This window comes from Anabrus simplex, chromosome 2 (genome assembly GCF_040414725.1).
Source record: "Anabrus simplex isolate iqAnaSimp1 chromosome 2, ASM4041472v1, whole genome shotgun sequence".
Taxonomy (NCBI): domain Eukaryota; kingdom Metazoa; phylum Arthropoda; class Insecta; order Orthoptera; family Tettigoniidae; genus Anabrus; species Anabrus simplex.
Genome location: NC_090266.1, coordinates 877,195,197 through 877,483,554, shown reverse-complemented (window position 1 = coordinate 877,483,554; position 288,358 = coordinate 877,195,197). Strand labels below are relative to the sequence as shown.

General features: G+C 40.1%; 2 protein-coding genes across 2 annotated transcripts; both read right to left on the bottom strand.

The window, feature by feature from the left end:
* Positions 1–113,473: 113,473 nt before the first annotated feature.
* LOC136863160 (uncharacterized) lies at positions 113,474–202,137 on the bottom strand. The gene is made up of 4 exons (XM_067139512.2): positions 201,979–202,137; positions 124,015–124,247; positions 120,819–121,014; positions 113,474–114,447 (listed from the first exon to the last, which is right to left on the bottom strand). The coding sequence occupies exons 1-4, from the start codon at positions 202,004–202,006 to the stop codon at positions 114,443–114,445; spliced, it is 462 nt and encodes a 153-aa protein (XP_066995613.1). The 5' UTR covers positions 202,007–202,137; the 3' UTR covers positions 113,474–114,442.
* A 20,128-nt stretch (positions 202,138–222,265) lies between these two features.
* Positions 222,266–280,128, bottom strand: LOC136864534 (uncharacterized). The gene is made up of 4 exons (XM_067141634.2): positions 278,959–280,128; positions 248,612–249,112; positions 235,148–235,210; positions 222,266–222,818 (listed from the first exon to the last, which is right to left on the bottom strand). Exons 1-4 carry the CDS (start codon positions 279,858–279,860, stop codon positions 222,620–222,622), a joined length of 1,665 nt encoding a protein of 554 aa, XP_066997735.2. The 5' UTR covers positions 279,861–280,128; the 3' UTR covers positions 222,266–222,619.
* Positions 280,129–288,358: the final 8,230 nt, after the last annotated feature.

Sequence of the window (288,358 nt, the reverse complement as noted above, 5' to 3'; positions counted from 1 at the left end):
TAATAGCATCTAGAAGTGCAGGTCATTCGTCACAGGAAAACAAAATCTTATTAATCGAAGAACATCGAAAATCGGGTTTTATTGAATAAATGAACACTGCGTGGTGGGACGAACTTCCACTCGCAAATAGATTTAAAATAGTTAGATTCTCTAAGGATATGTCAGTAATCTACGAAATTGAATGTGAAGACAGAAAGAGCAACTGGCAACAACTAGCTATAGACAGACTCCGATCTAAGAAACGAATAGACGACACAGAACGAATTCTTTTACCCATACTTTATGAACAAAATCAGAGAATAAATAGCGAAAGAAATCCACGCTCCACTGCGAAAGAATTTTGAAAGACAGAGTGTAATTAGCAGGGGAAAAGATGACCTTCACCAGGCTGATCTTTTTGATATGTCCCTGTTTTCGAAAAAATAATAGTGGATATAAATACATATTGACTATAATTGATGTTTATTCAAAGTATGCATGGCCAGTTCCAATTAAAACAAAACAGGAAAAGAAGTAGTGTTAGTATTAGTATTTATTGCTACACATAACAGGCTTCCGCCCAATACATGTTCTTATTCACATCAGGTTATCAATTAAAATTAATTAAAATAAAATAAGTAAAATAAATTAAATCCTATATCTATACGGGCATTGAACAACTCCTTCTCGGAGGTCTAGTGGTCATGGCATTTCGGCAAACAGCATATGAGCTAACAATGGCAATTGGCATATTAAAATGGCGTCATAGAATAAAATAGTTAACGTAAAGTTAAGGCAGATGATAATAAAGAGCAAGATGTCGCAACCATGTGAACCTACTTCTACCTGCTACTCTGTCAGCATGTCTAATGGAATTATTACTACATGCTGACGTTGTCTTAGCCTCTAAAGTACTGAGTGCCAATCTCGTACTGACCTTTTTATGCTGCCTATTTCACTATTTACATTCCATGCCATTACATCATATACTACCTCGTATTTCTCTGAGACAATGTTTTCTCCCTGCGCATAAAAACTTATTCAAGCCACTGTCATTCCTCCACCGATTTTCTATCCATACAGTATGTTTTTTATCTCTTTGTCTACACATTTTTTGCTGCTTAGCATTTAAGAATTTTGCCATTAATTTCTCTGTTCCTATAAAATCACAAATAAAATGTAAATCATCATGTTCAGCCTCACATAGTATACACTGAGAGCTCTTCCCGCTCCTATTCCACCCTTTATTTCTATGCACCCCATCAGCCACCATAGTAAGCCACCCTTTAATCTTCCGTCCCCAAATCTTATACTTAATTTGGAGAACTGTTATACCTTGTAGAATAGGCTAAGCGAAGGCCTTTCCCTACATTCTTCCAAACATTTCTGGATCTGTATGTCCTTAATTCTCATTGTTAGGGCCCGTTGCATTTTGCTATTGCTTCCCTCCCATCCCTCTCGCCAAATATATACCATACCCAGTTCCCCAACATAACTTTTGATTTTTGCTAGCCAACCCTCATCACACATTGTTTCCAGTTCATATCTATATACTTCCTGCAGTGGAATGCCGCCGCTTGCTCGTCTTAGTCTAGTCCAATAATTTAATACCCTTTTGACACAGTCCAACTCAATAAACTCTCCACATAAGATTAGCGCCCCCACATTAGCTGTACATTGCGGTAGCCTCATAACAGCCTTGCTGAACTTATATATTATTTGATTAAGGCTATCCCTTTTCTTTCCTAATCCCCACAATTCAACCCCATATAGAGCTCTGCTTAGGACCAGGGATTTTAGTAATAGCCTAAGTATTTTATAGCTTGCTCCTGGGTATTTGGCGACTAGAATTTTTATTGCTGCAAGGGATGCAACCCCCCTCATCCTGCATCTCTTTATGTGGTTGCCCCAAACTCCTGTTCTATTCAGTATCATTCCTAAATATTCTAATAATTCTACTTACTCTATTCTTGTCCCTCGTGTCCACCATTCCCTTACTTTTTTACCCTCCTTCTTCTACTTACAATCATCATCTCTGTTTTATTATAGTTAACTTTCAACGACCACTTACTTACATAATCTACTAATTTATCCAGACTTTTCTTCAGTCCACCCCTGGTCAGCGTCGTTAACAGAATAACATCAGCGAAGATCAGTCCTGAGATCTCTATATTACCCACTGCCGGTACGGCCCACCTAGCCCCTCCATGCTCATCCAATATATCATTTATAAATAGTATAAATAATATGGGCGATAATTTGCACCCTTGTTTGAGGCCCTGCTTGCACTCTATCGGTTTGCTTATTAAATTGTTCTCCAGTTTGACACTACTATATACTCTTTGATGCAGCGCGTCTACCGCACTATCATTTTCCTAGAGACTCCCAGCCTCCTTAGTTTTTCTATTAACGCCTTTCTGCTCACCGTGTCGAACGCTGTCTCAAAATCTACTGCTGCTAGAAATAAGTTTCCTTTTTCCCGCACAATGTATTTCTCCGCTAGCAATTTCACAATCATGATATTATCTATCGTTTGCCTCCTCCTCCTGAAACCTCCCTGGTATTTAGAGATTTTGCCGTTGTTTTCAGCCCAGTCCCTTAGTCTATTGGCTGAGACACCTGTGTAAACTTTGCTCAATGAGCCTAACAGGGTTATACGTCAGTAGTTATTGGGTAAATTTCTATTTCCTTTCTTTTTGTATATTGGGCATATTATCCGATATTCCCATTCCTTCGGTACCTTTGCTCCGTTGAAAATCCTGTTGAATAGATTTACAATTCCTTCTACCATCTGACCGTATTTACTTATTTGTTTTCAGCATACATTACTAATACCACTCCTCCCCCCGCTGATTTTATCTTCAGATTCCCAATCACCTCCTTAAACTTCTTCTATCGTGATATCCATATCTAGTTCGTGGATGCTTACTTCCACGTTAGACCACACGGCCTGCTTTCTTTCCTTGTACTCCCATTCGTCCCTTCCTCCTAATAGCTAGCTAAAATATGTCACCCATTTTACATAGTCAATATTAATTTTCTTCGGACCCTTCCCTCCTTTATTTATTATATTTATTCTCTCCCAATTTTTTCAGTCCGATTCATACTGCATTATCTTCAGATTCCCAATCACCTCCTTAACTTCTTCTATCGTGATATCCTTATCTAGCTCGTGGATGCTTACTACCACGTAGCATTTATTAGCTCTGATTGGTCCTTCAACCACTTCTTCTTCTTAGAAGTGAAGCTTCCACGGTGTGAAGAACACGGTTCAACCCGGAAATTAAATTAAATACTTCTTCTTCTTCTCCCCAATTTTCTTCTTATACTCTTTCCTCAACCTACAAAATGCTTCACGATTTTTGTTCCTTCCTTTTGCTCTGTACTTTTTAATGCTTCTAGCGCTGCTCTTTTACAAACCTCACATTCTCTGTACCAGCCATCCCTTTCTTCTTTCTTTCTTCTGCTGTGCTCAACTGCCCGTGTCACTGTCCTTATAGGGTATTCTAACAGCTCGAGCGCTCTGTCTATGTTATTTTCCATCAGCGCACTTTGCCAGCCAATTCTAATTAACTGTATCTCCTTATCCATAAATGCATCTAGCTCTCCTTTTGAATTCTCTGTCCATATATATTTAATATAACCACTCTCTCCCCCTATCGTGTTATTCCTCTCTACCATTTTGGCTTCCTCTCTCCTTACCAAACTCACCCATACCGGGGCGTGGTTCGATTCGTTTCAATCCTCCACCATTATGCTTTTAATGTTATCTAGCAAGTCCTTTGAACTCATTACTAAATCTATAACGCTCCTCCTGTTCAGTAATACAGGTCATTTTTCCTTCTCTGTCCCCCTCCCAATAACCGTTCAAAATGCAAAAATTCCCGACTTCACACAATTCTAAAAGTTTTCTACCGTAGTTATTAATTACCTTATCGTCACTACTTCTTCCTGATCCTACTATCGATTCTTCTTCCTTACTATACTTCGGGCTTCGCTCGCCTATTCTGGCATTCCAGTCTCCAAATAACAATATTCCGTCCTCTTCATACCTCCCTCTAATGATGTTAATTTCTAATAACAATTCCTCGAAGAAGTTATCATTTGCATATGGAGATTCCTCCTGTTACAGTAGGCAAAAGCCAAACACACATATTTCTCTCTCCCTGCCTCTCTCCCCATGAAAAAATCTTATCCATATCACACCTTCAATGCCACTCTCAATATAATCCATACGTTCGTTCAATTCTTCTTTAACTAGCACGACTATTCCTCCTGGCACACGGCCCATTTTGCTCAATATCTTCCTTGACTTGTGCCTCACCGTAAATCCTCCCCAAGTTATCTCCCTGCCTGTTTCTAGCCATGTTTCCAAAAGCGCTACAATATCAAAGCTTTTTATTAAATTTTTCACTTTTATATTGCCTATTTTACTAAATACACCTTCTATATTAACAAAGCCTATCTTCCAGCCTAGTTATGGCTTTTTATCCTTACCCTCCGAACCACCCTCTTTATTCTTACTGTTCGTCACTCTCTCGGTCTCAGCTTCTACCTCCCTTCCATCATTCTTGGACACTTTATCGTCGTCCTTCCTCTCTTTTTCTTCTAAACCTTTATTCCTTTTCCCCTACAGGTCTTTTAAGCTCCTGCTCCTCCCCTTAGTCATAAGGTCTCTCTCTTTCTTGTGACCCCCAGGTAAGCAATCAATGAATCCTATTTTCCTTTCGGAACACTATCTGATAATACTTCCTAAACCTGCACATTTGATCTTCCACTCACACTACCTTGCACTGCACTGTTTTCTTGTCTCGTCGCTTCAGCCATCGTTACCATGTTTCCTCCCTCCTCTTGGCCGTCTTCCTGTCTGTCGTTTGGCCGCTTCCTTCGTTCTTCTTCCCGTTTCATCTCTTCTTCCATACCTTTTAGCTTTGTTACCAACCAAACACGCCACCAGATACCGTTCGTTACTACCAGCCTTTGGTCCTTAATAAATGCTTTAAGGCCTTGGTGTCTAGCTCGGCCTAAATGCATTCGTAAGATTTTCCTATTCTCAACTCCGTCTCTTCCCAAGTCTCTGTTTATCCAGATCTTTTCACATTGTATATTCCTAGCGTTTTTTATCACTATATCCGCCATTAAGGTTGACATCAGCTTCACTTTCACTGGTCTCCTGCCTTTCACTTTTCCTACTCTTTCTACATCTTCCATATCTACTTCACTGAAGTTAATTTTCAGCTTATTTTGGACGAGTTCCACCACTTTATATATAAACTTCACTTTATCTTCATTTCGCTCTTCCTGTAATCCATAGATATATATACACTTCTTCGTCTCTTCTTGATTAACAAGTCCTAGCTCATTCCTCAGGGCGCCACTTCCTTCTCCAGATTTTTCACCTGCTCTTTAAGCACTCCCGTTGCTCTCTCATTCTCCTCTATTCTTTTTCCGTAGCTCCCTACTGCTCCTTGATTCATATCTTTATATCTTCAAAACCCTTGGCTTGTTACTTTCTCAATTCCTTTACCAGTGCATCTCCAGTATATGTTTTTACGGTATCGCCCTCTGCTTCTATCCCAGTCTTCCCAGCTCATGTCAGGGCCTGGATTCGTCTCCACTTCCCCTATAATTAATACATAGTTATCACCATTGCTGCCAGTGTAGCTTCGCCAATCTTCCCCAGTTCTCGCTTCTCCGCCTCATTTCCCTTCGTCTCCTTCTACCTGCTCTGCCAGCCGTGGATCGGCGCACAATATTGCTCAATACCAATCATGTTATACTGCACTCGCCTTACCACACGTCCACACTGTCCGGTTGCTCAAGTAGTACTGGGAAAAGAAATAGTAGTAAATCTGGAATGTATTTATTCAAAATGTAATCACTATCCGCAACATCTTAAAACTGACAGAGGAAAAGAATATTATGATAAGAGTTTTCAACAGTGGATTACGAAAAGAAAAATTAAACACTATTCGACAGGGAACAGCCTGAAGGAAAGCGTAGTTGAACGCTTCAATCGAACACTGGAGCAGTGGATGTGGCAGAAATTTTCTGCATGTGGTTCTTACCACTGGCTCCGTTTGCTACCAAAACTATTAGACGAATATAATAATCGAAACTGCCTGCTGTCAGTTCTTGATGGATACAGTACTTTTGCTTCCATCTTTTGGCAAAGGCCAGAGCAAAGTGTAGCTTCCACTCAAGTTCCTCTCTCGTCCATGGCTGTGACAATATGAAAGCTGCTGGGGTATGGGTGGTGCTGAGTACTGACATTGAGAGCACAACCAGTGCGTCTGAGTGTCATCAAAGGTATTGCTCATACGATTAGTTGTGCTACAATAGCACTGTCTAGCCCAGTGATGAAAGCAATGGCAAACTACCTCACTCCTCGTCTTGCCTAGTACGCCTCATTTTGATACTACCATTGGTTTTTGTGGTTTTCCTATAACTTCATAGCGTTTGGTGGTGCTTTTTGAGGATCCAACCAGCCTCTGGGCTGATTACCTAATAGACAGAATAATCGAAAGTATCGTACGATTGGTATGAAACCTGTAGAGGTCACAAATGATCCTCAACAACTTGCAACTGTGTACAAATTTCGAGAAATGAAGAAAAATAAGTCTTCCTATCCACCAAAATTTAAATTAGGTGACATAGCACAAATAAGTAAAATTAAGCGATATTTTACAAAGGGATATACTTCTAATTGGAGTAATGAGTTATTTGCTGTAAGAAAAGTAGAAGAAACATTACCGAGAACATACTTGCTTCACGACTATCAAAATAAACCAATATATGGAGCATTCTATGAACAAGAACTGAAGAAGACAAAGCATCCTTCAATATACCTCTTTGATAAAATTTTACGCAGAATGGGCAACAAAGTGTTGGTGTCCTAGTTGGGGTTCGACGCCGCTCATACTTCCTGGATTCCGAAGGAATATGTATTCTAAAAATCGTCAGTAAGCACGCTAGTATATTCAATATTATTCTTTCAACTTCTACTCTAATGTCTACTAGATTTACCTTCCTATAGTGACCTCTCTCTACTGTTGCAGACTTCCCTCTCCCAAGAAACAGTGGCGTTTGTTTTGTTGATGTCGACGCAGCACATTACCTCAAGCAAGGAAATATTTACTTCTCAACAATACATAATTTATTCAAAAAATATATGTAACATGTACTTTAATTAAATATATTAAACAAATTGACTAAAGATAACCTTATATTTTCTTCACCTAAATTAGACTCCCTTCCTTCTTTCCTAAGAAGAAAAAAGAAAGAAAGAAAATGAAAGACAAGAAAGAAACATACATATATCTACGCTCGCTTTCTTGCTACTCCTTTTTACATATCTGTGTTGGTGTGACGTAAAATATATTCTCATAGATTAGTGTGCCTTCCCAAGAAGAGAAAAAGAAAGAAAGAAAAAATGAAATTAAACACAAGGTATATACACTGACCTATAAGGGTGGAAATAAATTAAATTCTCCCCCTCCTCCTTCTTCTTCTTCCACTACATCGAAAGGAAAATTTAATGAAGAATGAAAATGCTTATCTTTCCCGATCCTACAATAGACGTTTTCTTGAAATAACAAAAAAAAATTAAAACACACCAATTAAGTCGTCTTCTCCTTGAAATGCTTCAATGCTCTCTCCGAGTTTAATCAGAATAGCGCTGCAAGAGAAGTAATTGGATTCTTTCAGAAAGAAGAGTGGAAAGTGAGAGCAATTGCGCTCTGAAATAATATAAGAGTATATACTGACGAAGAGGTGGTACTCTTCGTTAGATAATGCACTTAAGTTATTTACAACAGCGCGTTTAAACGCGCCCTCCACTTCGTGTATATTCCCGAGTTCATACTCCTCTTTCAGTCTCAAAATCTCCTGCAACGACACCAGTATCTCGAAGAGAGTTCTTCGGAGATCGGACATTGTGCGTTGTGTGTAGTTTTGTGCGATCAAACTTTGTTGTTCTTTCAAACAGCGAATCGCACTATATATATATACGTTCTAACGGGGATATGTAATTTGAAAACTAGTTTCCAAAACCTGCTCGGGTTTAACATTTGCTATTAACCTGCGTTCCGCGTCAACTTCAGTTGACTGTCTCCGCCAACATTTCGTTTTGCGTAGCCTGAAGGGATAGAACCGCGTTCAAGACTCGGCCCTGACCAGCATTCCCCGCGATAGAGGTAGATCTTAAACGGGTTTGGGAGAAAGCTGTTCGCAGCTAACATGCAGCTTGATATTCGCGACGAAGCGAACTAACTGTCTGGCGTTCTATTTAAACATATGTGCAATAAATAATTTTTTACACACAATAAACTCGTGTCTGGTAATATTAAACAATATCATCTCACACCTATCATTAAAAATATATTTATAACAACAAGCGAATTCGCTCACACCCTTCGTTAGACATCCAGAAGGGAGTAGGTTCGAATCCCACTGTCGTCAATCCTAAAATAGTTCTCTTTCGTTCCCTATTTTCACACCAGACGATTGCTATGGGGTGTACCATCAGGCTGCAACCGCATCTCCCCTTCTATCCGCACCATAAGACCTGTCAGTGTCTGCGTGACGTAAAGCCAATTGTAGAATACTATTAAAAATTGCGTGAAGAAATAGGAAATTGTCGTCACCGTTGCCATCAGTGTGTGTTTAGAAACTATTGAAGATTATGGATCGACAAGTGAAGATTGAGTTTGGGGAGAAAAAACGCAGAACCTAACACCAAACACCATTGTAAATGTGAAGTTTGTACGCCAAATATTAAGCCTGACGCGTTGCGTACTATATGTTTCTCACTAGTAAGTGATGCCATCTCATCATATTACACACATGGCAGCTTACTTCGAATGCCACAACATCTAATTAAATATTTACCATCTGGGTTTATCTCAACATATGCTGCGCACGACGTAGAGTTTGCATTTTTTTAAACTGTCGTTCTACACAAAGGCTTTACTCGAAGTTGCCGTATGCCGACGTTGCGTTCGTCACTATATGCATCGTGGAGATAGTGGAGTTGATTTTGACGGTCCGAATCAAATGATTAAGGAATGCAAAGCATGTAAAAAGGTTTTTAGAAATGTATTTTGAACAAACAAGTAAATAAAACGATGTGATGTTCTACATATTATTCGACTAGCTTGAATAATTCTTCCTACCTTTCATGCATACACATAAAGGTTTTACACCAGGCAAATGCTGTGGCTGTACCTTACCTGTGGCATCACGGTCGCTTACTTCCTATACCTTTTCTATCGTCTTAAGACATACCTGTGTCGGTGCAACGTAAGAAACAAATTGTAGCTTTTACTCAAATAAAGTCTCAAATCGGAGGTTGATTAAGAAATAATACGAAATATTTTATTTTAGAGAATACATACTTTACTGCCTTACAACTACTATTTCTGCTACGTCGCAGCGCTTCCATAAGTGTTTTGTTTAGCTAACACTGTCGTGTGTAATGTATTTGCTCACTGAAGTTCTTTGTTACTTCATGTGCCCTAACTAATTCATTAAACGATTAATTAGTCCAGGAATCATGCTATTTTTCTTTCAACAAAATACCCGCGCTGGACATATGGACAAAGATAATAATAATTCACAGACATAGCACTCCCATTTGTAGATGTCGGCCCTGGACCTCAAGAAAGAAACAAAAGACGGCACGAGCAGGGAAATGTAACATAATATAGTGCTGTTTTCAGCCCGTAATTCGTATACATGTTTCTCGCTAGTAACAACGGTATTTCTTAATCAACCTCCGATTTCAGACTTTATTTGAGTTAGAACATTGATCATCATCCATTTGTGACAAATATTACAGGGATATTTCGTAGATCACAATCATTCACATAAAATTATCATAGATAAGTCGGTAGGAAAAAATCTGTAAATAAAGAATTGAAAGTTCGTTGACAGTGATTTTATCTAACATGAAGATTTACGGCTGGATGCCCTTCCTGACACCAACATGAACAATTTGAGTTTTAATCAAGATCATAAATGACTATAGGTAAGTAGGTTGGGAAAAATTCTGTAAATAAAGAAATGTATAAACTGAGCATTTATTTACACTCAATAGATGTTATCCCTACTTGGAGAGCAGGGTTAGTAAAGTATAGTTAGCCTGCTCGCTCTCACATTAGGCTTCAGTGACGGATACCAAAACAAGCAACAGAACAGGTGTAGTTGGCCTTCAACACATAACTAGCCTTGCCGGTATGGGGCCACTGCAGGGAGCAACATTCCGCATATGTGTGGCTTTGCCAGTAAGAGGCCTCCGCAAGGAGCAACTTTCCCCACTGTCATAGCCCTGCCAGTATGGGGCGCCCGCAAGGAGCAACATTCCGCACACACCGAGCCTGGCCAGTAGGAGGCCCCCGTAGGGAGCGCTAGCGCCCGCGCTTGCGCAGAGGTTGAGGTGAGCTGGATCCATCAATTCTCACCTACTGCAAATCTGTTAAGAAGATATTTTGGCCAGCATTTTCCGTCTTAAAGCTAACGGAGGTTCGCCCGATTCCAAAAACAGGGCATTTGTGTGGGTGGATTTAACCGCTCCCAAACAGATACGTAGGGCTTGGTACTGTACAGTATTGAGTTGAGCCAGGTTGGATACCGAAGCTGTGTCAAAAATATGCGCTCCGTGATCGAGGTACGCGAGAATTGTTTCTTTATACACTGATATGGACACAACTGGATGCACGCCCCAGCGTCGGCGAATAACAGTTTTTAATACATTGTTACAGTATCTATGTCGGCTTTTCGACGAATGTGTTTGGAATTTTTCCAATTCAGTTTATTATTCAGAACTACGCCGAGATATTTATATTGGGTATACATCGGTATTTCGATGCCATCATATTGAATAGGAGAATGATTATACTGTCGACCATGGGTAAAAATAATTGCAGAGCATTTATGGATCGAGAGTTGTAGTCCATGTGTATCTAACCATGCGTATGCCTCGCTCATTATTTGGAAAGATGTTGCCGACAGGTATCTAGGCAAGCATGAGAACAATAAATGACAAAATCACCTGCGTAAGCCAGTAGACGGGCTCATCAAAGAATTAAATGTCCAAAATCATGCATATAGAGGGTAAAAAAATTCCACTGAGAATATAACCCTGTGGTAGACCTTGAGATATTTGTCCACTTGATATATGATATTCTGTCGATTTAAAGCTTAAAGTGTGATGCGAGAGTAATTGGCTTAAAATATTTAGAAATTCTTCGGTGATATGTTTCAAAGCGAGCTTTTCCCAGATTTAATGTTGTGGTACGGAATCATACGCACTTTTAATGTCCAGGGAAATAGCGACCGTACTAATTTTACGGTATTTCGCCGAGAGGACACAGATAATAAAAATACTGAAGGCGTCGTGCAAACTTCGCCCCTTAATGAACGCATATCGGTGTTTGTAATTCAGATTATAATTTTCCGAAAGCCCAGATGAAACGTTGTAAAAGAAGTTTTCTGAAGACCGGTACTAATACCATTCCACGATAACTGTTTGGATCTCCAGGTATACTGCGGTCCTTTAAAATAGGAATAAGAAGAAAGTCATTCTTTTCATGAGGCATTTTCAATGTTGTCAAAATACTATTGTAGTAATCTATTAGTAATTTTTGCCACGCTCTATTAAAAACTTGATCATAGGATACGTACTATAGTGTGGTCCCGGTGCCGAACTTGAAATTGAAATTAATGCCGCTTCTAATTCTTAGGTGTCAAAGGGTTGTAGTACGACAGAACATTGTAAATTAGAAGGTACCTGCGTAAAAGTTAAATTGGGTCTAACATAATCCGGCGTTATTAAGTTGAGAAAGTGAGTCAGGACGGATTTGACTGTAGGAGAGGCATCTTGCGAACTCCTAGTTAATGCCCGTATGACATTCCAAATATCGTTGGCTGGTGTGTGGGAGTTGAGAGATGTGACAAACGCTTTCCAAGCTGTTCTTCTTTTTGAATTAAAGACTTGTCGGGAGTAGGCTATACGTTTTTAAGTCGGAAATATTTGGCTGTAGTGAGAGTCAGTCTATAAGTTTTGAACAACCATTTTCGAGTTTGAATTAACAGGTGGGATTCGCTGTCCCACCAATGTTATTTTGGGGTTGGCCAGATGAAGGGGTAAAGTATTCTTTGAGGGGATGATACATGTTGAGGTAATCTTGAAGGATCGCGAGTAAGGAGGAGTACGCTAGTTTGTTTACAGGTATCAGGATAAGTTGGGTGGTGATATAACTACTATAATTTTTTTGCATCAAAGCTTCGAAGTGAACGAACATTACTCGGTCAAGCCGGGGCTGCTATAGGGTAGTTAGGCCTCCCCACTCTAAAAGTAATTATGACAGGGAAATGATCACTTATATAAGTGTCAGATAATGTGCGCCAAATAGTAAGCAGGACCCTGCTTCTCCTGCAAATGGTTCAATCTACAGCACTAGGGGCAGCTCCGGGTGGGGTTAATCTGGTAGGTGGTCCATCATTAAGGATGATTAAATCTTTATCGTGTACTGCGGAAAGGAGATGTGAGCCTTTAACCGTGTTGGAATTACTTCCCCAAGTGTTATGGTGGGCGTTAAAATCGTCAACTTTAAGTAGATACTACACGGAAACAAATTGTTGGGAAAACAGTGACCATTTGTGTTGAGTGATAGTAACGCCAGGTGGGCAATACATATTAATAATTATGATTTCGTTACAAGAAATGCAAATTGGAAAGAGGTTAGGGATCAGATTAATAAGATTCAGCGTTTTGTAAGGAAGCTTGTTGTGGACAAAGAACAGGGGCGTATTCTCCTTTCATGAAAGGCATTCATTGCATGCGTTATGATAGGGCTCTCAACTGCCTGAAGAACGATTTGAGGTTGTTTCAAGCCATGTATTGACAATTTCATCTCTCAGAAGTTCAAAAGTTCCGCGCAACTTCACTACTTCCGTTGCATGTCTACGTGTGGTGCTGGTGTAGTCTCGCCATCTAATCCACTGTAGATAGTAAGAGAAAGCAAACGGAGAATAACGTAACGCATTCAATCTTTAAATTGCATTCGGTGGCAGACATAGTTCTGAAACCTTCCGAATGATGTCGCTGCAATTGAAATTTGGTCACCATCCATGTGCTACCCTCTGCCATCTGTTAACAACTTGGAGAAAGTCGGCCTGTCCAAGCTTACAGTGAGCGGGAACCACTGATTACCTTCTAGCGAGAACCCAGCATGACGTAACTGACCACTACTGTCACTGGGTAATTTACTTTCAGTGCTTGTGTAGTGGCTGACTAGCGAGCTCATTCATTGTGTGTTTTGTTGATTAGTGAATTCATTAATTGTGTGTGATTTCTGTGCTATTCCTCGTGTTCAATGTTTTATGTATTATCGAGGGATGACTCTAAAACGGCCTGCCTCTGTGGTGTAGTGATTAGTGTGATTAGCTGCCACCCTTCGAGGCTCGTGTGGTTCGATTCCCGTCTCTACCACGAAATTTTAAAAGTGTTACGAGGACTGGAACGGGGTTTACTCAGCCTCGGGAGGTCAACTGAGTTTAATTTCCATCTCCGCCATCCTTGAAGTAGTTTTCCATTTTTTCCCATTTTTTCACGCAAATGCCGGGATGGAACCTAACTTAAGGCCATGACCGCTTCCTTCCACCCAACAAGACCCATGTTCAGCATACCAGGCGAGGCCGCCTGGGTGAGGTACCACTCCTCCTTCCCAGTTGTATCCCTGACTAAATGTCCCACGCTCCAGGACACTGCCCTTGAAGTGGTAGAGGTGAGATCCTTCGCTGAGTCCGAGGGAAAAGACCAACACTGGAGATTAAATGGATTAAGAAAGAAAGAAAGAAAGAAAGAAAGAAAGAAAGAGTCTCTGAAAACCTTTTTACAACCCGTTCGTTTGTTGAAAATTCAACATTTAAATTTTAAAAACAGAAAAGAACTATGTTCGCACGTTCGGCCCAGAAGCTTACAGTGAAACTGATTGGCTCTCAGATACGTTTATGTTGTTGAAAGATTGCTTGGTTCCTATAATGTGAGTTCTGACAGGACAGTGAATGCATTGGTGAGACTTGCGATTGAGTGTCTGTATATCTTGACTGCCGTGAAAATTTTTTTGCTCAGGCTTTCGATGGAGCGGCAGTGCTTGCAGGTCAGCTGAATGGTGTGCGAGCTAAATTAAAAGGAGTGGTACCTGAGGCTGTATTCACCCACTGCTACGCGCACAAACTTAATGTAATTCTTTCTCAAGCCGTGTCATGCGCGAAAGAATGTCGTATGTTCTTCACAACGATGAGGTACCTGTGGTGCTCTCAGTAGACTGAGATAACCATCCCTATCATAGCCGGGAGGAGAGACAGGTCGTGGCCCCTGCATAATAAATTTTGTGAATTTTCTTTCCGAGGGTTTTTAGTTGGAGAATGGGCGTCTCCCGAATAAGTGGCGGAAATTGTTGAGGGTGCATATCTGGTCTGTATTCAGGGGGATTCAGTTTACTGGTTTCTTCCTGATACGACATGTTAACGGTACTCATGATTTTCTTGATTAGAGTTTATTGTTGTTGTGCAGGGGAATTGAGTTATCCAGTTACATGGGTCCCCTGGCAGTGCACACACTTATGATAGGTTTCGGAGCACTCTGTAGTTAGATGTATCAACGAACAGACCCGCAGCGAGGAGATTTGGCACGACAGTTCCGGTCTGCATGTCCATGTCGTTGGCATTTTTTGCATATAATAGTGGAAAATATAAATTTTTATGCATCCAAAAACGCACAATATAATGAAACTTGATGGAATCCGTGGGCACATGCTCTACATGGTCTTGAAGAGATACTTTTCGATTTAACCTCTGAATAGATTTGACCGAAACTGGTGATTAAAGGTTGTTGAAAATTTCAGCATCCGTTAGAGATTTTTCAACTCCTCGAATAACACCCACTGGAAGCACATGGGAGCTGGGTATAAAAGGTTATAATGTTTTCAGAACAGGGTGATGCAAAAACTCGTTAGTTTGCACCGCGTAATTGAAATCCGGCTGGACTGTATTTCGCCCCCTACGTGCAACAGATTTGACACGGGAAATTTGCTGTTCATAGAAGATTCGACCTAAGGCCATTGGATGGAGGTTACCAATATTTAGTAAATTATTGGATTATACATAAATTACACAAGGCCCATAATGTGTACGGGGATATGTTTCCTGTTCAACTAGGATATTAGTAGGAGCCATATTAACATCATGAGAGTCACCAGGAGGTTGAATCCCAAGATTAGTCGTTAAGTTTAAGTTAGAACTTGCGTCCTCCCCCATTTGAACAATCTCCTCCCGTACAACGGGAAGGTGTTGAGTGTCAGGCACCTACTCGCCTGCGCTATTAGTCTGCATGCCATTCACAAAACACTATAGTTATAAGAATAGAGTAACACAATATTTCGTGTACTACACCACACACGATACCCAGACACTGGTATAACTGCACGCACTAGTGAATATGACCTAACCGGGCGAGTTGGCCGTGCGCGTAGAGGCGCGCGGCTGTGAGCTTGCATCCGGGAGATAGTAGGTTCGAATCCCACTATCGGCAGCCCTGAAAATTCTTTTCCGTGGTTTCCCATTTTCACACCAGGCAAATGATGGGGCTGTACCTTAATTAAGGCCACGGCCGCTTCCTTCCAACTCCTAGGCCTATCCCATCGTCGCCATAAGACCTATCTGTGTCGGTGCGACGTAAGGCTCCTAGCAAAAAAAAGAATATGACCTACTTTGACAGCTATCAAGCAGGAACTATGGAACTCCCAATTCTAATACATATTCACGCATTCATGGTTAATTCAATCAATCGATCACGAGCGTTCGACTTATATCGAAGCTCCGTTACACTGGCAGTTTTGACTGACAATGCAGGAAGCACACTGGAGGTTGTGCTACGAGCCTGAAGACGATACGCATGCGCATGCACATGACGTCAGAGCTTATACACAGATAATCCCATAATCGAGAAGCACGGTAAGGTATGTGCCCTCAAACCAAAGACAGGATTACAATTGACCACAAGGGTCAGACACCTCCCCTGTTACTGCTGGCCACAGGTCCCAGAAGTTACTATTGCATTACATCGCCGGAAGATTTCGCCAATAGGTCATTCTGACCAGGTGTTCGTAATGGCGGAAAGAGGTTTGCTTTACTTTGTGGGTGGAGAATCGTTTCCAGTGAAGTTAATTTGAGTACCCGTAAATGCGTACTGGTAAGCATTATTTCACGCGTGTTGCCATTCCTAGATGAACTTCGTGCTTTGCAAAGCCAAGAATAGTATTAGCATCTTCTAATATTCGCTTCAATAAAGAGTTGTAGCAAAGTTGTTGCGAATTTTACTTTCATCGAGCCGATAGCCACGCTAACATTGGTCACGGAGTTACTGTGGTTTTTCATATCTGCATTCGGGAGGCGAAGGCGTTGGTCTCCTGTCCGCTGACCATGGTTTTCCACTCTTCTCACTAAACCGAATGATGAAATACATCAATAGTTCCCTTTATAGGTCGCTTTTATAGGTCGCTCCTCTTTCACATTCTTCTCACCTCAAATCACAGCAGCACATCTCCTACAGGACGTCGCCCTCTAGGAGGCCCACCATCAGGATGCGAAATGAAAACATTTTAGCAGTAGTCGTAATTTTAATAATAATAATAATAATAATAATAATAATAATAATAATAATAATAATAATAATAATAATAATGTTTTACTTCCCACTAACTAATTTTAGTCTGCGGTTTTTGGAAACACCGAGGTGTCGGAATTTAGTCCCAAAGGAGTTCTTTCACGTGCCAGTCAATCTACCAAACGAGGCCGATGTATTTGTGCATCTTTAAACAACACCGGACTGAGCCAGTATCGAACCTGCCAAGTCAGGGTCAGAAGGCCTGCGATTCAAATATCTGAGCCACTCAGCCCAGCAGTCATAATTTTAGTTTAGTTTTACACTCACTGATTAGTCTCGGAAATATGCATCCTCGGTTGCAAGGGTTCTACAATATTATGAGTGGGGAAGGGTCGATACAAGGAGCTTTTAGTGAAATGATTTGCGTAAGTTATTTTGTACTGATTTGCATTCTACTTTGGTGCATTTCAGACGTGAACAAAAGTTGCTGTGAACCCCCTGAAAATGTTGTCACGAGCCAGCACTGTTCCCTACTTTTAAAAACACCACTCAAACGTATTGATCTAATAATGCCATTCAACCTTTCCCAGGCCACAAGTCAATATCCCGTACACCAACAGATAATCGAAAGAAAATGGAGGTGGATCGACCACACCCGGAGAAGACCGCAAGAAAGTATCACAAGGCAGGCACTGAACTGGAATCCGCAAGGTAGTCTCAGGCAAGATAGCCCAAGGATCACCCGGAGGAAAATCAAAGACAGGGAAATAGCAGGGGTCATCAAGACATGGAGAGGCGTAAAAGCATTGGTAGTAGATAGAATGAGCTGGAGATATTTTGTCCAGGCCTTAGGAATTACAGCAAAATCAGTCAATGCCATTCCACCCCATCACTGCATTCCCAGATTAACTTATTTACCATTTGCTGGTCATGGTCCCTGTCATTCACACTACGTTTCCAATTGGCATTTGCTAAATTAATATCGCCCGTTACAATAACGCTCCATCCTGTGACGTTTCCCACATAGCAGGTTATCTTTTAAATTAATTCCGCATCAGCATCATCGCTACCGTTTCCAGGTCTATACATCCCAAAAATATCAAGTTGTATACTTTCTTTGGAGATGAGCCTTACAGTTAGTATTTAATGTCCATCGCCTTAACATTTTCGTAGCTTGCTAGTTCGTCCCTCACCAGTATGAATACTCCTCATCCTACAGGTACTATCCGTTCTCTACGATAAACAATCCAGGTCGGTGAAATATTCGCATCAGTAATATCACTTCTGAGCCGTTATTCAATTCCTACTACAATATCTGGTAAATATATGAATATTAATTTACTTAATTATATTCCTTTATTTAGAATACTTCTAAAGTTTAACACTAACACTCTTAAGCCATCCTTCGTTGAATTCCAGCTTCCTATACTCTTATTACAGCTTCCTAGTCTAGCCCGTTTAACTGAATGTACCTCCATATAACCTTTCTAAACAAACCTCTTAACTTATACCACTGTTGCCAACACCGATGAACTGTGGAAACATCCCGGCCAAGTGTTTCTGCAATATCGCGAAAAAACTTCCTCCATCTAGTAGACCTATTATACGGTCTTGTTCAAACTCAGTAAGCTACTGATACTGCCTTCTTCGTCACCTTAAAGTCATCCACAGTCTCTACACCAACATTTCTTAGCCATATTATACTGTATTTTACGGGAAAATGAATAATCAAGAAAAACGAAATAATGTATTCTGTGAATAAAAAATTAAAATGAAATAAATACTGTCTAGGCTACTACACAAGGATCACACGGCAATAAAGTAAGCAATATACAAACGAATAAAATAACTACAGTACTGAAGAAAGTAGGCGTATTTTAATTATTATTACTTTAACCCACAACGTACCAACATAACTGAAAACTACGAAATACCGTGTTTAGTACCAACGCCTACACGAATATAAACACTGCGGAAGTTACAGCTCTGCAACAAACTGTCTATGTATGTATTCTACGAACAAAACTGCAGATTCTGCAGTTAATTGCTAAATATTTAAAGTATTACATAAGAATTATATAAGAGAAAAGAAACCTAGTTATAATATCTGATAGGATGTTTACCTACAATTATTATAAACTGCACTTAAGATTATATTTATTTCAACAGGTTGTTAGAAATATTGGAAATATGGTTAAAAGTAAATACATGGACCGGCTGTCCATGCGGGTGGATTATTATTATTATTATTATTATTATTATTATTATTATTATTATTATTATTATTATTAGTACGATTGTTCCATGGATCACAGAGAGAAAGGAAGCGGGAGAGTTGAATGGACAGACAGAGGTCATAAATAAAATTTCGAAAAATTTTATATTCTCTCAGCCGAAAAAGATAACAGAATACTCTAAAACGCTTCAAAAAAGGAACCTAACAGCTCTATAAATTTACTCAATAAACACATAAGTATTTACATTAGATAGGGGTGAAGCCCCAACACAACATTGAATGATCCACTGATCATTGTGGCAAGATACAAACCCTAGACCGGCCTTTACAATAGAAGTTATCTCAAATAGTTCCGGAGATATTGTGTGTTTCCCTCCAAAAAAAAAAAACTTTCGGGAAAATAGCTTTGAAATTTCAACATTTCATATCGACTTAAAATGTGTTAAAAAAGCTCCTGGAGCACGTGTTTCACCTTCCAACTCAATGCTTTTTGTCTGTTTTTCAAGTCTGAGTCTACTCCGGGTTCTCCTTGCCTCCTTGGATGCCTCTCGATGCCTCTTCTCTGCAGATTTCACTCGAAGTGTATCTCGCTGATTCAGAACAGTTTCTGATATCTTCTCCACAGTCACATCCAGTTTCTGTAACACTTTTAATTTGCTAGCATTGCCATCATTGAATGGGTTCACAGCATCAATAGCAGCAATGCTCACGATTTTTCCTCTACTGTTTGTGATTTTTGGGCAAATAGTCCACACTTTATTATGGAAGGATTCGTTGGCGTTTTGCCTAGCAGTTTCTACCAACGTAATGTTGTTATGGCAGACTTTACAACACAGAATCTCACTTATAGCAGTATATAAACTAGAATGATATACAATCCTATAACCAACATTATGTATACTATGCACAGTTTTTTCACTTGTCGGTGTACTTCGTTCCGGGCTAACCTTCAAATCAAGCTTCCTGGCAGATGAACTATTTTTAGAAATTTCAGGTCTCTGAAGATCACTGGCTTCATTATCCCTGTTTGTATGTCAATTTCCAAGGAGACGCCTCTTTTTGGACATCGCCACACTACCTTTCTTTCCCATTGTTATTCCGAAATAATATGTAAATACTCACAAGGTCAACACACCACAAAGCTGCTGCTCACCACATGGAATACATAGGAACCGGAATACATATCAAAACAAAAGAAGCTTGCACCTTCCTGTTCATGATTCCTTGACTACACCCAAAGTCTCTCGAACTATAGGCAGCCACTTTTAGTCCACAACAAATCTGCAATCGATCCGGTGATACGAAAACAGTAACCGAGAATTTATACAGAGGACACTGACAGTTGATGCCACACCCACTCCATTGACAGGTGTGCACATGGTCTCACGTAATATGCTATATCTCTGTCAAAATGCTGAATTTAACTATGAAACTTAACAGAAGTACTAAGAAAGGTACGGTCTTTCATATAAATGCAAAAAAGAAAAAAAGAGGAAATTTTGATATCTCGCGGTGTATGAGCCCCCTTAAAATATATGTGCAGTATTCCACAGTCTACGGGCGCGTCCGCTTTCAAATTAAACATTTAATTAATTCACTATTTATTTATTTATTTATTTATTTATTTATTTATTTATTTATTTATTTACCGTATGAGTTGGCCGTTCGTTTAGAGGCGCACGGCTGTGATCTTGCATCCGGGAGATAGTGGGTTCGAACCCCTCTGCCGGCAGCCCTGGAAAATGGTTTTCCGTTGTTTCACATTTTCACAACAGGCAAATGATGGGGCTGTAACTTAAGAACTCCACGGCAACTTCATTCCCATTCCTGGCCCCTTCAGTAGATGAGCTACGTATGTTCAAAAACAATGGGTGCTGTCAGCATTTTCCCACGAGGTAATTGACCCCTAGTTGAGTAGTAAGGCTATGCCGCTTCTGACGCAAGGTCACTGACCCCTAGTTGAGTAGTAAGGCTATGTAGGTTCTAGACGATTGAACGCGGAATAACGTCATAACCTTGCGTACGAGCGCAAGCCTAACCTCACAGACTCAATTGGAGAGGCCTAATTGTTCAGGGAATGATCTGGGGCACTTTTGACCCCCAAGATGAGGTTATGACGTCATACGCATACGTCCGAGGGCAGTTCTAAGTTCACTGGCTAACCTGGAGTGCTTTATCCGCTAGGTGAGTTTATAACATCATACACTTACGAACGAGGGCAATGCTAACCTTACGGAGGAGCCGAATCGGTCAGGCCACCTTGGAGAAGCCGAGTCGGGACAGGCCTCACTGGCCACCCAGGAGTGTTTTAACCGCTAGGTGAGGTTATGACCTCATACCCTTACGTACGAGGGCAATTCTAACCTCACGTACCACTTTGGAGGAGCCGAATCTGACGGGCCCAGTTGGAGGAGCCGAGTCGGAAAGGCCTCACTGGGAAACCAGGAGTTTTTGGACCGCTAGGTGAGGTAAAGACGCCATACCCTTGCGTACGAGGGCAATGCTAACCTCACGGGCCACTTTGGAGGAGCCGAATAGGACGGGTCCCCCTTGGAGGAGCCGAGTCGGAAAGTTCACGGACCAGTTTGGAGGAGCCGAATTGATCGGGCGCCCATGGAAGAGCCACAAATCGGGTAGATAACCTGCAGATGAGGTTAAGTCTTCATTATGACGTGTTAACCTAACCTTGCGCACGAACGATAACCTAATTTCCCTTGGAGAACTCCAATCGGTTATGACGTGTTTACCTCACCTCACTACGAGGAACGCCGACCTAGCCTCAGACGGGTTCACCTTGGAGGAGCCGAACAAGTGAGGTGACTTGTAGGTGTGGTTAACACGTGTGTCAAACTAACCTTGGCCACGAACGGTAACCTAACTCCACACAGGCTCTTTGTAGTCTCCCCATTGGAGTAGTGACAGATCAGTGACGTGATAAGCGCGGGCAGTTGCGATTCAGCTTGCGAGGTGAAAGGAGGTAGTGCTGAGCGTGGGCTGTGATGGGAAGATATTGAGGAGCTCAAGGAGGCCACGCAAGAATGACAAGCGGAGAAGACGAAGGAAATGTTAACGGAGCAAGAAAATTAATTCAAGGATTTGAAGACCTTCATACAAACAGAACTCAAGGATATCAAAGAGAGCGTACTGCAGAACAAAAATGAGATGGATGAAATGAGAACAAAAGTCCTGGAGCTAGAAGAAAGGTTAAGGAACCTCGAAGGAAAGGAAAAGACACGAGAGAAGGAAGATAGGACGAGAAACATAATAATCTATGGGCTGGTAGAAACAGAAAAAGAGACCTTTAATGATATGTTAGACAGAATACTTTCCTTAATCAGGAAGAATCTGAAGGTGGAGTGCAACGAGAGTGATATCGATAATGCCTTTAGATAAGGAAGGAATATGGGAAGAAGACCAAGTGCCAAGAGCTTGAAGGGCACAAACATGTGGATTAAAAAATAACTGGACCAAAGGGAAATGGAAAATATACTAACATTATGCTTTCATCAAGGGAAAGCGCGGAATTCGGGGCTAAAAGCATTTATCCGTTGAAACAATCTTATAACAGTGGGCGATTCTTGGAGCAGATTATGGACTGTTAGTCAGCTCCGCGAGCTGGGACATTGCCCTGATGTGTCAGTTATGTGGTAGGCCAACGGACTAGGGAGTGACGACAGAAGATCCGAGTCAGGTTTGTGTGGCAGTCAACAGAGCAGAGACAGTGAACTGGATAACACGGAGCTCGAAACCAGGCATCACCAAACCAGGAAATCAACTCAAGAAGAAGAGGTGGTCCCTAGGAGACAAGGCAACCCAGGGAGAAAAGAAGAAAAGATACGTAAGCCAGCGTTAAATTTGAAAGATATTTGGGCTAAAAAAGGGGTTGACAAGGTCTGTGGAAGCTAGGGGGTTCGAAGAGGAAATAGTTAGCTCCACAAGTGGATCCATTATACAGTTAGAAGAAGCACGAATGGCGAGAAGTAAGGCCTTGACGACAGCAGATATACCCACGAACAAATAACTAGACTGGGTCGTGGGATTAATAAATATTGAGGGTATATTGAGCAAACTTGCATTTGCTGGCGGACCTAGTGTTTACAGTGCACTAAGTCTTCTGGTATGGGCGAGAGCAATTTTGTTATTTTCATTGATCTGTCTCTGTCTTATCCTTGGCTTTGACTATATGAAAGTGACTGAGGTATGAGCGATGCTAGTAATGCCATTCCTTACGCAGCCAGTCCCTGCTATGAATGGTGTGAAAATATAACTCATAGGGTCGATTGGTGCATGCATTTCAGTGGGCTTGGCAGACTGATATGTAATAGCAACTTCTGGCTCGGTGAGGAAAGCAACGGGAAACTACCTCACTCCTAATTTCCCTAGTACGCCTCTTCAGTGATGCCTAGGCCATCTATAACAGCTCATGGCGGAACTGTTGAGGATCCAACCAGCCTTCGGGCTGATGACTAAACATACATGCATACACTGAGCAAACTGGGAAATGATGAATTTATTGATCTAATGCGAGATAGTGAGCTTATTGGGACAGTAGAGGCTTGGTTGCAGCCTAGCCACAATGTACAAATACCGGTTTTAAGTTCTGGAGTAGAACGAAACACAAAAGGAGACTGAAAGGGCGGTACCCGGGAGGGATATCAGTGATCGTAAAAGACGAAATATGCAAGCAGGTAGAGCTATGGGAATCGGGATGTGAGGAAATGATTTGGGTAAAAGTAAAGAAAGGAAATCAGATGGGGAAAGAGATTTTCATTGGTTTTGGTTAAAACCATCCCTCGGGGTCCCCGTTTGAGAAGGAAAACTTCTTTGAAGTGCTTACTGATGTTGTAAACCAGATTAAATTAGGAAATGAAGAAGTGGGAATAATTATAATGGGCGATTTCAACGCAACGGATGGCGTAAATAATCCATTATACGATAAAGAAATTGACGAAATGTTAATAGAAAGAAGGAGAAGCAAAGACAAAGAATGTAACAAAAATGGAGAGAAATTACTGGAAATGTGTGCGATAGAGGAATTGTAAATTTTGAATGGGGGATGGTCGAGGGACGAATCAGGTAACTTAACATACGTAGTGGAGTCAGGAGGGAGTGTTATAGACTTGGTGTTCGCATCTAGGGAGGCTTTAACTTATGTTAAGGACATTCAGATAAAAATTGGACAGCGTCTCATAATTTCCTAGTTGCTATTCGATTACTGAGAGACGAAGGTAAACAAGAAGGAAAACAATATTTTAACTATGAACAGAGAAAATTCGTAAGATACAGGTGGAGTGAGGAACAGAGAGACGAATTTAGGGACTACTATAAGGGTAAAATTTTGAAATTTTTAAGATAGCTATTGAGTATCTGATAGAGGTTAATAACACGGATGAAGCAATAAGAATGCTTGAAAGACCGACAGAAGTATCTGGTAAAAATGGTTGTGAGTAAGAGAAGGCAATAAAAATTAAATGCTTGGTATACTTATGAGTGTAAAGAAAAGAAAAATCAAGTGATGAAGACATTGAAAATGTACCGAAATGAGGGATCTCAGAATTTACGAGCAGACTTCTGTAATAAGAGGAAGGAATACAAAGATTTAATGAGCGAAAACAAAAGGAACTGGCAGGCCAAAGAGGCAAAATTATTACATAAGTACTGTAAAGATAATGTAACTAAGAAAGTATGGAAAAGAATTAGCACAATATGGAAAGATTATAAAATCTGTAATCAAGTTACCATATGCAATGAGCGGATAACATATTTTAAGGGGCTATTAGGGGGTAAAGACTCATCGGACAAGAAATACTGAGACATGTGGAGTTTACTCTGCCTGTACTAGACGATATAATAACCACAGATTAGGTTCTAGATACATTAAAAATAGGTAGGGAGGAAAATCAGGTGCTGCCAATGGAATTACGTATGCATTTTGGAAAGAGATGGGGAATAACAGCCAAATGCTGGAAATAATAACTAAAATACTTAACAAAATCTCTGATTGCAGAAAAATTCCAAGATGTTGGCAAGAAAGAGTAATATGCCCGATATATAAAAGAAAGGGGGAAGTTCGAACACGAATAACTATAGGGGTATTACCCGGTTGGATACACTCAGTAAGATTTACAACGGTATTTTTGCAAAAATTATTATGAAATGGGCAGAAGATTACTCCATACTCTCAGTGTACCAGTCAGGATTAAGGAAACGAATGAGAACTACAGACAACATATTTATAATTAAAACAATAATAGATAAGTGGATAAGGAGGAAAGGAGGTAGATTATATATTGCAGCAATAAACCTGCGAAAAGCTTTTGATTCTGTTAGCAGACGGTCTGTCATTGCGAAGCTGGTTGGAATAGGGATGTCAAATTAAATGTTTAAAGCCATAGAAGAATTATATACAGAAGTGATATGCTCGATTAAAATTAAGGAAGACCTAATGGTAGGCAGGATACACGCGAATATTGGACTTAAGCAGGGTAGTAAACTATCACCATTTTTTTAAATTAATTATGTAATGGACTGTCAGGGGAAGGAAGATAGGACAAGCCCTTGCTTAAAAAATAAAGTAATTCCTGGCCTAGTCTTTGCATAAGACATCCTTCTGCTCTCACTAACGGCAGTCTGTATGCAAAAATAGTCTCAACAAAACGGCCGAATACTGCAGTACATGGAATTTGAAAATAAATATCAAGAAAACGAAAGTAATGGTTTGTAAAAGAGGAAGTAAATTAAAGAGAAAGAGAGGCGCTGGTGGTTAGAAGGTGTAGAATTAGAAGTTGTAAATAAATTAGAATATCTAGGAATCATAATAACATCGAACGGGATGTGGAAGGAACAAATAAGACGTGCCAAATTGAAAGGAAGGGCCGCCTTATCAAGTCTAAGGTCTTTAGAAAGGAAGATGCGAAATATGGAATACAAGCCTCACAAAAATGTCTTAATGCTCTTGTGATATAAAGATCACTGTATGGCGCAGAAATATGGGGTATCAAAGTAGACAAAACAGAATTAGATGTAATAAGTAATAAATTCTGTGAACAAATAGTGGGTTTACCAGAATGCACAGCAAACAGTGGAGCTAGAAGTTTATGTGAAGATATCAGCATCCAAGCAGATATAAGCAGGAAAGTAGTAAAATATTGGTTAAGATAAAGAAGGGGAGATGGGAGGGAAATATTGAACCTAAAATACCAACACCAGGTGAAACACCTACTTGATGATTATTGGGTGTCTAAAGTGAAAAGTATGCTAGACAGCATAGGAATGGGAGAATACTGGGATGAAGAGATGGACAGTAAAGAGAAGAGATTCATAAAAAATTAACGATCAGAGTGAGGGACATAGAGAAACAGATGATTAGGGCAGAATGTGAAACCAAAGAACACTAGCAGAATTTTGCGGAATGATTCAAAATATGTCAATAAGAAAAGAAAGTTTCCCAAATAGAGAACTAAGAGGTGTGGTGTGGTGGCTAATGGGGTTATATAAAAATAAGAGACTGAGAGAGAACCATAATGAAAATCATTGTTCATTCTGTGGAGAAATAATGGAAAAGGCTCATTTATTGAGAACATGTAAGGACCGATATGGTCAAGTTTGTCGACATGTAAGGGAACTAATGCACTGAGAACTAAATATTTTGATGATGAATATAAATTAAAAGTAGAAAGAAAGAAGGAATTTTATACAATAGCTAAATTGTTAAATAAAGAATGAAGCACCCCAGGAAGAATAGCTTAGTTTTTTGTATTTTAAGAAGCATGTGGCAGAAAGAAATGAAAAGAGATTAGCACTAAATAAAAGTGCTGTTACTGTTAGTATGTAGGGGAACTGATGTACTGAGAACTAAATATTTTTGTGATGAATATAAATCAAAAATAGAATGTGGTAGAAGGAGATGAAAAGTACGTTTCATTAATATATAATGTAGTAATATAGAAATAGTTCTATTAAATAAACTAAGGAAGGTGAAGATACATGTTGCCCTAGACTATATAATATTGTTAACTTCTAGGACAAAATAAATTATATTTAATATAGTAATAGTCAAATAATTGTGAGAGGGAAATGTAAGTCATGTATCGAATTTAATGAATTGCAATAAACGAATGCACTCTCCCCAGTTTCAGGCTATCCGGAACTGGGAGACCGGAGTATTCTATTCTATTCTAATAAGCGCGGGCGATTTAAGAATTCATGCTGAAATTTAGATAACCGAACGCGCATGCCTTCTCCTGACAGAGTTGCGACGACACACCGTGGGTGATTTCAAATGCGGATTGCTGGCTAACGGTGCATGTGTCCATTCCTTATTCCGTTTCTCTACGGTTTTGGGTTTATGGTGAAATGAATCTGTTAAGACGGATTTTTTAATAACTGGATGCCTTTCCTGATGTCAACCCGATCGGGGAAGATAATAAGGTGAAATGTATGACATGATGTGTATGATAGTAGGAAGGGAGAGCGTAAAACCCGGTAGTGGCACACAGCTTTCTCCTGTCCAATAGAATGGAGAGGTCTGCTCAAGGCTTTATGTCTCCATCCGACGGACAAATAACAATCAACAGCGTTATACGCCCTCACTCCATATGAGCACTGCGGAAAGGATTGGAGTTTAATCAAGGCTTTCTTGCCACACACAGTCTAGTAATTAGCAATAGTATACCACCACCTACCTTACCCTGCCAGGCTGAATGGCTCAGACTATTGAGACACTCGCCTTCCCTCGCAAATTTTGCAGGTTCGATCCTGGCTCAGCTGTGTGGGAGGAGGGAGGGGAGAGGACCCCGGAGGCAAAGCCTTACTACTCAACTAGGGGTCAATGACCTCGTGGGAAAATGGTGACTCAGCATCCATTGTTTTAGAACATACATAGCTCACCTACTCCCTTCCTATCCCGTCGTCGCCATAAGACCTGACTATGTTTGTGCGACGTAAATGAAGTTGTAAACATTATTTATTTAATTATTTTCTTATTTATTCTTGTATTCATTTCCTTATTAATTAATTAATTTATATATTTATTTATTTCTTCATGTAAAAGATCTCTGGTGACAGATTTGGTGTTTACCCGACAAAATTAATTAAATCTCAGCCATAGACGCCCAGGAGAGTTTCGGTTTACTCGGTCTGCCATCTAGTGGAGGTCTAGAGTAAAACGGAACGTCGAAATTGACGAGCAGACAGCCAGATGGCGTCAAATTGAAATGTCTGCACACGGTAGCTGTGCCATACGATTATTATTATTATTATTATTATTATTATTATTATTATTATTATTATTATTATTATTATTATTACTGACGAATAAGCAATAATTCACATCGTCGTAAAGGATACACGTTGACCTGTACAACTTTGCATTATTGCAGGAATCGTGAAGTGCAAAGACTCGGGCGTAACATGTAACATATTGAATGAATTCAGCTAAATTTCCGTCCAGTCTTTGGACCCTAAAATAACATATCTCAACTAAATATGACAGAATTTTGGAAGGAATGAAGTGTGCAAGAAGACGGGCGTGAAGGTTCTCTACGGAACTCCTGTTCGACAAAGCCTTTGCAATGTTATCAGATAGAACTCCAATAGTGTACGGATAGATGACTTGAAATACTTGAGAATGAAATAGAGAAAACATAAGGGCATGATGCAGAACCTCGACCGGGAAACGTAAAAACTTAATTACATCTTTGTTCAATTAACCGAAAACCTGGAGATACCCTTTAAAGCGATAATCGGCGGATGCGGAAGATTACTGAAACATTGAGAAAATACCGGCAGTTGCAGATGGAGGTTCAGTTTGATACGTTAGCACAATAAGCAAAGCAAACAGCACTAACTTCTGTACCATTTGAACCAGCCGTTACCGCAAATAAACCACTTCTCACACAACATAAAAACATAAAAACAACATAAAAAACATAAAATGTGAAGACAGTTTTCAAACACCCCCAAGAGAAATAACAACTAAGAGATTACCTTTAACCGGTGGGATCGGTCAAATTTAACGTGGATACTCTATCAATAGGAAAAACTGTACATGGTATCAAAGTGCTTACACTAAAAGAAAGAAGAACACATACACTTCAAAGCATAGAATAATATTTAATTCAAGAAAGCAACATTAAATTTGAAAGTTTAGCACTGGAAAAACGTCCACATTAAAAGAAAACAAAACAGTTCTATAGAGATGAAGTCAACTGACAAATCAATAAATTAGAAAGAAACTTAAATATGGTGGCGCCGCTAAAATGAACATAATAACTAGGAAAACAATGCAGAGCAATTAGAGCACCTTAATGGTATTACCTATTACTTTTACAGTCTTACTAGCTTCACCTTTTCTCAGAACAATCTTATCCACGGAACTTCCCCAAGGGAGTCAGATTAATAATTCACACGACAGGGAAGAATGAAAAGCATTACCAGATTCTCATACAGTATAAATAAACACCAATGTGAGGGGAAAACAATCGTAAGTAACATAGAGGGTCAAACAACATGACCAAGATTCCATAAAATCCAGGATAGTCACAGCACAACATCACGGTTCCAAAAAATAATCAACATCATCAACGCAACCAAAAATGTCATGGCAACCAACACACGCCATTAACTCAGGTAAACGACCAATCCCAAACGAGGCACAACAATGGTCGTTACTTAAGATACTAAAGGAAATAGAAAATCACCAAACAGAAATAAATAGAAAAAAGATTAAAAGGAGAGAAACCCCAGAAGGAATAAAATTGAAACGGAAACGAAACTCCGACTTCTTGGTGAAATTCTCGTGGTCCTAAAAGAATTCCAAAGGAGCAGTTTCACTAAATCCTATTGAAGGGAATTACATTTAGGCTCCCCAGAAAAGAATCTTTTCTTTTTAATAATAATAATTTAAATTAAAACAAACCAAGGTAACTTTCAATTTTTGAACACAATCGTATAAAATCACTTAGTGTATATATAATTTAATATTACAATGAAACACGAACGTATAAATAGATACAACCAAGAAAAAGAAATTGTAGAGATAGAACGATTGATGGAATTTTTAAAGGAAACGCACCCACTGAAAGTCCAGTTCAGTTGAATAATTCCAGATAATCACTACAGTCACAGAAGACCATTTTCAAAAAATTTATGACTTACGCTTGCTTCGAAGGTTTCCACAAAATTCATAACATTCACAGAAGGCCATTCTTAATAAAATTTATGACCTACAATTTCTTCAAAGTCTTCTATAAATAAATAGGTGTTACGTACGCCTTACTCACGTAGCTAGATTCAAATATGACATTCAGAGACGTAGAGACATAATTGGAAGAAGTCAGGAATGGAAATAAATACAATAAGACACCGATTCCTACGGCAGATAGGCAACAGCGAAAAAATGTTGGAGGAGGCTTTCAAACTCGATACAACTGTGTCAGCCTCCCTCCCCGCAGCTCAACATATCCACAAGCATACTCATGTTTACAGTACAGTGGTCTAGAATAATTCTAGATTTGGGATAAAGTTCACATCAGAAAATGACCGCTGGTACTACGTTCAAGTTCCCATGCTCCTAGCATGCAAAATGTACAGCTTGATTCTAAGTACTGAAACCGCTACAACCTAAAATCTTGTTAAGCTATAACTTTCCGAGTAGGTACCGTCTGAGATCAACATATTACTAATTCAATTTCAATCATTCACCTTTCACCTCCTCTTTATAGGTTACACACTATAGTTTCTTTAGGAAATTCCAACATCACCAACCACACTTGATTCCAAGAAGTACAATCTAGAATCCAAATCACGTACTCAAGCTTAGTTTGTACCGAAATTTTGTTTCTACAATTTGGTTACTATAGCACACACCATAATGATCATTCGCTGAGGATTATTTTTAATTTATAAGAGTTGGAAAATATTATGCATCGCTTAATCAAACAATATGTTTTATTTCAAACGACACACGCATAGAAGTGACGTGTCCCAACACATCCTCAGTAGTCCATCTTTTAAATTCTTGTACACTTAAATACTCTGGGCAGTGCATCCAATACTTATGGATTATAATTAAAATTTATATTGATGTACTAGTTGTCGGGTTTCCGCTACCAAAAATGCAGCATCTTATGACCTTTTAATAGTTAAATCAACATCACCCGAAAAATCAAGAACAAAAACGCGCAAGAAAGGGAGGGGGCAAAAAAGGAGATAAGATTGGTGAATTCATATCAACACGATAACCCAAATCCAAACATTAGTCAAAACTTAATTTTGAGCTACTCTCAATAGACTCAGAGCTCCAGCATACCACCAACTTAAATAATACCAAAAATGGGATAAGCTATACAGCACAGATCAAAACTAAGTACCAGTTTTAGTTCCTTTTCCCCCTTTTTGACGAATAAACTACAACAAAGATATACACACGAGTACCTTACACAGAAGGTAGGCTATGTAATAGTAGAGTTCACCCCAATACACAAGAGTAGACCTCTGAAACGGGTTCAAACCTACATGATATAAGATGATATCAAAATCTCAACACCGATCTCGATATAAGAGATGGGGTGGATACGTGATATGGGCAGAATTTCCAGCAAGGATTCCCATTAATACAGAGAAATATAAGGAAAGGGAAGAATTAACATGCTCCGACAGTAAACTACCAGCACACCACATAATAGGTACAATTCAACTTGACATTGAACGAGGAGAGCACATCCCAAGTCAAAACATTTTACACTATCGGGAACAAGATAACCAAAGTTAGGGTCAACCAATTTAGAACATAACAAGCGCAGAACTACAAACCAGTGAATTTATCGGTTTTCAATACTTTCCAAAATATATTTCCCGGATCATTCAATGGATATTTAACTTAGTCTGGTTGACCATTCCATTTCCATAATTACACACATAACCTAGGAGAGCAAGAATGAAAATTAGAAGCAGTAACACCAATAGACCAGAAGCATATCATGCGAAGAATCCATCATGCCACCCCAAAATAACAACAAAAATAACCCAGGGTAACGTAACAACATCACCAAACACAGGACCAGAAAAAATACCTTCACGGTTTAAAAGAGGATGCACTCCTCAGGTTAAGAATCCTTCTTGCACAACGCAACACCACAACGACTAGTAGATAAGGTAGGACTCTCCTCTCACCACATGAAACCCAAAACTCAAACGGAACAACACAATACAAGAATAGGTTATTACATTAGAAACGAATACCCTAGCAAAATAATGCTTACGGCAGAGAATAGTACCAAATACCACATACGACTGAAGAATGCAATAAGGAAAACACCATTAACAACATTTTCCTAAAATGGATAACAAATTCAAATTTCGAGAAGGATAGGTTAGGTTAATTAATTCTACATCAGAAAATGTACAAGGTAGGTAAGACTTGTGATAGACCACTCTCAAGATGGATATTCCACGACCAGGTGACAAGTATAACTAAGAAGAGGGTACAGGGCACATTAGAAATAGGGAAGCACATGCAATCAATAGTCAGAAAAGTAAACACAGTAAAGACGCATGGCAAACAGGCTACCATCTCCAACACCGATCGACAGTGCACTACAATAACCAATAACCGCCCAATAAGTAGATGACATATGTAATATGCCTCCAACCACCGCCTAGCAACACACCCCCACTCACTAGTTATGACAACAGTTTTAAAACCGTAATCCGTTCATGCAACGTGCACAGAACTGCCACCCAACCAGCACAGACATGCAACCGCACAGCAGAAATAGTCATATCACCAACGATAGGTCATAGAACACCACTAATGACCACTTAGAGGATGATATAAGGCTCAAGCCCTAAGCAAATTTCACTTCAATGAGTAAATAATTAAAGAGAGATAGAAATTATTTATATAGAATTAATAAGCATTAAACGTTCAAAAATAGCAGCGGGCCAAATGTTACTAAAACATAACAGCCAATACTTAAATCATGTCCTACTTCAGTAATACTCAATTATCATGTTTTAAAATGTTTAGAAGAAATAGTACTGGAGTAGAAACAATACCAATCAAGAAATAGGTTTGTTAACTGCAAATAAATAGACACTCATAGGGCAAGAGAAAGAACACACACCAACCACATAGAACCATAAAAATTAAAAGACAATGGCCTCAGTTGTAAATAGTGGTAGGCAGTCTAGCAATACCCAATACATCAGTGCTACAACACTGTCGTGTCGAAATTGACATGAGATATAAATGCCGAAAACCCGGTTAAGAAATTCTTAGGATGTACATGCCAGATCCAACACAGCAGGAAATATCAGCGAGGGAACCAGCCGCTTGGTAATTTATTCGCACACTACTGAACCACAATGCTTGAACCGAAAGTAACGATAAGCTCGGGAACTGACACAGAAACGCCAAGACAGAACATACTACACGATGTTCCCCAACCTAAGACTAACCATCACGGTAACATTTATTAAATGAAATTCATACTCAACAGGAATAATTACATTAAACAATATAATGAGAATCAAACCCAATTTGCTCACTGAAATGTAGTTCCCACCCACAGGTCCAAACCAACACACGGCATGGTTTACAAAAGGTGCATCTTTTAAGAAAATAGTGGTATATTACGCATTAACCAAGTTTAATCTGTGATGTATGAACTCGCCTAATTCTCTTAGCAACGGGATCGCTCACCAACACATACTGGAGACAGAAACGGTAATACAGTACAGGGGCCTTGATATCTACGAGCAAGCTTAGCTGAAAACTTATTGATGGACTTACTGATTGGGTAACACTTGACAAAGACTTGATCTCCAAATTTCAACCTAGTTGATTTTCTACCTTCGTTATGTCTATTCCTGACCTTCTCATACGATATGGACAAACTCTTCCTGACTTCATTCCAAAATTTTTGAACATCATTAGGTTTAGACAGATCGAGCAGAAGATCATCAATACAAAGCACGTTGGACATTGGAGAATGTGGAATATAACAAAACATGAGAGACATAGGCGCCTTACCATGTGATTCATAAGAAGCAGAGTTGAATGCATGTGCCAACCAGTGTAGGAAAGTGTTCCACTTGGATTGGTTATTATGATGATACACTTTCAGGGTGGACTTCAGATTTCTATTCATTCTCTCGACGTAAGATGGGTTTGGATAGCACGGAGTGGTTGTAACGTGCGAGATGCACGATTCGAACAGATACCTCTTAAACGAATGGCTAGTGAAGGTACTGGCATTGTCAGAAACTTGGGAGGACCAAAGGATGAAAAAATGGAATTCAAACAGCTGTAGAAGTTCGAGAGTTAGTAGATCTAGTGGGAAAATCCAGAAAAACCGAGAGAACGCATCGATACATACAAAAACATGAGTGTTTCCCAAAGAAAACCTAGGGAGAGTGCCCACGTAATCAATGAATAGCTTTTCCATAAGGCGATAGGCTTGCGAGCATGACAATAATCCAACAAGGTTCTTCAGGTTAGGTTTACAAATTGCACAAGATGTACAAGATTTAACCATAGATCCGATATCGCTGTCCATCAAGATGAAGAACTGTCTGATTTTCTGCCCAGTTTTGAATGGACCCAAATGACCGCCAATAAGAGAGCAGTTATAATACTTAAATATGACCGGCACGAGGACCTCAGGGACAAAAATTTTGAAATTATAGTCATTCCGACCTTTATAACAAAGAACACCCTTAACTAGAGACTAAGGTTTTCCCTTGGTTCCATCATTAATTTTGTCAATGATCCCTTTTAATCCTGGGTCTGAATTTTTATGATCCCCAAATTAGTTGTACAGTAAAGGAAGATCCAAAACGACGGCATTAACACTAACAACATTAATTTCGTCAAGTTTTTCGACATCAGATTTCACATCCGCACCATAATCACCATCAATCATTCTACTCAAACTGTAAGCAATGACATTTTCCGAGCCGTTGATATGTCTAACGTTGAAACTAAAAGATGAAATTCGAAGTGCCCATCTAGTGATTCTACAAGTTCTTTTGGGGCGATTTAATACCGACGGGAGACCTTGATTATCAGTTTCGAGTTCGAAATGTACTTGTTCAATGAAGGGTTTAAACTTATCAAGGGCAAACAGTACAGCAAGATATTCCAACTCGTAAATAGAGTTTTTACTTTCTAGGCTGGTGAGATGCCTTGATACATAGGCCACAGGCCTACGCCTATCCTCATATGCTTGTAGGAGCACACCGGCTATACCTTTCCCTGAGGCATCTGTTTGCACGATGGAACGCTTATTAAAATCTGGCATCACCAATACAGGGGCATTCATTAGAGCAATTTACAATGATTTAAACGCTACTTGCTGGCACTATCCCAGGTGAACTTTACATCTTTGCGTCTAAGATAATTCAGAGGAGCAGCAATTTCAGTGACGTTGGGGATAAATTTTCTGGAAAAATTCACCATGCCGACGAAACGGGCAACAGATTTAACATCCCTGAGCGGTTGGAAAAAGTCTGATGGCCTTGGTTCTAGAATGGTCTACTGAGACACCAGCGCAAGAAACAACATCCCCAAGAAAAGACATACTTTGTTGAGCGAACGTAACTTTGGATCATTTTACAGTAAGGCCAGCTTTCTTCAAACGTTCCAAACCTTCCCTAACATTATCCACGTGCTTTTCAAAAGTGGTTGAGGAAATTACTAGGACATCTAAATAGTTGAAAACAAATTTAAATTTACTATCAGAAAGGATCGAATTTAAGAACCTGATAAGAACAGCAGCACCACACGGTCGGCCGAAATGCAACCTTAAAAATTCATATAGGTTCCAGTCCGTGATGAAAGCAGTAAGGGGAATACATAACTTAGACAACGGCACCTGATAGTAGGCCTGCTTGAGGTCCAATACTGTAAGGAACGTCGCTCCCGAGAACCAGCCAAAACAAGCGTGCAAGTCAGGAAAAGGATTGATTGCAAAATGATCTTCCGATTCAGGGTACGGTGAACTACGACTGCTGCTCTGAACCCTCTATAGGTTTTAGGTACAAGAAACGCCAGGCAGGCATCAGGAAAGGTTGACGGTCTGATGACTCCGTCTTGCAACATTGGATCAATTATCTTTTGAACTCAAGCATGCGGGGAGGTGAAAGGCGGTAACGGGGATATCTAACGTGTTGGTTGTCGGACAACTCAGTCTAATACTCTAAAACATCAGTTAGAGCTAACTTACTGGTGAACACTTTAGGGAATTGATTACAGAGAGCACGTCTTTGATTAGCGCCCTCAATACTTAAATGACTAAGATCAAGACTGCCGATGTCACTATTTTTAGCTATTTCTATTTCTAGCACAGGCGTTGCTATTCAACATGAATTTTAATAAGTGGTTGGTGACAACAGGGTTCATATTATTAGTTGCACTAGGATTAGAGCCAGTTTCTCTATCAGCAATTGACAGATTCTCCATTTCCCTACTGGCAATAATTAAGTCTACATCAGATAGACATGCTAGAAGCAAGAGTTAAGAGTCTAGTACTTTCTCTAATAAATTCCGCATTTGGTTTCAAAGAGAGGAGATCCTGGATGCGCCCTGAAAGGTGGTACACCCTAGCCATGAGGCGATTGATTTGAGCTTTTGTTGGAGGTTGTTCGATTAACTCTTTTTAAATAATATCGATTTCTAATAAGGAAGTATTGATTCAATTCAATGACTCACCAATCTTGAAGGCGTCAGGATGGGATAAATTAATTGGCACCTGAAGTCGTGCAGAAAGTAAGGCCGCACACTCAGAACAGTGCCCGCAGTTTTGGAACCGCGGATGCCCAATTCGTACTGCTATTCTGACTTGCGTAGATGATTAGGATGGATGACCGGACGGGCCATCACGAATGTTGCATGAAAGGCTTAGATAAGATAAAAGCTCTCCTTTTACAGTAATATCTAACACCTTTTGGGTGCTATGCTCTTCTTTCAACCTTTTAACACTCTGATAACATACAGTGAACAATAAAGCAAAGAGGAACGCAATAGACCTACAGGTAGTTACGAGCAGACGGTACGCAAACCAAACAACCTAGCTCCATATACCAATAACTGACCCGTTAGCGCGATAAACCAAGCAAACAGCGTTAACTGCGTACTATTTGAAGCAGGTGTTACTGCAATTAAGCCTCTTCTCACACAACATAAAATGGGAAGCGCGGACAAGACACTTTTCAAACACCCCCAAGAGAAATAACAAGTAAGAACTTACCTTTAACCGATGGGGAAGTGTCACAATTTAACGTAGATACTCTATCAGTAGGAAAAACTGTACATGGTATCAAAGTTCTTACACTAAAATAAAGAAGAACACATATATTTCAAAGCATAGAATTATATTATTTCAAGAAAGCAACATTAAATTTAAAACTTTAACACAGGAAAAACGTCCACATTAAAAGGAAACAAAACAGTTCTTCAGAAATGAAGTCACTGACAAGACAATAAATTAGAAAGAAACGTAAATGTGGCAGCGGCGCAGCTTAAATGAAAATAATAACTAGGAAAACAATGCAGAGCAACTGGAGCACCTTAAGGGTATTACGTATGACTTTTACAGTCTTACTAGCTTCACCTATTCTCAGAACAATCTTATCCACGGAACTTTCCCAAGGGAGTCAGATTAATAATTCACACGACAGGGAAGAATGAAAAGCATAAGCAGATTCTCATACAGAACAAATAAACTCAAATGTAAGGAGAAAATAATCGTAGGTAACATAGAACGTCAAACAACATGACCAAGATTCCCCAAGAACCAGAATAATTACCGCAAAACATCACGGGAAAACACCCAAAAATCATCATCATCATCACCAACGCAACCATAAATGTCATGGCAACCAACACACGCCATTAACTCAGGTAAACGACCAATCCCAAACGAGGCACAACAATGGTCGTTACTTAAGATACTAACGTAAACAGAAAATCACAAAACACAAATAAATAGAAAAACATTAAAATAAGAGAAACCCCAGAAGGAATAAAATTGAAACGAAAACGAAACTTCGGCCTCTTGCTGAAATTCTCGTGGTCCTAAAAGCCTTCCACAGGAGCAACTTAACTAAATCTTATTAAAGGGAATTGCATTTAGGCTCCCCAGAAAAGCATCTTTTCCTTTTTTAGTAATAACAATTTAAATTAAAACAAAACCAAGATAACTTTCAATTTTTGGACACATACCGTATAAAATCACTCAGTATATATATAATTTAATATTACAATAAACCCGAACGTATTAATAGATACAACCAAGAAAAAGAAAATGCCGAGAAAGAATTAAAAGTCCAGTTCAGTTGAAAATTTCCAGATAATCGTTAGTCACAGAAGACCTTTTTCAAGAAAATGTATGACTTGTGCTTTCTTCAAAGGCTTCCAGAAAATTCATAATAGTCACAGAAGACCATTTTCAATAAAATTTATACTTACATTTTCTTGAAAGGCTTCCGGAAATACATAGGCGTTACATACGCACTACTCACGTTGCTAGTAAACTGTTGAATACATAATCGATTAAGAATCGTAGACGAATTCCAGCGATGTTAGAATAAATATGATCACAGGGTGTTAAGAAACCCTCATACAAGATGAACTACTCAGGATTCGTTGTGTGGATTGAAATCCGGTCTCGCAGTAGGCACCAAATTCGTTTACCTGTCATGACGGCCAAGCAACATCTCCCCAATCGCGGATATCTGCTCACACATTGAAGAAGTTGGAGCCAACATGGCAGAGAGCTCTAATTGGCTGGGGGCGAAACATCATAGTACGACCACTCAGTAGAGGATAGCAGCACACAGCAGGGACCGTTCATTCATCAAGAATCAAAACGTAAGACCAGGAGCTCGGAGCAAGGAAGATATAGATTCAAATATGACGTTCAGAGATGTAGAGACATAATTGAAAAAAGACGAAAAAGGAAATTAATATAATATGACACAGATTTCTACGGCAGACAGGCCACAAGGAAAATGTAATTGAAGGAGGCTTTCATACTCGATACAACGGTATCAAGTTGATGGGTAATTGAGGAAAAATGTGGGTACTTGCTCTGTGGACACAAAAGGGACAGCTGCGTACTGTTCAGATGGGGCAGTAGCGTGTTGTTGTTCGGATGAGATAATACTGTCAGACGATTTGTTTTGTTCCTCTACAACACTAGGCACAGGTGTCACTGCACCATCAATCCTCTCACTGACAGATCCAGTTCAACATTGGTCAGTTTATCAGACAACATGGCGATATTTTGGCACAAAGATTTAGCAGCTTTAGAGTATTCATTGCGAAGTTTAAGAGGCAATAGATCACCAATTCTATTATAAAATTGAAATAATAGTACCTGTACACGTTCAAGTTCGTTAGCTGATGGCTCATCACCTTAATAAACTCATTACTGAAGTAAGCTCAGCTACATCAGGGCCGATTATGGACAATGACTCTCCAACAGCCTTCTCCCCACATACAGGGAGATCAAAAATCTTTAAGGCATAACACATATGTAGATACCATGACACCAGATTGCACTTTCAGTTCGTAAATGAGCTCCTCTTTGCGGAGATACCAAGGAGATACAACAAACCGAGTGTTTGGCATGATAGAAAACTGAAAAAGTAAGAAAACAGAAAAATAGGAAATTGAATGTTCAGTGTTTGGATTGAAAAGTTAGGCGAAAGTAATCAAAAGTGGCTTTGTCCAGGCCCGGTAAACCACGCTATACCACCCCGTGTTCCGAAGATTTCCGTGATCCATAGAGGAAAAGAAACGTGAGGGGTAAATCGCTGGGCAGAGACTGAACCAAAGATTAAATTTTGACAAGTTCATTAATGAATAACTATTTTCTTTTTAATTGATGATGTTTTCAAAAACAATAATAACGGAGTCGACAAGAGTTAACAAGATATAACAGGGAAGTTTAGAAGCTTAATCAATTTACAAACAGGTGATCACGAACTCCCATTTCGTACCAGACTTAGAGTCAAGATTAGACCATAAAGTCTTATAACGTACGATCTCTGGCTTTTTTAATGGCGGTACTTGTCTTTACGAACTGATTTCTATAGTAGAGGGAAAAATAGAAATTTACACTGTTCAAGAAAATAAGTCACAGCTTCTAGAAAGAGGGGAATCGGACGACTAAATTTTAGGGCTACATTACACCAGAAAGGTCTCAAAACTTGAGCCACACTTTAAAAATTACAATTTTTAATGCCTATTGGGTCTAAATTTACTGTCTAAATTTACTAAAGATACTGTACCAGGAACGCTCAACCACTTGCCATACGACATGGACTAGCGTTCCAGAATAAACGTCAAGCCTTCCAGAACTTCTATTCGGAAATTTTCAAAATTTTCTGTGATAATGGTCGTATGAGCTCCAGAGATACGTCATTTTGTAGGAAATTATGTGAACGTCTACCATAGCAAGTTTCAAGCAATCCACCAAGGGATTTTTGCGTCGTTCCACTTTATAAAAATCACGACATCTGATGACGTATGAGCTCCATTCGTATATAAGACGAGCCAGCTAAGCAGTAGATACCAGTCACAGCTGGGAATTCTGATGTGTCAGACTCACCATGCTACGTCGCAATTCTGTTCGATGGAACGTAGTACTGTTCAAACTCCATTTCAAAATCTACGAGTGAAATTGGAAGTATATCGGACTTAGAATTTGTGTGCAAATAGAGACTTTGATATTTGTCAATTCTTTAAATCATTTTCAACGGATTGTGGAACTTAGATTTTCCAGCATCAAGTGTTATAAATGTGCTAATGAACATTGATTTTTGTCAAGCATTTAAAAAATGTTCAACGGATCGTGGAACATCAATGTCCCAAAATCCAGTGTTGTAAATGTGCTAATTATTTCAAAGTGACACACTGCAACATTATGTCATTAACCGTGGTGTTTTTCTTAGAATGTCTCTAGTTTGAAACTCAGTTCAATTTATTTCATTTGCTACGCAAAGTGATCTTGAAAGTGCTTAAACTGCTTCGCTGTAATAATGCAAGTGTTTGCCTATTGCGCAATTCAATACTCGAGTGCTCCGATACAGGTGATTGATTCTGTGTTGAAGTGAACGGTAATCAATTCAAACGGGGTTGAATTTATAACTGTACATAATAATTTCTAAACTTTATTATTTCATAAGGGTGATTAACAATTTATCTGTTAGTCGCTACTAGCAGTGTCCAATGCATAACCCCTTGAGCAGCTATTTATGTATTTTTACGTCAAGTGCAACATTATTTAGTGTGGAAAGCAACCACGAACTTTGCACAATATGTGAACGAGCTTCAGTTTCATTATTTCTAGAAGCCAGTACCCATGAACTGTGATTTTATTATTTCTTTCTTAATTCAATGCTACTCACATCTTCAACTTCTTAAATGACATTTAAATCCTGCTTTCTACAACTGACAAGTAAAGTTCTGACTACATCAAACTTTGTGTTACGTCAACATTAAAATCATTCGTTGGTGCCGAATAAATGTGTCGAGGGAATGTGTAAATGTGGACACACTTATTAGTAAATTACGAGTGATTACCCCGCTGCAGGATCGCCGGAGAACTTCGAGATCGTCTAGAGCTTCAGGTACGAGATACGAGTTCGACCCCCTGTTGGACAGACCTGGGTTTTCCAGCTCCATTCCATGGTGACGAAAAGACCCTGCAGAACGAATTCGATTCCATGGTGACAAGGAGACCTGGGAGTACGAGGTTACCTGGTAGGCGATTCTGAAGACGACGAATATCAACACCAAGGTGATATGCAATTCAACTTGCATTTAATTTGAATAAACAAATTTGTTTAAAGAAATCTCAATTTTCTTGTAGACAGGACCTATCCTCCTGTACCAAGACCTAGCTAACTTTCACTTAGGATTGCCCTGAGAAATGTCTTGTGCGCTTTTAAAATCAATACATGAGTTTACGGAATTATTTCTCGACAAACCTCGAGTAACCTTCAGCAGAATACACCGTCTGCACCAAAAAGCTTGAACAGCTTTCACACTCGCTGCCGTTTTTACATAGAGGAGTCACAATCGAAAGATCCACAAAATACAGGAGACGAAACCCATACTACACGCCCAAAAAACAGAAAAACGAAGTTTAATGGAAAGGCCGAGAGAAAATGATAACGGAGTTTGAAACCCTTCAAGCGCTCCTCGATAAAGACTTGAGATAAAACGTAATCGGGCTTAAGACCCGGTGACACAGGGGATAAGCCATGCTACTTGGTGGCTAGGAAGGAAAGGTTAAGTCCGAAACGATTTAAAAATAGAAAACAAAATATATAAGGGAGATGAGGGTACACATTCTTCTGTCCGTATATTTTTACAAAGTCCCTATGAGTGGTGATTACTTAGGTCCATACACCGCCTAAAAACTCTACATTTTAAGTCCAAACAAAGGAGAAAAATACTCTATATTAAATTTAGGAAATGCAGATCATCCCTTTACCACACGTAGTTAGAGTTCACATAGATACAGTTCTTCTTAACCTTACGTTGCCAACTCTTCACGCAAGAACCAGCCCTAAATTCATCTGGACACCAGAGGGAGACCTCCTCAGTTAACGCAGCACTCTCTAAGTCCGGATGAAGATTGACCACTTAAGGTTCAAACTCACCTGTATATATAGTGGTGTTGGCTGACAGTTCAAGAACAGTGATGTGATGAAAGTGTTCCATTGGTTTAACCGTACGACATTAAGAAGAAATCTGATAGGTTAATCAAGACTCTAAAGTAACACAGAAACAACTGAAGGTAATGAGGTTAAAAAGCCATAAAATATTAACATTCCAAATCAGATTAATTACACTTTCGCACACTAGGTGGAACTTAGAATCAATAGTAGTGACATCTTGTGAAAATATATTAAACTTTGTTAATACGCTAAAGTTCAGACAGTTTCCGGTAGATAGCACAGCATTCGGAAGATTCGGTGGCTATTGAAACTGAGAGGGAGGTCTAACTAATGTTGCAGATATGAAACATGACTTCACATGACATTTTTCCAGTGGTTATATACATGTTCCCACGACAGAAAATAATTTTGTTAGATAGAGACTAATGTCAGAAGACTTGCTTGATGATCGAGGTGGCATGGCCCATACAATAAGCCATGATGCATGAAATAGTACTCACTGCCACACTGAATATCTCTTAAGTAAGTTACCTGGGCCTACTTACCAAAACCCTGTGATTATAAACTGCCCTATAGACATAATGATGATTTGATTATGCTCTTTATACGTAATTAAGAGTGTTTCGCAGTGGTGTATAATGAGGGCTACCAATGTTATCGATGAATCCCTGACCTCAAGTGAGAACGATGGAAATATAAAGCACATGGTGTTGTAAGCATTTGGCACATTGTTCCATTTAAAAAACTTGAACACAATGAGATAAAATGTCGCTCGCACGTCCGAGTGCAAGGCATCGGAGAAAGATATTGCAGCCCAGGCATTGCGTCCCTCTCCCCTTACCTCACCAAGCACGGCTTGATGCTGAATGCCCGATAGGTGCGGGGATCGGGGGGATAAGTGTGCTAGGCTTCGGACCGTCAGATCTCCGCTGCTAACGAAGGAGAGATAGCTCAAAGACTCGAAGTTCTCCGGAAGTTTCCTATTGACACATTCGTTTCTCATCGTATATGCTTCTTCAACTCATACTTCTGACTTAATTATACAGATAACACTCCCATTTGATCCTACATCCTTGTAGAAAGACATTGAAGGCCTTCTGTTATAGGAGTAATATAGTTTTATTTTTATAGGTTGATCTGCCAGAATGAAATGCTTTATTTCAGGTTTAGTGTTCTCGTCGATTGGTAGGAATCGAACGTGCTATCATGGGTCGGGCACCACAACCGATCTCCTAAGGAGGCTAATAAACCAGTAAACAATGGATACGAACGCTGGTAATGTTGTAAGTTCCAAAAATTTAATTTAATAATAATCATTGCGTATGGTGGAATTTAAGAAGCGACTTTAGCTACAGAAGATCATCTGTCATTATATTTTCAAACTCCCAAGTCGAAAACCAATGACCATGCCATGCTCTGTCATTCAAAAATCATAAATCCAGTATTCAGCAGCAGAGTATCAGGAAGGTGCTGGAAAACCGGAGGGGTGCGTAGCAGGTACAGGAAAATGCAAATATGAGGAAATGAGAAAACATGATATTAACATCAGGAGATAACTTGTATTTTAAAAGAAAACTAGCATTAACAAGATCAATAGAATTGAAATCGAGAGAATAACATGCATCAAAAATGAGAGTTGAATCCTCATATATGAAAATGTTACACAATTGGTTAAATTGGCCACAGAAAATTACAATTCAACAAATAGCCAAGCATGTGATAGTTAATTAAAGTATTTCCTGCCAGAGGAAATGAATACAAAGCTGAACTACCTAAAAACAACATGTAGGGAACAGGGAATGGGTAAGCGACGGGAAGGAGGTCGAATTCTGCACCTGAATTTATTTGAATTTATGCTGGAGGGAAGTCAATAGAACACTGTAATTTGTTCAGGACTTAGTGTAATAATTTTGAAAGCAAGTCCTTGTCCACGTGTCGACGCTCTATATCTTCCACAGAATTAGATTTAAACGACTGAAAATTAATTTCTCGCTATAGAGGAATGATCGAGATAATACATAAAGAAGAGAACAAAGTTCAACGCCCTTGACACCCCGATCACACCTACAGAAATCCAATCAGTCCTGTCCAAATCCCGTAACACAGCCCCTGGACCCGACAAAACCCGCTCCACATCCGACATGCCCCGCTATCTCTCGTCACCATACTGGCCGACCTCTAAACCTTCATCCTTCGCACAGGATTCTATCCCACTGCCTGAAGACATACCACAATGCTCCTGTCTCCCAAATCTGGTAAACCCCCCTCTGAACTCGACTCCTACCGCCCCTTTACCTTGATCGCAGTCCTAGCCAAAATCCTGGATAAAATCCTAGTCCGCCGCCTTCACTCCCACCTGCAAAACAACCATCTCCTACACCCCCATCACAATTTGGTTTCCGGCCCAAACTTTCCACTGAAGACCAACTCCTCCGTCTCATCCAAACTACATCCAATAACTTTAACCGAGCTCGTCCCACGCTTCTAATCACCTTTGACTTCCAATTGGCCTTCGACTCTGTCTGGCAACCCGCACTCCTCTTTAAATTAAGGTTCTTCAACTTCCCCATCTCCTACATCCGCCTAATATCCTCATACCTAACCAACCGCACTACCCAGATATCCATAAACAATCAACTCACCCCACTCTTTTCTCTCACTCTAGGAGTCCCCCAAGGATCGCCCCTCTCCCTGCTGCTTGTTATCCTCTTCGTAGCTGATATCCCGCAAACCCCTCCCCCGCCCAACTCCTACAGTTTGCAGACGATACAGCAATCCTGGCCCCCTATAGTCAGTCCAAACAATCAGCCGAACCATCCAAACTTATCTCGACACCTTCATCTCCTTGTGTGACCAGTGGCACCTAAAATAAACCGCGATAAAACCCAAGCCATCCTCGTCCGTCGCAACCGTAGCAAATCCAGCTCGATTCGCAACCCCGACCACCTCAACCTCAAAGTCCGGGACACCCGCATCCGCACCCAACCCACCTTAAAATACCTTGGCATCCTCTTTGACCAACACCTAACCTTTCGCCCCCACTTCCAACACCTCAAGCCCAAGACGGCCTCCCGTGCCCGACTAGTGCGCCGCCTGGCCGGCACATGGTGGGGTCTCCAATCTTCCCTCCTCCTCCACACATACAAGACATTTGTCCGACCTCCCATTATCTATAGACTCACCACATGGGCAGCCATAGCTAAATCCAACCCTAAACTTTATCGCCCCTCCTGTCCATAGAACGACGCACCGTACGCCATGCCCTCCGTCTTCCATTCCACTATCCTACCTCGGACATCCACGACATATTCCCATTCCCCAAACTTGACGAGTACGTCCTCACCCAATTCCAGCGTGTCTACCGACGCGCCCTTGACCGCGACCACTCCTCCCTTAACCACCTCCTCAATGGCTCCCCTCTCCACATTTCATCCAAATATCTTTCCAATTACACCGCTCCCTGCCCCCACCCTGAAATGATGCCACACTGAGGACTGTGGCCACACTACACCACCTCCCGCTCTCCAATCCAACCTCACCAACCACAATAGCCCCCATCCCCCATTAGAATACTACATTACATGACACACTTGGGAGCATGCACACGCGTCCTCATCACTCCTCCTTTAATCCGATGTCATCCTTCCCCGTGTACAGAATCCTCATCACAGCCAAATGTCTGTTATTTACTCTAGTTATTTTTCGATTTACCACATTGCAACCAAAAATCTTGTATCAGTTATCATTTTGTTTTCCAATCTATAAATAATCAACAATTAATTTTGTATTAAGCTGTAGTAGAAAAACTAACATCTGTATATATGATGATATGTTACAAAATGAACCCCGGTGACCTCATTGTATTCTATGTAATCATTATATTGTTCTAGCCTTTAAACATGAAGTACTAATTTTGTATTAATCATCCGGCATCTGTACATATTGTAACATGTACTGTAAAATGGACCCCTATGACCACACCCTATTCTATTTAGTTTTGTTGTAATCATTTTATGTTTACCTTATAAACAAGAGTAACTAATTCTGTATTAATCAACCAACCACTGTACATAATGTAATGTACTGTAATATAATGAAACCCTATGCACATAGTCTATTCTATTTAATTTCTGTGTAATAAATATATATTTCCACTTTGTAAACAATCAAGTATTAAATTTGCATCATTATGTAGTGGAAACAACAAACAGCTGCATAGATTGTAATGTAATGGACACTTATAACGAAGTATGTATCATTTTTACAGAAATCAATTGCGACGCAAAATGCATAGAGCTATCTGTATATATCGTACTGTAAATATGGTAACACTTTGTATTGTAAAATGTTGTAATAACGTTTTGTTAACCTGCCAATGTACCTCACCAACATCAATTTAAACAGTGAACTATTAATTGCTATTGTATTGTAAATATTGTAGTGGCACACTGCACTGTAAAATATTGTAAGCGTTTTGTTAACCTGCCAATGTACCCCACAACATCAATTTAAACAGTGAATTATTAATTGTTATTGTATTGTAAATATTGTAGTAGCACACTGTACTGTATTATATTGTAATAACGTTTTGTGAACCCACTAATGTACCTTTCCATCACCAATTTAAAATTTTGTACTACCAACTGTAAATAACTAAGGAAAATAAACGAGAGGTAAAAATCCCCTTCCCACCCCTCCCTCCTCTACAAGTCAATCCTTACCTCCCTGCAACCTACTCCCACAACCCACCAAACTCCCACAAATCACCTGCCCAGACGGAAGGTGTCACCTTCTGAGTGGCCCGCCACTCTCCCCATCAAGGAGGGGAATGGAAAACTCGCAATTCAAGTTAGAGCCTGAAGGGTGAAACGGGAGACAAGCTTCCAATGCTCAATGCTTCATAACATAGCAGTTCGGTCACCCAGCGTCACACAATGCGCAAATCCAGTTAGTCAGATTTAAAATGAACGTGCACAAGACACGCACGTCTGCCGAAGGTCGTCCACACAAACCGCCATCAAAGCCGGACTGACTTGTGAGGGAAGTAATTGGCATATTTATAGCAGCAGGTGGAATGTTCTCAAACAGTGGAGGCATGGAGTAGCTTCAAGAAAGTTCGATGACGTCAGTAGTCACATGTCAGAGAAGCCGATGGCAGCTCAGCACGGTTAGTAGGTTGCTGGGAGGCGAATATGGCGTTTGTACGAGAGTGTTGAGCAGGTAAGGATTAATATTTTCCTGCTATTTTAGGAAGCACGTTACATACTTCCGCCGCCATATGAAATCTGAAGGATTGGTGAAGCATAGAAGACGATGGCTTAGTCGATGTCCCAGAAGAGGCGCCTTCTCGAAGGAGCGACGATCGTCGGAAATGGAAGTTGAAGCAGTAGGGAAGAAGAAAATGAACTAAAAAGAAACAAAACTGCCGGCAGGAAAAGTTCAAACGATGTAGGTAGAAAGGGAAAGGGGTTATACAAGGAGGGGCTGGACATAAACAGAGATAGGAGAAGTCAAAAAATAAAAAATGGAATGAGGAGAAAATAGAGAAGGGGAATAGGAAATAAAGGAAGAACGGAGTAGAAAAAGCACGGTAAACAGATTAGAAATAAAAGGGACGGCTCGGAACGTTCACAAAAACTTGATTAAACGTATCTTAAATAATTGTACACAGAAACATTTTCTATATAATAACTAGAAAAATATTTTTGTGGCCGAGAAAAGATACAAATGTATTTTCATATCCCCATGATTTTAGGAAAATTTTAATATAAATTACAATTTATTACATAGAAAAAGTGGAAGAAAAAGATAATAATCAAAATGTTTCATGGGAGAGTCCAGCTTCAAGGGCATGGGTGGAAGGGGACAACTGAATGAGCAAAACATCATGATTAAATAATCAAAAGGAAGAAAGAACATCGAGGGGAAAGTAACAAGAGCGATAACATGTGGAAGGAAAAAATGTTTAGACATGAAAAATATACAGACACAAGAGTGCTTTCATTAAGGAAAGGAAAAAAAGAGCAGGGAAAAAATTATTCAGATTTTCTTAAGCTGGGAAACGTGAGCTTTTTTTACATCAGTATGATTAGAAAGCAATTGAAGAGGAACAGTAACGGGGGTGAGAAAAGCAAGAAGACGATAATGACCTAACAAGCGGGAAAAAAGCTTAGCTGAAATTTGATTTGCAGGAGAACTCTGAGGGTGGTTTTTTTTTAACAAAACAAGATCAGAAGGTTGAAACTTAACAGGGGAATGGCGAGCATCATGGATCCGTTTATGAGATTGCAGGGCGGATCGGAGCTTATGCAAAGCATGTTGAATGCCATCACGAGAAACACGATGACTCCAAATGGTAATGGAGATCGCATGTAAGAGATAGGGGGGTACGTAGTTCTCTAGCTATAAAAGCTTGGCAGGAGAAAAAGAAGTGGAATTATTTATAGTAGCATTAAGGGCTGAAGAAAGTGGGGAAAGTTTAAGATCCTAGGATCGTTGGTCTTGGGAATGAAAAATAGAAATAAGAACTTTCATGTTACTATGGTATCGTTTCACCATATTACATTTGGGATAATAAGGTGAGGTAACAATTTTCTTGATACCTTGAGAAAAAATTATAAAACGATTTATAAGTAAAAATAGAACCATTATCAGAAACTAAATATTTCGGTATACCAGTAATAGAAAAATTGATTAGATAGAAGATTGATGATGATCAAGAAGACATATTGCGAAGAGGCCGTAAAATCAGAAATTTAGAAAAGCCATCCAATAATGTGGAAATATGAGTTTGATCGAGAGGATTTACTCAAATGTCCAACAACATCGACATAAAAAATTTCTGCGGGGTGTGTTGGAAGAGATGCAAAATATGACAAGGGGGATAGAGTATTTCAGGGTTCGATAAAAAATTACTACATAACCAAAATCAAATTTGTAATAATTCTTGACATAACATGCTATCCTGTACAGGTGGTTATAATCGAGATGCGGTAATTGTTAATTTATACTTTATACTTTATAATTTATACCTTAGCTTCAAGGAAACGGTTGAACAGAGTGCAAAGATTATGAATAAAGTGCAAACCATGTAGGCTATTAAAATGTATTCACGCTATAAAGCAAACTTAAATTGCATATCGTTGACAGTGAATAGATACTTATGCCCCATTTTTCTAGAGGCATAAGGCATCACTTCTACAAAGCCAGCTTGCTATAGAATAGATCATCCTTTCTACGTGTGGTGACACGTCTCAGACGGCAGGTGCAATGCTTATCTTTGCGGACGACGTCTTGCTTTGAGAGGCTATTGCTCAATAATACTAGCATAATGTAATTCTTTCTCTATTTCTAAAATCTCTAATTCATTACCTGCGTAGCGGGCATTTTTGGAGGCTCTTAAAAATTGCAGACGTTCTACGAGCAGGTTGTGGTCGTTCCACTATCGTAGGTCTATGTATGGTAAAAGAGTCTTGTTAAAGATATTAATGTTGAGGATCAATCTTGACTCATATTGTGTGATTCTCTGAATGAGGTGATTAATGCGTAGGTGTTATATAATATCCTGACTGAAAAAATGAAATGGCGTATGGCTTTTAGTGCCGGGAGTGTCCGAGGACAAGTTAGGCTCGCCAAATGCAGGTCGTTCGATTTAACGCCTGATGGCGACCTGCGCATCGTGATGAGGATGAAATGATGATGAAGACAACACTTACACCCAGTCCCCGTGTCAGCGGAATTAACCAATTATGGTTAAAATTCCCGACCACGACGCGAATCGAACTCGGCACCCTTGTGACCAAAGGCCAGCACACTAACCATTTAGATTTGGAGCCGGACATCGTCATCTGTTCTGACATATATGATCTGGGTTCCAGTACTTTCTAGATTATTGTGTGTACCAGTGTAAAGAATTTTTCTGTAAGTACTACAAATACGTTTTTCTTATAGAAAAAACCACCTGGTTAGAACTGTGAGCGTGAGTTGTATGAATTGGTTATGTTCCTCCTCACATAGCTTGATAATGCAACAATGGTTACGGTCCCAGAGCTAGAAGGTTATAAACCGGGACGAGTGGTCAGGACGATTCCAGAAAGTTAAGTTATCACAGTTGTACAAGTACTGTAGAGTTATTTTGGAGTTCGTCTGAGTATAGTGAAGTTTAACCAGGTCCAGTGGCGGTTAATGAAATGTATCACATTCAGCGGTTTTCCGGGTAAGATTTAGGGAACTGATCTTTCAGAAGTGTTAGAAGCTATTGAAGTTGCTGTTTTGCTACGAAAACAGAAAATGCCAACGTGTAAGCAAAATCCCAAGGCGTTACTCATTGCTGGCGAAAGTAATGGTCATCTTGATTTTCTGAAACCGTATAATTCAGTTTATGCAATGTACAAGAGTGTAAAAGATAAATTGTAAAGGAGCAAGAAGTCGTTTATATTTGAGAAGACTTTTCAATGAAGCTAAACATGATGGTTGTAGCTTATTAGCAGAACGTATTATGAAATTGGAGGAATATTTTTACCAATTGAAGGACGCTAATAGTGAGTTATCTGAGGAGGACAATATAAACTATCTATTAGTGTCAATGCATCATAGCTATGAATAAGTTGTGACAGCTCTTGAATCACAACCGAAATTACACTTTGTTAAAAATCATCTGTTAGGAGAAGAAAAAAGGAATTTCAAAACTCTATTTCCGGAAGTGATCACGTTATTTTTGTTCTTTAGATGTAGCACACCAGGTCATAAAAATACCGGGGCCGGTGACCTAGATGTTAGTCCCTTTTAAACAGCAATCATCATCATCATCATCATCAAATATCAGTGTAAAGAATTTTACAATTCTTCATCTAGAGGAGGCTTCTAAAGAGGAAGAGGAAAGTTCACTCCAGAGGATGAGGATCTTGAAAGTCAAGAGGACATGTTCGAAGATGGAGTAGAAGCCGTGGAAATAATTTCTACACAGAAAGGAGATGGCAGAGTGACATTCTACACACAGGGTAACAATCAAGTTGAAAGTGATAGTGAGTTAGGGCAACGTGTAAATTCAAGAAACTCTGATAACGCTGCGTTTAATTTAGAGGAAAATAAGCAAGTTGAAAGAGATACCGATCTTCCTTGCTGTGTAGACCCAGGTTGTTCTGATCATTTTGTGTCTGAATCAGATGTATTTGATACTTGCGTGAAATTAAAAGTTCCAAAGAAGATAAGTGCGGCCAAAATTGGCATTAACCTTGAAGCAATTGGTATAGGAAATATTAATGCTCGTATTTATATAGATATAGCAGATGTGCCTTGTACTGTTAAAGATGTTTATTATGTACGAGAAGTCAGGAGAAATCTACTGTCAGTGTCGAAGTTGGTACGGGTTGGCTTCATAGTGATATTGTATAATAATAGTGTCAAAGATTTCTGGAATAATAGAATAATTTTAGGACAGAAAAATGTTCACTGTACAATGTTAAAATGAAGATTGACATGTCTACTGCAAGCTATGGTACTTATTTGGAGAATTATAAGTGAATGGAAAATTAGAATTATTGCATAGAAGGTTAGGTCACTTGAGTTGCAAGAGTATAAGTACTTTAGCAAAGGGAAATCTAGTTAACTGATTAATCAATTTAACAGATGTCAGATTTGAAAATTATAATTGCGAAAATTGATTTCTTGGAAAAATATCAAGACAGCCTTTTAATTTTAAAAGAATAAGGTCAAATAAGCCCTAAGAGCTTGTCCATATTGACGTGTATGGTCCAATTACACCTTTAACATGGTATGAATATGAGTATTTTGTAACAAATACTGATGACTTTACACATTTTACTGTGGTTTATCTTTTAAGGAACAAGCATTAAGTCTATGAAAATTCACTGAATACTATAATGAAGTAACAAATAATTTCTCTAAAAGCTTGTTAAAAATTAGAGCATACAATGGTAGTGAAGTAAGGGTATATAGCTACAATAAACAGTCTCATACAACCCTGCAATTAATCCAGTGTCAGATATGTTGAATAAAATCTTAGTAGAAAAGGCTAGAACTTTGTTGAATGAATCTCATTTACCCAAAGAAATGTGATGAGAAACAATTTGTTGTTCAATTTATCTAACAAATAGAAGCCCATCTGTTTCTTATAACAAGACTCCTAGTGAACTTCGGGAATGTAGAAAACCCTGTTTATGTAATATTTGAGTTTTGGTAATACTGCTTTTAAGCATGTGACTACACAGTTAAGACAGGCTAGACCCAAAAAGTAAAAAGCTAATTATCGTATGCTATGCTCCAACCGGAAGTTGGAGGTTATGGGATGCTGAAAACAGAAGGGTAGTTCTAGGTCGCAATATGATTTTTGGTTAACATAAATTAGGGAATAATAGTGTAGTATCTGTATAAGTCCAGTCAAAGAATATTGCATCTCAAGAGGTTTCAATTCAATAGTTTGAAGACTGAAATGGGAATGAAGGTAAAGGTAAAGCTAGAAGAGAGATAATCAAGCAGGTAGTTTAGATCTACCTGAAAAGAAGAAAAGAATTCAGAAGAAACCAGGATGGCATGATGATTTTGTCGAAGATAAGGACAAGGTAATTGAAGAAGCAGAAGAAGACATATTATTTGCAATATTTGTTCTGTCAGAGGTGGATGTTCCTTTAAGTCATAGTGATGTTAAGTGATGGGAAAGATCCATTGAAGAAGAAATTAAATCACTTAATCAAAGTGATACATGGAAAGTAGTGAAGAAACCAAATGTTGAAACATTGATACATACCAAGTGTGTATTTACTAAGAGAGATGTATGTGGGTCAATGGTGTATAAAGCAAGATTACTTGCTCGGGGATTTTAGAGTAATTTAGATGAGGATACTTATTCAACTGTAGCAAATTTAGAAACATTATGAATATTGTTATCAGTTGCAGTTCAAAATTATTTCTAATTCATTAAATTGATGAAAAAGTGCATTTTTGTGTGGGGAAATAAAAATATATTTTTGAAACCACCACTAGGTGTAGAAGTTAAGTCTGGTTCGGTACTAAAATTGAAATAGTCACTGTATGGACTATGTAAATCACCAACAAACGGTTATGAGAAATAAAACAAAAAATGGAAAAGCATGTGCTTTATAGGTCACCAAAAGATTTTTGTCTGTACATTAAAGGCAAGTTGTATATTCTAGTTTATATGGATGATCTGCTCATTTTCTGTAATCATGTAACAGAAATTGATAAACTGAAGAATTTCTTAAGTTTGAATTTTAGAATGAAGGATTTAGGATCCAACAAATTAAAATACCTAAGTATGTGCTTTGAAAGTGTTTATAATTATTCGTACATTGATGAAACAAACTATTTGAAGAGTGTCTTGAAATGATTGAATATGTCTGAGTGTATATCAGTAAGAAATCCTAATAAGGAAGTATTGTAAATCAGAAAACAATATGCAAGAGACATTGATAGAAAGTCAACTTCTGGATTTGTATTTGAGGTGTTTAATAACACTAGAGTTTGTAGGTCAAAGAAGCAATGTGTTGTGGCTTTAAGTACTGCTGAGGCAGAAATGATTTCTTTATGTTAAGCTACTGAAAAGGCCATGATTTTGAAAAAAATTAGTTTTGCATTAAATACTATTACAGGGTGTATAACTACCGTACCTTTCAAGGTAATCAGAGTAAAATAAAGATTGCTAATAATCCTGATCAGAAACATATGAAGCATATAGACGTTAAGTGTAACTTTGTGAAATGTAAAGTAGAACATAAACATGTGTATATAGAGTATTTTGAAACGAAAAGGCAATTAATTGATGTCTTAACTATACAGGATAATTATGTAACTTAATGCTTGAAAGTTGTATGGAAAATCTTGGGTTGGTAAAATGTAATATAAGTCTAACATTGAGTGGGGGAATGTTGAGGATCAACGTTGACTCATATTGTGTGATTCCCTGAATGAGATGATTTATGTTTTTGTATTATATAATGTCCATGGACTTAGCTGTTCTGACAAATGTGGTCTGGGTTCTAGTCCTTTCTAGATGTATGCGTGTACCAGTGTAATGAAGTCCGTCAGTAGTACAAGTATGCCTTTCTTACGGTATAAACCATCTGGTTAGAACTTTGAGTGTGAGTAGTATGAACTGGTTATATTCCTCCTCACGTAGCTTTATAATGCAACAATTTAGACTACGTGCAGAAACTGATGTGTAGGAAACTGTAGAACTCCTTTAGAAGCAGTATGTATTTCTGCAATAGCGTTTATAGGTAAAAACTCAAACTGCTCTGTTGATAAAGAGACGTTGAGGTCTTCATCGTCTGTTTCACCTTCCACCTCAACCTGCTGCTCTTCTTCTTGAGATTTTTGCACTGCGATAGAACGCGTAGTATGCTTAGAAACTGAGGTAGAACTAAAAATCTCTGGTGGTAAATTGCTGTTGATTTCATCTTCTACTTTCTCTTTATCCTGCTTCTTTTCATCCTGAGATCGTTGCATCGAAACAGAGCGCGTAAGAGGTATAGACAATGAGGTAGAATTAGAAAACTCATCTAGGCCCGGTTGTATAAAGACATCTGACTGGAGATCAATTAAGAACTTAGTTCTGACAATGAACTGAGATTACGACTTCATCGCGTTGTATAAAACTGAACTCGGTTTACACATGTGTAGTTCAAATGTAATCGGAGTTCAAAAAATTCAACGTGGCAACACCGCAAAACAAATGAAATACGAAATAGCTCGGCCCGTTGGTTAAAACTTAAATAGTGGGATTGACCTGGCCGTGACTGTCAACAAATGAAATACGAAATTGCCGTGACTGTCGAAGAAGGAGAAGAAGATAATATTGTAATCTCGCGAACTAAACATGGAAGGAACTTCACACAGAAAGAAAAGGGCGATCTGGTGGATATTGTACTATCAAGGTACAAACATATAATAGAAAATAAAAGAACCTATATGGTGACATCAAAGTTGAAAGAGAAAGCCGTTGACTTGTCAATGTTAAAGAGCTCTCCAACAACTATTCGAAAACTTACTGTAGCATAAAACCTAAGAGTTGTTAGGAACATATACATGGGTGACGGGATAATTTATTTGACTAGGTTTTTATAGTGTGTCCCTTAACTTTAGTTCCAGTCGTTCCACAACATCTTTCGATAAACGAAATCTTATTTTGAACATTTCACACAATTCAATAATCGGATTCCGTCTGTGCCGAAAGACGCGAGGAGCTCGTTGTAAAATCAACTCTTCTTCATTAGACGAAAAGACGGAATAATCTGACATCCCTGCTAAAGAAAATATATATGCTTTGTTTTGTAAACTTGAAACATAATAGAAAACTAAGTAACAACATCTTGGTATAGCAGTAGGCTATTGTTTATATGATATTCACATAACCTCACTTCTGAAAAATCGAGCGATCTTTAGCAATATTATTTAACTACTAACATTCAATATATTTATAACGCACCTCGATATTATTAAGGTACGGTATTCTTACGCAGATACGATACAAGGAAACACTTCTCAAGTCTACAGGTCTAGTTCAATGTTTAATATGAATGATAATGATCTAAGTTCAAGGCGATTAACCGACGAATATTCGGCAGTCAAATCTGAACTTAGATCAAGACGAGATGATCTTAGTTTATACAACGGAAAATCGAAGTTCAACTTGACTGGCAGCCATTTTTCCTCTTTAAACTCAGATCAAAATTTTATACAACCGGGCCCTAGAGGCATTCTGAGTTCTGTTTGCAAAAATAAATCAATATCTGCTTGAACACGTTTGAACACTTTAAATTTACGCTGAATATCGTTTTGTGCAGAGATGCTCTCTTTGCTTGATGTTAATGAAGCTACTGAGTCAAAACCTTTAGCAAGAAATTGTTTCAGCGTCTTAAGAATATAACTCTTTTCGTTTAGATTGCGCTGCAAAGTTCAGAGTACTTTTTATGCGTTTTACTGGTAGATTATTCTTACTGGCTGGTTAAGAGATGTTACATATTCCTTCTTCTTGATGCACATCTGCTGTATGAGACTGTTACTATTCTAAATTAGGGTAATGGGCATCGCAGATTTCACATCGTAAAAGTGTTCAGGAACCATACTTAAAACTTACACGACCAGAAAAATTATTGCACCTGTTAAATGTAGCAGTACACTGGCCGCATGCGAATGTTCTGGAGTTATGCTTGATGGCCTTATGTCGCTGAAGACAGTCTCGCATTAAAAATCCTTGCACAATTACCTAAGCTAAAATAAGATATGGAGTCAAGAAAAAATTACAATACTGGTTCGCAGTAAAATATTTTGAAAAACCTAACATCACTATTAAACACATTTCAAAATTGATAGAGAATATCAGAAATAACAATATAATAGTTATACTGCGAGCCACGCTTTGAGCAGACTAAACCGGAAGACAGGGTGTAGGCCAGGGGAAGACGCGGGTGAAAGGGGGTGCACCTCCAATATTGCCACATAGTAGGAGAAGGGCAAGGGGCGCGCGTTTCATGCTCATTGTCAACACGAGGTACGGCAACACTGCCGCCAGTGCGGAGCCATACTTACTCAGTAGATATCTTTACCACGTGTGTGCAGTTAATATCAAAGTCCCTTTAAAAAACAGTGAGCGAATTTTACCAGTGTTATTCGCTATAAAAAAACAGCGTATGTGCGCATTATGTGCTAATTATTAATTCTTCGAGCCTCTTGTACGTTTGTTAGTTTATTCTTACTTTTACTTGGATCCGAATAAAAACTCACCAGACTGTTATCAACTGAAAAAGAAGAAACGCAAGATGTTTATGTCCGGCTAGAGAGAAATGATTTTGTCTGTTTATAATTATTTCTGAGCGAATAATGTTGTCGGTGGGGATATGTAAAGTGTCTTCAGGACAATGGTGAAATTATGTAGAACACGTCAAAGAGACGGTGAATCACATATGGGAGGCTGATGACCTCACGGAAAAATTGTGATCATTCTCAATGATGACAGCTCCAGCTCCAGTGACGATATTCGTTGTTGCGACTTGAGTGTTCAACCACTCGATACAGATTAATTACTACTGCGCAAGGTCATCTGACGCATAAATATGCTGCATGATGGTATACGCATTTTTAATGTCAGTCTTTTATTGTTGGCGGCTTTACGTCGTAATTTCAGTCTAATAATCCGGTGATGATCATGGTAATAATAATAATAATAATAATAATAATAATAATAATAATAATAATAATAATAATAATAACATTCGTCAGGTTATCCCTATTTCTGGGATCGCTGGAAGCACACGGGCTCATTTTTTGTTTTTGGACGTGGGTTTAAGACCGGATGCCCTTCCTAACTCCACGTGATTCTCGAGAAGAAAATCTCGACCCAGAATCTCAGCCTTTCGGATGGGAAGCCAGCAGCTAAGCCACTCAGCTAATGACATCCACCAATCCAATAATAATAACTATAATAAGTAGGCAAGTGAACAACTGTCTGTAATTTTGCTTTAATTGTCTTTAAGTTGGCTCTAAGGCGTTGTGCGCTCACCAGCCGTTAATAGTAATTCAATGAATGTAAATTTTTACTAACTGGTTACCGTCTCACCGACACAGATAGTTATTATGGCGACGGTGGGATACGAAGGGGCTAGAAATGGAAAGGAAACGACCTGGCATTAATTCAGGTAGAGCCCCAGCATTTTCCTGGTGTGAAAATGGGAAACCACGGAAAAACATCTTCAGTTCTGCAGACACTGGGGTTCGAACTCACTATTTCCCAAATGCAAGTTGATAGCTACATGACCAAACCGTGTAGCCACATTCTCGGTAATGTAATGTATATTGTGTATGTCAAAATAATTCTTTCGTAATGCTTTAAGCACGAAATTGTACTTAATACATAGCTAAATTCATAAAATTAATTCATTGTTTTAAGACGTAGCAGTTAAGTGGCGATATGGGACTCCACAAATACGAATACGTTGATGCATTAATTCTCTTAAATTTGTTCAAATTACAGTCGGTGATCGGTGCTGTTTTATAGTGCCTAGTATAACTTTCAATCGCGCACCAATTCATTTGGCAACCAAGGCGAGTGGGGAGAGGCAATGACGTTACTTCCGCTTTAGTCTGTTCAAAAGATGGCTCACAGTTTAGACAAGTTAGAAATGCAGATAAGGGAAATACCAAGGTCGTAATGAATAAGAATGATTATATTAGTAAAACGTATCTTTTCCGATACGATTTCTTCCATCAGAGCTATTCTACTAATAAAATTCAAAATAATCTTAAAGAGATCTTGAACAATACTTTAACCCTTTATATTGAGCAACAAATTTCCAAACATACTTTATGAATTCCAAACTTCCTATCGGGCCGATGACCTTCGATGTTAGGCCCCTTTAAACAACAAGCATCATCATCAAGCAAACTCCCTATCGTATGTACTTCACCCAAAATTCACAAGATCACCGTTCCCATCAGATCTATTACGAAATTTAAAAATAGTCCTACATATAATATTTCTCACTATACACAAATAATTTTCTGGGCAATCATTACACTTTTTCTAGTAGAACTTCTATTAAAAACTCAATAGAATTTAGTAATATCACGAAGAAACTTAAATTCAACCCACATCATACCATCCATTTCTTTAATTTTACGAATATGTATAACAACATTCCTATAGTTGATAATATTGATTTGGTCAAAGAAAATTTAAACGTGTATAGTAATTTGAGTAAACTAGAAATATTTTTTAAAATATTCTGCAGTCCGTCCTCAACAATAATTACTTCACTTGTAATAACACAGTTTATCTGCAGTAAAGACTCCCCATGGGATCCATATTTCCGGAATTTTGGCAGAAATCTACATAGATAATCTAGAAAAACTAAAATACCCAACAACTTACAAGGAATATTCTATTGGTTACGATCTGTAGATGATATTTTAGTATTATTGACGAACACCGATAGTAAAACCCTCCTTGAAAAACTTAATAAATGTGACCCTTAAATAAAATTTACATTCCATTCAGAAACGAATAGCTCTAAACTTTATTGACCTTAAAATATCGAGAAGTAAAAACCGTCTTAAGTTTGAAATCATTAGGAAGCCCATTCAGACAATAAATACTATGATGATGATGATGATGATGATGATTGTTGTTTAAAGGGGCCTAACATCGAAGGTCATAAATACTATCAGACGGGATTCTATCCACCCCGGCAGCCATAAAAATGACATTTCTTATATAGAGCTCTAAACATCCCCTTATCTAAGAAGGCACACAAGGGAGAAATCAACATCATTTGTACCGTAGCATGCAATAATGGCTTCAATAGTAAACTCGTTGACAGAAATTTATATAAGATAAAGAGTAAACCCATTACTACCCTCACAAAATAAAATATGAAGGAAATATATTTCATTAATTTTACTTTGAATAATAAAATTATGTACCAAATCTCAAATGTCATTAAGAAACTAAACCTCAACATTGCTTTCAGAACTAATATCACCACCTCCAAACTAATATATAACACGAATACTCTTAACAAATCTAATAAATATATGCAATCAGGGATCTATAAGTTAACGTGTAATCAGTGTGATGCCAGCTAAATTAGACAGACCTGGAGGTATTTTATGGTCTCTAATAAAGAACATTTTAATGCAGCTTAATACAGGAAGATTGCCACTATGAGTGGACATATGCGGGATTACAATCACTCATATTCATCTGTAGATGAAGATTTAGATATCCTGCGCGTAGCCAATAAAGGAAGTTTATTAAACATTCTGGAAAATTCAATCAAAAATCGAATCCCGTTTGCAGTCTCAACGAAATTCAGGGAAAGACTAACATTCTTGCTGATATAATAATTTATTGAAATAGATCTTAATCACAGTGGCGGCTCGTAACAAAATTTTTAGGGGGTTCACAACATCATTTTTGTTCATGTCTCAAATCAGCAGGAAAGTAACATAGGTACATAAATCATTTCACTAACAGTTCCTTGTACGGTTCCTTCTTCACAAATAATTTGGTAGAACCCCTGTAACCGAGGATAAATTTTATACGAAACTAATTTGTTAATGTAGAACAAAAGTAAAATTCACAATAACTTTACTACACTGCGAATATTGCAGGATGCGAGCACTATTCTTGGTTTTTAAACAGCACGAAGTTCACCTGGGTGTTAGTGTAGAACCAAACCAAACCCCATGGACTATCAAGCGATTGCTGCTCAGCCCGGTGGTCTGCAGATTACGAGGTGTCGTGTGGTTAGCACGACGAATCCTCTCGGCCATTATTCTAGGCTTTTTTGACCGCCATCTCACCGTCAGATAGCTCCTCAATTGTAATCACGAAGGCTGTGTGGACCTCGAACCAGCCCTCAGATCCAGGTTAAAATCCCTGACCTGGCCGGGAATCGAACCCGCGGCCTCCGGGTAACAGGCAGGCACGCTACTCCTACACCGCGGGCAGGCTGTCTTAGTGTAGAACAATAGTAAAATTCATAATAGCTTTACTGCACTGCGAACACTGAAGGATGCGAGCACTATTCCTGGTTTTTAACAGCACGAAGTTCATCTGGATATGACGAGAAGCATAGAAGGACTGTGTACCGCATTTACCGGTAATTTTTTAAAATAATTATTTCCGAATTGACCCCAATAGTCTCCACATTATCTCGGTTAGTCAGGGTTCTACTGTATCACATGGTAATTATTCTCATTTTGCAAGTTATAGCCACTACTCTAAACAATTTATAGCATGCAGTACAACCAACAACACTAGATCATGCTTATTTAAATGATAGCATTTAGATTAGCAACTCACGTAAATGCTGATTATTTGTACAGGAAAGCAATCCTTCTGTCCTTCAATCGCGCAAATTTCTCAATCACTTTACGATTGAAGTCACTGATGTTGTTGACAAATCTCTTCTCAATAGCAAGCATAGCCAGCGCTGACAGTCTTTCTCCAGTCATGATGTTCCTCAGAAATGTTTTAATTCGTTTCAAAGTAGAAAAACACCTCTCAGGCTCTGCTGTTGTCATTGGGGTTGTGACAACAATTCGGAGTAATTCGCATACTTGGAAATGTGTCCCTATCTAGTTCATTGTCAAGCAGAAACTGCAACATGGAAATGGCCCCATCAGCTTTCTGAAAGTCATTTCTCATATACAATACTTCTAGTTCAGTCTTCAGCTGTGTCTTATTTAGGCAGGTATACATATCCGCCACTGTATTTAGTTCTCTTGCTGGAAAAGAGTCTGAATAGACACCAAACGCACGCACATCAACCAGACTAGAAGCCAGTAAGTGAGAACGGAATGAAAATCGTTCTTCCATGTGAACAGTTATTACATCACACACTTCTTTAGCAGCTACTGAACGATCTGAGATTTTTCGCCTCTTTTGAGAGAGTTGATCATTGGAGGATATATCAGCGTCCAAGTCCGTGGTGCAGTCCCTGACTTTCTCAACATGCCTTCGGAATTCTGAAATATGTTCTTTCACTTTAACTGCATCGATATTTCTGTGCTGTAGTAATTTGAAAAGAATGTCTGCATGTGGCATCAAACGGTGAAAGAATTGTAGCCAAAACATAAATTCCGTATCTCTCAAACTGTAGAGAAGTCCGGAGCTCTCCCGCCTCGTAACATCGTCAACATAAGATGAATTTCGAATTTCTTCGAGACATTCCATTAAATTGTCCGTGTTCTCATATACGGTTTAGACTAAACGAGCTGAGAAATTCCATCTGGTGGTTATGGTCTTCGGAAGCCTCTTCTCTACCAGCGAATCCGAAACTTTCGTTCTCTGTGCTGATCGAGAAAAGAATGCTGGAAAGGCTGTTAAGTTGGAAAAAATATCCTACACGAACTATTTATAGATGCCGCTTTCCGTAAAATTAAATTAAACTGATGAGCGTAACAATGGATGTAATAAGCTTGAGGGTAAATCTCCCTTATTCTGGCCTGCACCCCGTTTCTACCACCACTTAATACTGCGGCTCCGTCGTAGCATTGTCCAATAACCTTCTGTCTGTGGCTCCCCACTTGGCGTTCTAATTCTGCATGAACAATTCCAAAAATAAACTCTGCGTCTTGAGTTTCGGGTTGACAAAACCCCAGTACCTTTCAACCGGAACCCCTCCAACTTCATATCTATAAACAATTACCATTTGTTGCAATGTAGAAACATCTGTCGTTTCATCAGCCATAACTGCCAAATAATGAGCGGCATGAATCTCATTAGATATTTCATCTCTGCACACGTTCAACATGCAATCAAGAAGTTCATTTTGAATAGTGTGGGAAGTACCTTTAAAAACGGTAGCACTTTCTAAATGCTCTTTCATTGCATTGTCAATAGAGCTTACAAAGTTTACTAGTCCCCTGAAAATCCCAGGATTATCAGAAGTATCGCTTTCATCGTGGCCACGCAGTGACAGTTCGAAAGCTCCACAAAACTTAACACAGTCGATTAATCTAGACAGTATATACCTATTTGCATCGACTTGCTCGTTATGTTTCTTAATCGATTCACGGTAAGCGGAATCCAGCTGCCTGGTGATATTGACACGGCCTAGCATAGAGAATTCAATACTCGCGTTTTTGTGTGCATGAGAATTTTCATGTGTATTTATTTTTCCACTCAAATGAGCAAGGTCTGTGCACCCAGCTGAATTCCATACATTTCTTTCTTTGCTGAACAATAAACAGGGCAAACAAAACAGCGCATTCCTAGATCTACATCCACAGAGCCACTTGCGTGTTTCGTACACTTCTCTCTTAAACTTACGCCTATACTCGCGTTTGTCAGTTTTTGTAACTTTTTCAATAATCAAATCTGGTCTGTCCGGTCCAAGCCTTTTAATTTCTGACTTATCCTGATAGGTTAATATTTCACTGGTTAAAATTACCTGAACCGAATTCATTTCCTCTTACACAAAGAATACCACGGCACGGTCACAAACCATACAAATACAGAAGCAAAATACAACACACAAATTAATTTAACTTGAAAATATTTTCCAGTCACAAGGTGAAGCAAACTTCTTCCCGCGATTACAAACACCTGTTCACAACGAGCTAGAAAATGCCTATTCAGAATTAGGGTACTAGCGAAATCTGCCGGTAACGTAATGCAATAGTAGCTCCTGGGATGCTGTGGCTAACAGTAATAGAGGAGGTGGCGGACCCTTGTGGTCAACTGTAATACTGCCTCTAGGTTGAGGGTGGCTCTAGACGACAAAGGCACGTACCCAACGAGCTAGAATAACATAGAGAGGCGGAAGCGCTGCCTGCGTGAACCCAATAGAACGAACGTCCGCCATGTTTCCTGTTGTCACACAAGCAAGGGGGCATGGCCTTTAAATGACGAAAAGTGTAGAAAATGCGCATTTTAGAATCGCTGGGGGAGAATTAAAGTCCGTTGCCGAAAGCTTGAAGCATGAAAGCGAATACCGTCACTTCATATTGCGGCACGAGGCCAACATCACGATCAGTTGATTGTAGGTTAGTTCGAAATCATCGCACAGTGACATACGAATAGGCCTCGAAATCGGAACAAGAGCGTTACCCTGCTTGGCTGTTGTGGTTAAGCGTAAATTAGAATAAAAGCGATGGGCATAAATATTTATGACAAGAAACCTTAAAATCATAGGGACCTATAATAGGTTACAACCTCATTCTGTTCATATTTTTAAAATTATTGCATCCTCATGAGTACTGTGTTCCTTTCTTAATCTGTTTACCCTCCCGGGTTGGTTTTTCCCACGGACTCGGCGACGGATCCCACCTCTACCACCTCAAGGACAGTGTTCTGGAGCGTGAGACATTGGGTCGGGGATACAACTGTGAGGGAGGGCTGCACCTGCTATGCTGAACAGGGGCCTTGTGGGGGGGAGAACGAAGCGGCCGTGGCCTTAAGTTAGGTACCATCCCGGCATTTTCCTGGAGAAGTGGGAAACCACGGAAAATCACTTCGAGGATGGCTGAGGTGGGAGTCGAACCCACTTCTACTCAGTTGACCTCCCCAGGCTGAAGAATCCCGTTACAGCCCTCGTGTCCCTTTTCAAATTTCGTGGCGGAGCTGGGAATCGAACCCGGGCTTCCAGGGGTGGCAGCTGCTCACGCTAACCAGTGCACCACAGAGGCGGCCCATGAATACTTTACCACAATAATCGTTTAGTGTAATTATTTATTATAATATAGGGGGGATATCATGTTTCTCTCATTACCATATCATACTGGGATTACTAGCTGAAAGGTAAGCTTGAAAGTTGTCCATTATGAAGTGTGGCGTAGTTTTAAAAACCAAGGCAACAGACATCTACAATAAAGGCTGTATACATTTCAAAAATAGCAGTAAAATGCTGTATTTATCATACTTGGTGTACGTTTGAACGAAATAAGTGATTTTTTGTGGTTACGTTTTCTTGGTGGTGGGCGCTCCATTTCCTTTATTTGTAAATGTGAATGAAAATTAAATAGGGCTGGAAATGTACAGAGCATAAGCAACTGAATTGAGTGGGATACCATTTATCTCTTTTCGCCCTCACAACGCACTGTTCGGTTAAATCCTTGTTCTTTAAACGAAATCTGAAACAAAATTCGACAAATAATTACCGTGGCTATACGTACTTTCGCTAAGTAAACAATAAAATGGATTTAATTACAAACAGAAATTACAAAAAGGAATCTCGGCTATAATTCAGTAATACTTACTTAAAGTACGATATATCCTTGGTTTTATTACTCCGATTAGTACAACCATACGCTGAGCTTACGGCTAGCATTCTTGAAAGCGAGAATCTATGTTTTCACTTCTTAAAACTTAGGGAATTAAATTGGCATGCACGATCTCCCTGTCACTTCAACATATGCTCTTGCGCCAATTCGCTTTGTTTTGACAACCGTTAACATGGCTGCCCCTTATCAACTTGCTTCAAGCAGGGAGCGCTAATGTCAGGTATACAGCCCCTCTATGTTATTCTAGCTCGTTGCACGTACCCTACCGTGCTCTTCGCTAATGGGAATATCAGTGCAGAAAACCATGACGTCATCTGCTTTGCGCATGCGTATAGTCTTCAGCACAATAGCGCATTATCCAGTGTGCTCGCTGCACTGTCAGTCAAAATGAACAACTGTCGGTGTAACGGAGCTTCGATATAAGTCGAATGCTTTCGATCGATTGGTAGGCCAAGGCTCTTTAGGGATGTAATGCCATGGATTTTTAATTATATTTGTTCGTGGCGTCGACCTCTACAGATCCCTTGCCACAAAAGTGCCATGGGGTTAGTTATTACATTGAGGGTCGATAATATCTGACATTTCCATTGTGAATAATCTACCTGATTTCAACGTCTCCTCCAGCCAACCCTTTTTTATTCAACTCTGGACTTATTTCTAGTCAAATCAGCACTAATTTTAATCACAACAAGACTGGAAAATGATAAATATTTTAATCATTCTTTCTCACAAAATTGAGTTTTTATTTTACACCTGCTGTTACATTCTTTTTTATTAGTTTTATTCTTATGTACTACTGTTTTATATGGATGTCTTACTTCTTGTTCATCAAGTATAAGATGACCTTAACACAGGTCAAAACATGTCCTTTAGACATAACGTTTAGGTAGGTTACTTGATTTAAGTGGTAATACGTAATTGTATTGAACAGGTGAACAATAAATGTGAATTCTTACCAATAATTTTTAAATATATTTAAGTCAATAGGGAACCAAAGATGACCTTTATCACATGTAATTACACCATGTTCATCACTGTAAATAACCGTCTGTGTTTTCCAAGTTACTCAGGAAAACCCCCAGTTGTGCGTGTGTTAATGTAAGTGAATTTTTGAATTTTCATGTATTAATCAATCACTGCTGATCTGCATTTAGGGCAGTCGCGCAGGTGGCAGATTCCCTATCTGTTGTTTTCGTAACCTTTTCTTAAATGATCGCAAAGAAATTGGATAATTATTGAACATTTCGCTTGGTAAGTTATTCCAATCCCTAACTCCCCTTCCTATAAACGAATATTTGCCCCAATTTATCCTCTTGAATTCCAACTTTATCTTCATATTGTGATCTTTCCTACTTTTAAAGACACCACTCAAACTTATTCGTCTACTGATGTCCTCCCACGCCATCTCTCCACGAACAGCTCTGAACATACCACTTAGTCGAGCAGCTCGTCTCCTTTCTCCCAGTTCCTCCCAGCCCAAACTTTGCAACATCTTTATAACGCTACGCTTTTGTCGGAAAATCACCCAGATCAAATCGAGCTGCTTTTCTTTGGATTTTTTTTCCAATACTTGAAACAAGTAATCCTGGTGTGAGTCCCATAGACTGGAACCATACTCTAGTTGGGGTCTTACCAGAGACTTATTATGCCCTCTCCTTTACATCCTTACTACAACCCCTAAATACCCTCACAACCATGTGCAGAGATCTGTACCCTTTATTAACAAGCATATTTATGTGATTACCCCAATGAAGGTCGTTTCTTATATTAACACCTAGGTACTTACAATGATCCCCAAAAGGAACTTTCACCCCATCAACACAGTAATTAAAACTGAGAGGACTTTTCCTATTTGTGAAACTCACAACCTGACTTGTAACCCCGTTTATCATCATATCATTGCCCACCGTCCATCTCACAACACTATCGAGGTCACCCTGCAGCCGCTCACAATCTTGTAACTTATTTATTACTCTGTACAAAATAACATCATCTGCAAACAGCCTTATCTCTGATTCCACTTCTTTACACATATCATTGATATATATAAGAAAGTATAAAGGTCCAATAATACTGCCTTGAGGAATTCCCCTCTTAATTATTACAGGGTCAAATAAAGCTTCGCCTACTCTAATTCTCTTGAGTTCTCTTTTCTAGAAATGTAGCCACCCATTCAGTCACTCTTTTTTCTAGTCCAATAGCACTCGTTTTGCCAGTAGTCTTCCATGATCTACCCTACCAGGGACATATTTTATAATATTCTAGATGTTTGTACATATCCTAACTTGTTTGAAGACAATTTTAGAACAGGTACTCACCAAAGCATTACCGATGTTATTGTAGTATCTCCTAGATATCTTGTAGTAATACTATGTTGTAAGAAAGCAGAATTATCTAGAACAGGACCGGCCAAACTGCGGCCCATCGGCCACGTCTGGCCCATCGAGGTCTTATAAGTTGCCCTCGTAAGTATTCAGTGTTTAAACAAATAAAGAACAATACAAAATATCATATAATTCTAGTTATTTTTGTTTAGTATTTGGTAATATTCTAATATTTTTACACAGACGGCACATAGGAGCAGAAGCTATTTTCTTGATTATAGGGAAACTGTTTTAACAATAGCAATAATAATGATTGTTTATGGAACTCTGCTCCGAAAAATGCGTGACAATGGAGGTAAGCAGTAAGGAAACGATTGCTAGATCACCCTGACTCTGACCACGCACTGATTTTCAGAAACCGCACTCAGGTCATTCTGCTTTCTTAGTTCTTTATCAAATAAGTTGTGTTTGAAACCCGTCAATGCGCACAGCGTGTCTGTTCCTAAGAGTGTAAAATATTTTCGAAACGGCGCAATGTTGATAGCGAGTGTAGGAGTATTAATGAATCTTGGTTTGGAAAATATATTGTGAAAGAGCAAGGAGGTAAAGTGATTTGTCACAGCAATTACGAATAATTACAATATTAAACGACATTATCAGACGCAACTTTATCAAACTTACTGACCATGAACATATTAATAAAGCTAAAGAATTATATGCTAAAATCACGAAAAGCAGCAAACTTTAGTAGAAGGTGTGAAACAAAAAATGTCACTAAAGTAAGTTATGATATTTTAAAGCTGATTGCGGAACAAGGATAAGCTTTTGCGGAGGGCTAATTTGTTAACTAATGTCTCGTAGTAGTTGCGGATACGCTGTATCCTGACAAAACTGACATTTTAATTCAATATCTCTCTCTCTCAAGACAAGCTGTTGGCAGACACGTGGAAGAATTACCGGCAGGTCTTCGACAGCAGCTTATTAAAAAGGCAAGGAGTTTGAATATTTTCCCATTGCATGCGATGAGAGCACTGATACAGCGATACTGCTCAACTTTCGATATTTATTAGAGATGTGAATATTGATTTCACTCTAGGTAAAGTGCTTATAGGAGTGAGAATCATGCATGGTACGAAACAAGGGACTGGTTTACTTGAGGAGGTAGTATATTGTTGATAGAATCGGACTTGAGTTGATTAAACTCTGCAGTATATCTACCAATGAGCTTGAATAACATAGAGAGACGGAAGCGGTCACATAAGCAAGGGTGGGTGGTTCTCGAATGACGAAGAATGTTGAAAATACGCATTTTAGAGTCACTGGTGCAAAATTAAAGACCGTTAGCCGAAAGCTTAGAGGAGTAATAATACAGTGCGAATAGCTCCACTTAATCCTCGTAGTGACTCAAGTCCAATACCACGATCAGTTGATTGTAGGGTAGTTTGGAAAGGATATAAAGGAGAATCGTCATACAGTGACAAGAGCATTAATCTGCTTGGCTGCTGTGGTTAAGCGTAAATGACAATAAAAACCGTGGACATAAATGACTATTTATGACGGAAATCATTAACAAGAAAAGGACGTACGGTAGGTTACAACCTCATTCTTATCATATTTTTAAACGTAGTGCATCCCCATGAGTACCATGATAATGGTTTAATGTAATTATTTATTATGATGTAGGGGATACATTGTTGTTTCCCATTGCGGTTTCGTACAGATATTAATTTATTGCTACTTGTTTAACGTCGCACTGACACATCAAAGGTTTTCGGCGACGGAGAGATGGGAAAGGTCTAGGATCGGGAAGGTGGTGATTGTGACATTAATTAAGGTGGAGCCTGGTGTGAAAATGGGAAACCACGGAAAACCATCTTCGGGGCTGCCGACGGTGGGATTCGAACCCACTATCTCCCGAATGTAAGCTCACAGCACCCACTTTGGATGGGGGCGATAGAACAACAACCACGGTACCCCCTGCCTGTCGTAAGATGAGACCCTAGGGAGACTTAACTTGGGAGCGTGGTATACGACCACGGGGCCATTTGAATCCAGGCATTGCTTCCACTTAGTCGTGCCTGGGTCCTCACTTTCATCTATCCTATCCGACCTCCCTTGGTCAACACTTGTTCTTCTCCGACCCCGACAGTATTAGGTTTGCGAACCCAAGGGAGTCTTAAGTTTTCATACCCTTCGCCGTCATTGTTTCTTTATGGCCGAGATATTCATTTTTCGAAGCGTCGGGCCCCTTCCATTTTCCCCTTTAATTGGTGTTCACAGAGGATGTTTGCCCAGCTGTACTTCCTGTTAAACCAATAATAACCACCACCGCCACCGCCACCACCACCACCACCACCTCCACCACCACCACTAAACGCACACCTGTGCAACCCTAACCGAACGGTCAACTTACACGGTACTGGGCTTATTAGGCGAAAAGTAACCTTAAAATTTGTCCATTATGGAGTGTATCCTAATTTTAAATATTAATGCGACTGAGATCTACCATAAACACTTCATAAATTTCCCCAAGAGCAGTAAAATACTGTATTTACTCTCCTTGATTTACGTTTGGCTGAAAAAGGCCTACATCAAACCAATGCCCAAGCACAAGTAGTATGACACATAGCCTTCAGACCATTATGGAGGGAAAAAAGAAAGAACCTGAGTAACAAAATTCAATGAATCACACACCAACAACAGATGGCAACAAAAATGAACTCTCAAGGGCAAAAGGTTAAAAGGTACCAATAAATCATCATTTATAAGTCGGAAAACGGGAACATTAAATATCACCATACATACGCAAGCATACGGTTGGCATTCTTGAAAGCGAGAATATAACTTTTCATTTCTTAAATCTTACGATGTTCAGTCACCACGCACAATCTCCCTGTCAACTGATCACATCTTCTCGCGCCAATTCGCTTTGTTTTGACAACTCGAAATATGGCTGTCCTTTATGAACTTGCCTCCGTAAGGAGCGCTGACGTGAGGCATACAGCCTTTCTATGTTATTCTAGCTCGCTGGTAACTACAGATGGTGCACCATGTATGTCGGAAATTCATTCGGGAATGGCGGAACTAGTAAAGGGAACAATTAGTATCTTTGAGGGCACGGTGCACAAACTTCATTGCATTATACACCAAGAAGTACTTTGCACAATGGCGTTAAATCTCTCTGGAGTTATGCAGACTATTACAAAATTAATCAATGTCATTCGAAGTAGTGCCTTGATACACCAAAGTTTTAAAACGAGCTTGGATTAACTCAACAGTGAATATGGTCACGTAATTTATCACGTGGAAGTAAGATGGCTGAGCCGCGGATACACATAGGCAGGACTATTTGCACTTCGACAAGAAATCCGGCAATTTCTCGAAGAAAAGGTAAAGCCGTGTAATTCGTTAAGTGACCCCGATAAGCTATTCTGTTTAGCATTCCTTGTCGATATGACAAAATATTTGTCTCTTGCTTAATAAGTCACCATGCACAATGTAGTCTTCGCGATTCAAGATTTCCTTGACATGTGTTCACTGGTACTATAACTCGCCGTTCATTCGAACAAGACCGACTCCAATCCTCAGACCTCAATGCTACTCTCGATCGTTCAAAGATGGCGAATCAAGTAGTCGGACATGTTGGAAATGTGGGTTTGTTTTGGTTTGTTTTTATCGTATGTAGTCGGTGTAATTTCATTAAAGTTGACGACAAATGTCAGTTTCTTTGTAGAATGTAAGTGTGCGACTGTATTTGTATGAATCAGTGGACACTTGGGATCTGTAATTATACACAGTAATGCGAGAATGCCTCTCTTACAACTACTCTTAAGTTTCTTACGGAATAAAACATTTAGACAGAAATGGATTAGGAATATACATGGTGATTATTTTGAAGTCGATGACACATTTTTAGCGTGCATACATTATTGTGAGAATAAGTCTGAAGTTAGGGAAGACATTTCCCTAATTCTAAGTGGGAAACCTATTTGTATTCCCCATAAAATATTAATTTAGATAGAATATAATCGATATTGTGATATTCCGTCAGTGTGAATGTGCTTTAAAGTGTCGGGTGATTTTGATGCAAGAGTATTTTACAATAATCTGTGCTAGCCTGCTGAAATGTTTGGCTTGATCTTGTGGAGTATAACAGAACTTACACGTTTGACAGATGGGGCAATCTGTGTACTGTTACACAGAAGAAATTGTGATTTGGAATGTTTCGCTGGGTTTGTAACGAAGGGTTTTACACTACCAACACCTTCAGATTCATGCTGTGGTTATCTGTTATCAACCAGACTACACAGAACTGAAGCTGGTCCATGTTGTTAAATATCAAAGCTTAGAGTCAATAGAGATTTTGCACTCATGTACTTTAATGTGTAAAAAACTATTATACCTTTAGTGTCTGGACGTTTCATTATAAAGTTTACCATCATTGTGCGAAGTGTTGCTATTCCGTACGTCAACATCATGTTAGCATTACCACGACCGTCCATTGGGTTAATATAATCACTTCGGGTGCACTGGGGTTGAATGTCTCAGACGGTTAAGGCGCTGGCCTTCTGACGCCAAGTTGGCAGGTTCGATCCTGGATCATTCCGGTGGTATTTTAAGGTGCTCATGTATATATAAGCCTCGTGTCGGTAGATTTACTGGTACGGTATGTAAAAGAACTACTGCAGGACTAAATTCAGGCACTTCGGCGCCTGGGATGACCGTAAAAATGTAGTCAGTGCGACGTAAAGCCAATAACATCATTTCGGGCGTACTTCCCTTTCACTGGGTGCTGAATATGAGAAATTGTCCACCACTAAGGCGACAAATTATGTTTCATAGTTCACATGAGAGCTAATATATTGAGGAATCTCGCAAATTAATTTATTTTCAAACATTCAAAATGATGTTATAAATATCATTTTAACAGTTTTATAATTTATTTTCATCTATACAGCGAAGTGAAATCTAAGAGAAAACGGTATCTGACTAAATTAAATTTCCAAATAATCAGCTTGTTATTCTCTTTTCTAGTAGAATATATGTGATTCTAATTGATTATATGTGGTGCGTACTTGTTGGCGAAGCGTTTTCATACGTGAAAAAGCGATTTTCCCTATTATGTTACATTAATCATGTTAAATTACCGCCATTATACGTGATAGTTTCGCGTTAGTCTATCCCAACACTCTGCCTACTTCGGCCGTCATGTGTTTTTATATTACGGTCTGAGGGCTGGAGTCGGTCTTGGTTCGAAATAGTGCTTTGACACATCGAAGTTTCAAACCCTTACAAGAGTCAACATCTCTAAGTATCCATTATCTTCAAATGTAAAGTTTACAAAAATAGTGCCTTGACACACCGGTTTTAAAACGTGCTTGGATGAACTCAACAGCGAATATGGTCTATGGTGACGTAATTTATCATGCGGAAGTAAGACAGCTGAGCCGCGGAAACACATGGGCAGGATATTTTGAACTTCGACAGGAAATCCGGCAATTTTCTGTAGAAAAGCGAAAGCCGTGTGTTACATTAAGTGACCCCGATAATCTATCCTGCGTAGCATTTCATGTCGATATGACAAACCATTTGTCTCTTGCTTAATACATCACCCTACACCAGGACTAGTCCCTGCGATTCAAGATATCCTTGACAAATGTTCACTGGTGCTATAACTCGCAGTACATTCGAAGTAGTGTCTTGACACACTGGAATTTTAAAACCTTGCAAGGGTCAACTTCTCTAAGTATCCATTATCTTCAAATAAAAATAATAGAAGCAACAACCTAATTTTGACTCATGTCGGTTATTATTTAAGAGACCCTAGTCATACGTAAAAGTAAGGCTAAATTGGAAAATGCGTTTGGAAACTGTGCAAAGGCGACAGCGGCGTCCAACATCTCTACAAGAAAAAGATGAAGAAGAAGCACATTAAATACAGTGTTGCAGGGGAAAGACCTGCCAAGACCCAGTACAATATTATCAGCCCTGAATGCATATATCAATACGTGACAAAATAGCCACCACATTAGGCCACGTTTAGCCGGCGTACGGGGCCATGTTTACATTCAGTTTCGTTTATGCTGCGTACATGTCTGACTCCCAGGAATTCGCGATTTAATTATTCAGCGAAAATTTTCGTGTGTTAAATCATGTTTCAATGTCCTTTTATTGGTTATCTAGTTTTTTAAGTGTGTTAGCGATGTATTTATTTGTAGTATTTAGAAGTTATTAGTGCCGTATATTATTTGCTGGTGCTTCAGTGAGTTTGGTCTGGCGGAGTGCATAAATGTGTTAGACACGTACAATTGCTCAAAAATGCTCTGTGCCTGGTTGTCGTTCAAATTATGGATCCTCCAATACTACTACATTTAGGTATCCCAAGGACAAAGTATTACGAGAAAAAATTCAGTAAGTGGCTTCAAAATGACAAAATTATCGATTTTACCACATTCATCTGTGAATTTCAGAAGAAATGCTTTAAACCATTCACTGTAATAGTGAAGTGTGGAAGGTGGATGGTTAGTTATTTACTAACGTTCCATCCGTATCATTGCCTACACAGCATTTTAGGTTTATAATGAAATCTGATGGTAGTGAAGACCAGAAATGTGACAGATGGACGAAGTTAGCAACTTTGGTAAGTCATCTCACAAGTTATTCTGATGTTAATATTGGCCTCACTGATGAAATTCCCCTTTTAATAAAACCTTTGGAAAATGCATTTGAGTTAGACTGTGAGTTTAGTAAAGAATCAAAAACCAAACCAAACCCCATGGCACTACAGCCCTTCAAGGGCCTTGGCCTACCAAGCGACCGCTGCTCAGCTCGAAGGCCTGCAGATTACGAGGTGTCGTGTGGTCAGCACGACGAATCCTCTCGGTCGTTATTCTTGGCTTTCTAGACTATCCAGGATGAAATGTTAGTAAAGAATGTACAAATGAAATAAAGTGAGGCCGGTATTATACCGAACGTTGATGAGACATTTGCTGTTTCAAGTGAAGTGGTCCATGTTGATGCTGATACAGAGTCAGTCTGTAAATTTACAACTACTGAGACTAAGTCTTCAGCCCTGAAAGAGTTGCTTATTTCAGAGAAGAGATTGTTGCTAAAATAGTTCTAAAGTTTTATAGAAAGACTCTGAATCCAACACCAATAAAGAGAAATAATGTATCATTAGCATTAAAAACAGTGCTTTTTTCTAAAATAATTTTAAGGGATACCCTCAGTTATACTTCCAGCGAAGTTTCTTATTTTGTACCACTAACCATTCGGACTTACTGCAAAATTATAGATTTTTCTCCAAATTCCAGCATTCGGGAATGTTTTTCGTCCCACTGTTATACGCGGCTGAAAGCTCCTTGTTGCGATCTTTTTTGCATCACCACACGACACTGTTGGCGCTTCCCGGTCATTGTTTACGTTCGAATAATTAACTTTCAGATTTTTCGATGCCTGGGTGAATGTAAAATAGTTCGTTATTTTCTTCATCCTTCAAAACTAACCACACACAAAAATAACAACCTAACTCACCAACAAACACTAGCTTACGTGCTTATAAGAACGAAATTTCCTTTTTCACGATTGTTAGAGTATGTACCGTCACATCGTTTCTGTTTGGGTGTTCAGATTACCAACACAGTCTAATACATTCTTTGCATTCTTTAAAGTTACACACGCCATTATGAAATAGAAAATCCAATCACGAAATACACACAGCTTTCGAATGCAAACCACACAAGAAGTTACATACACTTCAGGAAAAAGCCAGCGATCGTAAGTACCTACAGTAAATCACAGCCAACATACGGCACTGAAATACTTATTTTTGCTTAAACGAGTAAAATTTCTTCCAATAAACTAATTACAAAGCCTCAGTCGAGCAGATAATAATGTGCCCAATTGTTTCGATTCTGGACCGTAGACCCGAGCTTCCGACGAAGAGAAACTGATTCGGTAGATCGATTTATGTCGAAGATTACTCGAAAGCTTCTTCAGCTCTTATGAACAGCGCGTTGACGCCAGCTGCTCGATAAACATTAAAGTCGGAAGTTATATTTGCCGGACTGGATAGAAATGTACCAATACGTTTTTCTTAAATAGTATTCCAATTTTAAGAGGTATGTGTACCTCCACGCTCCCCCTGAAAAATCCCTGAGTAAAAATCTGTGATCCTAAGAATGTTACTGGTTTGGAAGTGTGTAAAAGTAAAGGCGTGGAAGTTTCTGATGGCATAATCCAGTTTCTAAAATTAATTCGAAAGTGGTGGTCAGTCTGTAATGTACAGCATCGAATGAACGGTAAATATACCAGAAATTTAGATTCTAGTCCAATTACTGGACCTGATGACATGAAACTTTCATTTCCTACATGTTTAAAAACATGCATAGACATTTGGCACATGTCACAAACAGAAGGGAGATTGACACGTGAACCATACACTGTTTTGACACACACACTAACCACAGTGGTAGAGCTGCGTAAATATATTTTCGGTATGTACCACTGGTCTTATGTGCTTACTGCCAAATTTCAGGCAGACAGTTTAGAGGGAAAATTTGGTGCTTACATAAGATGGAGTAGTTATACATATAATGTACGACATCTATTGAAACCGTACAGTGTCCTGCACAGCTAATTGACAGCATCTGTGCCTTACCATCCTATTAAAATCGCATGAGAAATCGCGTTATTTGTAGCATGTTGGGCAAAAGGAATATCCCCGGGAATCGAACGCCATGTGGTCAGAACAGGATCAACGAAAGATAACCCGGCAAAAAATGGAAATGTGTGGCTGAGGCCAAGACTGCGAGAAAAAGCCCTCTCAAATGTGAGGCAGAGTTGGAGATAAGGCGCGACGCAACGATATTCTAACACGCCCAGAGGTGCGGCCTATTTTACAGGGTTCTACATTCACAGAAGAAACTTCCTGTTTTTTACATGTTTCATGGGTGCCAACGTTGAATTTTGGTGTGTAAAATTGTGTGATATTTTGATCCAGACATAGGAAAAATGTATGAGGCACACCAAGGAATAGAGGAATTTTCTTTGTATCCCAGACTGAAAATATGGAATGCTATATTCACAGGGCGAATTGAGGTCACCACATGTCCAGCTGTAATGTATTGCTAACGCGTGTGAATGTAGAGCGTCTCCCAAGCCAAGAACTGCGCCGAGAATAAGCTCCTCCCTCGAAAGGACCCGAGTGAGCTAATTAATGGCGAGCTGGTTACTTAAGAACTGCCAATCGGATTGCGATCACACTTGGCTCGACTGAAAGATAGAATCGAGGTCTACAGTACGCACCCTTTAAAAGTCTTGAATTCCAGTGATTAACGAAGCCGATTTCCTTGATGAAGCGTGAAGAAGCTTCCAACCCCAACGACCGGCCAGTTGAAAATATAAGGCCGAACTTGGCCCTCGCTGAGAACAGCTTATTGACCACTGACTAAGATGAAGTTATTGTGCCCGTCGCAACCGTAAATTTTATAATTTTGTGAACTGTATGTTAGGAACTCGAACAACAGCCAACGAGCTTAGGCAGGTGTCGCCGTGCTGTGCACAAATTAAGCAGGCCGCTAGAAACATTTGTATACATTAATAGCGGGAGTCGGCTATGAACAATGCCGGCATAAATTAGTACGTGCTATCAGTAAATTAGTGGTACCTAACTCGGAGCAGGCGGTAGAATAGTGTCGACAGGGACAATCCGCTATACAGAGTCCGAGTTCCTCAAGCCTTATGAGTCACTCGACTCACTCTGTTAATGCGTGCCGTCCTCGATTAGAGTGTCCTGCCTACATAAGGGAAAATCTTGTGTAAATTCTGTGTGTGTGTCGTTGTAGACAAAGGGAACGTTTGACGAGTTCTGGAGCTGATAACAAATGGATTACTTCAAGACTTGTAGCAGTTGAAGAGCCAACCAGGATGATGGACTGTTGCAGACCAGGTTCGAAGGCTGATACTCTCGTCTACACCGCCGAGAAGATGGACGAGTAGGACTCTACCATGGGTTTCCCGTGGAAGGTAAAACGACCACCATACAGATGAGATGATGTCATTTTATTTCTTAGCACGGTAAAGCATAACCGGAGTAACAGAATGTAGGATTTCCTTTTGTCAATATATAAATGTTGTAAATAATGCATGTCCTAATATGGAATTTGATTTTCCTTTTGTCATGTTAACTTAACCCTCTACTGCATGAGTTATTTTTCGTTTTCGTTGGGTGAAGAAAATTTAAAGCTTTACAGTAGGGCCCACGAGAGTTGAAGTCTGACGTTTAGCGCCACCGGCGAGAAAAAATTGACTAACGCTGTTCGAAAATGGCCTGTTGCTATGGCAACGATAACAGAGTTGCAACATTTTAGGACGCTATCACCACGTGGGTTGGCTTGCTCTCAGTCGCTTTAGTGATAGTATTCCGAATGGTACTGTGTTAGCTGTGCTAGTCGTTGCTGCTTAATGTGTATGTTTTCAGAATATTATGTTAGGTGTTAGTTTATTTCTTTAAGTTTATCGGTAACTAGTTGTTCCTAGTTTTGTTCGTCTGTAGATGTTAGCGATCTTGTAGTGTGACTATAGTGTTAGTGTGAAGTACTCCATTATTCGTTAAGAATCCGTGTAGTTTTATTTGATCGGTTCTTTTGAGTGTTTAACAATGACTTCCAAGTCAAAAGAAACGCCAAAAAATACAACTGGCCGAGGTGTGACTGTTCGAAGCCAGGGAAGAGAAATGATTGTGTCAGTGACAGTGACAACGAGCAGGATAGTACAGGAGATGATATGGATGGGATAGAGCCCCTTCTAGATGACTGATTGCTGTCGGCAGAGCAGTGAGTACCTTTTATTATTTTACAAATATCTCGGTTCAGTGCTTTGTGTACATTGCATGTCTGTACAGTTTATTGCTGTTTTCTGAGCAATTACGGGGGAAAGTCCGAATGTCTCCTTAATTCCATCATTGTCATTCATATTCTGACTGATTTCTTTTCTCGATGAAGTACCGTCTTCCTTTTGTGTTTATTATACCGTAGTTTATTCCCGAATTGTACAGGTACCGTTAACAATCGGCGTTAAATAATAAAAACTATCAATGTGGGTAGTGTTGTTCTATACTGTAATTAACATTTGCATTTGTTGAGGTTATTGTCAGAAACTGATGTTTTTGTTAGTGATTATGAAATCTCTTATATATATCGATAATGTCGTGTTCTGTCTTAAATGCTCGAATTATTAACGCGAGCTTAGGAACCGGTCAAGGGTAAATGAATTGCATTAGGCCTAGGCCTACATGTTTTATTAAACACTCAGCCTGTCTGAAAGGTGGTAGACCGCGAATTGAGGAAACTATGACAACGCAGCGTACTTCGTAGTTACAGCTTTCGCCGCTCATCTATCAGACTTCAACTCTCGTGTGCCCTACTATAATGTTCAATATACATTCAGTGTTTTAGATATACCAGCAATTCTTATGTGGGGCTAATAGCTTAACACTCATATGTGATGTGGATTGTCATAATGGTATATATACGATTTTTCACGATTTTACGCTAAGCTTTTAACATTCAAAGACCGAATATTACTGCCTGCTGGTCATGGGTACGTATTGCAAGGCACTATTTATACAGGTATCCATTTATACTGGCGAAAAGTTATATGTTGCCTAACGGCAACAGTATGTAGTAGAGGGTTAAAATTAAGAGAGCTAACTATTCGGACCAACCATTTCCTTCGCTTGATCAGTCTTTCGTGAGGAGTAGTTTATTGACAATAATTAATAATATCCGAGCAAGTATGAGAAACAACGATAGAAGAGTATTTTGAGTTCCCCTAATGTGGGTTGGAAAAAATAGTGAGTGATGAATGAGGGACACCTTTTCTAAGAAGTTACTATTAATATTCAATATGATTGTCGTAGGAGCCGGGGAGCTCACGGGTCATTCAGACAATGCATGCTTATTTGATACGTACTATTAAGGCATGAACACAAAGAGAGCAATCCTGACTGAGAGAGATACAAAACTGTGTTATTTAGGTGAATTTGTTAGGGACAATATGACAATTTCCCTTGATTGTGATTATTTTACCAAAATTTGTCTGGAGTGTTCCTTTGTGTGAACCAGTGTTTAGTGCTGTGGTACCGGGTACTTAAAAGAGTGGTCCGAATTTTTACGGTGAGGGAAGAGAAATATGAAGGTTGTGAAAGGAATAATGATAGCCCTAAGCCCAAGGAATTGGGATACGCGGTCTACGATGTGTGAAATGAGGAACATTACTGCCTACTGGCCATGGGTACGTATTGTATACTTGCACGACCATAGGTCGGTAATGTCTTTGAGGGTGAGCCAGAGGTACTCCTGAAGCCTGTGGTAATGGGATGGGAGGGCCCACGTAAAATAAACGGTGGTTGGTATGCGTGGATATTGACGGGGTCGAATGAGTATCTTAGGTTGTAGAGCTGTTTTGTCTTATGTAAAACAAACAAGACATCACTGGTATATGAGTTTAATTGACTGTACAGTTGAAGGTGTGCCGTAAAACTACCTCTGTCTACAATCTGTACCCATTTATACAGGTGAAAAGTTATATGTTGCCAAACGGCAACAATATGCAGTAGAGGGTTAAAATTAAGAGAGCTAACTATCCGGACCAACCATTTCCTTCGTTTTGATCAGTCCTTCGTGAGGAGTAGTTTAGTGACAATAATTAATAATATCCGAGCAAGTATGAGAAACAACGATAAAAGAGTATTTTGAGTTCCCCTAAGGTAGGTTGGAAAAAATAGTGAGTGATGAATGGGGGATACCTTTTCCAAGATGTTACTATAATGTTCAATATGTTTGTCGTAGGAGCCGGGGAGCTCACGGGTCATTCAGACAATGCACGCTTAGCTGATACGTACTATTAAGGCATGAACACAAAGAGAGCAATCCTGACTGAGAGAGATACACAACTGTGTTATTTACGTGAATTATGTTAGGGACAATATGCAAATTTTCCTTGATTGTTGATTATTTTACCAAAATCTGTCTGGAGTGTTCCTTTGTGTGAACCAGTGTTTAGTGCTGTGGTACCGAATGCTTGAAAGAGTGGTCCGAATTTTTACGGTGAAGGAAGAGAAATATGAAGGGTTGAGAAAGGAATAATGATAGCCCTAAGCCCAAGAAATTGGGATACGCGGTATGAGTAATGAGAGAGCCAAACGCTGAAAATAGTATACGATAAAATGTGAAATGAGGAATTCGAATGTTATATTGCCCCAAGATAATCGACATGAAGGATGAGAGAATAGAGATTAAATAATATTTCTGATGATGATGCTTGTTGTTTAAAGGGGCCTAACATCGAAGGGAAGTCTGCGGTAATATGAAATAAATGGAATAAACAAATGAATTGGGCAATAATAAGTGTATCCTAGGACGTGAAATAGCTGCTGTAATTAGAAGGTTACGGGACCGCAGCGTTGGCTTATGGATGGACAGAGACAGGCGACCATTTTTCCGGCGTGACAAAGGAAAACTTTTTCCCGGTCCCCTTCGCGGAGATTGCTATGTATGGAAGATAAAAGGTATGGACCCTTGGATTTCACACTGTGTCTGTGTTTCAATGGTTCGGTTTAAGAACACTTGTGTTACATATTAATATCACGATAATGTAGGTGGTTGTTAATAGATAATTATATATCCGCCAATATCCCGTAGAGTGAGACCACACCGGGCGAGTTGGCCGTGCGCGTAGAGGCGCGCGGCTGTGAGCTTGCATCCGGGAGATAGTAGGTTCGAATCCCACTATCGGCAGCCCTGAAAATGGTTTTCCGTGATTTCCCATTTTTACACCAGGCAAATGCTGGGGCTGTACCTTAATTAAGGCCACGGCCGCTTCCTTCCAACTCCTAGGCCTTTCCTATCCCATCGTCGCCATAAGACCTATCTGTGTCGGTGCGACGTAAAGCCCCTAGCAAAAAAAAAGAGTGAGACCACGGATATCTAGGGATTTTCAGATATGTATCTCTCAGTCAGAAGGAGCCCGGTTCGAAGCCAGGTCAGAATGAGCCGGCCTGCGCAAGCTTGCCGCAAGCTTTCTCCGGGGGCAGTAGAAGGTGATATCTGTGTTTTTCTTACAGGAATTGCTCCATTTATATATCAAGTGTAAATATGATTGTGTTCAGTGTATAGTGTGTATTTCTTTGAGTTCAAATAGAACCGATGTTCATTGTTGCCTATCTTGGTGTCAGGGCACGGATAGTCCGGGTAGTTTTGCTTAGTGTTGTGTGTGTTTTGTTGTGTAAATATTTCCCTCATGTATTAACTATGTAGCGTAGGGACCGATTAATTACGTGCTAAGAATAGAATGTATTGTGTAGGGGGTATCTTTTCAAATTACACGGGGTTATCGACAGAAACAATTAAATTAACGATGGAAATAAATTATATTAACCGCCAGACTTCGATAGGACCTCATTGCTAAATGTAGCTTGTGTTGAGTGAGGTCAGTGAACGCCCTTCAGGCGAGTCAATGCAATTTGCTTATTTCTTTTCTCCTTTCCTCCGTGTGCGAAGAGTTTATTGTAGTAGTGTTCGTTTTCTTCTTAAGTCACACTTCAGAGTAAATTAGTATTCGTGACCCCACTACATCATTCTTGTCTTTTCTAGCAGTGCTAAGCAGTATCCAGTAGATAGTTGAACCTAGAAATCCTACCTTCACATTCGATAAGACACCGTCTTAATTATTTTTCTTAGCTTACGGTATGTCAATTCACTGTTATGGATTTTTTGTGTTTTTCTTTTAATGTGTTGTGCGTTGTTGTTTTGCCAAGTGTTGTGCATTTGATCAATTGCGCTGTATGCGGATGAACGTTATCATGGAGCAATAAGACTGGTTGTTGGCCTTGTCTCTTATTGTCAATAGCAACGTCAAGCCGTCTAAGCTGGTCACTATGCACAACAGAGGTAATCGATATGTTTTTCGGAAGAAGTTCATGGCGAAGAATGCCATCTTTGTTCCACCAAACACACAACATGATTTTCTGTGGATGGGCACAATCCTTGGCACGGGGAGTTGCTTTTTGATGGACTGAGCCACTCTTTCCTCTTCTTCATGTTGGCATACAGGCACCATTTCTTGTCACCAGTGACAATGTTCGAAAGGAATGCTTCGTGCCTATCACAAGTCAACCGGTGCCGGCAAGCAGTGACGAACAGTTGTTTACACTTGATTTTTGTTACTGTCACTTAGCACATGTGGTACCCATATACCCAATTTCTGTATCTTACTCATCGAATGCAAATGGCGTACAATAGTTGACTAACCACATTCAATAACTTGCGCCATTTCCCGCGTTGTTTCTTCTTAAGTCACACTTCAGAGTAAATTAGTATTCGTGACCCCACTACATCATTCTTGTCTTTTCTAGCAGTGCTAAGCAGTATCCAGTAGATAGTTGAACCTAGAAATCCTACCTTCACATTCGATAAGACACCGTCTTAATTATTTTTCTTAGCTTTTTCATTCGAGCGTAACCCCCCCCCCCCCAGTGTTCGATTTGCCGAGGCTAGCACAGAAAGCAGGAGGGGGTGGTTCGAAGCTCGTGTTGGCAATTCGGGCCGCTATTCAATTTAGTCTCATCCGTGGTTGTTTATCAAGTTACGCTGATGAATTATTATGCTTGAGTCTCCCATCCGAAGCTCGGTAGGGTGCATTATGGAACACATTGTTGTGTCTGAAAGAATGCTCAAAGTTTTAGGTGTATTGAAGATGAGGTCTGCGAAACTTGATGATTTATCTTTGAAGGACTTTGCCCGTAATGTCCATAACAATAGCCACGATGGAATTGTTGTTCATATAGATGCATTATAGCCTGCATTAGAAGTAGTAGTTCACATCACTTTTCCCACGAAAACATTGGATTTTGGTCTGCATTGCCAGCTACCCCAGTTTGCAAGTGATTGATATATTATGTATATTATGTAAAAGTGTGATTGCTGCGTTAAAATTGTTGCAGGCTGAAAATGAATTGCTTGTGGACAGTGACGAGGAAATGATTATGTATTTTAATCTAGTAAAAAGAGGTGGTTTGAAGTGTCCATCATCGATAGTCACGTATTTGTGTTGTAACGTGTTCAGACTTTTTCAGGTGTTAATTAGTAACAGTTACAAAACGGAATTTCTTAAGTTATAGTATCAAAGAGAAGCACTGGTAGTATTAGCATTCCAGTTAGTTGAGAGTAATGTGTGTAACCTTGGTGATGAGTGTCAGGGCGTTGTGAAGTTTAAAACAATGATTAAAATATACTATGAGGTGATAGGACATGTTTTCATCAATATTTTCAGTAAATTTCTTGAAGAGTGAAGTGTCTCAAAAGAACTTGCAAATAAAATTCAGTCTAAAACTTCAAGAGAAATACTTATGATGCTACAAATGATTAACCAAGGCAAAAAAGCAAAGTGATGCAAAGTGTAGAAAATTGGCAGCTAAAGATCCTCTTCAAAAAGTAACTTGTCACTTTAGTTACACTGTATTCCTTCATCTAATCTTGAGTAGTGTCATTGAAAACAACCTTATTTTCTTATACATACACTTTTAATTGTATATTTCAAGTAGGACTAGGCTGCTGAATATGTACTTGTTGAGGATGTTATTTCACTGTCGTTGGTAATTTGCATTTTTCTTGTAATATATTGTGTACTGATGTGATTTACCAACGAATGCTGGTTTAATTTCGTCATTTTCAAGTGTATTGGCTGTACGTTTATGTTAGTCAGACATGTGCATATTTAAAGCGACTTTGTAGCTGAATTTCTTGTTTATTGAGTACGGTATGCCATTTCAGTGCTATGTGTGTTTTTCTTGTAATGTATTGTGTGTATATTGTTGTTTTTTTTTTACCAAATAATGTTGGTTAAATTTTGTCATTTTAACGTGTTGTAGGGTTAAGGTAGTGAGTCATGAACATACCTCATTTACTGAGTACGGTATGTCAATTCACTGTTATGGATTTTTTGTGTTTTTCTTTTAATGTGTTGTGCGTTGTTGTTTTGCCAAGTGTTGTGCATTTGATCAATTGCGCTGTATGCGGATGAACGTTATCATGGAGCAATAAGACTGGTTGTTGGCCTTGTCTCTTATTGTCAATAGCAACGTCAAGCCGTCTAAGCTGGTCACTATGCACAACAGAGGTAATCGATATGTTTTTCGGAAGAAGTTCATGGCGAAGAATGCCATCTTTGTTCCACCAAACACACAACATGATTTTCTGTGGATGGGCACAATCCTTGGCACGGGGAGTTGCTTTTTGATGGACTGAGCCACTCTTTCCTCTTCTTCATGTTGGCATACAGGCACCATTTCTTGTCACCAGTGACAATGTTCGAAAGGAATGCTTCGTGCCTATCACAAGTCAACCGGTGCCGGCAAGCAGTGACGAACAGTTGTTTACACTTGATTTTTGTTACTGTCACTTAGCACATGTGGTACCCATATACCCAATTTCTGTATCTTACTCATCGAATGCAAATGGCGTACAATAGTTGACTAACCACATTCAATAACTTGCGCCATTTCCCGCGTTGTTTGACGAGTATTCTCATGTTTTTCTTGTTCTTGAAGTTGATTTGGGCTCGTTATTTCACCCAGACACTATACTTTATTATATTCGTACTTGATCTACATTCGCACACAATTCCGATAAAGTAAGACACCAATGCAGTTTGCAATTTTCTCTGATTGAGAAGTACTTGAAGATTGAGTAAAGTAGATCGTGCAGCGGACGCACAAAATGGATTCAAAGTACTTGAAGTAGTTCATCAGAAGACGTAGCACCTAAACAAATGAGAGGGAGTAAATTATGTATACAATACTAGGAGATATAGGAAAATCACAGGGACACAAGGTATACTAATCTTCACGCTAAAGTGGCCGATCTCAGCGACTTCTACAAAACATACAACACCGGGCCAACATATAAGGGAAAAGTAGGAGAGGGCAGTGGAACTACGGAGGGGTGAATATATGTAAGAGTGTGGGACTTTGGACAGAGGGAAATTAATATCAGATCAACGTATATGGGGGATTTAGAGAGCGAAAAATGTTATTGAGATCGTAAACAAAAAATTAAGAGGGGTGACAGTGTGATGATATGACGTCAATGAAAATGTACACACAATCGGTGGAGAGGGACAGATGACAATATACGGTAGCCATGCGGCCTGGTTTAAAAGCAGGCGGTAGGGAGTACGTGAGTCAAATGAGAATATTATGAAATAAGTGATGTTAATGTATTGTGGGAATGAGGGATTAGAGTTGTAAATTAGAGTGATCTAAGAACTGATTAAATATATTGATTATTGTGTGAGAGGGCTTGTATACCAGACATGCAATTGAAGTGGGCAGAGGAAAATTGAAATGTATTAAGCTTGAGTACAGGCAGCGTCTAGAAGAGTTATACAACGGACATTGAAAAAAGAGATGATTGATATCGGCATCTATGGATCCACAATGACATAGGGGATGCTGTTGTAAACGAAAGCGAAATTTATATAGTGGTGTACGAGCATGATTAAAGCGAAGGCGTAAGATATTGATAATATGCCGACGAGTGTAGGTTGCGTGTTGATACCAGAAAGTAGTAGGTAATAGTGGTTGTAGACTATGATAGAATTTGTCCTTCTGACGTGCAGATGTTGTCCATATGCCATGATTGTTTTTGTTGTGATTTTACGAGAGATATGAAATCTGTGGCGGGAATAGAAAATGTAGCTGGGTTTGTAGATAATAGTGAAGCCTCTTTCGCTAATCGGTCAGCTGTTTCATTATCGGGTATGTTTTTATGTGCCGGTATCCAAATGAGTGTAACTTGGACACCTAATTGATTTAAAGTAAATAGGATGTGCTTTACGTTATATACATACCCGTTCAGCGTAAACTTGTTAGATGTTAGTGTTTGGAGCACGGAGAGAGAGTCAGTAAATATATTAGCATATGGATGAATTTTTTATGTACAGTAACGTTTGTCGTATTGCAAGGAGTTCGGCAGAAAAAATGGAAAAGTGGGACGATAAATGAAACAGTTCAGCATACTGAGATTTTCGTAGTAAGAAGCAGCTCCAACGCCACAAGAATTTTTGGATCCATCGGTATAAAAGTTGGGACATGCATTAGTGGGTGAGACACGAACTTTTTTAGAATATAGAGGAAAATACACTGACTGACAGAGCAAATGCAACACCAAGAAGGAGTGGTCAGAACTTTATGCCAATTGCAGGGTAGACTGACGTCACTGAGGTATGCTCATGATGTAAAATGCGCCGCTGTGCTGCGCACGTAGCGAACGATAAATGGGACACGGCGTTGGCGAATGGCCCACTTCGTACCGTGATTTCTCAGCCGACAGTCATTGTAGAACGTGTTGTCGTGTGCCACAGGACACGTGTATAGCTAAGAATGGGAGGCCGCCGTCAACGGAGGCATTTCCAGCAGACAGACGACTTTACGAGGGGTATGGTGATCGGGCTGAGAAGGGCAGGTTGGTCGCTTCGTCAAATCGCAGCCGATACCCCATAGGGATGTGTCCACGGTGCAGCGCCTGTGGCGAAGATGGTTGGCTCAGGGACATGTGGCACGTGCGAGGGGTCCAGGCGCAGCCCGAGTGACGTCAGCACGCGAGGATCGGCGCATCCGCCGCCAAGCGGTGGCAGCCCCGCACGCCACGTCAACCGCCATTCTTCAGCATGTGCAAGACACCCTGGCTGTTCCAATATCGACCAGAACAATTTCCCGTCGATTGGTTGAAGGAGGCCTGCACTCCCGGCGTCCGCTCAGAAGACTACCATTGACTCCACAGCATAGACGTGCACGCCTGGCATGGTGCCGGGCTAGAGCGACTTGGATGAGGGAATGGCGGAACGTCGTGTTCTCCGATGAGTCACGCTTCTGTTTTGCAGTGATAGTCACCGCAGACGAGTGTGGCGTCGGCGTGGAGAAAGGTCAAATCCGGCAGTAACTGTGGAGCGCCCTACCGCTGGACAACGCGGCATCATGGTTTGGGGCGCTATTGCGTATGATTCCACGTCACCTCTAGTGCGTATTCAAGGCACGTTAAATGCCCACCGCTACGTGCAGCATGTGCTGTGGCCGGTGGCACTCCCGTACCTTCAGGGGCTGCCCAATGCTCTGTTTCAGCAGAATAATGCCCGCTCACACACTGCTCGCATCTCCCAACAGACTCTACGAGGTGTACAGATGCTTCCGTGGCCAGCGTACTCTCCGGATCTCTCACCAATCGAACACGTGTGGGATCTCATTGGACGCCGTTTGCAAACTCTGCCCCAGCCTCGTACGGACGACCAACTGTGGCAAATGGTTGACAGAGAATGGAGAACCATCCCTCAGGACACCATCCGCACTCTTATTGACTCTGTACCTCGACGTGTTTCTGCGTGCATCGCCGCTCGCGGTGGTCCTACATCCTACTGAGTCGATGCCGTGCGCATTGTGTAACCTGCATATCGGTTTGAAATAAACATCAATTATTCGTCCGTGCCGTCTCTGTTTTTTCCCCAACTTTCAACCCTTTTGAACCACTCCTTCTTGGTGTTGCATTTGCTCTGTCAGTCAGTGTATGAAAGCCGGTAAGGGAGCATAGCAAAGGATGATTCTTTAGAATAAATTATAGTAGGAGTATATTGAATCACGTCATATGACACAGAATAGTATGGTAACACCTGACTACGAATAATATTAGGTTTAAATGGGGAGACAGACTCTAATGCCCAAATTAAGGCAGGGGCTCGGCAATTTGGTGTGAGAGGGGATGGAAATGATTGAGCGAGTAGTTGTATTTTGGGTAGAAGGTTATTGGAGATCACTAGAAGTCGTGTGAGAAGATACTTAGATGCTAGAAATCTGCCTCGAAGGAGAAGAGGAGGGTCACCAGTTTCTACTAATAACGCATTAGTAGGAGTGGTATATAATGCACCAAAACAAACTCGTAGTGCTTGATTTTGTGTCGTATTGAGGGATTGAAGGGAGGATGGTGATGCAAGATCAATGATATGTGCACAGTAGTCGAAACGAGCACGGATGGTGGAGCAGTATACTAATTTTTCTGTAACAGGGTCAGCTCCCCAGGAACGACGTGTAATAGCTTTTAAAAGGTTAATGTATGTGGCAGTACTGTTTCGTAGGTGTTGTATATGTTGGGAGAAGTGTAATTTACGATCAAGTATAATGCCAAGATATTTATGGTGCGAACGTATGGGAATTTCATATCTATCGAACAGTAAAGGCTCTGAGTTATATACACGTTTGGTAGTAAAAATTATCGCAGAGCATTTTCCACGAGATAAGGATAACCCATGAGTGTGTAACCAAGACTGGACTTTAAGCAGGAGCTGTGTTATGCATTTCCGGGCAACATCTAGATCTTTATGGGAAAAATAGAGAACTATGTCGTCAGCATACATAAGAATTCTGGCAGATTGGAGGGCAAGTTGCTCAAGGTCGGCTAAATATAAAGCAAAGAGTATTCCACTGAATATATCACCTTGAGGGATGCCGACAGTAGCCTGACGAGGGGATGGTGTAGTGAGGAGAGGTTTGAAGATAAGAGTGCGATATATTAACAGATGGCGTAGAAGAGTTATGAAAGTAGTCGGGATTCCTTTTTGTAATAATACATCCCATAATAAATTCAGGGGGACTGAATCAAAGGCACCTTGTATGTCTAGGAAGACAGAAATAGTGTGCTGTTTCCTCGATTTAGCTAATAATATATCAATAATAAGCATATTGATCGCATCCTGAGCATTTCGACCTATACAGTAAGCATACTGATACTTGGGAAGAAGGGAATAATACTCTAAGTACCACAGAAACCTTTGGAGCATGATTTTGAGAAATAGTTTGCGTAGACAAGGTGGCAATATTATTCCCCTTATATTGTGAGGGGTGGTGATTGGACGACGAGGCTTTGGAACCGGGACTAGCAAAAACGTGTTCCATTCCGGAGGAGGAGTCGTAGTGGTTAACACAAAATTAAAGTACTGAACAAGCACTTGTAGGGCTTTGATCGGCAATTGTTGTAACATAGCATAAGAGATATAATCAGGACCTGGAGTGGACGATTTGCAAGAGTTAAGAATGGACATGAGCTCTGGGAGAGTGATGGGACGAGAAAGGACTGAAGACCGACTAGTGGAAGCAGACATAGATGGGGTATAAGGTGGAAGTACATAATCTGGAGTGAGTGACGTTAGAAATTGATTCAGAATATCCGATGTGATTTGAGGGCGTGGGATATGAGTGGAAGCTCGAGTGAGAGCACGGATAGCATTCCATGACTGGGATGCAGAAATATGGGTATGGAAAGAGGATATAAAAGTTTTCCAGGCTTGTCGTCGTTTTTGATTGAATACACGTCTGATATGAGCAATATGATGTTTGAGGTGAAAGTAGTGTGAAGGGGTTAAAGTTTTACGATATATTTTGAAGAGTCTCTTGCGTTTAAGGATTAATTGGTGACATTCAGTGTCCCACCACTTAAATGTAGAGTTACCAGTTGTTATGGAGTTTGATGGTGCGTGAAAAGGATGGTAGAGGTCCAGATACTGTGTTATTATTTTGAGAATTGATTGATAGGATAATTCTGTTACAGGGAATGTTTCTAATTGGGTTACCATGAAGGACTTAAAGCACGAAGCATTGAAATGTTTCATGGAACGAATTTGAGCGGTATAATGGTGGTTAAGAGGGTTTTTAGTAATATACCCATGTCCATAAGTAATGAGGATAGGAAAGTGATCACTTGTATGAGTGTCACTTAGTACTCGCCACGTGGTTATAGAGGCGATAGTTTTGTGGCAAAGTGATAAATCTACTGCGCTAGGTAACGAACCAGGAGGAGTGAGCCTGGTAGGGGAACCATCATTAAGAATCAAGAGATTGTGTTGAGTTACAGCATGTAAGAACTGTGTGCCTTTAGAGGTGTTGAGCGGGGCTCCCCACTGAGTATGATGTATATTGACATCTCCCAAAAAAAGGAGTTGGGTATCAGATGGAAACTGATTAAAAAATTTGAACCATTGGGCGAAGGAGATGTAATTATCAGGAGGATTATATAAGGTTATAACATATGTGTTATTATATATAAGGCCGAGGGAATAGGTATTTGGTATTATGTAATGTAGATGTAATGGAGTGTACGATAACGAATTATGTATCATAAGTGCGACACCATCAAATCCTGGTCCGTCATGGCGTTCAGTAGAATAACATGGAAAATAAAAGTTGGTGTTATGAGAAAACCAAGTTTCTTGCAGAGCGACTATATGAGGAGATGTTTCGTGCATTAGAATTTTGAATTCGTATTGTTTATTTTGTAGGCTCCTAGCATTCCATTGAAGGATGCGTACTACCATTATGAAAGATAAGGTGTAAACTTTCTCGAAGTTGACTAATAACTGGTAAAATATTGGCGTGATCTCCAATTAGTTGAGTAAGCTGCATGAGAAGGTTGAGAACACACTGTTGAACATGTTCTCGCTGTGGGAGTGTAGTAGCTGTTTGGGGATGCTATGCGGGTTGCAGAGGGATTGACGGGCTCGATGTTGAGGGAGTTGTCTGACTGGGTTGAATGGGGTATTGATAACTCAGAGATTGAGAGGGGCGAGAGGATGTAGTGGATTGCACTAGCTGGAGATATCCAGCTCTATCATATCCAGGAGATGGCTTAGGTGGCAAATCCTTGACAATCACTTGTGTGAATTTGCGTTTGCGAGGGATTTCTGGTACTGGACAAGAATGTTGAGAGGGTAGGGGAGGAAATTGTTGAATGTTATCATACTCAGAATAAGTAGGTGGAAATAGTCGAGCAGAAGCTTCTGAGAAGGAGATGTTGTCTGTGCACATGAGTTTTTTGATCTCCACTTGCTTCTGATGAACAGCACAATCAGATGAGCCCGTTTCGTGCTCCCGATTGCAATGTACACATAATTTGACATTAGCAAGGCAGTCTGAGGTAGCATGATTCAAACCACAGTTGCGACAGCGAAAGTTAGTGGACTGGCAATTGCGTATGGTGTGACCATAACGCTGGCACTTGGAACAAATAATGGGGTAGAATATAAAGGGATTGACTTCTAACATTACGTGATAGATTGAAACATATTTGGGCAAAGTTTTGGAACAAAAAACAATCTTTACTGAGCCGGTAGGTACATAAACTGCCTGACCATCTTGGAGGGTTTTACGACGTAGGCGATGGACAGAATGAACTTCGACGTCACTCTGAAGTAAAGTAAGAATATCTGATTCAGTTAGATCTTTCTCAACACCGCGTATAATGCCTACTCGGAAGATATTGGAGTGAGGAATAAAGGCATGCAACTTGTGTGTATCAAGGAACTTATTCTGCAAAAAGTCATTAGCATGATTAGGAGAATGAAAGTTTACCTGAATCCTGTTACGGCCTTTATATTGGATGGATTTAACAGGAAAGTTTCTTTCATGGAGTAAGCGCCCAATAGCCATAGGGTGCAGGTTGCCAATGTTATTACCTTGTTTGGATGGAACAAAAACAAGATATGGTCCTGGGTGGTTTAATGGGTATAAATTACATGCAATAGTATTAGGAGGTTGAGCAGGAAGGGGAGGGTTATTATTGCATTGGGTCGAAGTTTGCAACAAAGGGGTAGTAGGAGAACTATCAGTCACGTTTGTACCGTAAAGTGGGGTGACTTTGAACGGCGAGGTGACTTTGAACAGTAATTTAGCGTTTTTCTAAATTTAATGCTGCACTCTACTGTGTAGATAAGTAACTGTAGTTACAAGCGTTAAAAATCGCCAATAATCGATACTTTCAGATGATTTAACAGTCGATATGAAATAACGTAGTATACCAACTCCAAAAAATAAAATACATTCTGGAAATGTCGTTCTTTTTTCTAACCTCAAATACATTTGCCTAATATTAGAAGTATTTTATGTTTCAGAATTCAAAACGAGTCTTTGTGGGCAAGGTAAACATCTTAAATGGACATTTACAGAAAGCAAAACATTTTATATTTATTCTTTGGTGACGTAAAAAAATAAAATATGAAGACTTGTCTTTTAAGGGGCGTCTTTGAACAGCAGTTCCGAAGTCCTTTGACACTGACAGATCAGCTGTTCAGTGATGGCTGATGGTTTGTTATGATTAAAGTCTTTCAATTTGTTTTCAAAAGGCCTGTTTTTATATAATTTTCTTATTTCATAAGTAGGTTAGCACTCATTTCCATTATTAGCAAAATTTATCCATAATTGTATGAAAAGATTTGAGGTCGTTAAAGAAAACTCATAAATAATACTCAAATTTTTAAAATAAGTTACTTTCAAAACTACATTTATATACAAAATACTATGCTCTTTCATATGATAGGGGTGTCATTGACCAGTACATGGTATGACTTCCACAGAGTAGACAAATGTCTCTATGTTCAAAGTGACCCCGAACCATGGGGTGAAATTGAACAGTCAAAAATATTTTAAAATAAAAAAAGTGGGGGGGATAAAAACATATAGTTTGCTTTGTCACATTCAGTAACACCTCTTGCAACTTCCCAAAAAGTCTATTGTCAATATCTTGAGAAGTTTTAGTTTTATTTAAAAAAATAATTTTAAAATGTTCAAAGTCACCCCACTTTACGGTATCCATTTTCACCTCTTCTTCCCGTTCAACACTATTTGACTCATGCCACCACTGCACAATCACACGCAAGCTAGCACTCGAATGCAGGAGTAAGTTCTAGAAACTTCAGACACCGAACACGAAACCTCGAACACTACGAACCGTACAGTACGATGTCGCGGACGAGACAGAGTATTCTCATGAAGTAGCTCATTCAAGCGATTTTCGTCAGAATCCGAAGGTCTTCCAGAACGTGGATCATCAGACAAGTCAAACCGTCCTGCACGAAAGAGGGGAAACCTTTTTTGTGCTGTTTTTTCAGCAATAGCTTCATTCCCGTACACTTCACAAATTGTTCTCGCAGCTTCTGCTGCACTGGATCCTCGGTTAAACTCAAAGAGTAAAATGTGTCGGAAATGCTCACTTTTCTCAACTTGACATTCCATATCTGTTTATCTGAAGAATACATAAATAATACGTTCACAGTCAAGAAAACCTGTGTTTCACAACGCACAAACTCCAAGCTCAGTTAAAACAACGGAATAACGATAAGCAATCCCTTCCTGCCGCATGGTTGCCAACGTAAAGAATACCGCACGAACTCAGGCATCGACCCAATAATTCAGCTGTTTTGGAACCATCACGATAGTGGATCAACTATGATCTATTGTGTACTTTTAGAACGAGTGGTTGAAGGAGAGTTACGGATTTGTATTGCTGATACTGCTGCGGCAGAACATTCGTAGTTTAGTAGAGAGGTGTGTTGACAGTCAGTTGTTGATGTAGCGAGCCCTTGATCAGTCGTACTATATTGATACTGCTTCGCAGATCGATTTTAAATTATTGTGTGCATTTATATATTTCAAGTGTTATTGTGTTCGAGTTTAGAGTTTATACACTGCCTAACAAAAAAGTTAAGCACCCATAAGGAGAGGTCCAATATTATCCTATTTCGGTATACATGCATATCATTGATGTGTGAGCAAATGACTAGATTTACAAGGAACTGTAATGTGTAGAACGCCCACCACAGTGCGTATGTGATGGTGCCGTCCTATTTTTTGATAAGTTGTTACCAGTCAACAGCTGTGAATCAGACATTTAAGCAAGACGTGCAGAGAGGACTACGTACAGTACGAAGCACCCGCGATGCTTCGTAGACATGTTAGACAGCCTAGCCACCAATTGACAGCATTTGACAGAGGCCACATTGTGGGACTGCATGAAGCTGGTTGGTCGTATCGTACAATTGCCAGTCATGTGGGACTCAGTGGGTACTCTGCATGAGGGCACCCAATCACGTCGTGCAGGTTCGAGTCGACCAAGGGACACCACCCCGAGGGAGGGCCGTCGTGCGCCAAGCATTGCGGGATCCAATAATTTCGGCACCCACCATCTGCGAACATGTACTGGAGACTCTACAATATCTTGTGAGTTCCCGCACAGTGTCTCGGCGACTCGCATCCGCCGGGTTGGGGTCCTACTGCCCCATGCGTCGGTTTCCATTGACACCAGAACACCGACGGCTGCGTTTGGAGTGGTGCCTTGCCCGGGAGGCATGGACAGAGGACGACTGACGTCGCATCATGTTCGGTGATGAGTCCCGCTTCTCCATAACCTCCGATTATCATCATGTACGGATTTGGCGGCATTGAGGGCAGATCCTGCCCATGTTGTGGAAAGACACACAGGCGTAATTTCTGGCATCATGGTGTGGAGAGCTGTAGGATATGCGTTCACGTCACTTCTAACAGTGCTTCGGCAAACTTTAACAGCACAGCGAAACGTCACAGACATTCTGCGTCCGCACGTTCTACCCTTGTGGCACAGCACCCTAGGGCAATGTTCCAACAAGATAATGCATGTCCACACATAGCACGTCTGCCTATGGACTGCCTAGAACATGTTGAGGTCCTCCCGTAGCCAGTAAGATCCCCGGACCTATCCATAATCGAATAAATGTGGGATGACATTGGAAGGGGACTCCGTCCCAGTACCAACCTGCGGGATCGGGAGGGACAGCTGTAAGAACTGAATCAGTTATATCAGAAACCGGACTTCTCCACTTTTTGGTGGTTTTGAGTTAAGGGTACACATGCTGTCTTCTAACATAGACTTATCATAATAATAATAATGTTATTTGCTTTTTCGTCCCACTAACTACTTTTACGGTTTTCGGAGACGCCGAGGTGCCGGAATTTTGTCCCTCAGGAATTCTTTTACGTGCCACTAAATCTACCGATACGAGGCTGACGTATTTGAGCACCAACAAATACCACCGGACTGAGCCAGGATCGAACCTGCCAGGTTGGGTTCAGAAGGCCAGCGCCTCAACCTTCTGAGCCACTCAGCCCGGCAGACTTATCATTTTAGACAGAAATGGTACATCTCCGACCTCTCGAAGTTCTCTGTATGATGGCGTAAGATTTAATATTTCATGCAGAAAACGAACCTGTCCGGGAGATGGCCACTTTCTGCCTGTAATGATCGAGTTGATGCGATATACTGTCTCATTGAAAGCAGAGTGCGAGTGTCATTGTTACTGCGAGTTACAATATTGAGTCTAGTGATGTTAGTGTTCCCACTGAAGGCAATAATAAACGCAAAAAATGTATAAAGTGAATGGAATACAAGCGGGAAGTAATTAAAAGAAGTAGAATCCGAGGCTTCGAATATGCGAACTATGCGGGAAACCCTGTAAGCCCCAAGACGGCTGGAGGAAATTGTGGGCGAGTATTAACTATTGCGTGTTCTATAGGTTATGTCTAAGTATGTGTTTTCAATATGCAGTTTCCTAAAGCATTTCCTCCCTTTAATAAAATAGCGGTATTAACAATCAAATTAAATTGTGGTTTAATTAAGCAGCACGAGAAGTGTTCAAGTGTTTGGACGTTATATTGTATAATTATTTGCTAAGCCTAGTGCTGCGAATGTTACGGAATTTAGAAGGATATCCTTTAATCTCTTCAGATGCCCTAGAAAATGTTTGCAGCATGTTTCAGATGGTGGTCAGGAAGACATTTTTAGGAAGTTTTATGACATGGATTGTAAAAATCGTCAAGATGCCTATTTGCAATCACTCATATAAATTAGTGCTATTAAACGAAGGAGGTCTTTAGAGAATCCTGATGATGAAACTAGAAAACGTCGATGCCAGAACTTCAATTATTCAGTAAATTGTAGCAATGGACGTGTAGAAATTTGCAGAAAAAAAGCCTTTTTAAGTATCCAGAGTTTTTCAAAGCACAGAACTGCCAGACTAGGAGCACTACTTGCAGCCAGGAAGAGTACTAAGGACATGCAAGGGAAAAATAAGTCAGGAAATGTTATTTCTGGTGAAATTGCTGTCATGGTGGAGGACCACATCAAATCGTACCCAACAAAAAAGGGACAATATACAACAAGGGATGTCGAATTCCTTAGTCCCAAACTTAATGTACTACTAATGCACAAACACTTCAAGGAGAAATATCCAAATGTTGCAGTTGCCTACAGTTTATTCTTGAGACTATTCCATGAGAGCTTCAACCTTTCATTTGGGAGATAACAAGTCGACACATGCTGTCCCGTAAGTGTGAAGAACTCAGTTTAAAACTCAAATCAAAGTCTCTAACTGATGCAGCAAAACGTGTCGCTACAGCAGAGCTAATAACTCGCAAACGAAGAAGCTCCAATTTTTACGAGGCCATTAAAAGAATTCGTGAAAAATGTCTATCAAATAAAGAAGTTCTCGGAATTTCAATGGACTACATGCAAGACCTTGAACTTCCTGAAATCCCTGTGCAATAGGTTTTCTACCTGAGGCAGTTGAATGTCAGTGTTTTCAACATTCATAATCTAAAAGACAACAGTGCTAAATTTTACGTGTACCATGAGGGAATTGCAAGGAAGGGTGCTGATGAAGTCTGTTCCTTTCTTCTTGATTATATACCGTACAATCACATTTCACATATCACATATCCCCCCACTTTTATTATGATGGGTGCTGCGGACGAAACAAGAACAATACAGTTGTCTGATTTTTAGAATCTTTAGTCTCTCTTCACAAATTTAAGACTGTCACCCATTACTTTCCTATGCGGGGCGATTCTGTCTTACCTAATGATCGAGATATCGGATTGGTAAACCAAAATATTAGAAAGATGGATATGATACGTTGTATTAAAGAGTACGTTGAATGTATTATTAAGTCAAGTAAAACAGGCATCTCAAATGGTAACAGAAACAGTTGACATTCTTGACTTCGATAGTTGGTAGCCCAAATTTTACAAGAGAAATCGTCTCTCACTGTAGTCGCAAAGTCGTAATATTCCACGTGATCAGAAGGTAGCATTTGCTTTGTCAAGCTTTATGGAGTTTAATTACAGTCAAGAAAACAGCTGTCATGTGTTTTCCAAGAACTACATCGATGGACTTACTCATCACAATTTCAAGTTGGCATCCATACCGTCATCAGCACTACCAGATATGAAAGCTTATCCAAATGGAAAAGTACCTATGAATCCAAAGAAACTCAGCGACATAATGTAGTTCCCTGGTTAGGGCCTACATCCTAGAGGAACACAAAGATTTCTATAGTGAACTTTTAAACTAGTCAACTAGTGTAGAGGCAGAAGTAATTAGTGATGTCAAATTAAATTTTCACCAAAATCTCCATTTCAAATGCCATTTTTATGCATAATTCGTGTTGACAGTTCTTTAATTTGCTTCACTGCAGCAGTTTTCTTGAGAAATAAAGTTGGACTTATTAAAAATTAAAATTAAATATTAAAACACTCTCATAGAAAAAATCTGGTATATTAGAGAAAGTGGACTTCTCCACCAACGTTATGAGCATATATCCAGAGAAACAAAAAACCTAAGGAAAAGACTACTGAAGTAAAATAATGCACCACGACTTAGTTAACAATTGGGCAAGGTTTGAATCCATTCCATTTCATTTTGAATTATGCAGATATATTTTGTTGAATATTTCAAAATGCAGTTCTGTGGAGAAGTGCGGTTTCTGAAATATCTGATTCAACTGTGGATAAACTTGCCTCAGGAGAGGATCCAAAGTCTCTCTGAAACCATCTCTCGCCGGGCTGAGTGGCTCAGACGGTTAAGGCGCTGGCCTTCTAACCCCAACTTGGCAGGTTCGATCCTGGCTCAGTCCGGTGGTATTTGAAGGTGCTCAAATACGACAGCCCCGTGTGGGTAGATTTACTGGCACGTAAAAGAACTCCTGCGGGACTAAATTCCGGCACCTCGGCATCTCCGAAGACCTTAAAAAAGTAGTTAGTGGGACGTAAAACAAATAACATTATTATTATTATTATTATTATTATTATTATTATTATTATTATTATTATTATTATTATTATTATTATTATTATTATTATTATTATTATTATTATTAAACCATCTCGAACCGTATAAGGGCATGTATTGCGGCCTGGGGGGGGGGTGACACCCTACTGACCTGGCACCAACATTCCACCTGTAACTGCCAACAGCCTCGTCTCTTTCATCCCGTATTGTAATCGGTTCATTAAAGGCACACGGTCTTTCAGCATACGTAGCTTCATTCACTTTCAGCCACTCATTCTGGGTGCTTAACTTTTCTCTTAGGCAGTGTATATAAATATTATATACGGTATATAAGTGTAATCAGTAACAGTAGTTTTGTTGTTTATTTTCAACTACATTGCTGCAGCTATGTCAAGCTCATCTGGTTTTACTAGCACCACATCCAGAATATTCTTCTCTGTATTTGGTTCTATCACTTTCTGATTCAGCCGTCCTTCCCAGATTAACTTATTTACCATTTGTTGGTAGTGATGGACAACGCTCTCGCTCGATACTCTCGAGACTGATGTCACGGATCTCGAGACTCTCGCGAGAATCTCGAGACCGATTCTCCTGTGTTGCAATCTGTGCCACGTCCCAGTAACTACGAGTATGAACTTTATAGTATACCATAAACAATTATTGCGTGAAACAACGTTTTCATATGGAAACGTGTGAGCCGATAAATTGTGTCGAAAGTCTGTAAAAGTACTACATGTTCAGCAATGACGCCCTTAATACTATTAACGAAAGTGAAAACAAAATATCAGTATCTTAAACTATTCACGACTTATTTGAGGTGGACATCTTAGCTGAATAATCCTGTATAATTTGTGAATGACTGCAGAGAGGATGTACACCTACCCGGCTACTAGAGGCGCGCATTATTCGAACTTGGGACGGGGCAAGATGTGCATGGCTGCATATGCAACCACCATAACACATGAGTGGAACGTGTAATCTAAAATGTTCGATTTGCTCCAATTCTTTCGACAGTGGTAATGGTCAACGCTCTCGAGACCGATTCTTCTGTGCTGCGAGGTGTGCGACGTACCAGTAACTACGAGCGTAAGCTTGATAGTATAATTATCATCATCAGTTCTCATTTGGAAACGCGTGTGCCGATAAATTTTGTCAAAAGCCTGGAAAAGTACTGCATGTTGAACTATGAGCCCCTTAATACCATTAACGAAAGTGAAAACAGAATGTCAGTATATTAAACGGTTCAAGAGTTATATATCAGGTGGACATCTTAGCTAAATAACCCTTACGTTATAATTTGTTAATAACTGTAGATAGGACCTACACCTGCCTGGATACCTCGCAGTTGTTGTCGGCAGGGTAGCTTCTTGTGGTGCAGACCAAGCCGGAGGAGTTCTGTGACAATTGGTGGTGGTGATTATTTTTCAACCTCCCGCAGGTACTGCCACCTTGATGAAGGCAATATGGCATTGCCGGGTGTTTTCTGGAGGCTTGCGTGCTCAAATGACCCTTAGAGCTATGCCAGCGGGAGCTACGACTCCTGGTAGGGCCACCCAAGCTGGACAGGTCTAAGGCGATGGGCCAGACTAAGAGCAGTGCCCTGGTCCTCCAGGTTGGGGGTTGGGCGTGGGGTCGACAACCCTACACCGGAAAAAACTCTTGTTACTGAACCAATGGACAATGAAAACCGGACGGATGCAATGGATAAGTGGAGTACTTGCAACTGGGACACACACCTTGTTCTATAGCTGTGAAAACAGAGGATACGGAGGTACAGGGTTCCTTGTTGATAATTCATATAAGAGTGTAATATTGAACTTTAAGCCCGTTAATGACAGAATTTGTCTTCTACGAGTAAAAGCCCGCTTCTTCAATATATCTTTCGTATGTGTATATGCTCCAACAGTAGATGCAGAGTCAGCAGAGAAGGATACCTTTTATGAACAACTGGAACAAGAATTATCACTAGTGGCAAAGCATGATGTTAAAGTGGTTATGGGGGACTTTAACGCCCAAGTGGGAAGAGAAATTGCTTACAGGAAAACAGCTGGTAAGGAGAGTTTGCATGAGGTTTCAAACGATAATGGTATAAGGTTGATTGACTTTGCTACGGGTAATAACATGCTTATTAAAAGCACATGGATGCAAAGGAAGAATATAAGGAAAGTAACATGGTGCTCTCCTGATGGGATCACAAACAGCCAAATTGATCATGTGCTTATAGATAGAAGGCATGCTTCAGATATCTTGGAAGTGGATAGCTGTCGAGGTGCAGATGGAGATAGTGATCATTATCTGGTAAGAGTCAAATACAGACAAAGGATAGCCAACTACAGAGAGATTAAGAGAGTTGTTTACCCAGGTTTGATGATGCTAAGTTAAGAAAGGATGAAAATATTGCACACCAATATTCAACGCTTTTGACAACTAGTCTTAATGAAATGGAAGATTGGACAGGAGAGAGTATTGAAGAAAGATGGCAAATGGTTAAAGGTATAATATACAAAACGGCCGAAACTGTTTTGGGCAGAAAGAAACAATCTAGGACTCCGCACTGGTTTGATGAAGATTGTAGGAAGAAGATTGAAGAAAGGAACGAGGCAAGAAGGAGAATGTTACAGAGAAGAACACGAACTACTGTAGAAGAATACAGAGAGAAGAGAAAGGAAGCAGATAAGGAATGTAGGAAGAAAAAGAGAGAATTTGAGAAACAGTGGATTGAAGAATTAGAAGAGAGAAAGACTACTCAGGAAACTAGACAGTTTTATATAAGGGTAGAAGATATAAAGAAAGGATTTCAACCTAGAACAGTTTTCTGTAAAGATAAGGAGGGAAATCTGATTGGAGGTAAAATCAGATATTAGACATGGGTGGAATATTTTAGTGAACTGCTGAATAAGGAGTCAGGATTTGAAGGTGAGGACGAAGAGATGCAGACAGAAGAGAGCGGGCAGGAACAAAGTAGAGAAGAGGTGGACCTGGAATCAATCAAGGAACCTACATTGCAAGAAGTTAAAGATGGAATCAATGCTCTTAAAATCAATAAGGCACCAGGAGAAGACAACATTACTGCAGAAATGATAAAATATGGAGGAGAGAATCTAACAAGGTGGTTGCATGAAATTATGGTAGAGATATGGCAAAAGGAGAAAATGCCTGAGCAATGGAATATAGCAATACTCTGCCCTATACATAAGAAACATGATAAAGCAGACTGTGGGAATTATAGAGGAATAGAATTGCTATGTATTGCTTATAAAATCTTAGCAAAAATCATAGCTGGAAGGCTGAGACCATACGTTGAAGAATATCTAGGAGATTATCAGTGCGGCTTCAGAATTAACAGATCTACTACAGACCAGATTTTTACTATCAGACAGATCCTTGAAAAATGTTATGAGTATAACATTGATGTTCGTCAGCTGTTTATAGATTTTAAACAGGCATATGATAGTATCAGAAGGGATCAGTTATGGAAGGCAATGAAAGAGGCAGGAATACCTAACAAACTTATAAGATTGGTCCAAATGACTCTAGCGACAACAGTATGTAAAGTAAAGGTTGAGGGTACTTTATCTAAAGCTTTTGAAGTTAACCAAGGATTACGACAGGGCGATGTACTCTCCACCCTCCTGTTTAACATTGCTTTGGAGAGGGTAAGGCGAATAATACAAGGGAGCAACCCTGGTGGAACATTGTTTAATCGAGTGACACAAGACCTTGCATATGCAGATGATCTTGATTTGCTAACCAGGAGGAAACTGGATCTGGAAGAGAAGTTGAGAAAACTAGAAAAATATGGAGCTGAGATGGGACTGGTGATTAATCAGTCAAAAACTAAGTACATGCTAATGTCTAGGAAAAAATACAATGAAACAGAAAAATATGTGAATTTAAATGGGAAAGACTATGAACGCTGCAAAAGCTTTAAATATCTAGGGTCAATGGTAGCTGAAAACAATGATATGAAGGAAGAAATACATGCTAGGATAGCAGCTGGTAATAGGAGTTACTTTGCCTTAGGCAAGGTATTTAAAGCAAGGAGTCTTAGTAGGAATCTGAAGTTGACTGTTTATCGCACGGTAGTGAGACCTGTGGTGATGTATGGTGCGGAAACTTGGACTATGACACAAGGTGATAAAGTAAACTCGTGTCCTCATCCCGAGGTGGTGCAGCTCTTTTCAGGCACACCCCCATTGGAGGTGAGCTGCATGTGCCATTTCAATCACATACCAGCCCTCCTGCCATTCTTAAATTTCTGGCAGTACCGGGAATCGAACCCGGGACCCCGAGGACGGCAGCTAATAACACTAACCGTTACGCTACGGAGGCGGACACACAAGGTGATGAGGAGTTGCTACGAAGGTGGGAAAGGAAGATACTTAGGAAAGTCTATGGACCAATAAAGGATGGTGGACTCTGGCGAATCAGAAATAATAAGGAAATCAGAGAGCTGTATAATAAACCAGATATAGTAGCGGAAATAAATAGTAGTAGACTGCGATGGTTGGGACATGTAGAAAGAATGACAGAGAACGAGACAATAAAGAAAGTCTTTGATGGGAAACCAGAAGGACGTCGTATGAGGGGAAGACCGAGGATCAGATGGTTGGACAGCGGAGGAAGATTTGAGACGGATGGGAGTTAGAAGATGGAGAACCAGAGCAATCAACAGAGAAGAGTGGATGGAGATTGTCCAGGAGGCCAAGGCCCTACAGGGGCTGTAGCGCCAAGGAGTAAGTAAGTAAGTAAGTAAGTAAGTAAGTAAGTAAGTGAGTGAGTAAGTAAGATTATTTTTCAAGACGAAGTATAACTAGGCAACCATCCTCCAAACAACATTAATCAGAGAGAAAAAATTGAAGGGATCCGACATTTCGAAAAATGAAGGTGTAGGCCAAAGGAAGACAAGGGCCACGAACGGCGTGAAAATGAAAAACGCCCTAGGCCTCGACTGCTGTAATACTGTCTGGGTAGGAAAAGAACAACAGTTGACCGAGGGAGGTCGGATAGGATAGATGAAAGTGAGGAGCCTGGCACAAGTAAGTGGAAGCAATATCATGGCTCAGCTGAGGGCCCCGTGGTCGCCAACCCACGCTCCGAAGTTAAGAGCCACTTTTAGTCGCCTCTTACGACAGGCAGGGGATACCGCGGCTATTAATATAACGCCCCCACCCACAGGGTTATTTTGTGACGATTCCCCTTCATAGATATTACCGTATGCGTTTTTAAGCAGTAGTGGCGATTGGAAATTAGAAGTGAGGGGGCAAAAAACTGCACAAACAAGAAGAAGTACCCGAGATTGTGGGATAATGAGACGGGGGTTGTATATAAAAGTGAAAACATCGACAACATTGTAAGTTTCTGAAGCTCTCTGAGCGAATTTCGACAGAGAGGTAACAGTTTACGAATTTAAGTGCGGTAATAAGAGGGTTTTTTTTTTTTGAGATTTGATTCAATACTATACAATAACACTTTCATCAAAGGAACAATTACACATGTATTACAATTTAATAGAAGGCGTGATAAAACAATTAAAATCATTTCTTAATTGACTACATACTGAGAAACTAACAGACACTAAGGAGACTGTCAGACTGACGAATGCGCACGGCAAGCGGGTGAATCATACCTCAGTGTCCATAACTTAGGCAAGTAAAAGACTGCTACCTTTCCTCACAGCACTTTTAAATTGGTGATATGGTTCTCCTCCGTAATCACACCCAAAGCTCCTCCACTACTTGCTGTGGCGCTATACAAATCGGTTAGCCGCGGCAAACGACATTTTGTGCGTATTTCCACCAAAACGTTTGTAATAATTTAAGAAAATAGAGTAAGAGCTGAAAAGACAACAGGACTTGAATAAATTGCTTTTAAAATATAATTACCGGTTTCAGCCGGCTAAAATGGAGTACTATCGCAATGTTTTCTCCACAAAGTGGGGGCAACTGCCTGCCCCCCCCCCCCTCCCACCGCCGCTACTGTTTTTAATTGCCGGATCATCCCGTAAGTATTTCTGCTGGCTTATTTTACTCCTTTTGAATAAACAACACAGCTGGCTGTGCTATGTGGCATCTCTTAAAAATAACGTACATCCATGCCTTACGTTGCCTTTCGGACATCATCTTGGTACAATTACGCATTGCACCGTCATATACCGAAGTACCTAATTATGACGCGAATACTCTGTGACATTTACCGATATTTTGGTGACGAAGGAAATAATTCCTTACAATGTTATGGAGTATTCGCGTCATGTGTAAAGTTAGCATAATTATCCAACAACAACAACAACAACAACAACAAGCAATTTCATGGAAAGAAAATATTACAAGAAGTACTACTAATTTAACATTCTAAATCCAACATCATCATACACAAATTCAGTATTTCCTGTGTGTAACACTACAGCTTACAATACTACATATTGAGCTTTCTACTAGCTTAACATTACAAGTGATAATAAAGTGAAGTTAAACCATCATTACCATATAACCATAACAGCAACGAAAGAAAATATGACAAGAAATATTACGAGTTTAACTTTCTAAATCCAGCAAAATATTACAAATTCAGTGTCCGTCATTTACAGGTTTTACTTTTCACTGCCACTAATCACCATCTTAAACAATGTGTTACCGGATGAGAATCTATCAAAGACTGCTGCAGACAATTTATTCCAATCCCTTATGGTCCTGTTTACGAAGAAAAACTTGCCCACATCAGTATGCTGATTATTGCACTAGGCTGCTACTGTCGGTGACCATTGCCACCGAGATATTTCCCATTTGCGATGCATTTGTTAATAATAATAATAATAATAATAATAATAATAATAATAATAATAATAATAATAATAATAATAATTAGGTACCTCGGTATATGACAGTGCAATGTGTAATTGTGCCTAGTTGTACGCGACAACTTGTGAAGACGATGTCCGAAATGTTGTGTATTCAAAAGAAGTAAAATACGTCGGTAAAAATACTTCTGGGATGATCCGACACTTATAAACATATATTATAAATGAAGAGGAATAGTCACAGAACACCTTCGGCCCGGTTTGAATCACAAGAAGCTATCCCGCCGACGATTGTCAGGCATCCAGGTAGGTTTACTTCCTAATAACAGTTATTAACACATTATACCAGTTATTCAGATAAGTTCACTTGAAATAACTCGTGAACAGTTTAAGATACTGGCATTCTGTCTTCACTTTCGTTAATGGTATTAAAGAGCTCATAGTTCAACATGCAGTGCTTTCCTAGGCTTTTGACAAAATTTATCGTCACACACATTTCCATATGAGAACTGCTAATGATAACTATCAAGCTTACACTCGTAGTTACTGGGACGTCGCACAGCTCGCAGCACACGAGAATCGGTCTCGAGAGCGTTGCCCATCACCACTGCTGAAAGAATTGGAGCAAAATCGGGCATTTTAGATTACACGTTCCACTCATGTGTAATGGGGATTGCATATATAGCAAAGCACATCTTCCCCATCTTAAGTTCGAACGTTGCACGCCTCTAGTATCACATCTACAGTTATTTACAAATTACGTAGGGTTATTCAGCTAAGATGGCCACTCCAAATATGTCGTGAACAGTTTAAGATACTGACATTCGTTTCTTCACTTTCGTTAATGATATAAAGGGGTTCATATTTGAACATGCAGTACTTTTTCAGGCTTTTGACAAAATGTATCGGCTCTCACGTTTTCATATGAGAACGTTACTTCGCGCAATAACTTCCAATGGTATACTATCAAGTAGTGATGTGCGCGAGTGATGCCTGGAATCGCGGTACTCGACTCTTTCGAGTCCAGGCTCGGGCTCGTTTCGCTTGCGAAGACTCGATGACAGCATGACGTCACACGTTCACTCTCTCGCCCGCTCTTGGATGGATGGTACATGTGTACAAGTGGTCGCCGAGGTTTTATGGGATTGCGATAGACCGGTACGATATAAATATTCTTAATGAGTGAGCAAAATAAATAATCTGAATTTGTTGATGACTTGTGAAAGATAATACTACAACTATATACGCATAATAAAGTATGAAGATATCCGTTCATAGCGTCTCTCACCCACTCCACTGAATATGAACTATATTCTAATAATGATAGCATAGCTTATCTGGCCTTGTCCGACTCGTTGGCTGAATGGTCAGAGTACTGGCCTTCGGTTCAGAGGGCCCCGGTTTCGATTCCCGGCCGGGTCGGGGATTTTAACCTTCATTGGTTAATTCCAATGGCCCGGGGGCTGGGTATTTGTGTTGTCCCCAACATCCCTGCAACTCACACACCACACATAACACTATCCTCCACCACCATAACACGCAGTTACCTACACATGGCAGATGCCGCCCACCCTCATCGGAGGGCCTGTCTTACAAGGGCTGTACTCGGCTAGAAATAGCCATACGAAATTATTATTATTATTATTATTATTATTATTATTATTATTATTATTTAAAATCACTGTCACGGTGTCCGGCTCCATGGCTAAATGGTTAGAGTGTTGGCCTTTGGTTACAGGGGTCCCTGGTTCGATTCCCGGCAGAGTCGGGAATTTTAACCATCATTGGTTAATTTCCCAGGCACGATGGCTGGGTGTATGTGTTGCTTCATCATCATTTCATCCTCACCACGACGCGCAGGTCGCCTACGGGAGTCAAATCAAAAGACCTGCACGTGGCGAGCCGAACCCGTCTTGGGATCTGCCGGCACTAAAAGCCTTACGCCATTTCATTTTTTTTCACTGTCACGGTATGCCTACAATCTTCCGATAGGACAGGTGAATAGTTTATACTTATATCATACTTTCGGCAGATATAATGTAGGGTATTAAGATTAGGCGTCCAGAATGTGATGTATGTACACGAAGCAAATAAGACAGAACGTCATTCTGTTCTAGCTAAACAATGAACAAAATACACCCTCCGTTTTGACGTTTATCAATGCAACACATGACTGCAAAGGAACAAAACTGAGTGTAGTCTTTAGAAGTTGAGCGAAATTCGAAGAATAGCGGCGGGATGTAAGCAGTACTTTTTTTTTTTTTTTTTTTTTTACGTCGCACCGACAGAGATAGGTCTTACAATGACGATGGGATAGGAAAGGCCTAGGAAGTGGACGGGACGGAAGCGGCTGTGGCCTTAATTAAGGTACAGCCCCGGCATTTGCCTGGTGTGAAAATGGGAACTCACGGAAAGCCATCTTCAGGGCTGCCGACAGTGGGATTCGAATCCACTATATCCCGGATGCAAGCCCACAGCCGGTGTAGTTTGCTGTGTGAATATGAAGAGGAGAGTGTTGGGACGGACACAGATACCCAGTCCCCGAGCCAGGAGAATTATTCAGAAGCGATTAAAATCCCCGAACCGGCCGGGAATCGAACCCGGGACGCTCTGATCCGAAGGCCAGTACTCTGACCATTCAGCCAACGAGTTGGACAATAACAATAAGTGATACTACAGCACACGCATGTTTCTGAACGCCCTACACATGTATCTTTGCAATAAATTCTCTGGCAGTAATATTGTCATTATTTCGCACAATATTATTACACGTTTTCCTACAAAGATGTCGCGGGAATAATATTTCATAGCTATCAACAAATCCCTGGTGACTAATTCCAAGCTGCACAATAATAATAATAATAATAATAATAATAATAATAATAGAACGCTGCCGTTATCGACATTAGAAAAGGTCCCCACCACAGTGTGGAAATTGTCCCCATCCCACGCTCATCTTCGGTCATACATGTCTATCTTTCAAGTTGACGGTTTGTTAGTAAGTCATAAATATTTTGCCTATGATGATAATAATTATCGTAACAATCAAACTGTTGACGACCGATGTCTCAATAAAACCAATCATCAGCAGCAAACATATTGCAATCCACATAACAAAAACATTCTGTGGGTGACCCTGAATGCCGTGCAATCCAGTACAATAGATTGTAGTTCTAAGATATGTCCACAGATAGCGACACTAGTATGCTTGGACTCGAGTCTGGAGTCGAGTATACCGATTCTAAGAGCACATTACTCGATTCTACTCGATTCCGTCGCTAGCCCATCACTACTATCAAGTTTATAGTCGTAGTTACTGGTACGTCGCACAGCTTGCACCACAGGAGGATCGGTCTCGAGATTCTCGAGATCTGCGACGTCAGTCTCGAGAGTCTCGAGCGAGAGCGTTGCCGATCACTAATAAGCTCAGGCTACCTGTAGGCCTAGTGATGGGCAACGCTCTCGCTCGAGACTCTCGAGACTGACGTCACAGATCTCGAGACTCTCGCGAGAATCTCGAGACTGATTCTCCTGTATTGCGAGCTGTGCGTCGTCGCAGTAACTACGAGTGTAAGCTTGATAGTATATCATCCGCAGTTCTCATATGGAAATGTGTGTGCCAATAAATGTTACTAAAAGCCTGGGAGAGCACTGCGTTTTGAACTGTGAGCCCCTTAATACCATTAACGAAAGTGAAAATTGAATGTCAGTACTGTATCTTAAATTGTTCACAACTTATTTGAGGTAGACATCTTGGCTGAATAACCCTGTATAATTTGTGAATAACTGTAGATAGGATGTACACCTACTTGGATACTAAAGGCGTGCATTATTCGAACTGGAGACGAGGAAAGATATGCTTTGCTACAAAAGCAACCACCATTACACATGAGTGGAACGTGTAATCTAAAATGACTGAGTATGCTCCAATTCTTTCGAGAGGGGTGATGGGCATCGCTCTCGAGACCGATTCTCCTATGCTGCAAGCTTTGTGACGTCCCAGTAACTAAGAGTGTAAGCTTGATAGTATATCACCAGTTCGCATATGGAAACGTGTGTGCCAATACATTTTGTCAAAAGCCTAGGCAAGCACTGCATGTTTAACTATGAGATCCTTAATGCCATTAACGAAAGTGAAAACAGAATGTCAGTATCTTAAACTGTTCACGACCGATTTCAGGTGTACTTCTTAGCTGAATAACCCGTGCAATTTGTTAATAGCTGTATATAGGATGTACACCTACCTAGATACCTCGCAGTTGTTGTCGTCGACTGGGTAGCTTCTTGTGATGCAGACCGGCCCGGAGGTGTTTTGTGACGATTCCTCTTCAGCGATAGTATGCGGGCTGTGTGACATCTCTTCAACATAACCGACAACCACGACTTACGTTGCGTTTCGGACATAGGCTTCAAGTTGTCGCGTACAACTGGACACAATTACACATTGCACCGCCATATACCGAAATACCTAATTATGACGCGAATACTATATAACATTGTAAGGAATTATTTCTTTTGTCACCAAAATATCGGTAAACACAAGCAGTGGTCATGATATTGAATGTACGGTCTGATAACGATGCACACCTACCTGTCGAAAGAATTGGAGCATACTCAAGCATTTGAGATTACACTCGTGCGTAATGGTGGTTGCATGTGCAGCAAGGCGCATCTTGCCTCGTCTCGAGTTGGAATATGCACGCCTCTAGTATCCAGGTAAGTGTACCTACAGTACCCGTCAGTTTCTGTTCTTAGCCTATTCATTCGCATACTTGCGCTGCATGTAATGAGAGAATTAGTGACGGGCAACGCTCTCGCTCGAGACTCTCGAGAACGTCGCAGATCTCGAGACCGATCCTCCTGCAGCGCAAGCTGTGCGACGTACCAGTAACTACGGCTGTAAACTTGATAGTATATCATTGGCAGTTATTGCGTGAAATAACGTTCTCATATGAAAACGTGTGAGTCAATACATTTTGTCAAAAGCTTGGAAAAGTACTGCATGTTCAACTCTGAACCTCTTAATACCATTAACGAAAGTGAAAAACGAATGTCAGTATCTAAAACTGTTCACGACATATTTGGAGTGGCCATCTTAGCTGAATAACCCTGCGTAATTTTTGAATAACTGTAGATGGGATACTAGAGGCGTGCAATGTTCGAACTTAAGATGGGGAAGATGTGCTTTGCTATATATGCAATCCCCATTACACATGAGTGGAACGTGTAATCTAAAATGCCCGATTTTGCTCCAATTCTTTCAGCAGGGGTGATGGGCAACGCTCTCGAGACCGATTCTCGTGTGCTGCGAGCTGTGCGACGTCCCAGTAACTACGAGTGTAAGCTTGATAGTTATCATTAGCAGTTCTCATATGGAAATGTGTGTGACGATAAATTTTGTCAAAAGCCTAGGAAAGCACTGCATGTTGAACTATGAGCTCTTTAATACCATTAACGAAAGTGAAGACAGAATGCCAGTATCTTAAACTGTTCACGAGTTATTTCAAGTGAACTTATCTGAATAACTGGTATAATGTGTTAATAACTTATTAGGATGTAAACCTACCTGGATGCCTGACAATCGTCGGCGGGATAGCTTCTTGTGATTCAAACCGGGCCGAAGGTGTTCTGTGACTATTCCTCTTCATTTATAATATATGTTTATAAGTGTCGGATCATCCCAGAAGTATTTTTGCCGACGTATTTTACTTCTTTTGAATACACAACACAGCGGGCTGTGCAATGTGGCATCTCTTCAAAATACGACTTCCGCGACTTACGTTGCATTTCGGACATCGTCTTCACAAGTTGTCGCGTACAACTAGGCACAATTACACATTGCACTGTCATATACCGAGGTACCTAATTATTATTATTATTATTATTATTATTATTAACAAATGCATCGCAAATGGGACATATCCCGGTGGCAATTGTCACTAACAGCAGTGTAATAATAACCAGTGGGCAAGTTTTCCTTCGTAAACAGGACCATAAGGGATTGGAATAACTTAACTGCAGCAGTCTTCGATAGATTCTCTTCCGGTATCAAACCCTTTAAGATGATGATTGATGCTAGTGTAAAGTGAAAAAATTAAAAGCTGTAAATGACGGATACTGAATTTGTAATTTTCTTCTGGATTTTGAATGTTAAACCAGTAGTATTTCTTCTAATATTTTATCTTCATGGAATTGCTTGTTGTACTCTTGTTGTTGTTGTTGTTGTTGGGTAATTATGCTAACTTTACATACGACGCGAATACTCTATAACATTGTAAGGAATTATTTCCTTCGTCACCAAAATATCGGTAAACACAAGCAGTGGTCATAATATGATATTGAATGTGGGGTCTGATAACAATGTACACCTACCTGTCAAAAGAATTGGAGCAAACTCAAGCATTTTAGATTACCGTACACATTCCACTCTTGCGTAATCGTGGTTGCATATGCAGCAAGGTAAATCTTGTCTCGTTTCGAGTTCGAATACTGCACGCCTCTACTATCCAGGTACGTGTACCTACAGTAGCCGTCAGGTTCTGTACTTAAACCACTCATTCGTGTACCTACCAGTGCATACAATGCCAGAATGCGTATCCTTTATAAATATGTTCTACTGCGTTAAAATAGACCTCGGTAGAAATGAACGCCTTAGTCGCTTGTTAATACGTATTTACGTAATGGAGAAGGCCCGTGGTTGGCTATTCGCATACTCAGCACAAACAACGTTCAACTCCGACACCTGTAGGCCGAACGACACGCTGCTCGCCGCACAGTGCGGGGACAACGCTCTCGAGATCTCTCGAAATTTCTCGCGAGAAATAGTGCCTGCGCTAGTCTCGAGAAATCCCGAGAAATCTCGAGCCCTAGTCTCAGACTGCCCGTCACTATGTAGGCCCACGAAACGCTGCTCGCCACACAATGCGGGGACAACGCTCTCGAGAAATCTCTAGACCTTGTCTCTGACTGCCCATCACGATTTGTTGGTCATGTTTCTTATCGTTCGCATTACCTTCCCAATTGACATTTGGTAAATTGAGATCACCCACTGCAGTCACCTCCCTTCCGTGTCGTTTTCCACATAGCTGATTATCTTTTCAAATAATTCATCAGCATCAGCGCCACACTTTCCATGTCTGTACACTCCAAAATATCGAGTGTCCTATTTTCTTTAGGGATTAGCCTTCCACCTAGAATTTCACGTTTCTCTCTCTTTTTTTTCTTTTTTTTTTTTTTGTAGCTTGCAAATTCTTCTTTCACCAGAATGAATACCGTACTGCTCCTCCTACCATTCCTATCCTGTATTTATAATAAACACTCTTCGAGCTCGATAGCTGCAGTCGCTTAAGTGCGACCAGTATCCAGTATTCGGGAGATGATAGGTTCGAACCCCACTGTCGGCAGCCCTGAAGATGGTTTTCCGTGGTTTCCCATTTTCACACCAGGCAAATGCTGGGGCTGTATCTTAAGGCACCGGCCGCTTCTTTCCCACTCCTAGCCATTTCCTGTCCCGTCGTCGCCATAAGACCTGTGTCGGTGCGACGTAAAGCAACTTGCAAAAAATAATAAACACTCCAGTTCTGTGAGAAAATTTTTGCATCCTTCATAGATATTGCCTGAAGATGGAAATAAACGGAAATGGAAGGTTGGGAAAACAGAACTGACTCTGAACCTTCAGAATCATCTAGCACAAATCTGGATGGCCTTATTTGATTTCCGATCTGATCACTTCCATTCTATGCTATTTCAATATTTTAATTCAAACCTGCGAGACATATCCAACTAGTGAGCTGTCTTGTTCACATATTCTCCTCAAGAATGCCACGCTCCAGGGTCCATCATTTGTCATGACTTGCAAAACAGTCTTCAGTAGTTTCTTTCAAGGCATTACCAATATAAATACAGAAGTTCCTATTTAGCAAATAAATCAGGCTGGAAGGGCGAACAGTGTCCAAAGCACATACTAACAATTTACCACATCATCCTGTCTGGAAGATTAAGCAGAGGGAAAGGTCATTAAGTGAACAAAAAATATAAATATCCAAATTAACAATTTCTTTATTTGCTTCAACACTCATAAATGTTACAAGATCTTCAATTTTTAAATAATTATGTAATTTTATTTAAATACAAATGGCTGCTTTTGATACCAGTAATTTAAAAAAATTGCCTTTGTAATAACAATTAAACATCAAAATAAAGCTGCCAAAGAGGAATGTGAAATATATGACAAGCACTGGTATAAAAGAAACTAGTGTTCAGATCAGTATGCTGCTATAATAAGTTATACTTGTAAGCAACATACAAATGCAATAAACTATGAAATATCAAATAAATCCCTGTAAGTTGCCAAAGTATTTGATACTGTAATTGGCACCTTTATTTCAAACCATCACAATATGGCTATATCTAGAGAAAATTTGGTTGTTCCAGCAGTTTTATTAACTCAAGGCACAAAATGGAACAACATTTTACAAGCTAAAATTAGGCAAGTTCATTATACAAAATATATGTATTCTCTTATGTAACTATAATAATTTAGCACAATGAGATAAACTCTATAAACAGATATAATTTCTTCCTTTAAAAGGAAATGAAAACTATGAATAAGGTTTTTCTAATGTCGGCAAATATGAAATGTTTTTAAAATTAATTTAACAATTAAAATACACTATGTTGCTTAACATTAATAGTAAATTTTTCTTCAAAACTGTGGAAGTTTCTTTCCATTATGGAGCGACCATAGCAATCCAGAAAAGCATTTTACACTAATAACAAATCACATTATGTGATCAAGAGACAGATCTAAGTATTTACAAATAAACACCAAATATTTTCTATGAGTATTTTCCTGAGAAAGCATGTGCATTTTTCGTTGATAAATATATATTTACTCTAATGTTAATGTGATTAGTGTTAGATGCATTCAAGTGAAGGTTGATAACTTGCAGTCCAGGTTTTCTTAGAGGATACAAGTAAGAGTAACAGCTGCTTAGCTCTGTGGGAAGCTTAGACTGAAACATAAGTACAGCAACAAATTAATGTAATTTCCTGTACATAAGGTATCTTAGGAGAAACAAAACATGGTAAAACAGGTATCCAATTATAACTTTGGTTTGAGCTAATATCTTGCACTTTCTCCAGCAGTGGATTTTAAAAAAATTATTTCTAGGATGAATCTTTCAAAGGAAGGCAGGAAAAGGGAGACATCTCCATTATAGTTATAAAATGACTATATATAGTAATATTTTGTGTTTTTCTTAGAAAGCTACCTAATAAAAGAGCAAGATGAGATCATTGATTTACTAGGTAAGAAAACACTTGAGAACTCAAAGGACAAAGAAACCTGCTATCCAGTGGCATATCCTGGAATCTCCACTGAGGCATGCAACTAGTAACCATGCAGTTAACACAATGTATTAAGTAAATTTCAATTCTACTCACCCTAATTACATGTAAGTGAACTCGAGCTAAACAGTTTTACTGTAAGTTCCTGGATTGAACGTGCGTACACAATTCTTGTTTTCTATTTTTAAATTTACGAGAGTCCGCCTCTGTGGTGTAGTGGTTAGTGTGATTAGCTGCCACCCCCGGAGGTCCGGGTTCGATTCCCGGCTCTGCCACGAAATTTGAAAAGTGGTACGAGGGCTGGAACGGGGTGCACTCAGCCTCGGGAGGTCAACTGAGTAGAGGTGGGTTTGATTCCCACCTCAGCCATTCTGGAAGTGGTTTTCCGTGGTTTCCCACTTCTCCAGGCAAATGCCGGGATGGTACCTAACTTCAGGCCACGGCCGCTTTCTTCCCTCTTCCTTGTCTATCCCTTCCAACATTCCCATCCCCTGCAAGGCCCCTGTTCAGCATAGCAGGTGAGGCCGCCTGGGCGAGGTACTGGTCATCCTCCCCAGTTTTGTCCCCGGCGCAGAGTCTGAAGCTCCAGGACACTGCCCTTGAGGGATCCCTCGCTGAGTCCAAAAAGCCGAGGGAAAAGCCAACCCTGGAGGGTAAGCAGATTAAGAAGGAGAATTTTTTTTGCTACGGGCTTTACGTCGCACCGACTCAGATAGGTCTTATGGCGACGATGGGATAGGAAAGGCCTAAGAGTTGGAAGGAAGCGGCCGTGGCCTTAATTAAGGTACAGCCCCAGCATTTGCCTGGTGTGAAAATGGGAAACCACGGAAAACCATCTTCAGGGCTGCCGATAGTGGGATTCGAACCTACTATCTCCTGGATGCAAACTCACAGCCGCGCGCCTCTACACGCACGGCCAACTCGCCCGGTAAAGACGAAATATACGAGGGAAGGTAGAGGTCTCCCGGCTTGAACTATTTGAATCTTTTCAAACGAACGGCCAGTAAACTGATTTACAATTATATTCGTTTTAGACTCGTCCATCGTTAATACCACAATAAGCGCAAAATATAATAAAACACCGAAAACGACAAATAGCACAGGAACAGCACACACAGAATAAACTCAGTAATCAGCAAAACACACAATGAATTAACTCACTAGTTAGCCACAACTGAAGCACTGGAGGAAAGTCACCTCAGTGGCATTGGTCAGTTTCGTCACGTTGGGTTCTCGCTGGGGGATGATCTGTGGGTCCCGTTCGCTGTAAACATGTCTACTTTCTCCAAGTTGCTAACAGATGGCAGAGGGTAGCACGGGTATGGGGTGACAAATTCTGACCAAGTTTCAATTGCAGCGACATCGTTCGGAGGGTTTCAGAACTACGTCTGCCACCGAATGCAATTTTAAGATTGAATGCCTTGCATCCTTAACTCCGCCATGCTGTCTCTCTTCCTAGAGAGGAGTAGACTGCGAGACTACACCAGCACCACACGTAGTCAAGCAACGGAACTAGTACAGTTGCGGACCTTTTGAACTTCTGAGAGATGAAATCGTTAATATTTGACTTAAAACAACCTAAAATCGTACATCAGACAGTTCTTTGTGTTATCATAACGCATGCAGTGAATGCCTTGCATTGAAGGAGAATACGCCCCTGCTGCTATCTATAGCCCAATTCTTTTCAGTTTTATTCAATTTTGTGAATTGTTCTCAACCGCGTTATCTGCTTTCTGTATGGTACATTCATCTGAAGAATATACACAATATTTAAAAATGGTCCTCCTCAGAGTGGCCATGGCCATTTTCACAAAGTTTCATTGAAGGATGGGACATTTTGCATGTTTTAAAACACAAGTATATTGTTCAAATAAAAAAGAAGAAAACAGGAAATATTACTTAAATATATAGCTGACATTTTTCTTCTCGTCACTACTATCCGAGGAGTCTGGACCCTAACTGAACCCCTGTCTAGGTATGTTCTTATCAGGCATGATAATTAGAAAATAAGGGCCAAGTGTTTTTAGCCATACTAATTTCAAAAATAAAACAAGGTAATGAAATGAGAAATGCATAAATGCTAACAAATTGAAGGAATGAGATGTTACTGATTTATCATGCCTCCTGTAAAGTCATTGCTGAAGTTATTTGCACACTCAATGGCGTGCCCTAATAATCTCTGTACAAACCAAGAAGGCCCTTGTAGGGGTGGAAGGTAAAGTTTTCCACTATTCATAACCTTACCACACCCAGCCACCTTTGTTCCAGGAATTAACCTGGTACTCATTTAGTGTAGGCTGAATGAACCTCAGAGCCATGTGCACCTCCAGAAGTTGATATCTTGTTTCTTAAATTTTTCAACTTCCTGACAGGAAACTGAACCCAAGTCCTTCCAGGTGAATCGAGCAAACATTAAGCGCCTCTGCCAGGTAGCCCCTTTGTCTTAAGACTACCACCAAACTTAAATTGATTTCGAAGATACAGAGATATTCTTCATGAAATATATATTATTAAATGATTGCTCTGTTGTCTTCTTAACAGGGTTGTAAAAACGATCTTACATTTCACAGATGAAAATCACTTTAGTATGAAAAGAATCAGACATACATACATAATCATTATAGACTGTTGTGCCTTTCAGCGTTCAGTCTGCAAGCCTCTGAGAATTTACTAAACGTCGCCACAATCCTCGATTTGCAACTAGTGTTGTGGCCTCATTTAGTTCTATACCTCTTACCTTTAAATCGTTAGAAACAGAGTCTAACCATCATCGTCTTGGTCTCCCTCTACTTCTCTTACCCTCCATAACAGAGTCCATTATTCTCCTAGGTAACCTATCCTCCTCCATTCGCCTCACATGACCCCACCACCGAAGCCGGTTTATGCGTACAGCTTCATCCATCGAGTTCATTCCTAAATTAGCCTTTATCTCCTCATTCCGAGCTCCCTCCTGCCATTGTTCCCACCTGTTTGTACCAGCAATCATTCTTGCTACTTTCATGTCCGTTACTTCTAACTTATGAATAAGATATCCTGAGTCCACCCAGCTTTCGCTCCCATAAAGCAAAGTTGGTCTGAAAACAGACCGATGTAAAGATAGTTTTGTCTGGGAGCTGACTTCCTTCTTACAGAATACTGCTGATCGCAACTGCGAGCTCACTGCATTAGCTTTACTACACCTTGATTCAATCTCACTTACTATATTACCATCCTGGGAAAACACACAACCTAAATACTTGAAATTATCGACCTGTTCTAGTTTTGTATCACCAATCTGACATTCAATTCTGTTGGATTTCTTACTTACTGACATCAATTTAGTCTTCGAGAGGCTAATTTTCATACCATACTCATTGCACCTATTTTCAAGTTCCAAGATGTTAGACGGCAGGCTTTCGGCACAGTCTGCCATTAAGACCAAGTCGTCAGCATAGGCCAGGCTGCTTACTACATTTCCACCTAACTGAATCCCTCCCTGCCATTTTATACCTTTCAGCATATGATCCATGTAAACTACAAACAGCAAAGGTGAAAGATTACAGCGTTGTCTAACTCCTGTAAGTACCCTGAACCAAGAACTCATTCTACCATCAATTCTCACTGAAGCCCAATTGTCAACATAAATGCCTTTGATTGATTTTAATAATCTACCTTTAATTCCATAGTCCCCCAGTATGGCGAACATCTTTTCCCTCAGTACCCTGTCATATGCTTTCTCTAGATCTACGAAACAAACACAACTGCCTATTCCTCTCGTAGCATTTTTCAATTACCTGGCGCATACTGAAAATCTGATCCTGACAGCCTCTCTGTGGTCTGAAACCACACTGGTTTTCATCCAACTTCCTCTCAACGACTGATCGCACCCTCCCTTCCAAGATGCCTGTGAATACTTTGCCTGGTATACTAATCAATGAGATACCTCGATAGTTGTTGCAATCCTTCCTGTTCCCTTGCTTATAGATAGGTGCAATTACTGCTTTTGTCCAATCTGAAGGTACCTTACCAACACTCCACGCTAATTTTACTACTCTATGAAGCCATTTCGTCCCTGCCTTCCCACTATACTTCACCATTTCAGGTCTAATTTCATCTATTCCTGCTGCCTTATGACAATGGAGTTTATTTACTATCCTTTCCACTTCCTCAAGCATAATTTCACCAACATCATTTTCCTCCTCCCCATGAGCTTGACTGCAACACCACCATGATGATTTCCTTTTACATTGAGAAGATGTTCAAAATATTCCATCCACCTCTCCAGTGATTACCTGGGATCTGTTATGAGTTCACCTGAATTACTCAAAACACTGTTCATTTCCTTTTTCCCTCCCTTCCTAAGATTCTTTATTACTGTCCAGAAAGGTTTCCCCTGCTGCTTGACCTAGCCTTTCCAGGTTATTACCAAAATCTTCCCATGACTTCTTTTTGGATTCAACAACTATTTGTTTCGCTCTGTTTCTTTCATCTACGTACAAATCTCTGTCTGCCTCGGCCCTTGTTTGGAGCCATTTCTGATAAGCCTTCTTTTTACATTTACAGGCTGCTCTCACTTCATCATTCCACCAAGATGTTCGCCTTTTCCCATCTTTACACACAGTTGTTCCTAGGCATTCCCTTGCTGTTTCTACTACAGCATCCCTGTATGCCACCCATTCCCTTTCTATATCCTGAACCTGCTTACTGTCTACTGTTCGAAACTTCTCACTAATCATATCCATGTACTTCTGTCTAATTTCCTCATCCTGGAGATTTTCTACTCTTATTCGTTTGCAGACAGATTTCACTTTCTCTACCCTAGGCCTAGAGATACTTAGTTCACTACAGATCAGATAGTGGTCTGTATCATCGAAAAATCCCCGAAAAACTCGTACATTCCTAAAGGATTTCCTGAATTCAAAGTCTGTTAAGATATAGTCTATTATGGATCTGGTACCCCTAGCCTCGCATGTGTAGCGGTGAATAGCTTTATGCTTGAAGAATGTATTTGTAACAGCTAAACCCATACTAGCACAGAAGTCCAGCAAATGCTTCCCATTCCCATTAGCTTCCATATCTTCCCCACATTTACCAATCACCCTTTCGTATCCTTCAGTTCTATTCCCAACTCTCACATTGAAATCGCCCATTAGCACTATTCTATCCTTGCTGTTGACCCTGACCACGATGTCACTCAATGCTTCATAAAACTTGTCAACTTCATCCTCATCTGCACCCTCACATGGTGAATACACGGACACAATTCTTGTCCTAATTCCTCCCACTGACAAATCTACCCACATCATTCGCTCACTTACGTGCCTAACAGAAACTATGTTGCGTGCAATGGTATTCCTGATAAAGAGCCCTACCCCAGACTCTGCCCTTCCCTTTCTAACACCCGTCAAGTAAACTTTATAATCTCCTATCTCTTCCTCCTTATCTCCCCTCACCCGAATATCACTTACTCCTAGCACATCCTGATGCATCCTCTTTGCTGACTCAACAGGTTCTACCTTCTTTCTTCCATAAGCCCCATTAATATTGATAGCTCCCCATTGAATTCCATTTCGTTCGCCAAGTTGTTTCCAAGGAGTCCCTCGCCTGTCAAATGGGAGTGGGACTCCATTACTCTCATAGGTCCGAGGCTTGCTTAAAGTGTTCTGAGCTCGGTAAATTCATGAAGCAGGATGCTGCCCTACTTGCACATAGTCCAAGTGAGGATCTCTCCTCTAACGGGTTATGGACCACCGATGAATTGTGTAGTCCTGGCCGCCTGAGCACAAGGAGGGCCATGACTCAGAATATGTCCGAGATGGCTACTCCCATTCCATAGCAACTGGTATCCCGACTCTCAGGACCACTTACTAGGCCACTCAGCCGTTGCCCATGGTTCACGAACTAGGACATGACTACAGTAACCCACAAACATGAACCATAATCATAGCCTGGTTAAAAGTTAAGGTAAACTTACAGCAGAAGGATTTAGTCTTCTCTTTTTCTCACTCTCACACATGCATGCACACACATACATACACATTCATAGTACGGTACTTACAATTGAGAACACCCTTTGCCTTGCCTAGAAGAGCACCAGTGGCATCTTCCTTCGTCTGAGACACTTTGGTAGTGGCATCCTGGGCAACTTTATGCACCTGGTCACGTTTCTCATCTAGAAACTGGTCTGCTTCCTTCAACTTTGTGTCCACAGTGCTGCTTGCTGTCTGTAGTGTACTGTCAACTGCTTTCTCTGCCTGTTAAAACCAACATAATTGAGACATCTAGAAGCCAGGCAGCACAAGTAACATTTTTAAACAAAACTGAGTTATGTTGCAGGAAGAGCTAATATGATAGAAAAGCATGGAAGTTTTACTAGTACTGAGATCTGGAAAAAGAGTGCAGACATGGGCGTAGCCAGAGGTAAGGGATATCAGGATGTATTTATATTTATAAATACTTATATTTTTGAAAAATTGTTATGAATACTCCTTTAAAGGAATCATACAATATCTAATTAAGCAGAATAAATGGGATGCTAGTGCTTTAAAAATTAACTGAAAGTAATCAGTAAAGGTTAGCACTGACGTCAAATTTACTTATATTCTGCATTATTACTCACAATCTTGGCAGGGCACATTATTTGTTGGCATTAGTAGGAAGGGTTCAGACATGGAATATGGCACTCTGTTGTCACTTGTCCATCGCCCTGGAGATAGTAGCTCTTTCAGATTAGGTGGTACAAAAAATGTACCACCTGTTCTCAGCACTGCAATCCATGCTGGTGCAAGGAATGTACCACCATTTGGTGACATTCTACCCTTTCTAGCATGCTGGTGTTTTCAATGTACCACACTGTTATGGTGCTTATAGTTCTAGCTTTCTCCAACAGATGGTACAAATTACTTTTTTTTTTTTTTTTTACAAATAGCTTTATGTCGCACCAACAGATAGGTCTTAAGACAATGATGGGACAGGAAAGGTCTAGGAGTGGGAAGGAAATGGCCATGGCCTTAAGGTACAGCCCCAGCATTTGCCTAGTGTGAAAATTTTGAAAAATGTGACCTTTATTCTTATGCATATTTGTATATCATTTTAAACTTGTTCAACAATTTTTGTCATAACAGTGCAATAAATTAATATCTTGTGCCTCAAGGCTTAGAATTCCTTTCAAATTCCTGTGCCTCAAAGAGATAGATGGTGCGTACATTGCTTTGTGTTCAATCTTCGTGTTTACACTATTATAAGTGGACAGTGTGTTTAGCGGCAATGTAGTAGACATGTTATTTGAATATTATACACATTAAAATTCCATGCTTTGTTACTCAGGGATATGCTTGTTGACCTATAATTACGAGTAAAAGACAAGGCAGCATTTTTAACTTTTTTCAGAAGCAAAACAAAAGAAAGTGTTCTGTGAGTAGTGATTGCTCAGAGGAAGATGCTCCAAAAGTACCTGACAATGTTATTGATACCACCAAGTTTAACTCACTTCTGGGTAGGTACTAGTGGTAGTAATATCAATAATAGTGAAAATGTTTAGCATAAAACCACAACTCATTCTCATGACAAAAACTGTTTTTACATACCGTAGTGATATTTTTATATAAATCACTCACTGATCATGATAAACACAGACGCATTTCTTTCTATTCCTTGCTATTCCCACACTGACCTGTCATTGTGTTTTTCCTGTTGTATGTTCCCTTTAATGTTCCCATCTTGTTTTATACAACTTGATTATGATAAACACTGTATAGTAATCACTGGTGCCTGTGTAAAAATCCTGCTATTTTAAAATATATTACAGTAACTATTCACTTCTTTTTAGATGAACTTAGTTTTTAATTTCTAGTGGTTTTTTAATTTTCTCTGAAATATTGTAAAAGTGAGATCCAATGTAGTGAATATAAGTCTGTATTCTTATCCTTAAGCTGGTTTGGAAACATTTTTATAAGCTCAAATACAAGGAAACTGTGAGGGAGGACCCCTAGGCACCCAGTATATCCCTCTGATTTTTTTCTCTGGCTATACCATTGATTAGAGAAACCACTATGATAATCAGAAGTTTTGCTTTGAGGGCAAGGGGCATATTCTACTTGCATTTTTTGACCCTGTGTTAAGAAGTTTTTATTCTTAGTCTCATTGTGTTATCTTTAGACACTGATTTTATGTGCACTTTTTATGTAGCAGAGTTTTGTGACATTTCTGATTTTCTAAGAAGCCTAGCACTCTGAGATATCCAGTAACTGTTGCAATATTGTTAAACGTAAGATTGAAATTCATAGAACTGGTACTTATACGCCATAGGATATGTACAAAAATGAATTTAGGAATTATCAATTATTTACAATTTGCTTTATGTTGCACAAACACAGACAGGTCTTATGGCAATGATGGGATAGGAAAGGTACCTGGTGTGAAAATGGGAAACCACGGAAAACCATCTTCAGGGCTGCCGACAGTGGGGTTCGAACCCACTATCTTACGAATGCAAGCTGAAAGCTACGAGACCCAAACCATGTGGCCACTCACTTGGTAATTATGAATTAAGACCCACTTCCATAATGGACATGATGTTTTAAGTAATGGACTAGAACAATCAAGTGAAATAGTTAGCCTTGAATAGGAAAAAACAAAATAAGAAATCTGGCTTTATTCATAATGTATACTTTCCACATCTAGATTGAAGATATGTCAAGAGGGCTCCTCAATGAGTAATGATGCCCACACTTCTGATAAAGGTGAGAAAGCATAAACAAGGTCATCAGGGACTGAGAAGGAATTAAATACAAATAATTTGCTGGTGGAGGGTCCCAAGGCATGCACTATATCCCGCCGATTCTTTCCCTGGCTATACCAATGAGTAGAGAAACCAGCACAGCAGTATATGAAAATGTAGAGACTGTCCTTGCCTCCTTGCGTTTTCAAATTGCCTTTATCTCTTTTTCTGATGCATTTTCTTCACATGCTCACCTGGCATTTTGTTTGTCCTATTACTTGTTCCTATTCATGTTCCTATTTACCTACAAAACCTGACCTGATGTTTTATTTAATGATGAGGATGAATTAATTTTTCTGCACATGGTCTAAGTTTTATTTTAATTTGGTCGGTCACAGAAAGCTATAGAATAGAAATATATCAACTGTAACTTCTGCACACATGAGGTCTGCACATAACTTATCATAACAGTGCTGTTATGTGTTGTAATTTTATATTAAATTTACAATCAATATTAATCAATGCACTAGCTTACCTTGCTAAACTCTTCATCAAAGGCATCGATGGCAGTATGCTTGGCATCCTTAGCAGTACCCACTGCTGCTTGCTCCAAGTCTGATTTTGTTTGCCAAAGCAGATCACCAGTTTTCTTTGCCTGCTCTTCAAGTAAGGCTGCAGCTGCCTGCTTCTTTTGTACACCAATCTCCTCTACTTCATGCTTTTTCTTCTCAAGTAGTTGCTCTGCCTTTGAGCCCAGACCCTTCAGAGCTGCAGAGAAATCAAAAATGCTGAATGGAAATCAACTGTCCATATTTTACAGAAGCATGCAGTTCAAACAGATAAGAGAATTTTCATCCGAACAAATCTAATGGTCTTCAGACCACTGATACACAAGCTATAATTGCAAAGAAATGAGCAAGGTTTTAGTTTATGCAGCTGCAGATAGGCTATCATAAATATAGTGATGAGTTTGATGTTGACACCTTACTACAGGGATGTCATTTCTGGACGTCAGAGGTAAACTATCATAAATGTAAGAAATGACAGATTTTGGGTTTTTTATCGTATGTGACTTGTTTTAGTCATGCCTTCTTATGGGTACACTATTGTATGTGTATGTTTTGCAGGAATGAAGATAAACTGTGTGATACTATCATATGTGCAAGGAGAATCCAGCAATAATTGTAAGTGATCATACAACAGTTCAGCCTTATGCCGTCCACCGCACTCCGTATCGTATTGGCTCTTGCGATAGTTTACAATGGTCAGAACTGTCGATTCGACTTCCCTTAAAGGTAAAAACATGTGCCTCAGCAGTTTCTTTCTGCTCTCCTGTAAAGCTAGTGAAATGTCATTTACGATAGCCATCAGATTTAACCATTCAAAAACCACATTCATTGTCTGGGATTCAAACCACACCCACCTTGTAGAGAAGCCATTGAAGATGCAATTTTGAATTCAAGCTAGTAAGATTTAACTACATTATTGTTTCTGATTAAATCAACTACAGCTATTTAAAAGATTGTTAAAAACAGTAGCACACCATTTAACAAAAAGCCTACAATGAAATAGGACTGAATCAGAAATAATTTGCTCAAATGGTCTGTAATTAAGACGGATAAAGTAGTTGATTCCTCTAGAACAGATTTAGACAAATTTAAAATCTCCTAGAACTCTAACAATGTAAAATAGCTTATTAAGACACATATACAGCTCCTTTGCTCAGATTGCACTACTTCAAATCAAACTAAAAGTTAAGTTAACACAGTTAACAGTCACTACAACCAGTTTAGCTTTAAAGAGTAGTTAGCACGGCACTACTGAGTTGGCACACATGACAGTTATGACAGATGTTATGAGTTTGATTTAACACTATCATACTTAATTTGTAGGTTGTTTCAAATTAGAGGTGGATCCTCCTAGTTATATTTAGAAGTTTACAATATTGTTTTTATTTCATGAAATTAAACCTAACAGTTCTATTTCTGCCTTAAATGTGTGTGTCACTAAAGTTTGTTAGGGATGAATAGCAGTATAGTGACTGTAGTACAGTAATTATTGTACTCATCGTAGCAGTGATCATAGGATTGGTAGCCATAGGCTGCATGATGGCATGTGCTGTTTACCTCAGTGACTGCTGAGTCCAAGGCTTCACAAGTTATGACAACCTTGTGGACTGTGGTACATTAACATTCACACTGAAAGTGTTCCAAAAATAGTTTAACTTCACAAGTAATAATTGAAATATTAGCTGAAAATTTACTATTTTGTATGTAAAGAGTAACAAACTTAAATTTTCTAGTGTTTCAATTTTACCAATGTATGAAAAACAAAAAAAATGAAGCAGAAGATAAAACATATTGAAATTCTGCACATAAAGCCTTCCTCTAGGTGTTGTCATGATTACTACTGAAAGAAAAACGATCTGCAGATGATGAATAAGGATAAGTGATCCCAGTACGTTAGTCAAAACAGCCGACATTTCCACTATTCTCAAAATGATGTTGAGATTGTCCGAGGTAAACAGGCAGGCCTAATTGAGCAGGGGCTATGCAAATACAGTAGAGACAATACGCGACACTCAGCGAGATATCGAGGGACAGCTATTAGAGCTCTCTCTAGCGGGTAGACCTGAGAACTGATTCTGTCATAAGAGCATGTGTATTTGTGTGTGAAGTTTTTGATGTTATTTATGAGTTTTCAGTGAGCTGACATAAATAGTAGCGCGAGTCATTCCTTGATATCTCCTCTCAACATGAGGGGAAAGGTATGTGCTGTGTTTGGCTGCAGTAACTATGAAGTAGAGAAGAATGAGCGGTCTTTCTTTCGCTACCCTCGTGGCAAAATGTAAGTAATATTGTGTTTGCATATATATTCTTCCAGTGACAGAGATTTTTATAGTATTTCATAATTTTCTGACCTGCTCGACCCATATTTTAACTGGCTTAAAATATAATGTGCATATTTTATTGTACAGTGCAGCAGTTAACCTTCAATACCGATGTGTTGTTGCAGGTGTGATCTATGGGTTTTGAAATGTCACAGAAGTTATTTGGATAAGGTGTACAAGAAAAAGGGACATAACGCTTATATAAGAATTCTAAGATCTGTTCAGATCATTTCCAGGCCAGCGACTTTAAAAATCCTCGACTATACAGTCAAGGGTACCTATGTTACATTTTTACTCTAATTGTACGTAAATATTCCTCAAAGCATCACTATCGACAACATTTTCATACTTTTCTTTCTTTTATCCCTCTTCTCATTTTTTTTTTTTTGCTAGTTGTTTTACGTCGCACCGACACAGATAGGTCTTACGGCGACGATGGGACAGGAAAGGGGTAGGAGTGGGAAGGAAGCGGCCGTGGCGTTAAGGTACAGCCCCAGCATTTGCCTGGTGTGAAAATGGGAAACCACGGAAACCCATTTCCAGGGCTGCCGACAGTGGGGTTGGAAACCTACTATCTCCCGAATACTGGATACTGGCCGCACTTATGCGACTGCAGCTATCGAGCTCGGTATCCCTCTTCTCAGATTATAAAGCCAGGATTTTATAGATTTTCTTTCTGTTAGTAGGCTTCATGTTAAGAGGAAAATTGTCCGGCTTTTAAATGTTAATTCATTGCATAATGTGTGTATGGGATGTGCCGATATTTTTATTGATAAGTGTCTTAATGTGATGATACAATGGTTTTTATATGAAAAAGACAAATCTAGCCGTAAAAGATCAGGCAGGAATGCTAAAGAAAAAAAATAATGCATAAATGAAAGATCAACCCATTTCACAGCAGTCCATTTCAAATCTTGTTTATATGTCTAATTTCAGTCTTTAAATAATAACCTTTTTACCGGGCGAGTTGGCCGTGCGCGTAGAGGCGCGCGGCTGTGAGCTTGCATCCGGGAGATAGTAGGTTCGAATCCCACTATCGGCAGCCCTGAAGATGGTTTTCCGTGGTTTCCCATTTTCACACCAGGCAAATGCTGGGGCTGTACCTTAATTAAGGCCACGGCCGCTTCCATCCAGCTCCTAGGCCTTTCCTATCCCATCGTCGCCATAAGACCTATCTGTGTCGGTGCGACGTAAAGCCCCTAGCAAAAAAAAAATAACCTTTTAAATTTTTCATTCATTTATCCAGAATTGCTTTAGCAACTTCGAAGTTAATATCACAATAATACTCTCTTTCTAGACGCAATTTATTTATCCATTTTCGTATATGCATTTCCATTCATAATTGAATTTAGCGGGACTTTTCAGGTCAAGTCACTAGAAGCACCACCGTCGAATTTTCCATTTTAACAAGGCTAAATCCGCAAGTGTCGCGTATTGTCTCTACTGTATTTGGACTATGTTTACCAGTAAATGACTTGTCAATTAGCGCTAGGCAGTTAGTGATGAGCAAAAACTTTCTACAAAACTGAGAAATAAAGTTGCACCAACGTAATTTTTCGAAGATTTAACCACCAGAGCTGGTTTTTCCCCCTGGACTCAGCAGGGGATCCCACCTCTATTGCCTCAAGAGCAATATCCTGGATTGAGAGACATTTGGTCAAGGATACAACTGAGAAGGGGCCCAGTACCTCACCAAGGCAGCTTGGGGCCTTTGTGAGATGGGAAAATTGAATGCGATAGGCAAGGAAGAGGGAAGGAAGCAACTGTGGCCTTAAATTAGGTACCATCCCAGCATTTGCCTGGATAAGAATTGGGGAAACCACAGAGACCCACTTTGAGGATAGCTGAGGTGGGAATCGAACCCCCTCTACTCAGTTGACCACCTGAGGCTGAGTGGACCCCATTCCAGTTCTCGTACCACTTTTCAAATTTCGTGGTAGAGCCGCGAATCGAACCCGGGCCACTGGGGGTGGCACACTAACCACTACACCACAGTTCAAAATGAACTGCACACATGACCAAAAGAGAGGAATAGTTAGTTGCTGGCGGTGGCTTGCATGACTGCATGCTTTGTACATCTATGTTTACAGTAATCTACTAAATGCTTGCTGCACCGGGCAAGTTGGCCGTGCATTTAGGGGCGCGCGGCTGTGAGCTTGCATCTGGGAGGCAGTGGGTTTGAATCCCACTGTCAGCAGCCCTGAAGATGATTTTCCGTGGTTTCCCATTTTCACACCAGGCAAATGCTGAGGCTGTACCTTCATTAAGGCCATGGCCACTTCCTTCCAACTACTAGGCCTTTCCTACCCCATCATTGCCATAAGACCTACCTATGTCGGTGCGACGTAAAGCCACTAGCAAAAAAAATGCGTAGTGCAATTTTGACAGCCATATACTCATAACAATGAGAACTCTAAAAGCTTTAACATTCATGAACATATACAGAACTATAAAAGTTTGATTTGTTGAAGGGGGTATGCAGCCTCGTGTACAGTTTTCTGGCTGTCAAACAGAAAACACGAGTTTAATTTTCGAGGTGAGCATTTTTAATTCTTGTATTAATGAATTCGGAACTTATTAGTCACTGAATTTGATTTTTAAACATTTGTACATTGTGAGCATATATTTATGATTTATACATTACCATTCATGAGTAGATATGAAAAATATAAAAATATCATTTATGTCGTTTCTGTTTTCAAAACAATGAATGAAAATATTTTCTACAAACATCCCCTTCATAGACAATAAAAATGTAACAATAACTGCTATGGTATGTCTTCAAATTTCAGGGGGCCCTTGAAGAATGTCATACTTATGATATTGCTCATGCTCTTGGGAAGATGTTGCATGAATTTACTACATTCAATTTCTTGAATCAAACAAGGAAACCCCAGCTAACTTTTCATCCGCTGGAAATTTGGAAGGCAAACAGTTAAATGCAAATTCAGGAGAGAATAGTGAGACAAATTTAAGGGCTTGCGTACAGTTAAGAATGATGTAGCCGTTTCTGAAAATACCGTGTACAGATTGTACCCTCGGGGGCTGGATCTGGTAGCGAGATAATGTTTAGCATTTCTTTATTAACTTGTAAATAAATTAAATTTTAAAATTCCAAATCCAAATATGTTTTTGAATATTTTTCAACATAATATGCAGTGATAAACATCTAATTTTGGTGCAAAATATAACAAATAACTAGCTTAATTAATGAAAAAGTGACAAATATTTCAAACATTTATTGTATAAAATAACTAATACTTGTAATAACTTTGGCTGACAAAAATCATGCTATTAGCAATAAATTTCATACTCGCATACACCATAATTTTTAGTGGGTTGTAATATAATTCTTGGTTTTGCAGGAGCAGAATAAATTTGTGAAATATCCAGCAACAAAATACAAAAAGCAATTGAGGATTTTCAAAACCATGCTCAAAAAGATTATCACAAATTTTCACCCGAAAAAGCAGTGGAATTTGTCAAAGTAATGGAGTGTGAGGAAAGGAGTGTTTCTGTGATGCTAGACAAAAAGAAAAAATAATTATAAGGATGAACAGAAGACTTCTAGAGCATTTTCTGTGCACGAAACAATCTTGCACTAAGAGGACACAGAGATGATGGGCTTTATTTTATTTTTATGGGCTTTCTTATTTTTATATCAAAAGGAAAACAACAAATTTTCTGCAACCTTAGTTTATCGCCTTGATTCAGGTGACAATGATCTGAAAAGCCATTTATCAATGTCAAGTGAGACTAATAACAATGATGAGTAAGACTATCCAGAAATGAAATCACTGAATGTGTTAGTGAAGTAATCCTTTGTAATAACTTACCATGTTTTCGTGGATCACAGAGGTGAAAGAAGGTGCTAGTGGGAATGGGTCTATCTATGATAGACCAAGATTAAATTAAAACTATTTTAAAAAGTTATATTTCTTTTCTGATATTAAATTTCAACAAAACTCTTCACTTGGTGAAAGAACAAGATTTCAGGTACAGAGCAATTTTGGTACAAAACAGAGAAATCAAGAATTGGTCATTTACAATCTTGAGCTTAAAGCTCATCATTTACAGGATCCCAACATCGCAAATGTTGCGTTTAGTTAGACAAGGAGAGATCTCCCAAAACAATTTTTAAGAGCACTTTTCTCCAACGGTTACAATTTACGGCCTTCCAAAGGCACCACGCAATAGTACACAAATATCTATTACATTACCACAAAAGAGCTTACATGCTCTGCAAATTCTACGAAGAAGACAGCGCTCCCGAACCCTTACGGCCTACTCAAGGCAACCATTAACTATTACAAGACTGAAAAGAGCGTCTGCTCAATACAATTACACTTTCAGGCCTCTAGGCACAACCTACAATTTACAATATATTAATTATCTTTTCGTTTACACAGGGGTATCTAGTTCCGATTCTAATGGGCCTTCGTGAAAAAGAACAGGTTAAATTACTGGCCCGAACTAAAAGATGTATGGAGGCATACACTTGCGCTCCTTGAAAACCAAGGTTAAAACCCTAATTGGGCTTGCAGCCCGATGATGCAGAGGCTAATCCCAAACTACTGAGGTGACTAGATGGACAAGTTAATTCACAATTTACAAGAGAAAAGCAGTTACAAAATCGTAGTCACCTCAGGATTAATTGAAGGGGAATTCGAGAGGGCAACGCACTCTCTATCCCCGATTTACAGTTTAAGTCCTTAGGACTTACATGAAATTTTACATGAGAAGGAAGAAAGTTTACATTTTAGGTAATTGATCCCTCCAGTCAGCTTGCAGAGATAACCACTTAGATGGAATAACTGTTGGCCATTACCTAAGCTGATTCTGTGCTTGCCGAAGATTGAGGCCCCCGCCTACTGACTTAAAACACACACACACACACACACACACACACACACACACACAGTAAGACGACGAACATAAAGACAAATTGAAAAAGCTACAGCTTTTAGACACGCGAGGAAGTTTCAAGAAGGCTCTAGAGTAAATCCGGACACACCCTCTCATTTTATTGGACACACAAAAAGTTACAAGAAGCCTAAGATTGGCTGAAAAATAAATACTGAGAAAACCTATAAGAACAAAACTGCTTTAAATCTCTAGTTATTCCACTTCGCACCAGAGTGCACGACATCATTTCTATCTATCCCTGTGATACACCAAAACAAAACAGCTACCGTGTGCACACATTTCAAATAGACGCCATCTGGCTGTAAGCTAATCAATTTTGACGTTCTGTTTTATTCTAGACCTACTAGATTGCAGACCAAGTAAACTAAAACTTTTGGGCGTCTATGGCTGAGATTTAATAAATTATGTCGGGTGAACTTCAAATGTGTTACTAGGGATCTTTTACAAGCCAACATCGTATGACATGGAGTGTCAAATGGACTTTTTTCCGCCCTTCAAAAATCTGACTACCTCTGCCGTGTTTGAACCCGCTATCTTGGGATCCGGAGGCCGACACTACCACTGATCCACAAAGGCAGCTGTAATCCTTTGTGCGATTGCAACTAATGCGAAAATAGCAAACATTTTTAATTCTTCTTTCCCATTATTAGACTATTGCTATAAATATTCGTTACCCTGCCAGTCACAACAGCCTTTACAGAGAGAAGTTTCTCGGCCCTACGTAAGCTAAAATCCTACAAGTACAATGGGAGGGAATCTACTTAGCGGCCTTGCAATAGCAAACATCCATAAGGAAAGGGCAATAAATGTTGAAGACGCTCTTGAATTACAGAACTTTAGTCAAAACCACTACGGCTGGATATTTCTAACTGGTCAAATGTTGATACACGAACTGCTAATACATACCCGTACATAGTTTGTAAAACTGAAAGAAAAACTGATTTGGTACTTCCAAACTTATTTCATGGAATTACGTGATGAAATAAAATAACAATAAATTACCTTAACTAGCATTTAATACTACAACAATTTCCTTAAAATAAACTTGGGAAATTTCATTACTATGGAGGTAAAACATCTCAATTACTCATTTTTGCTTTGTGATATGGCATCTTTTTAAGTTAGCCTTTCCCCCTAAGGAACCCTGGATCTGCCTCTGTTCCAAATTCTTCAAGTAAGAGAAATGTCTGTTGCATGTGGTAGAATCTAGTCATGAAGCATAAATAGGATAGGCTAATTCTTTCATCTTGTTTCCATTAACCTGAAACCCCTTCAACTACCCCAGCTCATTCAATTTATGACCAGGGGTTGAAGGGATTCCTGGTTTTGAAAGCCAGGTAATACAACTGAGGGTATCACGCTGATCACATGACACTCCAGTGGCTGGGGAACAGTCAACTTGGTAGGCCGAGGCTCTTAATGGATTGTTTTCGCCATGGATCTGTTTGTCTGTTTGGTTTTGGTTAAGGAATTTATATCACAGGCAGCAGAGAGGAAAAGCTAGCAGCTAAGCAATTTACTTCTCATGCCCTATTACAGTGCTTAAATGATTTAGTGTCACCAATATCATAACTCACTAACTGGCTCTATTCTTACGATGTTATCCAATGAAGTAGATTATAGGTACTGGGCCTTTTCAATGACCACTTTCAACAGGTAGAGTTATGGAAGTATTCAAACCCTACCTTTAGGAACACAATGAAAGGCAGAAAAATATTTTACAGTTCTACTCCTTTAGTACTAAAACACCAAGGTTGGGAAAAAAGAAGAGCCGTTTAAGGAGGGTTGGAAGAAAGACATTTCCCCTGTGTAATAAAATGACACGTCTTACTCATATTGGGGTCAAGCTGTCACAATCCATATTCCTCAAGTTAAGAGCTATGGAAGATTACTGTTGGAAGTGACTAGAATTATTATATTATGTGATGACTTCATTACTCTTTCACAGAATTATTAACCTCTACACACTAAAGGACAGTGTTTTTAATTAACTGCAAATCCAATTTAGGGGAGAGTTTGCATGTCTACCAGTCATAAACTAACTTAGGGCTTTTCCTCACTAATGAAAGAGGAGAGCGTAAATTAGCCAAATGTGGCCGTCATGATAATGTAACGCATTTCCATTACACAAAATGCAATCAGTCTATGAGAAAGAAGGTGTTGCAGGTACTCAATTAAGCTTACGAGTTTAATTCATAGAAAGAAAGTTAACCTCACAATAATGTATGAATTTCTCATTAGAGTTTACTGAATGTGCATTTGAATTTTAGCGTTCTAGAAGGAAATAATTTTTTTCACATTTAATTAAAACATAAATCATTAAACATTTAGTTTTATTCAGAAATCATAACCATTTAATTTAATAACTGAATTACCCAAAACTGATCTAAATTAAATGTGTTAAATGGAGCAAAGCAAGAAACTATAGCCTACATTTAATTTCAATACACTATTAGGGCGTGCTTCCCTATTAACCAACAAAAATGTAGATTTCATTAAGGTAACAGAAAGATTAAGGGAAAGTGATTTACCACTGGTGGTGAATTTTTAACAGTAAGGTTTATGAAGTTTTCTTATAATGGCATAACCTCTGGTGGTGCTGTTTGAGGATCCAATCAGCTTCTGAGTTGATAATCTAACATACAGAGTATTTTTTAATCTACTTGCTGATTTTTTAACCTTCGATTTCCTGTTCTCAGATGTTATTAGTTCAAGGGGATGATTACTATGGTCACATCCTGTTTTGTGAACCATGCACTACAGATGGTGGCTAGTTTAGCCTTTAAAAGAGCCAGGAGACCAGTTTTTGTATGATAAGAGTAAGTAGGCCTATCATGGACATAATCAGACATGGCATTGCCGTGGTCAGATGTATGGGATGGACTAGCCAACCAATTTGTATTAAGTATGGAGGGTGAGCAAACTAAACGTGTTTGTACACAGCATAAGGATTTGAAGGAAATAAGCATTATACAGAACTGCAGAAAAACTTAAAATCAAAATTTGGAACACACATCATGGTTCACGAACTGCAGAGTGTGTTTTGAAGTCTCATAAGAAGTGAAGCTGAAGGAGATCAATTTTAATATTTTCCGTAAGTACTGGTGAGTTCACTTTTATTTACTAGTTTATGTATCTATCTCTATTCTGAGCATGTATATAGCTGAACCCTCCGTGGCTCAGGCGGCAGCGCGCCGGTCTCACCGCTGGGTTGCGTGGTTCAAACCTCTGTCACTGCATGCGAGATTCGTGCTGGACAAAGCGGAGGTGGGACGGGTTTTTCTCCGGGTACTCCGGTTTTTCCGGTCATCTTTCATTCCATCTGTCACTCATTAATCGTTGCCCCAGGAGTGCGACAGGCTTCGGCAGCCGGCACAATTCCTATCCTCGCCGCTAGATAGGGGCTTCATCCATTCCATTCCTGACCCGGTCGAATGACTGGAAACATGCTGTGGATTTTCGTATGTATATAACTGATGAGTTCAGTTCCGTTTAGTTTCTATAGGCGCAATCATGCCGCTTCTTTGAGACGAATACGTCCGCTCGCCATTGCGGGCACTGCGCTCGCTGTTGTCGCTTCTCTGCGCTCCTACACATCGGTACTCCCTGTATAAGGGCATTATAAATTGCCTTAATAACTGCCATACAAAAATGAAGGAGGATTTAGGAGAAAATGTGGGTAACAATAAAGGACCAAATGAAGGTAAACTGTGTGAAAACTGATGTCAATGGCCCGCACAAATGTTGCATGTCCTCTGCAGTCTCTACACACGTGTACGTCCATTCAATACCAGAATTATTGGCACAATAGCGGGCAATGTGGACAGTACACATTATGCTATTGCTACACAACTCTTTGGGGTCTAGTGTCACTGTAGCCCTCAATCATTTGGACATACCGGTATTGTATAAATTATATTTTGTGTTATCCATAGTTACGAACGCAATTGCAATTATTTTGAGCCTGAAGCTGAATAATGCAACAATGGATTTAAAATTTGGAATATATCCCATGTCTTTTCCCATCGTAGGACTACAAGTATAATACTACCCCACAGATCCTCTGAAGTAGGCTACGTGAGAAAATAAGTGGAAGAAATCGCTTGATTGTTTGATGACGCTTGTTTAAAGGGGCCTAACATCTCTGCCATTGGCCCAGTGGAAGAAATCACACCAAGGACGGCAACGTCGTGATTCAAACTTTGGACCTCAGCATCGAACAACTGCCGAGTCTAAGTGTGTGAGCTACGTCAGCTTAATTACTCTTATGCTACTCTAAGACTAAGTCCAAGAATCTAGAGCATGAAATCATTGTCACATTCGTCCGGCACATGCAATCATACGCGTAAAATAGCATTATTAGGTAAGGGGACTCGCGGCGGCCAACGCGTCCTATATAGCCCTGGTATGGGTTTTATTTTCGTAACAGAGCGACTGAGCACAAGTATGCAATCATTTGAATCAGCGTGGCATCTTAAAGCATGCTTTTATTCATTACTCTAGCAAACAGTGCACTTCGACGAAGGGTGGTAATCAAAAAGGCAGATAGCCTATATACTGTAAATTAGTACAACGATGCCTAATGATTTTATTTTATTTTATTTTATTTCATTTTATTCTACTTTTTTTTCGCCTTAACGTCGCACTAACTCCTACAAGATTTCGACGACGCTGGGAGTGGAAAGGGCCAGGGCCGGGAAGGTAGCGGCCATGGCATTTGTCTGATGTGAATGGAAACCACGGGGAAATACCTTATCCCCGGAGCTGCCGATAATGAGATTCGAATCAAACCCGTCACCTCCGAAAAGCAAATTCACTGCTACATGGCCCATTCCGAGCAGACGTGGCATGTTTTAAGGTGTGAAGCATGAAATACGGTAACGTATTAAAATACCATCCCGGATGTCCTGAAGTGGGCACTGAAGGAAAAATATGAGAATTGTACAAGGGACGTTGCTGATCGGAAAGTGAAGCCAGTGCCACTATGTCCGTAAATACACGTTAGCTTTGTCTTAGTGAGTGAAGTTTTTTTTCATTCCTTGGAGTTCGCGAAAATTCGATCACATGTGCTACCATTAGACTGGGAATAGCTTAAGTAATTGTGTTCTCCCCAGTAGCGGCGATTGAGAATTTTAAGTGAGGGGGGGATAGGTACAGACAAGAGCTACGCGGTTTTTTGGGATATAACGGACGTGGTGAGCGGGGGGGGGGGGGGCGCGGCCGTTGTGTATACATCAAAACTGAAAAAAAAAAAAAAAAAGCTACACAAAGGTAAGTTTTTTTGATGCTCTGAGAATTTCGACAGAGAGGTAAAGGTTGACAGTCTACCACCATAAATGCGGTAATAGTTTGAGATTATGATTTAATACTACACAATAAAACATTCACCAAAGGAACAATATTACACATTTATTAGAATTAAACAGAAGTATGCCGTGATTATACAATTTTAAAACGCTTAGTATTTGACTACACACTAAGAAACGAAGACACTAAGGAGACTGCCAGACTGACGAATGCGCGGCAAGAGGGTGGATCATACCACAGTGCCCATGACTTTTTTGCTAGTTGCTTTACGTCGCACCGACACAGATAGGTCTTATGGCGACGATGGGACAGGAAAGGCCTAGGAATGGGAAGGAAGCGGCCGTGGCCTTAAGGTACAGCCCCAGCATTTGCCTGGTGTGAAAATGGGAAACCACGGAAAACCATCTTTAGGGCTGCCGACAGTGGAGTTCGAACCCACTATCTCCCGGATGCGAGCTCACAGCTGTGCGCTCCTAACCGCACGGCCAACTAGCCAGGTGTGTCCATGACATTGGCAAATCTATATATATATAAAATAGCTTGTCCTGACTGACTGATTCATCATCGCCGAGCCAAAACTACTGGACATAATGAAATGAAATTTTGGGGATACATTCATATTAAGATGTAGGTGCTCGCTAAGAGAGGATTTTTGGATATTCCGTTGCCAAGGGGGTGAAAAGGGGGGTGAAGTTTTAAAATGAGTGCACCTATATCTCAAAACTTTAAAAGTTTACAAATGTAAAAATTGGTATTTAGAATCTTCTTTGAAAATAAGGAAACACGTATTTTTTAGTTTTCAGAAAATCCCAATAGGAGCGGTGAAAAGGGGTGAAAAAGGGGTTGAATGCCTTTAATCAGGATACCGGTACTTATATCTCAGAAACTGAAGAAATTACAGACCTGAAAATTGGTACTTTTGATCTCTTTTAAAAATAAAGGAACACGTATTTTTTTGTTTTTGCAAAAGCCAATTAATGGGAGGGTGAAAAGGGGGTGAATTTTTAAAATGAGTGAATCTATATCTCCAAACTTTTAAAGTTTGCAGATGTAAAAACTGGTATTTAGAATCTTCATTAAAAATAATGAAACACGTATTTTTTTGTTTTCGGAAAATCGCAATAGGAGTGAAAAGGGGTGGAAAAAGGGTTGAATGCCTTTAATGGGGCTACTTATATCTCAGAAACTGAAGATATTACAGACCTGAAAATCGGTGTTTGGGATCTCCTTTAAAACTAAAGAAACACGTATTTTTTCGTTTTTTGAAAATCCAAGTATTGGGGGGTGAAAAGGGGGGGTGAATTTTTTAAAATGAGTGTGTCTACATCTTAAAACTTTAAAATTTACAGATGTAAAAATTGGTAGTTGGAATCTCCTCAAAAAATAAAGGAACACGTATTTTTTTTGTTTCCTGTAAATCCCAATAGGAGGGGTGTAAAAGAGTGAAAAATGGGTTGAATGCCTTTAATGAGGATACATATATGTCAGAAACGAAAGATATTACAGAACTGAAAATTTGTATATGGGATCTCCTTTAAAAATAAAGAAACACGTATTTTTTAGTTTTTGGAAAATCCAATTAATGGCGGTTAAACAGGAGTGACAAATTGGGGTGAATTTTTTGAAAGACTATATCTACAGAATATCTTGGAAACGTAAAATGTTACAGACGTAAAAAGTGGGTGTTTGGAATCTCCTGTAAATGTAAAGAAACATAGGTGATTTGTTTTTGGAAACTCCACTTAAGGGGAATTCAAAAGGGGTGAAATTTTAAAATGAGAATTTTTACAGTATATCTAAAAAAAACTTAACATGTTACAGAAGTGAAAAATGGTATTTTTTATCTCTATTAAACATAAAGAAACGTGTATTTTTAGTTTTCGGAAATATCACTTTGGCGGAGGGGGGGGGGGGCGGTAAAAGTGACTGAAAATGGTGTTGAATTATTTTATTTAGGCTACTGATATATCAAAAATGAAGATGTTACAGACGTGAAATTTGATATTTTCAATCTGCTTTAAAGGTAATGAAACACGTATTCTCTTAAAATCCAATGAAGCGGTGGGGGGGGGGGATGAAAGAATTGAATAATTAATTGGCTTAATTGTATGAGAATACATACATCTAATAAAAACTAAAGTTTTTACAGACGTGAAAATTCGTATTTGGATCTCCTTTAAAAACAAAGAAAAACGCGTTTTGGGCGGGAAACCATCTTGGAGGGCGGGAGTGTAAAGGAGTCGATTTCCTTTCATGAGGACACATAAATAAAAAACTGAGGAATTTAGAGTCGTGATAATTGGTATTTAGAAGATCCTTTACTATTAAAGAAACAAGTATTTTTGCGGGAAAGTTCACTTAGGTGGGGGGGGGGGGGGAGTAGTGTGAAATGAAATGAAAAAAGTAAATTACTTTTATGGGGATACTTATACCTCAAAACTAAAGGTAATAGACGTGAACATTGGTGTTTGGAATCTTACTTAAACATAAAGAAACAAGCCTACTTTTAACTTTTTTTGGGGGGGGGGGGTGCGGTAAATAAACTTAACGGCGGTGGGGTGTAGAAGGAGGTGAGACCAATTGATTTTACTGTTATTAATGTACTTATAAGGATCCTCCGTGGCTCAGGCGGCAGCGCGCCGGCCTCTCACAGCTGGGTTCCGTGGTTCAAATCCCGGTCACTCCATGTGACATTCGTGCTGGACAAAACGGAGGCGGGACAGGTTTTTCTCCGGATACTCTGGTTTTCCCTGTCATCAACCATTCCAGCTACACATAATAATAATAATAATAATAATAATAATAATAATAATAATAATAATAATAATGTTCCGGACCGTAGTCAAATGTGCTGACGCGCTGGAAACGGCTCCTGGACGGCTAATGACTAAGAATGCAGTCCGGCCGCGTGTTCAGTGCCGCCAAGGCACCCAATATGACACCACGCCGTATCTTCTGAAGGATTTTATCCATATTAAAAATGATTATAGGAAAAGATGGCAAAGATTTACGGACCCAACTGACCGGGAGGAATACCTGAGCCTAGCCCGGGAAGTACAAAATCGATTGCTGGAAAGGAAGATTGAAAAATGGGAGGAGACACGCCGTAATCTAATAGAAAACGAGTCAGATCGGGAATTTTGGTGGATTCTCGCCGAAAACGAGTCAGATCACAAATTTCGGCGGATTATATATCTAAAACAATAAGCATTCAATTATAAATTTCAGTATAATACCGTAGCGAAGCACGGGTATCTTGCTAGTATTATATATATATATATATATATATATATATATATATATATATATATATATATATATACACCCCTGCTACCTTTCTTCACATAACATTCAAATTCTCCACTACTAGATGTGGCGCTATACAACTCGGTTAGCCGCGACGAACGACATTTTGTGCATATTTCCGCCAATAATGTTGTTAATAATTAATGAAAATACAGGAAAGAATTAGCTGATAAGACAACAGGTCTTGTACAAATATTTTTTTTTTAATACGGTAATTCCTCTAGTTGCTAGTTTCAGCCGGCTAAGATGGAATACAAATTTAATGTTTTGTCCACAAAGTGGGAGGGCGACTGCTCCCCCTCGCCCCGTCTAATCGCCTCTACTGATTCTAGCGTGTGAGAATGTCCTTTACGCTCAGTGTCTTGTGAACTTGTCGACCTCGCTGAAGTCTTCCTTGACGTAACCCGGTCGACCTTAACTACTTGTGTTCATGGTAATTTGAGGATTCAGCTCTTCTTTCGCGATAAAGTGGAGCCACTTGTGTTTATTCAGTTTCTGAGTCTACGGTATTCCTCAGAGGAGGTGCGACGAGGAAATACGTATTATTTTTCTCCTTCATCACCTTTCTCTCCATTATTATTATTATTATTATATTATTATTAAAGCCTCCGTGGCTCAGGCGGCAGCGCGTCGGCCTCTCACCGCTGGGTTCCGTGGTTCAAATCCCGGTCACTCCATGTGAGATTTGTGCTGGACAAAACGGAGGCGTGACATGTTTTTTCTCCGGGTACTCCGGATTTCCCGGTCATCTGTCATTCATTAATCGTTGCCCCAGGAGTGCGACAGGCTTCGGCAGCCGGACAATTCCTATCCTCGCCGCTAGATAGGGGCTTCAGACATTCCATTCCTGACCCGGTCAAATTACTGGAAAACAGGCTGTAGATTTATTATTATTATTATTATTATTATTATTATTATTCCAGAAGGCCACTTGGGATATCGTATCAATCTGCTTCGAGCACTTAGTGTACGTGTAATGCCACCTGGTTTAGGCTTTAGCTCCCCATTCCGTTGGCTTGTGTTCGAGTTCGGCCCTGCCACAAAGTTCTTGGGATTCAAGTACTCAGCATCGGAAACACAAAAGGGGACTGTATTATACACATATTGAATCCCTTTTAGCGATCGTAAAAGTGGTTTTTCCGTGGTTTGCTACTTCCCACTTTAACGATTCCACGAGTTCATAATGCATTACAAAAGTTAATATTAATGATTAACATTTCTAGTTTACACGCATAATTTAAGCAATTTAGCTCATGTTCAATAATGTCGTATTCTAGAGCACAGGCTATACATTCTAACGTTCTAGGCGTTGAGTGGCCAATTGAAAATGATATGCGAAGCTGCTGCTGTTGTCTCTGCAGTAAAGCTGATTTTGTTGTTAGTGGTTTAGTGCGAGGTCCACTCAGCCTACGTGATTACAATTGAGGAGCTGTCTGAGGGTGAGAAGGCGGCCCCGGTCTTGATGATGCTTATGCTTGTTTAAAGGGGCCTAACATCGAGGTCATCGGCCCCTAATGGTACGAAATGAAATAACAGAAAGTACAAATTCATCCACTGACCAAAATAAAATAAAAAATGTCATGAAGAATGAGTGGATGAACATGAACCCAACAAAACAAAAAACAGTGGATCAGACTCAAAAACAGATCGTAAATAATAGTATTACTGACCAAGGGACCACTTATAAAGCACAAGGATGCTTGATGTCTAAAGGGGTGCAAAATCCATGTCTAAGGCCCCACAGAATGGTACATGTCACGAGTAAAGTAGAACCATGGTATTTGTCATGTTGGGGTACTAATCAAAAGTAGCGAAGACTCACGGTGTTCCACGCAAGATGGTACTACTCACAAGTATTGTACTTCGTACAGGGAACGCAGACCTATGATGTTTCTCACACAATGGCGCCAATCATAGCCAACGCAAACCGATGAGGCTCCTCATCTGGGTGTACTAATCACGAGCGCCGGTATTCCCGTGGTGTGGGCACCAATCACAGGCAACGCAGACCGATGGTGTCGCTCATATAGCGGTACAACTCACAGGCTACGCCCAGACCCGCGGTGTTGCTCACATGCACGGGTACTGGAAACCCCCAGGCCAGCCTCTTTACCGCTACGAATCACAAACCTATTTCGTACCTAATTTAGTGGTACTACTCGCAGGTACAGGCAACCCATGGCGTTCCCCGCATTATGGTACGAATCAAAAGTAGTTTCATGGTTCTAATTCAATCATCCCTTGGTCGTCCTTTTAGTCGATTCTTACGACAGGCAGGGGATACCGTGTTCTACACGTGCGTCCCCCACCCGCAGGTGGTAGTGTGTTTGGTTTTTTGGTCCACGAGAGGTATTTTATTTCCCTCAAGTCCGCCCGCAAACCGGTTAGCACCTGGGACGCGCCACGTCTCCCCCTGCTACGCCAGCGTAGTAGGTTCGTGGCCCCGGTCTTGAGAGCCAAGAATAACGGCCGAGAGGATTCATCGTGCTCGTAATCTGCGTCTCTCAGATCTTTGAACCAATCTCACGTGTTATGTGCATGGGCGGGTTTTTTGAGGATTTGGGGGAAATTATAGTAAGTATTAAACAATGCAATCTTACTGTGCATTTTATTTAAAAGTATTATATTGAAAATTAAACAATTTTGTAATATAGTTGTATTTTACTGTAAAGTATGTTGTGTTATCAATTATAAATAAAACAACTGCATATTATGTGACGGAGAAAAATAAGGTGTTGAAAATGTGTAAGATGTAATGTCCTGTCATTTCTAGAGTACATTATTACTTATGAGGACCTGGGGCATGTTTTGACGCATTTCGAAGTCAGGTTGAAATATTGGATACGTACACTCGTAGTTCAAAGCTTGTTCTTGAGCTTATTCCGGAATTTGTTTTTAATGTAGAATGCGCTCTCTATATTAGTTCATATTCCTCATTGACGTTTGCCAGAAATATCTAAATCCGACTTTAACGGATTATCTGTTGAAATTTCAATTAATTTTCATGAATGGATGGCTTAGTGGTCTAAGTTGTCTCCATAAAACTGGTCTGCAACACAGCCTTCTGCGCCTTTACGACAAGGCCTGTCAAGTGTAAGGCTCAGTTATATCTGACCTCTTGAGATAGATCCAGGCTATTGTCATTTGAGGAGTCTTGCAGTGTTTGAAGAACTTCAGCCTAATTATTTTCAACGCAGGTTTCCCAAAAATCAATTTTTCAAACAGACTCAACTTTGTTTGAAACTGTAAAAACTTATTGAGCGGTTGTGTAACCACGAGTTCAATATATCTCTGAAAAAAGTATCGGCTAAATAATAAAGTTTCTAAATTCAGTCTCCACTGTGAAACTTTGAAGCCAGCTAAAAAAAGTGTTCTTAACAAATGACTTAGTTCATGTAGGACTTTTTCTCGAGTTAGCTTCGAAAAACTTTACAACCTTTAGTGCTTCAAGGAACGCCATGCATTTTAGTCTACAATTTTTTGGACTTTGCTTATGGATAAAGCAATGGCTCCATGCTACATGGAGAGCCACTTCTCTTCTATGTCCACGAAGGCCTGCGTAGCTTCCAGACATTTACTTTCCTCCATCAGTGCAAATGATACAACATTTCACCCAAGTAATTTCCTTTTCACGGAAATACCGGTAGTTAAAAAGCATGTTGAACACGTAATTCGCTCAGTCAACCCATGGCACAGTGAAAGGGTTTCTTCAAAATCGTTATTGCCACTAAGATACCTCGCGTTAACAAGTAAGATTGATAGGCATTGATGGCCTTCATCAACTTGAATAGAAAAAAAGAGGTTCTTAAATTTTTGTGTTACCGTTTCTTCAATGTTGCCTGATATGTCTAGTTCTTCGTGAAACGGTTTAATTTAGAACGGAGTTGTGTTAATTTTGCGAACATAGTCCTGTCCGAATATACACTTTACCGAGCTATCACATCCTGAACAATTGTGAATTTTTTACCGTACTTAATGTGATAGTTAATTCTGTAAGAGGCTTCAACAGCATATTTCCTTTATTATATGCCACTAGATATTATGCAACTTTATTACTTTTTAATCGTTTTTTAACAGTCGCTCGAATAAACCAACTTCTTTCTTTTGATACTAAGAGTGTTTATTGTTCAAATGGCACATGAATAAAGAGAGTTTCATGCTACTGTTACTTAAAACCTCCTGTCATACAACACATAATGAATTCGGACTTTCCTCCAAAGTAAATGAAAATGGCTTTCGACGAGGAGACGAAAGGTTACCGACGGCGCGTTGTGAGACAAATAGGCTACATAGCGTCCGCCATAACTGTTTATTTTTGGCGTATCCGTCAGTGACCCGCCGCGTACTCCCGCGTATCCCAGGTTGGAAATCGCTATGTTAGTATGTCGTTAAACCACTAGCAAATAATAATAATAATAATAATAATTATTATTATTATTATTTTGCGTCTCACTAACTACTACGGTTTGCGGCGACGCCTCGTCAAAATTAACAATTTAAAAATTAATACGCCCCGTTCCGGTCGTCAATAGCACATGTTTACTTATTTCCGGTGAAACGGGCAGTGCTGGAATCACAGACCTAGTCTGATTCTATCCCACAATTATTTTGAAAAATACATTAATATTGGTCAATTGTGGGAGAGGATCTCTGGGTCATTTTCGAAGATACACGCAGTGAATAAAAGTGAATTTGCAGAAAAATGACTCTTTGAAGCTCGTGAGGAATGGAAAGCATTGGGAAGGTTCTGAGGGTGATGGATGAAAGCAGGAGTTGTATCACTGAAATGGAAAAGAAGAAACTATAATATTTTGGTTAAATTTCTCTGTGAAATCTTCATAAAAAATGTTGCACGATAACACCTTTCTTAGAAGGGAAGCAATTGGTTCACAATAGAAGCACATACTGTAGAGACAAGGTTGCACGTGGTGTTAATACAAATTTGACAGTTCCGTAAAGAGACCATTTGGTACAGGCAAAATGCTTGGGAAATTCAGCTACAAGGCATCCACATGAGTTTATAACCATGTCTTCTTCGACCACTTCCCACACAAGTGGGGTCGCGGGTGCGAACTGCATCGCACAATTGGATTTGGCCCTGTTTTAGGGTCGGATGCCTTTCCTGACGTAACCCTACTTGGAGGGATGTAATCTCTATTGCGTGTTTCTGTGGTGGTTGGTAGTGTGTCTAAATATGAAGAGGAGAGTTGGAACAGACACAAACACCCAGTCCCCGAGCCAGAAGAAGTAATCAGAAGCGATTAAAATCCCCGACCCGGCTGGGAATAGAACGCGGGACCCTCTAAACAGAAGGGCAGTACGCTGACCATTTAGCCAACGAGTCTGACGACTTTATAACCGTGTGTTTCTGAGTAATAAGATTGTTAACCCTTCGCTAGAGTGATTAAAGAAAATAACTGCTACTTAATGTCACGCATACAAGCCATGTCCATGTGAACTGCTGTGCAACATGCCATTGCTACCTTTTCTTTTTCAAAATAGATTTATTTACGTATTTTTTTTACAGTTTGCTTTACGTCGCACCGACACAGCTAGGTTTTATGGCGACGACGGGATCGGAAAGGGCTAGGAGTGGGAAGGAAGCGACCGTGGCTTTAAGGTACAGCCGCAGCATCTGCCTGGTGTGAAAATGCGAAACCACGGAAAACCATATTCAGGGCTGCCGACAGTGCGGTTGAAAGCCACTATCTCCCTGATGTAAGCTCACAGCTGTGCGAATAACATATCAACTGTGGTTAAGTTCTGTCTCGATTATGAGTGTCCACATTTCCCCGCATATATGTAAGTTGATTTCATAGTGAGAATAGTTAATCATGTTAACACAACGCACTGGAACAAGTTCAGGTGTTTCAGTACAAAAAAATCAAGTAAGAATAAGAAACAAACTATGAGGTAAATAACTGGCCGAACACTAAGTGTTGTCAGTAAAAGAAGGAAGTATGAACAAGCTAGTAACAGGACACAATGTTCTCTTTTCCTACTGGGTTACACAGGAAAGAACAGTAATTGTTTCCCCTTGAACTGCACGTCACGATTACTGTACACCTTAATCTGCCTATCCCCACAATGGAATTGTTTATGAGAATGGCGCAATTCTTATGGCAATCGTAATGAGTTGTTCCACTATCCAATAAAATGTGAACGTTTGTCAAGTTCACATTATTATTATTATTATTATTATTATCATCATCATCATTATTATTATTATTAACAATAATGCTCAGTCAAGTGCTCAGCACACCCTCTGATAAGAGTTCCAGTTCCCAAAAACCGTACCCATACCAAGGATCATTTTACAAGTACAGTACTCGCTTGACTTCGATTAAATTAAAAGTCTGAGGAACCATGCCTTAAAGTAGAATTATGTAGGAAGGAAGTGAATTCGCAGACGAATTATCTTTCAATCACTGTTTTCAGGCTGAGAAATGAAGGATGCGCGAGCTCAGTACATACAATATTATTCAAGGGTTGGAAGTAACAGACATGGAAGTAACGAGAATGGTTATTGGTACAAATAGGTACCAAATCTACTGGCACGCGAACACAAATTCAGTTACCACCTAAAACTGAGTTCGTGAATCTCTTCACTTATAAGGACTATTCAATGAGAATTCAAAAACTGTTCTTATATTCAGTTATTCTATTTTATTTCACAACTAGGGACATTGCGGTCATGAGCTGCGGATACTTACTGTATGATATCCTCAATCTGAAATATTGCGGCGTCTCTACTGACGTTCACTATAAGTGTTTGATCGAGGTTAGAAGTTGATTAGTGCTCCGAAACGTTAAATAAGATACCCAGGGAAAACATATGTCAAGCGGAATCGAACCACTCAGCTGTGCCATCCTTGCTAACTTACGATACGTGTCTTATAAGGAAACTTAGTTAGAGAATTACAGCAGCTGGTAGCTTATATATTGATGAATAGTACACTCTGATATCATGTACATAGTGTTCTTGATGTATACCTTACATGAGTAAGAACTGCAGGGGTGCAGCGTGAGAATTTACTACAACCATTTATTTTCGCTCTTCGCGTCTTTCTGATAAGGACCAGGGATGTCATGCAACCAATCAATACACCTATGTTATGCAGGTTATGCGGAATACCAGGCGTATTTCATTTTGGATTAGAATGATTTCTCCGCAGCTTTGTCAACCTGCTGAAACAAAAATATGCTGTCATCGCGTAATTCTGCTACTTACTTTTAGTTCAATGAACAACGCTGTAAATAACAATCGTGCGGCATTAAAGAGAGAAGAATCGACCCTCAATGATAAAAACAATGGGTTAGTTCTATTTTCAGTGTGATTTGCCGTTGCCTAGTTTCAGCAAAAGGAACCAGCCCTAAAATTCATCCATTATTAAATAATTTTTAGAAAAATTTCTGGATATGAAATTCCGCATTTCCGTTTTAGGAGAAAGTTATCAGGTTCGCCTCTCAGCTTTATAGAAAATGGACACTTATATTCAATCACGAGCCTGTGGTTCTTTTACATAAACTATCTTTATCGATTTAATTTCATTTGTTTTTAATTTCGTGTGGTTATTTCTAGCCGAGTGCAGCCCTTATAAGGCAGACCCTCCGATGAGGGTGGGCGGCATCTGCCATGTGTAGGTAACTGCGTGTTATTGTGGTGGAGGATAGTGTTGTGTGGTGTGTGAGTTGCAGGGATGTTAGGGACAGCACAAACACCCAGCTCCCGGACCAATGGAATCAACCAATGAAGGTTAAAATCCCCGACCCGGCCGGGAATAGAACCCGGGACCTTCTGAACCGAAGGCCAGTACGCTGACCATTCAGCCAACGAGTCGGACTTTAATTTCAGTAGAAATGAGCCATTGGTTTAACTCTGAATTCAGATTTCTCAGAATGCACTCCATGACGGTTGGTTCCTTTCTGATTAATGTTGTCCAATTTATATGCAACAATGAATTCGGATACCTTTTATGCGTATTCGCTTGCCTTTAAATGTTTTCATCATAAGAATTCCCAGTGTCTTTATGTAGCCCTATTTCATTGGTGACAAATCTGGAATATGGAAGGTAAAGCTTCATAGATCACAGATAGAAAGGAAAAAGATAACTATAGGTAAATTTCTCCGCGACCGGGCGAGTTGGCCGTGCGGTTAGAGGCGCGTGGCTGTGAGCTTGCATCCGGAAGATAGTGGGTTTGAATCCCACTGTTGGCAGCCCTGATAGTTTTCCGTGGTTTCCCATTTTCACGCCAGTCTGTACCTTCAGGCCACGGCCGCTTCCTTCCAACTCCTAGGCCTTTCCGCTCCCATCGTCGCCATAAGACACCTATCTATGTCGGTGCGACGTACAGCAAATAGCAAAAAAAAAAAAAAAATCTAATCGTGGATATGTTTCTTTAGTTGTTCCCCTCTTAGTAGCCCATTACGACATTCAGGGGGCACATATAATGCATCGTTTCATTTTACCCACAGGGGAGAGGAATAGTTCCGATAAATCAAAAGAAATGTGTAGTACTATGACCTATGCCCAACAATATGGCAGCTGATCCAGAACAATATTCCTATGCCATCCTTCAAAATAGCTCCAAGATCTGCGTCCAACTAAATGGTCGTTGATTTAGCAAACAATTTTATGACCATAGATATTCATAAGATACGCGTTATGAGAAAAATTCAGCTGCCTTCGGTGACATTACCGCGTGTAAGGGGCTTTGATGTGACCTAGACGAAACGCTAGTCAAAGAGTGGAAACTCGTTTAAAACACGGTTATCATTTGTTCAGGCCGAGCAGCGGTCGCTTGGTAGGCCAAGGCCCTTCAAGTGCTGTAGTGCCATGGAGTTTGGTTTGGTTTTTATATGTACATTTTTTGCTAGTGGCTTCACGTCACACCCACACAGAGAGGTCTTATGTCGACGATGGGATAGGAAAGGACTAGGAGTGGGAAGGAAGTGGTCGTGGCCTTAAGGTACAGCCCCAGCATTTGCCTAGTGTGAAAATGGGAAACCACGGAAAACCATCTTCAGGACTGCCGACAGTGGGATTCGAACCCACTATCTTCCGGATGCAAGCTCACAGCTGCGCGACCCTAACCGCACGGCTAACTCGCCCGGTGGTTTTTATATATAGAAAGCAGAGTTCTGGCACACGATAATAACGTGAGGAATAAGATGAAGATTTATTATAGATAGGTGACGTACACTGGTTGGCCTGTTACCACGGTGTCAGTTTTCTGTCCACGCAAAATTGAAGAGTGAAAGTGGAAAAAGGGAGATTAGGCCTATAAAAAATGTTAAGTTTTCAGGAGAGTAAAGTACATTCCTAAAATATTTAAATAAAATGAAATGACGACTTACAGCATCCTACAATTAACAAAGTATCTTCAGTTTACCATTAATGAGAAAATAAAAAGCACATTTCTTTGAAAAAGGGCTATGTCCCCGCCCGTAAAACCAAGAAAAGGATGCAAGTGCCCTGATTAGTAATGTTTGTGATGGTGATATCAACATATTCTTCTTCGCACTGAACACTTGTGAAGTTCTGAGTATAACATTAAATTATGAAACTTCAGTAATAGTAAAAACATAAGAAATAAATTATCGTGCACAATATTTGAAATTGAAAGAAAAAGTATCTTCTGATATTAAGCACTTTCTTTACTGAAAAACCCAGGTGTTTTTGTCAATTCACACAAGCACTTATAAAAGGCTCCAGGAACTCCAGTACAGCTTATAAATCTCTCTTTTCATCAGTAATCTGGTTTCTGTATCCCAGCTTGGGTAAAGATATTGAAGGGAGTTCCTTCAGTGTCTTGTTTTTCTTTACAACTTTGATCATTCCCACACTTCCAGTTCGTTTAAAGTTTGTTTTGTGTAGATTGTGCCAGGATCTGCAGATGTAACCCTTAACCACGAAACTGTTTTAATTTAAGGTCTGAAGTACTTCTTTACTAACTATAGCTGATACAACCTCACCTGTTAGGCGCGCTGCGGGGAGACTGCAACATACATTGTGCGCGATATCTGTAACACTATATGAACGACGTAGACGCACAATATGAACTTTCAGCACTCACCATGTTACACCGTATGGTCCTTTCGGCCAAACCCGAGAAAAAAAAAAAATCACAATTGTGGCACTTTCACCCTTCTCCATTTCCACTCTTCAACTGCCTACGTCAAACTGATGACGGTAATTCCATATAGATACCCAGGCCAAAAAACATATCCATGTTAAAAGGCTAACTGGTAAGTGCTACGCATCGACCCGCTTGTATTCCCTAAGAGAATCCATCGATGAGAAAAGTATTCATATGGGCAGTAGCGTACACAGAATTTTGTGAAATGTGGGCGGCGGGGTCATTAATAAAATTGTTAACAATTGAATTAATCGGATTTTACTTTCCGTTCATTATTATTTTTTTTGCTAGGGGCTTTACGTCGCACCGACACAGATAGGTCTTATGGCGACGATGGGATAGGAAAGGCCTAGGAGTTGAAAGGAAGCGGCCGTGGCCTTAAGGTACAGCCCCAGCATTTGCCTGGTGTGAAAATGGGAAACCACGGAAAACCATCTTCAGGGCTGCCGATAGTGGGATTCGAACCTACTATCTCCCGGATGCAAGCTCACAGCCGCGCGCCTCTACGCGCACGGCCAACTCGCCCGGTCCGTTCATTATCATCATCACGTAACTGTATATTATACTGTACTATGTTCGATTAGAATATATTCATAAATAACTTAGTGAAATCTTCTAAACGTATTTTTCCACAGCCTTTGGCAACAATTTTTTAATAAATTTGTAACACCGGTTTCATATTGTAATGAAAATGCTTGTGCCGTGCCACATGCAATTATTACACTTATGCTTCACAAGCATGTATAAGGAGTGTATTCAAAAGGTGCTATTTCCAACTTAAAGTTGTGGGCAAAGCACAAGAAACTTAAAGTAAGAGGCACATGGAACGTACCCATGATAAGATTTGGTACAACTTTTAAGAAATTACGTCTTTCTGGTCTGGATTGTCCATGGCAATCGATAATATTCAACTACTGTAATGTACATGGACGAAATACAGTTTTTTTTTTTTTGGGGGGGGGGGGAAGTGGAAATAGCACCTTTTGAACAACACTTCTATTTTAGTCAACGGTTCTTTGTATACGATAGGTAAGACACTTCACGTAACAGAAAAATTTAGGAAAGCAATAAGATAAATGAAATAAATAATTGAACAAATATGTCAATATGGAACTCACTAAGGTTCCATATCAACCTTCACACTCCATGAAGGAATTTAAATTCAAATAAAAAATTGAATGCAGTTGTCTCAAGTGTTCAAATCAATATTCCACTGCCTGCCTGGCGGCCATGATCGTTCAGGTGTCAAGTTTATAATGGTCCGATACCGTGGTTAACCTGTTCGAATCCCGTTGGTCGGGAACAGTTTCGCCGTCAGAATGTTGGCCGACAGGGCAGGCGAGGTGGTGGCATACAATTTCTAATCACTAGATAGCGTGCCAAAAGCATGGATTTAATTCCAAAGTTATCTGCAGTGTTCGTATGGAGTGAGGGCATATGACTTAGGCCGGCCGCAAAATGATACGCAGGTCCGTGAGGTGACGCAGTTGCTGCCCGTGGTGACCCTGCGGACCGCAGTCTCTCTCCCGCAGTTTCCTGCAAGACTCACGGTGATTTTGCTTGTTCATATTGTGTTTTGTAGTTCGAAATAGAAGAAAATCCAATTGAAACCGTGCGTGTTCGCGAAGTTCTGTATGATACAAGCCACGAAGATTACTTGAAAACGAAGTTTAAGGCAGAAGTGAGAGGAAGTGGTCAAGGAAATTTTTCATCATCAAATTCCTTAGCTTAGTTTTTTTTCCTGTATGCACTTCTTCCTGCTTATTGTTTCATCAGAGCACTGTAACATACCGTTTCGAACACAAACTCTGTATCGGAATCAGATTCTGAACTCAAATCTACTAACATAGCAGCAGTATTCGCCGTCTCTGCCAGAGCTGAAGTTCCGTGGTAAACTGCGTACTGAAACTGCGATCCAACTTGCGACGATTGTCGCCGTAACTCACTCTGCCGTGAAGACTTCAACGCGAGTCACCCCGTGTCACCTCACGAACCTGCGTCTCATTTTGCGGCCGTACTTAACGGTCCGTCCATCCATCCGCCCGTCCGTCCGATGCAGACGTAAAGCTTTTAGCAGACTCCATGGTGTTAAGGCCCACTCACACCTAGCGGAAGGAAGACGCGGCGCGAAGGAAGAAGAATATTCTTTCTGCTGCGTAATAGATGTGATGGATCACACTTAACACATATTTGAGAGGAGACGCGCCGCGCCGAAGAAGAGGAAGTTGCTTGGCGAGAATATTTCTTCTGCTTCTCCTGCCGGAATTTTATTTCGGTAACGTTCGTATAGTATTCAGGTGTTTCGTAATCGCGTTGAGTCCATACCGTACATAGTGTTTGCTTCCTCTGAGCTGTGTTGAAAATGGACTGCAAAAAAGTTATTCATTTATTTGAAAAGTACTTTATATGATAAATGCCATAAGTTATATAGTTGAATTAGCAATTGAAATTTCACAATGCTCGTTCGAAAATACACTTTGAATTTATCTTGAGTGCGAAACAACGGTCGAAAGAAATTAGACAATTCACCATTTACATTTCTAGATAAATTAATGCAGTCCTTTATTCTTCCCTTTCAGCATCATCAACCAAGAGTGTGTTCGGCTCCATGGCTAAATGGTTAGCGTGCTGGCCTTTGGTCACAGGGGTCCTGGGTTCCATTCCCGGCAGGGTCGGGAATTTAACCATCATTGGTTAATTTCGCTGGCACAGGGGCTGGGTGTAAGTGTTGTCTTCATCATTTCATCCTCATCACGACGCGCAAGTCACCTACGGGAGTCAAATCAAAAGACCTGCTCTTGGCGAGCCGAAGTCCTCGGACACATCCCGGCACTAAAAGGCGTACGCCATTTCTTTACCAAAAGAGCTAACACGTGATCCATTAGTTGCGTTCGGCTGGCCCAACGCTTCACACACAACTGCAAGCCAAGTTTTGACGATCAGCTGTCTAAATTACGAGGCGCGCTTACGATAAGTATGAGCACACACACACACACACACACACACACACACACACACACACACACAGGAGAAATTCTTCTCGGAAGTTCCTCTCTCCGCGTCTCCATTCCGGTAGTGTGAGCAGGCCTTTATTCGACAGGAGTAGACTATGTGCCGACACCGTGCTTCACCCTCTCCCTACCTCATCATCCCACATCAGAAGACGCGCAAGGTCGCCCATGGGAGTCAAATAGAAAGACAATAGGACACGTACGGAAACAGTCTCCGAATACAAAACAGCAATATCAGAAATTCACAGTCAGCCAGAGCACATGAAAGTGAATTTTCTTGTGAGGACGAATCGTTGTCTTTCCATTCTGATGTGCTTTCAAGGGTTGCAATAATAGGGACACCGAGCTCGATAGCTGCAGTCGCTTAAGTGCGGCCAGTATCCAGTATTCGGGAGATAGTAGGTTCGAATCCCACTGTCAGCAGCCCTGAAAATGGTTTTCCGTGGTTTCCCATTTTCACACCAGGCAAATGCTGGGGCTGTACCTTAATTAAGGCCACGGCCGCTTCCTTCCCACTCCTAGCCCTTTCCTGTCCCATCGTCGCCTTAAGACCTATCTGTGTCGGTGCGACGTAAAACTAGAAAAAAAAATAGGGTCATACAATTCCACCACCGTAGCCACGGTGTTATACATTTCCAACTAACGTATTGCACAAAGACGAACGAGGTTTTTACGACGTGAAATTGTTTTCTTATAACGTATCGCAGATTGGAGTTTCTAATGGCAGCTACTTCACAGGCACTGGCTGTATACTGAGCAGTGGACATATAAAGCTGGCGGAATTATTTCCTTTACATGTACCTAGACTCCGCTTACCTTCCCTGACATGGATATAGTTCCGTCATACCATTGACCACGTATCTTATTCATGTCTATATTTAATGAACGCAACTTGTTCAGTATCGCCGTTGCGATTCCTTTTCCGGTCACATCATATATTGGTACGAATTGTAGAAAGTTTCCCTTCACAGTGAAATTTTCTCTATGAACAAAACGAACACACAATGATAATTGTTCTAAGTCTGATATGTCTGACGTCTCATCGGCGAGAATCGAGGAGCAACTAGTGGGATTAAGTTCCTTCACAGATTTTGTTCAATCAGGTCGTTGCACACTTCAGTTATTTCATTATGTATTCTAAGAATACTGCGCATTTCCGACACTACTCGTCAACATATTTTTAAATACAGAATCAGTCTTACTTCGAAAGCGAAGGACTGCCCTAAAATTGCCATCATTTTCTTTTGTTTCTTGGTCGATCTCTATTCGTCCCGAATCTCTGTGGCCTCGCAAAGCGATACATTGTTTCCCGCAAAACAAATCACTTTCAGTAACAGGAATACTATTTTTTCCTGTTCTTCAGTTTTTGGATAGTTGCAGTATCTATTAGCACATCGATTGACTTCTTTTTTTTCGGAATTCAAACGTCTGCCAAAGTATCGGCTACCTCCAAACTTTGTTACACAGACACTTATGTTCTGAAAATCGCTCGACGGCCATGTTTCCAATTGTCAAATTTCACACTACAAAACTGACCTAAAGGTTGCTTGCCAGATCCAACACCATCACTTTGGGAAAAAAGTGCACAACATTTACAGAAACTCCCTGCCTTCAATTCGGAATATGCAAGCCACTTCCAGCGATAAGATCATTTAAATTGAAATCAGAAATTTCTCGTTCCTTTTGCTGGAAAAACAAACCACGGATTTGGTTCCCAGACAATGTTAAAGACTTCCATTTCTTTTTCATTAGACAAGTATTTTCCTACTTAAATACCAATATCATAAGCATGTGGTTAACTGAAATTTGAATATGTTGATTTCTCCAGAATTAGAACAATACACGTATCACTTCTAAATGATTCAGCAGGTACGTCAACATTATGTTGATGTACATTCACTATAAACCGAGTTTTCACAAGGGGATGTGGAACTATTTCGGGAAGAACTTTTGCGACACCATCGTCAAGCTACGACTGCCAACAAACGTTTGGCGAAGTGAAATGTTCACTAACCTCACGAGAATCGCTACCGGTACGGTAAGAGACTTTTTAGTAAAAGTATTATAAATGAGCGATGCGGTCCCTTATACATAAAGAACTCTGAACGATAATGTAAAGTTTCTATTTTTAAATATGGACTACCAAATGCACAAAACGTTAATCGAACGTTCCTAATTACGTTCTGAACCGAGACTAACTGGTGAATACCGTTCGACAATGTATCTGCACTGCAGAACTGTCAAAACAATACGTTTATACGGTGTCGGCCGCATTTTATTACAAGGTTGGTATTATTATCGTACCTTCTTAATATGCGGCACGAATTTGATGTTCGTTTCTCTCCTTCAGTGGACGGGTATATGCTTTGAGACCCACCGCGCCAGTGAGAGCATTGCCGCGTTCTCAGAATGGTGAATGACAGCCATTTGTATCCCACGTTGAGTGATGTACTATGTTCCTTGTGATACAGGCACTTCTAGTCTGAAAACCACTCGACGGCGTGTTTTCAGTAGTTAAATTTCATACTACAAACTTTACTAAAGGATTGCTTGACAGAATCAACATCACTTGGAGCGAAAAGCGCACAAAATTTACAGCATTTACAAAATTTAAACTATTGCCGCAGCCCCAAGTTCAGGAATTATATTCCTTAAGAAGGCGAGGGCTGACTGTACCTTATGTCGACTGATGATACTCTGACAGTGAGAAATTAAAGAGAAGAGAAAACGATTATGAATTTTTTGAAGTACTCAAATATAAATATGTCTATTTGTATTCGGTTTTTATATAGACCTAATATTAAAAAAGTGGTTAAGCGTTCAGGGGGTAGGGAAGTTCAGACCCAACAACCTTGCGTACGTCTCTGCATATGGGAAAGTGGCTATGTTGATCAAGAGCAGAAAGAAAGGTGAGAATTACTGAAATCCCTCCCATACCGGAGGTAGAACCGTAGGCTTGGGCTATTCAGCTAAAAAGCTAACCAATCTTGCTACCGAGTCTCCAGTCCAGAACAAAGGAGTTTTAAAATTCCATTTCATAAAGAATGGTCGAGCACCTTTTTCCACTAAAACCAGTACCATCATGTAATAAAACTCCTCAATCTCACTACAAATCGCTACTCATAGAAAATTAATTTGTAATGATATAGCTCCCGTTACCAACTTAAATGTTAAGAACATAAAACATTTCATTAGTGCATGTTAAACTATACTAACGTTACGAGTAGTCATTAAGAAAATAGTCCGGAATAAATGCACAAAGAATGTAAATAACTTCAACTTTACCATATTTAGCCAAAATACTAAACAGGTATACAGTAACACCAAATAGGTAATCATTAAACTCCAGAAGATAAAAAGCTTTTTCCTCCTATCAACATACAGAGGCAATATCTAGAGATAGGTGCCCGATGACCTAGATGTTAACCCCCTTTAGACAACAAGCGTCTATAGATAGGTCGATTACAAAATATCTTGCACTTGCAGCAAAACACATCGTACGAGGAGAAACTGTCTAGCTAAATACTGTATTATCAAATAAACAAAAGGACACACCAAAGCTGTAAAATTGGAACACACTACGAGTGGACTACTGCAGGGAGAAAGTTCGACGTACTACTCCTTAAAAGAATACTTTTGTACCGGGCGAGTTGACCGTGCGCTTAGGGGCGCGCAATTGAGCTTGCATCCGGGAGATAGGGGGTTCTAACCCCACTGTTGGCAGCCATGAAGATGGTTTCCATTGTCTCCCTTTTTCACACCAGGCAACTGCTGGGGCTGTACCTTAATTAGGGCCATGGCCGCTTCCTACCCACTTCCAGCCATTTCCTATCCCATCGTCGCAATATGACCTGTCTGTGTCGGTGCGACGTAAAGCCAATTTTAAAATAAATAAAAAAAAACACTTTTGTAACGAAATATCCCATCCCTAATGATAGAAAGGAACAGACGACCAAAGATATCTCGCCATCCTGAGATGAAATGGAATTTTGTTGCGGACAACTTCATAGAAAGCCATAATGGTCTCTGAATACATATTTAAAGAAGTTAAGACATGAGCTAAGCGGCAATAAAGGTACAAGCATGGCACAAACGATTACCTGGAAAACCGCTATTCATATTCTAGAATCAGAAAGAACAGAGGAGAAATACATCAGTCACACCATATCCCGAATGCAAACTTACTGCTTCACGACCCGTATCGTGCAGCCAATTTGCATGGTATAATGCAATTTAGAGTCTACATGTCCATGATGTGATGTTTCAGTGGAAATGAGTAGTAAATTTTACTGAAGTACGATGTGTGTCGAGAGATACGCAAGTACTACGGCTTATTGGTTGTGCCTGCAGTAGAGAAATGATGGCTGGTTCATCTGGCAGATGGGAAGTAATTTCGCAGGTGTATCGGGAAGCGTACATCCGGACCATGTCATTACACTATGACTCACATACGGCCTTGCGATCTGTCAGCTGAGCAAATCAGATGTATACTTTCACCTTACTGCAGCCATATAACATCCATATCACGTTATGTCTTACAAGTTATCAATTACCACATAAGTAAGGGTTAGAGAGGGTCTGTGAAATCACAATGCATTTTCAATGGCAACTAAACAGCTAAGACCTGCTATTTGTTGACCGATATATCAGTAATTTAGTGTGAGTGGGGTTACCACAGGACCAGCACAAAACATCGGACAATTTCTACAGATATTTACTGGCTAAAGTATGACAAAAATTCAAGTCACGTCAACAATATGCTTTTCTTTTATAGAAGTATTTTAATAAACCTATGCTTGAATGATAATTATGTTTCAACGTTGTAAGGGTCAATTTACGGAGCGCGTTGGCCGTGCGGTTAGGGTCACGCAGCTGTGAACTTGTATTAGGGAGATAGAGGGTGCGAATCCACTATCGGCAGCCCTGAAGGTTGTTTTTCGTGGTTTCCCATTTTCACACCAGGCAAATGCTGTGGCTGTGCCTTAATTAAGGCCACGGCCGCTTCCTCCGCTCTCCTATCCCATCGTCGCCATAAGACCTATCTGTGTCGGTGCGACGTAAAGCAAAATTGGTAAAAAGAAAGGTCAATTTCACTCTGTCTCCCCTCGGAGCATTTTATCATTTTTAACCTTCTTAGTCAACTACAAATATCTTCCAGAAGAAGCAATGTCCTTCAAAAGTGTTGTTGCTTGTTTTCTAACGGACGGCAGAGATTCAAATATCAATGCAATCACTCATATCAACGACGGAAGTATGAAAATATTAGCAAACTAGTTTCATTTCAGAAAATTCTGCAAAGGAAGGACCCGACAACCCGAGTACTCAGATGGACTTTGCTCCGTTGCTACTAAAATCCGCCAGAACCCTTCTTCTGACATGAGAAAGACATATCGAGAAACAAAGAGGCCCTATGGTGGCACTGCGTGAATGCAGAACGAAACAGGCTATCAATCACATTTAAGAGCAAATAATCTACATATTTCAATTTTAAATCACAACTTCAGTCACATATTGGTGACCGGTACAGCAGGGATGATCACCAGATTAAAAATAATCCTCACAAGTGCACATTCTGATACTACAGTATATAAAGTAAGAAGTGTGTCATAGCAGAAAATGCAGACAGTGATTTTCCTCAGATTGCTTGAGATATCTGATAACTAAAATAGATTTGGTATATATGTATCTATCACACTTCAATATTTAATGTAAGTCAACAGTTATCTCGGCTTGTATTTTCATAACATTCCAGTTCCAACTCAGGCGAGATATTCTGCTTACATGTATTATGCCCGCTGACAGGAGCAAAAATAAGTGTTACCTTTTCTGATATCGCTGTCTCTACCTTGACGGTAGGCTGTCACAGTAGCAGAGGTATGATTAGTTTTCGGATTAGTGTATGCATTTCAGCGGACTCTGAACACTGATATGTGAGAAAGCAATGGAAAAAATACCTCGATCCTCATTTCTCTGGTAAACTACTTCGGTGACGCCTAAACAATCTGTGAGAGCTGGTGTACGGACTGTTTGACATTAAATAAATAAATAAATAAATAAATAAATAAATAAATAGACAAGGAAGAGGGAAGGAAGCGGCCGTGACTGAGATAGGTGCCATCCCGGCATTTGCCTGGAGAAGTGGGAAACCACGGAAAACAACTTCGAGAACGGCTAAGGAGGGAATCGAACCCCCTCTACTCGATCTCTGAGGCTGAGTGGACCCCATTTCAGCCCTCGTACCACTTTTCACATTTCTTGGCAGAGCCGGGAATCGAACCCGGGCCTCCGGGGGTAGCAGCTAATCACACTATCTACTACACCAGAGAGGCGGACCTTAAATTTATTTAAAAGTAAAAACTTTTTAATAAAAACTAAATCTTGCCTATTGATGTAAGTTTTATGAGGAAGCTTCACCTTAGCTCAGTTCTAAGTTGGCCACAATGCTGGTGAATTAGAGGGAACTACGAGTCCCTGTTGATGCAATAAGAAAAGGAGGGAAACATTGATGGTGTTGAGCCCCTAGATTCGGACGATAATGAAAAGGTGTTCGCCTGAGGCTTGATAGTTGTGACAGTCACGGGCTTCTAACCAAGGCGGCCGCGACTCGAATCCTGGCCAATGCATGTGATATTTTTGAAATCAAAATGTCACATACATGCGGTTTGGATTCAACGTAAAGCTGGATATCCTATGGCTATGATCGAGATATCACCAGTTTTATAAAACTACAAGCTTACCTACTTGCTCAATCTGTTTGCTTAAAAGAGTAGCTGGATGAAGTTATTCTGTTCGCAATTCTTCGGATTGTTTTATACAGTAAATTCGTACTGATATCCTAAAGTCTATTTAATAAAACATTAATGAACTTTGTCATAGCCAACTAAAATCATTCACTTTTATCTCGAAAAGTATTCATATCTACTGAAACAAACAACCAAGTCACTAACTGTAAGACCTCATCCAGCCGTAATAGACGAAGTGCATGCAGCGCCTTAGTAAATAGTAAATTAAATATTATTCATAATTGATTTCTTACTTTTAACATTAAAGTAGTTTCTACAACTGCATACACAGTTATATACAGGAAAAAGTACAGTAATGAATGATTATATTCTCTAGAAAATACTCAAGGCTAAACTTAAAGTTCGTTTTCCTCAAATATAGCTTTGTTGCATATAATTCACTTCAATTTTGACGTCTATTACAAAATGGTTATAATAACTATAATGACTTCATTATAGTCTTAACAGCAAATGAATTGCATGGTTGCAACGCCTTCAACCGTTTGGAAATGGCTGTTCTCAGCAATTGACTACCGGGACAAGAACTCCTTGTGTCTTGCGTAAGTTCCCATTAGCCTGTTGTAGTTAGACGGGCGTTTATGTAATTTTGTGATCGTGTATTATATCGGATTTGACAATATGAAATACATCTCAAACCATCAAAATCTTGAATGAACTCAAATACCTTTCACTGTACGGCCATATCATACCAAAACGCCATTCTAACCACAATATTGGTATCAGACTTTGGACATCCAGTGTTCCTGTCAGTAAGTCAGTTGCTAATGACAGCCATTCCCGGACGATTCAAAACGCTTCGAGGAGCTATTTTTTGCCACTGAGAAACAAGAGTAAAATTATCTTCACAGCACTGAAAGCAACGTTGTACTAAACTGTACCAAAATGTTTTAAAGTTCTTAGAAGTTTTGGGAATAGAAGCTTGAGCATTACGGCCAGCAGTCCATTATCACAAACATTCGACCAGGGAGGTAACTACTATTCTACACAGTAACTGGAATTCTACAAGCCAGAACTGCAAACAATTTGACGACGTACTTTCAGCCTTGATTACAACTATGGTTATTTTATGTAATGAGCGGTTTTAGCTAAATTCATGTCGGCTCTATGGTTTCCTGGTTAACGTGTTAATCTTCGGTCCTTAGGAACCTCGGTTCGATCTCCCACCTGTAGGGAGATTTGAACCGTAAACGGTTAATTCCCTTGCCTCGGGGACTGGGTGTTTGTGCTGTCCTCATTCCTGCAACTCATACACCACACATATACAACACTATCCTCCACCACACTAACATACAGTTTCCCATGCACAGCAGACGCCACTCACCTTCGTCGGAGGGTCTGCCTTACAAGGGCTGCACCACCAGGCTAGCAATAGTCACACGAAATTATCATAGCTCAATTTGCATCGGCGAACAGGGAGAGAAACTACAGAGTTACAAGTAGCAATTAATCAAAGTTACGTGACTGTTAATCTTTTAATCATTAGCCACGAGAACTACGATTTTACGTGACTTAATGTAGTGTTCATTAGCTACGAGATAAGTTTTAGGTGGCAGTTAATCTTGTGATCATTAGCCACAAGACCTCCAGTTATAAGTGGAAACTACAGGAAATTAACTCTTCATTTCAAAGTAGTCATAAGGACAGATGACATCTCATCTCTTGTATTTCTCATTGTCACCGCAAGATATGACGTACTTCCCGCTGGTCACGGTGGTCTAGAGTGATCTCCATTCGATGTCTGGTCTGACATTTAATGTTATCTCCGGAAATGTCGAAGGAAAGTGACAATGCACTAATATGGAAAGGTGTGTCAAGAGTCAAGTCAAGAGTGGAACTTAGAAGCTTGTTCAGCACATTGTGGGAAATACAAAACCGAGTTCCTCAGAATGCATTGACTGCACTAGAATTTCAACTTGTATTGCACTGGAACTGCTTCATTAAGGTTCGAAGTTATTAAGCAGCAAATACGAAAAATTTGCTCTCTTCGTTCTTTTTGACTGGCCTCACAAGGCAGATTTAATCCCATTGAAGTCACATGCAACCTTAAATCTTTGCTATAACCGAGAATCCCACCGTTTAGGCCTATATCAGTTATAAGATCTAAATCTTGCGTCTATAATGTACACATATAACGACGGAATATTACATTCGATTAAATAGTGTACTATAAGGGAACGATCTGATACAAATTTTTACAGCTTTAAGAAAGTTGCTTCATTACAGCGTATCTCCATACGATATCACCGAGTTGTTTTATGGATAGGAGATAGCGTGGCCCTGGGAACAGATCTCCGAAGGACTGAGTTGTCTTGGAAGTAGTATTGTGAAGATATCCTCCCTAGTTGATTAAAGAATACTGTCTGGTAACCTGTAGTGATACTAGAATATGCAATATCTAATACGTGTCTAGGTACTTGGAACAACATGTAGTCCCAGAGAGGCCTGGTGCAGGTCTATCGAGTTGACGCCGTATATGCGACCTGCGCGTCTGAGAATTGGGCCCTACCTAGGATGATTTTTAATGCTTAAGACAATACGCATACGGCCCCCGAGCAATTGGAATTAACCAATTACGGTTAAAATCCCCGACCCTGACAGGAATCGAACCCGGGACCTCCTAATCCAAAGGCCAGCATGCTAACTATTTAGTCATGGAGCCGGACGACCCCAGTATTTATTTGAAATGACTGATAATCCGGACTGAATGAATCAGACTATAGAGCACTGGCTTTCTGAGCCCGAATTGGCGGGTTCAATATGTGCTTCAGACACATACAGCTCAGCAAGTTGGGTGGCCTAACGTAACAAGAGCACCGAGCGAGTTGGCCGTGCGGTTACGGGCGCGCAGCTGTGAGCTTGCATTCGGGAAATAGTGGGTTCGAACCCCACTGTCGGCAGCCCTGAAGATTGCTTTCCGCGGTTTCCCATTTTCATACCAGGCAAATACTGGGGCTGTACCTACATTAAGGCCATGGCAGCTTCCTTCCCACTCCTAGCCCTTTCCTATCCCATCGTCGCCGTAAGACATTCTGCGTCTCTGCGGCGTAAAGCACATTGTAAGAAAAAAGTAACAGGTGCTGCAGAAAAGTAGCCTATATTTCCAGTCAAAACTCCCGATATGTTCGCAACCTCTCTGCTTTATATGTGCAGCGGGACGCTCTACTCTTACCAGATAAGAATTCTGTAGGTTGATATAAGAACCAAGCGAGTCACTAGGTAGGGGTTAAAGCATTATGCAAAAGGCGAAGAGTATTTGTGTTGGCGTTATGAGTTCGCTCACAAACGTTGCGATTGCATGTTCGTTAATGAACGGGGCAGGGTCCTTCTGGTAACAACGAGTTGGTGGATACTATGCTGTTAGTGTACGGGGTACAGTCGATGGAATGGATTTCCTTTTCGTGGTGCTACATGAGTGACAATTTACGCCATAGTACATGATGACAGGGATGCACTTTGGGGAAGAATTAGGCAGGAAATGAAAATACACAGTAAAAAAATTAGGGGAACATGCTTTGTAACGTCTGGTATGTGAACGGTAATTTGGTAGATGGGGTTCCAATGGTCGTACAGCATACCTGGAGACCTTAGTTACTCAGGGTATGTCAAATCGAAGTTTTACTCCATCTGTAGGCGTAGCCATGCATTAAACTGTTAGGTGACCCCTCAAAACGAAGTGTATAGCGGTGCATCCGTGAGTCGTTGTGAGGTACACAGACTACTGCGGTCATTTGAGCACGTACGTCAACCAGCACATCCCATGAGACATCTTAACGAGGTTCAAGTCACAAGGGCCGTCACTTTGATCCAGGAAGGATGGACTTCTTGTGTTGCTGTGGATCTCAATGTTTCTCCGTCAGTTATTCAACGCTTGTGTAATCGCTAGAGACAGGCTATTTCACAAGGAAGGTTGGACAAGATTGTGAACGCATGACAACCCCACAGGATGACCGATATCTATCTGTGCGTTGCGGCGTCGTTCAGCAACTGCCAGAGAACTGCAACAAGACCTCAGGAGAGTCACTGGAGTCACGGTGTCTGACCAGACAGTAAGGAACAGGTTATGAGAAGTGTCCTTACGACCCAGATGTCCTGCTCGAGTGCCCCGTTTAACGCAGCAACATCGCGCAGCTCGCCTTCCGTTTCTCCGTACCCACGTCAACTGGCAACTTCGCCAATGGAGACCTGTGTTGTTCACAGACGAGTCCAGATTTCCCCTGGCACAGCGTGATGGACGTCAACTTTTATGGAGACGCCGTGGTGAGCAGTACATGCCAAATGATGTTCAGGAAGGCGACCGATTCGGACAAGGCTATGTGTTTGTGTGGGGTGGCATCAGTATAGATGGCCGTACGGATCTTTTCGTCATCCGTGGAAATCTTACCGCTGCGGGGTACATCGAGCAGATACTGCTACAGCATGTGTTGATCGCTGCATACGGTGTTGGCCCCGAATTCGTACTCATGCACGACAATAATAATAATAATAATAATAATAATAATAATAATAATAATTCCGTGTGACTATTGCTAGCCTAGTGTAGCCCTTGTAAAGCAGACCCTTTGACGAGGTTTGGCGGTATATGCCGTACATGGGAAACTGCATGTCATTGTGGTGAAGTATAGTACTGTGAGTGGTATACGAGCTTCAGGGAAGTTGGGGACAGCAGGAACAACCAGTCTGAGTCAAGGGAATTAACCATTTTAGGTAAAAATCCCCGACCCGACAGGGAATCGTACCTAGGGACCTCTGAATCGAAGGGTGCTATCCTGATCAATTAACTAATGAACCGGACAACATTTTGTAAATAAAAGGGTACTGCACAGTAACTAAACTGCACTGCAGGCTATATTTACGTTTTTCTTCGTGCTGTTACTCGGGGTGCCGACACATTGGGAGCATAGACTGAACAAACTATTTCTACGAAGAACCTGTTACTTTAGGTCACTGAGCTTACGCTTCAAGCACGCTGTACGCACCATACATAGAATGTATTCTACACATCCGTTTGAGGTAATTGTTACCTTGTAAGGACGTCAGCGAGTGAGCGTTCGGCTTATGAGTACAGCATGGGCGAACAGTTACATGTTAACCAAAGTCTTCTGACAATCAATCGCCATTCATTACATTATGGTTTGTATGCACATTACTACAACTTTTCCGATCTAGAAAGCCAAGAATTACGGTCGAGAAAGTTCGTTGCGCTGAGCATGCATCACCTCTTAATGTGAAAATCACATTACTATTACAACCTCATGAATAGCAGAAGACGGCGAAGGGAGACTACTGCTGATCTTTCACTAGCAATTGTGAGCAATTGATGGATGTTAGTTATTTCAATTAGAGGTCAGCGAAATCTGCACAATATTAGACCCACACACTTGTGTCGGCGGTATAATATATGCCTGTACTGAGTTGGGTCAAGTATTGGGAAAGACTTATCTACACTTGAAATAATAAACACTCAAAATCGCCGATGACAATCAGTGGATCACAAGTATGGCCCATGAAACGTTAATGACATACAGGCATGACTCAGGAAACGTACGGTAAAGGATATATTTCTTGAAATATTTTGCCAAAAGCGCGGGTTTTATAACAAACTTACATAGAAGTACTGAATACAAGATAACGCTGGAATGCAGGAATTTTGTCATAGAAATGAGGTTTTTAAAGTGTCAGTAACAGGGTGCGAAATCAGAAAGAAGTGGTGGTGGGGAGAAGGAACATAGGGCTAACTACTAGTGTATTTCAGGCAGTATCAGGCGGGGGGAGGGGGTATAAAATTATCCTGTAATTACCCCCTACCCCCAGAAAAATGTAAATTGTAGATCTTTTTGTTTGAATTTTGTAGTTAAAACGAGAATGATAAACATTAGAACATTATTCCAATCAGTTGAGAAGTTTATGAGAGACTGTCGCTTTCTTAAGAAAGGCCAGGCGAGGCGCAATTTGTCCTGATTTATTGGTTTATTAGTGAAACCTTCCTCTACCAGGGCTATGTGCCGACTGAACAAATTTGCCAGTTTGTTCACTCCTTAAGTGAATATTGTCCTATTGTCTACCTATCGGAAACATACCCTCTCCAAGAAGTACAGGAGTGGTGTAAACTCGAGTTACTTAGAGCAATGACTAAGGACGAGAGCTTCAGGTAATTTATATTTTTGCCCGGGTTTCAGATGGAGTTGCCAGAGTGAAACATAGACAATAGGCTGCAGGTGGAGAGTTGACACTGCTGCATTGTTTTATTGCTCAAGGTCTGGCAGCCATTTGAATTATTGCTGATGTTTTTATGAAAATATGTACAGTAAAAGTCATTAATTTCAGTAATAAATTATATGTGTTCTAAATTTTCCTCAATTTTATAATGAAAGAATCCCTCCCGGGCAATTTTAGTGGGGGGGGGGGGCGCCTTTGAGATAAAATCGTCGGTGGGGGGAATCCCTCCCTTCCGCCCGCGATTTCGCACCCTGGTCAGTAAATCTAATGCTACAGATCTGTAGAATTTCGGAACCATTAAATGCCGACTAACACTGCAGAAATTCGATCTGAAGATACTGCCGCGAGTATCATTTACAGTAAACCTAGTGTTTGTTACGTTGTTTCTGATGTAATTTTAGTCGGATTTGAAAAATACCAAGATTTGCGGAAAGCCCGAATTCGGTCATGTAGGCTAAAAAAGAACATTTCTCACTTACAAATGCCTAGCCCCACTCAGGCGTGTAGCTCAATTGATCCAGGGTCAAATCTGACGACCAAGCTCGATAGCTGCAGTCGCTGATGTGCGGCCAGTATCCAGTATTCCGGTGATAGTGGGTTCGAACCCCACTATCGGCAGCCCTGAAGATGGTTTTCCGTGGTTTCCCATTTTCACACCAGGCAAACTGTACCTCAGTTAAGGCCACGGCCGCTTCCTTCCTATTCCTAGGCCTTTCTTATCCCATCGTCGCCATAAGACCTATCTGTGTCGGTGCGACGTAAAACAAACAGCAAAACAAATCTGACGTAAATTCGCAAAATATTCAGCAATGTTTAACACAACATTACCATTTTTTCGGTAAGAAATAGAACGTGAATTACCTGTACACATGTTCTGTGGCTGGATAGAAGCTTGGTGACACTTGTTAAAATGTTTTGTTATATTTTCTGGTCATTCGCTAGTTACGATTATTTACTAGTACCCGCACCCTACTGCTAATAGGAAATCACTATTATATGTAAGAACTATACCATCGTGTTTGTATTTGTATTTGAAGTATCTAAACAAATATGCTTTATAATCGCTAAGAACGTCTGTCAATAAAATGAGACCAAAAGTTAAACAAGGACATGAAACATTCTCTCTCTAAATGTGGATATTACAAATATTTCGAAGATCAACATTTATAATATGTACTGTACTAATCATAGCTCGTCCGACTCATTGGCTGAATTGTCAGCGTTCCGTCAGAGGATCCCGGGTTCGATTCCCGGCCGGGTCGGGGATTTTAATCGTCTTTGATTCATTCTTCTGGCCCGGGGACTGGGTGTTTGTGTTTGTGCCAACACTTTCCTCTTCATATTCAGACAACACACTACACTACCAACCGCCACAAGAACACGCAATAGTGATTCCATCCCTCCATATAGGGTTGGCGTCAGGAAGGGCATCTGGCCGTAAAACAGGGCCAAATCCACATGTGAAAAACAGACCGCACCCACGACCCCACAGGTGTGGGAAAAATGGTAGAAAGAGAAGACTGTACTAATCATAACTCATTCATTATGCTGACTGGATGTATTAAAATTGGGTCAAAAACTGTATTTTCAAATAATGCTAATAGAATGCAGTTTCGACCTTGAACTGGTAAAAATTAATTATATCCACTATTTCGAAAGATATCGTTCCTAGAATATTTGTCAAAATTGAGGTTACGATGTTTATACGTCAATCGGACCCCACTGCACATGCTGGCAAAGTATTGAAAGCGTCAAAAGAATTAGAGGGAACAACGTAAAAAATAAATTATCGTAACCACCATCATTACATCTTAAAAGTCTGAGTTAGAATCTTGTAATATGCGTACGGATTATTGAACGCGACAAGTTTTAATTCTGGAGGGAACGTGAGGTGCATCAGTTTCATTGCTCGTGACTGTTGTTGCTGGAGTCTGCCTCAAATCAATTTGGCACTTAAAACATAAAGGGGCCCATTCACAGTCGAGCGGGTTGGCGAGCCCGTTCGTGACCTTGGTCGCACTGACCGGCTCGAAGGTGTATGGGGGGTTGTTGAGGGTTGGGCTCGAGGTTGGGTTCGTGTTGGCGGTTCGACTGCTAAACTAGCGAACCCGACCGGTTCGCCAACCCGTCAGTGTGTGTATGGCCACTACCTGACCGGCTCACTGTGGTTTCGTCTGTAGCTTAATTTGGTTTCTGTGTGAGTTAATTAGGCCTACCTCAACTAACAATGACTTTTGAGAAGAATAAGCAGTTCCGGGAAGAATTTATTGAAATGTACCGGGCGAGTCCTGGAGCTTTCCCATCCTTGCGTCACGCAATACCTTCCATGTGTTAGTGCGACATTCGAACGCTAATAATAATAATAATAATAATAATAATAATAACAACAATAATAATAATAGTAATAATAGTAATTTGAAGAAGAAGAATCCATGGTCTCCCGATACTCTCGTACAAATATTATTAGCCTATAGACCATTGTGCTATGACATGACTTTCGCGCCTCTGCACTTAACTTGTTAATACTGTAAGTAGGCTATGTATCATACATTACTACAGTAGTGGAATTTTATGTATGTCATAAGTAGTAGTGAAATAACATTTCCCAAACTAATCACTTTCAAAAGAATATTACGTTTGTTTTATAAAAAATATCTTATAATACATCACAATAAAAATTGTGTAGGCCCACTTACGTGCAAATATTCCGCCTGCAAGTATCGAAGATTGCCTAACACGTCTCAGGAATGATTTTTCCAAGTAGCTGAGGAGATATTACACTGCTAAATTTCAGGTCTTCATAACTTTTCCCTGTCACTAGAAATCGCAATGACCGAGCTCGATAGCTGCAGTCGCTTAAGTGCGGCCAGTATCCAGTATTCGGGAGATAGTAGGTTCGAACCCCACTGCCGGCAGCCCTGAAGATGGTTTTCCGTGGTTTCCCATTTTCACACCAGGCAAATGCTGGGGATGTACCTTAATTAAGGCCACGGCCGCTTCCTTCCCACTCCCAACCCTTCCCTGTCCCACCGTCGCCATAAGACCTATCTGTGTCGGTGCGACGTAAAGCAAAAAAAAAAAAAAAAAAAAAATCGCAATGTTACAATTAACCTCTCTTCAGCACAGATGGTATCTCTCATGTGCGTCTCCTGTTTCTCTATGTTTGGCCGAATCAACTCCAACAATTTTTCGCAAAAACTGTCGCTATCCATACGCAGAAAGTTCTTATAATCTGCAGGTTCTTGTACGCACAGAGGTCTTAATAGGCTGACGTGTGAAAATCCTAGTTTATCTCTCAACCATTCCTTCATTCACACACGTTTCTTCTTCTTTACTTCATCACTGCACAAATTCTGCAACAGCTACAGCCACTTTGGAATGTTTTCGTTGGGCCATAACAAAAACTTTTTTTTGCTAGTGGTTTTACGTCGCACCGACACAGATAGGTCTTATGGCGACGATGGGATAGGAAAGGCCTAGAAGTTGGAAGGAAGCGGTCGTGGCCTTAATTAAGGTACCGTCCCAGCATTTGCCTCGTGTGAAAATGGAAAACAAAGGCAAAACCATCTTCAGGGCTGCTGACAGTGGGATTCGAACCCACTTTCTATATAACAAAAACTAGGCAATTCACGTACTATTTGCAATACAGACTGGCGGACTGGTCCGCCAACGGGTTCGCCAGTGTATGGTCACCGTCGAGCCAGTCGGGTTCGGGGTGTGGATTTTATACATGGACGGGCTCGCCAACCGGCTCGACTGTGAATGGGCCCCTTAAGGCAAAGCCTGCTGGAGGGCCTATCACATGTTGACTGACGGCTAGTATACTAGTGAAATGCACAAGACTTGACTTGGCAAGTACGGTCAGTTGCTAAACAAATCGGTTCATTGTCAGTAGGGCCTACATATTCCTACAGATCGTGCCCGAAGTGAATTATGCCGCTGAAAATTCTAAAATGAAGTTTGTAACAAGAGGAGAAACGCGAGAGATTGTTCAGTGTTCAGTTTTATGAATAAGGAAGCTGAGGACAGAGAGAATAAAACAAGAACGCTATAGAAGGGAGTAGTTGAAAGTACAACCAAAAATAGCAAATGCAACAAAAGTGTTGTAGAGGACGGCCAAAATAATTTTAACCGAACAAGGGCCAAAATAATTTTAACCGAACAAGTTGGCCATGCGGTTATAGTCGTGCAGCTGTGAGCTTGCATTCGGAAGGTAGTGGGTTTGAATCCTACCGTCGGCAACCCTGAAGATTGTTTTTCGTGGTTTCCCATTTTCACACGAGGCAAATGCTGGGGCTGTACCTTAATGAAGGCCACAGCCGCCACCTTCCAGAACCTAGTCCTTTCCCATCCCTCCGTTGCCAAAAACCTTCAATGTGTTAGTGTGACGTTAAACAAGTTGAAAAAAATAGAACAGACAGCACGAGACTGAAGGAACTTCATTTGGTACACCAGGAAAAACACGAAAAGGGAAAAGCGTGTAACGAATTTTTAAAATTTTGACGCACAATCCATGAATTTTAGGTTCTTCAGAAAACAACTCCATCAATATCTAAATTACGATCTGTGTCAGGAGAGAGGATTGGTTTCCAAGGAGGTTGTATCAGTGTGAGGAGTACTGTAAATGAGTTAGGCTTCAACTGGAAGAAGATTAGAAATAATAGAACGGTTTTAATCGAGGTCGCCTGTACGGCGAAAGACCTGCACCAGGCCTCTCTGGAAGCCATACGCGTAGTTATCTTGTGAATAAATTTGTGAGCGAGTTGCTGCGGAAAATGAGTGTACTTCTGACGAATGATGGGCGATATCTAACCAGGAGATTAGCAGGTGACAAGACTAGTGTCTAAACATTACTTACGACTCCAAACACAGTCAGTCATCTATTACCACAAACAGATAAGGAGGGTTGATGAAAATGTACTTTTCTAATTATTGTACTGTAATCAGTGTCATTTCCACTTTAATTCTCTCGTTGTAGTGTAGTAAGTGTTTTTAGCTACATTTCTTAATAAAATCATTTAAGAAAATCTCTTATTCTCATGCCCTATAATCCTTCAAACCAATCCATCCAAAATATCGTAAGCGCTACAAAAGCTATCGGAAGAGGACCACTTTTGTTAAGCAATGCACTCTGCAACGACCGGCAAACAATCGCAAGCAACATTCCTTTTCGCTACGATTGAATAAATGCGTAATCAAATATATGACAATAAGGTGAAAAATTCATTTCTGGAGTAGAATGAAAAACTTTCTAAACTCAAAATATTCGACTCGCTAATCGTTTTTATCATCTCCTATAAAATGCATATTAGGTCGCTTTTGATACTTTGCCTTTCCAGGGACGATATGTATGTCACTTGCTACATCTCAGTCCGTCATATGTTGTTGCTGATTTTCCATAACACTCATTTTCATAAATCAATTAACAATCGAAGATGCTGTATTTTCATGGCATTTTAATGGCTCTGCGTATTATTCATATAAACAAGTTTTAGGTTTTAAGACACGTAGCTTTACTTAAAAAATTAGTATTGCAAATACCAGAAAAATATACTGAAAGACATTTTCGAAGGAATACATTATTCTGAAGTACATTACTATCAGTGTTTCAACAGTTTATGAAAATGAAGCATGTAAATATTCATGAATAATAATAATCGTATGGCGTCACCTACCATAAGCAGACATTTTAATCAGGCGCTATCTATTTTTTGCTAGGGGCTTTACGTCACACCGACACAGATAGGTCATATGGCGACGATGGGATAGGAAAGGCCTAGGAGTTGGAAGGAAGCGGCCGTGGCCTTAAGGTACAGCCCCAGCATTTGCCTGGTGTGAAAATGGGAAACCACGGAAAACCATCTTCAGGGCTGCCGATAGTGGGATTCGAACCTACTATCTCCCGGATGCAAGCTCACAGCCGCGCGCCTCTACACGCACGGCCAACTCGCCCGGTAGGCGCTATCTAAGCAGTCTATTCGTTAATTTTGACGTTATATTTAATCTGCCAGATGGCACAGTAACATGGATCACAGGCGATCTATGGCTGAATTTTAAATAATATCGTCGGGTAAACACCAATCGTGCTACCAGAAACCTTTAACTTTACAACGCGTACGACATGGAGTGCAGAGCGGATTTTTTCCGCCCGATTACCTCTGCCGGATCTTGGGATTCAGAAGCAGACACACTACCACCGATCCACAGAATGATAATGATTGTAACGCATGCGAACCGTTAAGTAGCATTTGTAGTTGCTGAGCTACAAAAAATGGAATTTTACTTCAATTTAAGCTTCTCGAGCCAGAGGAATTAACCAATGAAGGTTAAAATCCCTGACCTGGCCGGAAATCGCACGCGGGACCCTTCCGATCAAAGACCAGCACGTCAACCATTTAGCCACAGAGCCGGACATCAATTTGAGCTGGCGAAAGGCGCACCTCACACTTAAATAATGGGTAGGATGGAACTCTTATTTGCATAATTCAGCCAATACTGATCCGCATCTGGGGCAGTCACCCAGGTGGCAGATTCCCTATCTTGATTTCCTAGCCTTTTGTTATGTGATTGCAAAGAAATTTAAAATTTATTGATCATCACCCTTGGTAAGTTATTCCAATCCCTACCTCCCCTTCCTATAACCGAATATTTGCCCCAATTTGTCCTCTTGAATTCCAACTTTATCTTCATATTGTGATCTTTCTTAAAGACACCACTCAAACTTATTCGTCTACTTACGTCATTCCACGCCATCTCTCCACTGACAGCTCGTAACATACCACTTAGTCGACCAGCTCGACTTCTCCGAAGTCTTCCCGGCCCAAACTTTGCAACATTTTTGTCGGAAACAACCCAGAACAAATCGAGCTGCTTTTCTTTGGATTTTTTCCAGTCCTAGAATCAAGTAATCCTGGTGTGGGTCCTGTACACTAGAACCATACTCTATTTGGGGGTCTTACCATGCTCTACATTCTTACCACAACCCCTAAACACCCTCATAACCATCTGCAGAGATCTGTACCCTTTATTTTAAATCCCATTTATGTGATTACCCCAATGAAGATCTTTACTTATAGTAACACCTAGGTACTTACAGTGATCCCCATAAGGAACTTTCACCCCATCAACGCAGTAACAAAAACAGAGGACCTTTCCTATTTGTGAAACTCACAACCTGACTTAACCCCGTTTATCATCATACCATTGCCTGCTGTCCATCTCATAACATTATCGAGGTCATTTTGCAGCTGCTCACAATCCTGTAATTTATTACTCTATAAACAATTACATCATCTGCAAAAAGCCTTATTTATTCCACTTCTTTACTCATATTTATATATATAAGAAAACAAAGGTCCAATAATACTGCCTTGAGGAATTCAGCTCTTAATTATTACAAGTTCAAATAAAGATTCGCCTACTATAATTCTCTGAGATATATTTTCTACAAATATAGCAACCCATTCAGTCACTCCTTTGTCCAGTCCAATTGCTCTCATTTTTGCCAGCAGTCTCCCATGATCAACCCTATCAAATGCCTTAGACAGGTCAATCGTGATACAGTCCATTTGATATCCTGAATCCAACATACCTGCTATATCTTGCTGGAATCCTACAAGTTAACCTTCAGTGGAATAACATTTCCTAAACCAGAACTGCCTTTTATCGAACCAGTTATTAATTTCGCAAACATGTCTAATATAATCAGAATGCTTTCCCAAAGCTTACATGCAATGCATGTCAAACTTACTGGCTTGTAATTTTCAACTTTATGTCTAATCACCCTTTCCCTTTTACACAGGAGCTACTATAGCAACTCTCCATTCATATGGTGTAGCTCTTCCGACCAAACAATAATCAAATAAGTACTTCAGATATGGTACTATATCCCAACTCATTGTCGTTAGTATATCCCCAGGAATCTTATCACTTCCAGCCGCTTTTCTAGTTTTCAACTTTTGTATCTTATAGTAAATGTCATTATCTGGACATTATCCTTGTAACCAACACTCTTTACTTCCTGCTCACAATACTTCTGCCTTTTGAAGATCCTCACATACACACTCCCCTTGTTCATTATTGATTCCTGGAATGTCCTCCTCGGAATCTGTTTCTGCCTTAAAGTATCTATACATACCCTTCCATTTTTCACTAAAATTTGAATGATTGCCAATTATGCTTGCCATTTTGTTATCCTTAGCGGATTTCTTTGATAGATTCAATTTCCTTTAATTTCTCCTTACTTCCACAACCATTTCTAACTATTTCTTTCCAATCTCCACCTCCTCCTTAGTCTCTCTATTTACCGGGCGAGCTGGCCGTGTGGTTAGGGGCGCGCAGCTGTGAGCTTGCTTCCGGGAGATAGTGGGTTCGAACACCACTCTTGGCTGCCCTGAAGATGGTTTTCCGTGGTTTCCCATTTACAAACCAGGCAAATGCTGGGGCTGTACCTTAAGGCCACGGCCGCTTCGTTACCATTCCTAGGCCTTTCCTATCCCATCGTAGTCGTAAGACCTATCTGTGTCGGTGCGACGTAAAGCAAATTGCAAAAAAATGTCGCTTTATTTCTGTTATAATAAAGTGAATCTTTACCATTCCTTACCACCTTTAAAAAGGTACAAACCTGTTTTCACATTCCTCAAAAATTGCTTTAAACCCATCCCAGAGCGTTTACATGTTTATTTACCGTTTTCCACCAATCAGTTACTTTTTAAAACCTCCACCATTAATGCTCTATCAGCCATATGGCACTGCCTAACAGTCCTACTTTTATGACCTTCCTTTCTATCACATTTAGTTTTAACTACGATAAAAACAGCTTCGTGATCACTAATACTATCTATTACTTCGGTTTCTCTATAGAGCTCATCTGGTTTTACAAGCACCACATCCAGAATATTCTTCCCTCTAGGTGGTTCCATCACTTTCTGAATCAGCTGTCCTTCCCATATTAACTTATTTGCCATTTGTTGGTCATGCTTCCTGTCGTTCGGATTACCTTCCCAATTGAAATTTGGTAAATTTATATCTCGCGCTACATTCACATTCCTTTCCATGTCGTTTCCCACATACCTATTATCTTATCAAATAATTCTGAATCAGCGTCAGCGCTACCCTTTCCCGAACTGTACACTCCAAAGACATCAAGTTGCCTATTATCTTTAGAAATGAGCCTTACACCTATAATTACATCTGTTATCTTTAACTTTTACGTAGCTTACAAATTAGTCTTTCACCAGGAAGGATACTCCCCTCCTACCATTCCTATTCTATCTCTACGATACACTCCAGTTCCGTGAGAAAATTTCTACATCCATTATATCATTTCTCAGCCATGATTGAACTTTTATTACAATATCTGGTAGTATATATCAATTCAATGACTTAATTCTATTCCTTTCTTTACAATACTTCTGCAGTTCGACAGTAACATGTTTATGTCACCCCTACTTGACTTTCAGATCCCTGTACCCTTATCACCGCTCCCTAGACCACCCCATTTCCCTGAATGTACCTCCCTATAACCCGTCTAAACGAATTCCTAACTAACGTACCACTGCGGTTTAAGTGAAGGCCATCTGAGCGCAGATTCTTATCTCCTACCCACCCGTTAGGATCTATAAATCTCACTCCCAGTTTCCCCACATACCCACTCCATAATCTCATTTAAATTATGAAAAACCCTCCAGTCAGTATCCCTCCTACACAGTATTCCACCGATAAGAATCTCCGCTTCCTTAACCTCTTCAATCCCCCGGTCGACATATGTGGACCTCATTAATATTTTCTTCCTTGCTCGATATGATGCAATAAAGTGGCAGAGACCGGTAGTCCACGAGTGTGTACCTTCTAGTTTGCAATTTTTACCACTAGAGCGCTAGCGGTAACACCACTGGCAGTGTGGGAAACTTATTCCCTGTGAAGACACGGGCTCTAATAGGAAGCATGCAAGTAAGTAGTACTTCTGCATTATTTAATTGTTTTTCGGTGCAGAAATAGTTTTTGCATAATAAATGAAGGCAGTATATCCCACATGCATCCATATTTTCTCAAAATAGTGAGCCCCTTATTCACAAACACACTTTTTGTGTCGGTCCTCGCGTGTGGACCTCAGGTCATTCTTTTGATCGCATTGCAAGAGGGGTTATGTTTGTTTCACAGAATGCAAGGGATTGAATGACGAACAACTGATGCATTTACTGAATATTAGTGATGCAGAATTATCTGATGAGGACATGTGACTCAGATGCAACTAAAGTCATTACATATATTTATGATGGGAGTGAAAATGAAACCGATGATCCCAATGATGAATAACGTCCAGATGAAACTGGACCACCTAACGATAATGATAACCATGACAATGAAACTATGATCAAGATATCAGTCACGCTAATGTACCCAATGGGTCACGGTCGCAGACCCCAAATCAGTCGAATGTTAGGAAAATGCTCTGGAAAACTAAAACGTAAGTTTGCTAGTTATGTATTTAATTTTTTGCAGCCTTTTGACAGATTATTATGCAGATGATTACATATGAACTAGATTATTATTTTATTTGAGTTATTTTATTTTGTTCTGTTTCAGAATGGCCCCACAAGGACCTGTCAGAAGAAATCTATATGCCAGATTACCAACATGAAAAGGGAATATTCGAATCCTTGTTGTAGTATTTACCTATTGAATTATGAGAGCTTCACACAGAGCAGACCAACCTGTATTCCTTTCAGACACGTGATCACTGATCTGTTAATACTACTGCAGGGGAGTTTATGCATTTGGCGGAAATTCAGGTAGTAATTAGTTGCTTAGGATATCCTCAGGTAAAAATGTTTTGGAAACATGAAACGAATGTGCCACTGGTTTCGAGCAGCATGTTTCGAGATAGTTTTTTTAGTTTAGGCACTTCATGCGTTTTGCAAACAACAGTGCTGAACATGATGAAAATGACAAGCTTTGGAAAGTCAGGTCATTTCTTCAGCATATTAGGAGTAAATGCCTCACACTCAAGATCCAACCATATTACAATAGACGAACAAATGCTACCCTTTTCTGAGAAATGCGGGTTCCGCCAGTATGTCCCATCGAAGCCTAATCCTGTGGGACTTAAGAATTTTGTGCTTGCAGCTCATGATGGCCTGTTAGATTTCTTTTTCTATACTGGCAACGGAACAATTCCTATCGAAGACATGAAACAATTTGGACGAGGTGCTGCTGTTGTAAAGCTCTTGACAGAATTTCTTCCTCAGAATAGCCAGCATTGTGTCTATACCGACAGATTTTTTTATCAGTTTAAAATCCCTTGATTGTCTGTTGGAGAGAAATATCTAACAGACTGGAACGGTGATGAATAGGATTGGTCCAGTTGTAGAAAAGCGAAAGGATAATCAACTTAAAAGAGGAGAATAGGATGAGAAAGTCAGGGATGATAATGCTTGAATAGTTAAGTGGAAAGATAACAGAATTGTGTTACTACTTTCTTCATCCATTGGAAGTGAACCAGCTTCTGTGTGTAAACTATGGTCCAAGGAGGAAGGAAAGAAAGTGGAAATTCCAATGCCATCACTTGTGGATGTTTATAATGACAAGATGGGTGGAGTGGATTTAGGTGATCGTTTTTTGTCCTACTACAGGTACATACGCACGAAAAATGGCCTGTCGGACTGTTTAATCACTTCACTGATTTGATTACAATGAATTGTTGGGTTATGTACCTTAGATGGTGTGGGGTAAATGATGTCCCAAAGAATAACAGATTGTCTTTGCTAAACTATAAAATGCATATTGGTATAGCCATGATAAACTATCAACAAAAGTCATACCCAGTTTCTGCCAGTAAACGAGGAAATCCTCATTCATTGACACAATGTTGAGATGTCCGTCAGAAAACACAAATGGAAGAGGAGCAAGTATTTCAGACAAAGAAACCCAGCAAGGTTGTGGTAGCACCCATACCTGAAGTGAGGCTGGATAATATTGGTTACATTCCTCAGTTTGTTGATGCAAATAATGCATCAAAATGCCGCTATCCTGGTTGTAAATCGAAAACAATTTGTGTGAAATGTAAACTACCTGTGTGTTATGAAGAGCAATTGTTTTTAGCTTTATCACACGTAGAGTGTAAAAGTGGTATTCATGGCTGGAAGAAGAATTAACAGTTACCGGTACCTTCGTACTTATTTGGTTACTTACCTCATATGTTCAGAAACTTTAAAACATGATGTATGTATGTATGTATGTATGTATGTATGTAAATCTTGTCTATGTTGGTTGCTATGTGTGAAAGAAAGTAAAGTTAAAGATGTTTCATTTTAGGAGTTTCATTGTAAAATGTTGCAACTGAAACCTGAGGTCGACATATGTGGACCAAGCGTCCCTCTTACATGTTCTATGGTAAAATTCGAAAAATGTGCTAGGTTGTTTTCTGGTATCCCTAAGATAAAGAAAATATCATTAGCATACTTTTGTCTCAACTTTTCAAATCCCAGGATTTAGAGAGGTTAAACTTCACCCGTGCTGCATTTACCAGATCCCACACGTCCTTGGAATATTTACCTAATGCTTATCCGAGTAATACATGGATGTGTAAGTTATACGATTGCTCGACGATATGACCCCTGAATAAGGTGAAGAGAACGACTGCCATAGGTGTGAATAAGGGAATCTGTAATCTCGAGGGATACCTTAACTGACCCTGGAACTCTTCTCCTTGCAACTTCGGAAAAAAAATGTAAAAGCTTGGCGTTCAACTTGACTATTAATCTAAATTCATAAGCCATGGGGAGAGACTCCGTTTCCAAAACCTGTCAAATTATATCGGGATTCGTACCTCGCCCGCCGTTGTAAGACGCTAGCAACGAAGTTACTCAGCTATCATATCCGCTAGTAACTTTCGAGTGGACCCTCTAATCTGCCTCTTCGTATCTGCTTTTCTTGGAACTACTTAACGTCGCACTAACAGCTGAAAGAATGCGGTGGCGGTGGAAAAAGAATGAGAACTCCATATGTAGTGGCTGTGGCCTTAACTGAATCGGCAAGAGCTGAAAAGCATTAAGTCAAAATTGCATTACCAGACACCTTCAAAAGGCATAAGAAAGAAGTGCCTTCAAAAGGCATAAGAAAGAAGTCAGTTTTTTCTTTATACCAGCAACCACTGCTACGCGTAGTGCGAACAGAGGAGAAAAGCATTAAGTCAACGACTTGTTGCCTTTCAGTGCCATATTCCTCGCCGCACTGCAAGATTATCGCATGTTACCTTCTTTCGCGGTATTTCCTGGTTGCTCATAGTTTACTTTAGAGAACCTGAGTACAGGAAGCGTGTGTTACTTGGGCATTATGTCTCCAAAACAAAAAAGGAAAATCTTCGCAAGAAAACAATTATGTTATTGGATTTACGACCCACTAACTACTTGTACGATTTTTGGAGACGCCGAGGTGTCGGAATTTTGTCCTGCAGGAGTTCTTGTATGTGCCGGTAAATGTACCGATACGAGGCTGGTGTATTTGAGCTCCTTTAAATACCACTGGGCTGAGATGAGATCGACCCCGCGAACTGGAGGACAGAAGACCAACTCAGCCCAGCCAAGAAAAAATATCGTAAAAGACGCTATCAGAAAAGATTTAGCTTACATAAACTACAGTTGGAGAAACATCAATGAGAAGAAAACAGACTAACATTGCAGATTAGAAAAGACAGTAGACCTATAACTGACCATAAGCGGCCAAGTACTACAAATCAAAGATAGTCCTTGTAACGTTCCAAGTCATGAGCGGTGTTTAAGTTACATTTTACAGGATTTACATGAATTATATGCTACAAATAAATGTTAAGACAAAATATAATACGAAATATTCATTATGGATGGCTTTATGCCATATTAAACTGACCACGGAGCTGAAGGGCATTAAGTCACTTTTTAAAAATTGATTTTGAAAATTTATTAAATTAGAAATGGCCTTCTCTAACAAATATAACACGGGTAGCTGCTTCACAATATATAACATAGTGTTTTTGCTTTGTTCTGTTCGGACAATGGCGTTTTTCTTTCTTCCGAAAAGTAGTGAAAACTGACTCAACGCTTTTCAGCTTCAGCCGATTCAATTAAGGTACAGCCCTGGAATTTGCCTCACGTGGAAATGGGAAGCCATGGAAAAGGAAAACCCTATTTAGAGCTGCAGATGGTGGGACTCTTAATTTACCAGCTCATGAATGCACGTTTATGGTCGTACAAACCGTACTACATGGCCAAATCGCTCGAAAAACTTATGTTTTCTCTAAATGCGAGTCTCTAATTCATAAAATATTATTCAATTATTTTGTCGGATTCTTTTTTTTTTCAAATTTACCAGAAATAAACATACTTTCCTACTTTCTTTGCGAAACAAGTTCTGCCCTGAATTCTTCAAACCGAGCGAGTTGGCCGTGCCGTTAGGGGCGCGCAGCTGTGAGCATGCATTCGGGAGATTTTGTTCGAACCCCACTCTCGGCAGCCCTGAAGATGGTTTTCCGTGGTTTCCCATTTTCACACCAGACAAATGCTGGGGCTGTACCTTAATTAAATCCAAGGTCGGTTCCTTCCCACTTCTAGCTCTTTCCTATCCCATCGTCGCCGGTGCGACGTAAAGCCAATTGCAAAAAAAGAAGAATTCTTCAAATAAGGGTAGCCTACAGGCATCAAATATAACATTTAGTTTGCTACCATATAGTGTGACTTCCGCTGGCATAGGACTGAGACACTACTGTGGTCTCCCAAAACAAAGTGAGTGTCAACTGGGTGAATTGGAGGAAGGTTACTGTACTACTCTGTGACAGTAAATTAATCTTGTACCTTGTCACAGATAAAACAGTAGTGAGACCTGTCGTGCTTTTATGGAAGAGAATATTGGCCCATTAACAAAAATCATATGTGATAAAATGAGAATGGATGTTGCGTTGGTCATTGGGGTATACCAGACTTGATTGTGTAAGAAATTAAGAGATCCGGGCGAGATTTGGGTGTTCCAAATCTCGGACAAAATTATTAAATCCCATGTGCGCTAGTACGGGTTACATAGTGCCGATAATTCTGATGATGCTGATGCTTGTTTAAAGGGGCCTAACATCTAGGGCATCGGCCCCTAATAATACGAAATAAGACGAAATGAAATGACAAATTAAAAACCCAAAATCTTCCACTGACCAAAATTCAAAACGCGAGGACGATGGATGAATGAATGGATATGAATTTAAAACGATCAGTGGAACCGACCCACATTTCCTCACACGCACAAAAGCCGGCGTGAAAATTGTATTACTGACCAAGGGACTGCTTCTATAGCACGATACTGAATCGACGATGCTTGTAGTCGAAAGGGGTCGAAAATCCATCTCGTCGTGTTCCTCATAGTCGGTACTAATCACAAGTAAGCCAGAACCATAGGTTCCGTCGTCCCGTGGTGTCGCTCATATAGTGCTACTAATCACAGGTACTGTAAAAGCCGTCGCGCTCTCGTTTGCTACTAATTACAAACCTATTTGGTACCTAACATAGTGGTACAACGCGCAAGGAAAAGCGACCCATGGTGTTCCCCGCGTGGTGATACTAATCACAAGGAGTTTCATGGTTCTAATATAATCATCCCGTGGTCGCCCCTTTTAGTCGCCTCTTACGAAAGGCAGGTGATACCGTGGGTGAATTGTTCGTCTGCGTCCTCCACCCACAGGGGGTTGTGTGTTTGGTCTGCGAGAGGTATTTTGTTTCCCTCAAGTCCGCCGGCAAGCCTGTTAGGACCCCCCTATCCGCCACCTGGGCCGCGCAACGTGGGAGTATCACCTCTCCCCCTGCTACGCCAGCGTAGTACGTTCGTGGGCCGATAATTCTATCTCAAATACTGTGTTCAGCATCGTCCCTCGGTGGCCATGACTAATTCTTTACTTCGTCCATTTTCATTACTTGAAACTTGCATGAATTTTTCTAGCTTTGCTTCGTGAGTCCAAAGTAGCAGTCAATAATATTTGAAGTACGCTACATCTAGTTGCTTTGGTACTTATATATATAAAATAACTTGTCCTGACTGACTGACTTATCATCGCCGAGCCAAAACTACTGGACATAATGAAATGAAATTTTGGGGATACATTTATATTAAGATATAGGTGCTCGCTAAGAGAGGATTTTTGGATATTCCATCGCTAAGGGGGTGTAAAGGGGGGTGAAATTTAAAAATGATAGTATCTATATCTCAAAACTTTAATAGTTTACAGATGTAAAAATTGGTATTTAGAATTTTCATTAAAAATAAAGAAACACGTATTTTTTGGTTTTCGGAAAATCCCATTAGGAGGGGTGAAAACGGGGGAAAAACGGGTTGAATGCCTTTCAAGAGGATACTTATATCTCAGAAACGTAAGATATTACAGACCTGAAAATTGCTGTTTAGGATCTCCTTTAAAAATAAACACGTATTTTTTTTGTTTTTGGAAAATCCAATTAATGGGGGGGGGGGTGAAAAGGGAGTGAATTTTTAAAATGAGTATATCTCAAAACTTTTAAAGATTATAGATGTAAAAATTGGTATTTAGAATCTCCCTCAGAAATAAAGATACACGTACTTTTGTTTTCGGAAAATCCTTATACTGTAATAAGGGTGGAAAAGGGTGAAAAATGGGTTGAATGCCTTTAATGAGATTACTTTTATTTCAGAACCCGAAGATATTACAGACCTGAAAATTGGTATTTGGGATCTACTTTAAAAATAAAGAAACTGGTATTTTTTCGTTTTTGGAAAATCCATAATGGGGGGTGAAAATGGGGGTGAATTTTTAAAATGAGTATCTACATCTTAAAACGTGAAAAGTTTACAGATGTAAAAATTGGTATTTAAAACCTCCTTTAAAAATAAAGTAACATGTATTTTTTTGTTTTTGGAAATTTCAATTACTGACGGTTAAACAGGAATGACAAATTGGGGTGAAATTTTTGAAAGACTATATCTACATCATACCTGAGAAACGTTAAAATGTTACAGACGTAAAAAGTGGTATTTGGAATTTCCTGTAAATGTAAAGAAACATAGGTGATTTGTTTTTGGAAACTCCATTTAAGGGGAACTAAAAACGGGGGTGAAATTTTAAAATGAGAATTTCTACAGTATATCTCAAAATTAACATGTTACAGAAGTGAAAAATGGTACTTTTTATCTCTATTAAAAGTCAAGATTCGTGTATTTTTAGTTTTTGAAATACCTCTTGGCTGGAGGGGGGGGGGGTAAAGTGACTGAAAATGATGTTGAATTATTTTAATTAAGCTACTGATATCTCAAAAATGAAGACGTTACAGACGTGAAATTTGATATTCGGATTCTGCTTTAAAGTGAAGAAACACGTATTCTCGAAAAATCCAATGAAGGGGGAAGGGGGGGAGGTGAAAGAATTGAAAAATTTATTGACTTAATTGTATGAGAATACTTACGTCTAATAAAAACTGAAGTTGTTACAGACGTGAAAATTTGTATTTGGATCTCCTTTAGAAACAAAGAAAAACACGTTTTCTGGGGGAGGGGGGGGGGGATTGAAAAGGAGTTTAATTCCTTTCATGAGGTCACACAAATCAAAAACTGAGGAAGTTGGAGTCGTGATAATTGGTATTTAGAAGATCCTTTACTATTAAAGAAACAAGGTTTTTGCAGGAAAATTCAATTGGGGGGGGGGGGAGTATGAAAGGAAGTTTATTATTTTTATGGGGATACTTTTATCTCAAAACTGAAGGTAATAGACGTGAACATTGGTGTTTGGAATCTCCTTTAAACATAAAGAAACATGCCTTTCTGTTATTTTTTGTGGGGGGGGGCTAAATAAACTTAACGGCGGTGGGGTGTAAAAGGAGGTGAGAATAGTTGATTATACTGTTCATTATGTACTTATAAGGAGCCTCCGTTGCTCAGGTGGCAGCGCGCATGCCTCTCACAGCTGGGTTATGTGGTTCAAATCTCGATCACTCCATGAGACATTCGTGCTGGACAAAACGGAGGCGGGACAGGGTTTTCTCCGGATACTCCGGTTTTCCCTGTCATCATTCATTCCAGCAACACTGTCCAATACATTCCATTTCATTTGTCATTCATTATCCATTGCCCCAGGAGTGGGACAGGCTTCGGCAGCCGGCACAATTCCTATTGCCGCCGCCATATGGGGCTTTATTCATTCCATTCCTGACCCTGTAGAATGACTGGAAACAGGCTGTAGATTCCCGATGTACTTATTCTGATCATAAACCGATCATTTTTTATCCTTCCTGGGTTCGTTTTCAAGAGCCATCTTTTTCTTCGGAGAACGTTCTTAGATTACAGTACATTCTCCTGGCATATAAATAAAAATTTAAACACCTTTGAAATAAACGATAGGAATGAGATTGACCGTCCAATTGTTCGCCTCTATAATAAGGTCAACAATGCTCGGAATATGTCATTCGTATCACCAGAAATCCCGCACACTTTGCTACGCGCGACAATGGTGCTGGTCACATTGTTAACAATGACAGTGGCAGCAGATGTAATTTACCGCCAAGTAGCGGTCTTGCATCTTGCTATGGGGTCCAGAACATCTATAATAATAGTAATAATAATAATAATAATAATAATTATAATGTTCTGGACCGTCGTCAAATGTGCGGATCGCGCTGGAAACGGGTCCTGGACGGGTAATGACTAAGAATGCAGTCCGGTCGCGGGTCCAGTACCGCCAAGGCAACCAAGACGACACCACGCCTGATCTCCTGAAGGATTTGTTCCATATTTAAAATGCTTATAAGAAAAGATGGCAAAGATTTAGGGACCCAAGTGACCGGGTGGAATACCTGGACCTAGCCCGGGAAGTAGGAGATCGATTGCTGGAAAGAAAGATTGAAAAATGGGATGAAACTTGCCGTAATCTATTAGAAAACGAGTCAGATCGCGAATTTTGGCAGATTCACTCAGATAACCGGTCAGATCGCGAATTTCGGCGGATTATATATAAAACAATAAGCATTCAATTATAAATTTCAGTATAATACCGTAGCGAAGCACGGGTATCTTGCTAGTCGTTACATATAGCACAAATTTGCTGGTTATATGAATGGCCACACACCTTTTCTGGTCTGCTTGTAACACCGAATGGAATACTCGTCTTCAAGAAAACCAATATTCAGGTACAGTAAAACAAACGTCACACTTTAGATTTCACAATAGGTGAACTAACATGTGCCATGTCGACCAAGTGAGCGTCACTTTTTGCAGTGTATACGGGTGTATACTAACACCAGAAATCATGATGTGGGGAGCTTTAGCTTACGAAGTCTGTCTGAATCCTTGTGTTTGTGCAGGGAACATTCAACAGTGTTTAGTGGGATGGGAAAGGGTTAGGATTGAGGAGGTAGCGCCATGGCTTTAATTTATACCCGCAGCATTTGCCTGGAGTGAAAATCGAAAACCACAGAAAGACTTTTTCAGGAATGCCGAGGGTAGGATTCGAACCCACCATCTCCTGAAAGCAAGCTCACAGCTAAGCGACCCTAACCGCACAGCCAACTCCCTCTGTAAGACTGTTTTACTTAAACTGGGGCCGATGACTCAGATGTTAGGCCCCTTTAAACAAAAAGCATCATCATTACTTAAACCATGTTGACGATTGGGACCGAACTCATAACTACTGTCAAGGACAACACGGGCTTGGCAAGCGGTGTATCCTGCTAGCGAAGAAATTGTATTCTTTAGCAAGTCGTCATTTACAATCCCATGACAGACAACACTTGATAATTGAATCGCTTCATACAGAAAAAACCTCAGTCCACTTTTTTACGAAAACTTCATTTCATATCAATGTGTTGTACAGTCCTAAATGCATGTATTCATGCTCAAGGGGCTTCAGTCAGGTTCCATGTTAGTCAGTAAACGAGGACTCGACGAGCACTGTTCAAGGAAAAAGGCTCTCAGTCACGGACTTAAGCACCGGGCGAGTTGGCCGTGCAGTTAGGGGCGCGCGGCTGTGAGCTTGCATCCGAGACACAGTGGGTTCGAATGCCACTGTCGGCAGCCCTGAAGAAGGTTTACCATTTTCACACCAGGCAAATGCTGGGGCTGTACCTTACGGCCACGGCCGCTTCCTTCCAACTCCTAGGCCTTTCCTATCCCATCGTCGCCATAAGACCTATCTGTGTCGGTGCGACGTAAAGCCACTAGCAAACGGACTTATGCCTGTATCCCCGAAAAACCAAGGTGCTGCTATCTATCTATCTATCTATCTATCTATCTATCTATCTATCTATCTATCTGCGGATGTACACAACATTATCTGATTATGTTCTGTTCACTATAGCAGATTAGGTACAATATCCCAGCACAATAGTTGCTGCTCCAATTTATTATTGATAACTGTGCAGGGCATACCTTCTCTCTGAGACGACCAGGCCAAGATATTTCAGACATTCATTTTCCGGACATCCCAGCTTCTAACTGCAAATGTGAACCATATTTTATGAATTTGATTAGAGTTTTAAATTACAAGATTTTGTTAACCTCGACATTTTTGTAATATTTTCACTATTTACCTATAAATATTTGCGATTTGTGCAGAAAGGCCATAGGTCCAGTGAATTTTACAGTCCCTAAATGGAAAGTACACAGTTGAACATCTACATGCTCTTACACATGTAACTTAACTTACCTAATATGTTTTAAATGCGATTTGGATGATATATTAGTAGGGACCAGCGTTTATCGTTTTATGTTTTGGTAGAAATCAGGGTTATTTTTGAAGAATTCTGCATTATTTTATAATTTCACGTTATTTTTAATAATTTTATTATCATACGTTGGTATTTTAAGGACAATACTAGCCGTAACAGAACACAGAGAGAAAATAAGACTTCTTAAGAGAACAAGTTGACCTTGTAAGACTGCCTTTTGTTTAACAATTTGCTTTACATCGCACCGACACAGATAGGTAGGTCGTATAACGACGATGGGATAGGAAAGTCCTAGGAATGGGAAGGAAGCGACCGTGGCCTTAAGGTACAGCCCCAGCATTTGCCTGGTGTGAAAATGGGAAACCACGGAAAAACATCTTCAGGGTTGCCGAAAGTGGGGTTCAAAACCACTATCACCCGGATGCAAGCTCACAGCTGCACGCCCCTAACAGCACGGCCAACTCGCCCGGTTTGTAAGACTGATGGACACGATTGTTTATTCTGGCGGTGGAAAAACCTTTATATAAGATGGCAAACACCGTGAATTCGCATTATTATGCATATAAGATTGACAAAGTTGACATACGCGCGTTATTGTCTCACTTAGTTTTATTTCGCAAAATAAAGCTGTCTAATTTTCGAATTGTGAACAACGTTAAGTGATGATGATTGTTGTTTAAAAGGGGCTAACACCTAGGTCATCGGCCCCTAACGATACGAAATGAGATGACAATTTAAAAATCCATAATCCTCCACTGACCAGAATTCGAAAACGTAAGGGCGAAGAATGAATTGATGGATATGAAGTTAAAACAATCAGTGGATCCGACCCGCAATGCCCCACATTCCCAGAAACTAGCGTTAAACGATAGTATTACTGACAAAGAGACTGCTTCTAAAGCACAACACTGAATCGATGATGCTTGTAGTCGAAACGGGTCCAAAATAGAGGTCAACGGCCCCTCAATTGTACTTATCGCAGGGAAAATAGAACCGTGTTATTTGTCATGTTGCGGTACTAATCAGAAGTATCGTTGACTTACGGTATTCCACACATTATGTTACTACTCACAGGTAACGAAATTCGCACATGTAACAGACCTATGGTGTTTCGCACACTGCGGCGCTATTTACAGGCAACGCAAACCTATGGATTTCCTCACATAAGTGAACTAACCACAGGGACCCACACTATCCCGTGGTGTTCCTCACATAGTGGGTACTAAGCATAGGTAAGGCAGAACCATGGTGTCTCATCCCATGGTGTTGCTCATATAAGGGTACGAATCACAGGTACTGTAAAATGCATCCTGAGCCACACACTGTCGCTGCTAATCATAGGCCTAAACCTATTTTGCATCTAACATAGTAGTACTACGCGCAAGTAAAAGCGACCCATGGTGTTCCCTGCGTGGTGTTACTAATTATAAGTAGTCTCATGGTTCGAATCTGGTCATCCCTTGGTCACCCCTTTTAGTCACCTCTTACGACAGACAGGGAATACCGTGGGTGTATTCTTCGTCTGCGTCCCCTACCCATAGGGGGTACAACGTTAAGTATAGATAACTGTTTCCCAAGCATTTTAGGGTATATTTTAAAAAATGTCTGTTATCGCAAACGCGAAAAACGCAAGTCCCTATATATTGGTTAAAAATATTACTTTTATGTTTCCCCGAAAATAACAGTTTTGGACTAAGGCCCTTTCTGCATGAACCGAGTCGATTGCTGTGCAAAATGGAAGTTAGTAATATGTTACAGTAAGCCTATCTGAAATCTCTTAAATTTGCTTTGTGTCGCATCGACAGATATAGCGACGATGGGATAGGAAAGGGCTAAAATTGGGAAGGAAGCGGCCGTGACCTTAAGGCACAGCCCCAGTTCCTGACAGCGGTTTCATCTTACATTCCGATTTCATTTAACATTTCTGGAAGCAACAATCGACTGATCAGACCGATTCGAACGCCATCGTCGATGGTTTTACATGGTTTCCCATGTTCATACTAGAAACAAAAGCCGGGGCTGAGCATCCTAATCCTTTAACTCTGTGTCACCGAAAGCCTTTCTATGTTAGTGCGACAAACGTTAAACAAATTAAACAAATAGCAGAATTCTACCGGTCGGAAACCGAGTAAGGAAGTGGTGAAATGAAATGGCGTATGGCTTTTTTAGTGCCGGAAGTGTTCAACGACATGTTCGGCTCGCCAGGTGCAGGTCTTTTGATTCGACTTCAGTGGGCGACCTGCGCGTCGTGATTAGGATGAAATGAAGACGACACACACACCCAGCCCCCGTGCCAGCGAAATTAACCAATGATGGTTAAAATTCCCGACCCTGCCGGGAATCGAACCCGGGACCCCTCTGACCAAAGACCAGCACGCTAACCATTTAGCTATGGAGCCGGACAAGGAAGTGGTAAATGAGGTTATCAAGAAAGGTGTGTTTCTTGAACAGTAATGCATCCCGAATTGAACATCCAGGCCAAGGATAAAGAAAAGTCACCCCTTTGCTGAATGAACATGCACGGCAGCGATAGGAGAGTTGTACTACTTAAATCCGACGATATCTGTGAACATCCTGAGTTTTTTCTCACGCATACAGTATTTCTGGCAAAGAACGGGGAAAACCTTTCTTTTTTCAAGCCATGGACCATCACTCTCAATCCCACATAATTGCACCTGCATATCCTATAGCATACCTTTTTTTTTTTTTTTTTTTTTTTTTTTTTTTTTTTTTTTTTTTTACACGTTATCGGACAGTAACTACACATGAAGAGAGGCTGCCTAGCCGAGACGGTAAAGGCGAGCTCGATTCACCTGTTATTTGCTTTACATCCCACTAACTACTACTTCGGTTTTCGGAGACGCCGAGGTGCCGGAATTTAGTCCCGCGGGAGTTCTTTTACGTGCCAATAAATCTACCGACACGAGGCTTTGAGCACCTTCAAATACCACCGGACTGAGCCAGGATCGAACCTGCCATGTTGGGGTCAGAAGGCCAGCGCCTCAACCGTCTGAGCCACTCAGCCCGGCCCTCAAAGAGTTAAGCAGGCCCTGCGATACCAGAACGTTGCACGGTATTCTGGCCACGAACAGGGCAGATATTCAGGCAATCTTCAGCACAATCACTGACAAACCTTTATAAATGTCATTTTAGGGGTATTTGTTATATTAGTCCTGAGCTCGAAGGCTGGTTGGATCCCCAATAGATCTAACATCAGCTGTCATCGGTAGCCTAAGCATAACTAAAGAGGCGTACTAGGGAAATGAGTGATGTATCCCCTTGCTTTCCTCGCTGAGCCAAGATATGCTATTACAGTTTGCAAAGCCCACTGGAATGTACACATCTGACGCTATGAGAGACACTTCCATACCAATCAGAACAAGAATGGCTGCGTAAGGAATGTCATTTCTAGCATCGCTCTTACTTCGGTCACTTTCAGGTATGAGAGAGACAATGAATGAAAGTAACAAATTTGTTCTGGCCCATACCAGAAGAGAAAGTGTACTATACACATTGTATCTCACCAGAAATAGTTGTGGGGTCATCCAAAATACTGTAATTCAATGAGAGATTACGATAAGCTCAGTGTAGCACACGAGGACTTTAGGCACAACTTAGATGTTCTTAAATGTTCACGGTGTTAAGAAAGGAATTAACCAACCTCATGGCGATATAGTCCCAATGGGCCTTGGCCTACCAATGGGCCTTGACCTACCAAGCGGCCGCTGTTCATCCCGAAAAACTGTAGATTAAGAAGTGACGCGTGGTGAGCGCGACGAATACTGTCGACTTATTCCTGGCATTCTAGACCAGGGCCACTATAGCACCGCCAAATAGCTCCTAAGTTCTCATGTAGGCTGAATCGACCTCGACTAACCCTCATATCCAGGTAAAAATCCCTGATCCGGCCGGAAACCGAACCCGGGGCCGGCTCGCTATCCCTAGACCGCGGGGTCGGCAGGAGAGGAACTACTGCAGTCCATTCCTATGCTATCATCATTAACGCACTGACACAGTATATAAAAACATTTTAAACGGTGCCTACTATTATGAATCTGACAGGCAACCAGTGAATAAATTTCAAGAAAGTGGAATGCCTTGTTTCGGCCTATTCGTGCCGTCAAAGAACACGCCCCTCCTTTGGGTTCAAGGAGATATGACCTGCGCTGCGTCCTTCATTCGTTAAATATACGCAGCGTGAAAGAATAATTTGCCTTTCATGAGTTTTCTTCCTGTACTGAAATGAAAGAGGCCTCTCTGTAGGTTAGAAGGCCGTAGTAATCTCACTCTCAACGAAACGTTAGCACGATTTTCAAGTCTGACTACATCCGTTGGACGAAAGGCTAAACACAGAGAGGCTTTATTCCATACCACCGGAGTGTGTACAAGTGCTGCTAAAAATAAAAAATCTGCTCTTCAATGAATCTCTGGCGGGGAGTACATTTCATCAAAACGAATACGTGAATATTTCGAGTCGCCTTCAATTTAACTGCAAATCATCAAAATAATCTTCGTTCTCGATGTGTATAATATGCCTTCAATATCGATACAGTATAACGTTTTCAAGCTTCAGTATCTACTTCTGCAACTCCAACGCTCTAGTTGCAACTGGCGAGGATCAACTTTCCTTTGTTGAAACAAAATTTTCCCTTCAAAATTTTCTTTCTCGAGATTTTTTCTTTACTAGCGATTTAACCTCACACTAACTGAGATAAGTACTTATTCGCCGACGATTGGATAGAAAAGGGCTATGACAGAGAAAGAAGGACCATGGCCTTAAGGTACAGCGTCAGCTCCACGGAAAACCATATTCAGAACTACCAATAGTGGGGTTTGAAATCATCTCCCGAATGCAATCCTACAGCCACGCGGCTCGTACCACGCAGCCAACTCGTTCGGCTTTCGAGTGGTAGGCCTATATTGCTGTGTATACTAAATTTCATTCCTTGAATAAGACTAAATTACTATTTAGGGTCTAGTATGAGCTTATGTTGCTAGCATCTTGAATTTGTGAGTGCAGAACCAAACAAAGTAGTAGTAGTAGTAGTAGTAGTAAAATAGGATACCCCAGTAGTCAAGTCATCGAAGTAGTGATCGGACTCAACTTTACCTTCTCAGTCCTGTCGTGGAGCTCGACTACGAAAGCGAATGTAAAAAAATGAAACCATTTTGAAGAAACTGGTAGAATTGTCTTCATTTGACTACAGATCGTGTAAATATCACCAAACACTATCTGCAGTGAATTTAGATAAGTTTCAAAATAGGATGTCTACACTGCCTGTCTCTCAACCGGAAATACAATGTTCGATTCCTGGCTTGTCCAAGGATTGTGTTCCTTGACTGAGGGTTGAAAGAGGGTTCACTGAACCTCGTGAGACAAAATTACAAACGAGAGACCGCTAAATAATACAGTTGAGGACGTCATCACGTTGACCACGTGACACCCCGATATATCTGCTGGCCATCTCCTTGGGGAGTAGTCGTGTTGGTAGGCCTTGGTCCTTAATGGGCTGTATAGACCACGAGATTGATTCTTTTCTTTACCGAGTCGTGATTCTTGAGCATAAAGACGTCAAAAAATAAACTTATGTAAGAAAAAAAAAAAGAACGATTGCGTTTCTGGCCATTTCAAATGTCAACATTTTTTTTTTCAAAATTACAGATACATTAGATAGGAGCGCGCTTTGATTAACAGTTGAGAATGTATGTGCTATATGACTAGCAAAGTCATCTCCACACAGGCCATGCAGGCCCTTGGAGAGGTGGACTCGGCACTTGTTGGGGTGGAATGGTTAGCCCTATGCCCGGCTGCCTTTGCCCCCAGGAATTAACCTGGTACTTACTTTTGGTGTAGGCTGAGTGAACCTCAGGACCATATGCACCTCCGGAAGTGGAAATCATCTTAAATTTTGACTTCTTGATGGAAAATCCTTCCATGTGAACAGAGCATGCCTTTATCGCCTCGGCCAGGCAGCCCCTCGCGGGGATAACTAGACCTTCCCTGCATTTAAAAACAGTGTGTTAGGAGTGTCACACAGATTTTTCAATTAAATTAACACTTTTGTTTAATTGCTTATAATTCATGAATGTATTTTAAATTACGAAATTTAAAATATAATTTTAAACATTGGAAGCCCTAGTCAGAAAGCTAAATTTTGGTAATAGTCGTGTGATTTTATGTCATTTTTAACTAAACCAAACCAAACCCCATGGCACTACAGCCCATGAAGGGCCTTGGCCTACCAAGCGACCGCTGCTCAGCCCGAAGGCCTGCAGATTACGAGGTGGTGTGTGGTCAGCACGACGAATCCTCTCGGCCGTTATTCTTGACTTTCTAGACCGTGGCCACTATCTCACCGTCAGATAGCCCCTCAATTCTAATCATGTAGGCTGAGTGGACCTCGAACCAGCCCTCAGGTCCAGGTAAAAATCCCTGAACTGGCCGGGAATCGAACCCGGGGCCTCCAGGTAAGAGGTAGTCTTCTTTAGGCACAAGAATAACGACTCGTATACTGTAGTCATTAAGCTGACAAAAAAATGGTCAAGCATTGTTGCTCATGTATTTCAAGCAACGTGGGGAAAGGCAGACGGACATGTTTATTTTTTATTCCTTTTACAAAGGTACCGGTACTCATTTCTTTGCATCCTGAGTATAATTACAGTTCCTTCGCCACCAATTTGTATACATCAAATATCCTTCAAGGGGACTGGTAATCCCACCAAATCTAGTGGTAGCGTGGTACTCGCCGGTAGTACACGGCTATCAACGACCGCGGTTCAATCTCCGTGAAATGCAAATGACATTAGGCCAGCCCTATGGTGCAGCGGCCGTGTGCTTGCCTCTTATCTGGAGACCCCGGGTTCAATTCCTGGCAAGTCCAAAGACTTCAGTTATGGACTGATATCTGCAACAGGGCTCACTCAGCCTCATGCGTTTGAGAAGCTGCTTGATATGAGAGGCAGTAAGTCCGGCCCAGAAAGACCAAAAAATACACGCTAACTATGTGATACTCCAATATAGCCAGTTTAGGCCATCTGGCTGGGCACCTGCCCTCTTGGCAGGCCTTTCATGGAAGGAGTTTGAAGTTGAAGGGATCCAAGATAATGACTTTTACTGACTTCTAAGGACTAACTAGGTGTGCATTGGTTGAACATAAATTCACATTACTTAGCAAAAAATAAAGCAAAGCCGTCTCGGTACAGATGATGAAGACTCTTGGATGACCTCGACACTTACAGTAGTGGGATAGAGTCTCCTTCGCCCTCAGAAATGAACCAGGCACTCATGCCTGGTATAGGCTGAGTGAATAGCAGGGCTATGTGGCTCTCCGGAAGTGGAAGTCTCGTTTCTCAATTTTCCCCTTCTTGACGGGGAATTAAACCAACATCCTACAGGGTGAATCGAGCACGTCTCAGCTAATCAGTCCCCTGCACAACATTACTTTCTACCTAGTTCAGGGTTACGATATTACCCGTTTTTACCGGGAACCACCCTTCCCCCAGCCCCCGTTCTGTTTTGCTAGGTTCCTGATTTCTTCGCCTACCATCAAATCATGTAATATATTTATAATTTTAAAATATTTTGATCCCTGGCAGTTAATACATGGTAGTACAACAACAAACGGCCTTCTGGCTAATTCTTCACACTTCGCATTTTAGTCCATGTTATTCTTTATAGATTTGATTATATCTGTTATGTCTGCCCTCTAGCGAGTCTTTGCCAAACTCAGTTTAAAATTCACAGTACCGAGCTCGAAAGCTGCAATCGCTTAAGTACGGCCAGTATTCGGGAGATAGTGGTTTCGAACCCCACTGTCGGAAGCCCTGAAGATGGTTTTCCGTGGTTTGCCATTTTTACACCAGGCAAATGCTGGGGCTGTACCTTAATGCCACGGCTGCTTCCTTCCCACTCCTAGCCCTTTCCTATCCCATCGTCGCCATAAGACATCTGTGTTGGTGGAAAGTAAAGCAACTTTCAAAAAAAAAAAAAAATGTTCAGGACTGAAAGCGCCACTCAGCTCTAGTTTGTATCGAAGTTTAAGCTTTTCTACTACCGGTATGGACTAGAAAATGATTTTAAGTAGTCATAGATCATATATTCTGTTCGCTTTGTGTGTTACAGTACTAGATATGAATTCTCCCCGTTTTTTAAACTGTACAGTATAGTAATCCCTCTGATTTTTTCATTTTTATATATGGTAACCCTGAAATGAAATTGCGTATGGCTTTTAGTGCCGGGAGTGTCCGAGGACATGTTCATGGTAACCCTAACCTAGTTCATATCATTGTAGGTAAGATACGTACGTTAGTACCGGAGACTAATGCACTGCAATGGATTGCGGCAACAAGACTATAGTAGACACAGAATGTATCAAAATGCAATACTCCAACTTATAAGAATGATAGAAAAGACCGAAACAAATGTTTTTGGTAAATGACTGTGGATCTGAAACGAGTAAGTGACTGACAATCAGAAACTCTACCGTAAGGGTATAAATTATGACTTCTTCTGTTAATCATGCCATGACGTCGGAATGCAATGCCTGTGCTGTGACAACATACAATACGTTTGCGTTCGTTTAGAGCATAGTAAGAATGTGAATGAGACTCCAACTGTACCCCAGGAAGAGCTCGTCACTCGGGTGCTTGTAGCTGCGTGTTCTCTTATACAGCATATACCGGAAGTCTTTGAATGTATAGACTACGACAGACAAGGGCCCGTCGTTGCAGAGCGTGTACTGAAGCAGGAGGACACTCTTTAGAACAGTTTTTTTAAAATAAAATATTACAATTAAAATGACTTCGTGGACTTAGCTGCGTTATTGCTTTACGTCCCTTTTTTTTTTTTTTTTTGCGTCGCACCGACACAGATAGGTCTTATGGCGGCGATGGGACAGGAAAGGTCTAGGAATGGTGTGAAAATGGCAAACCACAGAAAACCATCTTCAGGGCTGCCAACAGTGGGGTTCGAACCCACTATCTCCCGGATGTGAGCTCACAGCTGCGAGCCCCTAACCGCACGGCTAACTCACCCGGTCTTGGGTTATTGCAGATACATCTTAGAGATGTTCCAATCTTAACTATTTATTAAGAAGGATTCCTGGAGTAAGACAGCTATATATTTCGAACGTGTGAAATCTTGTCTTCGAGTGCATGGCAAATTAAAGGAAGACCGACTATATTGGACATGTGTACGTTCCCCAAAGTCAGTGGTGATATATTCACTACACGTGTTACGCCGTAAGTGGCTGGCTCTCTTCCTAACGAAGTGACACTAGGGATGCTGCAGACGCCGATTCTGAAATATGGTGCATTCTTTATTCATAACTGCTCATTAAAAATTAATAAACCGGGCGAGTTGGCCGTGCGGTTAGGGGCGCGCGGCTGTGAACTTGCATCCGGGAGATAGTGGGTTCGAATCCCACTGTCGGCAGGCCTGAAAATGGTTTTCCGTGGTTTCCCATTTTCACACCAGGCAAATGCTGGGGCTGTACCTAAATTCAGGCCACGGCCGCTTCCTTCCAACTCCTAGGCCTTTCCTATCCCACCGTCACCGTAAAACCTATCTGTGTCGGTGCGATGTAAAGCCACTAGCAAAAAAAAGTGAATAATTCGATTACAGCATTACTGATAATGACCATGAAAAACAAAGACAGTCGTTGTAAACTTATGTGCCCAGGGATCGAATTTTTCAATTTTAGTAGGGGAAACCGGGGCAAGATGACGAATCTACCATAACTTTTGTAGTATTGTGTTCACTAAATTAGCTACAGTGTGACTTTGGGTCCGATATCTCGCACGTATAACTTACACATAGAAGGAAATTTCAGTCTGTAACAGGCAGTGGTAGGGGGTTGACTGTCTGGCACTGTCACACTAAAATATCTGAGGTATGTGCAGGAAGCTTCTACTACTAGTGTGCTCACAGAATAAATTAACCGTCTTTTCTTTAAATGTCAATGTATTTCCAACTTACTTCAGTGTTATCCGAATCTTGATTGCAAGACGTTTGTCTATTATAAGGGCAAACCGCTTCCTAAGTAGCCTGGGGCAAGATGACGGGGGCATGTTGCCGAATTCGCCATCTTACCCCAAGACAGGTATAGGCTACACGTAGACACCCCTACCCCTAAGGCTAATTACAGAAATACCTAGAAATTATCAACGGAAGATGGATAGACGGGGCTGGGACGAAGTAAGCCGCAAGGCATGCTGTCAAAATCTCAGATGTCTCGTAATGAAACTATGAGCAACGTTATTGAAAGATTTGAAGCATGTGGAATTGACCCATTCAACCCACAAATATTTGATGAGGAAGATTGCTCTCCAGCAGTGACAACTGAAAGATATTATGAAGAGCTGTGAATAAAATTAGCCTATATTCATCCTCTAAATAAAGACTGGATCAGTGTGTGATAATTGTGAATTATGGTGGCATGAAGACTGCTCAAGTTATGAAGGTAGTGGATGGTTTCTCCGAGATATGTGCTGAGTATATTCCAGTTTAAAACCGTTTTCTTCAGAGTTCTTGTATTCAATGTGGTGCACAATAGTTATTAATTTTAGCAGGAACTTCTAAAAGTTATTTTTAATTTATTTTTAAGTATTTTAACATTTTTATAAATTTATGATCTTTAGAAATGTATGTCCTTGTGTAGAACATAATTAACATGAAGTTACTTCACGTTTTGATGGTGTGTTTAACAAATTTCAGTGAAGTTCCGTGTTGAAACATTTGAGAAGAGTGCTCGTCATCTTACCCCAATAGGTTCGTCAACTTACCCCGGGCACGGGGCAAGATGAATTTACATTTTTTTTTAAATTAGCTATTTTATGAAAAACCTATTTAAATAAGAACTTCGAATATTTCAGTATTGTTGCAGGAAAAGGTAAGCAGTAATAAGTATGTCATCACCGCCGTAAAATGCGCCATATTCCGGCGGAACGTCGAAAGAAAGCTTAACATCGTCAACTTGCCCCGATCTCCCCTACCCCAGTTTTGCAACGGAATAGCCGGCCTCGCGGTGTAGGGTTAGCGTGCCTGCGTCTCACCTGGAGGCCCCGGGTTAGATTCCCGGCCAGACTAGTGATTTTTACCAGGATCTGAGGGCTGGTTCGAGGTCCACTCAGCCTACGTGATTACAATTGAGGAGCTATCTGACGGCGAGATGACTGCCCCGGTCTAGAAAGCCAAGAATAACGGCCAAGAGGATTCACCGCAACGAGCACACGACATTTAATAATCTGCAGGCCTTCGGGCTGAGCAGCAGTCGCTTGGAAGGCCATGCCCTTCGGGGCTGTTGCACCATGGGGATTGGTTTTGTTTTGGTTTTAGTTCTGCTGCCGAACATAACTTAGCCTACACGACCAAACGGATCGAGTGAACAGTAAAATCCGACTGGTTTGGTACTTATTACCCTTACAAGGCAATGTTTCTAAGTAAAGGAAAGAACATATGAGTGCTGTCTAACATGAAGGCGACATCAAACGCTGCTCAAGGATAAAAAAAGAACCACATTCCTGCACAACTCGCCTTGGCAAATCCTAATCATCAACATTACCATCGGGAATACGTAATGGTTTCCAACAATATGACGTCATACAACCTTCGTAGTTCTTCCGCGCTCTCGGACGGTGATGTAAGCCACTATTCTATACCCGCAATACGGCGAGCGAAACACCATGGCGCCTCCCTGACACGAATGTGATACTAGCGTTGTGCCGGCGCGCTACTCAACCTTATTGGTAGACTCGCGATCGTCGTGAGGCTCAATTTACGTACATTAAAGTTGACCCGCTATTCTTGTCAGCTAATTTCTCCCTTAACCACAATACAATCTTAAGTGTCTTTGAGAACCATTCTTAGTGCCGCAATAGTCTTCAATCGATACCCGAGAAGGGTGCATGACGCTGAATTTATTTTTCTTCTCAATAAAGGTCACATAAAATCAAGTAATTATTCGGATAAATACATGAACACTTTCAGTGCAATATCAAAGAACCAGTTTTCTGATATGTTTCTTTCCACTCAATGAAACAACTAGCTATTTTCACAAAGAGGATAGAATAAATTCTTACTCGAACTTCCGCAGGAAGGTTTGCACAAATGGCAAGACCGTGTGAAATTTTAGTGTAAAAAAGTTTTTAGTCTAATGTAACTAAGCGTCGAAAATATAGACTCAGATTATTAGCAACTTAAGCACCATCCGTGAAAGAAGAGGACGATCAGAAAATTCTGAGTGAAACTAGGGACATTTAATCAGAAATCTACGTTGTGGTTCTGTACATATATGACTGTGGTCACGAAAGAATTTGCAATGTAATTATGTAGAATGATTCATTTTCTCCTGCCCTATAGCGCGCTGGTCACTACTGACCTTGCATTCATTGATGTGGCGAAGTCTATGCCTGATAACCCTAAAAAATATAGAGCAGTGTGTCGAACCGCCATCGTCACTTCTTTACTTGCCATTTATTAGGTTTGTCTTTACCGTAGTAGGGTATATAGGGAGAGTACTTCCAATGATACATGTGTGGCATGTGCCGTACGTGGATATATGGGTGCAGTTTGAGGAGGAAATTTTCCAATAAGCAGCTCTGAAAAAAACTTTTTCGTGGTTTCACATTTCACACCAGGCGAATACTGGGACTGTTCCTTAAATAAAGTCACGGACACTTCTCAGTCAGTCCTTTCCTATTTCGATCTGAGTCAGTGGTACGTTAAATAGCTCAAAAAATACGACCTCTATCATGGTGTAAAGTAGCCTACACAGAATACATCGAATTTCTTGAACTGACTAGGTTAGCTCAGCATGTTAAGCAGTTACTGTTGAGACCATGACTTGGAAGACTAGTGGGTTTCAATCCGGGCGTTATCTATCCTCAAAACGGTTTTCATACGATTTCCCACGACTTCATTAATTTCATATAAGCCTACAGTCGCAACGTACACCAGGGTATCGGGTACAACACAGGTAACAGACACTGCTGACCAAGATATCCCAGACTCCCCAGATTCACTAAGTACAGTATTTCCCATCATTACGGCCATAATATACTCATTCATTAAGCAATCCGGACTCATGTCTGCTCTACCATACTGTTCCTTTCTGCTTTTATTTTGTAAAGCGCTTCATTTCTCTCATATAGTCATGCAGAAATGTGTAACTAAAGGAAGTTACTTAAATTCACAAGTAAATGAAACGATGTACAGTATCTAGAAATGCGCTTAAAACAAGCAGTAAGTAAATAAAATAGAGTACTGTAGCCACTGCGGTCTACAATTGTGTTTTCAGTCATTAAGATAACTATGAACTTCAACCATGAGCAGATTTCGAGTGATTTACTCGCCATCTACGCAACAGAAGATGAGTGATCTCTCAGCTACCTATTTGTCTTTTCATACTTTCGTTTTTCAAAAGAGCATGATGGCCAAGTGGCATCGTTATTACCTTATCAAGGCGGCCGCAGTTCGAATCCCGGCCAATGCATGTGGTATTTCTGAAACGAAAAGCCAATGACCCTGTGGTTTGAAATCCACGTAAATCTAAAGGTGTTACGATATCAACTGTCAAGTAAAACTACACGCGTGCTTGCTTATTTGTTGACTCAGAAATAAATCACCAATACTGAGCCATGGATCTTTTTAATCTGATTATAGTTTTAATTTTCTCGCTCTTATCTTTTCCGTTCTACTGGAAGAAGTAATAGGAGATATCGGTATAATCTTCGGGTACCGTTAGGGGTCAACAAGCTCCATGATCATATTGCGCGAGCGAATTTTGGCTGACAGTATGTGTTGGAGTATGTAGCCTATGTGTGTGTGTGTGTGTGTGTGTAATTTATTGAGAGCTTCGACAGGTAGTAATTCGTGGGTTCAGGCATCATTAGTCAGCCCTAATCGCTTATCTGGCTTATCACGATGCTTCTTCGGGAACCATGACACTGTTCTAATTATGTATGCCTACCTCAGTGGCGCAGTCGATTAGAAGTTTTCTTTCTGTTCCCGAGATAGCGGGTTTGATTCCGGCTGAGGTCGGTTACCTTTGAGGTGTTAATGCGACAACTCCACCCCGTTGGCATCCAGCACATTCGAGCACTCCTGCGGGAAGAAATTCAAATACCGCAGTGTCTTAAAATATATGGCAAAAGAAGGGACGTTAAACTCATCATCGATGGGATCCCTAACCGAGGCAGTGAAGACTTGCTCAATTCGCCCAGGAAGGGCGTGAATTCGATAGATTCTATTCCCCGCCCGAAAAAAAAAAAAAAGAAAAAAAATAGGAAAAAAAAGAGATTTGTACTTCTGGAGAGTCACTTGGTCCTAAGAGTTCATTCAATCTGCAGCAAAAATGAGTGTCAGGCTAACTCCACTCTATCGTACATGGTGCCGAATTTTCCAATACCGCTTATCTGCTTATCACGATGCTTCTTCGGGAACCATAGCACTTCACTTCTCCAGCAGCCCTCACGGACTGGACGGAGGTACCTGGAGCTTACATTATATATATATATATATTATTTAATTTCCCATTCCATACCACCCTCTTTCTAACAGACGCGAATCAGCAGGCGAATAAGAAAAGCGTCTGATAATCCCAATTTAGTTAATTGACGCATATATGATTTTGTCTACAAAGGTCTCTGCCCTTCCTCTCAACATGCACAGAAATGACCAAGAAGAGGTTCTTTTTAACTGCCTTGTGTGGAATCTAACGTGACCTCGACAGAACCTTCCTCACAGTTCGTGACAATGAGACTCAAGCGGGTCGATGGCTAATGCTTTGAAATTTGCTGCAAATGGTACGTAGTACCTACGCAAATTTTCTGAGGTACATCCCTCAGTTGAATGGTTTAACACATGACGCTCAAGTATCATTGTTGGCCTCAAACCGTGATATGACAACCAAAATGAATATCGAATTAACAATTTTATGGGAGAATAAATACCACTTTTGTTTTATTGAACGAAGAAATAAGAGGAAAGCCATATAACAGGTGATCCAAGAGAGTAAACTGCAGCCACAAGCCTAGTGACGTCATTCCTTTGCCATTTAAATTTAGCAAAACATTAACATGCTTTGCTGACGGCAAGCAGTTGTGTTATGAATATTCTTTTTTTTTCATCTAACAGACATGATCAGTACAAGAAAAAAATCAATGGAATGAAATGGGTAAATCCCACTGAAGTATGCTTACCTCCACCTAAACCACCGGCAGAAAACATTGCAGGGCAGACAAGAGAGATACCGCGTTAACTCACAAAGCTCAACTCTACTGCACTGCTTGCTTGTTCCCAGTCTCACCCGCAAAACTGGTTAAGTGCGCACCCGTTTGGCGCGCAGACGCGTCAGGGGCAAAGCGACATCGATTGAGACAGCAAGCAAACTTACAGTACTGCCAACATTTTCACATTCAGTCTTCAAGGAGAGTGTCTTCCAAAGAAACACGTTAAGCACCAAGTATTCTGGATTGAAAGGGCATTGCGCAGAAATGTAGCCATTTTTTTATGAAACCACTAATCGGTTCAGTATGAGGACCTTGGAGTGTGGACTCTAAGGAGAGCGTAATTAATTGGCTAAGAAGTCATTGGAGGCACCGGTGGGTGGAATTCACCTACAGCTGACCTCCACACAATTTGTCGAACTCCGAATCGATTATACAAAGGATTAAATATGAATCACACAACGGATACCCATCACTCAAGATGAGAATGTAACATTGCACTTTTCGGTCCTCTTAAGCATATTAAGATTGCCCGCTTTAGGAACATTAGGTACTTGACAGAAAACTATAACAAGGTTCGAAACCTGGTTCTGTCACGAATGTAAAAGTCTTGATACCGGCTTATAAACCCCGTTAATCCGTCTGGTGAGAGGTTGCCAAGACTCGTGAGTCCAATTGGAAAGTTGAGTGATGTTACGGCAGTTTTTGGAGGAGTGGAAAGAAACTTACCACCCTACTAAGTAGGTACCTAGCCTATCTTCAGTGAGCTAAAACAAGTTCATTTCTACTAAAGTTTGAAACTCACGACTACCGGTACTTAGCTTTTTCTTCTTCTCCTTCTCAGATGAAACACACTGTACACCTAACTGGCATAAATTCTGTCATTGACTTTATTCCTATCCTTATTGACTGAGTAATTTTCTGCTATTCATCTCTATTTTGGATGGTGATTGTGAGATTTAGAGCCAAATGCAGTAGTCTAATGCTTACACTTACTGGCAGAACTACCATCCTTCCATCTTTGCACATCGAATTTTCTCCTCCTCCGATTCCAACATCCTTAGGTACCGTACCATGCTTCGTTTTGCCTGTTCATGGCTCTATATTTCATTATTCTGATAATCTTGGAGTTCATTGCCTTAAACATTAGCAAATCTAAAACTCATTTCATCATTTGGAGTGAATAATAATAATAATAATAATAATAATAATAATAATAATAATAATAATAATAATAATGTTGTTGTGTTTACAAGTAATAAATCTCATTGTAGACCATATTGGAAATCAGATTATGAACATTAAAATAAGAATAATAATTTACACCAGCTTTCCATTACTTATCTTTAGGATATAAACATTACAACTGCTGTTGTAAGTTGGGAAGCCTGATGATGCTTACGACAGTTAAGCGAAACATGTCCCAACTTACAGCACCATTTGTAATGGTTTTTTTTTTTCCTTACGTCGCATCGACACAGATAGGTCTTATGGCGACGATGGGACAGGGAAGGGCTAGGAGTGGGAAGGAAGCGGCCGTGGCCTTAATTAAGGTACAGCCCCAGCATTTGCCTGGTGTGAAAATGGGAAACCACGGAAAACCATTTTCAGGGTTGCCGACAGTGGGGTTCGAACCTACTATCTCCCGAATACTGGATACTGGCCGCACTTAAGCGACTGCAGCTATCGAGCTCGGTGTAATGTTTATATCCTAAATATAAGGAAAGATAAGTATTGGAAGGGTGGTGTAAATTATTATTCTTATTTTAACGTTGTGTTTGGGTCATCAGTCAGCAGAATGGTTTGATGCAGCTCTCCATGCCACCTTATTCAGCATTAACATTTCCATTTCTACATAGGCCTAACTACTACATCCTAAATCTACTCTATAATCTGTTTGTCATATTCATACCTTGGTCTACCCCTGCCGTTCTTACTGCCTACACGTCCCTCAAAAACCAAATGAACAAGTCCTGGTTGTCTTTAGATGTGTCCTCTCATTCTACCTCTTCTTCTAGTCAAATTTCACCAAATCGTTCTCCTCTCGCCAATTCGATTTAGAATATCTTCATTCGTGATTCGATCTACCCATCTCACCTTCAGCATCCTTCTGAAACACCACATTTCAAAAGCTTCTATTCTCTTCCTTTCTGGGCTAGTTATCATTCATGTTTCACTTCCATAAAAGCCATATTCAAGATGAAAGTCTTCAAAAACATCTTTCAAATTCCTATATCAGTGTTCAAAGTGACCAAATTTATTTTCTTAAGAAATACCTTCCTTGCTTGTGCTAGACTGCATGTTACATCCTCCTTACTTCTCCATTCTACTACCTAAAATGAAATGCGTATGGCTTTTATTGCCGGGAGTGTCCGAGGACAAGTTCGGCTCGCCAGATGCAGGTCTTTTGATTTGATGCCCGTAGGCGACCAGCGCGTCGTGATGAGGATGAAATGATGATGAAGACAACACATGCACCCCGCCCCCGTGCCAGCGAAATTAACTAATTAAGGTTAAAATTCCCGACCCTACCGGGAATCGAACCCGGGACCCCTGTGGCCAGCACGCTTACCATTTAGCCATAGAGCCGGACATTCTACTACCTAAGTAACAATATTCATCTAGTTCCTTTAATCTAATATTTCCAGCATTATCTGACTTCATTCAACTGCGCCCGATTACTTTTGTTTTTCTCTTTCTTTCTTAATGTGTTTCCCCTCCAGAGTCGGTTTCTCCCTTGGACTCAGCGAGAGATCCCACCTCTACCGCCTCAAGGTAGGGAGATACAACTGGGGAGAATGACCAGTACCTCGCACAGGCGGCCTCACCTGCTATGCTGAACAGGGATGGGAAAGATTTAAGGGACAGGCAAGGAAGCGGCCGTGGCCTTAAGTTAGGTACCATCCCGGCATTTGCCTGGAAAACCACTTCAAGGATGGCTGAGGAGGGAATCGAACCCCCTTCTACTCAGTTGACCTCCCGGGGCTGAGTAGACCCCGTTCCAGCTCTCGTACTACTTTTCAAATTTCGTGGCCTCCGGGGGTGACAGCTAATCACAGTAACCACTACACCACAGAAGCGTACATTTCTATTACCGGTACCTACTTACAACTATAATGACTGTGGAATGTGTATGATTAACACTATCTTACGTTTGGACAGGAAGCACCGAGGATAGCGGTAGTTACGGTGGCGAAATCACGCATTACTGCTGTTGCACCAACAGGCCGGTGCACTTTTTTCCTCGATTACAGTGACTGTAATCATCATCATCATCATCATCATCATCTGTTTACCCTCCATGGTCGGCTTTTCCCTCGGACACAGCGAGGGATCCCACCTCTACCGCCTCAAGGGCAGTGTCCTGGAGCTTCAGACTCTTGGTCGGGGATACAACTGGGGAGAATGACCAGTACCTCGCCTTGTGGAGGGATGGGAAGATTGGAAGGGATAGGCAAGGAAGAGGGAAGGAAGCGGCCGTGGCCTTATGTTAGGTACCATCCCGGCATTCGCCTGGAGGAGAAGTGGGAAACCACGGAAAACCACTTCCAGGATGGCTGAGGTGGGAATCGAACCCACCTCTACTCAGTTGACCTCCCGAGGCTGAGTGGACCCCGTTCCAGCCCTCATACCACTTTTCAAATTTCGTGGCAGAGCCGGCAATCGAACCCGGGCCTCCGGGGGTGGCAGCTAATCACGCTAACCACTACACCACAGAGGCGGACACAGTGACTGTAATATGGCCGCATACCATCCTGTTCCAAAGAGTGAATGTTTATTTGGTACTGAAAAGGACCGTTTTCATCGGATGTTAAGTGAAATGGCGTATGGCTTTTAGTGCCGGGAGTATCCGAGGACATGTTCGGCTCGCCAGGTGCAGGTCTTTTGATTTGACGCCCATAGGCGTGATGAGGATGAAATGATGATGAAGACGACACATACACCCAGCCTCCGTGCCAGAGAAATTAACCAATGATGGTTAAAATTCCCAACCTTGCCGGGAATCGAACCCGGGACCGACCATGAAGCCGGACATCCGATGTTAAGTAACCAGGCTGGACTACGACGTGATAGTCTGTAGGTAGGAAGTAGGTTAGGCCTACCGTGCATATTCAGAGTAACAACTGTTTTTCTTCTTCTTCTTAATCTGTTTACCCTCAAGGATCGGTTTTTCCCTCGGACTGAGCGAGGGATCCCACCTCTACCACCTCAAGGGCAGTGTCCTGGAGTTTTAGACTTTGGGTCGGGGGATACAACTGGGGCGGCCTCACCTGCTATGCTGAACAGGGGCCTTGTGGAGGGATGGGAAGATTGGATGGGATAGGCACCATCCCGGCATTTGCCTGGAGGAGAAGTGGGAAACCACGGAAAACCACTTCCAGGATGGCTGAGGTGGGAATCGAACCCACCTCTACTCAGTTGACCTCCCGAAGCTGAGGACTAACAGTTTTCATTTAACTTTTTACCATTACGGAGCACGTGGCATACATTTTAATTAGCAGAAATTGAATGTACTATTCATAGGAATACATTGTGAGGAAATGATTAAGTGCTGTGATGTGACCTGGTAGGTGTGGATTATTATTTTCGTGCGCTGGATTCGGTAGGTTGTGGATTCGAATCCCATGCTGGCCGCCCTAGAAACGGTTTTCCTCAGTTTCCCATTTTCACCACTAGGCGAATGCCGGGACGGTACCTTAATAAAAGGCCAATGCCGATTTCCTTCCCAATTCTTCTCCCACCCATCCTCACGGGAAAGGCCAAATTTCAGAGATCATCCCTTAAACCCAATAGCAAAGAAGTATTATTATTGTATCCCCGCTAAAATGGACCACCTCTGTCGCTCAAAAAATTTGCGTTATGCTGGAATCGAACCACTGCGCTGCCGATACTCACCAATCTCCTGCTACAGCCCTTAACCAATTCAGCCACGAAGTCAACATACATGATGCTTGCTAGAGGTTTAGTACTTACGTACATACGGCCGTGCCACCTTGAAAGTTAACATACGTGTCAAAGTCTTCAAAGAATGTTTACAGTGTTCATTTAACTTCCTTACATTACAGAGCCACGAAATTTGAAAAGTGGTACGAGGGCTGGAACGGGGTCCACTCAGCCTCGGGAGGTCAACTGAGTAGAGGTGGGTTCGATTCCCACCTCAGCCATCCTAGAAGTGGTTTTCCGTGGTTTCCCACTTCTCTTCCAGGCAAATGCCGGGATGGTATCTAACTTAAGGCCACGGCCGCTTCCTTCCCTCTTCCTTGTCTATCCCTTCCAGTCTTCCCATCCCCTCACAAGGCCCCTGTTCAGCATAGCAGGTGAGGCCGCCTGGGCGAGGTACTGGTCATTCTCCCCAGTTGTATCCCCCGACCCAAAGTCTGAAGCTCCAGGACACTGCGTGGTAGAGGTGGGATCTCTCGCTGAGTCCGAGGGAAAAACCGACCTTGGAGGCTAAGCAGATTAAGAAAGAAAGAAACATTACAGAGCACGTGGCATAACCCATTAATTTGATCGTATTATGGGTACCTGGTGTTATTTCTAGTATTTGGTGCGGAATTTTGCATAGTATAGTACGCGAACCTTTTCTTGATACCAAGTTATGATTCACCACTAGGGAGCTCAGGTATCACGCAAAGGTTCGCGTACTATAGTTTTTCCTTTGCTAGGTCCATGGATCAATTTACAGTGATGCCACACAGGTAGGGGAGAGCCTTATTGACCATAAGGAGAAATTTCAAGTTATCTAGTGTTCATAAAATTAAATTATAAGGCTCTTTTGGTATACGCATCATTTGGGTTGCCTGTCTCCGCAAAAATACGAGGCTGGTGAACCACCCAGTATATATGGATTGTAGAAAATTCTCTTTCTCAGTATCTGATCCCTATCACCTTCAGAATCTCTAACAACTTGATCATATCAACATTAACTAATGGCTTTTCTAGATCTATGAATGCCATGAACGTGGGCTTTTCCTTCTTAATTTAATCCTCTAGGATCAGATGTAATCAGGATTTCTTCACGTGTCCCAGCATTTCTTCTGAAGCCAAACTGATCTTCTCCCAACTTAGCTTTGACTTGTCTTTCCATTCTTCTGAAAACTCAATCAATCAATCAATCAATCAATCAATCAATCAATCAATCAATCAATCAATCAATACTGATCTGCATTTAGGGCAGTCGCCCAGGTGGCAGATTCCCTATCTGTTGTTTTCCTAGCCTTTTCTTAAATGATTTCAAAGAAATTGGAAATTTATTGAACATCTCCCTTGGTTAGTTATTCCAATCCCTACCTCCCCTTCTTATAAATGAATATTTGCCCCAATTTGTCCTCTTGAATTCCAACTTCATCTTCATGTTGTGATCTTTCCTTCTTTTAAAGACGCCACTCAAACTTATACGCCTACTAATGTCATTCCACGCCATCTCTCCGCTGACAGCTCAGAACATACCACTTATGATACAAATTCTTATAATTTTGTTAATTACCACCTTCCAAACTTACATATTTATTTTTTTTGCTATTGGCTTTACGTCGCACCGATACAGATAGGTCTTATGGCGACGATGGGAAAGGAAAGGGCTAGGACTGGGAAGGAAGCGGCCGTGGCCTTAATTAAGGTACAGCCCCAGCATTTGCCTGGTGTGAAAATGGGAAACCACGGAAAACCATTTTCAGGGCTGCCGACAGTGGGGTTCGAACCACCTATCTCCCGAATACTGGATACTGGCCGCACTTAAGCGACTGCAGCTATCGAGCTCGGTCTTACATATTTATTAAGATGTTGATATGGTACATGTTTCGCTCCTTTTTCGTGAGCATCATCAGCCAATTATTATTTACTTAAGGTTATAAGATCATGAAACAATTTTTTTGGATTAAGATTATGCCTATAAAACTGATTGACAAATCTTATAATATTTTACAAGTCATATAAGAATAAAATTATGTCTAAGTTAAAACATATTTGTCTAAAATCTATCTAAGTCTAACATTTTATTGACAAAACTCATCTGGTGAACATCCTTTAAAATTATTTAAAAAATGAAAAACTTTCGAGATCTGGCTAATTGTATTGATTCAATGTTGCTTGACTTGTATGATTGTTGTTAAAACTTCGTTAACTATATTGACAATTTTCTGCAGTTGATAATTGTCTATGTTATGGACATTTGACTTGTTCTCGTTGTTGCTGGAGTAACATTTATACAAATGTATTGGCATTAATTTTATATTGTCAATAGGAGAATATTGTTCGTGAACAAACTTGTTGATGAAACACTTTCTAATGTGATATAGGATTTAAAATGTTCTCGTAAGCTCCAAAATGGCTTGTTGGTATATTTTTCTTTCTGCTGCGTAATTGTTTAGTGTTACTCCTAGCCTCTTGGGAACTACTTGTTGTTCTGTTTGCACTCCTTGTATTATATGATATATATCATATATATATATATATAATACTGTATTTTTTCAAAAAAGACATGTTATTTGAATAGTATAATGGGTCAATGTTATCTAGTCATTTTTAATGTTTTTCATGTAGAATAGGACTTGCCGTTAAAAGTATGCCAAGCATACATTCTGTACTGATTCTATAGCATATTTTTACTTTTTTGAATATTCCTTGCTATTAAACTTTCAATGGCTGATGATGGCATAATGGATTGCCGAAACCGGTCCCAAAGATGTATTTTACAATAAGTTAAATAAATATGTAATGTTCTAAACAGACCATTATGATAATGTATTGAATAAGTGGAACCTTTAGCTTTACCAAGCATTGTTAATCGGCCTTTGAAAGGGACAATCTCATCAACTGATGAAAATTCTTCTGGCTGGGAAGAACATCTAAAGATGTGCTTGAAATGGTCAATCATAGGACGTAAACGTATAAGCCGATCATTGATGTCTACTGGAATGTTCTGATTGTCAATGAAGTGCAAATACTTCAGTATCTCGCAAAAGCAATTGTATGTCATATTGTCAGGTATTACTGACAGGGCGCAGAGTATATTGTGACATTCGTTGTGAAGACTACATTTTCTACAGACGGCCCTGGTTCTTCATCCAGTTTGTTCTAAATGCATAGAAATGAGAATATATGACAAATGTGCCATGAAAGATCAGCAGTCTGTCTTGGTTTGTATAAAAAATTCCACCAAAACACTACAATGGTGTAGTTCTAATTGAGGTTATTACTGTGAACCATAACCTCTCGTACATTTAGACCTCATATGAGGCCCCTACATTATTACACAAAATAATGGTAATAAATTTCATGTACAATAAAAATACTAATGCCATTGGAAAGAGCATGCTTTTCTGCTACATAAAACATTTTTACTTATCAGTTGCATATATTTGTAAAGGACGTATCAATTTCAATAATTTAGTCTCCATATGAAACACACAAATAACAAGAGCGCCACAACTGCCTACACCTTCGCAGCTGCAAGGAAGTGCTGTCATCTCATAGATATAGTTGTAACTAATATCACACCTCACATGAGGTCTAAAGTGAAGAACAGAGTCATAATTTTCCACAAATTCATAACAATATTAAATAAACGGCGCGCTAAACGAAACATAATTTTGAGACCTCATATGAAGCTTGTGCGCACGAGAGGGTTAATTACTGATTCACAATCAGCAATAATAGTCATCAGGCTATGTCAAGATAGCCTTGCCTAAAACACGCCTTAATAGTTTCTTGACCATTTGCACAATGCGCTTCCAGAATCCACCCCACCAAGGAGCTGGAGGACTAAACTTCCACTCGATTCTAGTAACCGATGTTTCTGCACCTATTTTTTTCCAATCAATGTTGCCGAACAATTTGTTAGCCCCAGCAAAATTTGTCCCATTGTCACTATAAATCACACGAGGCCTGCCTCATCGGGCTATGAAGCGCCTAAGGGCTAGTAAAAACCCTGTTGTCGACAAAGTCATTACTAGTTCAAAATGGACTGCTCTAAAAACTGCACATGTAAAAATCACAATCCAAGCCTTGTCTTTGGAGTTTAGAAATAGTGGTCCAGCAAGATCGAGTCCTACCACTTCAAATACACCTGCATCTCTCACACAATCTTCTGCAAGGGCTGGCATTTCAGGAACTGATTTTTTCATTTCGAATCTTATACATTGTATACATTTCCTGATGACTTTGCGAACTGTTCTTCTTCCCTTTGGTATCCAATAGTGCTCCCGCAGTATGGCGAGTAGAATCTGAACACCAGCATGAGAAGCTCTCAAATTATGTTCTCTGATTATCACCTCAGTCAGAGGATAATTTGATGGCAATAAAACAGGTGTACGGAAATCGTATTCATCCTGTTGGTGATTTTTGTCTTAACCCTGACAAGGCACAGCTGGTCTTTGAAAAGGCACAATGTTTTTTGGTTGTCCCTTTCTCTGATCTCATCCATTCAAGGACCCTCTTTTAACCGTGGTATTGAACCACAAATTACCTTTTGTCCCAATATCTTAATGTTTTGAGAAATTGAATGACGTAGGTTGACAAGAGCTATCTCATACTTTCACTCAATGACTGTCTGGAGAACGGACCTAAGCTATTAGAAGTAATTCCATCTATTTTGAACTGATTCCGTTTAAATAGGATTGGCGTGATCTCAGACATAAGGAAGGCCTTTCTTCAAATCACAGTCTCTAAAAGTAAAACCAATTGGGTCAAATATACTCTGAGTCATTGACAAAACTGTCCTCCTTGCGAGAACATCAGAGTCATTCAACTTCACCATTTTACATGACAAAACATCAGCTACGGGGTCCCATAACAAACCCAAAACAGGTGTCACTTTAGGTACTTCATCCTTCAGAGTCAACTTGGTGTACTCCCACCCTCTTAGGTCAAATTTTCCTTGCAACAGTAGCTCCTTCGACTCATCCACAAATTGTTTAAGTTCTTCTTCTGTGTTCAAGGAAGTGACGCAGTTGTACACATGCAGAGATGTTCTCAGTTTATCTGCGGTTTCACAGAAGCATGAATTGTTTTCTAAATCCGATAAACATGAGGCTATTATGTGTCCCAAATTAGATGTAAATAAAGGGGGTTATAAGGGTGATGAGAAGGACCAAGGATGGAGTTCAAAGTTGTCAGGTGGTCCAACTGTAATCCTTAACACCCAAACCAGTGATGTTTCGGAAGTACTGTTACAAACTCTTGTAATTTCATTTTCCTTCTTCGACAGCATTTCAGTCGGATCACAAATTCTTCCACTTACTTTCTCTTTCCAACTTTCCTGTAGAAAAACCTTAGGTACAAAGAAAACCGGATTTTCGTCCAACAGTGCCAGTTCCTTTCCTAATCTTTCCAATTTATTTATCAAGGATTGCAATGTGTCTTCGTGAATGCCAGTATCAGTTGAATGCCGTCTTGTATTCTACTCCACCCTTCAGAAAACCAAGTAAACAAACAATTTTCAACAGTCGTCTCTCCACCATTGAAATTTCAAAACAATCCATTTCAGAAGCAACATTCTGGTCTATGTCCTTTCTCGCATTGTTGATGAACCGCAGCATTCAGGCCACCATTCTGACGACTCTTGAATACTGAGAAAAGAATCTCAAATACCACTGCTTTTCTTGGGAGATAAGCATAGCAGTGGTAACAAGGCCTTTTCTTCTTTCTTCATCAACCTCCTCCTCATTAATTTCTACAATGCACGATGGCCAACTGTTCTCTTCCAACTTTAACCAAGCGGGTCCCTCCCACCAACGAGAAGAAATCAGATGCGAAGTAGAGCAATCTCTCGAAGGTAGGTCTGCTGGGTTGTCTGTGCCTGGTAGATGAAACCAACGCTTAAGACTAGATAATAATATAATTTCTTTCACTCTGTTAGTGACGAACACTCCCCAAGCTTCCTCTCTTCTTATCCAACATAGCACAGAAGAAGAGTCACTCCAATAGTACTCCGGGATGTCCGTCAGATTCAAACTTTCTTTCACAGAAAAAGCGAGACGTGAGCCTATAGTGCAGGCTAATAACTCCAGTCTCGGTGTTGTTATTTCCTTTAAGGGGGCTACCCTTGATTTTGCTGCAACCAGTTGCACTTCAAACTCTTTTCCATTGAAAGATCTTAAGAAAATAACGGCTGCATAAGCCATCTGACTGGCATCACAAAATACATGCATACTCCATGATGATTTGTCCTCACAACTAGAAAATCTTCTAGGCACTTCAATTTCAGCAACAGAGGACAACTCATTCAACCACTTACTGAATTTGATTTGGGTGTTTTCACTTAACAGACTATCCCAACTTACTTTCTCTCTCCAACTTTCCTGTAGTAAAACGTTAGGTACAATGGAAACCGGACAAGTAAATCCAATTGGGTCAAAAATACCTTGAGTCATTGACAAAACTGTCCTCCATGTGAGAACATCGGAGTCATTCAACTCCACCATTTTACATGACAAAACATCAGCTACGGGGTTTCACAACAAACCCAAAACAGGTGTCACTTTAGGTAGTTCATCCTCCAGAGTCAACCTGGTGTACTCCCACCCTCTTAGGTCAAATTTTCCTTACAACAGTAGCTCCTTCGACTCATCCACAAATTGTTTAAGTTCTTCTTCTGTGTTCACGGAAGTGACGCAGTTGTCCACATACAGAGATGTTCTCAGTTTATCTGCAGTTTCACGGAAGCATAAATTGTTTTTTAAATGAAGATCTAGTACAGCTCCAAGTAGAAACGGACTGCAGTTAACTCCAAAAACAACCGCTTGTGGTGATATATTTTAAGAGTTCCCTCAGCAAAATTTTCACACCACAGAAATTTCAAAAAGTTTCGATCCCTTTCAGAGACTGCGATTTGAAGAAAGGCCTTCTTTATGTCTGAGATCACGTCAATCCTGTTTAAATGGAACCGGTTCAAAATAGATGGAATTACTTCTAATAGATTAGGTCCCTTCTCCAGAGAGTCGTTGAGTGAAAGTCCTCCTTTCAATTTACATGAAGCATCAAACACCGGCCTCACTGCTGTAGTCGATCCTTCCTTAAAAACTCCTCGGTGCGGTAAAAAGTACCCAGCATCCTGAGAGCTTTCTTGGCCAACTTCAATTATCCCTTCATCTTGCCAGTCTGTGGAGCACCTGCTGGTACTTCTCAAAATTTTCTTCCTTGATTAAGCGGTGTGTTGCAGAAACCAGTCTTTTTAATGCAACATCCTTGCTGTCTAACAATAGGTGCTGATCTTCTTTCCGTGGACGTGCGACTTCATATTGTCCTTCCTCATCTCTCTTAAGATTTTCTTGGAAATGCTTCAATGTTGCCATTTCAATTTCCTTCTTCGATAGCGTTTCAGTTGGATCACAAATTCCTATGCTTTCCAAGTTCCATAGTTCACCCAAAGAAGCCGTTGTCACAAACAGGGAGTTCACCATAGACACTGTGTTAGAGTTCTCAGTTGTCTTCCAGAGCTGTCCAATCACATGTGGTCCTAACAGCAACCAAACCAGACCTCAACTTGATTGTTTCCCCGGTCAATAAACTTCCCACGTTGTCTGCACCAATGGGTAACTCAATCTTCGATGGTTATGGACCATAATCAGAGAGCCAAATTTTCTTTTCTCTGATCTCATCCATCCAAGGACCCTCTTTTAACCATGGGATTGTACTACAAATTACCTTTTGTCCCAGTTTTGTTTTGAGAAATTGAATGACGTAGGACAAAACATCAGCACCGATTGTAGCACCCCCAAAAAGCTTGTGTTCAATTTTTTCAGTCTTTGATGGAATATACCTCATTTCCACGGCAGTTTTCTCCAATAGATAGGATCTCTGCGAGCCTGTATCCAGCAATGCCCGTACAGTTCCTTCTTCCTCTTGATGATTTAACTTAACTACGAGAGTTTATCACAGCACTTCCGAAACATCAGTGGTTTGGGCGTTAAGGCTTACAGTTGGGCCACCTGACAACTTTGAACCCCATTCTTGGTTCTTCTCATCACCCTCATAACCCCCTTTATTTACATCTAATTTGGGACACATAATAGCCTCATGTTTGTCTCTGCACACGAGACATTTTAGTTTCATAATGAAATTAGCAGCCCTACGTCCCACCTTCAGACATGATAAACAAGCTTTATTCTCTGACTACCATTTATGTTCATCCCGTAAGTTCAATTCTTAAGCCAGATGACACCCTTTGCTGTCAAACGGTTTATTACAGAAGACACACTCCAAACTGTTTCCTTTTCCAGCGATAAGTACACTAGCAGTAGCTAAACCTTGCTCCTCATGCTCCCATTCTTTAATCTTAGCACTCCTCAATTTATTAGAGAGTCCAAAACCAGCTTGAGCGAATGTAATTCTCTCTTCAACTCTACTTCACCCTTCAGAAAACCAAGTAATGCAGTCAGTTTGTCAGCATGTCCATTATCCTGATCCGTTTTAGTCATTGATGAACTCATCCAGACACGTAATACTTCCTCAAGCAAGCAAGATTCTACTAACAGAAAGAGCGTCGAGCTGTACTTATCTTGAGTAATGCCTATTGATTCTACAGCTTTCAGCTGTGCTTCTAATTTGTCATATAAACTGGCAAGCATAGGCTTCTCCCTTGTCTGAGAAACATTTTTACTACAAGATTTATGAGCTCCCTGACACAGAATTCTGTCAATAAATCTTCTCTTCCAAACCTACCCCTAAGCGATTCTACAGCCTTAGAGTAATTTTCAGAAGTGGGGGTGGGGGAACTGGTAACTAAACCTCTAGCTCGGTTATCAACATTCGTGGACTGGATTAGGTATTGAAATTTATCTTCATCCTCAATTTCAGAGTCCTAATGGATGTGCCGAAATTGTCCCCAAAATTCCAACCAATTCCTAACCTCCCCATCAAATTTCACGAGTTCTATCTTTGGTAATTTCAACTGCCCTTTGTTTTTATTCTCAGCTGATCTACCTGACACTACTTCCAACACACTGGCATTATTAGCTTGTAACCACAGGGCATATTGTCTTGCATCATCTAATTTGTCTCTAAAACTGTCTATAGATTCGTACTCACTGTCATACTCATCTCCTTCTCTTTCCAGCAACAAATCTAACACTTTTTCGTCCAACGGTGCCAGTTCCTTTCCTAACCTTTCCAATTTATTTATCAAGGATTGCAACGTATCTTCATGAATACCGTCTTGTATTTCTTGACTTAAAATTGGCAAGAGCAAATTGTAGGTTTTCGTAAAAGTCGCTCTTACCAGCCTCCAAGCTTTCGTTAACTTCTCCATTTCAACACAATCTACAAGTTGTATGAATTAATATGTATCCTTGGCAGGTTTGATCCTGGCTCAGTCCGGTGGTGTCACGTTTACTCTATGAGTGTTTGGCTGTTGTTATGGTGATCTTTGGGGGAAAAGAAAAAAAGAAAAACACAATTTGTTAGGGACCTATGCCTATCCAGTATAGGTATAACCAGTAGATCAAGTAATATACATTCACAACTGCTATAAAAAAAAACCACTACATTACGGAAAATACAATTTCAAACATTACAGTCCCTCAGCCATACTTGTTTTTCTTTTCCCCCAAAGATCACCATAACAACAACCAAACACTCAAAGAGTAAATGTGACACCACCGGACTGAGCCAGGATCAAACCTGCCAAGTTGTGGTCAGAAGGCCAGCGCCTCAACAGTCTGAGGCACTCAGCCCAGCTTTGGACAACAAAAGAGTGGCCTAAGAGAGAAAGTTTAACTCCTGGAGAACCGGGCGAGTTGGCCGTGCGGTTAGGAGTGCGCAGCTGTGAGCTCGCATCCAGGAGAATAGTGGGTTCGAACCCCACTGTCGGCAGCCCTGAAGATGGTTTTCCGTGGTTTCCCATTTTCACACCAGGCAAATGCTGGGGCTGTACCTTAATTAAGGTCACGGCCGCTTCCTTCCCATTCCTAGGCCTTTCCTCTCCCATCGTCGCCATAAGACCTATCTGTGTCGGTGCGACGTTAAACAAATAGGAAAAAAAAACTCCTGCAGAGAAAATAAAACAAAAAAAAATATTAGTTCCTCCTTTGCATATCAAACTTGGAATCATTAAGCAATTTTTAAAAAGCGCTGGACAAAAGTGGTACTGTATGTATTTAAACCAAAGATTTACACTCATGGCAGAAGCTAAAAGAGGAAGAATTCTATGGACTGCAGGTTAAGCTCCTTTTGAAGGATACTGCATTTTTGGGCACTATGAATGATGCTGAAAGCCAGGCATGGTGTGCTTTCAGAGAAGTAATCTATAAATTCTCAGGAAATATAAAAGACAGGAGCTATAAGACAATTGTGAAAAATATGTTGAAATTATTTCAAGCTCGCTGCAACATGAGTTTATAACTTTATTTCTTGAACAACCATTTGGACTATTTCCCTGAAAATTTGGAAACCCTAAGTGATGAGCAGGGTGAAAGATTCTACCAACAATAAAGGAAATGGCAAGAAGATACCAGGGACAGTGGAACATAGTGATGTTAGCAGACTATTGTTGGTGTTTGAAGAGGGAAACTATGCAACACGGCTATAAATGTCAGTAAACGCAACCCTTCTTCCAGGCACAGAAATATTTTTGTTCTAGTGGTGCTTTGTAAAGGTATGCAGGTAGACTGTATTATGTTCAACAAGGTTTTTCTTCTATTTTATAATGCACTTTATTAGGTAAAAACTTAACTTTTAGGAGAATTTTGTATAGTGTAAGAAAACTGGAGCCTGGTACTGAATTCAGTGCATTAAAATTATTTACAATTCCCTATGAATATCTCAGACCTTAGAAAAAGGTTTATTTTGCTGGCAAGTAATATATGGTCACCTATTAAACTTTTTTTTTGCAGATCTTTAAGGGGTGTCAAAATTGAGTGAAATGTGATTAAAATCATATGGAAGAAAATGATGAGGCTAGTGTGAAAAAGCCTTGCATGATAAAAAAAAAAAAAACAGAAAGCAGATTTGAGTCGTCCAGTTGCAAAACCAGTTATGTCAATTTTTTTCTCAAAATGAGTTATCACCGCCATTGTATGAAGCTCATCAAAATACAAATCCAGTAATGTAATAGGTGAGTAAAGGCCATACATTTAAAAGTGACAAATAACGGAACTGCTGCAAAAGTCGTTATGTCCAGCTTGTGTTATGCAGCAAAGCTCATTATGTCGCAGAATCCTGCAAGAGGATCATACGTATACGAACAAAATCAGGCAACTGTGTGATAAGAAGTGAACTAAACTCTAACAGCTATTGTGGTGGTAGCAAAAAGCATATTGAACCATGGGGAACCCTTTTCTGCTATTGTGCCAGTACCAGTGGAGGAAGGGGTTCCTCTTAAGAAAGGAAAGTTCAACGACCTGCACACATTGCTGACCAAACATTACGGGAAGGAGTAGATAAGGAACGATGACCACATATTCTACACGGCACTGTTTGACCAGTGGCAAAATTTAAACAGTGAAATGCCAGACCATGACATTGATGTGGGAGATTTTGTTAAGGACAATAATGGATTGTTAATATAATTGTACAGAATATTAAAGAACTTATAAAACGTTTTGAATGAGTAATGATTTCTTGATGTAATCATTAAATCAAAGAGCAGGGATTAGATATCAAAACATTATACCCTAACCTAAATTCTTTCCATTCATGCTATTTTCATAGTGTAATACTTTCAAACGTAGCTACTAAAACACTTTCACCATAAATCTGCACACACTATTCCATGTACTGCTGCACATATTTCTTATCTCCACAAAACTGCTGCAATACTCGTTATGTCCAAATGTTTTTTTGCAAGAAACATGGGTTCTATAAGTTAAATTTTGTGGACATTTTGCAGTATGATGAAGATGAACGCTTACTGTTTAATTACAAAATTTCAACCTCCTATCTTCACTGCATAACAAATGACAGATTTTTGTGCTTCCTGAAAAACTTATCTGCACATAACGGGTTTTGCAACTGGACGACTCATTTGTACTCAGCACACATAAGTTAGGTAAGATCACCTATTAAACCTTTTACCAGAGGAAAACAATATTATTTTTCAGGCTAGTGTTATAGCTATTCCAGGCTCGACTACCAACTGCTTGTGCAAGATCTTGTGTATGTATATACATATATAGTTATTTTTACAAGTTGCTTTATGTCACACCGACACAGATAGGTCCTATGGCGATGATGGGATAGGAAAGAGCTAGGAGTGGGAAGGAAGTGGCCATGGCCTTAATTAAGGTACAGCCCCACCATTTGCCTGGTGTGAAAATGGGAAACCACAGAAAACGATCTTCAGGGCTGCCAGCAGTGGGGTTTGAACCCACTATCTTCCGAATACAAGCTCACCTCTATCCGCACAGCCAACTCGCTCAGTAAGATCTTATAATGATACTTCTATTTTTAGTCTCTTCCTGATGAAAATACATCTTCATTAACAATATATCCTTGTATTTTATTTATATCAAGACGAACTTATAAGTATGGGCTTCTTAAGCAGGTTTCAACTTGAAACTTAGAAATGGAATGGATCACATGAAGAGAAGCCTAACGAGTTAAGTATGGTAAATAGGAACCTCATCAAATACCCCTTCAATTTACTCAGCATAATTTAAATTGTTTCTTATTTATTCTATCTGATATTTGGTTGATTTTAAGAACAAATTATATTAACATTATTATATTATTATTATATTATTATATTACATTATTATATTATTATTATATTATATTATTATTATTATTATATTATTATATTATATTATTATATTAACATTTAACTAATATGATTAATGAAATTCAGAACATTTAGCAGAATATTCAAGATATATACTTCTTCATAACAAAAGTACAGGCTATGGAGTGAAAACAAATCCTGAAAACACATTTTCCAGTGGCGTTTCCTGGGCAAAAAGTTCGGGCATTGTTACAGATCAACCCTGCACATTTCACCTCTGCCATTTATTTTACAATATTATTCAGATCATGAAATGAAGTAATGTAATAGAAACATATGGAGACAAAAGAAATCTGCAGAGAATTAAGATTTTCTTTCAAAGGTGAAATACATACTTTGGGCATTTTAGTCACTTCACCATTAAAAAATTGTACACACTGTAATATAATATTGCAAAACTGAAGTACAGAAAATTAACAACCACCGTCAACAGCCCTGGAAATGGTTTTCTGTGGTTTCCCATTTTCATACCAGGCAAATGTACCTTACTTAAGGCCACAGCTGCTACCTTTCCAATACTAGCCCTTTTCCATCTTTGCATCACTAAAAACCTTTGATGTCTTTGTGCAATGTTAAACCATTAGAAAAAATTAACAATGGCCTAAATTAAACATCAACAAATCATGCATATTTCTTAAATTCCACTTTCATTCTTAGTTCATACTGCAAGAATTTCTTGATCAAGTCTTCGTAGAATTCAAAATTATCCTCTTCTTGTAGCTTTGAAAGATACCGTTTCTCAACGGAGATGAGGGTTAGATTATCCATGCGATGTTGGGTTTGTGTAGCATGGCGGAACGTGCGGATCCAGTTCAAGGATGAAAATGACCTCTTGACAGATATGGTCTTGCAAGAAATTGTTGCAATAAGCATAGCCAGTTTGTAAATTTCTATAAATCCACTATTCATATTAATTTCTAATAAATAACTTTTTTTTTACAAGTGCCTTACGTCGCACCAACACAGATAGGTCTTATGGCGACGATGGGACATGAAAGGGCTAGGAGTGGGAAGCAAGCAGCCGTCACCTTAATTGAGGTACAGCCCCAGCATTTGCCTGGTGTGAAAATACGAAACCAAGAAAAACCATCTTCAGGGCTGCCAACAGTGGTGTTCGAGCCACCTATTTCCCAAATACTGCCTGCACTTAGATTAACAATTTCAACTTGTGTTTTATCAATCTTTCATTAGAAGCATACCATATGAAGAGTTCATTCTAGCTTGCTCAAATTAAAAAGATCTGTAGATTTCCTGTAATTTTTCCAGTAAATCATGAGAAATATGTTCTCTCTTCTTGACGTACTGCAACTTCTCAAAAGATGAGAATATAATTTCTATATGATTGATGATATTATCTATGATTATGTACTACAGTCTTTGAAAATAGTAGTCATGTGATTTATCATTCGGTCTTGTATGCAATGGTAAGTATACGAATGAGTGGTTAAGTACAGAAACTGGTGTCTACAGTAGGTGTACATTGTTACCAGACACCACATTCAATATCCATGTGATCAATGCTTGTGTTTACCGATATTTTGGTGATGAAGGAAATAATTCCTTACAATGTTGTAGAGTATTCGCTCATAATTAGGTACTTTGGTATATGTCTGTGCAATGTGTAATTGTGTCCAATTGTACGCGACAACTTTAAGACAATGTCCGAAATGCGACATAAGTCGTGGATGTAGGTTATTTTGAAAAGATGTGACATAGCACATGGCCACTGTGTTATTTGTTCAAAGAAGTAAAATACGCCAGCAGAAATATTTCTGGGATGGTCCAGCACTTATAAACACATAATATCAATGAAGAGGAATCATCACAGAGAAACATCTCAGGCCCAGTGTGCCTCACAAGAAGCTACCCTATCAACAATTGCGAGGTATCCAGGTAGGTGTACATCCTATCCACAGTTATTAACAAATTATAAGGGTCATTCATCTAAGATGTCCACCTCAAATAAGTCCAAAAATGTTTAAGATACTGACATTTTGTCTTCACTTTCGTTAATGGTATTTAGGGATTCGTAGATGAACATTTAGTACTTTTCCAGGCTTTTTACAAAATTTATTGGCTCACACGTTTCCACATTATTTCACGCCATAACTGCTTACAGTATACTATCAAGCTTACACTCGTAGTTACTCGGATGTCGCACAGACTGCAGCACACGAGAATTGGTCTCGAGATTCTTAAGGGTATCGAGCGACCGTTGCCCCCATCACTAATTTACACCTGACTTGATTGCACAAGCAATAATATATTTACAGGGAATTCAAAACAAAAATCAACACAAAGTGTTGGAACTGAAACACCTTGGTCAGGTTTAGCAAGTACGAGGGAACGGGAAGAGAGCGTGTGCGTGCAGGCGTGATTCCAGGCAGTGAAGGTGCCGAGTCATTGGAAATAGTACCAAGGTCTTGGTGGCGTGGCAGACGGTTCTGAATGGTGCTGAGAGTAACTAAAGCATATGGAGCAGAACAACGAACAATAATGAGAGAAGAACACACTATAATGTAATATTATATATAACCAAATAAAATAGAAATAATTTATTATTTTTCTTTCAATTTCATTTGGGTATTGATACAGAACAAACATACCCTGAGAAAAAGCCACTCACATTTTAAAATATTACAAATGGTGTAGGTTAATATGATACACAGGTACATTAAACGAAATGAAGTTTTATTTTCCCAAAGCAATTTGGCCTCATCAGTGAGCATGATACAACAATGTTAACAAAGCTGCAACAATTAAGTACTTCACAATTTGCTTGTCTTATAAAACATATCAAGAGGAAATAACTATTTTATATACTAGAACAAGAAATTAGCAGAGCTGGTTTTAGTGCAAAAATGAATCCAATACAAGAATTCTAAAATGCTAGAGAGGCTATGAAAGCACATGTCTCAGAACATTCCCAACAGAATCTTCAGCCACAATGACATGAGGAGATTCTGTGAAAGCCTCTGATGGGAGAGGAAACAACTCCTTGCCTTGCAATTCTGGGAAAACCCAAGATGACAGAATGAGGCCTTCCATATCTCTCATTTCCACCACTCTCACACCAGCAGATGATGATACTGTATTTCTGTCAACATAAAGAACAGTCACTAGTTAAAAATGGTCATGAAAATAAATACAAACAGAAAGTAAAGAGACTTGGAGGAAGATTATATCATCTTCACTGTGTTTATAGAGTATGACTAAAATGGCACTAAAACAGATGTTAAGGAAATTGTGGTTTACAAACTTACAAGGAGGAATGATATTAAAAAACACACATGAAACAATCAGAGAGAAGAACAAATGAGTAGTATTATACTTTGCACTAGAATTTAAAGTTAAGTTCATTTCTGAAATGTTTGGCCATGTGCAAGCGTCTTCTACCCGCACAACAGTACTGCCGTGAGATTTGCATAAATATTAGGGATCTGAACTATCAGAACCCCTAAAATTTAAGCAACTCACATAACGTTAGAGCGGCCAGATTACACTTGCGCCTTCTTCCAATAAGTTTGCAGTCTAACATTTCGTGCCTATAATTCCCATCTCTACTCATGATCATTAGAATTTCGGGTGAGAAGGGAATCAGGTAACATTTAGGATTAGATTTTATCCAACCCTGAACATGGAGAAGAGACAAGCAGGCCAACATCACATATTCGTCTTCCAGGAGGTACGGCTTGTGATGTCATGCATTTTCTTTAGAACTGATTAAGATGTTTCTATGATTAAATATGCTGGCTGTACTGGCTTTTCTTAATCAAGGAAAACAGTTAATTAACTGTAATTTAATTGTGAAGAAATGTGCATGATGCAGTCTCAACCCAATATGTATTATTTAAATTTCATTGCTGTATTTACGTGTGTTGATTTGTGTGTTGGCAATCTGCCTGTTTTGGGTATTTTTATAAGGGAATATATACCAATCAATCAATACTGATCTGCATTTAGGGCAGTCGCCCAAATGGCAGATTTCCTATCTGTTATTTTCATAGCCTTTTCTTAAATGATCGCAAAGAAATTGGAACTTTATTGAACATTCCCTTGGTAAGTTATTCCAATCCCTAACTACCCTCCCTATAAACAAATATTTGCCCCAATATGTCCTCTTGAACTCCATTTTTATCTTCATACTGTGATCTTTCCCACTTTTACAGACACCACTCATACTTACTCGTCTACTGATGTCACTCCATGCCATCTCTCCACTGACAGCTCGGAACATACCACTTTGAAGTAATAAATCTCATGTCTGTTCCGTATTGAAGATAACAATCAGTAAAATTATTTCAAGAATAATTATACATGAATTCTACGTGAATTACACATACTTTTCAGGTACATGTTTCGTCCTTTTTGGGCATCTTCAGCCTGTTGACAATCTTAAGGTCAAGTCCAAGGCATTGTTTGAGTAAAACATTTAAACTTGATACAATACAAAATTATCTTATTCTAAAAATTTTTTTTGTAAATTTTTTTTCTTAAGAAGCTGTGTACATGGGTTCAAAGAGTGTACATTAAATAAAACCAAAATTTATGACCTGAATACAATAATAATTATCTCATATTTAACTAAAATTGTCCAAAGCAAAACTAGATCTTCATCAAATTATTGGATGAATCATTGGGTTAATGAAGTTTGGAAAAGGTATGTTCATCCAAAGGTGTTTTTTATCACCTATGTCGTACGTCTGGTAGCAACAGAATTGGAACTGTGGTATGTTATTAATCATGCAAAGCTTGAATATTCCATGTGGAAAGAAGCAAAGTGGATGATACTATTTTCTAAGGAATTTAGTATAATTGTGGGTTAAACGTCGTGTAAGTTGGAATTATGTTGTCAAATATTCTTCATAGGCAGCTGTTCCTGTAACAAAATGCTTCATAAGTTGTTTATACCGTTCTTATTAGAGCGTTTTTCTCGTTGATTCATTTTTCGACTTTGGGATGGTTTATGAATATTGTTCATCCAGTCTGCTGCTAGTTGGATCCACCTGTTCCGGTTGCGTCAACACCTGATCAGACTTGACCTTAAGATCGTCAACAGTCTGAAGATGCCCAAAAAGGGCAAGACATATACCTGAAAAGTGTATATAATTCATGTAGAATTTAATCACTATAAACTGTGAATTGTATTGAATAGGTGGACACAGTAAATTTTATTCTTGAAATAATTTTACATACCACTTAGGGCCGGTTCTACCACCTACTGGTAAAGTACCGTAACTTGCCCTCTGCGTAAAAGGATGTTTCCGTTCGACCACTCCCAGGTAGCACTATCGGCAGCATAAATCGTTGTTACCTGGCACGTAATTTATCGGCCACTTCGAGGGCACAATAAGACTTAGCTGCCGGGCAAGTTTTGAGAGCTGAACATTATTAGCTGTATTTCTGGTGACATACAACTCATAGCATAGTATACTGAGAAAGGCATTATACTGTAACAGTGAGAGATATTATATTGCAGGATTTTGAACATTAATGCTTCCTTTGAGTTGCAACGGTCACACCAGCCTCTCGCATTGATAGCGTAGGGAACATATTTTATACGTCAAGCTTTCACAAAGAAACTCTAAAAGGATATAAAATCAAAACCTATTTGGAAATAATTTCAAATGAGATTTAATTTTCTACTTTTTCAGTTTTCAGACACCAAGTATAAGTTAGTCCAATGTATCCCGATTATCCTAAGTTTCCTCATAGCGTAATTGCTAACACGCTCAGTTCATAATCCTAGGTTAACAGGTTCGAGTCTTCATTATGACGAATCTTTTATTTTCATTATTAGCATTGTATTAATCTGTATGCTTCTTTACATACGTACTTTTGTTAATAATATATTTCATTGAAATGTTTAATCACAATATTATGTCTGCTAGGAAAATGCTTTATATGTGTGCTACTTATAGAAAGTGATGTTACAAAAATATATAGCATATAGGACTGTCACCCAGGTAGCAGATTCCCTATCAGTTGTTTACATAGTCTTCTTGTAAATGATTTTGAAGAAATTGGAAACTGTTCCATTCCCGAATTCCTCTTCCTATGACGGATATTTACCCCGGTTAGTTCTTTAACAGTACCTTCCAACTTTATCTTCATGAAGTTAAACATTAGAATGAAATGCATTATCAATAAATGGAAGCATGTGGAACTAAACGAGGTCACAGAGCTAGTAGCAAATAGAACATCGTGGAGATACTTAATCAACTCACAGAAGCCTGCAGATAGAATGCTCAAAGGCAATAAGTCCATAAGGAAGATGTGGGTGTATATACGTATGTATATGAAAGCGCGTGAAAAAGAGTTAAGAACAACGGCAGGGAACGAAAATATTTTTTAAAATGTAAATTACAAAGACAATGAAAATCTGCGTACCTTCTATTACGGAGCAAGCGACTTGACGAATTTACTATGAGAATACTATCCAAAAATGCTGCCTTACATGACAGGTTATAACTGGCGTAAGAAAATGTAATCTCAAGATTTTAATCCCAATTAGGTATTGATTTTGAAGCTCATAGATTAAAATCACGAAAGCTTGACATAAATCGGTATCCATAACTCTTAAAACTCCCCTTATTAGGCTTTTTGATGATAATCAACAGATGCAAGCACAGGAAAATAAGAAAATCGAAATGAGCTTCATACATCTGACGATAGCACCACACTCGAAAGCGAGAAGTCGCTGAAAATTAGTCTAGCCAACTCCATATATCGGTGTCTAGCTAGAGGTAGCTACCCAGCGCTTGCGTGGAGGTGGTTGCATGCAAGGTAAAGTACCAGCTGATTTACATCCCCCAGGTAGTTTACCTCCCGGGCAGCTGCCAGCCACTTTACCAGCAGATGGTAGAACCGGCTCTTAGTCGAGTAGCTCGTTTCCTTTCTCTCAAGTCTTCCCAGCCCAAACTGTGCAACATTTTTGTAACGCTACTCTTTTGTCGCAAATCATCCAGAACAAATCGAGCTGCTTTCCTTTGGATTTTGTCCAGTTCTTGAATCAAGTAATCCTGGTGAGGGTCCCATACACTGGAACCATACTCTAGTTGGGGTCTCACCAGAGACTTATATGCCCTCTCCTTTACATCCTTACTACAACCCCTAAATACCCTCATAACCATGTGCAGAGATCTGTACCCTTTATTTACAATCATATTTAGGTGATTATTGCAATGAAGATCTTACCTTATATTAACACCTAGATACTTACAATGATCCCCAAAAGGAACTTTCACCCCACATATCACAGCACATGTTGAAAGGTAAGTTTTCTCTTTTAGAGCATGGGGAACATACTTTATTAAGCCACTACCATGCTTCGGTATTACAAAAGATGGATAACGTTATTGAAAGTATGGCCTTTAAGGATGGTGAATGTTTTTCCGTTTGATTTGAACTGACCTGTACATGGTTATATTTTACATGCAGTTTAAAATTTATTTTGTAAAATAGTATAAATGACTGTCAGGTCAGAAGTTTTCTGCTACCGTATGTGACAGTAGACGGTGCTAACTCTGACTGTCTGGCCGAGGGTTGGGCGGCCATTACCAAACCTGACAACCCATGAGAGAACCAATGGCTTCGGGCACAGGAGTTCTCTCAAGGGAGTCTTAATGAAGACTTTGTAGAGGAAATGCCTCAAATCCTTTAAAATTAGCTCAACGGCAGCAAAGGCGGAGAAGATGGATTTTGGTACAGTGGAGCTGGCGAAGGAGGAAATCGCCTATCAATCGTTATAATGTCCAGAGGGCATCACGGTTACAAGTGTCAGTGGCGGTACCCCGGCAGAGTCTGTTCCACATGCAGCTGATAAAATATACCTCAGGGCTAACAACCTTGAGAGTTAACAACCATCACCCACTAGGGTGACCCCACATATACACTCGTTTGGACTCAACATGAAGAGAAATATCAACAAAAATTTTACCCCAGGTGGCAACCAATCCACCTCCAGTCATGATGGGGCAAGCAGGTCATCGGATTCTGGGAAGCCTGCACCTTCATGTACTCCACTACTAGTGCCCTTACATACACAGCAACAGAAAAAGAAAAGGAACATTACTTCATTACAGTGAACATAACCTCCCTATTAAAGGTAGGTAAACTCAAACACACCCTTGATATGTTGGACAGTATATCAAGATAGCAGCATTACAAGAGACTCTGTTCACAGATGAAGATGCAATGGAAAGAATAAGGATACCACATCTATAAAGGGAAACCAGGTAAGAGCGTGATAACAGTTTCACACCTGGGTACTCGCTTTGCTGTACACCATAAAATGGTCGACCATATATTAGAATTCATCTCGCCCAATGCCCGAACCTCCTCACTATCCTTCAGGTCCCACAACAGAGCGTACACCATAGTGAACTTCCATGCACCTACAAACAACACCAGCAGGAAAGATCTGGAAGCGGTAGAGTACTACTGGAACACCCTTGAAGAGACCCTAGACAAGATCCCAAACCACCACACCACCATACTCATGGGCGACTTCAACGCACAAGTCAGTAAGGAAAAGAAATACTGCAAGATAGTAGGCAGTTACCCAGCCCACAAGAGGACCAACAGAAATGGCGAGCGACTCATAGACCTTTGTGACAAATACAACCTGGTTCTAAAATCAACTGTGTTCAAGTGACTGCCTAAGAAGGCCATGACCTGGAGGAGTCCAAATCACATGCTGGATGAATTACAGTTAGACGATGTGGCTATTGACAGGAGATGCCATAGGGAAATACAAAACGTCAAGGTCTTGAGATGAGCCAACCTCGACTCTGACCACTATCTCTCCCTAGTGAAGACCAACCTACAACCCTCAATGAGAGCACCCAAAACCCCAAAGCTCTTGAGGACACCTAGGTTCAACACCCACTGGCTGAGCGATGAGGATTGTGACTTCCAGACCACCCATGAGAAGAATGCACAGAAAAGAGGGTGGCCTACTCTACAAAAGGCTCTACTGGATGCCGCTCAAGAAACCATCCCTGCTTCATTCAACAAAGGCAGGCACCCCTGGTGGACCACCGAGTGCGATCAGGCTATAGAGGAAAGGCGCAGAGCTTGGATCAAGTGGAGCCAACACAACGAAGAACCCAACCATCAGGCTTTCATTGCGCAAAGGAAAACAACAGCAAGCATCATCCGTAAAACTAAGAGGAACTACAACAGGTCTCAAATACAACAGGCAGAAGAAGACTTCAAGAGAAACAATTCAAGAGATCTCTACAAGGGACTCAAGAAACAGTCTACCTCAAACACAGTCCCCACTCTACATCTCTGAGGGCCAGATGGGAAACTCCAAATGAACAGAGACTGCATCAACACCTTTGCAGAGTACTTTCAGAAACTCCTCAACACAGAAGAACCTAAAGAGAGACCGACCTTCACCGAGCCCACTGTCAGAAACCAGGACTCTGTACCATCCAACAAGGAAAAAATAGAGGAGATAATCAAAGGCCTCAAGAACAAGACCCCAGGTGAAGATGGTATAGTTGCAGAGATGTGAAAGCATGTAGATGCACAGTCCCTGCAGAGTATCACCCAGATCATCCCAAGACATATGGTGAACAGATGTCATGCCAGAGGAATGGACCTCAGCTGTGATTCATTCACTACACAAGAAGGGAAGTAAGACCAACCTAAACAACTCCAGAGGTATCTCCTTGTTGCTTGTAACCAACAAGATCTTCTCTAAGCCATGCTAACTAGTCACCGAACAGCTGGACTCCCAACGAGGTGAATACCGGGCTGGTTTCTGTGTCAGTAGGTCCTGCACAGAGCAGATACAATACCTCAAGACCATCCCATAGGAGCCGAGGGGGACACCCTTGCGCAGCCATTATGGTGGATTTCCAAAAGGCATACGATTCAGTATGTAGACAGACCCTCTTCCCTACCTTGCGGGAACTAGGCCTACATGAGAAGACCACCATACTGGTCCAAGGTACCCTGACGAACACCACCTCCAAAGTCAAGTTCAGGGGTGAGCTCTCCGAGAGCTTTCTCATTCAGACAGGAGTTAGACAGGGAGATGGTCTCTCTTGCATCCTCTTCAACCGTGTACTAGAGAAGATCATCAGGGAATGGACTGCCACATTGTCATCAGAAGCAGGACTGAAGCTTGGGTACAAGAAAGACAACCTCAGTGTACCCTATCTAGCCTTTGCTGATCTCACCCTACTGGCCAACAGCATAGAAGAGCTCGCCAACTCCAGAGCCTCTACAGCATTGCAGTAAAACATGACTTCAAGGTCAACCTACAGAAGACGGAGTTTACCACTAATATAAAGCAGGCTCCTCCTACACTAAGAAACAACACCATAAGTTCCTGCAGTCAAGTACTTAGGAGAACGAATCTCAGCAACAAGCGAGAGCAAAACTCTGGCCACAGACACCAGGTGCATCAAGTTAGAGAGGGCCTATCATTCCTGTAAAAGCAATTACACCTCCAAGTTCCTCTCCAAGAACCTAAAGTTGAAGCACTGCAACTCTGTAATAAGACCCTCTGTACTCTACGCCTCTGAGTGCCTGTTGATGAAACGAAAGGGTCCACTCAGGAAACTACAACTTAAAGAGAGGAAGATCTTGAGGAGGATACGACGACCATAAGAGAGGAGGATGGCACATACAGGATCAGGCAAAATTACGTGTTCTATGAACATTAGGAAGACAGTCACATGTATGAGGAAAAGGCGACCGACTTTCTACAGGCACATGAGCTGCCTAAAACCCTACAGGCTCGCCAACAGAATCCTCACAGTGACAAGTAGGGGAAAGGCTTCCAAGACAAAGTGGATCACCTTAGTAAAATCAGGCGTAGAGGAACTACAGATCCCATTGGACATCATAGAGAACCGATTTCAGTACCAAGAGATCATCCTACAGGGAGTCTTCCCAATTTCCCTTACAAGCAAAAAGAGTACAGGGTCCACCAGACCTAAGCAGCCACACAGCCAGAAAATGAAAGCATGAAACATGCATTGTGGCATAGTGATTCTGTGTGTGAAGAGTGTTCATAAGCAACACTTATATTGGTGGCCATATTACAAGAATGTCCTCTACAATGGCCTGTTATATCCTGTTACACAAGGATTACAAAGAAGCAGGAGAATTTGACCCTCACTGAGTTGACATATTCATCTTTGCTCTTCAGTTGCATGCAAGGTTCTACTCCGAACAATGAGAGAGAGTGTAAGCCAGTACTGGGTGGTTCTAAGGGCTGTATAGATTTCCTTGCCTGAAATGAATATTACTGGCCACTAGTTACTACTGATCGTGAGTATGCAAGGAGGGAACAGGACTAATTTCAAGTGCTGCACGAGTTATGATAAGTGGCAAAGCCATTTACTGTACAGGCAGAAGTTTGGATCCCAGTTTACGAATCTGGAATCTTTGAAATGAGAAGACGCACCTATGTAGTTCAGATTCCACATACCGTATTTACTCGTGTATTAGACCCCCCTCATGTATTAGACTCCCCCTGGCTTTTTGGTAAAAAGAAAATGAAAAAAATACAATCTCACATACAAGACCCCCCAACGTTATTCGTCAGAAAAGAACAATGATTCCGCAAGCCTTACTTCAGCTCTGATGACATCATACAAATTTGTGAATAGTTTCGTCCATACGAACCGCGCAATGAAAACATGCATCAAAGTCATGTAGTACATCTGTGTTTCATAGTTAAGAAAGGTCGCCTGCGCAGCGTAGGCCTACTGCAGCTCTGATGACATCGTACAAATAGGTGAACAGTTTCATGTCCGACCTACGCAATTAAAGCATGCATCAGTCATGCTATATGTCTGGTTTTTGTAGTTAAGAATGTCCACCAGTGTAATGGTTAGCACAGTTAGCTGCCGTTCTCGGGGGCCTGAGTTTGATTCCAGGTACCATATTGCCAGATTTAAGATTGGCAGGAAAATTGATATGTGGTAAAAATGGTACATGCAGCTCCCCTCCATTGGGGGCTGCACCCCCTCGGGATGAGGAAATGAGTTTACTTAACGTAATCTTTGGAGATAAGCAGGTTTAAAAGGTGTTAAAAACAATCCAATCATAACGATTGTTCTACTTGCCAACATACCTAAATAATAATAATAATAATAATAATAATAATAATAATAATAATAATAATAATAATATAGATTTTTCGTCCCCACGAACTACTTTCACGATTTTCGGAGATGCCAGACTGAACATATTATGCGTTAATAAAAAAATGTGGAGGCAAACAACGTGCAAAATTAAACATTATGATAACAAAATGCATTACCTCCACACCTGCAGATATTCATAAATGGGACAAGTTTCCTGTTATTTTTATTCTTTCCGCCGGGCACTTAGTAGCATACATAACCTAAACAATGCAGTCTCTCTTATCTCAATTACAGCTGTTTAGGTAAATCCTCAGGTAATAAATGTACAGAACAAGCATGAAATATATGTAGAAATAAAGGTCTGGCTTTCAATAGCCACAGTTATCCAAAGAATGCTTCCAATCACTATTACATTCAGAAGTACAACTCGTAACATACGCTAGTGTTATCAGCTGGTAGGTTGGCACGCTTTTTACAGCACGGCTTTATTCAGAAGGTGTGGCTTCTGCTACACATACACCAACTGGGAATAACAGAGACCATCTCCAAAAACCATTTGCGAATAGATTCTCACTGTTTGGATACTCTAATTGGGAACAAAACTATTCTTTAAGTTGCAAAAACACGGGATCTACAATACTTGCGACTTCCGTGCAGATTACGTCATTTGGAATGACGACACGCTGGTAGCAGGGAAGTTAGCGGCACAAGATGACGATAATTCAAATGAAAGCAATGATCAGGTTTACTGTGTGGTAGGCCTACAGCTTAACTGACAGACACAACTGACTGCCATTACGTCCTTTTGTATTAATATTGCATAGTATGATACCCTTCTCCCTTTTCTCTACGGGGTCGTGTACGAAGTGAGATGAATTTTCGTAGCAAGTTTAGATGATGATGATGATGATGATGATGATTATGCTTGTTGTCTAAAGGGGCCTAACATCGAGGTTATCGGTCCCTAATGGTACGAAATAAGACGAAATGTTATGACAAATTAAAAGTCCAAAATACTCCACGTACCAGAATTCAAAACGTGAGAACGAAGAATGAATGGATACGAATTTAAAACGATCCGTAGAACCGACCCACAGTGCCTCACATGCACAGAAGCTGGCACAAAACATTAGTATTACTGACCAAGGGACTGCTTCTATAGCACGATGCTGAATCGATTATGCTTGTGGTCGAAACGGGTCCAAAATTCAGGTCATTGGCCCCTCATAACGGTACTTATCGCTAAGAAAGTAGAACCATGCTATTTGTCGTTATTTGGCTGTACTAATCAAAAGTAGCGTAGACTCGTGGTATTCCACACGTTATGGTACTATTCACAGGTAGTGTAATGCGCATATGTAACACAGACCTATGGTGTTTCGCACTGCGGCGCTATTTACAGGCAACGCAAACCTATGGCGTTCCTCACATTTGCGGACTAACCACAGGGACCCGAACTATCCCGTTGTATTCCTCACATAGTGGGAACTAAGCATAGGCAAGGCAGAACCATGGTGTCACTCATCCCATGGTGTTACTCATATAGGGGGATGAATCACAGGTACTGTTCAGACCCTCACCCTGGTTCACACACTGTTGCTATTAATCACAAACCTATTGCGTACCTAACATAGTGGTACTACACAGAAGTAAATGTAACCCACGGTGTTCCCTGCGTGATGGTACTAATTACAAATAGTCTCATGGTTCTAATTTGATCATCCCTTGGTCGCCCCTTACGATAGGAAGAATATACCGCGGGTGGTAGTGTGTTTGATCCGCAAGAGGTATTTTATTTTCCTCAAGTTCACTGGCAAGCCGGTTAGGACCCCCCTATCCACCACCTGGGACGCGCCACGTGGGAGTATCACCTCTCCCCCCTGCTACGCCAGCGTAGTAGGTTCGTGGTGTAGCAAGTTTTTACGACCCCATGCCCTTCCTGATGTCAACCTCATCAGAGGAGTTGATGAGATGAAACTAATGACGTGATATAAGAGCAACTAAAACTGACACTATTTACTTTACGTGAAGGCCTTAAAGTCATGTGTTCATCATTTATTCTTTTTACATTTAGAAATACTGCTTCCAACAAAAATAGCCAGTAAAACTCAGAATACATTTGTAAGTTTGTTAAAAAATAGTGTCAAATGTTAACATGTAAAATTTATAGCTCTTTATAGCCTAGAATCATGCGTTCACCGCACACAATTTGAGATTATCGCATATTGGACCCCCCTTACTTTTCTTGGCTGAAATGTAGGGGAGAAAAAAGGGGCCTAATACATGAGTAAATACGGTAATACTGCAAGCTAACTTGCCTTTTATAGGCTACAAAGTGTAACACCGTTGTTTCTACAGTGATCATGTGCCGACAGGGTCCAGAATGGCCACCGTTTTCACTCAGTAGTAAGATCAAGAAAATCTTACCAAACTTGGTCAGAATAGAAAAGAAATTACCTGCATACCTAAGTACTGTTAGACCACAATCCATCCAGAACAGGAAATGGCTTCTGAATGCTCTACTGTTAATCCCAATGTACAAAAATTGGAAAGACTGTGTGATGGACAGTGAGACTGCAATTATGGACTTTTTTTTTCTGCTAGTGGTTTATAGTCGCACAAACACATCAAAGGTATTTGGGGATGGTGGGGATGGGAGGATGGGAGAGGGATAGGATTGGGAAGGTAGCGGCCATGGCTTTAACTAAAGTTCAGCCCCAGCATTTGAATGGTGTGAAAAGGGAAACCACAATGAACCATATTCAGGACTGCTGATGGTGGGATAAATACTAACAGCAGTATACAATTCACAAATAACACATTATTTTAGAGAATGGCATTCTCTCGTGACAAATGTGGACTAGTTATTGATTGCAAAATTTGTAATAGATCCGTCAGGGAAGTTTCAACCCGAGGGAACTGCTGAAGTCTAAACATCAAGGCACAACCACAACGTACCTATAACCGAGTAGGCTGCGTTGAATGACAGAATGTTCCTCATTTCAATTTATTGTATATGCAAGTGCATGTATCCATATTCTTCATTGTTGGAGAAATAAGTAACTACAAATGACATACATACATCTTCATTACAGATTGTTATGCCTTTCAGCATTCAATCTGCAAGCCTCTGAATTTACTAAATGCTGCCACAATCCTCTATTTGCAACTTGCTCTGTGGCCTCATTCAGTTCTACACCTCTTATCTTTAAATCGTTAGAAAATGAGTTTAACCATCATCGTCTTTGTTTCCCTGTACTTCGTTTACCCTCTGTGACAATCCATTACAGTATAATAAAAACTGCATGCTTACCGAGATTTATCAAACATTATTGTTCCAAGACTCCTGTGAGAAAGGTATTCATCATTGAACCATCTAGAAGAGAGAAGAAGAAACAACAACTAAAAACACCATAAAATATACATCCTATAAAGTTACCAGAAATAATACATAATATATTTATGTTATGATGTTGAAAAGAAAATAGGATTACACTGATAAATTCGAAATGTTTCTTCTTCCTTTGAACAAAAATAGGCGATTATTTATAATTTGATCCTGCTGAAAGTAGAAATGCGGTATCAACTCTAGTTTTCCCTGGATTTTCATTTTTTAAAAATAAAAATTGATTCCCTTTGTAATAATACACTGAAATTTGAAATTATTTTTGTTTGTTTGCTCATGAAATAAGATTTAAATATTGAGGAGAATAAATACGCAATATAAAATACAGGACAGATTTTGACTGTTCAATGAAGAAATTTCATTTTTTTTAAAAAAACCAACACATTTTAAAAATTTCTCTCTTGAACTATTCTGTTTTAACTGCCACCAGAAACCTCTTTCTTGAGGTTCCAACAGTAGTCTGCTTATCGTTTCTCCACGACAGAAATATCCTGGTGAAATCTCTCGCCCCATTAGTCACTAACCGCGCCCAACTTAGGGTGGAAAAAGTCCAAATGTGAATGTAAAGGGAGAATTTTGATGATGATGCTTGTTGTTCAAAGGGGCAAAACATCTAAGGTCATCGGCCCCCAATTTTTTTTTTCAAGGTCATATCGTGCTGATAACACTTCAACAAGTTCTTAATAAGCTCCTTGTAGTTGTCAGCTTTCAAATTTCCAAGAAAATTACAGCATATTTGTCTAAAAGTTAACCATGCGTATTTCTCTTTGTCAACAATTTCACAAAGTTACAGAGAAAGATCTCGCGAATTTGCAGCCTTCTTTTAACTTCGCACGTACGTTATATGTACCGGTAAGATTTTGTGGCCCCTCATGAAATTAATCAGTTTATCTACACGGAAATTTGCTGCTGCTGCTGCCCCCTAATGGTACGAAACGAGACGAAATGTAATGACCAATTAAAAGTCCAAAATCCTCTACTGACCGGAATTCAAAACGTAAGGACGAAGAATGAATGGATGGATATCAATTTAAAACATTAAGTGGATCCGACCCGCAATGCCTCACATTCACAGAAACTGATGTAAAACAATGGTATTACTGACCAAGGGACTGCTTCTATAGCACAATCCTGAATCGATGATGCTTGTAGTCTAAAGCGCTCCGAAATCCAAGTCATCAGCCCGTCATAATGGTACTTCACAATCAGAATTTAACTTATAATAATGGTACTTATCGCTAGGAAAGTAGAACCATGGTATTTGTCATGTTGTGGTACTAATCAAAAGTGGCGTAGATTTGCAGTATTCCACACAATATGGTACTACTCACAGGTAATGAAATTCGCACATGTAACACAGACCTATGGTGTTCATCACATAAGTGTACTAACCACAAGGACTCTTACTATCCCGTGGTGTTACTCATATTGTGGGTACTAATCATAGGCAAGTCAGAACCATGGTGTCACTAAAATAGTGGTACTAATCACACGTACTGTAAAAGCTGACTGCGCACTCTGATGCTATTAATCACAAAACTATTTTGTACCTAACATAGTGGTACTACGTGCAAGTAAGAGTGGCCCATGGTGTTCCCCCTGTGGTGGTACTAATTACAAGTAGTCTCATGGTCTAATTTGATCATCCCTTGGTCGTCCCTTTTAGTCGCCTCTTATGACAGGCAGGGGATACCGTGGGAGTATTCTTCGTCTGCATTCCCCACCCAAAGAGGGTGGAGAGAAAGAAAAGAGAATGGATCCGCCACTTCGAAGAATGAAGTAACGGACGAAGAAAGGCAATGGCCACGAAGGGCATGAAAATGAAAGACTCCCTAGGCCTCGAATGCTCTAATACTGCCAGGGTCGGAAGAGAACAAGAGTTGACCAAGGGAGGTCGGACAGGATAGATGAAAGTGAGGAGCCTGGCACAAGTAAGTGGAAGTAATGCAAGGATTCATCTAAGTGCCCCATCGTCGCCAAACCATGCTCCCAAGTTGAGAGCCCTTGGGGCCCTTTTTAATCGCTTCTTACGACAGGCAGGGGATACCATGGGTGTATTCTTCGTCTGCGTCCCCCACCTAAAGGGGGTACGGAAATTTGACACTACCCTCAAAATGTCCTTCACACAAGCTATGTTAGAGTGTCTTTCCTTGTAATTAATGTGCTGGAGCAGTGGAGAAAAAATAAAAGCATGTAGGACTAGAAGGTTGTCATTATTAACCTCAACAAAAAGGAACTTACATCTGGTGTCACAGCTAGGTTGCTTGAACCTTAGGAGCTGATGCCAAATCCAGCCGAAAGCTCCTTTTCTGGCCAAGAATGACGATGTTGCTGAGACTCTTGACCTCTGTCTATTTGCTCACTTACATTAAACACTTTACCCCATTTTCTTAGAAATGGAGCTCACTAATTTCATAATTCATGGTAGCCCTTTCCACTAAAACATAACTGAAGCAGAAAAAGCCCCGACTGGACCCTCAGGATTATTCAAGTAGGTTCTTGAGAGCCTGGCATAATTCCTGCCATTCTATGAGTTATAAGACAACCAAAACTCTTATCTGAACAGAACTGACCTGTGCCTAGTACATCCTTCCCCTCTACTATCCTCTAGACACATTGGCTTAGCAGTGAGAAAGTGACTTATGACATCATAAGCTTTCAGTCCTAGGTCTGCTGGGCTGAGTGCCTCAGATGATAGAGCAATGGCATTTTGAGCTTAAGTTGGCATGTACGATTCCTGCTCAGTCTGCAAAATATACCAGACCTGCATCATAAGATTTCTCAGTACATAAAAGAACTCCTGGAGAACAAAATTTGGCATCTCTGAAAGCTGTAAATGTAGTTAGTGGGACACAAAACCAGTACCGTAACATTATCATCAGTCTCAGGTTATGTCTTAACATGTGAGGCATGGATATTATCGAGAATTTCAGTAAAGTCATCAATGATTATTTTTGCATAAAATTTTTTCATTCATTTCACTGTTTTCACATGCTCATCAGTGCAAATCAGGCAAAGCACCCTGAGCTCCAGTATCAAAGAATTGCAATGAAGAAATTCCCCAGACGCTGCCACCACCAGCTTACGTTCTTCTAGCAATGGTTACAGGATGTTTGTTCTCCACTGTTTCTTGCCTGACATGCCAATATCCATACATTCGATGAAGCAAAAAAAATGAGATGAAACTCATCGGAAAAGGCAACCCTTCATTAATCAACGTAGTTAAATAGGGTAAGAGTGGATCCAGCTACTCAATACGTAATTATCAATGATAATGCAGCTGTATTTTCATTATAATATTGGCGCAGGGATGTGGCGAACCCATCGCCCAGTGGGAAACCACTGCAATCAGCCACCCGAGTATTGGCGGCAAAACCATAACTATTTGGGTAAGGAGGAAATGTGTGCCTGCAGCCGGAGAACATCTTGAGGCCCTCTAGGGCTAACAACCTTGGTTGTATTCAGAATGAGTGATTTGCTCCAAGCTAAGCTAAAGCTTCTCAAGCATGATGGTAAAACAAAGACATGAAGTTAATACCCCAGGTGGCAACATTTCAAAGAAATCCACTGTTGCCGACAAGCGACGCATGCATCCCGTTCGGATTCTTGGGGGGGGGGGGGGGGATGCAACATCATGCTAAAGACGAGTCGGAGCGTCTTGGAAATCCTGAACAGTCACGAAAGCTGAAACCCATATCTAAGACTTTTTTTGGCAACGTTCAACATAAACAGTCTAATACAAACGGGTAGCAGCCTTTCGGTAGTTGCAAGGGCGGCAGTCTAGATGATTGACTGATACGGCCTTGTAATAATACTCAACATGGCTTAGCTGTGTTGATACTGCTACACGGCTGAAAGCAACGGGAAACTACAGCTGTAGCTAACTCCCGAGGACATGCAGCTCTCTCTGTATGAATGATGTACTGATGATGGCTTCCTCCTGGGTAAAATATTCCGGAGGTAAACTAGTCCCCCATTCGGATCTCCGGGTGGGGACTACACGACAGGGGGCGATCATCAGGAAGATGGATACTGACATTCTGAGAGTCGGAGCGTGGAATGTTAGAAGTTTGAATCGTTGTGGTAGGTTAGAGAATCTGAAAAGGGAGATGGATAGCTAAAGTTAGATGTAGTTGGTATAAGTGAAGTACGTTGGCAGGAAGAACAAGATTTTTGGTCAGGCGACTACCGAATTGTCAACACAAAATCAAACAGGGGAAATGCAGGAGTTGGTTTAATAATGAATAAGAAAATAGGGCAGCGGGTAAGCTACTACGACCAGCATAGTGAAAGAATTATTCTCGTCAAGATAGATACCAAACCAATGCCCACCACAATAGCGCAGGTCTATATGCCTACTAGTTCAGCGGATGATGAAGAAATCGAAAGAATATACGAGGAGATAGAAGATTTAATACAATATGTAAAAGGTGACGAGAATCTAATTGTGATGGGAGACTGGAATGCAGTGGTAGGCCAAGGAAGAGAAGGTAGTACAGTAGGAGAATTTGGATTGGGACAAAGGAACGAAAGAGGAAGTCGGCTGGTTGAATTCTGCACTGATCATAATTTTGTCCTTGCCAATACTCGGTTCAAACACCACAAACGACGGCTGTATATGTGGACGAGACCTGGAGACACTGGAAGGTATCAAATAGACTTCATTATGATTAGGCAGAGATTCAGAAACCAGGTGTTGGATTGCAAAACTTTCCCAGGAGCAGATGTGGACTATGACCACAACTTGTTGGTCATGAAATGCCATCTGAAGTTGAAGAAATTGAAGAAAGGAAAGAATGCAAAAAGATGGGATCTAGACAAGTTGAAAGAAAAAAGTGTGAGGGATTGTTTCAAGGAACATGTTGCACAAGGACTAAATGAAAAGGCTGAAGGAAACACTATAGAGGAAGAGTGGAGAGTCATGAAAAATGAAGTCAGTAGGGCTGCTGAAGAAATGTTAGGAAGGAAGAAAAGATCAACTAAGAATCAGTGGATAACTCAGGAGATACTAGACCTGATTGATGAACGACGAAAATACAAGAATGCTAGAAATGAAGAGGGCAGAAAAGAATGCAGGCGATTAAAGAATCAAGTGGACAGAAAGTGCAAGGTAGCTACGGAAGAATGAATGAAGGAGAAGTGCAAGGATGTCGAAGGCTGTATGGTCCTGGGAAAGGTAGATGCTGCATACAGGAAAATCAAGGAAACCTTTGGAGAAAGGAAATCTAGGTGTATGAATATTAAGAGCTCAGATGGAAAGCCACTTCCAGGGAAAGAAGACAAAGCAGAAAGATGGCAGGAACATATCCAACAGTTGTATCAAGGTAAAGATGTAGATAATTTGGTTCTGGAACATGAAGAGGCTGTTGATGCTGATGAAATGGGAGACCCAATTTTGAGGTCAGAGATTGACAAAGCTGTGAGTGACCTAAATAAGAACAAGGCACCTGGAATTGATGACATTCCCTCTGAATTACTGACTGCCTTAGGAGAAACCAGCATGGCAAGGTTATTTCATTTAGTGTGCAAGATGTATGAGACAGGAGAAGTCCCATCCGATTTTCGGAAGAATGTTGTTATACCTATTCCCAAGAAAGCCGGTGCTGACAGGTGTGAAAACTACCGCACCATTAGTTTAGTATCTCATGCCTGCAAAATTTTAACACTTATTATTTACAGAAGAATGGAAGAATAAGTTGAAGCTGAGTTGGGAGAAGATCAATTTGGCATCAGAAGAAATGTAGGAACACTTGAAGCAATCCTGACTTTACGTCTGATCTTAGAGGATCGAATCAAGAAGGACAAGCCCACGTACATGGCATTCGTAGATCTAGAAAAGGCATTTGATAAGGTTGATTGGTCCAAGCTATTTATGATTCTGAAGATGATAGGGATCAGATACCGAGAACGAAGAATTATCTACAATCTGTATAAAAATCAGTCTGCAGTGATAAGAATCGAGGGCTTTGAAAAAGAAGCAGCAATCCAGAAAGGAGTGAGGCAAGGTTCCAGTTTGTCCCCTCTCCTTTTCAATGTTTACATAGAACAGGCAGTAAAGGAAATCAAAGATAAATTTGGAAAGGGAATCACAGTCCAAGGGGAGGAAATCAAAACCTTGAGATTTACTGATGATATTGTTATTTTATCTGAGACTGCAGAAGATCTCGAGAAGTTGCTGAATGGTATGGATGAAGTCTTGGGTAAGGAGTACAGGATGAAAATAAATAAGTCCAAAACAAAAGTAATGGAGTGCAGTCGAACGAAGGCAGGTGATGTAGGAAATATTAGATTAGGAAATGAAGTCTTAAAGGAAGTAGATGAATATTGTTACTTGGGTAGTAAAATAACTAACGATGGCAGAAGTAAGGAGGACATAAAATCCAGACTAGAGGAAGAGCTTTAAGAAAAGAAATTTGCTCACTTCAAACATTGATATCGGAATTAGAAAGATGTTTTTGAAGACTTTCGTGTGGAGCGTGGCATTGTATGGAAGTGAAACATGGACGATAACTAGCTCAGAAAGAAAGAGAATAGAAGCTTTTGAAATGTGGTGTTACAGAAGAATGCTGAAGGTGAGATGGATAGATCGAATCACGAATGAAGAGATAATGAGTCGAATTGGTGAGAGGAGATAGATTTGGCTAAATTTGACGAGAAGAGATAGAATGATAGGACACATCTTAAGACACCCAGGACTTGTTCAGTTGGTTTTTGAAGGAAGTGTAGGTGGTAAGAACGGTAGGGGTAGACCAAGGTATGAATATGACAAGCAGATTAGAGCAGATGTAGGATGCAATAGTTACGTAGAAATGAAAAGGTTAGCACAGGATACGGTGGCATGGAGAGCTGCATCAAACCAGTCTATGGACTGATGACTCAAATACAATATACAAGATGAAATAGCTGACCAATGCCCTCCACGAAAATAAAATCGCAGTAATGGCTCTGCAAGAAACTCGCTTCACTGATGAAGATATGTTTGAGTCTGAAGGGTATCGGTTCTTCAAGAGCAGATCCCATAAGAGAGTAATGAAAAACACACCTATCTTCAGTCAGCTTTTGCTGTCAACAACAGAATCCTTAGGTCAGTCTCAAATTTTGAAGCTGTTAATGATAGGTTATGTCTAATATCCCTGCGTTGTGCAAATAAAATATATATGCTAGTCAATGCACATGCTCCAACTAATGAACAAAAAAAAGACCTGGAAGGCACAGATAGATTCTGGAACATCCTGGAAAATCCCAAAACACAACATCAAGATCCTAATGGGTGATTTTAATGCACAGGTAGGACGTGACCGGAAACACAGGAAAGTTGTTGGGCTCTACCCAGCACACAAAAGAACCAACAAGAATGGAGAACGCCTCGTTGAACTATGTGATAACCACAACCACCAACTGATCTCAACACACTTTTGTCACTTACCAATAAAACAGATGACATGGAGATGCCCAAACAAAACAATAGGAGAATTCCAAATAGATCATGTTGCTATATCTCAAAGATACAGTCCGGAAATCATGAACATTACCGTAAAAAAGGAAATAAACATAGACTCAGATCACTACATATCAATAATCAAGTTTCGGCCAATCCCTCTCAACAAAAATAAGAACCAACCTACCATAATTTGCTTTGACACAAAAAAGCTAAGAGAAAGAAAGGATGAATTCAAAGAACTTGCCCAACCAGTGGAAAAAAACTTCAATGGCATGAGAGAGCAGATGATACAAGCTGCAAAAGGAGTGGCCAAAATCAAGAAGAGGAAGAAGCACACGTAGTGGAACGATAACTGCGAGAGAAGACCTTACGGGATCGTCTGAATGCCTGGAAAAAGTATTACACCTCAAAAAAAGAAGAAGAAGATTGGAAGATGTACAAAACACAACAAGCACAAACAGCAAAAATAATACGCAGTGAGAAACGCAAGTATGAAAAGGAACTACTGGACAAGATTGAGCAAGACTTTCATAGAGGTGAGACCCATGAATACTTCAGAAATTTAAAAAAGAAGGTACAAGGATACAAGGCACCTTCCCTTTACTTTCTAAGGAAAGATGGAACTCTTGCAACATCAAATGAAGAAAACTGCAAAATCTTGGCTAAGTATTTTAACGACCTTCTAAACTGTGAAAAACCAGCCAACCCCATCAAAACAAACAAACCAGTGAGCCAAAACCTGCCATCTTCTCCACCAAATCGCGATGAAATCAAACACCACATAAAGAGACTGAAAAATAACAAGGCTCCTGGTGAAGACTCCACGATTGCGGAACTGTGGAAACATGCCCTGGAAGAAGCAATTGACATCCTACACCAAACCATTGTAGATATAAGGGAAAAAAGAACAACTACCAGAGGACTGGAAGCTAGCCTTGATCCATCCTTTACACAAGAAAGGAAATATAAGAGATGTGAACAATTACCGTGGAATTTCTCTTCTGTCAGAAGCCTACAAGATCCTGTCACTATCCATCCTTGAAAGACTAGAATAGCAAGTTGAACACAAACTCGGGGAATACAAAGCAGGTTTTTGGAAAGGCCGATCAAGTGCAGAACAAATACTTAACCTAAAAACCATAATAAGATGCCACATGCTGAGAGGTCGAAACTATGCATCTACATTTGTAGACTTCAGGAAAGCATATGACTCCGTCGACCGTGATGTGTTGCTTAACATCCTTGCAGAAATGGGAGTCGATGAGAAACTCCTGACGATAATAAGGGCAACACTAACTAATACCAAATCCAAAGTAAAATTCCAAGGATGTCTCTCTGAACCCTTTGAGATCAAGATAGGCGTTCGACAGGGAGATGGGCTGTCACCTTTTGTTCAACTGCGTACTTGACAAGGTAATACAGGATGGCGAAAGACGTTAAAAGATAGAAACCTTTACAAACCCGTAAGGATTGGGACAAAGAAAATGGAGTGAAATAGATTGCTTAGCATTCGCTCATGATATAGCCCTTATGACAGAAAATTTCAAAAGTACAACAGAACAGATCAATGTGTTGAAGTAGCAGAACAAACAGGTTTACAAATTTCCTTTCAAAAGACAGAAGTAATGTCAAATATCAAAGATGATACGGCACAACTGAACACCAAATATGGAACGATAAACCGTGTTAGTAAATTTAAATACCTTGGGGAATGGATTCAGCAAAATGGATTTGACGAAGAGGCCATAGCAGCAAGAATCAAGAAAATGGAAGTCGCTCTCCAAACCACCCGCAACATATACAACAAAAAGTGCTTTTCCCTGAACACAAAAATTTATGACTACAACACTGTCATCAAACCAGTATCGCTATACGCATCTGAATGCCTTATCCTGTCTGAGAAATGTTTGCTTGCGGATTTAGAGAGGAAAAAATATCCTACACACCATACTTGGTCCAAACTACAAAAAAGGCATCTACATTAGAAAATCCAGGCAAGAAGTATACTCTAAGATAGAGAAGATCACAGAGACAATGCGTAAAGGCAGAGTTCGCTTCTACGATCATATACGACGGATGATCGACTCTCGATGGACGAAACGTATCTTCAGTGCATTTGACTCAAAAGAAAAAATGGCAATGCCATGGTACGTTAATGTCAAGAAAGATCTTAAAGAACTGGGCCTACAAGCAGAAGACGCACAAGACCGAAATTTTTTCAGAGCAGCCATGAAGACTTTTGGGACTTTCCGGGACGAAAAATGGGCAAATGGTGCTAAATGGACAGAAGAATGTCGTGCTAAACACAGTGAACTAATGAAGACTATGTGGATCAAGCGAAAAACGAACAAATGCCAGAATGTAAAGTGAGGCTTATCGTGTTCCCTAGTCGGCCGATTAGCGAAGTTGAATGAATGAATATTGGCTATATTCTGACTAAAACGTTAATGGGACTAGTTTTGACCTTGTGCGGCTTTTATCCAGTATTCGGGAGATAGTGGGTTGGAACCCCACTCTCGGCAGCCCTGAAGATGGTTTTCCATGGTTTCCCATTTTCACATCAGGCAAAGGCTGGGGCTATACCTTAATTAAGGCCATGGCCACTTCCTTCCCCACTCCTAGCCCTTTCCTGTCCCATCATCGCCGTAAGACCTCTGTGTCGGCGCAATGTAAAGCAACTTGTAAAAAAAAATACGTTTTCACCTTATTTTGTGGTCATCCTCAGCCAATGTATAAACCAAAATTGGCATAATTAAAAAACTCTGAGGAACACAGAACATCTAAAAAATGTAAATGAAACAAGAAACTTTAAAAACTCCAGTCTTTGGTGCTGTCTGTTAAAAAGCTATATCTGAAGAGTAACAACAATGTCCCTCAGTTGTTGTATGACGTAAATGTTATTTAATGTTTTGTTAAGTTAAATGGCGTGGTTTTGTACAAGTTGTAGCTGTAGGAATCAGTCAGAATCTTGATTACACTGTGACTTATGAGTGGATGTATTTGACAAACTTGAAAATTGGCTGAGGAGGACATCTATAAAACCAGAACTGTGGAATGCAGTAGACGTTTGTAAGCTGTCAATATGGATCAACTGTATGTTGTCCACAATGGATATCCCCCCCCGCCCCTTCTCCCCCACTTCACACACAGCTTCATGGGTGTCTTTCTACTATGGCAATGTGTTGTAGCACAGGTATTTTTGCTTTGCAGGCTAGAGGCTACTCAGTTGTGGCCATCTGATTCCCTTACAGGTGCAAAGATTATTGGTTTAATAGATAACAGTAGCAGAATTGATGTATCAGGAAGCTATATTTTCGGTAGTGATATGGATAGTGACTGCACAGTAAGAGTTTACTGGAGAAGTGGTAGATATCACAGATGAAGAAGAAACAGCTTCAGCTGTTCGATGATAGTGGGGGAGAGGTAGATTTTGTCACGAGCACACGAAAGATCCCCTTCACGGTTATGTCAGGTACAAAAAAAGCATTTTGAGTGTTTTAGATGCTTTTCTGCTGCTTTTTGATAAAGTGATAGACCTAATTGTTCGACAGACAAATAGGTACACGGCACAATGTATACATGGCGTCCCCTTTAAACCACGGTCACACGCCAGGAAGCGGGAGCCAGTGATGGGGAAGGAAATTTGTGCGTTTATGGGGCTTGCAATGTTGATGAGGATAATGCAGAAACATGCCCATCTTGCGATATTTACATTTCTATATGAGACACATATGGGCTAGAAAGCTTTTTAAAATTCAGCCTTTTCTGGAAATTATACATGGAAGTTTTCAGACTATCCACATCCCCAATGAAAATATTTCTTGCTTGTTTTGTAAATACAGTATACCTGAAACAAATACCAAAAGTAGAACTTATCCAAATTATACATTTTTGCAAATATTGTGGGTGGTTATGGACAAACCTGAACAGCAGTCATCACATATATTACTGTAAAACATTGGACATGATCTCAGTTAGTTGTTTTAAAATTTTCATTACATTATGTTTCGTAGATTTAACATTATGAATTCTTTAACTTTGTGTCTAAACCTACATTGACCTTCAATTAGAATACCGCCCCAGAAGTGAGCAGCTCCAGATTAAATTTCCGGCTTGAAGGGTTAAATGGTAAACAAAATGGAGACATGAAGGAAAAAACTTCCTGGAACTACTGTACAGTTTAGATGCCTTGGCTGAATGTAAGAAGAACTTTTTCTCAAACATTTACAAACTTCTAAACATACTAGCAATTCTGTCAATGTCAACTGCCTCTGTTGAGAAGTTTATTTACTCTTTGCAGCTTAAAAACTTATTTGAGGAACACAACTTCTGAGTCAAAATTTGGGGCCGATGACCTTAGATGTTAGGCCCCTTTAAACAACCATCATGAGTCAAAATTGAATGGACAGGCTCAGTTGAACATACAAAAAACACATTACTGTAAGTGACGAAGAAGTGATTGGCGAGTTTCCAAAAAAAAGACCAAGAAAACATTTATTGTTGGAAATTATTATTAGTTAGAATTGTATTTAGTGTTTTATCACATATGTAACTTGTTTTTAAACAATAGTTATCATTTGAAAGTTATAATATTTTCACCATTATGGTATCATAATGATATAACTGAACATTAAACACTGGCATGAAGGAATTACTGGTTATGTAATAGCAACATATCCCTGTAATCTCTCTTACTGGTTAGTACAAATAGCTCAGATAATGGCTTAAATCATCTTATACTTTACTTTGTTATGATGCAAAGAATTTTGCTGCCACAGTAGCCCTCCACCCTCTTCCCCCCCTCCAACACAGGAAAAAAAAAAAAGAAAAAAAAGATGTAAAACGCATACCAATTATTATCCTAGTCCCTAGTTTATGATTTTACTTTTACTTTCTTTACTGAAAGAAGAACACTGATATTAGCAGCATTAATGCAATATTTTATAGGCCTATTTTGTTATGAATTTAAGCATAGTATTTTGAGAGACCTATATTTTTTTTTTTTTAATAAATAGCTTCTTGCTATTATTTACATCGATTTGAAAGTCCTGTGTCAAGTTAATTTGCCATTCCTTCTTTCTACTTGTTTCTTCTAACATCTGAGACTACCACATGGGTTATGCACAAAACAAAATGTACTTCAATACTAGTTTGAGCTGTGGGTCAGTCCCTTATATTCAGTCTTAAGAATAAATGAAATGCTAGCATGTTTAAATAGTCCACGTCAAATATGACAACCTTGCTTTTAGCACACGCCCCCCACCACCCCAGCTAGAAGAAAACAAACTGACAATGAACCCTGATCACTAAAGGTGGATCGAAAGCAGGAGAAGTACTGGGACAAAAAGCTCCCGACTGGGGATGCGTTGACAGTCTTGAGAATACAAGGGCCATTTTCTCGTTAAATAAGAACCAATGGCACAAACATTCGGATATGCATCTTGCTTATTTTTGACATAGATTAACCTCCCAATCTGAACAAAATCAGTGACATCCAAGCTGTGGGCTTCCCCTCATTAGAATTTGCACAAAGGCAAAAAACATCAGAAAGGATTTATAAATAAGAAGCAAAACACATTGTTGTATGTTTTATGCAGATAATCAACCAATGTTATCTAAATTTATATAGTTTCATAAAGAGGAAAGGACATTTCTCTTTCTGGGGGAAAAGAAAAAGTTACTAGTTGTACTGAAAAAGAAAAGGTAATAACTAATATTATAAAACTGATTACTTTATTCTTACAACTTTGAGAGCATTACAGATACAATTTAGCATACTTCATGACTACTGCACTCCCAAGTATTTAGCTGAAAGACTCAGAGGAAAATGAAACCTACCATTAAGATAATCCAGCATGACAAATAAATTACTTGCTCAAAGAAATAATGACATTAAAAAGAGTCAGAAAGTATTGCACAAACTTCCTCACCTGTGATAATTCAGTAAGGCTGCACAACTCCTTGACCAGTATGCACAATCTTCACCAGTCTTCAACAACCTGTTCTGTGAAGAACACTCATTTCTTAAATAGTTGGGTGAAGGGGTATTGCGATTCTCTTCATGTACAACAGCATTTACTGGCTTTTCAATATCATTAGTTCTGCTGCTGTTAATGGTAATGTTAGGTTCCTTTTGTGACTTATCTAACATATTCCCTGTCGGTGATGGGACCGAGTAGGATACAGTAAAAATTTTAGTCAAACACACTGTAGAATGCTGAGGCATTTCTTTGAAAATCGGGCTGATAACACTTCTGTTTCCATTGATAATCCTGTCATTATCATTCCAAGGTTGAACTGTAAAAGCCATATCAATGCTGTCAAAGCCTCGACCCATGATACCTCCAGTGGAATGTCCCAAATCGAAGGTATGGCCAAGTTCATGACATACGGCACCAAGAGTTGTAGCAAAACAGCCACCATATGTACCTCTATAGGAAAAAGAGAGAGAAATATCAGAGCATTATCACATTCTTTCAAAACATTCTTTTGAATCATGTAGTGTACATCAACTAAATATCTGAAGTGCAAAAGCCTCCATAATGACTTGCTAAGATTGCAGTGCTAAGAAGTTAATTGTAGTTCTCATACTACATCTGTTAATGGCAAACTTAAGGCACTGTTCACACTAAGGCGATATAAGATAAGTGATATATAGTAAGGAATATATTGCAACGATATATTGCTAGGAAGGTTCACGACACTGGGCGATAAAAATTTGGTGGGAACACAATTCTCACTACATCAGTTACAAATATGAGTTCAAGTTAGGAAGACGTTGTAGTGGCTTATTGGTTCAGGTGTAGGATGAGAAGAAAAATGAAATACTGGGTACATCCCTGCAATCTTACCAACCTGCACCATAGCTCGGCTGTTGTTTCTCGAAAGCTGTCTCGACATGAATCAAAATTCAAGTAGTTTTATCGAATGAATCCTGAAAATTTTCATTTTCTGAAGAGTCTAGTGTCATAAACCCTTGAAAATAAAGATACTCACTTCAGGAAGGCCATTTCTTCAGATAAAAAACTTCTGATTACTATAAGGTAAGTAGATATTAATATGAAAAGCAGTATTAATAAAATTTAGCAGTTTTAATTTGATAATTTTTTACATATTTTTTTACAAATTGTACCAATCAGTTCCACTAAATTAATGAAAGGTATTACAGAATTATCTCCTCTTCTTCCCGTCATGTTCACAGCTCAAAATATTGTACGATACTAATCGGTGAAGAGACTAGCAAGCGGCACTTTGAGAGATATGTCACTTGCGATATGTTGTACAATTGCGCAGCTGTAAACCTTTTTTATCGCCTCCCTTTAGATTTCAAGTATCTGTCTGTGCGTGTTGCGTATTGTATATCGCTTACGATATATCACTTATCTTATATCGCCTTAGTGTGAACGCGGCCTAAGTCAAATCTCCTTTTCATGCACTTGCATGGATGCGAGTACACTGACACATTTTCTCTAAGTGCATTCTTAGAAAGCAAGCAAGCTCTTATATCTATGTAACTTCAAGTCTTGTGATTGTAAGCCACAAAATCTACAGCTCTGCATGGAACATGGGTCATACCATATTGATTTTCCATTATGGAATTTTCACAAGTGTCCTTCATGCTGAAAAGTACCTCGAGACTTTGGTGACAAACTATGTGGTATGAGAAGACCATTTGCAAAAAATGAACTGCCTGTTTCTACTACAAGGCCCTGAAATAAACCCATGAATTATGCATTTAAGCAACAGGAAAGTGATACTAGTTACTACAGGTTGGATTGTACAGCCCTCAGTGTGGACAAGTAGCGAGCAGAAAACTATTAGTAGCTGTGTCCCACTACCGTCTGACCACGCAAGAGTCCAGCTTCGATTTGGAGGCCTTCAAGGTAGGATTGGGATGAAGGGTGTGTGTGTGTGTGTGTGTGTGTGTGTGTGACATTTCCTGTATCAGACTAGGATATCAACAAATATTCTCTACTTTAATCCCGAGAATCTGAGCTCACTGCTGTTGAAGTCCATATACTGAAGTGTGTTATGGACACAAGTTGACAATTATATTGTGTCAGTAAAATGTTCAATCTCCTTTGCTTGTAGTACAAATTTGGTAATATTGACTAAATTAGCTCCATTAAGGTTAGTTTATGAGTCGAGTAGCTGTTCACGTTAACTGGAAGCAGGCAACCTGAAAAGTGCAAACGGCCAATCAAGCACATGATCAAATACTTGAACCAATAGCCAGGACAGCTAAGTGAGTTGACAGTATTCAACCTACTTGTCTAAGTAGTTTGCTCCCACCACTGTAATCCTTACTGTAATGCAGGCGATACACCATACTTGCATCAGGTAAACAATCCTCTGGCATATCTGAAATGGCAGCCTTTGATACACAAAAACAACAATGTTGGAGACTTCTATATCTTTGAAGCAAAAAGAATAATATCACTTGTAATTTTACTCTTACTCATACAGGGTTCACATATGTTTGTGAATGGTGTATACGCACCATGATCATTTCCCAATAAAATATCAAAATTTGCAGGTGCCAATCTCAATCAAGACTTGCATTCCTGTGGAACCTTAAATAAGTACTCAGAAAGACTTAAAGCTGAAGCTCCATGAAAATCTCTTTGTTGTAACCATTCACTAATCCTAAGTTCGACTTAAAGTACAACTAATTCACTCTCTGATACTACCTATATTTGACTACTGTGACACTGTGTTCACTGATATAACCTGTGACAGTAACAAGAAACTGGACCGGAACCTGAACAGTTGTGTAAGATATATCTTTAATCTGCGATATGATGCTCATATATACCCTTATTACAAGGAGCTGTTGTGGCTTTGAGTGCACCAGCAATGTGAACTTGACATGTAATCACTTCTGCACAAAATATTTTCTACTGATACTTCCAAATATCTTTATTCACCTTTTTACCTCTCGTCCTATCATGACCACAATACAAGATCTGACTCCTCTATTACTATACCTGTAAACTGCACTGCTGCTTACAACCGCTCCTTCATAATCTCCGCATCCTGCTCTTGGAATTCGCTACCTGCAAACACTGGAGACAACCCCTCCCATCGCCTGTTTAAAGTGGCTTGACACGAGCATTTGCTGAGTAGATCCTGCTGACTTGCTGGATAATTGTTGAGTGAATGAAGGAATGAATGAACGAGATAAATTAACGGATTACTTTAAATGAGTCATTTAAGAGTAATTTATTTATCACAAACAAACAATGCCCAGACCCGAAGTGTTTCTCGCATCATGGTACTGCTCCCATGTAACGTCGACCCATGGTGTTCCGCGCGTAACGGTACCAATCACAAGTATTCTCATGGTTCTAAAGACATCCTCCCTTGGTCGCTCCATTTAGCCACCTCTTATACGACAGGCAGGGGATACCGTTTGTTTATTCTACATCTGCATCTCCCACCCACAGGGTGTGTAGAAAGAGAGAAGGAAAATAAGAAATCTGACACTTCGAAAAATGAAGTACCGGACAAAGAAAGACAAGGACCTCGAAGGGCGTGAAAATGAAACTCCCTAGACCTCGAAAGCTTTAATACCGACAGGGTTAGAAAAGAACAAGAGTTGACCGAGGGAGGTCGGACACGATAGACGAAAGTGAGGAGCCTGTCACAAGGATGTGGAAGCAATCCCAGGTCTCAGCTAAGGGGCCTGTGGTTGCCAACCCATGCTCCCATGTTGAGAGCCTCTGGGGCCTCTTTTAGTCTCATGTTACAACAGGCAGGGGATACCATGGGTGTATTCATCTGCATCCCCCACCCAAAAGGGTGAAGACATTCTTGTTGAAGAGTACAGATTTCCTGATAATGCAAATTATATGAAAAATCAGGTGGGAGTGGGTGGTCCATTCAGTATATAACAGAACTATTTTAATTACATTATAAATATTGTACCTATTAATTTTAAAACCAAGGATGTATCCGAGTTTAATTATAGCCTGAGGGTAAAATAGCCAATATGATATTATGAAGAGCGCATAAGTAGATCTGTGTACGCTGCATACAAACAATAACCTCTATGAGAATTGGTGCTGTACTCAACTTGGTTATTAATCTTTTCTAAATATGAATAGTCTCATTTTCTGGACAGGCACAAGAAATCATTAACAGCATTCCTCCTAGGTAAACTAATGGACCTAACACTTCTAAAATTTGGTTTTCGTAATGTTCATAATCCAAGTCGATTTTTTGGGATAATTCTTCATTTCCCAGCTTTCTTCTTATTTTGATGATGTATTATGATGATGATGATTAATAATAATAATAATAATAATAATAATAATAATAATAATAATAATAATAATTGCAGTTTTAAAGGGGCCAAACATCAAGATCATTGCAATAGTTTTTGACTTTACAATAAGGTTAATTAGGACATTTTGGAACTACCATGGTTGGTTATGTCAAGTTTAATCATCTGTCTACTTTACTGGATAGTAGACATCATTAACAATATTAGGCCAAGCACTACAAACTTCCCGGAGTAAGAATCCTGTGCTTATACACTGGTAGTTACAAATTCACAAAAATTAGTTTTTCAAGAAAGAAGGGAACAACAGTGTGTGGTGGTTTGTTCAATACTAATATTTAAAATATAGCTACTACAGATATCAATTTCATGGCACAATTGGGAATCAAAACCTGGCCAACTGGATGGGATGTTACTATGCTACCACAGTGATGAATGAAGGAATATAATATGTGTCTTATTTCTTATTTATAAGTATGGAGTTCAAAAATTTTATGACTAATTAGCAATTGATATAAAACAACAGGCTGTCAGTCCCAAACCACTGAAGATAATTACTTTCCTTTTTCAACCAATTCAAATAACTTTTCTCTATAGTTATAACCTTTTTGAAGTATCAATCTGTAAAAGCAGGCAAGATATTTGTAACAGTCCTTCAAGCCACTCCTCCCACTCTGAAAAGCAGAATTCTTCCCACACAGAATGCTGGGAGGCCTGTCATGGACAAAGCGAGGTTTGATGGACAATATTGCTTCTATAAGGGAAAACATCTGGCCATGACTTTCTTAGATATAGAAAAGGCATACGATAGTGTCCCCAGAGAGAAGGTTTGGGCAACCATGGTTAAAGAGAGACTTGGAAGAGAAATGTTAGAAATGGTGCAAGCAATGAACAACAACTGTGTTAGCAGAGTACTGATCCCAGTTGGAAAGACAGAATGGTTTAGGAATAAGACTGAACTAAGACTGGGGAGTGTGTTGTCACCTCTTTTGTTTATTATGGTCATGGACAAAATTGTAAAGGAAACAAAGAAAGCCTATAGAGATAAAGAGATGAAGATAATGCTGTTTGCAGATGATGTGATCTGGGGAATGAACAGCAATGAAGTACAACAACAACAACTAGATGTACTAAATGAAAAAAATGGAGAAGTATGGCATGAAAACCAGTAGAGATAAAAGCAAGACTATGGTGATGTCAAGAGGGGAAAGGCAAGGAAAGGGCACTGTGAAAATTGGAAGTCAGAGTCTGAAAATTGTGGACATCTTTAAATAACTAGGAAGTGAGTTAATGGAAAATACTAGGGTGCACATTAGAGATTAGCAGAAGGGTACAGCAGGGTAATGCATTCTACCAAAGTGTAAGGAAACTTGTTTGGAGCAAAGAAGTATCAAATACAGAGATAATGTACAAAATGTACTATGTACCCATACTGACTTACACAGCTTAGACTTGGACTTCAACTAGCAGGCAAGAGAGTAGAATTCAAGGCAGTGATATGAAATTCTTAAGTAGTATGATAGAAAAGACAAGAAAAGACAGAATGAAAAATTCTTAAGTAGTATGCTAGAAAAGACAAGAAAAGACAGAATGAAAAATTAAGATGTTATGAGGTTGGGATAGGAAAGCTAAATGAGTTAAAAAGAAACTACGCAGGTTTGGACATGTAAAGAGGATGGAGGAGAATAGAATTCCAAGACAGATCCTGGAGGGAAAGTGTGACTGCAAGAGAACAAGAGGAAGACCTAAACAAGGTGGATTGAATCAGTGAAGAGCGGCATAAGACGACAAAATTTAGACTGGGACAAGATTGTGGAAGACGAATGGTGGAAGGAAAGAGGAAGATGGAGAAGTGCCATAAATACGCTGACCCGGCAGGAGCTGTTTAAGGAGAAATGATGTTGATGAATGGAATTAAATTTTAAATTCTTTTCAAAAACAAAGCTTACAAGGAAGGGTACCCAACTGTTGTCGTTGACCTTTGAACGAGACCAGTTTATTTATGGTTCAGAACATCAGAAACTACTTCTGGTGCGATTTGACATGCTATGGATCACTGTTGAGTAGGAGTGGGAGGGAAGTATGGAGCACAAAGAAAGGAGTAGACGCAAAACCAGTCTGTTAGTTATGTATTAGAAGCGAATGTGATCTGTTGTATGCATAGACTGTTATAAACTGAAACTAGCTGTGATCGTTAAGTTGTTGGTGGATATCTTCGGTATTTTGGAGCAAAAAGCCAAGTAGGGTAGATTGCATAGTTTTCGAACAGATTAGGAAATAGCTACTTGATGAAGACTTTCTTGTTGAAGAGTAAAGAACTTTTTGAGTAGATGGAAGTCCCCAATGATATTGAAAGTAATTTTACAGATGATCCAGCGATACATCTACAAAATGAGACTTCAGAAAGCAGTCGAGCATTATGTGGCAGTGACAAGAGCAGTGGTTCCTTGTATTATCCATCACCACCAAAGAAGAATAGAACAAAATTTCCTGAAGGTTACTTGGATGATTCTTACAAAATCTGGACGAAGCAGCCAAGAGGAAATGATCTACCCATTCATACATGATAATGCATGTTACTGTAATGGATGGCACTCTTCTTCCAGGACTATCCCTAGGCATGTCCCCTAGAATCAAATTCACTATCATAATTGCACAAAAACACAAATAAAAAACAAGACAGTTTTGCAAAACTTTGGAAAGACACTGAAACAAAATGGCAGAAACAGGAAGGTACTACAAGAAAGAATAAATAACAAGGAACATGATCAGTTCATTGCAATGCAAATACAACAGGGAATTATATAACGGGCACCAGGAAATGTTCACCGCAGTGCCTACGTGCTGCTGCGTGAGGTAGCATCAGCAATTTAGTTGGCAGCGTGGTGTCATCTGTCACGCTCGCTCAACAACAGGCCAAGGTTGACAGGATAGCAGTGCAGGGAAGGCCCCACGTGTTAGCTGTCGATATCAGCAGTGTGTATTGCATTAAGCAAACATTCAGATAGATTTAATTTCATTTCATATGGCAAAACAAGAATACATTATAAATACATATTTCTTAAATAAGAATAATTTACTGGTCAGCATTCAAAACTTAATGTCCAGACTTTTCAGCCAGTCCACTGCTTCTGTAGAGGCACTATGTAATTCTTGAACAGATCCACTTAATCTTCTTTTTAGGCAGGCCATAACAACGTGCTGGATGGTCTGAGGCACATTATCATAGTCGCAGAATGGCTCTTCAGATTTTCCCCACTTGTGAAGCCAGAATTTACACCTTCCATGGTTTGTCCTGATTCTGTTTAGAGATGACCATTCCCTTCTCGGTAAGTTGAAACCAGAAGGAGCTCTACAAGGATGGTGGATTAAACCCAGGTTGTCAGGTTTAGAAGAGGTCCATTCTTCACGCCAGATCTCATCAGCATCAAAATGCGTTTCCAGGAGCTTCTTGCCTAACTTCCATGATGGGTTTCTGGACTTTAATCTCTTTGGTTATTCAGATAGATTATTAGAATACAGTAACAGGGTACAAGCGGTAATGTTTATTACTGAAGAGCTTTTTTGGTGGAATATGTTTTTCGCGAAGGCGATCGGTTTACAGAAAATATAAAACTAAAATTTCAGGTATGGTTTCCTAATTCAAAGAGTTTAAACCGGGATACCATTTGGGATTTGATCAGTAAATTTTGTGTGACCAGCTCAGTTCACGATGCAAGAAACTTCAGTGAAAGTCTTCGAATACAAGGACAACACTTCCAGTATCTGTTATGAATTGCTGTGGTGAGTACAATGTTTAATGTTTATTGCTTGTTTTTTTATACAAGCGGCAGCAGCCGTGCTGCCAACTTAACTGCTGATGCCACGCCATGCAGCAGCATGTAGTCGCTGCGGAGAACATTTCCTAGCGCCCTGTACGACCGAATGCTACGAAACTGGGCGGTGTCTTTTAAAGCACAAATTGATCCAAACACAACCTTAACATTCAAAGCTTCCAAATCATGGCTGCAGCAGTTCATGAGGAAAAAACAAGATTGTTTCTCACAAGATCATGAATAAAGTTGGCAGCAGATTTGTTGGTGATGCCACTGATATAGAAGAGAAAGCTGATGAGATTGTTATGGAAGTAAGGTGTTTCCAGTGCAGATAATTAATGTAGATCGGTCAAGATTTTGAAAAGAGTTATGTTCTGGGAGAACTCTTGATGTTAATGGAGAAAAGACGATTTATGGTACCGTGGGTTCAGTTGGAGCAACCAGACATTCGTACATGATAATGCATGTTATTGAAATGGATGGCACCCTTCTTCCATACAAGTACTGTATGTTCTTGTCTTGGAATCGAGCGGGAAATTTCCAGTAAGCATGACACTTGAATTACCCAATTTTAACGCATATGCTAGCAAATCACCAAACATTACAAAAAGGGATTTGAAAGTGTTCCTGGAACAGGTGTTATGGCTGGATTTGCACGGCAGAGATCGAATTCTTCTTTAGGTGGATTCTTGAACAGCAAATAAAGACGATGCACTATACAATGAGACAGTTGCAGATGATGAATTTCACAAGAAGCTGATCGTTGCAAAATGTACTGGATTGGTACAACCAGCGGATGTTTTCTTCTTCCATACATTCAAAAGTAACAGATATTCATAACAGATATGATAGTGTTATCATCCACAGTTAAAGTGGGGCAAAGAGAAGAATTTCTTTGAGCTCGCATCCGGGAGATAGCAGGTTTGAACCCCACTGTCGGCAGCCCTGAAGATGGTTTTTCGTGGTTTCCCATTTTCACACCAGGTAAATGGGGCTGTACCTTAAGGCCACAGCCACTTCCTTCCCATTCTCAGGCCTTTCCTGTCCCATCGTCGCCATAAGAACGATCTGTGTCGGTGCAACATAAAGAAAAAAAACCAATATCTTCGCCTTCAATCGTTTGTGTACTTTCAATTTTTGGCAAATAGATTCAAACAACAGATCTGGTTTGCTTTCTTCAAACATGGTTACACCGATGAACATCCAGGATCATTTCAGACACCTTCCGAACAGTGTTTCGAGATTAGTTTGGAAGAATAATTTTTCAAAGATGACTGTGCTCAGCTTGCTTTCATTCGATATGCTCACTGTAAAAGATGTTTATGTATAGATCATGGATTAATTATCGCCCTTCATATCTATTGCACTTAAACTGCCATGGGTGTGCAATGTATTTTATTTCGAGTATTTAAACATTACCGAATGCATTTGCTCACCTCTCTACAATTTTTAGCTGCGTTTGGACTAATGTGAACGAGTATTCCTGTCTTTATGTCTATATTCTGCAGCTCGTATCTCCTATGTTTCTTGTCCATTGCACGGTATGCATATTTCGATATTGTCCAACACACTATATAGATACAGAATGTGTGCAGTGATGGGCAACACTCTCGCTCGAGACTCACGTTGTAGATCTCGAGAATCTCGAGACCGATCCTCCTGTAGTGCAAGCTGTGCGACGTACAAGTAAGTACGACTGTAAACTTGATAGTATATCATTCTCATATGAAAACGTGTAAGCCAATACATTTTATCAAAAGCCTGGAAAATTACTGCATGTTCAACTGTGAAACCCTTATTACCATTAATACCCTAGTGATAACCGAATGTCAATATCTTAAACTGTTCACGGCTCATTTGGGGTGGACATCTTAGCTGAATAACCCTGCATAATTTGTGAATAACTATAGATAGGATGTACACCTACTTGGATACTGGAGGCGTGCATTATTCAAACTTGAGACGGGGAAAATGTGGTTTGCTACATATGCAACCCCCATTAAACATGAGTGGAACGTGTAATCTAAAATGCCCGACTTTACTCCAATTCTTTCAGCAGTAGTGATGGGCAACGCTCTCGAGACGGATTCTCGTGTGTTGCGAGCTTTGCGACGCGACGTCCCAGTACTAAGAGTGCAAGCTTGGTAGTTATCATCAGCGGTTCTAATATGGAAACGTGTGTGACGATAAATTTTGTCAAAAGCCTAGGAAAGCACTGCATGTTGATCTATGAGCTCATTAATACCATTAATGAAAGTGAAGACAGAATGTCAGTGTCTTAAACTGTTCGAGTTATTTTAGGTGGACTTCTTAGCTGAATAACCCGTATAATTTGTTAATAACTGTTACGAATTAGAATGTAAACCTACCTGGATGTCTCACAGTCGTCGTCGGCAGGGTAGCTTCTTATGATTCAGACCGGACCGGAGGTGTTCTGTGACTATTCTTCTTCATTTATATTATGTGTTTTAAGTGACGGATCATCCCAGAAGTATTTCTGCCGATGTATTTTATTTCTTTTGAATAAACAACACAGCGGGCTGTGCTATGTGGCATCTCTTCAAAATAACCGACATCCACGACTTACGTTGCATTTCGGACATAGTCTTCAAGTTGATACCTACAACTAGTACAATTTCACACTGCACCGTCATATATCGAAGTACCTAATTATGCAGGGAATACTCTATAACATAGTAAGGAATTACATCCTTCGTCACCAAAATATCAGTAAACATAAGCAGTGGTCATATGTTATTGAATGTGGGGTCTGATAACGATGTACACCTATCTGTCGAAAGAATTGGAACAAACTGAAGCACTTTAGATTACACATTCCATTCATAAGTAATGGTGGTTGCATACGCAGCAAGGCGCATCTTGCCTTGTCTCGAGTTCGAATAATGCATGCCTCTAGTATCCAGGTACGTGTACCTACAGTAACCGTTAGGTTCTGTACTTAAATCACTCATTCGTGTACCTACCAGTGCATACAGTGCCAGAATGCGTATCCTTTATTATTATGTTATACTGCGTCAAAAAAAAACTCTGTATAAATGAATGCCCTAGTCGCTTGTTGACATGTATTTACGAAATGAAGAAGGCCCGTGGTTGGCTATTCACATACTCGGCACAAACAACATTCGGCTCCGACTTCCTGTAGGCCTACGACACGCTGCTCGCCGCACAATGCGGGGACAACGCTCTCGAGATCTCTCGAAATTTCTCGCGAGAAACAGTGCTTGCGCTAGTCTCGAGACCTAGTCTCAGACTGCCCATCACTAAATGTGTGCAACAACAGTTGGGTACCCTTTCCTGTAAGATATGGGGTACTCTTTGCAGAACAATAATTTTTCAATATTCAAAATCATTATCTACATACATAAAACAGTCGTTCAATCTGTACTTTCTGAATATTAACCTGATATTTTTTTATTACATAAAACAGTCTTTCTGCCTGTACTTTCTTTTTACTTTTTACACCGGACAGGAAAAATAACCACCTATGTCAGCTTAAGTTTAATTTTTGTCTATTACAGCATCATGGGAAAATGGATTCATGGATTTCCTTTAAACTTCGTATTTAAGTTTATGAAAAGGCCAAGTACGAGCTTAGCTATAATTCATTCAAGAAAATCCAGCATAAAAGGGGCCTCAGAAAGGTCCTTATACATAAAACTTTTACAGTTGGTTTTAGAGGAAAATTGTTCATGACCAAATGTATTTAGAATATTATTTACAAACTTTTTTGTTCTATACCTTTTACTGAAGTGAAAAATAAGGGAAATATCACTGCTGGTTGTGTAGAAGTTTTAATCTAAGAGCTGATAACTAACTAATAGAGAGTGGCTGTGGAAATCATTCTGGCAACGTTTAAATTTCTGTCTGTAATTAGTTTTTTAACATTAATCTGATACTCTGTTTCTATACCAGAAGAAAAGAATAAATCAAGATTACATATAATTCACAAGGTTTATTCCACCTACTCAATACTGTACAATAATTGCAATGTCTATAAATACATTACAATATATTAACAAGGGACTAGTTTTGACCCTATGTGCGTCATCATCAGCCTAAATAAGATACACTTTTGATTTGCTGATGTCCTAAAACAAAATTACATTGTGGAAATAAAAAATGAAATGTTGATAGATAAAATTATGTTGTACTGATCAATGACAAATAAAATTTCAGGTTTACATATGTTGCAATTAGACTGTAAGAATAGTATCACAACGAATTTCTACAATGATGATTAAAATAATGCCCCCCCATCACTTTTTTTTTTGTGAATACTCTAAAATTGCACGTTAAAAGTATAAGATGCCAGTCTAAATACAAAGTCCAGATGCTTCTATTGAGTTCTATATTTCAAGTGCATCTTCTGATAGAAAAATGAATGTTGAACATTGACGCAGAGGGTGTCTGTCTTGATTAAGGTCCAATATTTCTGATACAGAGATTGAATGTAGGCAAAACCATGCAACTTCTTATAATGTTATGGATTCTTCCTGTGATATGAGGAGAATTCCCAATCCAAGTTGGAACCAATAGAACCTTGCACGCAATGTGAAAGACTTGACCAGTAGTCACAGGAAGAATCGATATCATAAGAATGTAATGTAGCAATTTGTTCATCATTGTTACAATCACTCGCATCAGGTTTTAAGCAATTCCCACAATTAATTCTTCGCGAGTTTTTTTTTTTGTCGAAATGAAAATGAGCACACAGTACGATGTTGAAGCCCAACATCCTGATGAAGCTGGGGAGCAGAAACAAGCTTACTGGGGGCTGAGATGAGATGGATATAAAAGGACTTGGATTAATGAAGACAGCAACGAATGAAGATGTGGATATTGTCGTCACTGTTTTTTTCATGTTAGTCCTTGTATACTGTTGTTGCTCCTCTTCCCACACTGCCTCATCCCATCCTATTATGTGTTTCTTTCCATGTTCTTATCTTTATATGACTTGAAGCTTACAAATTAATCAAACAGGTTCACTGCACACTCTCAAAGATGCAATCTTCCCACCTTACCAATTCAATGGTACCTTATGTTACAAATATATGTTAGTGAGTTTTGTTTGTTTCAGTTTCATTTTTACCAGACTGCTACCTAACAGTAAAAATTGGATGAGCAAATTTAAGCAAAAGGTGTAGGGTAGATAAAGCACATGTTGAGCCAATCATGCCAGCAATAAGCAGGCTAAAGCATAAGTTTTACTTCTGTTAATGGTTGAGCCATTTCACGTAGTAGCAGAGGAGAAGCTCATGGCGGGGAACACATTCAAGTGTAGAAGGTTGAAGTCAAAGAAAAACATCACTTAGTGTGAGAGGAGAGTCAAAATAAATATCCCTTCAAGTACAATCATAGTGATGAGAAAGTACCAAGGAAAGAGAGAGGCAGGGAATTTGGCTTGTGCAGTGTGTTTATGTCTACTTGAAATCAACACTGTAAAACAAAAAGAACAATATTTTGAGATAGATGTATTTTCAATTTGAACAAAAATTAGCAACTTCATGATTGATACAGTATATACAATGACAGTCTGGACGATTACTCTCCGAACTAGCACAATCATAATGAGCTTTTCAAAAAAATTAGCATAATATTTCGAAAATGCTAAATATCATTAGAATACTGAAATTATTTAGGCTATACCAACAGAAAATAGAATAGCTTCCATTACTTTTCATTGTAATCCCCCATTACACTAAGCATAGAAACAAAGTGCCAAAACAACTATGCAATGCTGCTGGTCATCAATTCCTCATCAGTAGCATATGAGGTACACATTTTCTCACACGTATGGGAAAATATATTTACTGAATGTCAATCAGTTTCGTTTTCCCAAATTAGGTTGGTACACAGAATCTAAGTTGCAGTAAGAAAACAAGCCTTCTGCATAGGCAGCATCATAGATGGATGGTTCAGTTGAGTAGCCAGTGTGAAAAAGAGTACAGTGGGGGAGAAAACAACATGCTACACATTTGGCTGTTGGCCTTAAAACAGAGAGCATGTCAAAATGCAAAAATGAAACAGGTTTCATAAAAAAAATTAAAAGCTATTGGGTTGATGCGTAAGTTTGTGCAGTTCTTATACTTTATTTTACTGTCACTGTCACGCACTGTAACTCGCAATCACGCAGTGATGTATTCATCTTCACTCTCTATGACCAACTGCCAATGTTCAGGTAGCAGTTGAATGCCTCATCTGTAGAACTGTTTTGGTTTTGACTGGAAGAAATCTGTTAGCCATTGGTCAAGAGAAGCTTCGTCAGGAAAACACCTGCCCCTGAATGTGGTTAGAAAGAGAGCAGAAAAGATGGAAATCTGAGGGGGCAAGGTCAGGACAATACGGAGGATGAGGAAGAGGTTTCCAGCCAAGTTCAGCAATCACACCTTTGGTCACTTGCGCTGTATGTGGACGAGTTATCATGAAGCAATAAGACTGGTTGTTGGCTTTTCTCTAGTTGTCAACAGCAACAGCAAGCAGTCTTAGCTGGTCACTATACACAGCAGAGGTAATCATTACGTTTTTCAGTAGTAGTTCAAGGTGAAGAAGGTGCTTTTTTTTTGATGGGCTGAGCCACTCTTTCCTCTTCTTCATGTTGATATACAGGCACCATTTCTCGTCACCAGTGACAATTGCAAGCTGTCCACTTCATATCCGTATCGATGAGTATAATCAACAAATTAATTTAAAAAACACCCAATCGATACTTTATTTTTTGCCTTGGGCAAAATTAAAAATACATTAGCACACACAGAACATGTTTTGACCACTTAGTGGTCATCTTCAGCTATATATAAATAGCTTAGATGAAAATATTTGGATACTAAGCACATTAAACCTTAAAACTATGTCCCATGAGATCCTAAGAACTATTACTCTAGGTGACCTAAATGAAAGGACGTGGGGACGCCACCTAATGTTATTACAAAAAATGTATCACCATAGACGCTTTTAAATATCTCAAATATGCATATTAGTAAATAAGTTTTTTAAACACAACTGTAGACGCGAATCATAATTTAAGTATCATTCACACATATTGCCTTACCCCCAAACCCTCACTCCTTTCATTTAAGAGTACCTAGAGTAACTCTCTAAGACCAACTGCCAATGTTCAGGTAGCAGTTGAATGCCTCATCTGTAGAACTGTTTTGGTTTTGACTGGAAGAAATCTGTTAGCCATTGGTCAAGAGAAGCTTCGTCAGGAAAACACCTGCCCCTGAATGTGGTTAGAAAGAGAGCGGAAAAGATGGAAATCTGAGGGGGCAAGGTCAGGACAATACGGAGGATGAGGAAGAGGTTTCCAGCCAAGTTCAGCAATCACACCTTTGGTCACTTGCGCTGTATGTGGACGAGTTATCATGAAGCAATAAGACTGGTTGTTGGCTTTTCTCTAGTTGTCAACAGCAACAGCAAGCAGTCTTAGCTGGTCACTATACACAGCAGAGGTAATCATTACGTTTTTCAGTAGTAGTTCAAGGTGAAGAAGGTGCTTTTTTTTGATGGGCTGAGCCACTCTTTCCTCTTCTTCATGTTGATATACAGGCACCATTTCTCGTCACCAGTGACAATTGCAAGCTGTCCACTTCATATCCGTATCGATGAGTATAATCAACAAATTAATTTAAAAAACCACCCAATCGATACTTTATTTTTTGCCTTGGGAAAAATTAAAAATACATTAGCACACACAGAACATGTTTTGACCACTTAGTGGTCATCTTCAGCTATATATAAATAGCTTAGATGAAAATATTTGGATACTAAGCACATTAAACCTTAAAACTATGTCCCATGAGATCCTAAGAACTATTACTCTAGGTGATCTAAATGAAAGGACGTGGGGACGCCACCTAATGTTATTACAAAAAATGTATCACCATAGACGCTTTTAAATATCTCAAATATGCATATTAGTAAATAAGTTTTTTAAACACAACTGTAGACGCGAATCATAATTTAAGTATCATTCACACATATTGCCTTACCCCCAAACCCTCACTCCTTTCATTTAAGAGTACCTAGAGTAATAGTTTTTAGGATCCCACGGGACATAGTTTTAAGGTTTAATGTGCTTACTATCCAAATGTTTTCATCTAAGCTACTTACATACAGCTGAAGACGACCACTAAGTGGCCAAAACATGTTCTGTGTGTGCTAATGTATTTTTAATTTTGCCCAAGGCAAAAAATGAAGTATCGATTAGGTGGTTTTTAAAAATTGATTTGTTGACCAGTGACAATGTTCGAAAGGAATGCTTCGTGCTTATCACAAGCCAAACTGATGCCAGGAAAGCAATGATGAACAGGTGTTTACTGGTTGATTTTTGTTACTGTCACTTAGCACATGTGGTACCCATATACCAAATCTCTGTACCTTACTCATCGAATGCAAACGGCGTACAACAGTTGACCGATCACATTAAAAAACTTGCGTCATTTCCTGCGTTGTTTGACGAGGATTCTCATGAAGCAACACATTCAAGCGATTTTCATAAAAATCTGAAGGTCTTCCAGAATGTGGATCATCAGATAAGACAACCGTCCTGCTCGAAATCACAATCATGCAGTGATGTATTCACCTCCACTCTCTATGACCTTCTGTCAATGTTCAGGTAGCAATTGAATGCCTCGCCTGTAGAACTTCGAACCCGGGAGCCCTTGGACCAAAGGCCAGCATGTTAACCGTGTTTATCCACGGAGCCTGCTGCTAGTTAAAAGTAATTGTCAACTGGTAGTACTGGGGCTTAGTTCCATTATGTAGCCAGAAGACTGCATTTATTTAAATAAGAACTTTATTTTACAGATATTAAAGATTAAGATAGTTAATTCAATCATTTAGATTCAAGATTTTGAGATTTGAAAAAAAACATTTTTTTGTAAGAGTTCTATTTACTTCAATCAATTATCCATCCAACACATTTAAAACAAAAAAATTATTCATGAAGCATGCGATTATTCTATATGATACAAATGAATGATATTTGAAACTCATTTTGATTTTTGATCAGATTTAAATATTCGGATGAAGGCATTTCGATTATTAAATTTGATTATGCCATCATTACAACTGAATGATATTTGAAATGTAACTCAAAAGCTTTTCAGTCTGTATTACTGTAAAAAAAGAACATTACAGAAGGAATTAAAATACACCATTAAACAAAGAATGACACGTTTCGTTCTTGAAAGAACATCATTAGATAACTTCACGTCATACTCAAATATTTAGTATATTTATGTTTATTTCTGTTTAATACTTAGGAACTCGAAATCTAGAACTTACCTTAATGATATATGAAACTAAGTTGATTACTTTATTTGATTATTTAAATAATCAGATGGCCCTTGCTTTACGTCGCACCGACACAGATAGGTCTTATGGAATATAATCAGATGGAGGTTATTTGATTATCCCATCACTACTTCCAGCATTTGATGATGATGATGATGCTTGTTGTTTAAAGGGGCCTAACATCTATGTCATCAGCCCCTAATGGTACGAAATGAAACGAAATGCTATGACAATTTAAGAATACAGAATCCTCCAGTGACCAGAATTCGAAAACGTGAGGACGAAGAATGAATGGATATAAAGTTAAAACAATCAGTGCTCTGCTTGCTTGCTTTTTTAAGGGGCCTAACATCGAAGGTCATCCGCCCTACACAATCAGTGGATCCGAACTGCAATGCCCCACATTCCCAGAAACTAGCATTAAATAATAGTATTACTGACCAAGGGATTGCGTCTGAAGCACAATATTGAATCGACGATGCTTGTACTCAAAACGGGTCCAAAATTGTACTTATTGCTAGGAAAATAGAATCATGCTACCTGTCATGTTGCGGTGCTAATCAAAATAGCGTAGACTTGCGGTATTCCACACATTATGGCACTACTCACAGGTAATGAAATTCGCACATGTAACACAGACCTATGGTGTTTCACACCAAGGTAACACAAACCTATGGCGTTCCTCACATAAGTGGAACCGCACTATCCCGTGCTGTTCCTCACATAGTGGGTACTAAGCATAGGCAAGGCAGAACCATGGTGTCGCTCATCCCATGGTGTTGCTCATATAGGGGTACGAATCACAGGTACTGTAGGAGCAGGCAACGTACTCTATTGCTACTAATCACAAACCTATTTGGTGCCTAACATAGTTGTACTACGCGCAAGTAAAAGCGACCCATGGTGTTCCCCGCATGTGGTACTAATCACAAGTAGTTCTATGGTTCTAATTTGATCATCCCTTGGTCGCCCCTTACGACAGACAGGGGATACCATGGGTGTATTCTTCGTCTGCGTCCCCCACCCACAGGGGGTTGTGTGTTTGGTCCGTGAGAGGTATTTTATTTCCCTCAAGTCCGCCGGCAAGCCAGTTAGGACCCCCCTATCCGCCACCTGGGAGTATCACCTCTCCCCCTACTACGCCAGCGTAGCAGGTTCGTGCCTTCCAGCATTCAAGCCTCTGAATTAACTCTCTGCAATCCTCTACTTATAACTAGCTCTGTTGCCACATTTAGCTCCACGTCTCTTATCATTAAAAATGTACTACAATAAAATCTCTTTGGTCTCCCTCTACTTCCCTTACCCTCCATGGTCGATATATCTTCTAGGTATTCCCCTCATGTTACCCCATCATTGAAGTTAGTAAAAATGTACAGCTTCATCTATACAGTTTATTCCTAAATTAGTCTATCTCATTCTGAGTACCCTCATGCCATTGATTCCACCTGTTTGTACCAGAAATCATTCCTGGTACCTTCATGTATTTAATTCCAATTCATGAATAAGATACCCTAAATCCATCTAGACCTCACCCCCATATCAGGATAGTTTCATCCAGGAGTTTACTTCTCTTTTTACAGAATACCACTGATCGTTAATTCCAAGTTCACTGCACCTTGATTCAATTACAGTGCACTATGTCTTCTGGTACAGGCTAGAACAAATTTGTTACTTTCACTGACCGACCCGCCTCAGCCAATCCTTGGCTTTGAACATGAAAGCGACTGAGGTATGTGTGAATGCAGCCAGTCTCAGTTATGAATTGTGTGAAAATGTTGCTCATAGGTTGGTTGGTGCATCTCTTTCTGGTGGAGTGAAGCATGAGTGAGCAGGGGCTTTGAGTAACTTGTGGTCTGAACTGGTCAGCACCTGGTTTTGCTTTAACATTGCTTACCGATATTCTCCATCGCCTTCTTACTAGTACATAATCGATTTGATTCTTGTACTTCTTGATGGGATTGGTCCAGGTGGATAGTCTGCTTGGATGGTGCTGGACCGTTGTGTCTGTAATTACTAGGCTGTGATATGTGACAAACTGTAGCAAGCATTTTCCTCTTTCGTTTCTCACCCCCAGTCCACACTGTCCAACGACTTTAAGGTGACCGTCATGTTTGGTGCATCCAACCTTGACTTGAAATCCCCTGCTTCCCTGGAATTCCAAAGAGTTCTCCCATCTGATTGTACAACTCTTCCAACTTCTTTGTCTGGTGCATCTGCAGTGGACATGTAGACTTGAATAATATTTGTTTTACCTCCCACTAAGTACTTCTACAATTGTCGAAGATGCTGAGGTGCCAGAATTTTGTCCTGCAGGACTTCTTTTACAAGTCTACAGTCATGCGGTTGGTGTATCAGACCTTCAAATACCACTGGACTGGGCCAGGATCCAACCTGCCAAGTTGGGCTCAGAAGGCCAGTGCTAGCGCTGTACTGTCCAAGCAACACTGCCTGCGAGGATAAGTTTTATCAGCCTATTGTTTACTAGTATCACTACTCCATTTACACCAGTCTTCTTTCCTCCTGAAATGTACACCATATGATTCTCTGTTGTGAAACGTCCTTGGTCCTTCCAATGGGTTTCTGCAATGCTGCTTATGTCAATCTCCTATCTCATCAACTCTCATTCCAAGAGGTGGAGTTACCTGTTTGCATGAGTATCTTACATTCCAAGTTCCAAAATGCAGACTTCTACGGGCTTGCAGATTTTCTCTCTTTCCAACAGCTGATTTTGCGTGGAGTGCCTGGTTACCTGCAAAACTACCACCGTCACCCACTTAACACTGTCTGACCAAGACTCGGTACAGCACCGGTTGCTAGCCAAAGTGCATGGCGACTTCAATCTAACTGTTTGTGCTACCATGATACATAGGTACGAAAGGAAGGTAATCAGGTGGTTTCCCATTGCCTGCCTGATCTTATGCCGTTGACTAAATATTTCCAGTTCTTCCGCCTTAAGGCCAAAAGTGGCCTGATGAATTTCAGTGGCATTTCCTCCACTGAGGGGTAATCACCATTCCAAGAAAGCCCATCTGCCCGAAGCTGTTGACTCTCTTGGGTTGTCAGCTTATTTCCCACCACACAACAGTTGTCAGAGTTGCTGGCAGTACTGTCTCCTTCAAAGTGAAACTCTGGCCAGATCCTCTCTCATATTCCCTACCTGACATTGAATCCTCTCACGGTTCTCCCTTACAAACATTAATTAACTCTGGGAAATTGCACATTTTTTCAATCGCTAAGATAATAGATTGCAGGCTTTCAGCACAGCCTGCCAAAGTCATTAGCATACACCAAACTGCTTGCTCTATGTCCAATCAACTGAATCCCTAGCCTCGCATCTTACATCAGATATTTACAAAGCACGTCCAGGCATATTTGTAAAATAATGAAAATATAAGTATGAGAGTTCAAACTGTGCGAAATATTTTTGCTTGTTTTGCTTCATAAATTACATAGCAAGCAAACAATCCTGTAGTTTAACGTGACTGTTGGAGCTGTGGTCACAGCCATGAGACCTCCTGTGTTCTGTGAAATCCAAACCACAGCCACGTGACATTCATTTAAAAAAAAATCTGATATGCATTAGCTGGGATTCAAATCATAACTGCCTTGATGAGAAGCCAGCAAACATGCCACTCAGCTATTGTGTCCAGGAAGCAAACATCAGAGTACGGCAATAATTCTACTTTTAGTGGACCAAGTGTGGCATGGCTTGGATGATGTCGCACAGATTAAAGAAACATGGCCACATCAGACAATGTCACAGATGTTACACAAACATGATTCAGCTGCGATGACATCTCAGCCAGCAGCACAAGGCTGCCAACCTACGAATACCTTAAAGACCAGGCTAATTTTAAGACCACTGTTCTGGATAGGTTAGGTCCAACTAGTAACAAAACCACTGGTCTGGATTGGTTAGGTCCAGCTAGTGACAAGACCATTGAGCTGGATTATAGGAAAGTCCCTCAATGTACGTTCATCTACACACTTTTCACGACAGAGACTGAATGACCAAAAACACACCTCTATTATGGCAGGGGATACAACTTCACCGAATGTGATAACCCTGTGGCCACTGATCATGCAACCTCTAGCTGGAAAAAAATTACATAGACTTCTTCACAGCAGATCAGAGCTGGCCGAAAAGAACAGATAATTGTGGCACTTCGTTATTTAATGCTGACTCTTTGAATTCTTCTATATATGTAGGAATAGTTTTTGAGGCCGGATGGTGGGTTTCTAGCAACCATAGAGGAAGGATCTGTCCTCTCTGCTACTTCACGTATTGTAAAACATTACTTTTTCATTCAAATGATTCCCAACTGTGGCCCGCCTAACGTAGCACCACCCAGACCACTTCTTTTCGTCCAACCATACTTTATCTCAGTCTTAATTACCAAGCAACTTGACTTTACAACCAATGAAAAGTTTTTACCCAGTACATTCCTCACAGAAAGTCTCGCTGAATGTGCCTGCCAAATACCCAATACAGTGATGAATCTTATCTTTTATCAGAGCTGCAAAAGATGATTATAAAAATCACTTGTACTTCATCCTCTTAACTGTGACGATCATTAGAAGTGATAATATCTTGCAACTTGTGAGTAAACATCAACTTTTTGTTTTTGCTGCCACTTACCAGTGAAACAATGAGCTTACAATAGAGAAACTTCCTGAAATTTTTCATAGGGTCACCAAACAACACTAGAGAGCTTTAATACATTCAATGCAGAAAATAAAGATTCTCCAAAATACCTTGGTGGAGACTGAACCCACAATCTAGGAACTTGAGACTCTTTGACATAATTATAACACACAACACTACAAATTCCTGCACTTACACATCTAATTCCTGGGTTATCTTACTAGGATAATTCATATTTCAATGAATATTCTCAAATATAACTTACATGGCAGTCAGGTTAAGTATCGCAAGTTTACTGTTTGAATAAAATAGTTAAAATTTTCTACCTATTGCCATTTCTTGATGGATGTAATATTTCTGCATCTATCTCTTGGCACAGACAAGAGTACAATGTTTCTACCAAAGTCCCAGTCTCATCCACGGCTGAAAAAATTTGGATGCTGCAAGAACGAGTGGTGCTAAGTAATGACATATGGAATATGACATGACGACGATGATTGCTGTTTAAAGCGGCCTAACATCTAGGTCATCAGCCCCTAATGGTACGAAATGAGACAAAATGTAATGACAATTTAAAAGTCCAAAATTCATCCACTGACCAGAATTCAAAAAGTGATTATAAAGAACGAATGAAAATGAAAACCTACAACCTGTTTTTCAGTCTCTGACCGGGTCAGGGATGTAATGAACGAACCATACATACACTATTATTACAATGGGGTCGCCACACCCAAAGTGATTTATTGATGACTGATAAATGCTATGGAAATGATAATGGAAAGTGTTGCTGGAATGAAAGATGACAGGGAAAACCAGAGTACCCGGAGGAAAACCTGTCCCGCCTCTGCTTTTTCCAGCACAAGTCTCACATGGAGTGACCGGGATTTGAACCATGGTATCCAGCTGTGAGAGGCCGACGCGCTGCCGTCTGAGCCACAAAGGCAATGAATGGATGAATATGAATTTAAAATAGCAGATCCAACTCGCAATACTGAAAATTAAAAATAATTCCAAAATGATTACGAATTTAATTGGTGGATCCGACTGGCAATGCCTCACCTTCCCAGAAACTATCTCAAAACATTAGTATTACTGACCAAGGGGACTGCTTCCAAAGCAGAATCCTGAATCGATGATGCTTCTTGTCTACAGCAGTCCAAAATCCAGGTCAACAGCCCCTCATAATTGTACTTATCACTAGTAAAGTAGAACCATGGTATTTCTCATGTAATGGTACAAATCATAAGTAACGTAGACTCACGGTGTTCCAAACATTATGGTACTACTCGTGAGTATTGTACGTCGCACAGGCAACGCAGACCTATGGAGTTTCTCACATAATGGTGCCCACTCATAGGTAACGCAAACCCATGGTGTTCCCAACATAGCTGCCCTAATCATGGGACCCGGTATTCTCGTGGTGCTCCTCGCATAGTGGATACTAATCACATCCAATGCAGACCCATGGTGTCACTCATATAGTGGTACTAATCACAGGCAACGCCCAGACTCTAGGTATTTCTCACATAATGGAACTAATCAGAGGCAATGTAAGCCTGTGGTGTTCCGCATATATGAAATTTATTTAATTTTTTTTTTTTTGCTAGGGGCTTTACATCGCACCGCCACAGATAGGTCTTATGGCGACGATGGGATAGGAAAGGCCAAGGAGTTGGAAGTGGCCGGTACAGTGGAAGGTACAGCCCCAGCAGTTGCCTGGTGTGAAAATGGGAAACCACGGAAAACCATTTTCAGGGCTGCCGATAGTGGGATTCGAACCTACTATCTCCCGGATGCACGCTCACAGCCGCATGCCTCTACACACACGGCCAACTAGCCCGGTATGAAATTTATTACCTATGATAGTGGTACTATTTGCAAGTAAAGGTGATTCATAGTGTTCTCCACGTGATGGTACTAATCACAAGCAGTTTCATTGGTTCGAATTCAATCATCACTTGGTCGTCCCCTTTAGTCGCCTCTTGCAACATGCAGGGGGGGGGGGGGGGGGATACCATGGGTATATTCTTTGTCTGTGTCCCCCACCCACAGGGGGTCGGAGCATGACTAGTCCATCTGAGTATTATAAAAGGTGTTACTCATAGGGTGAGTTGTGCTGTAACAGCACCATTATGACCCACCGGGCGAGCTGGATGTGCGGTTAGGGGCACGCAGCTGTTAGCTTGCATCTGGTAGATAGTGGGTTCGAACCCCACTGTTAGCAGCCCTGAAGATGGTTTTCCATGGTTTCCCATTTTCACACCAGGCTGTACCTCACTTAAGGCCACGGCCGCTTCATTCCCATACCTAGGCCTTTCCTATCCCATCATCGCCATAAGACCTATCTGTCTGGATGTGACGTAAAACAAGTAGCAAAACAAATACCGGCAAAAATTCAGAATAGATTACATTTTCCAGCGCATGCATCTAGGTGTGATTGCACTCTCATTTGTTTTTCTCTAGCTAACGAAGGGCTTGATCGTGTGGTGACAGAGCTGCCAACTGTTCATAAAAAGAACTAGTCCTAGTGCAGCGGCGCTACTTTTGAATTTATGAATCTCATGACAAAGCCATTGGCGTAAGCCCCCAGGTTAGAAGCAGTGAAGCGACCCTAGGCCTCTAGTATCCCGCGTGACACCTCCATTGGTCTGGATTGGTTAGGGTAGGTTAGTGACAAAGCCACTGGTCTGGATTGGTTAGACCACTGGTCTGGATCAAGCAAAGGGGGTCTATGCCTTCAGTTTAGAAGCCACGAAGCGGCCCGCGTGACACCTCCATTGGTCTGGATTGGTTAGGGTACGTTAGTGACAAAGCCATTGGTCTGGATGAAGCAAAGGGGGCGTAAGCCCCCAGGCTAGAAGCCGCGAAGCGGCCCTAGGCCTCTAGTATCCCGCGTGACACCTCCATTGGTCTGGGCAGTTGTGTATTTCTTATGCGCGGGTTGGTAACGGAATTCGTTTACTTCACTGCTAAGAGTGACGTCATATCCCATTGTGTCTCACCCAATGGAAATGGATTGGTTAGGCCATTGGTCTGGATCAAGCAAAGGGGGTCTGGGGGCGTAAGACCCCAGGTTAGAAGCCGCAAAGTGGCCCTAGGCCTCTAATATCCCGCACGACACCTCCATTGGTCTGGATTGGTTAGGGTAGGTTACTGACAAAGCCATTGATCTGGATTGGTTAGACCATTGGACTGGATCAAGCAAAGGGGGTCTATGCCTTCAGTTTAGAAGCCACGAAGCGGCCCGCGTGACACCTCCATTGGTCTGGATTGGTTAGGGTACGTTAGTGACAAAGCCATTGGTCTGGATGAAGCAAAGGGGGCGTAAGCCCCCAGGCTAGAAGCCGCGAAGCGGCCCTAGGCCTCTAGTATCCCGCATGACACCTCCATTGGTCTGGGCAGTTGTGTATTTCTTATGCGCGGGTTGGTAATGGAATTCGTTTACTTCACTGCTAAGAGTGACGTCATATCCCATTGTGTCTCACCCAATGGAAATGCTGGAACATAGTTAGGCGATGGACTATGGCGCGTGATAAATTGTATTAGTTTATAAAAGCAAAATTACTTCTGAGGGACAGCGGGTGGGTTCCTAACTGTCGCAGTGAACACATCTCTCCTCTACGAGGTATTCCACTTAAGATTTCCAACATAATACGAATTTATCATGCTATAAAAGTAATGTAACCCTTACTGAATTTCTACCCAAAAAACATTACGACCCAGTGAGGAAAGCAAAATCAAACCACCTCACTCCGGTAAAAATATACAGGTGTTTCTGTAAAAGCGTGCAGAAATTTAACAGGACATAGAGGATGCTCCACTGAACAATTTGAGGTAGGAAACCTGGGGTCGAAGAAGCCAGGTTAAGGAGATAATATGAATACAATCACTTTACTGTGTACTTTTTAAGTTACATTAGTTACAGTTAACTGCACTACCTTCACTGACACAAAGAACGTACGATTTACACTGTATCTTACAAAATGGGCTGAAACTTACGGCCATAAGCCTCAATGCAAGCATGACATCGGTGAACAAGATTCTGACGCACCCTGACAAATATCCCTGGTGTGTTTCGAATCACATTACAAGCAGCTATAATTCTGGCAACTAATGCCATCTCCGTATCCACTGGGGTCTCATATACAAGTGACTTTAGATATCCCCATAGGAAATAATCAAGGGGATTCAGGTCAGGCAACGTCACAGATCATGGAATAGGACCTCCTCTTCCAATCCAGTGACCAGGAAATACAGCACTGAGATGGTTGCGGACATCCATACCCTCGCATGAACAGTGAAGGGTACATCCTCCAACAACTCCGGTAGAACTCTTTGCAAGAATCTCAAGTACAGCACCTCAAGTCAGGTAGAAGATATGGCCCAATAAGATTGTTGCCTACAATGCCGGCCCAGATATTCACGGCAAAGAGTACCTGATGCTGTGACTCTACTACAGTGTGAGGGATGTGAACAGCCCACACATGGCTATTCCTGCTGTTTGAAATACCATCACGATCAAATGAGGCCTCGTCAGTAAACAGCACGATTTGGAGGAAATCTGGTCGCTCAGTCCATTGTTGGAGCAACCACTAACCTTTGCTGCAGTCAGTCACAAGTATTGCATGGTAATATGGGTGTAATTGTTGTTCGTGGAGTATTCACCACACACTAGTATGTGCAGTGCCCATTTCACGTGCAATACGACGAGTACTTGTAGTGGGGTCCGCTGCAGCACGTTCCAACAACTCCTCTTCAAAATCGGGTGTGCAAGTGGTCCTCATGTTGTCAGGTCCCTCGTTTCTTCTTTCCAATGAACCAATCTCCTGCATTCGTCGATCGAGTGAAATAAACACTCGTCGTGAAAGATGATGTCTGTTAGGAAATCATTCCCAGTACAGCCTTTCAGCAGCGAGAGCATTGCAACGTACTTCCCCATACACAATGTGCATGTCAGAGTTCTGTCTGTCTGTGATTCATAGCACGTTCTGTCATGGGACAATGTAAATACAATACATCCTATGGACAGGTAAAGTAAACAAAACCTGCATCATAACTTCCTAGTAATCAGGCTCGTCCTCCTTGTTTCCTTGCTGGAAATAAAGAATGTACATGTAAATAAACAGCACAGTACATGTAAACATGTACGCATGTTAGCTGTAAATAAGCTGGAAAACAGTAATGCGAGGCAAAGTGGTACACAAGTGTATTTCCGTATCTACTTAAGCCAGCTTCTGCGACCCCAGCCTCCTCACCTCAAATTGTTCAGTGAAGCATTCTCTATGTCCTGTTCAATTTTTGCACGCTCTTACAGAAACGCCCTGAATACTTTCTTTTGTTATTGTTTTTACGTCCCACTAACTACTTTCTGATGGTTTTTGGAGGTGCTGAAGTGCTGGAATTTAGTCTCGCACGAGTTCTTTTACATACCAGGAAATTTACAGATATGAGGCTGACGTATTTAAGCACCTTCAAATACCACCGGACTGAGCCAGGATCAAACCTGCCAAGTTGGGATCAGAAGGCCAGAGCCGCAACCATCTGAGAAACTCAGCCCGGCAAAAAAAAAAAGAAATAATAATAATAATAATAATAATAATAATAATAATAATAAACCTCACGCCCAAAGCTTTGTAGAAATATTAGGAAGAATTTACGCAAAACTTACTTGGAATTCCTTTTAGAGGAGTGGGGTTCATTGCGATGTCTGGGAAACCACCATCCCGCCCCCAGAAGTAAATTTACTTTTATAACTTAAAAAGCAGCACTCACCATTGTTGTCTATTGGCTGAAGTAGCTACTTGCATTTCTATCGGCTAACATGAAGTCTGATGTGACATCATTCCCATTGATCATAATAATTAGATTCTATTACCAAACCAGGCAGAATAAAAGCACAAAGAAATAGAACATCTAGAGGAAGGAAAGAATGTGGAATACAGGATAGGAATAATTGTATATGAAAATTACCTTAATGTAGTGGAGGGTACAGTACTGCAGCAGCACGATAATTCGCACGCTGTGTACCCCAAATTCTACTATTCACGCACCTTTTAGTGAAAGATGGACACCCTAGTGCTGAATCGGTCGACCTCGGTTATCTTCGAGGTTCATATTGGCAACCTTTGAAACACAAACTATGAATCACTTATGCATCACTGTGTGACATATGGCATACACTTTACGTACTAGTACTGTTGTTGTTTACACAGCAAAGCCAAATTATAGAATTCATGCTAGGAACAAGATTTGCATCAAGAAATGTTATATACTATGTGTGTGACACAGCTGTTGGCTTAAGATTATAAAGGTTTAGAAATTCATATCGATTGATTATATTATCGATTCAATTCAGATTTCATTTCCATTCAGTTGGCAGTATTACCGGAACCGCAAGAGCTCCCTCCTTACTCCTCACCCCGGACAAAAAACTATCACTAAAAGGTGCGCGAATAGTAATTCAACTTTCTACCACTAGCCCACATAGAATGCGCTACTATGACACTCGCTCTACCCTAACGAGGGCACAGGGGAAACTAGAGGCCTCCGGCTACTTCACGGCTCTAACCTGGGGGCTTATGGCCGCAGACCCCCTTTGCTAGTTCCCATATCACTGGTCTTGTCCAGGCCCTATCAATGGTCTTGTATTACTGTAACTTCTTCCATTCTTTCATCTCCTCTTGGAGGCTTACACCCCAACCTCATCTTAGTTCCTCACTAGAGAGGTTGGCACCCTTGTCGACCACCAGACCACGTCCTCCACGAGATGTAAACAAACGACAGTCATTCCGCGTATAGATGTTAGCGATACAAGTTGGGGTACGAGGCATGTAGTACTGATCTCGCTCCTCTTCTTGCCTAGTATACATCCTTTTTGGCGCTGGCATTTGTTTTTACAGTTTCCATATAAACACGTAACTGGAGGTGCTGTTTGAGGATCCAACCTGCCTCTGGGCAGATGTTCTAACAGACAGATCGCTTAGATTTTAAGAGACATGGGGAGTTGGAAAGATAATTATCATGCAGACTTTTAAGTTCAGAACGGTGTGACCATGTATAATAGGTTTATTTTTCTTTTACAATTGGCTTTATGTCGCACTGACACACATAGTTCTTATGTAGACAATGGGATAGGAAAGGTCTAGGAGTGGGAAGCAAGCAGCTGTGGCCTTATTTAATGAACAGCCCCAGCATTTGCTTGGTGTGAAAATGGGAAACACGGAAAACCATCTTCAGCGCTGCCAACAGTGGGGTTTGAACCTGCTATCTTCAGAACAAATGCTCACAGTTGTGCACCCCTAACCGCATGGCCAGCTCGCACGGTTGTATAATAAACAACTCCATACAAGTAAAGTACCGTACAAGACTAACACATTCCAGGCCTAGTAATATGTTAGGCTTGATCCTCAATTTTACAGTTGCAAATAGAGAGAGAGAGAGAGAGAAAATGAAAGACGGTTTCCACAACATTTTCTTTCTTTCTTTTCTTCCGACAACTTCCTTTTAGACAGATTCCATAACGCCGAATACAATGAAAACATTCAACCTACTTTGTAAAACCAGTCTTAGTGTTCAATCTCTTACCAAGAAATGGGTAATTTAATGCAACTGATGTAAACACAAATTAATCCAATAAATTCAAACATAACTGACAAAAAAATCTTCTAAAGTTAAGCTTCAAGCAGTATACACAAACTCTTCTATGCTTTACTTCAGACTGTAGTCCCACTTTCAGCCTCTGCCTTCCCATGAATCACTTTAATTATCACTCCACCAGTTACATCACAATTTTACTTATTAAGGTTAGATTATTTCTTTTTAAATACTTACATTATTACTACTCAGCAATTGTAAAGGTGATTATGGAATACTCTACCAAGTTATGCGAATGTGCAGAGCACAGTTTCCTTTGGCACACATTGCTGTGTGCCTTCAAGAACAGTCATCAAGCTGCATGCCACCATACCAACAGTTCCTCAGCATTCTGCAGTGGGTCTCCAAGGATTACACATACAAGATGAGGTGGGCACATTAAAAAATAATGTGATGGATGCAACTTACATCTGCAACATGGCTGCAAGGGCAAGCTGCCAGCTACTAACATTTCAAAAATAAAGAATGCATGCAATATTCAAACAAAATCATGCAAAACAATACAAGCATGTTTCATAGTTTCAGATACAGTATTAAACTATACGCTTACCTCCATGCAGATATTACCTGTAACAGCTATCATCCATGAAGTAACGAGTATCAATCTTGCTTTGATTTAAGAACCTTGGCACGACATCTTCTATAGACGTAGGCCATGTATGAAGACATGCTGAACCAAAAACAGCTAGTCCTCCACCTCCCAATGCCACATGGGCTTCAGTATTTGACACTATATCTTCATGTGTAATTGGCATGTTATCTAGAGATTTTAAATGATAGCGGGTACAAGAAAGAAATGCCAAAAATTTACGACTCGTGTTTCCAAGAGTGGATAACATCAATTCTCTGCCAAAATACTCCCATAATTCAGTTGGTTGCATTTTACGAGCATCATCTACCGACAAGTGGCTATGAAATACGACACACTCTGGAGCAGAAGGATTTATATCATGCTCTAACTGGAATGTTTTCTTCTTGAAACCAGCTTCATGAAGTTTCTCAGCAATAAGGCACTGGATTAGTTTGGCACCCAAAGCAATTCTCTCACAGGCACTCTGAACTGTATTATCTTCTGCAGCTGGGGCCTGAAATCGCCCATCGTGCCCACTGCAGATTATGTAGACCGGCAGAACATGGTAGTTTGTTTTCATTGGCTGGTGAATGACCATAAATTCTGTTTTCGTACCACAGTATTCTAAAAGAATGTGGTTATTGCCAACTGACAGGCTAGCTAAGCACTTAAATTCCGAGTTAAAGACAGGCCATTCCGATTCAATTGGTTTAGTATCATTACTGACATACTGACGCATATGAATTTTTGTTATGGGCCATCGGCATGCTGCCGCTTCATTTCTAGTCACGCTCCCTTTTACAAGAACAACCGAATAACACAATGTTTCGCCGTTTTTAATGTTTGAAATTATAATATTGTGACAGTCGACAACACATGGTAAATTGTTGGACTGCATTATCGTTTGATTGAATTACCTGAAACACTGCAGTGCCAAGAAACTGATGTCAGTAAGAAACAAATATTGTATTTAAATAGAAACGGTATATAAAGCAAAAAAGATATCATCCGAGCTAATCGCATCAAACTGTCATCGAATTGACTAATATTACATTTAAACGTCACAGGTTACCTCCCGGCTACTATAGCCATTTAAATTAACAACTAACTCTGACATTGGGGTAATCAATAGCACAGAGAAGTAAATAATTCCCAAGAACGGACTCCTTCCACCTAATACCAAGAGTAATCAAAGACTGCGATTCCCGACAAATCTGTAAACTAATAAATTTAGAACACGGCCGACTGGATCCTTAGCTGCTCTCCTTATACCGGCCTTGACAATCGCTTGTGAAGCCCAGCATAACGCTGTATTTGGAAAGTTTCACCGTAAAGCCGCTGGAGCTCTGGCCACCCAAGTTACTGACAAGAAGCTGTATGCCGCAAATTACCACACTTCCAGTTTCATTCATATTGTTTTGCTGTCGTAAGTGTTGGCAATGTGTTCGTCATGAGGTGTTTGTTGGCTTATTATTGAGAGTAATAGTTATGCTCTGATTATTTTTTGAATTGTGTAGTGTGGTGATTTGAATTTTTAAAATTGTGTTTACAAATCTTGGAATATGTAATATTATTGTGCGCCTTTTTTGTGCTTCGAACATCAATTTTCTGCAAACAAGAACAAATATAATGAACGGCTCAAAGTTATTTCTCGCCGTAAATTCGTCCAAAACAAGAATTTTAATTTATGCGCTAATTCTTTTTTCAAATTATGTACCGTAGTGTAGTAATTTGTTTTCTTTAACTGTGTTTGGAAATATTCGAACATGTATTGCTGTGTGCCTTTCTGTACTTCGAACAGGAAAAGGAGCAAAGGGACACTACCATTTCACGAATTCCAGTAGACCAGGACAAAAGTAAGGAGTGGCTCAAAGCAATTTCTCGAGATAACTTTGTCCGTAATATTACCCTAATTCTGTTTCTTCTTTTGTCTGTAGCCTTCATTTCATTGAACACGATTATTCATTTGTAGGCAAAAGTAGAAGAGTACTAAAGAAAGGTTCTGTACCACCAGTCTTCTCTAATTATCCTAGTTATAAGGTGAGTAGTACCAAACACAGTAGAGATAATACGCGACACCAAGCGAGATATCGAGAAACAGCTACTGGAGCGCACCCTAGCGGATAGACCTGAACAGTACTGATTCTCTCATAAGAGCACGTGTATTTTAGTGTGAAGTTTTTGGTGTTATTTATGCGTTTTCAGTGAGTTGACATAAATAAATAGTAGTGTGTGTCATTCCTTGATATCTCCTCTCAACATGAGGGGAAAGGTATGTGCTGTGCTTGGCTGCAGTAATTACGAAGTAGAGAAAAATGCGCGGTCGTTCTTCAGGTTCCCTCGTGACAAGAACATATAAGTAATATTGTGTTTGTATATATATTCTTCCAGTGACAGAGATTTCTATAGTACTTCATAATCTTCTGACCTGCTCGACCCATATTTAAACTGGCATAAAATGTAATACGCATATTTTATTGTATAGTGCAGCAGTTAACCTTCAATACCGATGTGTTGTTGTAGGTGTGATCTGTGGGTTTTGAAATGTCACAGAAGCGATTTGGATAAGGTGTACAAGAAAGAAGGGACGTTACGCTTATATAAGAATTATATTAAGATCTGTTCAGATCATTTCCAGGCCAGCGACTTTAGAAATCCTCGACAATACAGCCAAGGGTATGTTACATTTTTGCTCTAATTGTACGTAAATATTCCTTAAAGCATCACTATCGACAACATTTTTATACTTTTCTTTCTTTATCCCTCTTCTCAGATTAAAGCCTGAATTTTATTGTTATGACCATACACGAATGACATTTATAATTAAACACGAACACCTTGCTTACACAAACACTGGATTGAAAAGTGTCTCGTGATACACTGACATAAAGCAACCTCTACAAAGTATAACACAGTTTCTATATAAATGCTGTGGTCGACATGCGCGCATTCTACTGGGATATAACAGTCTCCCACGCTTAATTTTGAAGAAGAGAAGTTGGTGATCATTTAAGTAACATAGTCCTTAAGGTACTGCGGCGGACGGCGTGTCCTATCTGGTCGGCAGGTTAGGTTTGGGGGTGGAGGTCCGTTTTCTTCTGCTTCAAGTCTTCGATTTTGCATGTCTTCTTCTGCCTCGAGTCCTTGATTACTCCCAGGGATTGGCTCATTCATCCAGTCAGTGAAGATGAAAGGTTGTTTATATTCAGGATGTTGTTCTTGTTGACTTGGCCCTAATTGCTGATCAGTGATTGTACCTGTCTTCTTCGGAACCTCCTTTCTAAGTATTTGGTCAATATGTCTTTTGAGGCTATAACCATCGTCTAGCTGAATATGGTAATGTAAACGACCGAACTTTCCAATGACTACTCCATACTTCCATGACATTTTATTCCCTTCATAGAATTTCACTTGGACTCTGTCTCCCACGCTTAGATTGCGATGTCCATGAGTCTCCTCTTGATTTCCTTCCTGTTTGATTGGGCGAATAACGTCTAGTTTGATCCGTAATGGTCTGTTCAGGTACAGTTCAGCTGGTGATTTTCCACACTCTAGAGGGGTGGCACGATATTTCAGAAGGATCTCTTGCACTTTTCTGGATATAGACAAGGGCTCATTCGACATAGCTTTTAGTCGACGTTTTAGCGTCTGGATGTTTCGTTCAGCCATTCCATTAGTTGCGGGATGTCCAGGAGCTGTGAATTTTTGGAATATACCATGTTCCCTACAGAACGCTTTGAACAGGTCACTTACAAATATTGCAGCGTTATCAGAGACTATCGCTATTGGGAATCCATGAAATGAAAATATTTCTCCTAATAGCTTAATTGTCTTCACAGATGTCGGAGCTTCTCGAATTACTTTGATTTCTGCCCACCTGGATTTTGCATCAACAATTAGAAAGAAGTAGAAACCTTGAAATTGACCTGCATAATCCATGTGGACGCGGCTCCAGTTGTCTGTAGGGACGTCCCAATGGTGAATCGGTGCTTTCGCTGGAGAGGACCGAATGTCAGCGCAGGCCTGACAAGATTTTACCATTTTCTCAATATCCTTATCAATATTCTTCCAGTGGCAATAACGCCTTGCTAATTGTTTTATTTTTGTAATCCCTATGTGTGTGCTATGTAATTCCTTCAGGACTAATGGCTGGAGTTTTGACGGAATGACGACTCTTTGACCCTTGAATAAGATTCCATCATCTAGCGTGAATTCATTGTCTATGGATTCAGATGACATGAGCTCTGCTTTGATTTTTCATAACAATTCATCGTTTTCTGTTGAAATTCGAATACTGTCAGGATTTAATTCCGTGGTTGCTATTTCAGCGATGGTTGAATAACAGAGTTTATGAACTTCGTCATTGAACAATACATCCTTTGAAATGTGTGATTGAATGATCGCTGCTCTTGACAAGCAGTCAACGTTGGTATGTTCTAAACCTTTTTATATACAACTTCATAGTCAAATCCCGAAAGAAATGAAGCATATCTTAATAATCTAGCAGAAGTCATAGCTGGTAATCTTGAATTCTGATGGAAGATTCTGGTAAGTGGACTATTGTCTGTTATCAACTTAAACTTGTGTCCAGATAGATACATATAAAAATAGTTGACAGCGAACATAATTGCTAGAGCCTCACGATCCAGCTGGCTTTAGTTACGTTCAGCTGAAGACAAGGACCTTGAAGCAAATGCGATAGGCTTTTCAACATCATCAACAATGTGTGACAGGACTCCAGCAATACCTGTTGGACTGGCGTCACAAGCTAGAACCAGTGGTAGATCTGCATTATAAGGCATCAGCACTCGATCACTTGCGATCTCGTCCTTTAGTTTGGCAAATGCTGATCGCAAGAACTAGTCCAATAAAACTTCTTATTCTTGCGGAGAAGCTGCCTCAAGGGGTAGGTCATAGTTGAAGTATTTGGAATGAATCTTGAATAATATTTTATCATTCCAAGAAATCTTCGAACATCGTCCGTATTGACCGGACGAGGCATTTCAAGTATTGCTTTAACTTTGGCTGGTGACTTCATGATTTTATTATATTCAATAACATGGCCCAGATGCTGGTTTCAAGGAAAGCACACTTCCTTTGATTTAGATGTAAGTCGAATTCTTTGAGCCTTTGAAGGCAGGCAAGTAGGTTTTGTTGACATTCTGTTTTTGTAAAAACATTAATAATAGTAATGTCATCAAAATATGAATGAGTTTTTGATAGTCCATATAAAACTTGATCTATGATTTTATTAAATTCGGACGGAGCTGTTTTTATATCAAAGGAAAGACGATGCATGCGATATGTACCTCGATGTGTTGATATGGTTTTGATCTTGCTGCTCTCATCATCTACCTGGAGATGAAGATATCCTTTATATATGTCCAGGCGGCAAAAGTACCTCGAGTTCTTCAAGCTATTTAGGATGTCATCCACTTTCCGAATTGGGTAGTTTGCTGCTACTAATTTGTCATTGACGCCTATCTTGTAATCAACGCAAAGTCGAACTCCTCCATCGGACTTTGGAATCACTACTAGTGGCGAACCCCGATCACTGTAATCGATTTTTGAGATTATCCCACCTGCTTCTAAATCGTCTAATTCTTTTTCTACTTTCTCCCGTAAGGCATATGGAACATCACGTTCTTTATGAAAGACTGGCTTGGCATCCTTTCGGAGCTGAAGAGACACTTTCAAATTTGGCACACACCCTATCTTTTCTTCGAAAATTTCTGGAAATCTCTTGATTATCTCAGTAATACTACCGACTGACTGTATATCGATGTGACTAGTATTTGATTCCGCTTCACGGTCAATTTCTTGAACATTAATACCAAGGTGACGGATCCAGACACGCCCCAGAAGCGGTTCGAAGTCGTCCGGTACTACATATAACTCTTCAGATGAAGTTCTCTTCTGATAAGAAACAATAACATTAACCTTGCCATCAGGTAAAAACACATACTTAGTATAAGAACGAAATGCAACGTCTGCTTTCTGGAGTTGTACACGTAAGTCAAGCGCTTTGAAACTAGAACGTGATAGCAAGGTAAAACCGGCTCCAGAATCTACTTCAAATCTCTGGGGTATTCCTTCTATAAGAACTGTAGCATAAAATTTCTTTGCATGTGGATATTCGTGATAATGAAAGATGTCTATTATATGGCTAACACCGAATGTTTGAGTAATATCTTCTTCCTGAAGAAAATGAGAGTCGATTTTGGAATTCCTTCTTGTTGCTAACAAAGTACGTATACACACTTTCTTAATGTGGCCGAATTTCCCACGTGAACTGCACTTCAGATTGTTCAAATCAGTCCTACAGTCCTTCGCTAGATGATTGTCTCTACCACAACGTAAACACACATTTTGAATTCCCAATTCCTTATAGTCAATTTTTGATCTGGCCTTGCTTACAGGGGTTGCTTGGCTTTGATCATCGTGAGATACGTCCTGTCTTGATTTGTGAGTGATTTTTTGAACAGAATCATTATAAGTACCCTTGTATACAGCTGATGGTGATAGTTCCTTGCTGTCTAACTTACATGTTTCAAGAGCGATAGCTTTTGTTACAATTTCATTAAAATCTTGAACATTTGCCTGGAGTAATTGTTCACGAATTGAACTGTCATAAATTCCCCTAATGAACTGTGCTCTTAGAAATACATCTGCAATGCTTACCTTACATTCACATGTAGAATTGAAGTCGCAGTCAATTGTAGCACAGCTTAATGTAGCAACATAGTCAGCAATAGGTTGATATTCAAGCTGGTAAGTGGATAAAAACCTATGTTGAGCTACCAGAACATTCTTCTTAGGACAAAGATGTTTTTCTAGGGCTTCAATTAAATTGTCATAATCGAAATCACTAGGTGTTTTTGGTGCCACTAATGCAGATAATATGTTATAACTCGTAGATCCAATTGAATTAAGTAGCATCTGAGCGGCGTATTTCTTGTTGGTGAACACATTTTTCAATTGTAGATAGTTTTCAAAACGTTGCCGGTAATTTCGAAAGTTCTCTGCTTGTGGGTTGAAACATTCGAAGGGTGGAATAAGAAATGTATTGGAATTAATAATAGGTTGAGTAGATTGAACTGGTGCTTGAGTTGTCAGTTGATCTAAGAGTGCCTGTTGACTGGCATGCATTGCTGCCAAAAATTGCTTAAACTGGTCTGCATCCATGTAGAAATGTTTGAGTTATGTTTCCCACAAAAATAATTGAAGGATAGGAATATGACATTTACGTAGTTGAGGTTATATGCGTAACACGACAGTCGTATTCCCGTTCAGTCACTAATCGCAGAACATATTTGTATTCAGACACAATATTATCATTTTCCTCTGACGTGTTGAAAGTTTTTCCTCGTCGCCAATTGTTATGACCATACACGAATGACATTTATAATTAAACACGAACACCTTGCTTACACAAACACTGTATTGAAAAGTGTCTCGTGATACACTGACATAAAGCAACCTCTACAAAGAATAACACAGTTTCTATATAAATGCTGTGGTCGACATGCGCGCATTCTACTGGGATATAACATTTATAGATTATCTTTCTGTTAGTAGGCTTCATGTTAGGAGGAAAATTGTCCAGCTATTAAATGTTAATTCGCCGGACTGAGTGGCTCAGACGGTTAAGGCGCTGGCCTTCTGACCCCAACTTGGCAGGCTCGACCCTGGCTCAGTCCGGTGGTATTTGAAGGTGCTCAAATGCGTCAGCCTCGTGTCGGTAGATTTATTGGCACGTAAAAGAACTCCTGCGGGACTAAATTCCGGCACCTCGGCGTCTCCGAAAACCGTAAAAGAGTAGTTAGTGGGACGTAAAACAAAAACGTTATTATTATTAAATGTTAATTCATTGCATCTTATGTGTAAGGAATATCTTTCTGTTAAGAGGCTTCATATTAAGGGGAAAATTGTACAGCTATTAAATGTTAATTCATTGCATCATATGTGTAAGGAATGTGCCGATATTTTTATTGACAAGTTTCTTAATGTGATGATACAATGTTTTTAAATGAGAAAAAGACAAATCCAACCGTAAGAGTTCAGGCAGGAATGCTAAAGCTAAAAAGGTAATGCATAAATGAAAGATCAAGCCATTTCACACCAGTCCATTTCACTTCTTGTTTATATGTCTAATTTCAGTCTTTGAATAATAACCGTTTAAACAATTCTTCATTCATTTATCCAGAATTGCTTTAGCAACCTCGAAGTTAATATCTCAATAACACTTTCTTTCCAGACGTAATTTATTTATCCATTTCCGTATATACATTTCCATTGATATTTGAATTTAGCGCGACTTGTTCAGGTCAAGTCACTAGGAGCGCCACCGTCGAATTGTCTCCCATTTTAGCAAGGCGAAATTCGTAAGTGTCGCGTATTATCTCTACTGTATTTGGTAGTACCAAGAGTCGTAGAATCAAAATTACTGGAATCGCACCAACCTCACCCAAGAAACGCAAAAGAGTTGAAGCTGCTTATCATTTTCAAAATCCTGATGTAAGCTGTTCACCAGCCAGTGACGAAGTGCCTGTACCTTCGTTATTTTTCAAATGCCAGTTTCACTGCAGAACGACTAGCACAAAATTAAGATATGACTGAAGCAGAAATGACATTACAAGCACAAGGATGACTGATACACCTGAGTTTGTATTTTAAACCCCTACAATCCTCCTTAGTTTTCCGTTTCTATTTTCGGGTATTTTTTAGCACTAAATTTTCTTTCATTGAAAAATCCTTTGTGCGGATTCATATTTGCCGCATGATAGTAATACAACCACATTTTAATCCAAGATAATCTGAACTTTAACATTTAAATACTGACAAGTAGGAAATATTACTGTTATGACAGCAAGACCAACGTTTGAAGCTAAGTGTTACCTAGTGCAAGGTATGAATGAAATGTAATCTGAATATATATATATTGAAATTAAAATTTAAACATGTTTAATTCAAAATATTTATGTTTTCTATACACCGAATATTTAAATAGAAAAAGAAGACGTTTATATTTTGACCACGCCCCCTTCCTGATAGCACCATTTGAAGAATTTTAAAACTCTAATTGAATAATGACTCTTAATCTTAAGATTAACATCAGAAGACAAAAGTATTGTGGTAAGTTCTGCTATGCATCGAAATGCTGTCGATAATAAAAGTGATTATTGTTATCCCTCACAGTTAAGGGACGTCAGGTGGACTATTCTATCTCTCCGCATTTTCATTTCAATACGTTATTTTGGCAAATATCAACGCATGTACTCTTTAGGATAAATAATTTTAACAGTATTAGTCAATGTAGCAACTCCTTCATTCCTTCAAATTAAGATAAATCGGCAATCAAAGGTAATATCAGAACGTCAGCTGGACTTCTCTATT

What these genes read in the sequence shown, in the direction of transcription:
- LOC136863160 (XM_067139512.2), bottom strand. Translation starts at nt 202,006, where the DNA reads ATGTTTTCTGCCGGTGGTTTAGGTGGAG. An exon ending in TGCCGGTGGTTTAGGTGGAG is followed by an intron (nt 124,248 to 201,978) that starts GTAAGCATACTT and finishes ATTTCTCTGCAG; the next exon opens with CTCTGAAGGGTCTGGGCTCA. An exon ending in TTGATGAAGAGTTTAGCAAG is followed by an intron (nt 121,015 to 124,014) that starts GTAAGCTAGTGC and finishes TGGTTTTAACAG; the next exon opens with GCAGAGAAAGCAGTTGACAG.
- LOC136864534 (XM_067141634.2), bottom strand. Translation starts at nt 279,860, where the DNA reads ATGCAGTCCAACAATTTACCATGTGTTGTCGACTGTCACAATATTATA. An exon ending in ATGGATGATAGCTGTTACAG is followed by an intron (nt 249,113 to 278,958) that starts GTAATATCTGCA and finishes TTTTTCCTATAG; the next exon opens with AGGTACATATGGTGGCTGTT. An exon ending in GCCTTACTGAATTATCACAG is followed by an intron (nt 235,211 to 248,611) that starts GTGAGGAAGTTT and finishes TCTCTCTTCTAG; the next exon opens with ATGGTTCAATGATGAATACC.